Source organism: Triticum urartu, chromosome 7A (genome assembly GCF_056163025.1).
Source record: "Triticum urartu cultivar PI428250 chromosome 7A, HENAU_Tu73, whole genome shotgun sequence".
NCBI lineage: Eukaryota > Viridiplantae > Streptophyta > Magnoliopsida > Poales > Poaceae > Triticum > Triticum urartu.
Genome location: NC_141879.1, coordinates 360,657,612 through 360,945,969, shown reverse-complemented (window position 1 = coordinate 360,945,969; position 288,358 = coordinate 360,657,612). Strand labels below are relative to the sequence as shown.

The 288,358-nt window shown below is 46.4% G+C and overlaps 1 pseudogene; it reads left to right on the top strand.

Annotated features, from left to right (window-relative positions):
• The first annotated feature begins 3,948 nt into the window (after nt 1–3,948).
• On the top strand, nt 3,949–11,990 carry LOC125525618 (uncharacterized; annotated as a pseudogene).
• The last annotated feature ends 276,368 nt before the right edge of the window (nt 11,991–288,358 follow it).

The following is a 288,358-nucleotide window of genomic DNA, read 5'->3' as shown; positions in this document are numbered from 1 at the left end:
AGCATTATTTTCTTATGGCAGTCGCAAAATAGAGATGAACACATGCATTAAATATCATTCTTACCTAAAGGAGGGTCATCGTGCCAATATGGATGATGAGGATTGGAACACAGATCTCCCTTTGTGCAGTTCCACCGAAATGAACCAACTGTTCCATTCTGACATTCCAGTTAAACAACACAAAAGTCACTTCTTTTAAGAAGAGTTTGTGCAGTGCACCAAAAGGTCACAACAGCAACCAGGTGAAATGGATATCCCTATTTGCACAAAAAGCTATAGAGGAAACAGTCATTGTCTCAAACAATTACAGGCAAAAACATTTGGCTAAACTTGTCATGGCTTATAACAGTGGCATGGCTTCATTTTTACCAGGGGCATTGGATTAAGAATAGCTAAATATTTGGTATAAGGGCATGGGACAGTGGGTGCACCAGCAGTCTAGCACCATGTACCTAAACAGGGGCATAAAGTGGTGATTCATAGTTTGTTGCCCCGAGAAACAAACATCCAAGAAACATATCTGGGTTGGTCCCATTTTTGTTCACTCTTGCCACCGACTCCTATGTGTGGATAGAAAATCCAGTCCTGGTCATACCACTGTGTACAGCGTTACCCCTATATTTCCCTTTTCGACCAAGAGACCGGTTGGATGACCAGTCTATACTACTTTCACCCCCTTTCCTTCCTGTTTGTACCAAGTCCAATGTACTACATACTAAATTCCCCCACCCCCACTTTATTTCTTGTTTGAACCAAGTACAAGATTCAACTCCATGAAGTAGCTTTACCTCTAACAATAGAAGAAAAAATAGGTGACGTTGGACCATCCGATCGAGAGGGGCTGAGAGGTAGAAAATGGTGCACATGCATCGACGTAGCGAGCTGGGGAAGTAGAGCTAAGGCAGTTTGGAAGGAAGATATACCTGAAGGTCGTCGGGATGTGGATAGGTGGGTGGCGGGAGGCCGGATCCGCCCACACTAGGGCAACGACGAAGGGATCGGAGGACCTCTCGCGCTGGCGCTCGGCCAGAGATAACGGTGCGGCCGACAGTGGGTCTCCTCCCTCGCTGTCGACGACGGCCTAAATGCCGCCCCTCATCCCCTTCACCGGCGGAGGGGGATACGTCCAGATCTGTAACCAGCGGTGATGATAGAAAGATAGTGTTTTTTGAAGGGAGAAAGACAGTGTTACCACCCCTATCTTGTTTAGATCTGGAGAGGATGAGAGTGTGTGAATAGAGCAAACCTAGCAAGCAAGCGCGTAAGCTCCGGCCTATATATACGTAGTGGGGTAGTTTTCCTTTTTCACTCCATCAAAACAATCCTTTAAAATTGTGTACTACGTGCCAGGTCGCTGTTTTTTAGTTGTTGATTGCTTTTTGAGATAGCTACCCGCTTGTTCCAAGTGGTGTTACGGTGTGCCAGGTCGCACTTTGTATCGTTCAAGTTTGGTACAAGTCCCTCCATTAAATGAACAATCACCCCTCCTAAAAATTGTGAACAAGCCCACGGCTAAAATTATTGGAAATGTGGGTTGCCCCATGCATTATTATTTATATTTTCTACTCCCTCCATTCCTAAATATAAGTCTTTTTTATTAGCCACACCTAAGACAAGAATTTTTTATTAGCAGTGAACCCCACATGTCATAGACACAAAAAGTGTGGCAAGATTCCCTTAGGCAAGCCAAAGTGTGTCTAACAATTTAAGCAACTCAAGTTAGGCAAGTGTGGGAAAATAATGTGGCAACATAAGACAAATGTAGTCACAATCCAAACAGCCCTAATTTTTTGTGACATGCATGAAAATTTGGTTAGTTGAATTTATAGTAAAAATTTGGCAAGGTGCATCAAATCAACACATGCAAGTATCAAAAGGGAAGTCACGGCATGCATGCATGCGTTGTACTCCCTCCGTTTCCAAATATAAGTCTTTTTAGAGATTGCAACAGGTGACTACAAACGAAGCAAAATATGTCTACATACATCCGTATGTATTAGTCCATTTGAAATGTGTAAAAAAGACTTATATCGAGTGTAGTGCTTTGATGTGTCGCGTCAACTCGTACAACACCGAGAAGTTTGATTACTACAACGTCCTCTCCCTCGCGGACTGAGCTCCGGTGCCTTAACTGCACCTGCCTTTGGCTGCATGACAGGTGGGCCAACCACCTGTTGGGCCCACCTGTCATAGACGCAAAGGCAGGAGCAGTAAGTCAATGAAGCTGCGTCCCTCCCTCGCGCATGAGCGTGGTGGCTGGAAGGACTAGTAGGAGCTTTCGCTACACGCTTCTTGACGGCGGCGAACTTGCGGATGGAATTGAAAATCATTTCGTCCATGCGAGAAGCGAAGCCGGCGTCGGTGAGGGCTACGTCGACGGTCGCCAGCACCGTCTGGAAATGCTGCGCGGTGCGGGGCCGCAGGTCGGCGCCTTGGATGATTTGGCACAGCCGATTGCCGCTCGCGACCATTGCCTCCATAGGTGCTTCTGGCTCCTGGTCACTTGGTTTTGGATTGGAGTGAGCAGTGTTGCGCAGAGACTAAGGAGTAGATGGATTGGAGTGGTGGGGCGCCTTTATATGAGAATCCAAACTCTGTTGCATTCACATCGTGCTGGCTCTATTCTGCTTCTCCAATTAATTCCCTCTGCATGTAGAGTAATTTGAGGATGCATCATTGACCGTTCAACGTCTCGGGAACCGCTACCCTCTCCCTCCTTGGCATTCAGGCACCTATGGAGGCGAGGCGACTGCCGCTCGCGTCTATCTCGTGTCAGGAGACGTTCCCGTCGACGACGAGGTGCCTATCATGACTTCGTAAATTTCAAGATGATAGTACTAGTATACCCAATATTGTGCACCGCGACCAAGGCCGAGATGAAAACGAGAGAACTATGTATTTATTTACGGTATAGATTCACCCATTTTGCTCCATATGTACTCCGTCTTGGTGCAGTCTAGTCACTTGTTGAAATCTCTAGAATGGCAAATACTCCTTTCTGGTTTACAGGGCTATACTAGCAAGTAGTAGTACAATAGTGGGCTCACATAGCAATTTTGTATCATGCAAGAGCATAGCTATATGCGTGCTCCCAGGTTTGCAACTGCCACATTCGGGTTGCACTTGGCTGTTCGCCTCTTCGAGAAGACGAACAATGATGTTACTACTACTGCTTCTACAGTATCGAATCCACTGCTGCATGTTCGAATCCACTACTGCATGTCCATCCACCATGAGCGGGAGGGATAAGCAAAAGCCTGTCCTCGTCTACGAGCCACCACGCGCATGGGCGAGGGAGAAGGCATGTACTAGTAATAAAATCAAGCTTCTCCTTGTTGTATGAGTTGACGCGACACATCATAGCACTGCCCCACATGGTTGCCTCTAAACTTGGCTGAAAGACCCGCAGTGTACAATACTCCATTTGCTGCAACCTCTAACATTTACCCCACCACAAATTAAAATATATATTCCTGTCTTGACCAAATGAGCGTGCAAACTAGAATCACCAGGATGACAGGTAGGGCCAGAAGATTATTTTAACCAAAAACTATAGCATGGAGCCAACCCCAACGATTTTAGGGCATGTTTGGTTCCAATAAGTCACCTGACTTATAAGTCAGGTGACTTAAAACCAGTGACTTATAAGTCACGCCTGTTCGATTGTCATCTGACTTATAAGTCCCCTGACCACACCTTCTCACCTTGTTTTTTTATGTAAAGGTGATGGGACCCACGGAAAAGGGGGTGACTTATATGTTGGGTCTATTTGGCAAAATAAGTCACTTTTTTCACTTTTCGACTTATAAGTTGGTGACTTATTTGGAACCAAACAAGCCTTTAAGCTTACAGGCACGGTACACGCTATCCTAGGCTACTCTACACATGAAACTGCCACACGAGCGTCCGGGCTGCGCTTGGCTCTTCGCCTCTTTGGGAAGTCGAACAATGGCCCTGTTTGGATACTCTAACTCAGTTAGAGGTTAGAGTTAGATTCTAACCCAGAACTAACCCTGAACTAACTCTAACCAAAAAGGTGTTTGGATAGCAGGGTTAGATGGAGCGCGGATACAGCGAGGCGCCTTCACGGGCGGTGCGAGAGGGAGGGAGGGAGAGGACAAGAAGCTTCGAGGAAGTGAGGAGGGATCTGCCTCGGGAAGAGCGAGAGAAAAAGGTGTTTTTAGTGGTCCTGAGAAGAACTAACCCAAATAAGCACCTCTTGGGTGGGTCAGATTTTTTGGATGAGTTAGATGCACCTAACCCAAACTAACCCTCCTGTTTGGATATTTTTGGATTAGTTGAGTCCAAACTAACCCAAACTAACTCTAACCCATGGATTCAAACAGGGCCAATGATGGAGTACTACTGTAGTGGAGGAGTACTATAGTATGCTTCTGGCCATCTGACACCGATTGAACTGCTACATGTCCACCGCGTACGCGGGGGGGGGGGGGAGAGCGTGTAGCGAACGAAGGCTTCTCATTGTCCTGCCAGCCACCACGCTCATGGGCGAGGGAGGGACGCAGCTTCATTCACTTACTGCTCCTGCCTTTGCGTCCATGACAGGTGGGCCCAACAGGTCGGTGGCCCACCTGTCATGCAGCCAAAGACAGCTGCGGTTAAGGCGAGAGAGCGTTGTAGTAATCAAACTTCTCGGTCTTGTATGAGTTGACGCAACACATCAAAGCACTGCACTCGATATATTTCAATAATTTGCGTTTACCGATGCATTAATTACAACACATGCATGCATGTCGTGACTCTCCTTTTGATACTTGCATGTGTTGATTTAATGCACCTTGAAGTAGTATGAATATGTGACGGTAAAACTTTGTAATGCCCCGGCCCTAATAAAGCGAGAGATAGTTGTGCACGAGGAGGGCGAGATCATGCAGACGGAATGGGACCCTAAGATGGAGCTCTCTATGGTCTCGATGGACATCACCTTGCTCCACTACCCCTTGTGCCTCCGCCCCTTGAAGCCTCCGGTGTATGAGGTTTGAATACTCCTCGTCCGTTTGGTTGATCGAGCAAGGTGCAGGTTTCATGATTGATGTGTTGTTTGATTGATTTGTGCAGTGCAAAGGAGGGCGCCTGGCTTGCACGGACTACCGCGTCGAGCGCCCCAGGAACCACCGGCAGTGCCAGAAGTGCGAGCGCAGCGGTGGCTTCGACGTGCGGAACATGGCGGTGAACGCCGTCCTCTCCTCGGTGAGGTTGGAGAGCCCGCATGAAGGTTGTGGGCTCTACGTCACTTACCACAAGCTCGCCGATCACTAGAGCGTGTGCCCGCTCACGCCCTGCAAATGCCCCGTGCCCGTCTGCGGCTATGAAGGCCCGCCGCCGGTGCTTTCCCACCACATCAGCACCGTGCATCCCATGCCCGTGCACAGGATCCAGTACGACAAGGCACTCCAGCTGCAAGTGTCACTGTCGGAGCCATGACTCTTGCTATTCGTGGAGGAGGACGGCCGCGCGTTTTTCTTGGTCGGCGGCATGCTCGACATCGGCCCCCCTATCGCCATGTCGGTCGTCTGCATCAGAGTGGGGGCCTCCCCACTGCCGCACTACATGGCCAAGCTGTGGGCGAACGCACTACAAGAAATATGTCAACTAGTGACCTTCTGTCAGTGACCCTGGAAGAATTGGTCATAAAGGTCAAAAGCTGTTCGGGGGGCTCCAAACCCTAAACCATTGCGACCATTTTGGTCAGAAAGGTCGTAATTTCCTTACACGAAATGGTCATAAAGCAGACAACACTAGTCCGCTGCCTTATTTCTAGTTGTTAACGACCAATATAGATGGTCATAGCCTTGTAAATTGTGGTGGGTTGCGATGACTAGGCGCCATCTCATCAGTTTTGCCTATGTGTCATGTCCATGTGTCAATTTTTGCCCTAGGTTGTGAAGCAACCTATATTTCTATTATTCCAAAAATTCCCAAAAAATTCTCATAAATTGTTTGGATCATATCTTCATCAAATATGTCGAAAACCTCCTTGCCTAGTTAAAAAATAATTCAACACTATTCATTTTCCTATTCTGTTCAGAGCAGCACTTTGTGAAGGAAGTACCACTTTGGCATGTCAAAATAGTATCCATTTTCTACAGTGCTTTCCTATGCCCAAATAACCATCCTCCACCAAATGCCAGCTCAATCCATTCATTATTTTGAGCCCAGCTTCAACATTCGTATTTACGTCCAATGTGGTACTTTGCAAAGCAAGTACCAACTAGGCTCCTCCTTTTGAGCTGAAAATTTCTGAAGACGGTCTTCTTAGTAACTGATCATCCTCAGCCAAAACTCACGCCCATTAGCCATTTACATTTCCCGTACCGCTAATCAAACACTTGGCTGCTAATTCATGTTTGGGCATCGACCAGTCTCCTCGTGAGAATCTTATGCTGTAATTTTCTTCCTAGCACCTACCTAGGGAGTGCCCAACCCACTAGACATGCCTAGGCCGCCCAGAACACATGGCAATGCCACGTTCATGCGGTGACCATGTGGCGGGCATGCGAGTTTACGCGCTCTAGAGTTGGGGCCCTTGGCCACCGCCCAAACCTCGACGTATCGCCACCAAACCATGTATTTATGACTAAATAGGTACTTATGTAACTAGAAATGATTTTGTGAAAAAATAAATAGCAAACTATGAGGCAGCTGCAGTTCAAATTTGACCCGCTTCCAGCTAAATCAGCGGAAATTTGTCTTTTTCACGAGTGGTGGATCAAAACTTTTTACACCCAAACATTTGGTCAATTGTGCATTAAATATGGCCTAGTATTTTATAAAAATGATTTGGTCCAATTTTGCAACAATTATTTGGGAGGTCCTTCACAAAAAAACCTCCTTTTGGGCACTCGAAAAATGGAAAATTGTTTTTTCGTCCAAAGAAAATGAAAACTTCCTTAGGCAACATTTTTTACCATTCCAATATGCACCCCTGTGCACAATATGAGATAATTTGAACAAACTATGCCATGAATGTGGCCATAATATTGATCATTTGGCTTGAAAGCCATTGATCTCCATACGTGATAGCTTGTTTCTGAGAACACTTTTTAAAAATAATTGCCGTATTACAAGTTTGTTATTTTTCCTAGGAACTTGGCCACATATAATGACACAATGTGAAGGTTTCCCAATTTTTTGATTTTTTTTGAATTTTTTATGCCCGTTTCAAAATGAGGTCAAAACGGCGGGAATGACCGTTCCTAACTAGTGGTTGAATCTTGGAATTTTTTTGGTGTTTCTCTGATTAAATAGATACTTATGTACCTAGAAATGATTTTTGGAAAAAAAAATATCAAATTTGACCCGTTTCCAGCTGAACCAGCGGAAATTTGTCTTTTTCACGAGAGGTGGATCAAAACTTTTTACACCCAACCATTTGGTCAATTGTGCATTAAATATGGCCTAGTATTTTATAAAAATTATTTCGTCCAATTTTGCAATAATTATTTGGGAGGTCCTTCACAAAAAACCTCCTTTTGGGCACTCGAATAATTTTGGGTACTAGTGTAGAGTTTAGTACTTTGTAGTTTTAACTGAACAGATTGTAGACTACACTCTCTAGTTTTTGCTGAACAGAGTTAAAAGACTATACAATGTGGTTTGTGCTGAATAGAGTTCTATACTGCATTCTATATCTTGTGATGAACAGAGTGTTTCTAGAAGCAAAAGATTCGATCGGTTGGTAGCTTCATGTGCTAATGTGTGACCAACACGTGACTTGTTTGTAGCGTCTGTTGACAAAAATGTCAATCATAGTAACTGACAGTGTGCCTTGACATGTTTATATGTTATCATGCTTAGGAATCAACTACTCTGTATATTTTTTGCATCTCTGTCACATCCAATCGTGATTCAGGATGTACTAATTCTTGTATGCTATCCTATTCCAACCAGCATAGAAGTGAAGTGTGTAGGATTGGTATTATGCCCCTGTGTTATTTGTATTCTTCCCAGGTTACACACAGTCAGTCTTCCAAGGTCTGTCGTGCGTCCTGCTAGTGTTCACAGCCTTCCAAGTTCATGGGGGTCGTGTTTGTTTGTTCATGTGATGATTCTTCTACACATTTCATAGTTTCTTCTACATAGGCGCTACATTTTGGGTAAATCCTGTGCAGATTATGAAGTAACTTGGGTGCCTCGGTAACCATCTTCTTCATTCTTTTGCAGTTGTGGAGACCACGGATGGGACTATCACAGTTGCTTCTGCGTTTCACGGGCATCAGGAAGGTACTAATTACCATTTCCTCTCTCTAGTTCTTACTCACCACACTACAAGGCAAGGCATATCTGACCATCGCAGGGCCCTTTGCTACATTTGTTGTTCTATGTAATTGGAGAGCTGCTCAAAAGGCTTTCTTCCATATGCTTATGTGTTGCTTTATTTAACAGCGATACATTACAGGGATCACAAGTTCTTGTTGAAAGTGGTAGAAGAGGGAGTTGGCTGTGGCCATGGAGGCATGTTTGGCTCCGACGCCATGGATGCCGCTGCGCTCTCTAATCGTCCTCCTCCCTGACCCCTAAGCACATCGGGCCACTGTGCTTCTTCTAGTTTCACATGTAGGCTTTTCAAAGGATTTTGGATGCTGATAACATTAACTTAGTTCCTTGAATGTGATATATAGATTCTTCCCTTGTTTTAACTGATTGCCAGAAACTGTACATTCCTGGTTGACAGTCATGAACTTTTATTGTTGGTAATCTAAAATATTCTGCATATTTAGTGTCCAAATACAGTCCAAAGATAAATCTTAGCTGTAAATATTCTGCATATATAGTGTTCAGTTTGATCTATAAGATCCGAGTTTATTGTACTATTAATGGTGATAAGATTGCCGCTAGTATATTCTGTACATTTCTTGTTTGGGTCTAGGCTAGAAAATAATGTCAGTTCTGCTCCAGCAAAACTTACCAGTTTCTTCCTTTCCCTACTTTAAACCATCTGAAAAGGCTAGCATGATTATTGAAGCCCGTGAGCTTTTGCCCATCCGTCTTCGAGCTTTTATTTCTGGGGTTTACTTCATCAGAACTTCGCGATTAGTTACCAGCAATGTCCCTTTACCGAAGCCCTATCATTGTAGTAGGGTTTCCTGTGGGGCAGTCGGCACATGCATGATGCTGCATTCCTGCCAATCATGTTTGCTTAGATGTTTGCCTTCATACTTTTGTATTATTTTGTAATGTATTGTTTTGTATTGTCTGCATTCGAGTGTCGGTCATCCTGCACAGCAAGGAGTTGGACCAAGGGGGCAAGCAGCGCTGCTGGTTCCTTGAGACATGTGCAACACATTTAACTTGTAGTACTCCAGTAATCCAGTAATTTTGCTTAGAGTATTTAACAAGGTTGAACTGTACATGTGTGGAGTAATTTTGCTTGGAGTATTTAACAAGATTCACCAAGATTTAACTTACTTTTCCAGTTAATTAAATGGACATCTTGGATTAGTTAGAAAATCATGAATTATTTGCAGAAATCCATAGAAGTATTGTACTCCAGTGTGCATTACTTACATAAACTTGCGTGCAAGCTTATTTTCTGACTTGTACATTCTGAAACTGAAAAAGCTTAGTTAACTTATGTTAAGTTTCAGTAATATTTAGTGGAGTATTTACTGTAAATTTTGCACATCACAATAATTTCACTTGCTGTTAACTGCTATAGCATTAGGGGTAGTTTTACTAGAGTACTGCTTGAACAGGGTGAATGGAGGGTGAGGAAGTTTTACTGCACAGTAGGATTGCACAGGGAGTAGTTAGGAATAGTAGATGTTGATGATCATAGTCAGGAGTAGTTTTGCGTTTGGTGATCATCCAAAAATGTGATGTACTATTGTACTTTGAGTGAAAATGGAATGGTGCGATCCTGCACAACATACTTTGAGTGAATGTTGAGTACGGTATGCACTTGTGTAGTAGATGTTGAGTACTGTATGCACTTGTGTAGTAGATATTTTGTTTATAGATTCAGTTTATAGTGATACGCTTGTGCAGTATAGTCTTTGCCTTTTGTTTATACAGTTAAATGTTGTTTATATATCTAGCTTGTGCTGATAAACTTGCACGGTCTCTACCTGTTTATACTGTTAAATTTTGTTCTATAACTTAAGCTTTTACTGATAAAATTGCACAGAGCACAGTACAGTCCCTGCCTTCTGTTATACTCATAATTGTTGTTTAGTTCTAATTCATTTTCCATTGTACAATTGTATAGATGCAGTCCCACTCACAAGGGAGGCACACATGTAGCATGGCCTCTGCCACGGTGGCTAGATGTTGTACAGCAGTATAGGTGTGTGTCCCGATTTACATGCTCACCGTTGTACATGTTCCTTTCTGTTTGGAGTCTATGATGTAAGTGATACTGAGATGCTCATGGAGGAGGTCGTTGTTTATGTGTCGTTGGTCCTGGGAATTGCATGCATTGTCTATTTTTAGCGTTGTTGTGTATGTGAAAGATTCCATGTTCACTACATGCTAAATCTTTAACTCCTAGATATTACATGTTCACCGAATGTTTACTTCATCATGTGCCAACTTAAATGCTCAACTAGGGCGAATAGTGAATAGTGGATGCTCTATTGATCTTGCTGTAGTAGTAGTTGTTGACCTGGTATGCTGTAGTTGCTGTTGATTTGGAGTAGTTAATGTTGCCGATACTATATGTTGTACTGTTGTTGTATTGATCCACGCTCTTTCGAGCCTATCCCTGTTTCACGCAGGAGAGGCATCGAGCAAATATGACAAGTCCAAGTTTGAGGTGAGCGACAAGGATGACGACAACGAGGTGAGACCATCCTGATCCACCCGCCCACTTCCTCCCCGTGTATTCCCTAACCGCTCAGCATGTTGATTTTCTCTAAACATATGAAAACTTGTTGTGTGCAGGGTGACTAGTGATGCGGCACACCAAGCAACAGTGGGGGGAGGGGGTCTCTAGAATGTCGTTGTTGCCGCTTATTGTTGAAGTCACCAATTTATGATGGATGGTCGCTGTTAGTTTAGCTCCTTGGTAGTCCCTCTTTCAAGCAGCTGCAGCTGGTAGAAATGGTAGCTACCGTGTCCCATGTAGTTCATGTTCTCAGACTGCCCTTTGTTGCTTCATTTTGATGTTAATTTAGACTCTGTTGAATGTACCTACTTTGTGCTCGTGGCTGTTTCAAAAGTCCTTTCATGTTGAAAGAAATAAAATGATCTCGCTACTTGTTCGAATTTCCTCTCTGTTTCACTGTCGCTGGAATAAGCTTGTGTCCTGCGAGCAAGTTCCTGAAAGTTTGATATGGAGGCTCAAAAACGAAATGGACTATGAAATGGCTGAGGCGCAAAAACGAAATGGACTATAGAAGGCCCAAAACCGAAATGGACTATAGAAGTCCATGTCCTAGAAGAAAAAGAAGATGAATTCTTGGGCTTGGCCCATGTAGCTCACATAAATTGACAGGAAAATAATAATAAATGGGCTTGGCCCACAAGGAAGACTGAACTGGCCTGGGCTGAATCTTGTCGGTGACCTTTTTAATTGGTCGCAATTTTGCCATGTCAGATTGCCACGTCGGATCTGACGTGACCTGGGCAGACAGCCAGTGACCAAAACAAAAGGTCATGGGTTCAACGACCTTCTGTTTTGGTCATAAACGTCTACGACCTTCTCACAGAGAAGGTCATTAATTTCAGTTTACGACTGCCAACTTTTGACCTTCTATTTTTGGTCACAAAAAGGTCACAAATGAAAAACAATGACCTTTCAGTGACCAATAGTCAAGGTCACAAGTTGACATATTTCTTGTAGTGACGGCCCGCCGGGGGAGCCCAAAGGGAGGACCGACGCCGTCAAGGTGGAAATGGAGGTGACAAGCAGCGGGGATCCCAGCGACGTCGCCGTTCAGGAGCTGACCTTCTTCACAGTTCCGCCCAAGCTGCTGGCCGGGGCTAAGCTGGTGTCCCTCCACATTGAGATTGACAAGCTCACGTCCTAAATGATTCTACAGTGCCTTCTGCTTATCTTAGTAATATGCTAATATGGGGGTTAGCTCGGTCTACTTTAGCTTAAGAGATGCTGGGCTTTGGTGGCGATGCAGCAATTACCTCAACATCAGATCAGAAGTGAAAGTAATTTCGAACAGTCGAATGGATATTTTGCGTCTGTTGGATATAAAGATCATTTGGGTAAGAAGTAACAGCTTATATGCTTTTTTTGAAACGGAACAGAATTTTTGTTGACATGCACTAATATTTTCGAAACGGACATCGGGCTGTAGCTAGAAGGGCGGTTGGGACGCAGCATCAGCCCATACCACGGTGACCCCCAATTGGGACACCGACTCTGGATTTTATCCCTCGCCGATGTCAACCGCGTCTACGTAGAACATTGTTCCCTTCCCCTAGCTGCAGGATCAGGTCGGATATGTGACCAGCAGTGTGGCCACCGTCGTTCTATGCTTGTGAAGAGAGCAACCCAAGCAAGCAGGCTTGTAGCTTAGGCTCCTGCTAGTGTATATATAGTGGTTTTGTTTTTCTCTCCATATCAACCATTTTATATTGCGTACGTGTCATTGAAGAGTGAAATGATGGTTTCTTCTTTTGACTAACTTACTGTGTGATTTGACTCCTCCTTTAGTGGCCCCTACATGTACTCCCCCTACGTGTATGCAATAGTCACACGTACACATGGACGCAAAAACGCGCGCGACGCCCTAGTGCATGCATGTCCGAGCACACGACGGAATACACACGGTCACGCTCAAGTGCTCAACCTACACGTGCATGCACACACATACTCAGCCAGGGTGAGCTAGTGACCGTATAAACACCGGAAAATGTATATATTGAGCGCAATGAGCGTACTATGAAGTCCACTGACCATATTTTTAAAAATATACAGTGACAGACAATGTATTTATCTCGTTTGAAATTAAGCCATATTAACCGGAGAGGAGGCAGTATGGACTAGCATTACTTTGCTGTGTCCTGTCAACTTGCCGAACGAGGAGAAGCTTGCAGGACGGGAGAAGCTTGCGCGCGGTGGCTCGCAGGAAAAGGAGAAACTTTTGACTAATGCAAGCTGTCCTTTGCTCAGGCGGTGGACGTGCAACAATTAATTCGGTGTCAGATTGCCAATAGCATACACTATAGTAGTAGTACTATTACTGTTGCACTTCCCGAAGAGACGAACTGCCAACCACAAAGTTTACTAGTACTATAGTCTATAGAGGTAGTACTAGGAACCGGATGAAGGAGCGTCTGCACTCTTATTATATTTTTATAATGTGATAAAGCAATCTTCAACACATTTGGTTCTCTTCGAGGGTTCTCGCATGTGATAATGGAAGTCTTTTGGGCACTAGTGTAGAGTTTAGTACTTTGTAGTTTTAACTGAACAGATTGTAGACTACACTCTCTAGTTTTTGCTGAACAGAGTTAAAAGACTATACAATGTGGTTTGTGCTGAATAGAGTTCTATACTGCATTCTATATCTTGTGATGAACAGAGTGTTTCTAGAAGCAAAAGATTCGATCGGTTGGTAGCTTCATGTGCTAATGTGTGACCAACACGTGACTTGTTTGTAGCGTCTGTTGACAAAAATGTCAATCATAGTAACTGACAGTGTGCCTTGACATGTTTATATGTTATCATGCTTAGGAATCAACTACTCTGTATATTTTTTGCATCTCTGTCACATCCAATCGTGATTCAGGATGTACTAATTCTTGTATGCTATCCTATTCCAACCAGCATAGAAGTGAAGTGTGTAGGATTGGTATTATGCCCCTGTGTTATTTGTATTCTTCCCAGGTTACACGCAGTCAGTCTTCCAAGGTCTGTCGTGCGTCCTGCTAGTGTTCACAGCCTTCCAAGTTCATGGGGGTCGTGTTTGTTTGTTCATGTGATGATTCTTCTACACATTTCATAGTTTCTTCTACATAGGCGCTACATTTTGGGTAAATCCTGTGCAGATTATGAAGTAACTTGGGTGCCTCGGTAACCATCTTCTTCATTCTTTTGCAGTTGTGGAGACCACGGATGGGACTATCACAGTTGCTTCTGCGTTTCACGGGCATCAGGAAGGTACTAATTACCATTTCCTCTCTCTAGTTCTTACTCACCACACTACAAGGCAAGGCATATCTGACCATCGCAGGGCCCTTTGCTACATTTGTTGTTCTATGTAATTGGAGAGCTGCTCAAAAGGCTTTCTTCCATATGCTTATGTGTTGCTTTATTTAACAGCGATACATTACAGGGATCACAAGTTCTTGTTGAAAGTGGTAGAAGAGGGAGTTGGCTGTGGCCATGGAGGCATGTTTGGCTCCGACGCCATGGATGCCGCTGCGCTCTCTAATCGTCCTCCTCCCTGACCCCTAAGCACATCGGGCCACTGTGCTTCTTCTAGTTTCACATGTAGGCTTTTCAAAGGATTTTGGATGCTGATAACATTAACTTAGTTCCTTGAATGTGATATATAGATTCTTCCCTTGTTTTAACTGATTGCCAGAAACTGTACATTCCTGGTTGACAGTCATGAACTTTTATTGTTGGTAATCTAAAATATTCTGCATATTTAGTGTCCAAATACAGTCCAAAGATAAATCTTAGCTGTAAATATTCTGCATATATAGTGTTCAGTTTGATCTATAAGATCCGAGTTTATTGTACTATTAATGGTGATAAGATTGCCGCTAGTATATTCTGTACATTTCTTGTTTGGGTCTAGGCTAGAAAATAATGTCAGTTCTGCTCCAGCAAAACTTACCAGTTTCTTCCTTTCCCTACTTTAAACCATCTGAAAAGGCTAGCATGATTATTGAAGCCCGTGAGCTTTTGCCCATCCGTCTTCGAGCTTTTATTTCTGGGGTTTACTTCATCAGAACTTCGCGATTAGTTACCAGCAATGTCCCTTTACCGAAGCCCTATCATTGTAGTAGGGTTTCCTGTGGGGCAGTCGGCACATGCATGATGCTGCATTCCTGCCAATCATGTTTGCTTAGATGTTTGCCTTCATACTTTTGTATTATTTTGTAATGTATTGTTTTGTATTGTCTGCATTCGAGTGTCGGTCATCCTGCACAGCAAGGAGTTGGACCAAGGGGGCAAGCAGCGCTGCTGGTTCCTTGAGACATGTGCAACACATTTAACTTGTAGTACTCCAGTAATCCAGTAATTTTGCTTAGAGTATTTAACAAGGTTGAACTGTACATGTGTGGAGTAATTTTGCTTGGAGTATTTAACAAGATTCACCAAGATTTAACTTACTTTTCCAGTTAATTAAATGGACATCTTGGATTAGTTAGAAAATCATGAATTATTTGCAGAAATCCATAGAAGTATTGTACTCCAGTGTGCATTACTTACATAAACTTGCGTGCAAGCTTATTTTCTGACTTGTACATTCTGAAACTGAAAAAGCTTAGTTAACTTATGTTAAGTTTCAGTAATATTTAGTGGAGTATTTACTGTAAATTTTGCACATCACAATAATTTCACTTGCTGTTAACTGCTATAGCATTAGGGGTAGTTTTACTAGAGTACTGCTTGAACAGGGTGAATGGAGGGTGAGGAAGTTTTACTGCACAGTAGGATTGCACAGGGAGTAGTTAGGAATAGTAGATGTTGATGATCATAGTCAGGAGTAGTTTTGCGTTTGGTGATCATCCAAAAATGTGATGTACTATTGTACTTTGAGTGAAAATGGAATGGTGCGATCCTGCACAACATACTTTGAGTGAATGTTGAGTACGGTATGCACTTGTGTAGTAGATGTTGAGTACTGTATGCACTTGTGTAGTAGATATTTTGTTTATAGATTCAGTTTATAGTGATACGCTTGTGCAGTATAGTCTTTGCCTTTTGTTTATACAGTTAAATGTTGTTTATATATCTAGCTTGTGCTGATAAACTTGCACGGTCTCTACCTGTTTATACTGTTAAATTTTGTTCTATAACTTAAGCTTTTACTGATAAAATTGCACAGAGCACAGTACAGTCCCTGCCTTCTGTTATACTCATAATTGTTGTTTAGTTCTAATTCATTTTCCATTGTACAATTGTATAGATGCAGTCCCACTCACAAGGGAGGCACACATGTAGCATGGCCTCTGCCACGGTGGCTAGATGTTGTACAGCAGTATAGGTGTGTGTCCCGATTTACATGCTCACCGTTGTACATGTTCCTTTCTGTTTGGAGTCTATGATGTAAGTGATACTGAGATGCTCATGGAGGAGGTCGTTGTTTATGTGTCGTTGGTCCTGGGAATTGCATGCATTGTCTATTTTTAGCGTTGTTGTGTATGTGAAAGATTCCATGTTCACTACATGCTAAATCTTTAACTCCTAGATATTACATGTTCACCGAATGTTTACTTCATCATGTGCCAACTTAAATGCTCAACTAGGGCGAATAGTGAATAGTGGATGCTCTATTGATCTTGCTGTAGTAGTAGTTGTTGATCTGGTATGCTGTAGTTGCTGTTGATTTGGAGTAGTTAATGTTGCCGATACTATATGTTGTACTGTTGTTGTATTGATCCACGCTCTTTCGAGCCTATCCCTGTTTCACGCAGGAGAGGCATCGAGCAAATATGACAAGTCCAAGTTTGAGGTGAGCGACAAGGATGACGACAACGAGGTGAGACCATCCTGATCCACCCGCCCACTTCCTCCCCGTGTATTCCCTAACCGCTCAGCATGTTGATTTTCTCTAAACATATGAAAACTTGTTGTGTGCAGGGTGACTAGTGATGCGGCACACCAAGCAACAGTGGGGGGAGGGGGTCTCTAGAATGTCGTTGTTGCCGCTTATTGTTGAAGTCACCAATTTATGATGGATGGTCGCTGTTAGTTTAGCTCCTTGGTAGTCCCTCTTTCAAGCAGCTGCAGCTGGTAGAAATGGTAGCTACCGTGTCCCATGTAGTTCATGTTCTCAGACTGCCCTTTGTTGCTTCATTTTGATGTTAATTTAGACTCTGTTGAATGTACCTACTTTGTGCTCGTGGCTGTTTCAAAAGTCCTTTCATGTTGAAAGAAATAAAATGATCTCGCTACTTGTTCGAATTTCCTCTCTGTTTCACTGTCGCTGGAATAAGCTTGTGTCCTGCGAGCAAGTTCCTGAAAGTTTGATATGGAGGCTCAAAAACGAAATGGACTATGAAATGGCTGAGGCGCAAAAACGAAATGGACTATAGAAGGCCCAAAACCGAAATGGACTATAGAAGTCCATGTCCTAGAAGAAAAAGAAGATGAATTCTTGGGCTTGGCCCATGTAGCTCACATAAATTGACAGGAAAATAATAATAAATGGGCTTGGCCCACAAGGAAGACTGAACTGGCCTGGGCTGAATCTTGTCGGTGACCTTTTTAATTGGTCGCAATTTTGCCATGTCAGATTGCCACGTCGGATCTGACGTGACCTGGGCAGACAGCCAGTGACCAAAACAAAAGGTCATGGGTTCAACGACCTTCTGTTTTGGTCATAAACGTCTACGACCTTCTCACAGAGAAGGTCATTAATTTCAGTTTACGACTGCCAACTTTTGACCTTCTATTTTTGGTCACAAAAAGGTCACAAATGAAAAACAATGACCTTTCAGTGACCAATAGTCAAGGTCACAAGTTGACATATTTCTTGTAGTGACGGCCCGCCGGGGGAGCCCAAAGGGAGGACCGACGCCGTCAAGGTGGAAATGGAGGTGACAAGCAGCGGGGATCCCAGCGACGTCGCCGTTCAGGAGCTGACCTTCTTCACAGTTCCGCCCAAGCTGCTGGCCGGGGCTAAGCTGGTGTCCCTCCACATTGAGATTGACAAGCTCACGTCCTAAATGATTCTACAGTGCCTTCTGCTTATCTTAGTAATATGCTAATATGGGGGTTAGCTCGGTCTACTTTAGCTTAAGAGATGCTGGGCTTTGGTGGCGATGCAGCAATTACCTCAACATCAGATCAGAAGTGAAAGTAATTTCGAACAGTCGAATGGATATTTTGCGTCTGTTGGATATAAAGATCATTTGGGTAAGAAGTAACAGCTTATATGCTTTTTTTGAAACGGAACAGAATTTTTGTTGACATGCACTAATATTTTCGAAACGGACATCGGGCTGTAGCTAGAAGGGCGGTTGGGACGCAGCATCAGCCCATACCACGGTGACCCCCAATTGGGACACCGACTCTGGATTTTATCCCTCGCCGATGTCAACCGCGTCTACGTAGAACATTGTTCCCTTCCCCTAGCTGCAGGATCAGGTCGGATATGTGACCAGCAGTGTGGCCACCGTCGTTCTATGCTTGTGAAGAGAGCAACCCAAGCAAGCAGGCTTGTAGCTTAGGCTCCTGCTAGTGTATATATAGTGGTTTTGTTTTTCTCTCCATATCAACCATTTTATATTGCGTACGTGTCATTGAAGAGTGAAATGATGGTTTCTTCTTTTGACTAACTTACTGTGTGATTTGACTCCTCCTTTAGTGGCCCCTACATGTACTCCCCCTACGTGTATGCAATAGTCACACGTACACATGGACGCAAAAACGCGCGCGACGCCCTAGTGCATGCATGTCCGAGCACACGACGGAATACACACGGTCACGCTCAAGTGCTCAACCTACACGTGCATGCACACACATACTCAGCCAGGGTGAGCTAGTGACCGTATAAACACCGGAAAATGTATATATTGAGCGCAATGAGCGTACTATGAAGTCCACTGACCATATTTTTAAAAATATACAGTGACAGACAATGTATTTATCTCGTTTGAAATTAAGCCATATTAACCGGAGAGGAGGCAGTATGGACTAGCATTACTTTGCTGTGTCCTGTCAACTTGCCGAACGAGGAGAAGCTTGCAGGACGGGAGAAGCTTGCGCGCGGTGGCTCGCAGGAAAAGGAGAAACTTTTGACTAATGCAAGCTGTCCTTTGCTCAGGCGGTGGACGTGCAACAATTAATTCGGTGTCAGATTGCCAATAGCATACACTATAGTAGTAGTACTATTACTGTTGCACTTCCCGAAGAGACGAACTGCCAACCACAAAGTTTACTAGTACTATAGTCTATAGAGGTAGTACTAGGAACCGGATGAAGGAGCGTCTGCACTCTTATTATATTTTTATAATGTGATAAAGCAATCTTCAACACATTTGGTTCTCTTCGAGGGTTCTCGCATGTGATAATGGAAGTTGATTGCATGGAACACTCGCCACAATTCTCGCTTAATTCTGGCTCATATCCTGTTACAAATAGGAGCGCTCGGTAATATTTCCTCTTTTTTTTGTTATTCAGCATGTAAACAGGTCAGCAAACCTTGCAGCGCATCTTTGTGCGAACCGTGCTTGCTGCACTTTAAATGTGGCCGAGAGCTGGCTTGAGGAAAAACCTCGCTTCCTCCTTCTTTTTCTGCGGCGTACCTCGCTTCCTAGTGACCAGTGTCTTGGATGATCGTCCTAAGAATTCTTATATATGAATAAAGCTCTCTCATTTACCCGCAAAAAAGATTAAGCCATATTAACCGAAAAGGAGGGAGTATGGACTAGCACTACTTGTTGGTGTGTCCCGTCAACTAGCAGAACGAGGAGAAGCTTGCAGGACAAGGTGAAGCTCGCTTACGCCTTTTGACTAATGCAACGTACCCTCACCCAGGCGGTGGACATGCATCAGTTCATTCGGTGTCAGATTGCCAAAGGCATACACTTAAGTACCGAACATGCGGAGTACCATCATTGTTCGACTTCACGAAGAGGCGAAGAGCCAAGCGCAAGGTTTAGTAGTACGAGTAGCACTACTACTAGAACCGCATGGTGGAGCCTCAGTACTCTTATTTTTTTTAATCTCTGATAAAGTACACATTTATTCCGGAGAAGGGCAGAAAATGACAGCCCAACATGTAATGATGATATCGATCAACCATGCTCGAATATATCTTGGCCTCCGTGCGAGCCCGTCTGTGTGTTCTCGCTCCTCGTCTCTCTCATGGAATGGCAGGTTGGCCATTTTGCCGTCAATTGAGATCGGTTTGCTCACACTCCAGTCCCACATGTCAGTGATATGCCAAGAGGAGGTGCGTTGACTGACTGGCCATACGCGTACTTGGTTTTGCACCTTCATACTACTCCTTCCCACCGTCACAGTTTACAGGGCGCGCTTCATTATGATGCATTTCTCTCAATGCATTTCCACCACCAAAGAGACTTTAGACGTGTTTGGTTTAATGCTCAATTAATTAGGGTGTGGTAACCATAATTTTCTCTCGATGTAGTACTACGGAGTGGAGTACATGCATGCATGTGTGTACCCGGGGTGGAAGCACTGCATGCATGTGTGTACACATTATTTCCTCTAGTAATAGACGCCGTGCTATAACTACCAATGCTATTTTTCAGGCCGATCGCTAGTCGCCTTGGTCCCAGAGATTTTCTCTTTTTCTGAAGCGCGCTCTATAAACAGTGACGGATGGAGTAGTATGAGAGGATTCAAAGAAGAGCATATTGATGGTTGCTTCTTCCAAGCAACTTACAGTGGGAAAGGTGGGGCTTATGATTTGACTGCTCATTACTCACTATTAATGCGGCGCAACGACCAGTCTGAGTCTCCCATGCGGCTATGCACTACCCCCTCGGTTCTTAAATATACTCCGGAGTATTTTTCTTTCTAGAGATTTCAATGAGTGACTACTCAAATAATTGTCTTTTTAGAGATTCAAATGGACTATTACATACGGATGTATATAGACATATTTTAGAGTGTAGATTCACTCATTGTGCTCCATATGTAGTCACTTGTTGAAATCTCTAGAAAGACAAATATTTAGGAATGGAGGGAGTACACATACGAAGAAAAATGAGTGAATCTGCACTCTAAAATATGCCCATTTGAAATTTGTAAAAAGACAAATATTGTTGATGACAGTTGCGACGACAAAAAAGAAGCATATTCCTTGTCCTAAGGGAAGATAACAACATGGTTGTGTTTGTCTAAAACGGTGTGAGGACGATATTGCAATATGGAAAGTATGCCAGACGAGCTACGTTTTGTGCAAAGAACTATGGAAGATCCACATGCAGCGGCGTGGGAAGACGGGTAGTGGAGCAAGGCTGGAGGGGATACCTGGAGGTCGTCGGGATGTAACTAGGTGAGCGGCGGCGGGCGGAATCTGCCCATACTGCGACAGCGAGCAGGTGGCGTAGGCCCTACCGTGCCGAAGCTTGGTCAGAGAGAACGGCGTGGACCGCAGATCAGGATGTGCTGCCTCGGCGCCGTCGAATGGAGAAATGATGCACGTCCTCCCTTTCCGACGGCGGACGGGATGCGGCCGGATCAGTGACCAACGATGGGAGAGAGAGAGAGGCATCGCAGCCTTGTGTGAGAAACTCTGAAGAGAGACAAACTAGGTAGGGAGGCTCCATTGTATATAGTGGAGCGGACTACCTTTTTCTCCATAAAAATCGTTTTATATTCTATGGATGTAAAAGATGAATAGAGATCATACTTCATTATAAAAAGCGAATTCGGATTTTTGAAGAATTTATCATAATGTTTTAAACCGATGCATGTGTGAATATACTACATATAATATATTTTATCTCTACTCTTATAAAAAATGGAGTTGTTGATGATGGTGCCATCCTGCAATATAGGCTATCCGATTTATATCTGACTAATAGGAAGGAAACGATGGCAATTTTGAAAAAAGATACCCACACCCCTCTCCATATTTGCAAATTAGGCCTCTCCTCTCCATATTTGCTAGTACTACGTATAACATATAGAAATTGGTCATAATTTGGGCTAATGTGTGGCTTTTGCAGCTCAGGTCTAAATACTTGTCATAATGTAGGGGGCGGGGCACTATACTATGTGTGATAAACATGGTGTACACGTATGGAACATGGTTTAGATTATGAATATATAGTTAGTACATCAAATGCACTATTATTTGGAATCAACATCAAGTGTATTCAAAAAATAGAATTCGAGCTCATGTAGTACACATAGTTCATATCTATCTCCATAGTAATCATGTGCTGTGTTATTAAGGTAATACACGAATGATGGTTGAAGTTGGCAACAATCATGATTGTAGATTCTTATTGAAATAGAGAAACGAATTCAAATTCAGTTCGAATTGCAGCGGTAGTAGATATTTAGAATGGACTAAAATGTTGGTATGAGTAGGTTACTTGCATTATACAGCAAGCGAAAAAATTTAATTAGACATAACATGGATTCATACTACCGAATAGCATTTAATTGCACTAAATTGTTGGTATGAGTAGCTTTAAATAGCATTTTTATAGCAAAACGGGGCAAGACACTCTCTTTGTGTGGTGTGAATAGTTTTATTTTTTCGTTTTCTTTTTGGCTGAGGGAAGTGCGAATTGATTTGGTACGTACAAGTATAATATTACACGTTAGGATTGTCCCTAAAATTCAACCCACGCCTTGTTATATCCCGAAAATTCAGATATCGTGCTCCCAAAACTGGCCCCTTCACAACCCGCGCCTTGCTATCCTGAAATTACAACGTGCGCGAAAACTCCCTCCAGCTGCCAAATCTCGACATGCGAAATCCCCCTTCTAACCCTGAGCTGAAAGGGCCGCTAGTTCAAATCGGTGGGGGTACTTTTGTAACACACCTTACATTATGGACAAGCGCGTCCCTAAGTCATGGTTCACCCCCTCCTATCGCCTCCTTTTCGCCATTCGAAATCCCAGGCCGCCATAACCTCTCCGCTCCAGACGCGAAACCCCACCCTCATCCGTCCGCCACCTCACCGCTGCCCAGCTGGAGCCTCTTCCCCGACGACGTCGTCCACCGCAACAGCTCGATGTCCCTTGTCCACCTCCCCGGATGAGGATCCTTCATCCATCTCGTCGTCCCGCCGGTTCAGCCGCCCCGTCCTCCACCTCCAAGGAGCTGCTCCGACGAACGCCTCGTCTATCGCGGCTGCTCCATCCCCACAGCACCGCCTTAACTTGGTCCACCAGAACCGCAACATCCTCACCGAATCCTCGAACGAAGCTGAGGCCTACTCAGTGCCCCCAAAGAGGTTGTACACTCATGGCATCGCACCTTCTCCTTATCTCGACCTCCCGGCGCCGATGGTTCTCCATCCCGCACCCCCATGGGGCGGCTACCTTGAAGCCAGCCCCGTGGGCGACATCTCCATGGCGGCTCTCGCCCAGTGCGAGGCCCCTTAGACGGCGGCGTCCGTACCAGTCGGATCTGCTGCTGCTGTTCCGGCTCTCGCTCGCTCGCTCGCGCTGCTGCTGCTGCTCTAGCTCTCGCTCGCTTGCTCGCGTTGCTACTGCTGCTCTCCCCCTCGCTCGTGCTGCTGCTCTGCTCCAATTTAGCTACACTTCAGTCGACTGAATTGACTTTTGGGTCAGTCGATTTTCAGGGGGTGGGGGTGGGGGGCTTGCCGGAGTTAAGGAAGAACCACCCGTAGCGGGGACGAGGGCTCGCGGGAGAGGTACCCCACTATCTATCTTAGGTTTTAGGGTGGGGGCGGGGGGCCTATAGGGCTGGCCGGGGCGGCGGCAGACTGGCGGTGGGGAGTTGTTTCGGGTCTGCGAGGCGGCGCTGGGGCTGGCGGTTCGGCCGGTGGTGGCTGGCAGCTCAGGGGGTGCAGGTTGAAGATCAACTACAGGCCCTCCCTAAACTACATGTCAAGTGCCTCTCTGCTACCATTGCGTTCAGTTTCGACAGTAACATTCAGATTCCACAGTAAATTTCAGCTTCAACAGTTAAGTTCAGAGTCAACAGTTTTTACCTCATCTGTTGTAGTCAGGTTGTTTTTGGTGATGTAAATTTTACATCTATTTTACATCATCTATTAGAGATGCTATTAGAATCCCACTTGAGATTGACGATGTCTGTCTTGTGCTGCTTCAGCCTTGACGTCATACGGCTCACCGGGGCTGCTCCAACGACAGAACGATACATCACAACAGAGCAGTGCCCTGGACGCCGTCTACAAATTCCTCGGATCTTCCTCCACACCTCCGATAGCCACCTCTGCCTCAGCTTCTTCAGCGACCAACCCAATGATGTTGAGGTCGACACGGCCACGGCAAAGAGGTTGTACACTTGTTGCATCACTTATTACTATACATTCATGTCGATCCAATAGGGCTATTTTGGTTTGACGGAAAAACATAGCAATAGGGAATTTTCCAATGGCACTCTACTATTCAATTATTCATGCATTTTGTTGAAAGGAATGAAGCAAAACATCCACCTGGACCTACTTTTCAAAATCCTATGCATGAAAACAAGAACAAGTGCATTAGTGGCAGAATAACATTCTAACTGTACACGCTTTCATATGGTTTCACTTTATTCTGGCCATGTTTCTTTGCATTCCTCTGCTCTTCCAATTCCTGTAAACTAAACACCCAAGTTGACAGAAATCCTGTGTTTACAAATGCTCTGTTTACCTTGTGCATTCCTATCCTATTCTGGTGTTTTTCCTATCCCTGCGTTTTTAGAATCATTTAAGCCAGATGAGCCCTTACAGAATTACTTCAGGTACAGGTAGGTGTCGAAGGGAACTTTGTGTGGTTTGTCCTGCTCCTGCCATGACGTCGTCCACCTCACCTGAGGTGCTCCATTGACAGAAACATCCACCAAACCAGACATCACGACTCCTGACCATCTTTCGCCGCCTCAGATCTCCTTCCCTGTCGCTGACACCCACCGCAACGGCATCACCATCATCGCCTCAGCACATGAACCTGAGGAGTACGCGGGTCCACAAAAGAGGTCGCACTCTTTTGATTCTCTTATGTTATGCATTGCTTAAAATTACATGCTAATTTATCGTCTTGTTCACCTCTTGGACTCCAAGTCAGGTCCAAATTAATGTTCAAACTTGAGTTCTAAATTAGTTGTGGGGCACATATCGAGGAAGCAATGAATAGTATCTCTGTCTAATATCTGGTTCACCTAGGGTATGCCTATGTTGTTCATCTTGGGTGGGAAACAAATAGTAAAGCAATCATCATCTGTCTTTTTCTTAAATTAAAGCAATCATCAGCCTGCTATCATTATTTTTGGATCCATCCACTGGTTGTTACCATCACTCTAAATTCTGCATGCTCTCCTTACATAATCTCACCATATTTTCTTCGTATGCATGTCAGATATTGTACATAGTCATGCTGAACATGTAGAGAAAAAGAGAAGAGTTTTGCACGGTAATACAATGTCATGCAGACATCGCTCCATGGTGGGTTCAATGGCAAACCCTCCCCACCCCTCTCCAGATTGTAATCCAGAGGAAGATATTTGTTCTGAGGCGGATTCAGACACCGCTGACCACTCCTATTTACCCCCAAGGTGTTTTCTCTACCTTGGCGTGATGATATTAGTCATATCATGCATATGTTGCCTTGCAGTGCCTACTTTTGACATCATATATGTCATCTTCTTAGTTTAGACATGTTCTGTAATGCCACCTGTTTAGTTTCTATATCATATATGGGAATTGTGCAGTTTCATGTCTTTTAGCCAGCCATAATATACGTGAAATGTGAAATGCCATCCTGTTTAACCAGGCATCATATATTTGAATGATATCTTGCCCATCCTTTTCTTCATTACATTTCCATTTGTCAACAATGTTTGTACATTAAACTACTCTTCCTGTGAATCAGCCATTTGGGTGGGAAATTGAAAAATCTGGAGTGAAAACAAGGCCTTCAGAGCAGACAGTGCTACCTGTCGAAGCAGATCTCTTGTTGGGTCCCGATAGCTCCTCAGAGATGGATTCAGAGACAGATGACCAGTCCTATTCCCCCACCGAGGTGTATGCTCTAACTTGGCACAGTTATACTGCTCATATCATGCATATGGTGTCTTGCATTGCATATATTAGACATCATATACACAATATTGAACACCATGTTCTTAGTTCAGACATCATATCTAATGCCCTCTGTTTAGCATATAAATCACATATGTGAATTAAATGATGCGATCCTGACTACTTAGATAACATGTAGGTGAATTATGTCATGTGATCCTATTTAGTTATTCATCATATCTTTGAATTATGTTATGCTATGCTATCCAGTTTAGATAGACATCATATATGTGAAATTATGTCATGCTATCCGTTTTGGTTAAACAATATACATGTCAACAATTTCATAACCTCTTTTTCCACACTATCTATTGCATCTGTCTCTCATACAATGTCTGTACATTCAATTATGTTTCCTGTTTATCAGTCATTTGAATTGGAGCGGGTGATGCAAGCATCTAGAGGATTAAAAACACAGTCTTTAAATAAAACAGTGCTACCTCTTGGTGGAGATAGCACCCCGGTTGTACATGCACGAGAACCAGCCCTACCACACATAACCCAAACTCTCACAGATTGTACCCCTACTACGATGGACAGAGAACCAACTTCACCCAATCTAACCCCCACCCCAGCAGATAGTAACCCAGTTCCTGTTGACACAGCACCATCTCCACCGTAGAGCTCCCAAACAAGAGCAGTTAGTAAGGCAGCTCCAGTGCCCAAAGGGCCAGTACTACCACGGCGAACCCCAACTCCACCAGTTAGTACGCCTATTCCTGTGGAGGAAGCACCACCAGCTAGTCGTAGTTTAGCATCTATCGCATTTGATGTTGTTAAATTGTATGTGTGTATCTTCCCATCTTGGAAATATTGTACTGAAGATGAAGGAAAATGCCAGTTGCAGGTGTTTGTCCAGGAGTTATGTGTAAGTAATGTTATTCATGGCAATTACTTTGCTTTGTCCCATACATCCTACCTCATTAATGGTTATAATACAACAAATTTTCCCATTTTTCTCTATAGAGAAGGACCGATTTGGAAACTCGGGATGAGGTAACCTGTGCTAATACCTCTGCTATCTTCAAGAATGCTTGGTGGCAGTATCGGAATTACCTGAAGAAAATGTACTTCACCGGCAAAGAAACTCATCAAATTCCCTTACGTTCTCCTGAGACACATTTACTGGACGATGACTGGGAACACCTTGTTCTGTACTGGTCCCGAACCAAGAATGTGGTAAGGTCTATGAGCTCATTTTCTACTTTTAAGTACTATATTCCTGCGTCTTACTGTACTCTATTCATGTAGAACAAGTGCCTAAACCTGAAGAACAACTGTTCTACTTTAAGATTCCATTGCTATCATAGTTCAAAAAAGCGCTAGGCGTTAATTGTGCATTTTGCCACCGCCTTGCGCTTTACTGACGAAAGCGCATGCTTATGCGCAGTTATGCACAGATTAAGCGTAGTTATGCGCAATGCGTTTCACCAACGCCTAGAGCATAGGCGCGCTTAAGCGCTCGCTTAGGCGCGCCTTTTTTATCTATGATTGCTACCGTGCATACTGCTTTGCTCTTGTATCACTGTATTTACTCATACAAACTTATTTTTAAATTGAAGGATCCAATCAAAACTGCAATGGAACAGCACGTTTGTTCACGCATGTTTCTTTAACAGGCTTGCTCTTATCAATAGCTCTGTTGATTTCAATTTCAATTGTGTATACATTTGACTTCTCATATCATGCACATTACTAGCATCACAACAAAGCCAATAGTGTTGTTGTACATGTAGACCCGTGGTACCCATCTGAAATCTTGTTGTGCCATGTAGTTTCCCACGCTTTGTATTCTTTCACTGCCGCTTTGTCTTGAACTGATATGATTTGAACCGTGTCTCTATTTTGATTTGACAAGACAATGCAGTGACCATAGGACATAGATATATGTTCGTTTGATGCTTTTATTATGTAATAGTACTAGGCAATAGAAGACTTGGTAGTTTAATCCTGTCCACCTTACTAATGAACTGTTTCACTGAAATGAGTTTCATATACTAGTACATGCTAAACTGTTATGTGTCTGCTTGTTTCTTCTTTTAGAAAGCTGGCACAATATTGGGGAAGAGTGCCTTATTAAGCAATGGTAAAGGAAGTAATGCAGATAAGGTTCAGGATAGTGACACATCCTTGTTGTTCTCCAACAAAGCTGATAAAATAGCTAAGGAAGACTATCTCGAAGAAAGTGAGACAACCCCAAAGTCATGTCTTGGTTTAGTGTTGGAGTTACTGGCCACTACCGCTTGCAGAAGCTACTCAAACTCACTGTCTGAATCAGTTCGGTTTCTTGAGTCTCAACTACAAGTTGAAAGACATCGATCAACTGTGTTGCGACAAGAAGCGGAAGGACTACGGAAGTCCCTGGAGCATTCAGATGCATACTTTCTGGTGCAACAGCAAGCGTTGGAGGATTTTAGCGCCAAACAAGACAAAGCTAATAAGCTTGCTAAGCTTATTGCCAGCATGGTGGATACCACGTTTCTTGAGCTCTTCTGAAGTTGTTTCAGTTATGCTCTTGTTTTGCTGCCATGTTTTTTTGCAGTGGTGGCCAATTTTGACGACCAGTATATGTAGTATGCTGCTTTGTTCCCTATATTTGCACTGGTGGCGAACTTTGAAGCCCAGTGGATGTAATATGTGTAATAATGGTAATAGGCTAGCATTAGTTGCTTGCTTATTTATTTCCTTATTGTCTTGTTTAGTTGTTTGCTTGTAGTTACTTCAGTTCTTTTTCTGTGTTTTTCTAGTGGCCACAATAACCTATCTTTGGAAACTAGGCCAGAATAATCATGGAAACACACGGACTGTTGTAACCATGGGCCTCCTGTGGGCCGTATGATCCATGGGACTTCTACGGGCCGTAGGATCCATTGGCCTTCTATATGGACCATAGGATCCATGGGCCTTCTACGGGCCGTACGATTCATGGGCCTTTTACGGGCCGTAGGATCCACGGGCCTTCTACGGGGCGTATCGTCATTTCGCCAATTATGGGCCGTACTATTCGTGGACAATAACGGGCCATTAATAGGCCGTATTTGATGACTCTATGAAAACAGCCCAATGGGGTTTTTTGACATGAAAACGGCCCAACGTATTATCGGGCCACAAACGGGCCGACTGTAACCATGGGATGAATTTGGCCCACAAGTAGAAAATGATAGTAACGAGCCTTAAGTAAACAAATGTGGAAATGATCCCAAGAATAAATGGCCCCGAGAAGGCCGAAAGATAACATGGGGTGGAAATGGCCCAGCGGAATAATGAGCCGTTAATGGGTATAAAGTGATACACTGTTCATTACGGCCCAGTTTCACCATGTGACGTTAATGGGTATAAAGTGATACACTGTTCATTATGGGCCAGTTTTACCACGGGCTGTTAATGGGCCAAGAGTAATAAGGGCCTCATATGGGCCGAAAGACGTCATGGGCCATACATGGGCCGGAAGTTAAAACTGGCTGGAATTATATTGGACGACCCTGATGACGCTACTAGGCCTAATTCGGATAGGCCGTAAACGGGCCCTGGGTTAGCGGGATGTAAATGGGCTATATACGAACAGGCCGTTCACAGGCTTGCCGAGGGCCGGGCCGCCATCTTTTGACCAAGTCAAATGGGCCGGCCTTTTCACAAGAATGGGCCTCTGTTAGGCCGTGCCACGTGTCGACGTATCAACTTAATGGGCCCGCCTAGGAGATCTACCGCATCAAGGGGTGCTGCTTCCCATTGGGAATCTACTGGCCCAGACTAAAAATTCAGATGACTGAGGCCTAAATAAAGTGATTTAAGATGAGTGTACGACCTATCTTGCGGCCTGGTGAAGTAGGCAGCTCCAGCTGCTGAGTCGGTGATGCCGGCGTGGTGGCGGTGGCTCTGGCAGCAGGAAAGAAGATATGTCGCGATAGTCGACGGCAACAGGGAAGCAGCACCGGGGCCCTGGACGCATCTGAAGTTGGAGCCACTCTGGCGCCGTGCACAACGGCGCGGGTGAATCGGCTCTGGTATGGTTCACGCGGTCATCATCGAGGCAGCTCCGGCAGCACGGAGTAAGAAGCACACGACCCAGTGCACGACGGCAAATGGATAGCGGCTCCGGCATTGGGGAGGAGGGTGGCATGTTATTTGGTGGAGTGGGGGCGCCATGGAGGACGGGCTGAGGTTTCATGGCTGGGGAAAAGGGAGCTTTCAGGGAGAAGGTGATTTGGCGCCCATGATGTATGAATGGGGAATTGGGAGGGGGAACCTTGTCTTACGAACGCATTTGTCTGAAATTCTGAAATGTGTGTGTGTGTGTGTGTGTGTGTGGTGGGGGGGTTACAGTTCTATCCCTGCCTTTAGAATTTTAGGCTTGGGTCTGGTCTTGACAGTTGGGGATAGTAGAGTAACTTTAATTCTCCCAAATAGTGGGCGTGAGCGATTTCGGACGAGGAGGGTGTGTTTTGAATAGTGGGCGCGAGCGATTTTGGGCATGTTTTGAAATAGTGGGCGCGAGCGATTTCGATCGAGGAGAGGGTGTTTTGCCGCCCATGGTTTATGAATTATTCGGCGCAAACCATTTCGGCTAAGGAGAGGGTGTTTTGCCGCCCATGGTTTACGAATTATTCGGCACCTGTCATCTGGGCCGAGGATAAGGCGCGCTTGGATTAAGTTACGAACCTACCCTCGATGTACAATGGGCCAATTGATGTGTCTCCCACATGGGCTGGTAATTTCGCGTCTCCCATTTATTTGCTTGGGCGAAATCCGCCGAGCGAAGGGTGTATAGCGGTTCATTCAAATTTTGGGAGAACGAGCATCCACGTCTACCTTAACAAGTTGATTTGAATCAAATTTTGAAATATTAGCTTGCCACTTCTTTTTTAGATGGTGAGATGATGCTCGGGACTAATGTGTTTTTACATGCTCGTTGCTAACGATTTAATATATGACAAATAGTTGACCCACTCAAAAATGGGAATCAACCCAAAATGAAATATCTTGATTTAATGAAATAGCTCGTTCACCAGGTCAAAATAGTGAACTAAATCCAAAATTGAACACCTCAATTGAGTAGCATGTTGTATTATAGTACTCCCTGAACATGCTGAAAGTCAAATTAATGAACTTGTTTGATACACATATCTCCGTTCATGTGTGGGTTGGAGATAACATGTTCTCCAATCCAAATATTTGATTGCAAATTTATATCGAGACATAGTTTATATCAGTCTTTGATGCGTAAACGCGACCTCCCCCTCTCCCGGACTCATGTTCTCTGTCTCACTGACAATCTTTGTTTCTATCGCACGCATCCAAACACAAACCTTGTCGGTCCCTCTCCCTCTGTGTGTGTGTGTTTGTGTCGGTCTTTCTAGTTCGCATACACACTCCATTTATAGGTCTCTCTAGCACACAATGCATGATTCTCTAGTCCAAGATAAATATCTATGTTGCACTCATTGTACTCACACAAATTCCCTAGCTCGTTGTCTGTAACTCTCTCATGCACCACTCTGCCGTCTCGGAGCTCTTCCCTCTCTCTCTCCATCTCCCTGGATCACACATACACATGCATATCTCACTCGCACTCGATAGATCCATCTAAAACTCTCTTTCTCCCTCATTCTCTCTCCATCTCTCTCTCTCTCACACACACACACAATCACATGCCTAGCTAAGTATGACTGTCTCTCACTCGATTGTAGGCACACGCAGTCCCCCCTATGTATATGACTATTTCTTATTCTCCATCACAAACATATATGTTGTCTCCTTCCCTCACTTCGCCTATTTCAATTTCTCTCAGGGCATCTTTATATCGCACACACCTCGTCCCTCGATCTCCCACCCATATAGTCCCCTCATGATCTCAATGATCTCTCTATCAAAAACACACCCTCTCTCCCTCCCTATGCATCCATCTTCTCCATGCGTCCCTCTCGACCTCCATCCCTTGTCGGCCAGACCTCTATTGGACATGTGTTATAGGGGTGTCTCTCTCCGTTCCAAACAATCACACACTAGCTATCTTCATGTATCTCCTCTCCTTGCTTTTCTATCTCAGAGATGCAGCCGTGATATGTTTTCATAAGTAACGAACACACACACACACTCTCTCTCTCTCTATTTTATCGTTTGTTGTCCTTTTATCTTTCACACACATACTCTTTTGCACACTCACTCTTTCTCCTTCACACGCACTTGATCTCTCTTGACTTAGGTACTCTCTTCGGTCCAAAGCATATAGATTTATTGAAAAGTCAAACTTCACAAAGTTTTACTAGGTACGTGGACATTTACATCTAGAACGACAAACATATATCATTAGATTCATCATGAGATGTAGTTTCGTATGATGTATATTTGGTATTGTAGATATAAATAATGTTTGCATAAACTTGGTCAAAGTTTCCACGGTTTGACTTCTAAAAAATTTATATGCACTGCATTATCGAATGGATGTAGTATCTCTTTCCCCCTCTCAGCTATCTCACACACCACGCAGCCGTATTAGGGCTCCTCTCTCTCTCTCAAACTTTATATCTCCCTGGTTCACATAGATACATATCTCGCTCGTGCTATGTAGACCCATCTAACACTCTCCGCCCTTGTTCTCTCTCTCTCTCTATGTGAGTATGTGACACCCCCCTATAAGTACCATAATCTCTCACTCCATCATAGGCACACGCACTCCCCCCTAAGTATGACTATCTCTCACTATCCATCAAGAACACAGGTATTCTCTCCTTCCATCCATACATCTATCTCGATATCTCTCGGGGTATCTTCTATCGCGCACACACCTTGTCACTCGATTTCCCACACATGTACTCCCATCATGATCTCCAGGGAATCTCTCTGTCACAAACACACACTCTCTCCTCCCCATGCCTGCATTTTCTCCGTATGTCTCTCTCAACCTCTCTCCCTTGTTTGTCAGACCTCTCTCGGCCACGTGCTAGGGGTCTTTCTCTCTTGGTTGCAAACAACCACACACTATCTCCTCCCCTCGCTTCCGCTATGGAAGATGCATGTGCGTTATGTTTGCATAAGACACACATGTTTTTTCTCTAATTTATCATGAGTTGTCCATGTCTCTTTCACACACGCACACACACACACTTTTTTCACTCACTCTTTCTATTCCACACACTCTCTCTCTCTCTCTTTGTAGGTACTCACTGACATCCATAAACATAGATGTTTTGAAAATTCAAACCTCAGAAAAGTTTGACCAGGTATATGTGGAGAAAAACATTTACAGCTAGAACGACCATTAGATTCATCACAACATGTACATACTTCATACTATCATTTATCTTTGGTATTGTAGATATAAGTAATTTCTTTATAAACTTGGTCAAAGTTTCAAAAGTTTGACTTTAAAAACAATATAGGCACTACATTATCAAACGGAGGGAGTAGCTCTTTCCCTCACTACTATCTCTCACGGGCCTCCCCTCTCACTTGGCCTCTCTTTACCAAGGGATTATACAGTCACTATGTCAGCGTATGGCTTCATATATTGTTTAGTTGACCGGTCAACCAGTCCACATGCTGCATTGTCAGCTCGTGTTCCCTTTCTTCGTGTGCTGGCCCATGTGGCAGTGGGTGAAAATAAGTAAATTAGAGGGCCATCTGACACACGGTGAAGTAAACAAAGTCGAAACCACTTTTTTATCTTAAAGTTGAAACCACTCGCGGTAGCACCCCGCACGCTAGTAAATCAGTGCTGCTATAGACACGACACATACACGGCCGATGCATGCACGATTCAGACATGGTAGCACCAAAAGCTAGCGTGCATGCAGGAGCATTGTTGGGGAAGGAGAATCGTGCAGGCGTCATGCGTTTACTGTCGTGCCTGAAGCAATTCCGCTAGTAAATTCAGGGCACACTTCTTCCGCATGAAGGATGCTGATGTAGGGTAGAACCCTAATCGCCTGATCTTTCACGAAGGGAGCGGATCCCGTGAAGAACACGAGGAACACAAAGAGGGGAACGAGGGAAATCACAAGGGGGAAACATGAGAGGAACACTCAAACTAACAAGAACAAGTCACACATGGGCTAGATCCCCGAGTACATAAAGTAAGATACACGATCCACGATCAACTAGGGACGATACAAAAGGGTACCCGGTTCTTCTCCGTGAGGAGGTCTTGATGTTCTTCCCTAAAGAGGGGTCTTGAATCCGCTTGGGGGATCTTCTCCGGTGGAGGCTCAAATCTCCGAGGAGAAGGTAACCAAGTGGATGAGCAAAGCTCTCACACAAAATATGAGCTAATCCTTTGCTAACCCTAGAAATTTGTACGGGGTGCGGTATATATAGTCTAGGGGGAGAAGGGATACACGGGCCTCGGCCCTTCACTGTGCGCAGATAGGGGAGGCCGCATGTCCGGGCTAGTCGGGTCGGATGTCCGGGCTTTTAGGCGACGCTGGATGTCCGGGCTGGGGTGCCGGATGTCCGGGCTGGAGCGGTGGCATTTGTTGCTCTTGGGTTCGGAGGGGCCGGATTTCCGGGCGGGTGGCTGGATGTCCGGGGGCTCGGGAGAGGCCAGATGTCCTTGTTGCCGGGGCCGGATGTCCGGGGCTTGTAGCCTTCTGCAGCTGGGCAGTTGTAGTGGAAGATGCTCCAGGGGCCAGATGTCCGGGGCCTTGGCCGGATGTCCGGGGCCTGGGAGATGCTCTTGTCTCCTTCCGTTGGTTCTCCTCTTCCATGGAATTGGGGACTTGTACATCTTCATGCACATCTTCGGGGGGACCCTCTTGGTACCTAATCATGCACAACACCTCGGACTTAGGTAGTAGCCATGTCTCTTGCATAGAAAGTGGAAGTTCGGAGAGGAGTGAGTTCACCTTATCTTCGATAGCTTTGGCTCGGGCTCGTGTCATTGGTCCAAGTGGTGTCGTTGGAGGTGTAGGTGCGTCCATGGGGATGATCTTGGGATGCTCCGCGTCATCTCCCCTCCCTTGCGGAAGATCCGTCCTCGGATCAAAATCCTCATCACCATGCTAGGGCGAGAGATCTTTGATGTTGAAGATGTCGCTCACGGAGTACTTGTCACGAGGGATGTCGATCTTGTATGCGTTGTTGTTGTAGCATGCAAGCACCTTGAATGGTCCATCCGCGCGTGGTCGAAGTTTGGACTTGCGTTCTTGGGGAAAGCGGTCCTTGCGAAGGTGTAGCGACACGAGGTCTCCAATGTTGAATATCATAGGGTGCTTGTTGACGTTGAGCTTGGTCGCAAGGCGTTGTACTTGGCGCTCGATGGTGTTTCTTGTATCTTCATGCACCTTCTTGAGATGGGTCGCTCATGCACTTCCATCCAAATTGATGCGCTCTTGGAGTGGTAGAGGGAGAATGTCCAATGGTGACAAAGGGTTGAATCCGTAGACGACCTCGAAGGGGGGACTTGCTGGTTGTTGAGTGTCTTGCTCGGTTGTAGGCGAACTCGGAGATGGGTAGACACTCCTCCCACTCCTTGATGTTTTTCTTGGTGAGTACTCGAAGGAGAGCGGAGAGTGTGCGGTTTGTCACCTCCATTTGGCCGTCGGTTTGAGGATGGTACGTCGTGGAGAAGAGTAGCTTGATTCCGAGCTTGGCACATAGGGTCTTCCAAAAGTAGCTAAGGAACTTGACGTCGCGGTCCGAGACGATAGTCTTTGGCACACCATGGAGACGCAATATTTCCCTACAAAAGAGATTAGCAACATGTGAAGCATCGTCTATCTTGTTGCACGGAATAAAATGTGCCATTTTTGAGAAATGGTCCACAACAACAAATATGGAATCTTTCCCATTTCGAGTCCTAGGCAAACCAAGTACAAAGTCCATGCTAATGTCTTCCCATGGTTGGTATGGAATTGGTAAAGGCATATAGAGGCCATGAGATTGAGCTTTGGACTTAGCTTTGCGACATGTAGAACATCGGTTGGTGAAACGATTGACGTCCCGAAACATCTTTGGCCAAAATTAGCTCTTCGAGAGCGTGGCGAACATCTTGTTGCGTCCGAAGTGTCCCATTAAGCCTCCTCCATGAGATTCCTGCAAAAGCAACAAACGAAGAGAGGACTCGGGGATGCAAAGTTTGTTAGCTCTCATAAGATAGTCGTCTTTGATGTAATAGCGTTCCCAAGATGTATTCGACAAACACTTGGCATAAGGAGTAGCAAAAGTTGCATCATGCTCATAGAAGTCTTTGATATGCTCGAAGCCAATGAAATCTAACTCAAGTTGCGTGACAAGCATGCATATGCGGGAAAGAGCATCCGCTACGATGTTTTCATTACCCTTGATGTACTTGATGACATAAGGAAAAGACTCAATAAATTCACTCCATTTAGCATGACGCTTGTTCAACTTGGTTTGGCCCTTAAGATACTTGAGCGTTTCATGATTGGTATGAATGATAAACTCATGCGGGCGAAGATAGTATTCCCATTCATGCAAAACGCGGACTAAAGCATATAGCTCTTTGTCATAGATGGGGTAATTGAGTTGCGCACTGGAGAGTTTCTCGCTAGAGTAAGCTATGGGGCGCTTCTCTTGCGTTAACACGCCTCCTATGCCATTACCACTAGCATCGCAATGAATCTGAAAGGGTTTGTCAAAGTTGGGTAATGCAAGCACGGGAGCATGGGTAAGCAAATTCTTAAGCTCATTGAAAGCGGTATCTTGGGATGGTCCCCAAACAAAAGGCGCATTCTTCTTGCTCGAAGCATGCAAAGGCGAAGCAATGGTGCTAAAAACCTTCACAAATCGATGATAGAAACCCGCAAGGCCAAGAAAGCTACGCACTTGTTGCAACTTGGTTGGTTGTGGCCAAGTCTTAATAGCATTGATCTTGGACTCCTCAACATGAACACCCTTAGAAGAAACAACAAAACCCAAGAAAACAAGCTTATCAACACCAAAAAGGCATTTCTCCATATTAGCATAGAGTTGCTCTTTTCTAAGAGTTTGCAAAACGGTGCGGACATGGGTGACATGCTCTTTGATAGATTTGCTAAACACAAGAATGTCATCAAAGTAGACCACAACAAATATACCAATGTAAGGGCGAAAGACATGATTCATGAGGCGCATAAAAGTGCCCGGTGCTTCCGAAAGACCCATAGGCATGACTAACCACTCATACAAACCAAACTTGGTTTTGAAGGCGGTTTTCCATTCATCACCCTCTTGTATGCGGATTTGATAGTAACCACTCTTAAGATCAATTTTAGAAAATATAGTGGCACCGCTAAGCTCATCAAGCATATCATCTAGGCGTGGAATGGGATACCTATAGCGAACGGTGATAGCATGTATAGGTCTACAATCGGAGCACATGCGAAAACTACCATCACATTTTGGCACAAGAATAACCGGAATGGCACAAGGGCTCAAACTTTCACGCACATGTCCATGGTCTATGAGATGCTTTACTTGAATTTGTATTTCTTTTGTTTCATCGGGGTTGACACGGTATGGAGCTTTGTTCGGAAGAGGTTCTCCGGGGATGAGGTCGATTCGGTGCTCAATGCCTCGTAGAGGAGGTAGACCCGGAGGTAGCTCATCAGGGAAAACATCTTGAAATTCCTGCAAAAGAGAAGACAATACTAAAGGAAGAGTGTGAGAAGTGTTAGTTTGTGGTGCATTGTCCTTGCACACGAGGACGTAGTGTAGGACACTAGATGGGTTCTCACACACTTCTCTCATCTCACGTTTGGTGGCAAATAGAACTAGGTTCTTGTTTTCGCTCCTCTTGGAGGCACTCAATTTTGGCTTGTGGCGCTCACTCTCTTTTTGGTGGCTCGCTCTCTCACTATGATCTCCATGATGGGTGGCTTGCTTGTTGGTGATCACTTGACTTGGCGACATTGGACGGAGGACGTACTCCTTGCCCTTCATCTTGAAGATGTAGTGGTTCTTTCGGCCGTTGTGGACGACTCCTCTATCGAATTTCCATGGCCATCCAAGGAGAAGATGACAAACGGTCATTGGAATGACATCGCACTCCAAGATGTCTTCGTAGGCGCCGATTTTGAAGGAGACTTGTACTCGGTGCTCGACTTGGATGGTGCCGGAGTCACTAAGCCATTGCACTTTGTATGGATGTGGATGCTTCGTCTTGGGTAATTTGAGCTTGGAGCAAAGTTCTTCACTTGCGAGATTATGACAACTCCCTCCATTGATGATGACCTTGACGGATCATCCATTGATGCCGGCCTTGGTGTGGAATATGTGGCATCGTTGGTCTTCTTCTTGGTGATGTTGGAGAGTCAAGACTTTGGAGACAACAAGCGCGGGACTTGAGTCTTCATCGCAAAAGACTTATTCTTCTTCATTGTTCACTTGGCGGTGCATGGCGACTTGCTCAAGGGCTTCTATTTCGCCTTCACTCATGGAGTCATAAGTGCCATCATCGTTGAAGACCATGGTTCGCTTGTTGGTGCACTCGTAGGACTTGTGGCCTCGGCCTCCGCAAGTGAAACACTTGAAGTAACTCGTCTTGACGGTCTCATCGGTTGGGGTTGATGATGATGAAGCTCTCGGCTTGAAGTTGCTCGTAGGAGGATGGCTTGTAGTTGACGAAGCTTTCTTGGAAGTTGACTTGTCTATGTTGGAAGTAGAGGGCTTTGTAGTCGGTGTTGGAGTCGTTGAAGCTTGGTTGTTGGAGAAGCCGTAGGACTTGGATGAGAACTTGGCATACTTGAAATCATCTTGCACTTGGCGTTCTGCTTTGGTAGCTTGGTGCACTAGCTCGATGAGATTGGAATATGGTTGGAAGTCAGCGATCTTCTTGATGGGATGATTGAGTCCATTCAAGAAATGTGCCATTGTTTGCTCATCATCTTCCGTGACATTGGCTCTTATCATTGCAATCTCCATCTCCTTGTAATATTCTTCAACGCTATTTGTTCCTTGCTTGAGTTATTGGATTTTCTTGAAGAGGTCGCGGTTGTAGTAGGTAGGTACGAAGCGTGCTCTCATGACATCCTTCATTTGCGCCCAAGTAGTGATGGGTGGTTCACCTCTTGCCTCTCGGCACTCTATGATTTGTTCCCACCAAATGAGGACATAGTCTTGGAACTCAAGGGATGTCATCGCGATCTTCTTCTCTTCTTCATAATTGTGCAAACGGAAGATCTTGTCAACCTTCAATGCCCATGAAAGGTACTCTTCGGGATCGTTGCTTCCGTTGAACTTGGGCATGGTGAACTTGAGTCTGCTATAACGTTGCTCTTCATTGTGTTGGGGTCGGGGATGATGACGCCCATGTTGTTGATGATTGATCAACTCATGGTGCTCTGGCTTGGAGGGTTGTTATCATCATGTTGTTCTTGCCGTGGAGGATCTCCATTGTCTTCATGCTCTGGATTGACTTGTTGTTCTTGGCGAGCTTGTGGAGGAGCTCGTCAAGCTCGCGGAGGAACTTGACGATGCACGCGAGCTTGAAATCTTCGTTCTTGAATTTCTTCGTGAAGTGCTTCCTCTTGTTCACGAGCTTGTCGGCTTCGGTCGGCAACTGCTCGACTCGAATCGCGTAGAGTTTGTTGCGCCGCAAGTGCTTGAGCGTCACGGAGTCGTTGTTCTTGACGTTGTGCCTCGGCATCTTGAGCATTTTGGTGTAGACGCGCTCGCTCTTCCTCTTCATGTTGGCGTTGTCTTTGCCGTTCTCGTGCTAGCACAAAGGCCTCTTGAGTTTGATGTTGTCGGCGCTCTTGAGAGTTGGTGTCTCATAGGGGATTGGGGCTTGCTTGACGGTCGGTGCGCGCGGCTCGACGAAGAGTGTTCGATGTCGGTGTACTTGAGCCGGAGAGAGTGAAGTATGAGTGTCGGCTTGAATGGCTCCTTCTCGAAGTGGAAGACGAGCGGTTGAGGAATGAGGGAGTCCTGGATTAGGGGGTCTCCGGACAGCCGAACTATATCCTTTGGCCGGACTATGAAGATACAAGATTAAAGACTTCGTCTCGTGTCCGAATGGGACTCTACTTGGCATCGAAGGCAAGCTAGGCAATACGAATATGTATATCTCCTCCTTTGTAACCAACCTTGTGTAACCCTAGCACTCTCCGGTGTCTATATACACCGGAGGGTTTTAGTCCGTAGGACAACATACAATCATACCATAGGCTAGCTTCTAGGGTTTAGCCTCTCTGATCTTGTGGTAGATCTACTCTTGTACTACCCATATCATCAATATTAATCAAGCAGGACGTAGGGTTTTACCTCCATCAAGAGGGCCCGAACCTGGGTAAAACTTCGTGTCCCCTGCCTCCTGTTACCATCCGCCTAGACGCACAGTTCGGGACCCCCTACCCGAGATCCACCGGTTTTGACACCGACATTGGTGCTGTCATTGAGAGTTACTCTGTGTCGTCGCCAGAAGGAAGGATGTCTCATCTCGTCTTTAAAGACGGTACTACTATCGGGGGAGCTTCGGCTGTCGGCCAAACTCTCCGGCTAGGCGGTTTCATCATGACCGCCTGTTCGGCCGCCGCGCTGACGATGACTTCTTGGGTCATTGAAAACAGCCTCCACGTCAAATCGGCACTTGCCGAACAGTTGGATCCAATGGAGCTCGCCTCCTTAAACGAGCTCTTAGATCGCATCGCCGCCTTGGGAGTCGCTACGGACTATGATCGGATTGGGCTTAAACCCGATCAAAGGGAGATTAACTCTCCACCGGTCACCCATCATATTGCAGTGGTGGAGGAACAATGCGGCGACCTTTCCTCCATCTTGAGGACCAACTATGTCCGGATTCCCGAGCTCTCTGAGCCGGACGCCCGTCCACGGGAGGACAACATCCAATACCTGAACTTAGATTCAGGCAGCGGGCCAGGATTATCGGGTCACATCCCGGAACCGGAACTTCCAAAATTGGAAATTCCTCGGCCCCTGGATCCCAGATCAGGTGAGGGTACGGATTCAATTCCACCCACCCACCCAAACATAAGCGATCTTTCCCACATCAGGCAAGAGCCCCAGGAAACAGTACATCACTATTGGGCTAGATTCCTCCTTGCGATGAACAAGGTTAACGACTGTCGCGAGGAAGACACAATCCTATATTTCTGCAATAATTGCACGGACAAGGGAATCCTTAATGCCATAAATCGCCGTGAGATAACACGCTTCGCTGACTTGGCGTCCATAGTACGAAAGTACTGTGCGATGGAAAGTTCCTGGAAAACCGAAATAAACTTTTGGGATAATCCGGCCCTGAATACAAACCCAGTCCGAAACAAAAGGGTGCATTATCACAATACACCCAGGTCAACTACCAAAAAGCAAAAACCCTCTACAGGGTATGGAACCGTACTGGAAGGATGGCTCAACGGACCCTGCAAAATTCATAGTACAACGGATACAATACCAACGCACAGCCTTAGAGCATGTTGGATACTCCGGCAGGTGGCCAAAAGTGGTGAGGATCTACTTCTCCCAAATACCACAGAGCACCATCCCGTGGATAACAATACGGTGTTAACGGTCTTTGAGGCCTTCTCGTCAAATAAGAGATGCAAGCGAACACTCCACAGCATGGCCGAAATCTGCCACGTAGCAGTAATAAATCCATGGAGTGACACAGCTATTACCTTCAATGCCAGTGACGAACCTAAATTCTGAACAGCCCGAGAACCAGCCGCACTGGTCCTCAGTCCAATCGTGGACGGCTTTCGACTCACCAAAGTACTCATGGACGGCGGCAGCGGATTAAACCTCATCTATGAGGAAACTCTTCAAAAGATGGAAATAGACTGGAACTGCATTGAACAAAGTAGCACAACCTTTAGAGGAATCATCCCCAGTCGGGAAGCACGCTATGCTGGGAAAATCACACTAGATGTGGTATTTGGCACGCCAGATAATTACAGGTCCAAAGAAATTACATTCCAAGTGGCCCCGTTCAGCAGTGGTTATCACGCTCTTTTAGGACGGGAGGCATTCACAATCTTCCAAGCCGTACCACATTACGGGTACATGAAGCTCAAAATGCCCGGGCCCAACGGAATCATCACTCTCGCCAGCGATCCGGACACAGCACTCCGCACCGAAAACAAAACAGTCGCATTGGCCCTCGAGGCACTATCCGAAGCCCTCTCGGCCGAGGAATTAACCATGCTACGCTCCATAGTGGACAGGGACAACGTGATACTCAACAAGAGATCCAAGTCCACCTCTTTTAAACCAGCGGATGAAATAGTCAAATTCCAAGTACACCCAACGGACCCTACAAAAACAGCCTCCATCGGGGCATAGCTAAGCCCCGCTGTGGATGCCGCACTACGAGAGTTCCTGCGCGAGAACTGGGACATATTCTCCTGGCATCCCTCAGACATGCCAGGAATCCCACGCAGGCTGGCCGAGCATAGCCTCAATATCCTAAAGGGATTCAAGCCGGTCAAGCAAGCTCTTTGGCGTTTCTCCGAACCTAAGAGACAGGCCATGGGAGAAGAACTAGCCAAGTTATTGGAGGCCGGATTCATCAATGAAATAAAACACCCGGATTGGCTAGCAAACCTGGTGATGGTACCAAAGAAGGACAAATCCTGGCGCCTTTGTGTCGATTTCAAAGACCTCAATAAAGCTTGCCCAAAGGATCTCTTCCCCCTCCCACGCATCGATCAAATCATTGATGCTACCGCAGGACACGGGTCATTGTGTTTCCTCGACGCATACTCCGGTTACCACCAAATGAAGATGGCGGAGTCCGACCAAGCCACAACGGCATTCATCACACCATACGGTCCCTTCTATTTTAACACAATGCCTTTGGGGCTCAAGAACGCCGGCGCAACATATCAGCGCATGATTCAGACATGTCTGGAGAAACAAATCAGCAAAACAGTAGAGGCATACGTAGACGATGTGGTTGTTAAAACCAAACACATCGACTCTTTGATAGACGACTTGAGTCTCACATTTGACAACCTCCGAGCATATGACATCAAGCTCAATCCGGAAAAATGCGTTTTCGGTGTACCAGCCGGAAAGCTCCTGGGTTTCATTGTCTCCAGTAGAGGTATCGAAGCTAATCCGGCCAAAATCCGAGCTTTGTCAAAGTTGGCTACACCAACAGACCTCAAACAAATCCAGAAGTTAACTGGATGCGTGGCGGCTCTAAGCCGCTTTATCTCCCGCTTAGGAGAAAAAGCTTTACCCCTTTATCGCCTTCTTCGGTGCACCGAACACTTCGAGTGGACGGGCGCTGCCACAGCCGGATTGGAAGAAATAAAGGCCATTTCGGCAACCAACCCAATCCTGGCCGCGCCAAACATCGGCGAACCAATGCTATTGTACATTGCGGCAACTCATCAAGTTGTAAGCGCGGTGCTCATCGTCGAACGAGAAGCTGCCAGACATAAATTCCCTCTTCAAAAGCCGGTATACTATGTATCCACTGTCCTCACTCCGTGCAAATCACGGTACCCACATTATCAAAAGATAGCCTATGCGGTATTCATGGCATCCCGGAAGCTACGACACTACATTCAAGAGTGTTCGATTACGATAGCCTTGGAAGTGCCACTTAATGATATTATAAACAACCGCGACGCTACGGGTCGGATTGCCAAATGGGCGATTGAGCTCCTCCTGTTCGACATAACATACAAACCCCGACGAGCCATTAAATCACAAGTATTGGCCGACTTCGTCGCCGAATGGACGGAGGCCGAACTCCCTAAAGAGTACGGCGCATACCCCAACTGGATCATGCACTTCGACGGTTCTAAAATGCTGGCCGGTCTAGGGGCTGGCATCGTCCTGACATCCCCAACCGGGGATACCGTTCAGTACGTACTGCAAATATTGCATACAGACTCCAACAATGCAGCCGAATACGAAGCTCTGTTGCATGGTCTCCGGATGGCAGTCTCCATGGGCATTCAACGCCTGGAGGTGCGTGGGGATTCAAACCTTGCAATATCCCAAATAAATGGAGACTTTGACGCCAAGGATCCGAAAATGGTGGCCTATCGAAACGTCGTCCTAAAAATGTCATCTCGGTTCAAGGGGCTCGAATTTCACCATGTGGCTCGGGAAAACAATCAGGCGGCGGATGTCCTCGCCCGCATCGGCGCAAAACGCGATACGGTCCCCCCAACATATTTCTGGAAAGGTTGTTCAAGCCATCCGTAGTATGGGAAGGAGACACCGGTAACAATAGTCCGGACCCGGCCAAAATGCCCGATACCGAATACTCTGACACAATCGGAGGCTCTGCCACCGAAATAACACCTTCAGCCCACGTAATAATGGCCATTATTGCCCCGTGGACAGAACCATTCCTGGCCTACCTAACTAGACAGGAACTTCCGGAGGACCAAAATGAGGCACGCTGCATAGTGCGGCGATCCAAGGCCTACAGGGTCCATGAGGGAGAATTGTACAAAAAAAGCACTACCGGAGTCCTTCAAAGGTGCATCTCCGAAGAGGAAGGGCGGAATCTTTTGGCAGAAATTCACGCCGGACTCGGTGGTCATCACACCGCAGCCCAGGCCCTTGTAAGCAAGGCCTTCCGCACAGGATTCTATTGGCCAACAGCCCGGGCAGACGCACAGGACTTGGTCCAACGTTGCGCCGGTTGCCAGCTCTTTGCAAATCAAAGCCACATGCCACCCACCGCCCTCCAAACAATCCCCATTACATGGCCCTTTGTGGTCTGGGGGATTGACATGGTTGGACCCCTTAAAGGGGGAACCCACACGAAAAAATACTTACTGGTCATGGTGGATAAATTCACCAAATGGATAGAGGCTAAACCTATTAAAACAGCCGAATCCGGACCGGTGATAGACTTCATATCCGGGGTACTACACCGTTATGGCGTCCCCCACAGCATCATCACTGACAATGGCACAAACTTCACGGTCGATGAGGTAAAACTCTGGTGTAGCAAAATGGGCATCAAGCTCGATTATGCTTCAGTCTATCATCCACAAACCAACGGTCAAGTCAAGCGAGAAAACGGTCTTATAATGAGCGGCATTAAACCCAGATTAGTGCGTTCCTTAACGGAGTCTGACACGCACTGGGTAGAGGAGCTCGACTCCGTACTCTGGGGGTTGCGGACCATGCTGAATCGTAGTACCGGATATACACCGTTCTTTATGGTGTACGGCGCAGAGGCGGTCTTGCCCTGCGACCTAATTCATGACTCACCTCGAGTGCGCATGTACAAAGAAAGAGAAGCCAAGCTCGATCGGCAGGACAGTCTGGACACCTTGGAGGAGGAGCGCGATGTAGCCAAAGCCCGTTCCGCATTTTATCAGCAACAGGCTCGCAGATACCAAAGCAGAGAAGTACGGGCCAAAACTTATAACGTTGGCGAACTAGTTCTACGCCTGCCGGATAAGAAAAAGAACAAGCTCGAGCCCAAATGGGAAGGTCCCTTCATTATTGACCAAGTTCTGACCGGTGGAGCGTACCGACTGCGGGATGCATCGACTAGTCGACTCGAGCCGAACCCATGGAACGCGGCCAGGCTCCAAAGATTCTACGCCTAGCACCGGACTCTATGTTAGTCCCCTCCCTTTGTCCATTTTCTGCATATACATCATCTGTCTTGTTTCCCTTTCTTTCTTTCTCTTATTATTTCTCTAGGCCTTCAAGGGTCACCTTGTGCCTCACTTGTACATTACAGATGTGCTAGCCGCACTCTTCATACCTGGGGGCTTCTTTCACAGAAGCTTAAATTATTTATCTGGGCCTCACGCCCAACACATGTGCTATACTTCCGCATGTACCTTTTTTCACCATTATATGCATCGATATGACTTAAGTTTTGGCCAAGCTGGGTTGCCTGGCTCTTGTATTTATGCCCTACATTCCCGTTAATTCAGCTAGGGCATAAGGGGAGCACCTCTACGATTTTTACTGCTGGGTCAGCCAGATGTGTACCTTAGACTGGGTCAAGCCGAAAGCTAGCGTTCTTAAGGGAATATTCGGTCGGTGAACAAAAGATGATTTTTATTTATTGTCCATATCTGCCCCCATATGCTTTTTCTGCGTTTCTTATCATAGTCCGGACATGCACTTTAGGGCATGCTTACCCAGGGAAAGGAACCCTTAACGGAACTATTCTCCCTGGAAGATGTTTCTTACTACCCATGTAATATAACATAACTAGTTGGGCACTTGTCTGATAAAGCACTAATGACCCCTATGCCTGGTCTCCACGCATACCCCGGCTTTCTATAACTGAGCGGGTATTGGGATTCACTCCAGACTATCGGGCTCGGAGGTTGAAGCGAAAAGGTCCGCAATGACAAATGATCTACAATCCGGCTAGAAGGCATTATACATGTCACTTCAATTACATAGTCATGCGGACTGACTAAATTCCTCCTCTATACCATCCAACAGGCGGTCCACCTTACAATCCTGTTGAGAATACTTTGCGGCTAATTCTACTTGCCCATAAACTAAGCTAACGGGGATCTCTTTTCCGTCAGTCCCCACAGGTCCGACCTCGGCCATGTGATTTGGGTCTGCCTTGGTATACCGCATCTTCACCATGGCCCAGGCTTCTCTGGCACCCTGTCGGTAGGCTAATATCTTCCATAAAAGGAAGCGCCGCCATGCTCCCTTCCGCTTCTCTGCAAGCTCTGCAACGCCTTCTGGCAGGGAGACGGACGGCCATAAGGCATGGGCAACACCCTGCATCACCTGCCGAACTTGTTCGTGCAGATGTGACAGCTCAGACAGAAGATCACCCGCAGACTCGGGCATTTCCTTCGCGGGACGACCCGTCAGCATACCTACAGACATAACGCTGTTAGACAACTTCTTTGCCGAACTCCTTTAAGAAGGATTCGTTCAAACACTTACTGAAAATGCCGCGTTGAAGCCGCTTATTCTCCTTCTTGGAGTCCGCAAGCTGGCCCCGAACGTCTTTTAGTTCCACGTTCAGCTTAATGTTGGTGTCTTGGAGATTGTTTTTCTCCAGCATAACCTTAGTCAGCACGCGTTTGCTAGCCTCTAGCTGTCGCATAACATGCTGGTCCCCCGGACTTTCTCCGGACTCATCTGCAAAATCAATTGTTAGATCTGCAGACACGCCACACACTATATGGTAACCACCATTCTTTAAAGTAAATGTTACCAGTGGGAGGCTTTTTCTGTTCCTGCAATGCGGCAAGAGCGGGCCCCAGTTGGGTCTTGCATTCCTCCAGCTCCTGGGACAGCCTAGTATTTTCTCTGTAAGAACCTGCACATTAAAGATGATCCTTAAATCAGTTCTGCTAACTGTTTCAAGTCTCAGGGGCTACTGATGCATATAAATCATCAGATTTACTCACCCATACATCCTTTACGTACTGATCCGTGGCTCTGGCTAGACCATCTTGAGCAGCATGGAGGTACGCCTCTCAAGAATTGAAGGCGTCGAACGCCTTTGGTGAGAAACAAGCGTCACGAAGTACGGCCCGGCGGCACCTATGATTCATGGCGCTTTCCACTTCTGAGTTTGTTGCGGATGATCTATCTGCATCCTCTGTAGGGGGATTATCCGGCGCCTGCCCCATATCACCTTCCACCTCCATGTTCAGTCCTGGCGCCTGACTGGTGGAAGCTTGATTGGCAACATCCCGGACATATTCTGGCGAGCATTCTTTCTGTTAAAGAAACGCGGGCATCATTACATTTTGAGAAAGACGACAACCACGGAGCGGGGTTTTTCCTATACCTTTGCGCCAGCGTCTCTGCCCTGACCGCCTTCCTTTTCGGCCTACCCGGCCTCGGTACCTCTCGTTGGCGAGTGGCTATGGGTTCGGCAGGGCGTCCTGAATGCCTTCCCTGTAAAAGATGCCATGTGTATATGGTGGGTGAAGTGCCTAAAAGGGGATCCTAGTTCTGGAGTTGGGACTTTTGATTTTTCTTACCTACGATGCAAGAAGCAGTCTGGGATAGTCGGCCGTAATGGCCACCAGGGCATCGTCGCAGCTTAACTGATAGAACTGACGGTCTATCAGTTCCACGGAGATAACCGGATCTTCTTCAAGTCCAGAATCAAGGGCCCGGTCAGGGTCCTCTGGTTGTGGAGAAGGGCTGCTGACCTCCTTTATGGCTTTTCGCGGTTCCTGCCGCCAAGTGGCAAGGTGAATACTTACGATTAAGAATGCGGGAAAAATGGGGGCAGAGAGATATAACTTACCCAGCTTGGAGGATTGTACATGGAGAATCCATCCCGTGGCTTAATGCGGGTGAACTCCTCTTCCTCACCCTTGAATAGTTCGGACAGAATTTTCGCTAGAGCGGCAGCATTGTCAAAATGATGTCGAGGTGGTCGAGGTGGTGTCAAAATGATGGCACGAATACCAAGGTGTAGTCGAGGTGGTCGTTGTTGATGACGATGTAGGACACGTCCGTGGCGAAGATGAGCGGCGGTGATGTCGATGTCGAACCGTACCTAGATAGCCGAAACACAAAAGGATATGGTACCGTAACTCAAATTCTCAAACCTCGAAGTAGCAAATGTGTCGGACAGCGAAACGGTCCAAAAATGGTTGGGATATGCGGAAGTGGTGGAGGTATGCGGAAGTATATATGGTATATGGTGGGCACCGGAACAAAATTTGGTGGAAATTGGGCGGAAAATGGGGCGGTAGATGGAGATGTTGCTGCTAGGCGTCGGATGTCCGGGTGGGAGGCCGGATGTCCGGGGGCCGGATGTCCGGGCTGGACAGGCCGGATGTCCGGGCTCTGGATCCGGGGACGAATGGGATGAACACCGCGAGGAGAGGTTAAAACCAGGCGAAATTCGGAGGAATTTGTGGAATGAAATTGGGGAAAAAGGATGGGAAGCTAGATCCACTCAAAACAAAGCAAATCCACGGATCCAAACCAACAAAATCTCAACACACCAACAAATCACAAAACAAAATTGGGGCTATTTTTGGGGATTTTTCGAATTAGGACGAAAATCAACAAAACAAGGCTAGAAACACAACGGGGTGGCTCCAAAATCGTGATCAACCTGGCTCTTGATACCAAGATGATGGTATCAAGACACAAGCTGGCTCTGATCCAAGATTATGTAGGGTAGAACCCTAATCGCCCAATCTTTCATGAAATGAGCGGATCCCGCGAAGAACACGACGAACACAAAGAGGGGAATGAGGGAAATCACAAGGGGAAACACGAGAGGAACACTCAAACTAACAAGAACCAGCTTTCAGGGGAGGCCGGATGTCCAGTCTGGTCGGGACGGATGTCCAGGCTTTCAGGCGACGCCGGATGTCCGGGCTGGGGGGCCGGATGTCCGGGCTGGAGCGGTGGCATTTGTTGCTCTCGGGTTCGGAGGGGCCGGATTTCCGGGCCGGTGGCTGGATGTTCGGGTGCACGGGAGAGGCCGGATGTCCGGGCTGCCATGGCCGGATGTCCGGGGCCTGTAGCCTTCTGCGGCTGGGCTGCTGTAGTGGAAGACGCTCCAGGGGCCGGACGTCCGGTGCCTTGGCCGGATGTCCAGGGCCTGGGAGATGCTATTGGCTCCTTCCGTTGGTTCTCCTCTTCCGTGGACTTGGGGACCTGTACATCTTCATGCACATCTTCGGGGGGACCCTCTTGGTACCTAATCATGCACAACACCTCGAACTTAGGTAGTAGCCATGTCTCATGCATAGAAATTGGAAGTTCAGAGAGGAGCGAGTTCACCTTATCTTCGATAGCTTTTGGCTCGGGCTCGTGTCATTGGTCCAAGTTGTGTCCTTGGAGGTGTGGGTGCGTCCATGGGGGTGATCTTGGGATGCTCCGCATCAGATGCACTCGCGCACACTACACCACTACACGGCGTCATGCACACAAGGGCGCACTTGCACACACCCAAAACAAAATACACGCCAACACATGAGTACACCGATGTCGCCACCGGCTGAGATGGACAGCGAGGCAGCCAATAGGAAGAGGTGGCTCGAGCGAAAACCGCATCCAGCAAGCCTAGACTTCATGAGCAGCCTCCCCGACGACATGTTGCTTATCATCATCGCCCTCCACCCCACCAAATCTGTCGTGCGGACCACCCTGCTCTCCCGGCGGTGGCCCCCCTCTGGCGCTGCGTCACCCTCAACCTCACCATCGACAGCTGCCTTTGCGACGGGGATTGCAAACGCATGGCCACAATCTCCAATATCCTTGCATCGCACCCTCGGCCAGCGAGACGCCTTGACATCCGCATGTTCAGTACCAACTGCAAGGTCCAAGCCAAGTTTGACGAGTGGTTCTTATCCTCTGCCCTAGATCAGCTCGAGGAGCTCAGGTTTGAAGCTGGACGATGTCGCTCTCTGCCGCCATTCGCGCTCCACCTCACGCCAATGCTGTGCCTCGCCAGCTTTAGCTCCTGCTATTTTCCCTAGATTAATGCCACGCCCTCCCTTCTTCTCCTTCAACTCAAGCAGCTCAACCTCTTCGACGTTGGCATCTCGAAGAAGGCTATGGAGCACCTGCTCCGCAGCTGTACTGTGCTCGAGTACCTTCGTCTTTAGTAGATCCACGAGTTCATTAGTATCCACATCGCATCGACGAATCTCCGATGGATTTATGTGTCTGGCCCCGCAATAAGACATCAATTGGGAAGAGATCACTCGAGCTGTTCCATGTTATGGTCATTGAGAACGCGCCTTTCCTTGAGAGATTGCTTGTATCTGATCTAGAAGGTCCAATAAAAATCAGGGTCATTGATGTGCCCAAATTGACAACATTGGTGTACTCGTCTGCCAAATTCTCCAAACTCTTTAATGGATCCATAATCGTTCAGGTACAACACTCATATTCTTCTCCGTCTTCTTGAAATTCACATTTTTAAATTTCTTCTTGATTATTTACTACTGTCACCCAGAAACTGATTCCCACAAGCTTGACCCAGTCTATGCACACAGTAAAGATCTTGGCAATAAAATATATCAACCCCAATCTGGATCAAGGTGTTGGATTCCTTACATGCTTTCCATGCACGGAGAAGCTACTCATCGAGGTGAAACTTCTTTCTGATTAGTAAACGGTAATCACAATGTAGCTCATTTTTTCATAATTTTCCCAAATTACAATGACAAGTGTAGTGTTCCAAACTACATCTACGCACTATACCTAAAGAAATGTTTTTAGTGTTTTTTCTCACATGATCACCTGCATCATTTTTTTGTTGTACTAGTAGCTTAGGCTAGTCATAATGGCAGCTAAGTTAGAGTAGTAACTCTATTATGGTTAGCCTAAGAGCAAGTACTACCTCCATCCTGGTTTACTCTTCCTACGTATTTTGTAGTATCAAAATTTGACCATAGATTTAACTCACAAAATGTTAATGCATGTCACTAAAAATTATATCGTTGGATTCGTATTTGAACATAATTCCAAATGGCATTGGAATTTTCTTAGGTAAATGTATAGTTAGAATTTTACACTAAATATGAGGTAGTACAAAAGTGGGCTATAATGGCCCTCCACTATGTAGGCCAAAACACGTGCCAAATTCACTTCTGATGCATTTGCATCGATGCCCTCCATTGCTCACCTGGTGCCCCAATCTGGATCACCTACTTTGCTATGGTGCCAAATTAACTCACGCTATGAAAAAACACCTGCGTGAGAGAGGGAGAGGATTGAGGCAATAAAAAAACACTTGTTTGGGAGAGGGAGAGGCTGGTGTAGTTGGTTTGATTGATTTGTTTGTAGAAGTGGGTTTGTGTGCACAATGGTGCCAACTCTCACATTGCTAGAGCGGTACCAAAATCTTTTGATTTGACATCGATGCGTATTATATGTGGCATACTTTTGAGAAATATGGCATTGACCACATAGTGGAACGCAACAAATGCCCAAGCTCTTCACGTGCTCCTAGGTAAATGATAGGAAAGAGAAAGAGAGAGAGAGTGAAAAAATATCACTAGCCTTAAAGCCAACCCTATAGCCAACCCTATCGTATGAGCGAATGATATTGGTACTTCTTGATGACAGACAATCATATACAGCCAATGATGGCTCATGTCCGTGTCAGTATTTTCCCCGAAGAGGAAGGGATGATGCAACACAACTATGGTAGGTATTTCCCTCAGTGATGAGACCAAGTTTATCGAACCAGTAGGAGAACCACGAAACACTATGTAAATGGTACCTGCACACAAAGAACAAATACTTGCAACCCGACATGTAAGAGGGGTTGTCGATCCCTCCTGGGTAAAAGATAGATTAAATTGTATTGGAAAAGTAGATCTCGCGGGAATGCGAGATAAAATTAATAAAAAATTGCAGCAAAGTATTCTTGGGTTTTTGGATTAATAGATCTGAAAATAAAAGAGGCGAATAATAGGTCAGAAAGCAAATATGATAAAGAAGAGACCCAGGGGCGTAGATTTCACTAGTGGCTTCTCTCGAGAAAAATAGCATACGACGGGTAAAAAATTTACTAGTTGGCAATTGATAGAACTTCAAATAATTATGATGATATCTAGGGAATGATCATTATATAGGCATCACGTCCAAGATTAGTAGACCAACTCCTGCCTGCATCTACTACTATTACAACACACATCGACCACTATCCAGCATGCATCTAGTGTATTAAGTTTATGGAAAAATGGAGTAATGCAATAAGAATGATGACATGATGTAGACAAGATCTATTCATGTAGGAATATACCACAGCTTGTTATCCTTAATAGCAATGATCAATACGTGTCTTCCTGCCCCTTCTGTCACTAGGAAAGAACATCGCACGACCAAACCAATCACAAAGCACCTCTTCCCATGGCAAGAAAAATCGATCTAGTTGGCCTAACTATACCAAAGATTTGATGAAGAAATATGAGGCTATAAGTAATCATGCTTATAAGAGATCAAAACTCAAATAACTTTCATGGATAAAATATATCTGATCATAAACTGAAAGTTCATCGGATCCCAACAAACACATCGCAAAAAGAGTTACATCAAGTAGATCTCCAAGAGACCATTGTATTGAGAATCAAAAGAGAGAGAGGAAGCCATCTAGCTACTGCCTACAGACCCGTAGGTCTATGATGAACTACTAACGCATCATCGGAGAGGCACCAATGAGGATGATGAACCCCTCTGTGATGGTGTCTAGATTGGATCTGGTGGTTGTGGAACATGCGGTGGCTGGAATTTTGTTTCATTGACTCCCCTAGGGTTTTTGGATTTTCGGGGTATTTATAGAGCAAAGAGGCAGTGCGGGAGGCCACTGAGGTGGGCACAACCCACCAGGGCGCGCCTGGGGCCCCAGGTGTGCCCAGGTGGATTGTGCCCACCTTGGGGCACCCCTCTGGTACTTCTTTAGCCCAAGTTGTTCCTTCTGGTCCAGAAAAATCTCCAAAAAGTTTCGCTGTGTTTGGACTCCGTTTGGTATTGATTTTTTTGGAAGTAAAAAACAAGCAAAAACATCAACTGACACTGGGCACTATGTCAATAGGTTAGTCCCAAAAAATTATATAAAGTGGCTATAAAATGATTGTAAAACATCCAAGAATTATAATATAATAGCCTGGAACAAGCAAAAATTATAGATATGTTGGAGACGTATCAGCATCCCCAAGCTTAATTCCTACTCGTCCTCGAGTTGGTAAATGATAAAAAACAGAATTTTTGATGTGGAATGCTGCCTAACATGTTCATCACGTATTTTTCTTTTATAGCATGGACATTTGGACATTTATATGATTCAAAGCAATAGTCTAGTTTTGACATGAAGATTTCAATACTCAAGCATATCAACAAGCAACCATGTCTTTCAAAATATCAAAACTAAAGCAAGTTATCCCTAGCCTATCATGCTCAATCATTGATCCATTCATGAAACACACTCGAATATTAGCTACACCCAATGCTCAAGTACAATCATAATACCCCTTAGTTGGTGCTTTATAAGGGAGGATGAAGACTCAAACACAAATAAAAATTGCATAACGTAAATAGAATGGACCTTCGCAGAGGGAAGTAGGGATTTCTATAGGTGCTAGAGCTCAAAGCGAAAAAGATGGAGATAAAACATTTTGGGTGGCATGCTTTTTCTGTCGAAGAAAACGATCGAGTAGTTCCCAATACTTTCCATGCTAGATATATCATAGGTGATGCGGAGCATCCTAAGATCATCCCCATGGACGCACCTACACCTCCAATGACACACGTGGACCAATGACACGAGCCCGAGCCAAGACTATCGAAGATAAGGTGAACTCACTCTTCTCTGAACTTCCACTTTCTATGCATGAGATATGGCTACTACCTAAGTCTGAGGTGTTGTGCATGATTAGGCACCAAGAGGGCCCTCCCGAGGATGCGCATGATGTACAAGTCCCCAAGTCCACGGATGAGGAGAACCAACGGAAGGAGCCAAGAACATCTCCCAGGCCCCAGACATCCGGTCATGACCCCCGACATCCAGCCCCTAGAGCGTCGCCCACTACAGCACCTCAGCCGCCGAAAGCTAAAGGCCCGGGCCATCCAGCCCCAACAGCCCGGACATCCGTCCTCTCCCGAGCCCCCGGACATCCGGCCTCCCCAGCCCGGACATCCGGCGTCGCCTGAAAGCCGGGACATCCGGCCCCACCAGCCCGGACATCCGGCCTCCCCTGTCTGCGCACAATGATGGGCCGAGCCCGTGTATCCCTTCTCCCCCTAGACTATATATACTCCACCTCGCCCAACTTTCTAGGGTTAGCAAAGGTTTAGCTCATGTTTGTGTGAGAGCTTTGCTCATCCACTTGGTTACCTTCTCCACGGAGATTCAAGACTTCACCGGAGAAGATCCCCCAAGCGGATTCAAGACCCCTCTTTAGGGAAGAACATCAAGACCTCCTCACGGAGAAGACCGGTTATCGTGTATCGTCCCTAGTTGACCGTGGACCGTGTATCATTCTATGTATCCAAGGATCTAGCACTTTTGTGACTTGTTCTTGTTAGTTTGAGTGTTCCTCTTGTGTTTCCCCTTGTGATTTCCCTCGTTTCCCTCCTTGTGTTCCTCGTGTTCTTCGCGGGATCTGCTCCTTTCGTGAAAGATCGTCCGATTAGGGTTCTACCCTACATCATCTTGGTATCTAGAGCCACGTTGATCACGATTTCGGAGCCTCCCCGTTGTGTTTCTAGCCTTGTTTTGTTGTTTTTTGTCCTAATTCGAAAATTCCCCACCAAAAATAGCCCCAAATTTTTTTGTGATTTGTTGGTGTGTTGAGATTTTGTTGGTTTGGATCCATGGATTTGCTTTGTTTTGAGTGGATCTAGCTTCCCATCCATTTTTCACCAATTTCTTTCCATAAATTCCTCTGAATTTCGCCCGGATTTGACCTCTCCACGCGGTGTTCATCCCGTTCATCCCCGAATCCAGAGCCCGGACATCCGGCCTTCAACCCAGACATCAGACCCCTGGCAGCGACATCTCCATCCACCGCCCCATTTTCCATCCATTTTTCACCAAATTTTGTTCCGATGCCCACCATATACCATATATACTTCCGCATACCTCCACCACTTCTGCATACCCAGCCATTTTTGGACCGTTTCACTCTCCGACACATTTTATACTTCGAGGTTTGAGAATTTGAGTTGCGATACCGTATCCTTTTTGTGTTTCGTCTATCTAGGTACGGTTCGACATAGACATCACCGCCGCTCATCTTCGCCACGGACACGTGCTACATCATCACCGCCGTCCTACATCGTCATCAACAACGACCACCTCGACTACACCTTGGTATTCGTGCCACCATTTTAACACCATACCGGAAGCAAGACCGGTAACCTCATCTTGGTATTGGACATATCACTCTTTCCATTACATTGATAGCCATTATAGCCTTACTCCTTTGCGTTGCTTACCCATTGAGACTAGCCATTGAGTATTGCCGGCAACGAGACTTGTGCACATTAGTGATCATACCTCTCATATCATCCACATATCCTTGTTGCATATATTGGTGTCATCTCTTGTGTCACAAAGTTTTCATCGCATACTCACTTGCTATATCGGTTCGTCAAGCATTGCATGAGAAAAGAGCTCAAACATCAAAGAGCCAAACAAGCTTTTAAGCAAAGAGGAAAGATAAGCAAAGAGCTTTTAAGCAAGAACCATAGCATCATACAACATTAAGATTGTCATACTCGATCATCTTGGATCATATCATAGCAACACCTTGCATAGAGCATACTTGGGATAGAAGTCGTTGCATTTTTGCTAAGTAGGTTGTGCACAAGTTCTTGTATCCGCCTATTGTGCAATCGTGCTAGCGTCTCTCTAGTGTTGTGTAACAAGAGCATTTTTGTGGATTCCACATTTTGGCTCACCCTTGGTTGCACGACCCCACTTATCTTTTTGCGTGTGTGTTTCCGTGTACCTCTACTTGTTAGATTGCATCTTGCGAATCTTTTCCAACATTATTGAAGCTCACATGCAATTGCATCAAATTTTGTGCCACCATCCTAACCAAGCCCCACCAAAAGCTTTTACTTGTGTAGGTGTGAGAAACCGACAAGAGCTAGTACCAATTGTGCTATTTCCTTGTCCTACATTGGAGTGATCCTCGATCCACTTTCAACTTCGGTCAAGGTACATTTGGTACTCGTTCTTCTCTTTCTACCACTCACATTTGTCTTGGAATGATGGATAGGCCAAGTACTTCTACCAACCCACTCTTCATGGAGCAAGATGACGACATGAACTCCTTCATCACCAAGAGTCACCTCTTTGGTGCACAACGTGCTTTGCATCAATAGCAACAAGCCATGAGTGAACGCGTCGACAACCTTGCCGCCGACTTGCGACTTTCCGAGAAACGTACAAGGGACTACTTCGACCACAAGCTCGACGATCACAAGCAAGAGAATGATGCAAGGATGGACGAGATTCATGCTTTGTTGCTCAACCGCTCTTCTTCCACTTCAAGAAGGAGCCGTTCAAGCCGACACTCTGACTTCACACTCTCCGGCTCAAGTACACCGACATCGAACACTCTTCGCCGAGCCGCGCGCAATGATCGTCAAGCAAGCCTCAATCCCCTACGTGACACCGACTCTCAAGAGCGCCGACAACGTCAAACTCAAGAGGCCTTTGCGCTAGCACGAGAACGGCAACGACAACGACAACATGAAGAGGAAGAGCGAGCGCGTCTACACCAAAATGCTCAAGATGCCGAGGCACAACGTCAACAACAACAGCAACTCCGTGACGCTCAAGAACTTGCGGCGCAACAAGCTCTATGCGATTAAAGTCGAGCCGTAGCCGACCGAGGCCGACAAGCCCATGAACAAGAGGAAGCACTTCGCAAAGAAATTCAAGAATGAAGATTTCAAGCTCGCATGCATCGTCAAGTTCCTCCTCGAGCTCGACAAGCTCCTCTACAAGCACGTCAAGAACAACAAGTCAATCCAGAGCATGAAGACAGTGGATATCCTCCACGCCAAGAGCAACATGAGGATGACAACCCTCCGCGCCAAGAGCACCATTAGTTGAACAATCAGCAACAACATGGGCGTCATCATCCTCGACCCCAACACAATGAAGAGCAATGCTATGGCAAACTCAAGTTCACCATGCCCAAGTTCAATGAAAGCAACGATCCCAAAGAGTACCTTTCATGGGCATTTAAAGTTGACAAGATCTTCCGTTTGCACAATTATGAAGAAGAGAAGAAGATCGCGATGGCATCCCTTGAGTTCCAAGACTATGCCCTCATTTGGTGCGAACAAATCATAGAGCGCCGAGAGGCAAGAGGTGAACCACCCATCAGTACTTGGGCACAAATGAAGGAAGTCATGAGAGCAAGCTTCGTACCTACCTACTACAACCGCGACCACTTCAAGAAACTCCAACAACTCAAGCAAGGAACCAAGAGCATTGAAGAGTACTACAAGGAGATGGAGATTGCAATGATACGAGAAAATGTCACGGAAGATGATGAGCAAACAATGGCACGTTTCTTGAATGGACTCAATCATCCCATCAAGAAGATCACCGACTTCCAACCATACTCCAATCTCATTGAGCTAGTGCACCAAGCTACCAAAGCGGAACGCTAAGTGCAAGACGATTTCAAGTATGCCAAGTTCTCATCCAAGTCCTACGGCTTCTCCAACAACCAAGCTTCAACCACTCCAACACCAACTACAAAGCCTTCTACTACCAACATCGACAAGTCGAGTTCCAAGAAAGCTTCGTCAACTACAAGCCATCCTACTACGAGCAACTTTAAGCCGAGAGCTTCATCATCATCAACCCCAACCGATGAGACCGTCAAGACGAGTTCGTTCAAGTGGTTCACTTGCGAAGGCCGAGGCCACAAGTCCTATGAGTGCACCAACAAGCGAACCATGGTCTTCAACTACGATGGCACTTATGACTCCCTAAGTGAAGGCGAAATGGAAGCACTTGAGCAAGTCGCCATGCACCGCCAAGTGAACAATGAAGAAGAACAAGTCTTTTGCGATGAAGACTCAAGTCCCGCACTTGTTATCTCCAAAGTCTTGACTCTCCAACATCACCAAGAAGAAGACCAACGATGCCACATATTCCACACCAAGGCTGGCATCAATGGACGATCCGTCAAGGTCATCATCGATGGAGGGAGTTGTCATAATCTCGCAAGCGAAGAACTTTGCTCCAAGCTCCAATTACCCAAGACGAACCATCCACACCCATACAAAGTGCAATGGCTTAGTGACTCCGGCACCATACAAGTCGAGCACCGAGTACAAGTCTCCTTAAAAATTGGCGCCTACGAAGACACCTTGGAGTGCAACGTCGTTCCAATGACCGTTTGCCATCTTCTCCTTGGACGCCCATGGCAATTCGATAGAGGAGTTGTCCACAATGGCCGAACAAACCACTACATGTTCAAGATGAAGGGCAAGGAGTACGTCCTCCGTCCAATGTCGCCAAGTCAAGTGATCGCTGACAAGCAAGCCACCCATTGTGGAGATCATAGTGAGAGCGCGAGCCACCAAAATGAGAGTGAGCGCCACAAGCCCAAATCAAACACCTCCATGATGAGCGGAAAGAAGAACCTAGTCCTATTTGCCACCAAAAGTGAGATAAGAGGAGTGTGTAAGAACCCATCTAGTGTCCTACACTGTGTCCTCGTGTGCAAGGACAACGCACCACAAACTAACACTTCTCACACTCTTCCTCTAGTCTTGTCTTCTCTTTTGCAGAAATTTCAAGATGTTTTCCCCGATGAGCTACCTCCAGGTCTACCTCCTCTACGAGGCATTGAGCACCAAATCGACCTCATCCCCGGAGCACCTCTTCCGAACAAAGCTCCATACCGCGTCAACCCGAAGAAACCAAACAAATACAAAGGCAAGTAAAGCATCTCATAGACCATGGACATGTGCGTGAAAGTTTGAGTCCATGTGCCGTCCTGGTCATTCTTGTGCCAAAACGTGACGGTAGCTTTCGCATGTGCTCCGATTGTGGACCTATCAACGCTATCACCGTTTGCTATAGGTATCCCATTCCACGCCTAGATGATATGCTTGATGAGCTTAGCGGTGCCACTATCTTTTCCAAAATTGATCTTAAGAGTGGTTACTATCAAATCCGCATACAAGAGGGTCATGAATGGAAAACCGCCTTCAAAACCAAGTTTGGTTTGTATGAGTGGTTAGTCATGCCTATGGGTCTCTCGGAGGCACCGGGCACTTTTATGCGCCTTATGAATCATGTTTTTCGCCCTCACATTGGTATATTTGTTGTGGTATACTTTGATGATATCCTTGTTTATAGCAAATCTCTTAGAGATCATGTCACCCATGTTCGAACCATTTTGCAAACTCTTCGAAAAGGGCATCTCTATGCTAATATGGAGAAATGCCTTTTTGGCGTTGACAAGCTTGTTTTCTTGGGTTTTGTTGTGTCCTCCAAGGGTGTTCATGTTGATGAGTCCAAGATCAATGCTATTAAGACATGGCCGCAACCAACCAACTTGCATCATGTGCATAGTTTTCTTGGCCTTGCGGGTTTCTATCGTTGCTTTGTGAAGGATTTTAGCACCATTGCATCTCCTTTGCATTCTTTGAGCAAGAAGAATGCGCCTTTTGTTTGGGGACCATCCCAAGATACCGCATTCAATGAGCTTAAGAATTTGCTTACTCATGCTCCCTAGCTTGCTTTACCCAACTTTCCGGAGCGCAACTCAAGTACCCCATCTATGACACAGAGCTATATGCTTTAGTCCGCGTTTTGCATGAATGGGAACATTACCTTTGTCCCCATGAGTTTATCATTCATACCGATCATGAGACTCTCAAGTATCTTAAGGGTTAACCCAAGTTGAACAAGCGTCATGCTAAATGGAGTGAATTTATTGAGTCTTTTCCTTATGTCATCAAGTACATCAAGGGTAAAGAAAACATCGTAGCGGATGCTCTTTCCCGCATATGCATGCTTGTTACACAACTTTAGTTAGATGTCATTGGCTTCGAGCATGTCAAAGACTTATATGAGCATGATGTAACTTTTGCTACTCCTTATGCCAAGTGTTTGTCGCATACATCTTGGGAACTCTATTACATCAAAGATGGATATCTTATGCGAGCTAACAAACTTTGCATCCCCGAGTCTTCTCTTCGTTTGTTGCTTTTGCAGGAATCTCATGGAGGAGGCTTAATGGGACATTTCGGACGTGACATGACGTTTGCCACGCTCTCGAAGAACTACTTTTGGCCCAAGATGTTTCGGGACGTCAATCGTTTCACCAACCGATGCTCTACATGTCGCAAAGCTAAGTCCAAAGCTCAATCTCATGGCCTATATATGCCTCTACCAATTCCATACCAACCATGGGAAGACATTAGCATGGACTTTGTACTTGGTTTTCCTAGGACCCGAAATGGGAAAGATTCAATATTTGTCGTTGTGGACCGTTTCTCAAAAATGGCACATTTCATTCCTTGCAACAAGATAGACAATGCTTCACATGTTGCTAATCTCTTTTGTAGGGAAATATTGCGTCTACATGGTGTGCCAAAGACTATCATCTCAGACAGCGACATCAAGTTCCTTAGCTACTTTTGGAAGACCCTATGCGCCAAGCTCGGAATCAAGCTACTCTGCTCCACGGCTTACCATCCTCAAACTAACAGCCAAACGGAGGTGACAAACCGCACACTGTCCGCTCTACTTCGAGTACTCATCAAGAAGAACATCAAGGAGTGGGAGGAGTGCCTACCTATCGCCGAGTTCGCCTACAACCGAGCAAGACACTCAACAGCCGGCAAGTCCCCCTTTGAGGTCGTCTACGAATTCAACCCTTTGTCACCATTGGATATTCTCCCTCTACCACTCCAAGAGGGCATAAATTTTGACGCAAGTGCACCAGCGACCCATCTCAAGAAGGTGCATGAAGATACAAGAAACACCATCGAGCGCCAAGTACAACGCCTTGCGACCAAGCTCAACGTCAACAAGCACCCTATGATATTCAACATTGGAGACCTCGTGTGGCTACACCTTCGCAAGGACCGCTTTCCCCAAGAACACAAGTCCAAACATCGACCATGCGCGGATGGACCATTCAAGGTGCTTGCACGCTACAACAACAACGCATACAAGATCGACATCCCTCGTGACAAGTAATCCGTGAGCGACATCTTCAACATGAAAGATCTCTCGCCCTACCATGGTGATGAGGATTTCGATCCGAGGACGGATCTTCCCCAAGGGAGGGGAGATGATGCGGAGCATCCTAAGATCATCCCCATGGACGCACCTACATCTCCAACGACACCACATGGACCAATGACACGAGCCCGAGCCAAGGCTATCAAAGATAAGGTGAACTCACTCCTCTCCGAACTTCCACTTTCTATGCATGAGACATGGCTACTACCTAAGTCTGAGGTGTTGTGCATGATTAGGCACCAAGAGGGCCCTCCCGAAGATGCGCATGAAGATGTACAAGTCCCCAAGTCCACGGATGAGGAGAACCAACGGAAGGAACCAAGAACATCTCCCAGGCCCCGGACATCCGGCCATGACCCCGGACATCAGGCCCTTGGAGCGTCGTCCACTACAGCAGCTCAGCCGCCAGAAGCTACAGGCCCCGGACATCCGGCCACGATAGCCCGGACATTCGGCCTCTCCCAAGCCCCCGGACATCCGGCCGCGATAGCCCGGACATCCGGCCTCTCCCGAGCCCCCGTGCATCCGGCCGCCAGCCCGGAAATCCAGCCGCTCCGAACCCGAGAGCAAAAAATGCCACCACTCCAGCCCGGACATCCGGCCTCCCCAGCCCGGACATCCGGTGTCGCCTGAAAGCCCGAACATCCAGCGCGACCAGCCCGGACGTCCGGCCTCCCCTATCTGCGCACAGTGAAGGGCCGAGGCCCGTGTATCCCTTCTCCCCCTAGACTAGAGTGGCAAAAACAAAGTTTTCCCTAGACTATATATACTCCACCTCGCCCAACTTTCTAGGGTTAGCAAAGGTTTAGCTCATGTTTGTTTGAGAGCTTTGCTCATCCACTTAGTTACCTTCTCCACGGAGATTCGAGCCTCCACCGGAGAAGATCCCCCAAGCAGATTCTAGACCCCTCTTTAGGGAAGAACATCAAGACCTCCTCATGGAGAAGACCGGTTACCGTGTATCGTCCCTAGTTGACCATGGACCGTGTATCGTTCTATGCATCCGAGGATCTAGCACTTTTGTGAGTTGTTCTTGTTAGTTTGAGTGTTCCTCTTGTGTTTCCCCTTGTGATTTCCCACGTTTCCCTCCTTGTGTTCCTCGTGTTCTTCGCGGGATCCGCTCCTTTCATGAAAGATCAACCGATTAGGGTTCTACCCTACATCAATATGTGGTTCCCAAACAGAAATAAAGTTTATTCTTTTTTCCACCATACTTTCACATTCCACGGCTAACCGTATCCACGGGTGCCGTCCATACCAACACTTTCCAAGGAATTTATTATTTGACAACATAAAGTAAATTCATTTTTCATTTCGGGACTGGGAATTCCTAGTACCTTTGTCGTACTCTCGTGCAATGGCAAGTGAATAAACACTCATCTTGAGAATAACATATCTAGCATGAAAAAATATCAGCCACCCCCTATCGTTTCATGAGCGGTACGAGCATAGAAAAAGGAAATTATTTTGGAAATTATAGATGGCACATAAAAATTTGCTTAGAACGGTAAGAGAATACCACATATAGGTAGGTATGGTGGACTCATATGGAAAAACTGGGTTTAAGGATTTTGTATGCACAAGTAGTATTCCCACTTGGTGCAAGGGAAGGCTAGCAAAAATATTAAGAAGCATCCAACCAAGTAACGAAAAAATCACATAAGCGAGCATTAAGCATAACTAACACCGAATAATGCACCACAAGTAGGATGTAATTTCATTGCATAACTATTGACTTTTGTGCTTGCATAGGGAATCACAAACCATAACACCAATATTCTTACTAAATCATACTCACCAACATGACTCACATATTATTATCATTATATCGCAAAACTATTACAAAGAATCAAGTTTGTTTTGTCCAATGATCTTCATGAAAGTTTTTATTATATCCCTCTTGAATATATATATATCACTTTGGGACTAGTTTCATATGTTGCTTTTGATAGGTCAAACAAATCTAAGTGAAGAACATGGGCATACAAATTTTCTTCTCTCAAAATAATATAACTGACGCACGAGAGAATTTTCTTCAAAATTTTACTAACTCTCAAATAAATCTAAGTGAAGCATGAGAGCATTTCCTCAAAAATACTAAAGCACACCATGCTCAAAAACATATAAGTGAAGCACTAGAGCAATTCCATAGCTCAAAAAAAATTAAGTGAAGGATAAAGAGCAATTCTAACAAATCATAGCATAATTTTGGCTCTCTCAAATAGGTGTGTCCAGCAAGGATAGATGACAGAAACTAAAAAGAAAAACAAGCAGAGACTCAAATAATACAAGACGCTCCAAGCAAAACTAATTATATCTGACAAATAAAATATAGCTCCAAGTAAAATACCGATGGTCATTAGAAGAAAGAGGGGATGCCGCTCGGGGGCATCCCCAAGCTTAGTTGCTTGTTTCTCTTTGGATAATAACTTGGGGTACCATGGGGCACTCCCAAGCTTAAGCTCTTCTTACTCCTTATTCCTTCATCCAACGTGATCTCACCCAAAACTTGGAAACTTCAATCACACAATACTGAAAAAAACCTTCGTGAGATCCGTTACTATACAACAAAGCAAATCACTACTCTAAGTACTGTTGCAAACCCATTCATATTTTATTTTTGCGTTATATCTACTATATTCCAACTTTTATATGGCTTATACCCTCCAATAAAGTCCATAGATTAATTAAAATAAACACACAATGCAAAGAAAACAGAATCTGTCGAAAACAAAACTGTTTGTAGCAATCTGGAAACTTCGTGTAACATCCCAAATTTTCAATTTGGAATGTTATACATAGATCATCCATGCATATCATGTTTTTATTGCATTCCAGTTCCGCAATCCTCGAAATCCTAAGCAACTCAAGGACCCACAGAGAGAGTTGGGGATTTTTTCTGTTTTCATATTTGATTCTTATCAAATAATGAAACGAGAATTTTGATTTTAATAATTTTTCTCTCCGAAGTATTTCATATTAAGTCAAATGAGTGGAGATAATATGACTTCTCCGAAATAATTGAAATATTGGAGGAAAAATATTAAAATCATTTATTGGATTTTATTTGGTTTTATTCGGATTTTATTTGCATCAGAAAAATTGCACATTTTCAAAATTTCACTTTAGGGCTAAGAAAATGTTCACCTCGTCCTAAATATTTTATTTAGGCGGTGAAAATTTGTTTTGGCACTTTTAGATTTTTATTTATTTTTCTAGGATTTTTCTTCCGTCGGCAGAATTACTATTTTTAAAAAAAAAAGTTCCCGCGCCGACTGGGCCTAAGGCCCAGCCGCGCCAGGCCGCTGTGCCAGGCCGCCGCCGCCGCCGACTCGGACAAGGATCCGCCGCCGAGCCTTGCCCCCTCCTCCAAGCCGCCTCGCCCCCGCCCTTTATATACCGCCGCCCCGCCGCCCCGCCGCCCCGCCGCCCCAACACCACCACCGCCGCCGCCGCCTAGCCGCAGCCGCCGCCGCCTGCCGCGCCGCTTCGCCACCGCCTAGACGCGCCGCCTCGCCGCCGCAGCCGCCGCCGCCGCCGAGCGCTGCCGCCCCGCAAGTCGTCGCCCCGCCGCTGCCCCGCCTCGCCGGATCTCCCGCCGGAGGTAGCCGTCGCGCCCCACCGCCGGTTTTCTTTCTAAAACCGTTCGGTTTTTTTTTTTGAAAACCCTAGATTCGTTTTTTTTTTCCGGATCACCGGTTTTTCTTGGTTCTTCTAGTTAGCGGACGTTCATCCGAACGTTCATTTTAACGATTGGTTCTTTTAGCGTTAGATACAACTAATGAACGCTCGTTCGTTAGTCTGCTCGTCAATTTTCTTTTATCGGATTTAATCCGCGATTTTCTCTGATCGTGATTTTTGATCCGATCTTAGTTTATGTTTATCTTTTCGCTCGTTAGTCGGAATAGGCGATTCAAGCGCCTGGAGTTTCGTCTCGAAACCCTCTTTCCGTTTAACCAACTCAAACAAGTTTTCCATATTGTAAAATTTGACCTAGTTTCAGATTAGTAAATGAAGCTTCTTTCTTTCGCCATTTGAGTTTCGTTGCTCCATTTGATTTGATTCTTTTTGCGAACCAGAGTTCTTAATTTGAACTTTCTGGTCAACCTCTTTTATTTGAGTTTTGCTTGTGCATCGTAGCTTGTTACTTATGTATGCTATTGTTTGCTTGCGATAGAACACCCGGAATGCGAAGCGTGCTACTACGAGTCCCTAGGTTTCGCAGATCGTCAGCAAGGCAAGTAACACTTTGATCATATCCCATTATCACCAAGTTTTTATGCATTAGTTCCAATCCTCAAACATTGCATGATTAGGATGTCATTAACTTGCGGGTTGGGAAGTAGTTGATAAGGTAGAACCTATTGCCCTGTTACATTCAAACCCTTGGGAGTTACTCTACGCGTTGCTTATATACTATGCTATGCTATGCTCGTAGACGTGGTTTGGGTTTGAGTGATATCCATGATAGATGTGAGATTGTTAAATTAATGGTTCAACTTAAGGTAGCAACTTAATCAAACAACTGGGTGGATTGAGGCACCTGGAGTACCCAGTGTTGCCTGTATTTTTTGGAAATCCCGGAGTACCCGTGTGATCTTCCTATGGACCGCCACCCAGGCTCAAAGGTAACTGAGATGATTCATGCTAGAAACTTCCGTGTGCAGCCACAAGCTATTATGGGCTCTAGCATAGTTGAGTAAGTTACGTGAAGCTCTTGAAGAGGCAGATCAGCAGGTAGTGGGATGTAGGTTTGGTATGGTCTGTCCGGAGTAGAGAGTTAATGTTTCTGAAAGACTGTGTCTCGGTCATCCGTTTCTCAAACACCATGTAGTGCGAGAAATCCAACGGAGGAGATCGATTCTTGTGGGGAAAAGTGCGCAAACCTCTGCAGAGTGTACAATCTAATCATGGTTAGCCGTGTCCCCGATTATGGACAATTCTTGAGTATCTAGTACTTGGGTTATCACATGTATCTCATCATGTTTAATTAATATTGTTGGGTTGTTAATCACTTCAATTGGGATTGAGTTGGAGGAACCTTCTCAATGATGTTTCAACTACCATGATAGTTAAATTAAAATCTATTCCTCTGTTGTAGGGAAAAATTGGCTTTTCGCAAAAACTGTAACCATAGAGCTTTCCACCAGCCATATATGCATATAGTGATAGCATTATTCTATTTATGCTCTACTGTGTTACATTGCCAGCATATTCCATGTGCTGACCCGTTTTGGGCTGCAATGTATTATGTTGCAGACTTTTCAGACTAGGAGTAAGGTTCGTTAGGTCGTTGTCGTGCAGCTCAGCTATGCCATTGGAGTTGATGGACTCGCTTTATCTTCCAAGCCTTCCGCTGTTATCGCATTAGATGGCCTTAAGCCATATTATTGTAATAAGTTCTCTTTGGAGACTTTTCGATGTAATAAGTGTGTGATTGCTACTCTGTTATAAATCCTTGAGTACTGTGTGTGTCAGCATTACCAATCGAGGGATGACACTGAAGCACAGAGACTTGACCATCTGAGGTCGGGTCGCTACAAGATGGTATCAGAGCACACGCTGACTGTAGGACACGACCACTAAGATAAACCCTAGGTCACACTTCTCTTCTCATTTCTAACTCCTCTCCATTTTCTACTCTTTTAGGATGACGGAGATGAAGAACAAGTTTGCACAACCGGATGAAGACACACCTTTTGGACACCACTTGAAGGAAGTCACTAGGTACTTGAACATTGGAATACCAAGCTTCACCGGGACGTACAACGCCACTTTACCTGAAGAGGAGCGCTGGATGATTCAAGTACAAGTTCTAGGAAGGACGTTCTCGCCAACTTCTAAACCCATAGAATTTTCCTTCGACGCACCAACCTGGAGTTTAGGAAAGAGTATGGCAGCTCACATCACCATGGGACGCATTGGAGAAGTTTACAACAGGGAGCTTAAGGACACTATTTACCAAATATGTGGGCGCCGAGACGAGCAATGGGAAGTAATCAACACCAGGAAGGATAGATCCATTGCGGCTTTCATCCAGGAGTTAAACCAGCACATTCAACGTCAGGAGAACCAGATGTGTGCGGACATGACGGACTTGAAGAAGGCGAAGACTAGGATCATCGATCTAGAGGAAGAACTCAAGTCTACCCGCGATGGATATGAGGAGGAAATCAAGACACTACTGGAGAAGAATGATGACCTAGTCAAGAAGATCGGAGTATTCATGGGAGGACCAGCACCAATAGCAGAAGAAGAAGAACCCAAGGAAATACACCCCGAGGACTACATCATCATCGATGACACCGACTCCGACCCTAGTGATGATGACTTTGAAGACGAAATTGGAGCAGACATCATGGAGTCTTCCACCGATCAAAATTTCTAGATGACTACCATATATCACTAGTATTCCCCCATGTATATAGTAGTAGTGAGCACGTTTGCGATAGTTCTAGACCGTTGTATGCCCTTGCTTGATTGATTGAGTGAAATGATTGTGTTTGTCTCATGTGCATATGGGTAGTGCCTTCTCATTAGACCCCTCTTCTATTCTAATCTCTTCCATCTAAAACCCATCAGATGCCTCCGAGACGTGACACCGGTTTTGCCTTCCCACCGGAGCTCACCCAGTTGATCTAATAGCAGAATACGTTGATACAATTGCTAGTTCAGAACCAGGGCAACAACAACAACAACAACCCACCGCCAGTGGACAACCTAGCCCATTTTCTAAGGTTACAGCCGCCGGTGTTTTCCAGTAGCACCGAGCCTATAGTTGCTGATGATTGGTTACGCCGAATTGGAAGGGAGTTGGCTATCGCAGGTTGCACGGATGCTGAGAAGGTGTACTTTGCCGCACATCAATTGGATGGACCAGCAGCCTCATGGTGGGAGAATTACACAGCCATTTTTCCTATAGCCAATGTCACTTGGGACCAGTTTCAGCAAGCTTTCCGCACCGCCCATGTCTCAACTGGAGCTATGCAGATGAAGAAGCGGGAGTTTCACAACCTACGCCATGGGAACCGTACTGTGGCTCAGTACGTGGATGAGTTTAGCAAGTTATCTCGCTATGCCCCTGATGATGTGGCCATAGATGCAGGGAAACATGAGAAGTTTATGGAAGGGCTGAATGATGAGATGAGTATGCAGTTGATGGTAGAAACCTTCAACAACTACCAGGAGTTGGTAGATAAGGCTCTTATGATTGAAGGGAAGCAACAGCAGATTGAGAGCCGCAAGAGGAAGTATGGACAAGGGAAGTATAACTCAGGAGCTCAGCAGAAACCTCGCCTAACCCCGAACTCAGGAGGATTTGTTCATACCCATGGAGGTCACAATCACGCTAGAGGAGGATCACATAACCACAGTAGTGCTAAGAATGGGAATGGGAACAGAGCTAACAACAATCATAACCGCCCCAACCCAGCCACACCCGCCAAAAGGGACTTAAGTCATGTTACGTGTTTCAAGTGCGGGAAGACTGGACACTACACCACGGAGTTCCCTGAAGGAAAGAATGGAAATGGAAATGGGAGCGCTGGGAAGAAGCCAAATCCATTCAACAAAGGACAAGTGAACCACGTTAACGTGGAGGAGGTTGAAGAGCAGCCGGACGCGGTAATAGGTAAGTTTTTGGTTAAGACATTTACCGCTCTTGTTCTTTTCGATACTGGTGCATCGCATTCATACATATCATGGGGATTCGTGGATAAGTTTAAACTACCAACCCAAACCCTTAGGACCCCTCTTTTAGTAAGTTCACCCAGAGAAGAATATATGGCCAGCCGATGGTGTGACCAGATACCCTTAACCATTGGTACACATGTTTTTCTGTCTGACCTAATTATCTTGGAGTCACAAGGACTGGATGTGATATTGGGTATGGACTGGATGTCAAAGTTTGGAGGAAGCATTGACTGTGTTAGTAAGTCGATTTATCTCACCACCCCGGAAGGAAAAAGGATTAAGTATGTGTCTAGGCATGTGCCTAGGAGGAGTCAAGTGAATGCCCTTAGGGGAGTTGTTCAGGAGGAAGTGCCTGTAGTGAAGGATTACCCGCATGTTTTTCCAGAAGAGTTACCAGGCATGCCACCGGACAGAGATATTGAGTTTTTGATAGAGTTGTTACCAGGAACATGACCAATATCCAAGAGACCCTATCCGATGCCCGCAAATGATCTGGAAGAAATTAAGAAATAGATCAAGGAGTTATTGGAGAAAGGATATATCCGAAGAAGTTCATCACCTTGGGGAGCCCCAGTACTTTTGGTTGAGAAGAAGGATAAATCCCTGAGGATGGTTGTTGATTATCGAGCATTGAATGAAGTGACGATTAAGAACAAGTACCCACTGCCGATGATCAACGATCTATTTGATCAGTTGCAAGGAGCTAAAGTGTTTTCGAAGATCAATTTGCGATCTGGGTATCATCAGTTGAAGATACGAGAGAAGGACATACCAAAGACGGCGTTCACAACGCGATATGGATTATACGAGTACACGGTCATGTCGTTTGGACTGACTAACGCCCCTGCCTATTTCATGAGCATGATGAACAAGGTGTTCATGGAGTATTTGGAGAAGTTTGTTGTGGTGTTTATTGATGATATTATGGTATACTCGAAGAACGAGGAGGAGCACAAGGAGCATTTGCGCTTAGTTCTCGAGAAACTCAGGGAACACCAGTTGTATGCTAAGTTTAGCAAATGCGAATTTTGGTTGAAGGAAGTCGGGTTCCTTGGACATGTTATATCGGGAGAAGGTATAACAGTAGACCCCAGCAAAATTCAGTCAGTCACTGAATGGTTGGCACCCATTTCAGTTAGCGAGATCTGCAGTTTTCTTGGACTCGCAGGATACTACCGGAGATTCATCGAGAATTTTTCCAAGATTGCAAAGCCAATGACTGAACTGTTGAAGAAGGATGCCAAGTTTAAATGGACAGAAGATTGTGAAGAAAGTTTCCAGGAGTTGAAGAAATGTTTGACTACATCCCTAGTGCTAGTACTGCCAGATATACATAAGGAGTTCCAAGTGTATTGCGATGCCTCTCGCTTAGGACTTGGATGTGTGCTTATGCAGGACGGAAGAGTTGTTTCGTATGCCTCACGACAACTAAAACCTCATGAGTTGAATTATGCCACGCATGATTTGGAGCTAGCAGCCATAGTGCATGCGTTGAAGACTTGGACACATTACCTTATTGGAAACCGTTGTGATGTGTACACGGATCACAAGAGTTTGAAGTACATTTTCACCCAAAAGGAACTGAACCTTCGACAGAGGAGATGGTTGGAGCTTATAAAGGATTATGACATGAAACTACACTATCATCCAGGAAAGGCCAATGTCATAGCAGATGCTTTTGGACGGAAGAGTTATGCTAATATCCTTGAAAGTAAGGGACTGCCAAAGGAATTAGCATAGGACATCATGGAACTTCGATTGGAGATTGTTCCTAGAGGATTTATTGCAACAATGGAGGTCCAGTCGACATTGCTGGACAAGATTCGGGAAGCCCAGAAAGAGGACAAGGAGATTGCTGAGATAAAGGAGAAGATGAGCAAAGGAAAGGCCAAAGGTTTTCGTGAAGATGAGCACGATACCTTATGGTTTGAGGACCGAGTTTATGTGCCCAATAACCAGGAGATCAGGAAGTTAATAGTTCAAGAGGCCCATGACTCACCATACTTGATACACCCCGGAAACACCAAGATGTATTTGGATTTGAAGGAACGTTTCTGGTGGACTGGTATGAAGAAGGATATTGCCGAGTATGTAGCCATATGTGATGTATGTCGGAGAGTTAAGGCAGAACATCAGAAGCCAGCAGGATTGTTACAGCCTATGCCGATACCGGAATGGAAGTGGGATAAACTGGGCATGGACTATATCACCGGATTGCCCAGGACCAAAGCAGGATACGATTCCATATGGGTAGTAGTTGATCGCTTAACCAAAGTAGCTCACTTCATCCCAGTGAAAACCACCTATACAAGTGCAAAGTTGGCCAAGATATATATGTCCAGGATCGTATGTCTGCATGGAGTTCCGAGGACCATTGTATCAGATAGAGGAACACAGTTTACTTCAAAGTTCTGGCATCAGTTACATCAGACTTTGGGAACAAGGTTAGAGTTCAGTATAGCTTTTCACCCGCAGACAGATGGACAGACCGAGAGAGTGAACCAAATTTTGGAGGACATGTTGAGAGCCTGTGCACTAGATTATGGATCTAGTTGGGATGACAATTTGCCATACGCAGAGTTTTCCTACAACAATAGCTATCAAGCCAGTTTGATGATGGCACCATTTGAAGCCATGTATGGACGAAGATGCAGAACACCGTTAATGTGGGACGAGGTAGGAGACCGACAGCTGTTTGGACCAGACTTGATCAAGGAGTCTGAGGAGAAGGTAAAATTGATCCGAGACCGACTGAAGATTGCTTAGTCCAGGCAGAAGAGTTATGCACACTCAAAACGCAAGGAGGTAACTTACGAAATTGGAGACAGAGCATATCTGCGAGTATCGCCCTTGCGAGGAGTGAAACATTTTTGGAGTTAAAGGAAAGTTAGCCCCGAGATTTGTAGGACCGTATCGCATTTTGGAACGGATGGGAGAAGTTGCCTACAAGTTGGAATTGCCCGAAGGATTGTCAGGAGTTCACGATGTGTTCCACGTTTCACAGCTGAAGAAGTGTCATGCTGAGATGGCGGATATACCATTAAGAGATACAGTACCCATGGAGGCGATTCAGTTGGACAGTGATTTGACTTATGAGGAGAAACCAGTTAAGATTCTGGAGTTTGCCAGCAGAATCACCCAAAGTAAGGTTATCAAGTTTTGTAAAGTTCAGTGGAGCCACCATACCGAGGACGAAGCCACCTGGGAACGAGAGGATGATCTCCGCAAAGACCACCCGCACCTATTTTCTAGCCAGCCCGAATCTCGAGGGCGAGATTCATCTTAAGGGGGGTAGGTTTGTAACATCCCAAATTTTCAATTTGGAATGTTATACATAGATCATCCATGCATATCATGTTTTTATTGCATTCCAGTTCCGCAATCCTCGAAATCCTAAGCAACTCAAGGACCCACGGAGAGAGTTGGGGATTTTTCTGTTTTCATATTTGATTTTTATCAAATAATGAAACGAGGATTTTGATTTTAATAATTTTTCTCTCCGAAGTATTTCATATTAAGTCAAATGAGTGGAGATAATATGACTTCTCCGAAATAATTGAAATATTGGAGGAAAAATATTGAAATCATTTATTGGATTTTATTTGGTTTTATTCGGATTTTATTTGCATTAGAAAAATTGCACATTTTCAAAATTTCACTTTAGGGCCAAGAAAATGTTCACCTCGTCCTAAATATTTTATTTAGGGGGTGAAATTTTGTTTTGGCATTTTTAGATTTTTATTTATTTTTCTAGGATTTTTCTTCCGTCGGCGGAATTTTTTTAAAAAAAAAGTTCCCGCGCCGACTGGGCCTAAGGCCCAGCCGCGCCAGGCCGCCGTGCCAGGCCGCCGCCGCCGCCTCCTGTGTGCGCGCGCGCGCCGCCGCTGCCGCCGACTCGGACAAGGAGTCCGAGCCGGACTCCTCTCCGCCGCCGCGCCTTGCCCCCTCCTCCAAGCCGCCCCGCTCCCGCCCTTTATATACCACCGCCGCGCCGCCCCAACACCACCACCACCGCCGCCGCCTGCCTCGCCGCCGCCGCCTGCCGCACCGCAAGTCGCCGCCCCGCCGCTGCCTCGCCTCGCCGGATCTCCCGCCGGAGGTAGCCGCTGCGCCCCGCCACCGGTTTTCTTTCTAAAACCGTTCGGTTTTTTTTTTGAAAACCCTAGATTCGTTTTTTTTCGGATGGCCGGTTTTTCTTGGTTCTTCTAGTTAGCGGACGTTCGTCCGAACATTCATTTTAATGAATGGTTCTTCGCCCGTTAGATACAACTAACGAACACTCGTTCGTTAGTCTGCTCGTCAGTTTTCTTTTATCGGATTTAATCCACGATTTTCTCTGATCGCGATTTCTGATCCGATCTTAGTTTCTGTTTATCTTTTCGCTCGTTAGTCGGAATCAGGCGATTCAAGCGCCTGGAGTTTCGTCTCAAAACCCTCTTTCCGTTTAACCAACTCAAACAAGTTTTCCCTACTATAAAATTTGACCTAGTTTCAGATTAGTAAACGAAGCTTCTTTCTTTCGCCGTTTGAGTTTCGTTGCTCTGTTTGCTTTGATTCTTTTTGCGAACCAGAGTTCTTAATTTGAACTTTCTGGTCAACCTCTTTTATTTGAGTTTTGCTTGTGCATCGTAGCTTGTTACTTATGTATGCTATTGTTTGCTTGCGATAGAACACCCGGAGTGCGAAGCGTGCTACTACGAGTCCCTAGGTTTCGCAGATCGTCAGCAAGGCAAGTAACGCTTTGATCATATCCCATTATCACCCAGTTTTTATGCATTAGTTCCAATCCTCAAACATTGCATGATTAGGATGTCATTAACTTGCGGGTTGCGAAGTAGTTGATGAGGTAGAACCTATTGCCCTGATACATTCAAACCCTTGGGAGTTACTCTACGCGTTGCTTATATACTATGCTATGCTATGCTCGTAGACGTGGTTTGGGTTTGAGTGATATCCATGACAGATGTGAGATTATTAAATTAATGGTTCAACTTAAGGTGGCAACTTAATCAAACAACTGGGTGGATTGAGGCACCTGGAGTACCCAGTGTTGCCTGTATTTTTTGGAAATCCCGGAGTACCCGTGTGATCTTCCTATGGACCGCCACCCAGGCTCAAAGGGAACTGAGATGATTCATGCTAGAAACTTCCATGTGCAGCCACAAGCTATTATGGGCTCTAGCATAGTTGAGTAAGTTACGTGAAGCTCTTGAAGAGGCAGATCAGTAGGTAGTGGGATGTAGGTTTGGTATGGTCTGTCCGGAGTAGAGAGTTAATGTTTCTGAAAGACTGTGTCTCGGTCAGCCGTTTCTCAAACACCATGTAGTGCGAGAAATCCAACGGAGGAGATCGATTCTTGTGGGGAAAAGTGCGCAAACCTCTGCAGAGTGTACAATCTAATCATGGTTAGCCGTGTCCCCGATTATGGACAATTCTTGAGTATCTAGTACTTGGGTTATCACATGTATCTCATCATGTTTAATTAATATTGTTGGGTTGTTAATCACTTCAATTGGGATTGAGTTGGAGGAACCTTCTCAATGATGTTTCAACTACCATGATAGTTAAATTAAAATCTATTCCTCTGTTGTAGGGAAAAATTGGCTTTTCGCAAAAACTGTAACCATAGAGCTTTCCACCAGCCATATATGCATATATTGATAGCATTATTCTGTTTCTGCTCTACTGTGTTACATTGCCAGCATATTCCATGTGCTGACCCGTTTCGGGCTGCAACGTATTATGTTGCAGACTTTTCAGACGAGGAGTAAGGTTTGTTAGGTCATTGCCGTGCAGCTCAGCTATGCCGTTGGAGTTTATGGACTCACTTTATCTTCCAAGCCTTCCGCTGCTATCGCATTGGATGGCCTTAAGCCATATTATTGTAATAAGTTCTCTTTGGAGACTTTTCGATGTAATAAGTGTGTGATTGCTACTTTGTTATAAATCCTCGAGTACTGTGTGTGTCAGCATTACCGATCCAGGGATGACACTGAAGCACCGAGACTTGACCATCTGAGGTCGGGTCGCTACACTTCGTATACTTCTCTAACTCCAAATATTCTGAAAAATTAGGACAACATAAGAAATTTGTATATCAATATTTCATGAAAAATTCAAAATTCATCTCTTCTGTGATTTTTGCAAATTATTTTACTAGACGCAAAAGTTTCTGTTTTCCAACAAGATCAAATCAACTATCACCAAACATGATCCCAAAGGCTTTGCTTGGCCCAAACACTAATTAAAACATAAAAACACAATCATAATTGAGGCATAATTGTCCAAACACTCAAGAACATAAAGAAAAAGGTAAAAAAAATATTCATTGGGTTGCCTCCCAACAAGCGTAATCATTTTACTCCCCTAGCTAGGCATAAAACAAAGATTCAAGTATTGTCATCTTTAGTTTTTGCGACTTTTGTAAAGGCCTTCTCAAACCCGGGAGGCTCTTTACGCTTCCCAAGATTTTCAGGAAAAGAGACCATCTTGAGATCCAAAATATCCAAACGCTTATTGCAAAAAGTAATCAATGTATTCATTTGATTGAGGTTCCCACTAATATGTTTCAGAGGTTCATTATATTTCTGTAACTCAACCAAATGATTATGCTAATCCCTCAACTAGTCCAAAATTTTAGCTCCTCTTGAGTAAAAGAAATCCCCTTTTGATAGGCGGAATTCTCAACATCCCATCTCGGATCTCATAAGCAGTATTAGCATCAAGCTCAATAAAATTTCCCTTAGCGACAAAATCCAAAATTTGTCTATGGTGCAAGGCTAAACCTATATAAAAATTTCGAAGCAAAATCTTTGCATGCCCTTTTGGATTGCAAATGCGATAAGCTTCCATTAGCCTATACCAATCATCTTTCAATTTTTTTCCTTGCCTTTGTTTGAAGTATAAAACTTGAAAATCCGGTGACAAAGGAGGTGTAGATAAGCTAGCCACAGCAACAAGATCACAGACAAAAAGACAGATCTGACTAGAAAACGACGAATCGAAAAACAGGGAGAATAAAATGACAAATTTTTGTGAAGTGGGGGAGAGGAAATCGAGAGGCAAATGGCAAATAATGTAAATTGCAAGGATATGAGATTTGTGATTAGGAACCTAATAAATGTTGATGATGTCTCGCCGGCAATGGCACCAGTAGTCCTTTCTTGATGGCTCGTGTCCGCGTCAGTATATTTGCCGAATAGGAAGCGATGATGCAGCACTACTATGGTAGGTATTTCCCTCAGTGATGAGACCAAGGTTATCGAACCAGTAGGAGAACAACGCAACACTATGTAAACGGTACCTGCACAAAAAGAATAAATACTTGCAACCCGGCGCGTAAGAGGGGTTATCAATCCCTCCTGGGTGAAAGATAGATAAAATGATAGTAGATTGGATAAATATATCTCGTGGGAACGCGAGATAAAATAAATAAATAAATAAATTGCAGCAAGTTATTTTTGGGTTTTTGGATTAACAGATCTAAAAAACAGAGGCAAATAATAGATCGGAAAGCGAATAGGATAAAGAAGAGACTCGTGGGCCGTAGATTTCACTAGTGGCTTCTCTCGAGAAAAATAGCATACGGCGGGTAAACAAATTACTGTTGGGCAATTGATAGAACTTCAAATAAATATGACGATATCCAGACAATGATGATTATATAGGCATCACGTCCAAGATTAGTATACCGACTCCTGCCTGCATCTACTACTATGACTCCACACATCGACCGCTATCCAGCATGCACCTAGTGTATTAATTTCATGGAAAAATAGAGTAATGCAATAAGAACGATGACATGATGTAGACAAGATCTATTCATGTAGGAATAGACCCCATCTTGTTATCCTTAATAGCAATGATCAATATGTGTCTTGCTGCCCCTTCTGTCACTGGGAAAGAACACCGCAGGCCGAACCCATCACAAAGCACCTCTTCCCATGGCAAGAAAAATCGATCTAGTTGGCGTAACTAAACCAAAGATTCAAAGAAGAAATACGAGGCTATAAGTAATCATGCATATAAGAGATCAAAACTCAAATAACATTCATGGATAAAATAGATCTGATCATAAACTCAAAGTTCATCGGATCCCAACAAACACACCGCAAAAAGAGTTACATCAAATAGATCTCCAAGAGTCCATTGTATTGTGAATCAAAAGAGAGAGAGGAAGCCATATAGCTACTGCCTACAGACCCGTAGGTCTACAATGAACTACTCACGCATCATCGGAGAGGCACTAATGAGGATGATGAATCCCTCTGTGATGGTGTCTAGATTGGATCTGGTGGTTCTGAAACTTGCGGCGGCTGATATTGTGTTTCATCGACTCCCATAGGGTTTTTGGATTTTCGGGGTATTTAAAGAGCAAAGAGGTGGTGCGGGAGGCCACCGAGGTGGGCACAACCCACCAGGGCACCCCTGTCGGTGCAACAAACCCTGGGTCTATTGCCCAGACTGTGCACAGGCGCAAGATCAAGATTGAAGCACCAACCCAAGTCAGAGATTGAAGGACCAAGAGATTTGAAGAACCAATGCACATACCAGAAAGACCAAGAGCGAGCCAGAAGAGCGAGATATCGGCAAGAGAAGGGCCTCCCTTGCCGGGCAGGCGAGGCCGGCAAGGGGCAAGGCCACTGCGAGAAGCAGGCAACCGAGGCACCCCGGCAAGGTCTGCGCGGGCACGCGGGGGCAGAACCACCCCGTCAACCACTAGCTACCAATATCCTGAACAGTGAGCAGATATAAGCCATGGGATGAAACTAACATTGATGGAAAACTGCAGTTGTTCCCAAAATTGTCCTGTGTAGGTACATCGAGAAGCATGTTAAGCACAACAGTTCATACTTGCACATATAGAACATCACGTTGTGAATAACTGGAATAAAGAAGGCATACTACGAACAACCAAAGATAGCATTTGAAACTGGACATATATGCTAACTACAAACAACCGAACAATCAAAAAACTTTAAAGGAGGCATATGCTAGCTATAACAGGCTTAACAGCAAGCAAATATATGCATTCCTATCGGTATGTTTAAAACTGGATTGATGAAATGTACTCTGCGGTAACTAATTGCACATATAGAGCATCACATTGTGAACAACTCAAATAAACAAGGCATACTACAAACAACCAGATATAGCAATTAAAACTGGACATATAGAGCTACACTACAAAGGGACTCGACAAAACAAATCATGGGTTTCCCCATGTGAAGAGGCATGGCAAAACAAATCATGGGTTTCCTCACTTGTCATAGATGGGCTCGTTCCCGTGGGAAGAGCACGGACCCTGGATGCGGTCCATGTTGTCGCAAATGGGCTCCTTCGCCTTGGAAGAGCACGGCTGTAGGGTGCCCTCCCTGATGTCGCAGACGGGGGCTCTCCCCTTGGAAGAGCCGGAGAGGGTGCCCTCCTCGTAGTCGCCGTCGATGAGGTCTTACTTGGAAGCTGTGGATCCCAAGCCAGCGTCGCAGAACGTATCCTTCAGAAATGACAAAAGGGGCACGATGGCGATGTAGAATGGAAAATTGTTGACAGCGAGCGAGAGGAGATCAGCGGCGGGGCCATGGATGAGATTGACGGCGCTTGAACCCGAGGGGTTGGGGGTGGGCCACTTAACCTATGACATAGCCCGCCTCAGGCCGTCGTTGTCGATGACCTCAATGTTGTAGCTGGCGGACGAGACATGCTCGCATACTCTAGCCTGCTGCTTGAGTGCCTGCCGCCAATAATGGTCGCCAGCTTCCTCGGCGACGTTGAGCGAAGACACCACTATACACCTCTTTTGGGCAAGTCGCTCCTCGAGCTCCACGGGAAGCGTAGCCGGGCTTAGGTTGTGACGCTCTGGAGTGGGGGATGGGGATCTGTGGGAAAGGGGGCGTTTGGCAGGCGTCATCTAAGAAACTCAAGGCGGCCTTGGTATGGAGATCGGTGGGTAAGCTGCATGGGAAAACAGGGCAGATGTTGACAATGGAGGCCTTGCGGCGGCGGCGGGGACCTTGCTAGGGTTTCGAGCGAGGGAGGGGCGTGTGTGTGTGCTCACGCCCAAGGAGGTTTTGGTGTGTGTGTGTGTGTGTATGTGTTTGTGTGTGGAGGGGGCGCGGGGTGTTTGAGGAAATGATGCGGGTACTGAAAGTTTTACTACTCGGGAGTCAAACGCGGGATTGAAATGTCGGGCTATTGAAAATTTTGATGATAGTGCATCGCACACGGTCCGGAGATAACAATCATGTGTTATGAAACAGAAAAACCCATTTTCTAGGGATGCAAGTGGGATTGGGAACAAGAAACATCACACACGGTCCGGAGATAACAACCGTGTGTTATGAAACAGAAAAATCCTCGAGGCGGGCAAATATTTTCTAGGGATGCAAGCGGGATTGGGAACAACAAACATCACACACGGTCCGGAGATAACAACCATGTGTTATGAAACAGAAGAACCCTCGAGGCGGGCATATATTTTTGAGAGGGGGGCCTCGTGGAGCCCAATGTACTGTGCGGATGTGTGCGTGACAGGTGCACCGGCGTGGCACATGGTTAGTTTGAGTGAATTGTGTCTGTTGCGTCATCTGACTTATCTAATGTTCATAAATTTGGTGAAAAATACGCGGGAGAGGGTCAGAACACGAACACACTTGCATGTGGACCAAATTTATGTTTCAGAAGGGTGGTTTGATTTTCAAATGCCAAATGCAACTTCGATGTGGCACCTCTCTCGCAAAGCATGCTGTATTGCTTGCCTCCACCCCCCTCATGTCGGCACGAAGGGAATCCTAAGCTATGAATGCATGCCCCCTCCCCCCAACCGAGGTTCACCTAACAAAGTACAAAGTAGCTAGCGGCCCCCTCGTCCCTCACATCGGCATGAAGGGAATCCTAAGATATGAATGCATGCCCCCAACCAAGGTTCATTCACCTAGCAAAGTGCGAAGTAGCTAGCAGACCCCCTCCCCCCTCCCCCCCCCCCCCCCGTCGTGTCGGCACGAACGGAATCCTAAGCTATGAATGCATGCCCTAGCCCAACCGAGGTACACCCTATCAAAGTGCGAAGTAGCTAGCAGCCCCCTTCCCCCGTGTCGGCACAAAGGGAATCCTAAGCTATGAATGCATGCCCCCGCAACCGAGGTTCACCTAGCAAAGTGCGAAGTAACAACCCCCCCCCCACACACACACGCACACACTTTCATTCGGCGGGCCAGAGAGGCATATATCTCACCAAGATGGATTGTAAAACAGACCAACAATAATCCACCTTGGTCGTACAACCTCTCTCTTGTTGTTGGTCAAAGTGATGGCCGTCCATGCGACCCTAGAGATGGGCTAGCTCGCCAATAATCATGCAAGTAGCTAGTCCCCAAAGACAGCCACTGCATGCATGTGGCCCAAACATATGTATGGAGAGGTGTGTTTTTGAGTAGCAATGGAACAACTTTGATGTGGCACTGTGATTTTGAACTAGAAATCCCCAGACTGAGTGAGGGTTAGCTTGACGATGCATATGTATGTTACACCACACTTCAAGCCAGCGACGGGGATTCATGCATGCATACGTGCATGGTATATGCGCTCAAACTTAATTTGGTATAAATCTCACCATGACCTATACTACGATAACATGAACCAAATGAAGAATCCGCCATGGTAACCTACCTTGTTGTTGGTCAGGTGATCATGGATGTCCACGCGGGCCCACGAATATATATGCTTGTCGCCGATAACCACGCGAGGGACTGTACCGTTCGAAGGCAACCACTACATGCATATGTACGGAGGTGATGCGTGCATGCATGTTTGAATACACAACATTGATGTGGTGCGTGTTTCAAAAATCATACACTAGCTCCCCACACAGAGCGAGATCGGTTCATGATGTGTCATTGTACTAGCCACTTCAACTCGATGGGAGGGATTCATGCGTACACATGCATGTGTGTGTGCTCAAGCTGTATCATGCATGTCATCCCAGAGCAAAAATAATAATCCCCTCCTAAGTCAAATTAACCTCTCTTGTTGTGAGGCAAAAAGTAGTGATGGACCAAGCGGGCCCACAAATGGAAAGCATCGATATCGCTGATAAACTCTTAAGTGGGTGCGAGAGGAGAATGTAGTGCCCCAAGACAGGAGCTTCAGATGCCTTCCATGATTTCCGAGATTCGTCGTGTGATTTGTTTGGTTTGTTGGTTTCATTTATGCATCATGCGCATTGCATCATGTCATCTTGCACCTCTTCTTAAAACTCAACCAATTAAATTGTATGGATATTCGATTCATTTAAATCAAGGGATATTCACTATGGTGATTTCTCTTTAAAACATATTCTCCCAATATTTTAGGGAGCTATAAAAATTATATTCCAACAATTTGGAATCACCCATAAACACACTTGCAAAATGTCCCAATGCCTTTGCTATCTTAATTCTTGGTCTCCAACCTTGCCATATATTCTTTCATTATATTCCGGAGCTCCACCAAAAATCCGAACATTTTTGGACCTTCCCATACCTCACTTCCTATCCAAATCATTTGAATTTAAATCAAATGAGTTTGAATTTAATCTTTCAATCTTGGCCATTTCTGTTTTCTTGGAACGAGCACATTTTTGTGAGTCCAGGAAATTTATCCGCGTGTCCAACTTCTTCCCCTAACCCCCCTCTTTCTTTTTCTCCTCTTTCATTGTTTTCTGTTAAAGGAAATAAGAAGAGAAGAGAGAGGGAGAGCAGCCCAATCAGTCTGGCCCTTTTGCTCAACCAGACCCACCCAGCGGCCTCTTAGGCCTGCCAGGCCGGCCCATTTGCCTTAAGGCCCAGCCGAACCCCCCTCCTAAACCCTAGCCCGATTGAACCCCCCCTCTCGATCCCCATCTCCTTCCCTCCAACGCCGCCAGCGCCCGACCCCATCTTCCTCTCCTCGCGCCCGACCCCATCTCCCTCTCCTCGCGCCCAATCCCCATGTCCCTCCGCGCACCAGCACCCGACCCTCCTCCGTGCCGACCCACCTCCATGGCTGCCGAGCCACCGCCTTGCGCCGCCCCTCCCCCTCGTGTCCTCGTTGTGGTCCCGCGTGCTGCCTGGCGACCTTGTTGCTTGCCGGAGAGCCGTGCCCTGCCGCCTCCGCCGCCGCTTCGCCTCACAGCCATGGCCGCCGCCCGTTCGTCGCCTCCGCCGCAAGTGCCTCGCGCCCGAACCCCTCGTCGAGGCCCCGGATGCCCGCGGCCCTTCCTTCTGCACCGACCACCATCGCCGCGGCCGCTCCATGCTTCTCCACCGACTGACGTCACCGCCGGCGTGCTCCGCCATGATCCGGTGGATCTCGGCTTCCCCTGCGGCTCTGCCGCGCCGCCATGTTCCCTGGCGCCCAGGACCTCCCCTGCTTCGCCAAGTTCGCCGCTGCCGAGCACCTACCTCGACCTCTTAACCCCATGCCTCCCTCCTGCAGCACCTGCAAGCCACTAGGAGGTGTGCTCCCGTGCTGGTTAGGAGCTCCTGCAGTCTCGCCGGTTGCCTCCCCGCCATCATCGTGCCTTCCGACGTCGTCCAAACATCGTTGACTCCTTAGGCTGTCCCTGTTGACCTCGGCTTCAAGACCTTAACGACATGGCCAGAACGCCACCAAGTTGTTACCTGGTGCACCTGCGATGTGTTGTCGTGGACACACCCAAAACGTGTTTCGGAACCAGGCGTCAAGTACCGTGAGTCCGAAGATCTTGGATGCAACAAGTCCCTCGATGACAAGTTCCACTCCGAACGTGTACGACTACAGTCGGTGTGCATTTTTGTCATGTCCGACAATGATCATGTACAACTACCGACGCCCGGAGATTTTGGACGCGCCAAGTTCCATTTCAAAATGTTCAACTACATCCGATGTGGATTTCGACAAGTAACACGACGCCCAGAGCCTTTGGATCCGTTAAGTTCCACTACCGCCAACTAGTATGACTACCCTCGCAGAAACGAGACCGTCAAGACTAGGCCGACAAGTACCCCAACGACCATGTATCACTATCATCGCAATACCACGAGTACCTCTACCGATGACTCCGAACATCTACGGTCGTGTACGACTACCATTGCCCGAAGAACCGTGGGTCACATGACTCATGTACAACTACCATCGTCATGTACCACTACTTCCACTACCGTCACGAGAACGTCTACTTCCATCCACACCGCTTTGAACTCGATCCACCCCGAAGAGACACGCTTCAAAGGTATAATGTCGAGACGATGCCCGTGAACGAATGCATGTGTGTTGTATGAAATGCATGGTTGGTTGTTGTATTTGCCCGTGAACGTTAGTTGTTCCTCCTCGTTGCCATGCCGTCCACCCGTGGGAAACCGGTAACTGGGATCACCCCACCATCTTTTGCACGCTCCCGTCACACTTCCTTTACACCGGTATCTCCGTGAGCTACCGGAACCGATATGGTGCTGTGGCATCATTTTCGGATTCATCGCCGTGGCACCCTTTCTTTCCACCACGGTGACAAATGCTTCATAATATGCTCATGTCAACATTTTCATAAAATTGCATATACTTGCATATGCCATCCGCATCATGATAACAACATTTAAAATGGTTAAAATTGTTGTTTGCTTCAATTGCTAAATGACATGTGGGGATTTACCGGAATGGTTATTTGTTGTTTCCGGCCTCACTTAAAATTGCCTAAAATGTGTAGTTTACTTTTGCCTCACCTCTTGCCATGTTTATTAACATTTAATATTGTTGGGTACATAACCGGGAGTGAACTAAATAATCGAATGTGGTGTTTCATCAATATGCAACTTGTTGCATGTTGAGCTCCACTTAATTTGTAGTATTGTTTGTTCCATATTGCCATGCCATGTCTCATTAAACCGGACATGCATCATACTTGGTTGTGTATCATGCCATGTTAATGCTTGTTGGTTTACCATGTTGTTTGCTTCTTTCCGGTGTTGCTTCTTCTGTTAGTTCCGGTAACGTTGCGTTTGTGAGGATTCGTTCGACTACGTCCATTTGTCTTCTTCATAGACTCGTTCTTCTTCCTTGCGGGATCTCAGGCAAGATGATCATACCCTCGAAATCACTTCTATCTTTGCTTGCTAGTTATTCGTTCTATCGCTATGTCGCGCTACCTACCACTTGTTATAGCAAGCCTCACATATTGCCATGTCAAGCCTCTAACCCTCCTTCCTAGCAAACCATTGTTTGACTAAGTTACCGCTTTTGCTCAGGCCCTCTTATAGCATTGTTAGTTGCAGGTGAAGCTGAAGTTTGTTCCATGTTGGAACATGGATATGTTGGGATATCACAATATCTCTTATTTTAATTAATGCATCTATATACTTGGTTTTGCGTTTTGTTCCACTCTTGCCGCCCTAGTTTCCGTCATACCAGTGTTATGTTCCTTGATTTTGCGTTCCTTGCGGGGTTGGGTGTTACGGGAACCCCTTGACAGTTTGCTTTGAGTAAAACTCCTCCAGCAAGGCCCAACCTTGGTTTTACATTTGCCTAACAACCTATAACTTACCCTTTGGTTTTCGCGAGCCCGAGGTTCATCTTTACTTAACCCCCTGGGCCACTGCTTCTCTAAGTGTTGGTCCGAACTGAGTAGACTGTGGGGCCACCTCGGGGAAACTTGAGGGCTGGTTTTACTCGTAGGATGTCTCATCCGGTGTGTCCCTGAGAACGAGATATGTGCAGCTCCTATCGGGATTTGCCAGCACATTCGGGCGGTTTTGCTAGTCTTGTTTTACCATTGTCGAAATGTCTGGTAACCGGGATTCCGAGACTGATCGGGTCTTTCCGGGAGAAGTAATATCCTTCATTGACCGTGAGAGCTCGTGAGGGGTTAAGTTGGGATACCCCTACAGGGTTTAAACTTTCGATAGCCGTGCCCGCGGTTATGTGATAGATGGGAATTTGTTAATATCCGGTTGTAGATAACTCGACACTTGAATTAATTAAAATGCATCAACCACGTGTGTAGCCGTGATGGTCTCTTTTTGGCGGAGTCTGGGAAATGAACACGGTTCTTGTGTTATGTTTGTTCGTAAGTAGTTTCAGGATCACTTCTTGATCACTCCTAGCTTACGACCGTTTGCGTTGCTTCTCTTCTCGCTCTTATTTGCGTATGTTAGCCACCATATATGCTTAGTGCTTTCTGCAGATCCACCTCATTACCCTATCCTACCCATAAGCTTAAATAGTCTTGATCTGGCGGGTGTGAGATTGCTGAGTCCTCGTGACTCACGGATACTTCCAAACAGTTGCAGGTGCCGATGATACCAGTGCAGGTGACGCAACCGAGCTCAAGTGGGAGCTTGATGAAGAACTTGCTCATTGTTTTGTTTCATTTCCTGTTGATCAGTAGTGGAGCCCAGTTGGGACGATCGGGGATCTAGCATTTGGGGTTGTCTTCTTTTATTTTGGTTCCGTAGTCGGACCTTGATTGTACTCTGGATGATGTATGTTTAACTTGTTATTTGTGTGAAGTGGCGATAGTAAGCCAACTCTTTATCCCTTTCTTATTCAGTACATGGGATTGTGTGAAGATTACCCCACTTGCGACTAAACCACCATGCGGTTATGCCTCTAAGTCGTGCCTCGACACATGGGAGATATAACCGCATTGTGGGTGTTATAAGTTGGTAATCAGAGCCATCCCCGACTTAGGAGCCCCCTGCTTGATCGAATCGCTGACGTTGTTGAGTCTAGAAGAAAAAAAAGTTGAGGCTTAAGATTATATATATCGGAGAGTAGGATTCTTTTTACTCCTCAGTCCCTTCGTCACTCTGGTGAGGCCTCCTGACATAGAAGTTTTGACTATGCTCTCAAATTTCATGAAATTTTATTGTAGCATCACACGGGTATCTTGGAATCATTCTGATAGTCTTGTGACGAGAACATCGTTCTTGGTGCCTCCTGAAATTTAGGGGTTGTGGCAGTGTCCCAAGGAGTTGAGCTCTGAGGTGTTGTCGTCACAATTTTATCGCTGCAGTTCAGGAATACCTGAGTTTCCCCGACATAAAAAATCTCTTTTATGCAGTTGTTGGTGAGATAACCTCGACGCCACCCAGTACTGGGGCGGGAGTTCGGGAGTATTGCCATAACTCGTATAACGGATGCTTTTCGAAGGTTGAGGTACCTGATGTCCGAAGGTTTCTTGGTTATGTTTTGAAGGATGGATACAGCTCGATGTAGGAATTGTTAGTTTGGGTGAGATATTATGCTTCCACTGTATCCCTAACACATGATTGCATAACCAGAAAGTTTTGGGAGTTTATAAGTGGGAATTCAAGTAGCTCCTAGAATATCTTTCCAACAGACACATGATACGATATGGGATGTATCATATGTTTGTTTCCATCTTATTCTGCAAGGCAATCCTTTGTTTTGTTTTCAGTTGTGGTATTCGAGTTGCTTCAATGTCAAGTGTTGATTCCATACCTTTCCTAAGCGGTGTTCTCATATTTCTATGTGAATACTAATCCTTCATGATAATCGAGATTGTCATGTCAATCCTTTTCAACCGGCGTGTTTCTCTTCAAGTGGATCCGCTCTTTTCAACATCCGTAAAATCAATTCTAAGTTTTTCTCAACGGTGTTGGTTCCATTCCATCTGCTCAAAGTTGTCTTTGTTTTCCCACCATCCCACCCTTTTTCTTCAAGGACTTGGATTTCTTAATCCGTTATCCACTTTGTTGATGTGAAGTCTCTCCATTCTTTTCCGCCAATGTTCTTATCCGGTGATTCTCAGGAAGATACTAACGGAGCTTCAAGTTAATCATTCTTCGTTCTTTTCCTTCTCCGGTGGATTCAGTTCAAGCTTTGTTGACCATATCCTTTCCTCGTTTCAAATGCTTTCTCACGCCGATGCACCTCTTAATCATTCACTCCTGGCTATTCATTTGTTATGCAGTGCTGAAGATATCTCAGAAGGCTCGTCTTTTCATTCAAGATCCGTTCAAACTATTTGGAGATTATTATCTCATTCAAGCCATTTAATTCAACCGGTGGAATCTCCCTTTCAAGTAATCAGTTCAATGGTGTTTTCTTTTGAGTGGGCCTTAACCCACATGTCTTTTCCCAGGATCTTACCTGACTGTTCTATTTTCCCGAAGCTATTCCCAAATTCTTTTCAAAGTGTGACGTAAGAATGGATTTTCATCGGTCATATGTTTTTCTCGAAGATTGTTTCAAATTGTTTTCATCTTTTGCTCAACCTTTTTATTCTTCATTCCAGAGTGCCTCAAAAATTCATGGTGGTGTTTTTCGTCGTCATTCTCGAATCTTGAAGACCGAAGAAGAGTTTCTCTTAAATATTGGTCCATTCTCTTGAAGATTCATGGTTCTAGTATTATGCCATCCTCTCATAATTGTTTTTGATTGTGAGAATTCTTTTCACCCATCCGGAGTAATTCAGGAGTCTTTTCAGCTTGATTCTCCGGAGCCCATCATCTCAGAATTATTCATTCCAGCTTTCAGCTCTCGTTCTCTAAATTTTACCGGTGCATCATTCAAATATTCTCTAATCAGCTCGTGATCTCTTCGTTCTCATGTATCTAAATTCCCTCAAGTATTTTCATTCGTTCTCTAATTCTTCCCGGTGTTTCTTTATCTTTTCTTAGTTCATTTTCAATTCTTACGGTGGTTCGTTCAAGATTTCTCTTCCTTCGTTATCGTATCAACTCATTCGTTCTTTCAAATCCTACTGATGATTCGTTAAAGACTTTATTCAAGTTTGTGCTATATCTATCTTAATCCTTTCTACGAGAATAAGTAGTATGCCAAATCTGTTGCTTGTCATGAATTTAAATTGGTGAAGGATACGCATAACATAATTCTTATTCTTCTTTCATACAAGTGATTAATTCCTTCTTCCGGAGTTGGTTCATGATATCTTTTTCTCGGTTCAGGATGCTTCATCTTTTCTTTTCTGGAGTTCCAAGTTTTCTCAATTATATCATTTCAAAGCTTCATCTAATCATTGCAAGGCTTCAATCTTATTCTTTTAAATCCTTCACTTCTTTTTGATCATTCTTTTATTATCGGAGTTCTTCATGGAGGCTCTACATGGTGGTTCGTCAAGGATTCCTTTCATTCTTAAATTGTTCTTCAAGATTTCTCTCAAAGTTAAGTTCCCCCAAGCTATACTCTAAAATAAACATGGTATTCAACACATGTATTGTTTTGAGGAATTCAAGAATTCTTCATCTTGCATTCCGAAGTGCAGTTCTTCTTATCTTGTCTTTTGAGGTGGTGTTATGTCACTCTTGACAATTTCCCTTCGTGTGTCATGATTCAATAGTTATCAAGAATGAGATAGTTAAACCCATCAATTTCTTTGAGCATGAGCTTTTCTCAATCCATCAATCTCTTCGTTGGAGTTATCTTGGGTTATATTTCACCTAAAGCTTTCCCTAAGGATTGTTGCTATTTATGGTGCTTATAAATGACCCAAGCTCTTCATTTATCCTCCCAACGAAATAAGGTTCTCCTCTCCTTGTTGATATCAATCCAATCTATTGTTTCTGTTAGTGGCAGAATTTCACCTCATAATTTTGAGATGTTTTCCATAAGCCCACTACAAGATTATTCTTTTGTTGTTGATTTTCCAACAACTCCGTTCAACCCTTCTTTGTAAGGATGCCTTCCAAATCAATTATGGTAGAAGTTATTGTTTCCTTCTACGTTCTCTTGTTCCAACGATCTAGCTTCTATTCATCCGCTCTGAAGGCATTGTGATGTTTTCTTCGACCCATCTTATCATTTTGGAAATCATGTTCTTTTCATGCCTGTCCATTTAACCGGATTGTTGTGTTCTCATTCTAGTTCTTTCATCTTATCAAGTCTTGACTCTCTTTTATACCGGAGTGCTGTCTAAATTCTGACACTCTTGTTCCTTGGCTATTTCGTTATACCGGCGTGCTTTCATTTTTTTAGGTTCGTTAAGCTCTTGTTTCGCAATGCTCCTTGTTCCTCTTTTCTAACACAATGTTTTCAACTTTGTTCATCTTCGTTGTATTCTTTCATTCAATTTGTTCAACCTCGAAAGGTTCTTTGGTTTCACTCATTTGTCAAAGAAGCAACTTAGTTTTACCTTTTCTCTCCCTCTTCCGTTTTCCCTCTGGTGCCATTCTAGATCTTGGGACGAGATCCTCTTGTAGTGGTGGAGTGTTGTAACGCCCCAAGACCGGAGCTTCAGATGCCTTCCATGATTTCCGAGATTCATCGTGTGATTTGTTTGGTTCATTGCTTTCATTTTTGCATCATGTGGATTGCACCATGTCATCTTGCACCTCTTCTTAAAACTCAACCAATTAAATTGTATGGATCTTCGATTCATTTAAATCGAGGGATATTCACTATGGTGATTTCTCTTTAAAACATATTCTCCCAATATTTTAGGGAGCTATAAAAATTATATTCCAATAATTTGGAACCACCCAAAAATACACTTGCAAAATATCCCAATGCCTTTGCTATCTTAATTCTTGGTCTCCAACCTTGCCATATATTCTTTCATCATATTCCGGAGCTCCACTAAAAATCCGAACATTTTTGGACCTTCCCAAACCTCACTTCCTATTCAAATCATTTGAATTTAAATCAAATGAGTTTGAATTTAATCTTTCAATCTTTCAATCTTTTCCATTTCTATTTTCTTGGAACGAGCACATTTTTGTGAGTCCGGGAAATTTATCCGCGTCCAACTTCTTCCACTAACCCCCCTCCTTCTTTTTCTCCTCTTTAATTGTTTTTTGTCAAAGGAAATGAGAAGAGGAGAGAGAGGGGGAGCAGCCCAATCAGTATGGCCCTTTTGCTCAACCAGACCCACCCACCGGCCTCTTAGGCCTGCCAGGCCGGCCCGTTTACCTTAAGGCCCAGCCGAACCCCCCTTGTAACGCCCCAGATATAACTTGCCCAATTTGTACTCCAACTCTTGCCGTTTCCGGCGTTAAGTTATATTTATTTCTCGGGTTCGGGTCTTTGTCTCCGTGTGTTGTTGCCTTTGTCATGCATCTCATATCATGTCATCATGTGCATTGCATTTGCATACGTGTTCATCTCATGCATTCGAGCATTTTCCCCGTTGTCCGTTTTGCATTCCGGCGCTTCATTCTCCTCCGATGGTCAATTCTACCTTTCTTTCGTGTGTGGGGATTAAACATTTCCGGATTGGACCGAGACTTGTCATGCGGCCTTGGTTTACTACCGGTAGACCGCCTGTCAAGTTTCGTACCATTTGGACTTCGTTTGATACTCCAACGGTTAACCGAGGGACCGAAAAGGCCTCGTGTGTGTTGCAGCCCAACACCCCTCCAATTTGGCCCAAAACCCACCAAACTCTGCCCCATTATCTAGAGTGTTCGATCACGATCGCGTGGCCGAAAACCGCACCTCATTTGGACTCTCCTAGCTCCACTTGTGCCTATAAATAGACACCCCCCGATTTCGGATCTCTCCCTCTCCCCGAAACCCTAAAATTCCCTCGTGCCGGCCGGACGTGTCCGACCCGGCCGGACGAAATCACCGCCGCCGCCTCAGCCTACCAGACACCGCCACATGGCGCCGCCACCTACCTCCGCCGCCGGGCCCGAAGGCCCAGATCCGGCCCCCGACTCCGCCACCGCGGGCCACTCCCTCCACCGCCTCCTCGCCCGCAGGCCGCCGCCACCGCGCCCGGCTGCCGCCGCCGCCCCGCCGTTGCCGCCGACCGCCGACGCCGACGCCACACCCCGCCGCCGCCAACGCCAAGCTCCGCCACCTCGCCGGCTAGGCGCGCCGCCACCGCCCGGTGCCGACGACCGCGCCCCGGCGCCCCCTCGTCTCACCGGCCTCGGATCCGGCCGCCCCCTCCAACGCCGGCCACCGCGGCCATCGTTTCCGGCCACCTCGACCTCGGGCGCTACAGTGTTCTCCGGCGACCTCATAATTCGTGCGGATATCGGATCTGAAAATAAACCCTAGGGTTGACTTTTTCCCCTTTCCCTCTAATTTTTTGTGCAACCTTTGACCTGCCGTATCTCCGCATCTGTAGCTCCGATTTGGGCATATAGTATATCAAAATGTTCATCTCGACAAGTAAATCATTTAACTCCATTGAATCATTTTCATTTGAGTTCATCTTGATTCCCGAAATGCTGTTAGAAGAGGGCTTCGTGAGTTAATTGTCAGATCTGCTAGTTCATCTTAGACTTTTGTCATTTTTGCCATGATTATTGTGTGCATGATATGACTGTGAGTCCTTCATATGTTTTGTTAAGGATTTTGTCTTCTTTCCAGAGGTGCAACCCATGCATTTTTAGGATGTGTGTGGTGACTTGTGCAATCTTGCAAAGTGAGGCAGCCGGTAAATCTGTTTTCAGGGATACCAAGTCTGGGATTATTTAGTTTATGATGCCATATGCTCAGCTTGTTTCCTAGTGATCCGTGCCTCTTTTGAGGATGATCAGTAAGGGAGTTTTGTTAATCTTGTTATGCTCTATCCATCCATGTCTTTTTTTGCAATTATGGAGCACCCTAGCTTGAGTCGATCGAGCTCTACTTTTGCTTCGTTGTGAATATGGGCAGATCGTCAACTTGTTTACGATTTTGCCGATGTTATTGTAGTTGATCCGTGCATGCTATGCCATTGTTCTTGCCATGTATAGCTTGAATTTTATGCCTTCTTAATGGATGTATGCTTGCCTTGCCATGACTTGCACCGTGGTGAGTGCATCGAGCTCGTTTACGTGCCTTCGTGAGTTATATTTCAGCATGTCTCAGTTTTTACTAAGTCTGAAAACTGATTGTGTTTTAGCTATGTTCGTGTGCCCGTTAGTATATTTTGTGAACCCTTATGGCCCCAGGTCACTTTGGGTCTTTTGTTAAGCTTGTTGAGTAGCTCCATGCCATGTTCTTACTTGTCTTAATCAGGTCATGTTTCATGTTGTTTTGCTGCTCCGAAGAGGGCTTCGTGATCTGAAATTTCAGACAAGTGTTGATTTCACTAAGTCCGAAATCAGCTTTGCATTTGCGTTTTTGCCATGCTTGTTTGAACCTCATAATGGATGAATTGGCCGTGGCTCAGTGCTAGTCTTTTGTTAAGCATCTTGTGTGCATCCCTGCCATGTATTTTCTTGTCATGTTTGGTGGCTGTAGCATGTTCATTTCATTGCATTTAGATGCCTACTTGCTGTAAATCGCAGACCGGTGTCAATTTTGAATCGCTTGCCATTTCCAAACCGTAACTCCGATTCCGGCGTTATTTATATCGTTTTCAAGCGATTTCATCTCATCTTTCCAATGGAACCCTTGGAATTCCAAGTTGGGGCCAGGTTCATGCAATTTCCTGTCATATCTTGCATTTTGCATCCCGCATCGCATCCCGCATAGCATATCATCATTGCATAATATTGCTTGTTCTTGCACGTGGTTGATTGTGTCCTTGTTGCTGGTTTGTCTTGTTTGGGTAGAGCCAGGAGACGAGTTCGCTAACGAGGAGCCCGTTGAGTTTGCTCTTGAGGATCCAGTCAACTCTGACAACTGTGCAGGCAAGATGATCATACCCTCGAAATCACTACTATCTTTGCTATGCTAGTTTGCTCGCTCTTTTGCTATGCCAATGCTACAATGCCTACCTTTTGCTTGTTAGCCTCCCAAATTGCCATGTCAACCTCTAACCCACCATGTCCTAGCAAACCGTTGATTGGCTATGTTACCGCTTTGCTCAGCCCCCTCTTATAGCGTTGCTAGTTGCAGGTGAAGATTGGAGCCGTTCCTTGTTGGAACATTTATTTACTTGTTGGGATATCATTATATTGCTATGTTATCTTAATGCATCTATATACTTGGTAAAGGGTGGAAGGCTCGGCCTCTCGCCTAGTGTTTTGTTCCACTCTTGCCTCCCAAGTTTCCGTCATATCGGTGTTATGTTCCCGGATTTTGCGTTCCTTACGCGGTTGGGTTATAATGGGAACCCCTTGACTGTCCGCCTTGAATAAAAATCCTCCAGCAATGCCCAACCTTGGTTTTACCATTTGCCACATAGCCCCTTTTTCCCTTGGGTTTCGCGGACTCAAGGGTCATCTTATTTTACCCCCCCCCCCCTCGGGCCAGTGCTCCTCTGAGTGTTGGTCCAACCTAGAGCACCGTGCGGGGCCGTCCCTCGACAACTTGGGTTACGTTGGCTCCCGTACGCTTAGCTTATCCGGTGTGCCCTGAGAACGAGATATGTGCAGCTCCTATCGGGATTTGTCGGCACAGCGGGTGGTGTTGCTGGACTTGTTTTACCATTGTCGGAGTTGTCTTGAATTACCGAGATACCGAGTCTGATCGAAACGTCTTGGGAGGAGGTCTATTCCTTCGTTGACCGTGAGAGCTTGTCATGGGCTAAGTTGGGACTCCCCTGCAGGGATTGAACTTTCGAAAGCCGTACCCGCGGTTATGGGCAGATGGGAATTTGTTAATGTCCGGTTGTAGATAACTTGAACCTTAATTAATTAAAATGAATCAACTGAGTGTGTTACCGTGATGGCCTCTTCTCGGCGGAGTCCGGGAAGTGGACACGGTGTTGGAGTAATGTTTGCGCAGGTTGCTCTCTAGTTTTTCGCTCGTGCTTTGCCTCCTCTTCTCGCTCTCTCTTGCGAATAAGATAGCCACCATATATGCTAGTCGCTTGCTGCAGCTCCACTATATTGCCTTACCCTTCCTATAAGCTTAAATAGTCTTGATCGCGAGGGTGCGAGATTGCTGAGTCCCTGTGGCTCACAGATACTATAACTCCAGATGCAGGTCCAGGTGATTCCGCTCCAGGTGACGAGTACGAGCTCAAGTGGGAGTTCGATGAAGACTCTCAGTGTTACTACGTGTCTTTTCTTGATGATCATTAGTGGTGCCCAGTTGGGGTGATTGGGACCGTGTCGCATGTTGGGTTCTCTTCTATTTTGGCACCATAGTCGGGCCATGAGTGTTTTGGATGATGTAATGTTATTTATGTTCTTGATTGACGTGGCGAGTGTAAGCCAACTATGTTCTCCCCTTTACTATTCATATTACATGGGATGTTGTGAAGATTGCCTAACTTGCGACATATGCCTTCAATGTGATTATGTCTCTAAGTCATGCCTCGACACGTGGGAGCTATAGTCGCATCGAGGGTGTTACACCCCTCATAAACCCTAGCCCGATTGAACCCCCATATCGATCCCCATCTCCTTCCCTCCAGTGCCGCCAGCGCCCGACCCCATCTCCCTCTCCTCGCGCCCGAACCCATCTCCCTCTCCTCACGCCCAATCCCCATCTCCCTCCGCGCGCCAACACCCGACCCTCCTCTGTGCCGACCCACCTCCAAGGCCACCGAGCCACCGCCTTGCAATGCCCCTCCCCTCGCGTCCTCACTGTGGTCCCGCCTGCTGCCCGACGACCCTGTTGCTCGCCGGAGAGCCATGCCCCGCCGCCTCCTCCGCCGCTTCTCCTCACAGCCATGGCCGCCGCCCGTTCGTCGCCTCCGCCGCAGGTGCCTCGCACCCGACCCCCTCGTCGAGGCCCCGGATGCCCGCTGTCCTGCCTTCTGCACCGACCACCATCGTCGCGGCCGCTTCGTGCTTCTCCATCGACCGACGTCACTGCCGGCGTGCTCCGCCAGGATCTAGTGGATCTCGACTTCCCCTGCGGCTCTGCCGCACCGCCATGTTCCCTGGCACCCTGGACCTCCCCTTCTTCGCCAAGTTCGCCGCTGTCGAGCCCCTGCCTTGACCTCGTGACCCCGTGCCTCCCTCCTGCAGCACCTACAAGCCACTAGGATGTGTGCTCATGTGCTTGTTAGGAGCTCCTCGTTGACTCCTCAGACTTTCCCTGTTGGCCTCGGCTTCAAGACCTTAACGATGTGGCCAGAACCCCACCAAGTTATTACCTGGTGCACCTGCGATGCGTTCTCGTGTACACACCCAAAACGTGTTTCGGAACCAAGCGTCAAGTACCGTGAGTCCGAAGATCTTGGATGCAACAAGTCCCTTGACGAGAAGTTCCTCTCCGAACGTGTACGACTACAGCCGGTGTGCATTTTTTCAAGTCCGACAACGATTGTGTACAACTACCGACGCGCGCAGATTTTGGACGTGCCAACTTCCGTTTCAAAATGTTCAACTACATCCGATGTGGATTTTGACAAGTACCACGACGCTCAGAGCCCCCGAATCCATTATGTTCCACTACCTCCGACTAGTACGACTACCGTCGCAAAAATGAGACCGTCAAGACCGGACCAACAAGTAATCCGATGACCTTGTACCACTATCATCGCAATACCGTGAGTACCTCTACTGACAACCCCGAACATCCACGGTCGTGTACGACTACCGTTGCCCAAAGAACCGTGGGTCACAAGACTCGTGTACAACTACCATCGTCGTGTACCACTACTTCCACTACCGTCGCAAGAACGTCTACTTCGATACACGCCACTTTGAACTCGATCGACCCTGAAGAGACACGCTTCGGAGGTATAATGTCGAGACAACGCTCGTGAATGAATGCATGTGTGTTGTATGAGATGCATGGTTGGTTGTTGTATTCGCCCGCGAATGTTAGTTGTTCCTCCTTATTGCTATGCCGTCCACCCATGGGAACCCGGTAACTGGGATCACCCCACCATCTTGTGCACGCTCCCACCACACTTCCTTTGCACCAATATCTCCGTGAGCTACCGGAACCGATATGGTGCCGTGGCATCATTTTCGGATTCATCGCCGTGGCACCCTTTCTTTCCACCATGGTGACAAATGCTTCATAATATGCTCATGTCAACATTTTCATAAAATTGCATATACTTGCATATGCCATCCGCATCATGATAACAACATTTAAAATGGTTAAAATTGTTGTTTGATTCAATTGCTAAATGACATGTGGGGATTTACCAGAATGGTTATTTGTTGTTTCCGGCGTCACTTAAAATTGCCTAAAATGTGTACTTTACTTTTGCCTCACCTCTCGCCATGTTTAATAACATTTAATATTGTTGGGTACATAACCGGGAGTGAACTAAATAATTGAATGTTGTGTTTCGTCAATATGCAACTTGTTGCATATTGAGCTCCACTTAATTTGCAGTATTGTTTGTTCCATATTGCCATGCCATGTCTCATTAAACCGGACATGCATCATACTTGGTTGTGCATCATGCCATGTTAATGCTTGTTTGTTTACCATGTTGTTTGCTTCTTTCCGGTGTTTCTTCTTCCGTTAGTTCCAGTAACGTTGCGTTTGTGAGGATCCGTTCGACTACGCCCGTTCGTCTTCTTCATGGACTCGTTCTTCTTCCTTGCGGGATCTCAGGCAAGATGATCAAACCCTTGAAATCACTTCTATCTTTGCTTGCTAGTTGTTCGTTATATCATTATGTCACACTACCTACCACTTGTTATATCATGCCTCCCATATTGCCATGTCAAGCCTCTAACCCTCCTTCCTAGCAAATCGTTGTTTGGCTAAGTTACCGCTTTTGCTCAGCCCCTCTTATAGCGTTGTTAGTGGCAGGTGAAGCTGAAGTTTGTACCATGTTGGAACATGGATATGTTGGGATATCACGGTATCTCTTATTTTAATTAATGCATCTATATACTTGGTAAAGGGTGGAAGGCTCGGCCTTATGCCTGGTGTTTTGTTCTACTCTTGTCGCCCTAGTTTCCATCATACCGGTGTTATGTTCCTTGATTTTGCGTTCCTTACGCGTTGGGTGTTACGGGAACCCCTTGACAGTTTGCTTTGAATAAAAGTCCTCCAGCAAGACCCAACCTTGGTTTTACATTTGCCTAACAACCTATATCTTTCCCTTGGGTTTTTGCGAGCCCAAGGATCATCTTTATTTAACCCCCCGGGCCAGTGCTTCTCTAAGTGTTGGTCCGAACTGAGTAAACTGTGGGGCCACCTCGGGGAAACTTGAGGTGTGGTTTTACTCGTAGGATGTCTCATCCGGTGTGCCCTGAGAACAAGATATGTGCAGCTCCTATTGGGATTTGTCGGCACATTCGGGCGGTTTAGCTGGTCTTGTTTTACCATTGTCGAAATGTCTTGTAACCGGGATTCCGAGACTGATCGGGTCTTTTCAGGAGAAGGAATATCCTTCGTTGACCGTGAGAGCTTGTGATGGGCTAAGTTGGGACACCCCTGCAGGGTTTAAACTTTCGAGAGCCGTGCCCGTGGTTATGTGGTAGATGGAAATTATTAATATCTGGTTGTAGATAACTTGACACTTGACTTAATTAAAATGCATGAACCGCATCTGTAGCCGTGATGGTCTCTTTTCGGCGGAGTTCGGGAAGTGATCATGTTTCTTGTGTCATGTTTGTGCGTAAGTAGTTTCAGGATCACTTCTTGATCACTCCTAGCTTACGACCGTTTGCGTTGCTTCTCTTCTCGCTCTTATTTGCATATGTTAGCCACCATATATGCTTAGTGCTTGCTGTAGCTCCACCTCATTACCCTATCCTACCCATAAGCTTAAATAGTCTTGATCTCGCGGGTGTGAGATTGTTGAGTCCTTGTGACTCACGGATACTTCCAAACAATTGTTGGTGCCGATGATACCAGTGCAGGTGATGCAACTAAGCTCAAGTGGGAGCTCAATGAAGATCTTGATCGTTGTTTTGTTTCATTTCATGTTGATTAGTAGTGGAGCCCGGTTGGGACGATCGGGGATCTAGCATTTGAGGTTGTCTTCTTTTATTTTGGTTCCATAGTCGGACCTTGATTGTACTCTGGATGATGTATGATTAACTTATTATTTGTGTGAAGTGGCGATTTTAAGCCAACTCTTTATCCCTTTCTTATTCAGTACATGGGATTGTGTGAAGATTACCCCACTTGCGACTAAACCACCATGCGGTTATGCCTCTAAGTCGTGCCTCGACACGTGGGAGATATAGCCGCATTGTGGGTGTTATAGACAACCACCACCACTTTGCATGTGGGCCAAACATATATATGTTGAGTACCTAAAATGCACAACTTTGATGTGCCACATGCCTAAAAAATCGTAAACCATGCACTCACACAGAGCGAGGTTCATATCAAGTGTACTACATATGAAGGTCTCCTTCCCCCCTCTTCACCGCATACTATATGCTCCTGCCATAATATATGTACAACCCAAAAGAATCCTCATCGATGGTGAAATTAATTAACCTCTCTCGATGTAGGTCAAAGTGATGCATGCATGCATCGATGATGGCCTCATGGGCCCACAGATGGAAGGGTCACACGTGGGTGTCCTAGCTAGGATATCCATGTGGCCCAAAAAGGTGTTGTGTGATGTTTGAATAACCAATTTCACAATTTTGATGTGGCACGTGCCTCGGAAACCAAAAAGTCCCGACACTGAGTGAGGTGTACTTGTTTACAGACGCGTACAGACACATACTATATACCACCATAACACAAAAAAAAATATTCTACCTTGCTGGTCAAATTAACCTCACTGCTGACTGTTCGTCAAAGTGATGGACGACGACCTCGCGGGCCCACAGTAAGCGTCACACGCGAGTATCGAGTGTCGTGTAGGACAACCATTGACTACATGTGGCTAAAATATTTATGTATGAAAGGGTTGTGTAATGTTTTAAATAACGATTTTTCATGACTCTGATGTGGCACCAGCCTGCCTAACAAAACGGCCAACCGACACGGTAGCTCACAAAATCGTAGTGTACTGCGAGCCACCCGCCACCCCCAGATGCACACACCCACACACACATAGCGAATCTACCGCAACTACAATGCATGTTAAATTAATTATCCCGTGGTGAACATACATGTTACCAAAAGGAGAGATGTTTTAATTTCAAAAAAATCACAGAGATCATTAAGACGTTTTAGTACATTGATTGATTGATTTTCTACGGGTATAATGTGCAAAAATCAAATTTGAGCTACATGCACACATGACAGTTGATGTAGGGTAGAACCCTAATTGCCCGATCTTTCACGAAAGGAGCGGATCCCATGATGAACACGAAGAACACGAGGGAAAAAAGCAGGGAAAACACAAGGGAAACACAAGAGAATCACTAAACCAACAAAAGAAAGTCACACATGTGATAGATCCTCGAATACATAGGGTTCACACGGTACACGATCAACTAAGGACAATACAAGGGTAACGGTCTTCTCCATGAGGAGGTCTTGATGTTCTTCCCTAAAGAGGGGTCTTGAATCCGCTTGGGGGATCTTCTCCGTAGGAGGCTCGAATCTTTGAGGAGAAGGTAACCAAGTGGATGAGCAAAGCTCTCACACAAAATATGAGCTAATACTTTGCTAACCCCAGAAAGTTGGACGAGGTGGAGTATATAATCTCAGTGCAAATAGGGGGCGAAGGGGTATATGGGTTGCGGCCCAACACGAAACGGTGCACAGGCATCGGACGTCTGGGAGTCACCGGTCGTCCGGAGGCTCGCGAGGGTCCGGACGTCCGGTGCCTGTTGGACGTCCGTAGATCCGGCTCGGGTGGTCTTCTATCGGACGCCTAGTCGGGGTCGGTCATCCGAGGAGCGTCGGTCGTCCGTGGGGCGTCGGATGCCCGTCTGTTTTGGCTCGGGTGTGGAAGTGTCGGTCGTCCGGAGGAGGTCGGACGTCCGAAGCCTGGAGGTCGTCGGACGTACGGGGTTCGTCGGTTGTCCAGAGCCTGGAGACTTTGAGCAGCTCTTCTTCTTCGTCTCCGTCTTCACGTCCATCTTCCTCTTCCCCTTGCTCCTTAGCTTCTCCATGATACCTGAAAATGCACAATGTGTCCGTATGAGGTAGTAGCCATGTCTCACGTGCATCAAAGTGGAAATGTGAGAGGAGAGATGTGTGACGCCCCAAGACCGGAGCTTCAGATGCCTTCCAGGGTTTCCGGGTTTCGTCGTGCGATTTGTTTGGTCCGTTGCATTTCATCTTTGCATCATGTGCATTGCATCATGTCATCATGCAACCCGTTTTAAAACTCGCTAAATAAATTGCATGGATCTTCGGTCCATTTAAACCGAGGGAATTCACATGGTGATTCTCTTTATAACATATCCTCCCGTTATTAGGGAGCTATATCAAATATTCCATTTTCGAAATCACCCATGAACACACTTGCAAATAACCACATGCCTTTTCTCGCTTCAAGTTTGGTCCCCAAACTTTGCTTTTTATCCTTTCTCCATTTTCCGGAGCTCCACCAAAAATCCGAACATTTTTGGACCTTCCTAACCCTCACTTCCTATTCAAACCATTTGATTTTAAATCAAATGAGTTTGAATTTAAAACTTTCAAAAATGCCCACTCCATTTTTCTTGGAACATGCGCATTTTTGCGAGTCCGTGAAAATTACACCCATGCCCAAATTCCATCCATACCCTCTCTTTCTATTTTTCTTCTTCTATCTATTTTTTCTTTTCTCTTTTTGGTTAAGAGAAGAGAGTAGAGAGAGAGAGAGAGAGCCCAGCTCAAGCGAAGCCCATCCAGCCAGTAGGCCTCTGGCCACTTCCCTCTCCCTGGGCCGGCCTCCAAGGCCCATCTTGCTTCCCGGCCTCTAAGGCCCAGCCCGCGCGCCCCTAACCCTAGGCCCTGACCACGCTCTCTCGGTCTCTCCCCTCGACCCCTCTCTTTCCCTCGCGCCGCCAGGAACCCAGCGCATCGTGCCAGATCCCCTCGCTCTCGCACTCGCGTGACTCCAGTGCCAGGACCCGCGCTGAGCCCTCGCCAGAGAAGTGAACCAGGCCAGAACCTGCTCGCCGCTGCCAGCCTTCGCCTCACCGCGCTTCCCCAGGACGTCGCTCCCCTTCCGTCTCCGGCGCCGCACCACCGGAGCTGCTCCTTCCCCGCGACCCCGAGCCCCAAGCGCCGCCTCGTCTCCTCTGCTACGCCCGCACCTCGCCTGTGACTTCTCCGCACCGGCGACCTCCATCGAGCCTCCCTGCTTCGTCCGGCCGCCACGCCACCATGCTCCGACGCCGCCTCAAGCTCATCTTCCTCGACCTTCATGCCGTCCCGGAGTCCCTCGCCCGCTGCTGCATGGTCCAGCCTAATGCTTCTCCTTCCGCTGCCATGGACATCCACCTCGCCTGCCTCCTCCCGTCGGTCCTCTGCCTGCTGACGATCTGCCATCTACGGCCGCCTACTGTGCTCCACCTCCTTGCTCGAGCTCCCTCCTTCGCTGCCTGTTCTCATTGACCTGAAGACTGCAACTGCAACACCCTTGGGCGCTAAGTTCCTCTTTCGGACCCGTCAAGTGTACGACGACTCGGGTGCGACCACATGCATTTGTCAAGTACCCTGGAACCACCGACGCCTTCAAAACCGCAAGTCCAACGACCACCATGAGGATTCACCGAGACCATCAAGTTTGAGACTGTCCCGAACCATGTCGTCTCGCCGGATCGTCAAAACCGTTCGGGATTCACCAAATACCACTACGCCCGGAGACCTTTGGTCTATCAAGTTCCCTTACGACCCGTGTACGACTACGGGGATTCACCAAGTACCCTTCGGATGCGCCAAGTTCGACTACATGGACCGCCAAGTTCCTCTACCGTCGTCGTGTACCACTACTTCCACTACCGCCACCCGAACATCTACAGAACATGTACCATCGACCCTCGAAGACCCGTGGACGTCAAGTTCCTTGTTTCGACTCCGAACACCTACGGGGTGTGAACATCTACGAAGTGAGAATGACTACTTCCACTACCGCCATCGCGAGAATGCCTACTTCCCTCTACGAACTTGATCCGTTCCGATAATGCACACTTTGAAAGGTATAACCATCGAGACGACCGCCCGTGGACCGAATGCATGCGTGTTGAATGAGATGAACCCCGTGTTTGCACCGTGCCAGAAATTGTCGCTTGCATGGTCCTCCTTGTTACCATACCGTCCACCCGTGGGAACCCGGTAACCGGGATCATCCCATCATCGTGCATGACACGCTCCCGTCACACTTCCTTTTACACCGGCAACTCAATCGAGTTACCAGAACAGATATGTTGCCGTGGCATCATTTTCGCATTCGTTGCCGTGGCACCCCTTTTCTTTCCACCACGGTGACAAGTGCTTCATAATGCTCTTGTCAACTTTTAATAAGATTTCATAAACTTGTTCATGTCATCTGCATCATGATAACAACAATTAAAAATGCTTAAAATTGTTGTTGCATTAAATTGCTAATGCATATGGGGATTTACCGGACTTGTTGTTTGTTATATCCGGCCCCATTTAAATTGTTTAAATGGTACAGTTTTGTTATGCTTCACCTCTTGCCATGTTAACCAACATTTAATATTGTTGAGTACCTAACCGAGAGTGAACTAAATAATTGATGTGGTGTTTCATCAATATGCAACTCGTTGCATATTGAGCTCCACTTAATTTGTAGGACTGCTTGTGCACTTTGCCATGCCATGCCATGTATCATTAAACCGGACATGCATCATACTTGTTGTGCATCATGCCATGATTATGTGATGGTTGTTTACTATGTTGTTTGCTTCTTTCCGGTGTGCTTCTTCGGGTTGGTTCCGATAACGTCGTGTTTGTGAGGATCCGTTCGACTACGTCCGTTTGTCTTCTTCATGGACTCCTTCTTCTTCCTTGCGGGATCTCAGGCAAGATGACCATACCCTCGAAACCACTTATATCTTTGCTTGCTAGTTGCTCGCTCTTTTGCTATGCCTATGCCGCGATACCTACCACTTGATTATCATGTCTCCCATATTGTTAAGCCAAGCCTCTAACCCACCTTGTCCTAGCAAACCATTGTTTGGCTATGTTACCGCTTTGCTCAGCCCCTCTTGTAGCGTTGCTAGTCGCAGGTGAAGATTGGAGTTTGTTCCTTGTTGGAACATGGATATTCTGTTGGGATATCACAATATCTCTTATTTAATTAATGCATCTATATACTTGGTAAAGGTTGGAAGGCTCGGCCTTATGCCTGGTGTTTTGTTCCACTCTTGCCGCCATAGTTTCCGTCATATCGGTGTTATGTTCCTGAATTTTGCGTTCCTTACACGGTTGGGTTATAATGGGAACCCCTTGACATTTCGCTTTGAATAAAACTCCTCCAGCAAGGTCCAACCTTGGTTTTACCATTTGCCACCTAGCCTTTTTCCCCTTGGGAGTCGCGCTCTCAAGGGTCATCTTTATTTTAACCCCCCCGGGCCAGTGCTCCTCTGAGTGTTGGTCCAACCTTTCAGCCACCGGTGGCCACCAGGGGCAACTCTGGGTTGGCCTACCAGAAGTTTGGACAATCTAAGTGTGCCCTGAGAACGAGATATGTGCAGCTCCTATCGGGATTTATCGGCACATTCGGGCGGCTTTGCTGGACTTGTTTTACCATTGTCGAGGATGTCTTGTAACCGGGATGACGAGTCCGATCAGATTGTCTTGGGAGAAGGAATATTCTTCGTTGACTGTGAGAGCTTGTGATGGGCTAAGTTGGGACACCCCTATAGGGTTTTGAACTTTCGGAAGTCGTGCCCGTGGTTATGGGCAGATGGGAATTGGTTAATGTCTGGTTGTAGAAAACCTGAAACTTATCTTAATTAAAATGCATCAACCGCGTGTGTAACCGTGATGGTCTCTTTCCGGCGGAGTTCGGGAAGTGAACACGGTGTTGGAGTAATGCTTGATGTAAGTAGTCTTGGATCACTTCTTGATCATAGTTTCTCGACCGTGCCTTTGCCTTCTCTTCTCGCTCTCATTTGCGTAAGTTAGCCACCATATATGCTAGAGCTTATTGTAGCTCCACCTCATACCTTTTACCCTTCCTATAAGCTTAAATAGTCTTGATCGTGAGGGTGTGAGATTGCTGAGTCCCCGTGACTCACAGATACTTCCAAAACCAGCTTGCAGGTGCCGAGGATACCGTGTAGATGACGCAACCAAGCTCAAAGAGGAGCTCTACGAAGATCTTGTCCTCTGTGTTGTTTCGTTCTAGTCGATCAGTAGTGGAGCCCAGTTGGGGTCGATCGGGGATCTGTGTAGCATTTGGTAGTCTTATTTTATTTTGGTTCCGTAGTCGGACCTTGATTGTATCTGGATGATGTAATGCTTTATTCATGTATGTTGTGAAGTGGCTATTGTAAGCCAACTATGTATCTCTTTCCCTTATTTATTACATGGGTTGTTGTGAAGATTACCTCACTTGCGACATTGCTTTCCATGCGGTTATGCCTCTAATCGTGCTTCGACACGTGGGAGATATAGCCGCATCGAGGGCGTTACAAGATGTCACCTCGGTTTCAAGGGCTCTTGCACGTGCTCGTGTCATGGGTCCAAGAGGTGTCGTAGGAGATGTAGTTGGGTCCATGGGGATGGACTTGGGATGCTATGCATCATCTCCCCTCCCTTGGGGAAGATCCGTCCTCGGATCAAATTCTTCATCACCATGGAAGGGAGAGATATCTTTAACGTTGAAGATGTCGCTCACGTTGTACTTGTCGCGTGGGAGGTCGATCTTGTAAGCGTTGTTGTTGTATCGTGCAAGCACCTTCAAGGGTCCATCCGCTCGGGGTCGAAGCTTGGACTTGCGTTCTTTTGGAAAATGGTCCTTGCCAAGGTGTATCCACACGAGATCACCAATGTTGAAGATCATAGGGTGCTTGTTGAAGTTGAGCTTGGACGCAAGGCGTTGAACTTGGCGCTCGATGGTGTTCCTTGTATCTGCATGCACCTTCTTGAGATGTGTCGCTCGTGCACTAGCGTCCAAATTGATGCGATCTTGGAGTGGTAGAGGGAGAATGTCCAATGGTGACCAAGGGTTGAAGCTGTAGACGACCTCGAAGGGGGACCTGCCGGTTGTTGAGTGTCTTGCTAGGTTGTAGGCGAACTCGGCGATAGGTAGGCACTCCTCCCACTCCTTGATGTTCTTCTTGATGAGTACACGAAGTAGAGTGGAGAGTGTGCGGTTGGTAACTTCCGTTTGGCCATCGGTTTGTGGATGATACGCCATGGAGAAAAGTAGCTTGATTCCGAGCTTGGCGCATAGGATCTTCCAAAAGTAGCTAAGGAACTTGACGTTGCGTCTGAGACGATCGTCTTTGGCACTCCGTGTAGACGCAATATTTCCCTACAAAAGAGAGTAGCAACATGTGAAGCATCGTCTATCTTGTTGCAAGGAATGAAATGTGCCATTTTTGAGAAACGGTCCACAACGAAAAATACCGAATCCTTCCCATTTTGAGTCCTAGGCAAACCAAGTACAAAGTCCATGCTAATGTCTTCCCATGGTTGATATGGAATTGGTAGAGGCATATAAAGGCCATGGGATTGAGCTTTGGATTTAGCTTTGTGACATGTAGAACATCGGTTGGTAAAGCGGTTGATGTCGTGAAATATCTTGGGCCAAAAGTAGTTCTTCGAGAGCGTGGTGAATGTCTTGTCTCATCCAAAATGTCCCATTAAGCCTCCTCCATGAGATTCCTGCAAAAGCAACAAACGAAGAGAAGACTCGGGGATGCAAAGTTTGTTAGCTCTCATAAGATAGCCATCTTTGATGTAATAGCGTTCCCAAGATGTGTGCGTCAAACACTTGGCATAAGGAGTAGCAAAGGTAGGATCATGCTCATACAAGTCTTTGATATGCTCAAAACCAATGACATCCAATTCAAGTTGAGTAACAAGCATGCATATGCTAGGAAGGGCATCCGCCACAATGTTTTCTTTACCCTTAATGTACTTGACGACATAAGGAAAAGACTCAATAAATTCACTCCATTTAGCATGAGGCTTGTTCAACTTGGTTTGGCCATTAAGATACTTGAGTGTTTTATGATCGGTATGAATGATAAACTCATGAGGGCGTAGATAGTGTTCCCATTCATGCAAAACGCGGACTAAAGCATATAGCTCTTTTGTCATAGATGGGGTAATTGAGTTGCGCGCCGGAGAGTTTCTCACCAAAGTAAGCTATGGGGCACTTCTCTTGCGTTAACACACCTCCTATGCCATTACCACTAGCATCGAAATGAATCTCAAAGGGTTTGTCCAAGTTGGGTAATGCAAGCACGGGAGCATGAGTAAGCAAATTCTTAATCTCATTGAAAGCGGTATCTTGGCATGGTCCCCACAAAAAAGGCGCATTCTTCTTGCTCAAAGCATGCAAAGGCGAAGCAATGGTGCTAAAATCCTTCACAAAGAGACGATAGAAACCCGCAAGGCCAAGAAAGCTACACACTTGTTGCAAATTGGTTGGTTGTGGCCAAGTCTTAGTAGCACTGATCTTGGACTCATCAACATGAACACCCTTAGAAGAAACAACAAAACCCAAGAAAATGAGCTTGTCAACGCCAAAAAGGCATTTCTCCATATTATCATAGAGACGCTCTTTTCGAAGAGTTTGTAAAACGGTGCGGACATGGGTGACATGCTCTTTGAGAGACTTGCTAAAAACAAGGATGTCATCGAAGTAGACCACAACAAACACACCAATGTAAGGGTGAAAGACATGATTCATAAGACGCATAAAAGTACGCGGTGCTTCTGAGAGACCCATAGGCATGACTAACCACTCATACAAGCCAAACTTTGTTTTGAAAGCGGTTTTCCATTCATCACCCTCTTGTATGCGGATTTGATATTAACCACTCTTAACATCAATTTTGGAAAAGATAATGGAACCACTAAGTTCATCAAGCATATCGTCAAGGCGTGGGATGGGATACCTATAGCGAACGGTGATAGCATTGATAGGTCTACAATCGGAGCACATGCGAAAGCTACCGTCTCGTTTTGGCACAAGAATGACCGGGACGGCACAAGGGCTCAAACTTTCACGCACATGTCCATGGTCTATGAGATGCTTTACTTGCCTTTGTATTTCTTTGGTTTCTTCGGGGTTGACGCGGTAGGGAGCTTTGTTCGGAAGCGGTGCTCTGGGGATGAGGTCGATGCGGTGCGCAATGCCTCGTAGTGGAGGTAGTCCCGGAGGTAGCTCGTCGAGGAAAACATCGTGAAATTCCTGCAAAGGAGAAGACAACACTAGAGGAAGAGTGTGAGAAGTGTTATTTTGTGGTGCATTGTCCTTGCACACAATGACGTAGTGTAGGACACTAGATGGGTTCTCACACACTACTCTTATCTCACTTTTGGTGGCAAATAGGACTAAGTTCTTCTTTTCGCTCATCGTGGAGGTGTTCGAGTTGGGCTTGTGGCGCTTACTCTATTTTTGGTGGCTCGCTCTCTCACTATGATCTCCACGATGGGTGGCTTGCTTGTCGGCGATCACTTGGCTTGGCGACATTGGATGAAGGACGTACTCCTTTCCCTTCATCTTGAAGATATAGTGGTTCGTTTGGCCATTGTGGATGACTCCTCTATCAAATTGCCTTGGGAGTCCAAGGAGAAGGTGGCAAACGGTCATTGGAACGATGTCGCACTCCAAGGTGTCTTCGTAGGCGCCAATTTTGAAGGAGACTTGTACTCAAAGCTTGACTTGGATAGTGCCGGAGTCGCTAAGCCATTGAACTTGTATGGATGTGGGTGCTTCGTCTTGGGCAATTGGAGCTTGGAGCAAAGTTCTTCACTTGCGAGGTTATGACAACTCCCTCCATCGATCATGACCTTGACGGATCGTCCATTTATACCGGCCTTGGTGTGAAATATGTGGCATCGTTGTTCTTCTTCTTGGTGATGATGGAGAGTCAAGACCTTGGAGACAACAAGGGCAAGACTTGAATCTTCATCGCAAAAGACTTGTTCCTCTTCATTGTTCACTTGTTGGTGCATGGCGACTTGCTCAAGAGCGTCCATTTCTCCTTCACTCATCGAGTCGTAGGTGCCGTCGTCGTTGAGAATCATTGTCCGCTTGTTGGTGCAGTCATAGGACTTGTGGCCTCGGCCTCCGCAAGTGAAATACTTGAAGGAACTCGTCTTGACGGTCTCATCGGTTGGTGTTGAGGATGATGAAGCTCTCGGCTTGAAGTTGCTCGTAGTAGGAGGATGACTTGGAGTAGACGAAGCTTTCTTGGAACTCGACTTGTCGATGTTGGTAGTGGAAGGCTTGGTAGACGGTGTTGGAGTTGTTGAAGCTTGGGTGTTGGAGAAGCCGTATGACTTGGATGAGAACTTGGCATACTTGAAATCATCTTGCACTTGGCATTCCTCTTTGGTAGCTTGATGCACTAGATCGATAAGGTTCGAGTATGGTTGGAAGTCGGCGATCTTCTTGATAGGATGGTTGAGTCCATTCAAGAAATGTGCCATTGTTTGCTCATCATCTTCCATGACATTGGCTCTGATCAAGGCAATCTCCATCTCCTTGTAGTACTCTTCAACGCTTTTGGTTCCTTGCTTGAGTAGTTGGAGTTTCTTGAGGTCGCGGTTGTAGTAGGTAGGCACAAAGCATGCTCTCATGACATCCTTCATTTGCGCCCAAGTAGTGATGGGTGGTTCACCTCTTGCCTCTCGGCGCTCGATAACTTGTTCCCACCAAATGAGGACATAGTCTTGGAACTCAAGGGATGCCATCGCGATCTTCTTCTCTTCGTCGTAGTTGTGCAAACAGAAGATCTTGTTAAATTTCAATGCCCATGAAAGGTACTCTTCGGGATCGTTGCTTCCGTTGAACTTGGGCATGGTGAACTTGAGCTTGCCATAGCGTTGCTCTTCATTGTGTTGGGGTCAGGGATGATGACGCCCATGTTGTAGATGATTTTCAAGCTCGTGTCACTCTTGGTGAGGAGGGTTGTCAACTTCATGTTGCTCTTGTCATGGAGGATGCTCTTGATGAACTTGATGTTCTTGGCGAGCTTGTGGAGGAGCTTGTCGAGCTCGAGGAGGAACTTGACGATGCACGCGATCTTGAAATCTATGTTCTTGAATTTCTTCGCGAAGTGCTTCTTCATGTTCACGAGCTTGTCAGCCTCGGTCAGCTACTGCTCGACTTGAATCTCGGAGGGCTCATTGCGCCACAAGTGCTTGTGCTTCACGAAGTTGTTGTTCTTGGCATTGTGCCTCGACATCTTGTGAAACTTGGTGTAGACGCGCTCGCTCTTCCTCTTCATGTTGGCGTTGGTGTTGCCGTTCTCGTGCTAGCGCAAAAGCCTCTTTAGTTTGACGTTGTCGACGCTCTTGAGAGTTGGTGTCGCGTAGGGGATTGAGGCTTTCTTGACGATCGTTGCACGCGGCACGGCGTAGAGTGTTCGATGTCGGTGCACTTGAGCCGGAGAGGGTGAAGTCGGAGTGTCGACTTGAGCGAGTCCTTCTTGATGAAGACAAAGTGGAAGAAGAGCGGTTGAGCAACAAAGCGCGAATTTCATCCATCCTTGTGTCATTCTCTTGCTTGTGATTGTCGAGCTTGTGGTCGAAGTAGTCCTTTGTACGTTGCTCGGAGAGTTGCAAGTCGGCGGCGAGGTTGTCGATGCATTCACTCATTGCTTTTTGCTCTTGATGCAAAGCACGTTGTGCACCAAAGAGGTGGCTCTTGGTGACGTAGGAGTTCATGTCATCGTCATGTTCAATGGTAGAAGTACTCGGCTTCCAAGAAGAATGTGAGTGGTAGAAAGAGAAGAACGAATACCAAATATACCTTGACCGAAGTTGAAAGTGGATCGATGATCACTCCAATGTAGGACAAGGAAATAGCACAAATGGTACTAGCTCTTGTCAGTTTCTCACACCTACACAGGTAAAATCTTATGGCGGAGCTTGGTTTGGAATGTGGCACAAAATTTGATGCAAGTGTAAGTGAGCTTCAACAATGTTGGAAAAGATTCGCAAGATGCAATGTAACAAGTAGACCAAGCATATAAGGTACACGGAAACACACACACAAAAATATAAGTGGGGTCGTGCAACCAAGGGTGAGCCAAAATGTGGAATCCAAAAAAATGCTCTTGGTGCACAACACTAGAGAGACGCTAGCATGATTGCACAATAGGCGGATACAAAGAACTTGTTCACAACCTACTTAGCAAAAATGCAACGACTTCTATCCCAAGTATGCTCTATGCAAGGTGTTTCGATGATATGATCCAAGAAGATCTAGTATGACAATCTTAATGTTATATGATGCTATGGTTCTTGCTTAAAAGATCTTTGCTTATCTTTCCTTTTTGCTTAAAAGCTTGTTTGGCTCTTTGATGTTGGAGCTCTTTTCTCATGCAATGGTTGACGAACCAAGAGAGCAATTGTGTATGTGATGACAACTTTGTGACACAAGAGATGATACCAATATATGCAACAATGATGTATGTATGCTATGGGAAGTATGATCACTAATGTGCACAAGTCTCATTGCCGGCAATACTCAATGGCTAGTCTCGATGGGTAAGCAACGCAAAGAAGTAAGGCTATGATGGCTACCAATGTAATGGGAAGAGTGATATGTCCAATACCAAGACGAGGTTACTGGTCTTGCTTCCGGTACGGTGTCAAAATGGTGGCACGAATACGAAGATGTAGTCGAGGTGGTCATTGTTGATGACGCGTCCATGGCGAAGATGAGAGGCGGTGATCTCGATATCGAACCATACCTAGATAGCCGAAACACAAAATGATACAGAATCGCAACTCAAATTCTCAAAGCGCGAAGTGGCAACACTTGTAGTCGTGCGAAACGAGTAAGCAATGGTGGTGGTATGCGGAAGTGGTGATGGTGTATTGGTGGTTGGAGTGCGTATGCGGAAATGTGGGGCGGTGGTGGTGACTATACTGAAAAAATTCAGTTTCATCAGGGTTCGTCGGACGTCCGGGTTGGGTCGGACGTCTGGTGCCTGGGCAAAAATCGGGCATGGGATGAACTGCTAGGGTTCGAGGTGGAGATGGCGAAAATGGTCAAATCCGGAGGATTTTGTGGATGGAAAGGGTGGGGAAAGGGGGGAAAAGCTAGATCCACTCAAAACAAAGCAAATCCACGGATCCAAACCAACAAAATCTCAACACACTAACAAATCACAAAAAATTGGGGCTATTTTTGTGGGGAATTTTCGAATTAGGGACAAAAACAACAAGAACTAGGCTAGCAACACCATGGGGAGACTCTGAAATCATGATCAACGTTGCTCATGATACCAAGTTGATGTAGGGTAGAACCCTAATCGCCCGATCTTTCACGAAAGGAGCGGATCCCGCGATGAACACGAAGAACAAGAGGGGAAAAAGGAGGGAAAACACAAGGGAAACACAAGAGAATCACTAAACCAACACAAGAAAGTCACACATGTGCTAGATCCTCGAATACATAGGGTTCACACGGTACACGATCAACTAAGGATGATACAAGGGTAACGGTCTTCTCCGTGAGGAGGTCTTGATGTTCTTCCTAAAAGAGGGGTCTTGAATCCGCTTAGGGGATCTTCTCCGTAGGAGGCTCGAATCTTCGAGGAGAAGGTAACCAAGTGGATGAGCAAAGCTCTCACACAAAATATGAGCTAATCCTTTGCTAACCCTAGAAAGTTGGACGAGGTGGAGTATATATAGTCTTAGTGCAAAGAGGGGGGGCGAAGGGGTACATGGGCTGCGGCCCAACACGAAACAGTGCACAGGCGTCGGACGTCCAGGAGTCACCGGTCGTCCGGAGGCTCGCGAGGGTTCGGACGTCCGGTGCCTGTCGGACATCCGTAGATCCGGCTCGGGTGGTCTTCTGTCGGACGTCCAGTCGGGGTCGGTCATCCGAGGAGCGTCGGTCGTCCGTGGGGCGTTGGATGTATGTTTGTTTTGGCTCGGGTGTGGAAGTGTCGGTCGTCCGGAGGAGGCCGGACGTCCGAAGCCTGGAGGTCGTCGGACGTCCGGGGTTCGTCGGTTGTCCGGAGCCTGGAGACTTTGAGCAGCTCTTCTTCTTCGTCTCCGTCTTCACGTCCATCTTCCTCTTCCTCTTCTCCTTGCTCCTTAGCTTCTCCATGATACCTGAGAATGCACAAAGTGTCCGTATGAGGTAGTAGCCATGTCTCACGTGCATCAAAGTGGAAATGTGAGAGGAGAGATGTCACCTCGGTTTCAAGGGCTCTTGCACGTGCTCGTGTCATGGGTCCAAGAGGTGTCGTAGGAGATGTAGTTGGGTCCATGGGGATGGCCTTGGGATGCTCCACATCAACAGTGCACCTAAATGGATTGCAAAAACACATGTGTCTCACTGCGTGCATGTTTACTCCCCGTGCAACAAATTTCAAATATTGAGAATCTTGATTTTTAAATTCTAGTAAGTCCAAAACTTATTTGAAGTTCATGAAACTTATCATGTTGTCATATGGACACCAATACAAAGTGGCATTGTACTTTTTTTGTCAAATTTGAGACCAGTTTTGATGTAATCTTTATCTAATTACAGACAGGAGATTATTAGTAATTGGGAACGAATATCCCAAACGGATTATTTATTCGAATCGTGAGCGTTAGACCAACAATGGATACGTACCATGCTTCGGTTAAGCAATAAAGCGGCAGTATTAATCATCCAAATAGAAAAACAATATACGTGTCGCTGCATGCCCCGTGTGCCACACGAGCAGGCGTGAGTTGACGGGACGCGTCCGCCGTGCAGGTAGACGGGGAGGCATGCGTGCAGGTGTGTGAATTGATGGAGGCATGCTCGCTGCGTACTGTCATCAGGAGGCATGCAAGTAGCTATGTGAAACTTTGTTAGGCATGCCAGGAGTTCGGTGCACAGGCTCACCGGGAGGCGAGCCATCGGTTTGACCGCCGCCTCCCTCTCTCCCACAACCCCCCTACTCCATATTAATGGTGCGCCCGAGCGGCCGCACCCCCCATCCTCGCTATTCACACACAATCCTCTCTCTCCTCTTGCATCCTCGACGCCGCTCTCAGTCCTCAAAGCCGTCAGTGTATGAGGATGCCGCCGAAGCGCCCCATCGAAGGGAGTGGTGACACTGGGGATGCTAAAGCACCGAAGCACAGCGTGGAGATGGAGACAGAGGTGGCCATCACCGCCGGCGAGTTATCGCTGCACCCTGACATCATCGATGGCGTCGAGCTTCCACAGCCGGAGGCGGAGTTCCACTCTGACTCCAACGACCACTCCAGTGACGACTCCGACGACCACTCCGGTGACGACTCCGACTCTGACGGATAACTGGTTAGTCATCTATACAATGGTCATAATCCATGAAATCTGAGTAAGTTTTGTTAGATCCGTGTAGTGTATTGATTGTTTGAATGGTACAGGTGATAAGTGATTAGTTGTTTCATCTGTGCAAATGATTTCTGCTAGTAATCCGACTAGGGTTAGTGTTCGTGATAATAATTCCTAGCCAGGGCTTGACAATTGATTTTCAGTGACCTACATATGCTTGTGCCATTATTTTCATCAAGATTGGTCTGTACATAGACGACCGTGCTTAAAAGTCGAACCATAATCTCTGGATATGTATAAATAAATAGCCATAAATTCCTAATCCTACTAAAATTGCAAAGTTTTATGTACTGAAAGCTGGCACTAAAATTGCACTGCACATAAAAGGGCATGGTCATAGATATATGTTAACTTCCCCGACAAAATCATCCGTCCAGACTTTGTTCGAAGTAAGTTTTCTTTTCAACTATCTGCATGTTGACTTACCCAGCAATGTCAAATGAATTGTGTAGTATTTAAGCAACCAATTGTTATTCTCTTTTCTTACTATATTCCTACCTAATAACTTCTAGTTACCAATACAGTTTTCTATTGCCTGTTTTAACTAAATATTCCCTGTACTCCCATTTCTATCAGAAAGTGTCGCTGACAAGGAGACTCCGGAGGTGGAGAACGAGGCTGCCAACAAGCGGAGGCGGGCCGAGCTAGAAGCGCAAGCGACTCCACCAGGCCTAGGCTTCATCAGTAGCCTCCCCGAGGATATGGTGAGAGTCATCATCTCCGTCCTCCCAATCAAATATCGGGCGCAGACAATCGTCCTTTCCCAGCGGTGGTGCCCCCTATGGAACTCCAACCCTCTCAACCTCATCGACACCCACGAGCTCTGCCATGCCTATCATAAAAGCTTGGATGTGTTCTCCAAGATCCTCGGCAATCACCTTGGCCCAACCAAAGGCCTTAGAATGGGCAAGTTCCGTTCCAACGGCAAGGACCGAGCCAAGCTTGACGACTGGTTCCGATCCCCCGCCCTAGATCAGCTCGAGGAGCTCACTTTTGATGATGGGAATATGCGGTCGCTACCAACGTCTGCACTCCACCTCACGCCCACGCCGCGCGTCGCCAAGTTCAGGAAGTGCCATCCCCCCTTAATGACGTGTCCGCTCTTATTCTACCACGACTAAGGCACCTCGAGCTCGTCGCCGTCTTCCTCTCAAACGGTGACATGGAGCGCCTGATCCATGGCTGTACTGCACTTGAGTACCTTCGTCTTCAGGCGATCAATGGGTTGAGTACCTTCCACATCACCTCCATGACTCTCCGGACTATTTATGTGTGTTGCTGGTGCGGCAAAAAGACATCACAAGATGTGTACCATGGTATGGTCATTGAGGACACACATGCACTTGAGAGATTACTTGTAGTTGATCAAGAAGGTCCAACAATAATCAATGTCATTTCTGCACCGAAATTGACAGTGGTGGGCTACTCATCTCACAAATACTCCGAACTTGTTATTGGATCCACACCTGTTCAGGTACAACAACCACCTTCTACCTCTCCTTCTACACATTAACATTATTTCTAATTTTGAAGATGTTTCTTCGTCTGTCATTCAGAAAATGATTCTGACAAGCTTGACCCCGAAACTACACACAGTGAAGGTCTTAGCACTAGAATCTATCGGCCCCAACCTGGAGCAAGCTGTCAGTTTCCTGAGATGCTTTTCGTGCCTGGAGAAGCTATATATCGAGGCGATGTTCCTATCCTGTTAAATGTTAACCATAAGGGAGTTCAAGTTTTCCTAGGGAACTTTTCATCCACTCCAACCTCTTGTGAAGAAGGCTACATTTTTCTAGAATGTAATAAATGCCCATGTTAATCATGTCAGATCGAAGATGGCATGTTAGTGCATTTTAGAAATCCTGCAAACCAAATAGGCCTATAGTAATGTTCCAAACTGCATGTAGGCACTAACACATTTTCTTCTTTTGCAGATAAGATTAGGCCCAGTGGTGGATAATGTGATACAATATAACAATCATGTTGAATGCCTAGATCTGCATCTCTCAGAAATTACATCGAACTCCTACTGAGGGACCTTACCGGAGATTATATTTGCCAGGTTCTTTATTCTCAGAGCAAGGGCGTTGAAGGAAATGAGGTTTTCCCTACATTTTATTTTGCAAAACGAATTGGTTTGTTGATCAGCGTCGGTGCCTGCGGCAGAATGGAGTAGGCTCAAAAAATGTTGAATTTCATTTTGGAACTTCAGATGATAGAGTAATCGGAAGTCATCGTGTCAACCCCATAGATGAGTTGTCAGTGGCTGACCCCTTTGCAAAAATTGTGAGTTTTTGGAACCAGACTTAGAAGTAGTGATATTAGTTTGAACTTCTCTGATATCCATGTTTAGCGGATCAGCGTGAGCGTTTGCAGCTGATGAGCTGAATTTCATTTCTAATATCAGTTTGAACCTTCTAATATTCGAATTTGAGCCGTGTAACTCTAGAATTTGAACCTTGTTACATTTCGAGCTTTTGTGGTACAATCGTTGAAATGGCATCATATGAGACTTGTATATTGCTAACACTATTTTGACCTTAATATGCAATGGTCTTAGATTTTATTAACCATTCTCGAATCATTTTACCTTGTCAATCTCACAGCACACGATAGGTGTAGCTAAGTCGCCTGCGATCTTCGACATTATTGCACACAGTTGGTTTCTTCCACCGTGTGCACTATAGAGCACAAAATTACTTATCGCACTCGAGTGTCCATCATCACCCTTCTATGTAACTTTGACCTCATCACCCATGGGTAAACTTATGATCGAAGTCATTCCACACACTTCGTTTTACAAAGCTTTTTGCCAATAAACGCCCATGATTTGCCCCTCTTCTAGCCGATGTGTGGTGAAACAAGCCGGGCGGGAAGCTTGCGCGGTAAACAGCGCGGTAGCGTGGGAACAGGCTCACCGACGATACATTTGGCACCTCTTCGAGCCCACACGTGCGGGGCGGTGTTGTCAAGTGTGCACTGGAATCCTCCGCTATGAACGCCGTGACAAGACGTGACGATTATAGGCTGGCCGACCCCCATTTAGTACAGCGGCCATTTAACCCTTGTGTCTCTTCAAACTTTCGATCGCGCCCCACCATTTCAAGAAGCACACCCACAACAAGAAATTCTTAGAGGGTATCCTGCGCGGCTCCAATGGCGCTCCGAGCGGCTGCCGACGATGAGTAGTAGTTCATCATGCGTGCCGTTGTGGACACCCATAGAAGGTTCATGGACCTCTCGGTGGTGTACACCAATGACCTGGGTCTGGGTGGAGCAGACATCATGGAGCTGTTGCGGGGGACATGGGGGCCCGCGAGGACGTGGACGCTGTTGGGGGTGTGGTTGGAGCAGGTGGCGCCATTACCACCTCCCCCGCGGCCGACACGGGGGCCGGAGCTACCGAAGGAGAACAACATCAGTAGCGTCTCGACGGTCAAGCTCTGCAAGGTTGGCGAGGGAGTCACTCCGTCCGGGCCCCCTCCTCTCGCCGACGAGCACAACCACAGCAACGTTGCTCGGTCTGGGGCGAGCCATCGCCCTCCGGTTGCCCCCACCACGGGAGCGACCGCGGCGCATGCGCCTCCCCCCGGACGAGCCAACCGGGCTGCTGCGCTCAACGGAGCCACTGATCTTCGAGCACCACCGCCGCGCGACTGCGCTGCCCCGGTGGTCATCCCACAGCAGCATGGGCACGGCGCCGCCGTCGTCGCTAGCACCATCCGGAGCCAGGCGACGATGTGGTCAACGTCATCGACATCCATGGCAAGCACGGCCATAAAGGCTATGGCGCGAGCTCAGCTATTACTGAGGTTCCCGCCAGCAGCCAAGCAGATGGATGAGTGGCGTGCCATCATCCAAAGCCTGCTCGGTTTCTCCAAAGCTAGGGGCTCACGACAAGCTTGCCCACTCTGTCCTCCCCAAGCCACAACCACGCCCTGCACGGCTGGCCGTACGGAGGGGGGCGTCCCCACAGTTCAGTCCCCACCACGGCAACCGGCGAGGGTGCAGCAGAATCAGGACCCTGACGACGTCTCGATGGCCTCTTCTGACCCTCGAGCATGCCCAGTCCAACGTCGAACCCCGAAAGACAAGCAGCGGGGAGACGCACGTGTCGTCACCGAACGGCGCCGCAACGACCCCTGTCAGACCGATGAGGGCGACGAGCCTGCGCTCTGTGTTGGCGGGTGCCTATCTTTCGAGGTTCACTGCCCTGCCTTTACACGAGATCTGCGGAGAGTCCGTTGGTCGTCCATTCGCACATTCAAGCCAGAGATGCCTGAGAAGTACGACGGGAGGCTGAACCTGGCAGAGTTTCTGAGCATCTACACCATCGCTGTTCAGGATGCTGGGGGAAGAGATGAGAAGGTGTTCGCCAACAACTTCCCTTTGGCCCTCAAGTCCAATGTTAGGTCTTGGCTGATGCACCTACTGGAGAACTCCATTTCTTCATGGGTAGAACTGTGCCACGAGTTCATCGGTGCCTTCACCGGTGGCCACTAAGAGCCTGGCAGGCCCAACGACCTGCAGCTTCTCCAGCAGAAGGAAGGAGAAACACTCCGTAAGTATTTGCAGAGATTCAGTAAAGTTCATAGAAATATTCCAAATATCCATCCGACAGTCATTATAGCAGCTTTCCAGTCCAATGTGCACAACCACAGCATTCATTCCAAAATGAAAGTGTGATTGCCCAAGACTGTGAAGGAAATGTATACGCTAGTGGATAAATGTGCCCGGATGGAAGAAGGAAGGAAGTTGCCCGGAGAATAAGATTGCATTAATGTTGATTCAGAAGATGAGGATGAATCAACTAGTGAGAAGAAGGGCAAGAAGCACAATAAGAAGCTGAGGGATCGGGCATGCCTAGTACCGGCTAGGAGGCCAAGGTTGAGGCCCCTGGCAAGGAAGTTTCCGCGTGCGCTGCCTGCCGGGAAGCTGTTGCCGCCGAAAAAGTTGGGAAAGGTGATGGGTCGTACTACAAGATCCACCGGACCAAAGGCCAAGACCTTCAGGAGTGTTACCAGGTTGAGCAGCTCGTCAAGAGTATGATAAACGTGATAAGGAGAAAGGTCAGAATGCTGCTGGTGGTAAGGGACAGGGTGGTGAAGCAAATCGCCCTGGTAAACCCTTTCAGAACCAAGCGAAGCCCGCCAGGGGCCAAGAGAACGAAATTTGTGATGATGCCAGTGATGGAAGGGATGAAGAAGAAACTAGTGAGCATGAATTTCAGAAGGCCACTGACGCCTTATGCGTTGATGGGGGTGCATCTTTGCACACCTCTCATGCCAACTCAAGTGATGGGCATGAGAGGTCAATGTTGTGAAACCAGCGCCAGAGGCCCGGAAACCGCTCAAGTGGTCACGCACACCTATCATCTTTGACGAAGAGGATCACCCTGATCGCACCACTGCGGTAGGGTGCTTGCCGTTGTTGGTCTCCTCAACAATTCGCAACCTCAAGGTTACAAAGATGCTAGTGGACGGCAAAGTCGGGTTGAATCTGATTTCCCCAGCAGTTCTCAGCCAGCTTCAGATAGAGAAGAAGAGCTAGAGATCACTGGCACATTTCAAGGATTTAATCCTAGCAGGAGTCATCCTAAGGGGAAGATTACGTTGCCGGCAATGTTTGGGGGAGAACTAAACTATCAGACTGAGATGGTTGTGTTTGATGTGGTTGATCTCCCCCTGCCGTACAACAGGATTCTTGGATGACCAGCCCTGGCCAAGTTCATGGCAGCATCCCACTATGCTTACAACATCCTAAAAATGCCTGGGCCACTAGGAGTCCTCACTATCCCATCTGATGAGAAGGATGTAATTATCTGTGTGCACAAGATGTATCGGGATGCAGTTGCAGTGAAAGTGGCAGGAACGACAGTTCCCACCAAGGAATGCAAAGGAAAGAAGAGGGATTGTAGGACCTCCCGCAAGGAGTCCAGGAAGCGTGCCCCTCCGAGTGCACGACACCCGTTGACGACGTGCCAGAGTGTTCCAACAGGAAGAGATCCAAGGTTACTGCACCACAAGTGAAGAAGGTCCTGGCAGGGCTGGCTGGCGTTGATGGTTCTTTCACTATTAGCGCCACCCTTGATGAAAAATAGGAAAGTGCGCTCGTTGCCTTCCTGTAGGCGAATATCCATGTGTTTGCTTGGCAACCATCTGATATCCCTGGCGTTCCCAGGGAGGTGATTGAGCACCACCTTGCTATCTGCCCACATGCCCAACCCGTCAAGCAGAAAGTACGGAAGCAGGCCTTGGAGAGGCAGTAGTTCATTGCCGAAGAGATCAAGAAATTGGAGGAAGTTGGTTTGGTCAGAGGAGTGTTGCATCCTACATGGTTACCAAATCCAGTAGTGGTCCGGATGGCTAAAGGGAAGTGGAGGTGAGGGAGTCCTGGATTAGGGGTTATCCGGACGGCCGGACTATATCCTTTGGCCGGACTGTCAGACTATGAAGATACAAGACTGAAGACTTCGTCCCGTGTCCGGATGGGACTCTCCTTGGCGTGGAAGGAAATCTTGGCAATTTGGATATGTAGATCTCCTTCATTGTAACCGACTCTGTGTAACCCTAGCCCCCTCCAGTGTCTATATAAACCGGAGGGTTTAGTCCATAGGACCAACAACAACAATCATACCATAGGCTAGCTTCTAGGGTTTAGCCTCTTCAATCTCGTGGTGGATCAACTCTTGTAATACTCATATCATGAAGATCAATCAAGCAGCAGTAGGGTTTTACCTCCATCAAGAGGGCCCGAACCTGGGTAAAAACATTGTGTCCCCCGTCTCCTGTTACCATCCGCCTAGACAGATATTTGGGACCCCCTACCCGAGATCCGTCGGTTTTGACTCCGACATTGGTGCTTTCATTGAGAGTTCCTCTGTGTCGTCATCGTTAGGCTGGATGGCTCCTTCAATCATCGATAGCGATGCAGTCTGGGGTGAGACTTCTCTCCTCGGACGGATCTTTGTATCCGGCGGCTCCACACTGCGGGCCAACTCGCTTGGCCATCTGGAGCAGATCGAGAGTTAAGCCCCTGTCCACCAGGTCAGGTTTGGAAGCTTAAACTACACGGTCGACATCCGTGGAGACTTGATCTTCGACGGATTCGAGCGCTGCCGAGTGCGTCGCACGGTCACGATGAGCATGATTTAGCTCTACCATCGGACAGTGTTCAGGATACCACACTGGTAACCGCTCCGACCCTCAATTCGGAGCCAATTGTGCCATCCATGGACGGGTAGATAGACCCCGCCACGGAGGCCGCATTCTCAGCGGCGATCGAGCCGAGTATCGACCTTACCCTTCATAGGAGCCGTGACGCCGAACTGCCGGATTCTTCCCTGGCCACGGACTCCGAACCGCCTGCGCCCGTGCCTATCGAATCCAACTGGGCGCCGATCATGGAGTGCACCTCCGCGGATATCCTTCAGCACTCGCCCTTTGGCGACATACTGAACTCATTAAGGTCTCTCTCCTTGTCAGGAGAGTCCTGGCCGAACTATGGCCAGCCAGATCGGGATGCAGACGACGAAGAAATTCGCCGCCCACCCACCACCCACTTAGTAGCCACTGTCGACGATTGGACCGACATGCTCGCCTTCGACTCCGAAGACATCGATGGTATGGATGACGATGCAGGAGACGAACAGGAGCCACTGCCCACAGGGCATTGGATGCCCACTTCATCATATGATGTATACATGGTGGACACACCCAAAGAAAACGATGACGAGGAATGGAAGGACGCACTAAAGGATCGTTCCCTCGAGAAGCAGTCAAAGCGGCGGCGTAAGCGCCGCTCCAAATCCCGCCTTGGCAGAAACATCGATCATATAGACCCGGCGATAGAGCAGGGTGAGCCAGCGGACGACAAACACGGCATTGAACCACCGTCCGACCATGGCAACACGGAGAATCAAACTGAACAACCCGACTCCGGCGAAGATAACAGTCCAGATGACATCACACCGGACAGGCAGCCGGAGCAACACAATACCCATCAAAGGCTTGTTGCCACTGCGAGGAGTCTGAAAAAGCAGAAGCAAAGGCTTAGGGCTGCACAAGATGGAGTGAAGTACTCAACACTGCAGCAAAGTACGGCGGTAGTCGCCACACAAAGAGCTACTCGAAGCGAAAGCTGCTACCTGAATTTGATGAGGAGGCCTTAGATCCCCCGCAATCAAAAAGCAAAATAGCCATCCGGTCGGATAGACGACCTCGTGGCCAACATAGAGCGGCAAACGACGCCGCACACAAGCCAGTACGCGATCAACGTGAGGGCTCGCATCAAAAGGACGGTGCAACCAGATCCATCTACGGGCCAAGCAAGTGCGCTCCAGCACGCAATGCAACACAATAAACATAGGGGTGCCGCACACCCCCTATGTTTCACCGATGAGGTGCTGGACCATGAATTTCCAGAGGGATTCAAACCTGTAAACATAGAGGCGTATGACGGAACGACGAACCCTAGGGTCTGGATTGAGGACTACATCCTCCATATCCACATGGCTCGAGGAGATGATCTCCACGCCATCAAGTACTTACCCCTCAAGCTCAAAGGGCCAGCTCGGTACTGGCTTAAAAGCCTCCCCGAAAACTCCATTGGAAGCTGGGAAGAGCTCGAGGACGCTTTTCGGGCAAATTTTCAAGGGACCTATGTCCGACCACCGGATGCAGACGATTTAAGTCATATAACTCAACAGCCCAGAGAGCCAGTCCGAAAGCTTTAGAACAGGTTTCTCACTAAAAAGAACCAAATAGTCGACTGTCCGGATGCCGAAGCCTTAGCAGCTTTCAAGAACAGTGTTCGAGACGAATGGCTTGCCAGACACCTAGGCCAAGAAAAGCCGAGAACAATGGCAACATTAACAAGTCTCATGACCCGCTTTTGTGCGGGTGAGGACAGCTTGTTAGCCCGATGCAGCACCAGCGACCCAAGTACATCCGAAGTCAGGGACAGAAACGGGAAGCCACGACGCAGCAAAAACAAGCGCCGAAATAAAGAAGACAGCCCGAAGAGCATGGCGGTAAACGCTGGATTTAGAAGCTCTCGGCCAGGTTTGGATCTTCCCGTTTCTAGTGCAAATGAATCCTATGGAAAAATTTCTATGGTTTACAAACCTATGAATCAAACAACGAAGATAGGAAAAATTCCTAAGGATTAGAATCCTCCAAAATTCATTTGAGAATCCTTTGAATCAAAGAAGCCCTTAATCTATTTTATGATTCATGGAATTGTGCATTGTAAAGCATAAAGTAGAAACAAATAATGGCAACTCAACTAGAAAAAAAGTTTGGGCAGTTATGATAGGGAAGATTCTAGAACAAAGGAGAAGCACTTGTGTTTTGAGGTTTGTGCATTATGCTTAAGTTCAACCATGGAATCTGCTAGATTGTACATGTGGAAAAATCTGGTGGGGGCTAGAAGATGGTGCAAGGGGCCATGTGGAGGGAGACTATGAAGGAGTGCATAAGTGTAACATATTTGAAGAGAGGAGGCGAGAACGTGCGCTGTTGCGCGCAGTGGCGGAGCCATGAAAAATAAATGAGCTAGGGGGCCCAGTATTGCTAATCCTTTACGAGGAGGGCCAATTCATCAACTTAAACCATTTTACCAGCAATTGTCTAATGATCACATTCATATTAGCCTTGATATATAGTGATGTTAGGGGGGAGGGCCCTTGCTGCCCCTGTCTTCGCCACTGTGCGCGCGTCTGAGAGATGAAGCGGAGGCATGGATGATGAGAGGGGGGCATTGGATATATAATTAATGTGGGTGTTAGCTACGTAATCCTATATAGAGAGGTATAGATTGATCGATGTGGATGTGGGAAAGAGGGTGAGTCCCCACTAGATATATAGATTGATCGGTTTGTGTGGAAAACTGTGAAAGACATAGCTATATATACACACTCATAGAGGAACATCGATCGTTGCGCATGCACGTGAGTGATAAAGAATGCCCGATATGATGGGGAGGGGGAGGTGTGTGTGTGTGCATGCATGGGAGACGAACTTGAAGAAAAAGATTGCATGTGTGCGATGGATAATGCCGACTGGTACTGTGTGTGCATGCATGCATGAGAGAAAGTTAATGGTACAATTATAAAGAGAAGATGACTGTGTGGGTGTGAAAGACTAGGTGACATCATAATCAATGTAAAGTAGAATTCAAATATTTGAATAAGAGATCATGATGTTTGAAACCCTTGCATGCATGAATATAACTGATATATGCGTGGTGTGGTTTGGAAACGAGCATGTTGTACAATATACACATTGAACAAGGTCAGACTGATTTGTATTTGAGATATCGGTGACAGACATCGTTTGGCCACATTCCATCCGTGCATGGACACACTATTCTAATTGGAGATGATGGGTGGATTTCGCATCACATATCTATATCTATACCCCTATATATATTATATTTTATATTTTTTATATAGTGTGCGGATAACTTTAACTTTGAAAGGTGGTCGTTGGATGAGGCCAATCTGATGGTGCAGAGATGGAAAATTAGAGCACAACTGGCCGTTGGATATCATCTAGATTCCACCAGATTTTGCCACATGTACAATCTCAAAGACTCCATGGTTGACCTTAAGCATAATGCACAAACCTCAAAACACAAGCACTTCTTCTTTGTTCTAGAATCTTCTGTATCAAAATTGCCCAAATGTTTTTCCTCATGATTTGCCATTATTTGTTTTTACTTTATGCCTTACAACGCACAATTCCATGAATATTAAAATAGATTAGCTTTCTCATAAAAACTAGATGATTTTGAATGAAATTAACTATAAGAATTAAACAAACATCTACATCATGCATATATGACTCAAAGCTTACATGCTATAATGTGGTATTTATTCATAATTTGGTTGCCAAATCTCATGCGTGCAATGCACGTGTACCTTACTAGTCTCGATGGTGTTTGTTGTGTGTGTGTTGTGCTTGTTAAACACATTGTACGTAGTATATCATACATGGTTTAGATTCTGAACATCTAGCTAGAGCATACATGTACTATGATTTGAATTCAACATAAAATCTATACATATATTTGAATTTGTGATCGTATGTACATGTAGTTCGTATTTATATACGAATTTACTTCTCCTATATTCATGTCATGTGTTGTGAAGATAATATTTAGATGGTTGTATAACTAAACCGAGTACAATCCCATTCAAACAGGGAAAATGTACTCAAATTTAGTCAATATGCTAGAGAACACACATTCTTTTTTTATTGTTGATGGAAGTGCAAATTGTTTTGGTACTATACACATTATGTTTGTTGTCCTATTTTTTGTTTTTTGTTGTATTTGATTGCATTTCTAGTAATATAGTAAGATGAGACATATCTCTCTCTAGTGATGAGGTGCGAATTGTCTTTTTTGGTACACGTTAAGCTTATTCTCCCGAAATTTCAAGTTGCGCCTTGTTATGCCAAAATTTCAAGCTAGCGTCTCTGTCTATCGTGCTGCAAAACTCCCGCCTCTTCAACCCGCGCCTTGTTACCCCGAAATATTTAAGATATATCTTTGTATCATTGTGCTCCGACAACTCCCTCCATCTCAACCCGCCCTTTGCTATTCCAAAATTACAATGCGCGCGAAAACTCCCACCTCCTATGAAATCCCAACACGCGAAATTCCGTGATACCCCTGAACCAAAAGAACCGCCTAGCTCAAATCGGTGGCGGTAATTTCGTAACTTACCCCACATTTCGGACAAGCGTGTCCCTAAGCCATGGTTCCCCACTCCCATCACATCTGCCCACCCATTCATACACCGAGGCCGCGAAAACCTGCGAAGCCCCACAACCTCTTCCGTCCGTGATGAGGACATCAATACCATTGTTACACCCACAGGCCCTGCTGCTATACATACTGGACCAATTAGTAGAGCTCGTGCACGCCAATTGAATTATCAGGTACTTTCGTTTCTTGGTAACGATTCTAATGTTCATGAGAATACGATGCTTCCTAAATTGGATACATTTGTTTTTCTTAAAATGAAGGGCCTAGCTTGGACAAGAAAGATGAACCTTGGAGCAAGTTCAAGCATGGAGATGATGGCATGCGCAAGGGGATCAAGAACGGAGTTACAGGTGATGATTTCAGGACTTTGAAGCCACCATAAGGAGTGCATGAAGCCTTGGACGAAATATACAAGATGCCACTTCATAAATTTCGTCCAGAGGCTGTTCTAGGTGCCGCGTCACCTTATTATTGGGCCAGGCCCATGTATTTTTTAAATACTGAAGTATAGGCTGTTTTTAGAGTCCGTATGTGTGGGGAAACAAGAGTTAGGGTTGGTTTCAGAACCCTCCTCCAAGGGCCATGAAATTCCTCCCTCTTCCTCCATATATACAGCCCTTAGGGTGTCGTTTAGACTTTGGGTTTTGTTTAGATTAAAAGTTCGCCATAGCTGCAACTTTGCGTACTTCGTTTGTGTCCAACGACCAGACCAAGACGTCACAGAACCCCATCTTCATTAATAAAGCTTTCCTCTTTTATTTGCAATATCCAGATTGCAATCTCAGTTTCTTGCTTGTTCTTCATTTGCTCGTAGGAAATAGACCCTCGTGGTCAGGTTGATCGTGCTTCGTCGTGGTCAATAACCCTCGGAAGTTGGTTTAGCGATTGCTAAGGCGCGACGTCTTCGCACGTTCGTAGTCGGATCGTCAAAGTCGACTCCCACAGAAAACAATATCTATCTCATCGAAACATCGGGACACCTTTGCCTCTATCAAGTGGTATCAGATTTTCAGGTTGCTCGGTGAGATTTTACAGTTTTTCGTAGTTTAGGTCGAGTCTGTTCTTCATACCTATAGTCCACGAAAAAGCCAAAAAAAATAGGTTTAGGTCATCATATCCGAACCAATCTGAGCCTTTGCATAGTCTTTTTAGAGTTTTGCTTTGTTGACTTTGCGGTTGCATCGTTCTGTCGAGTTGCTGGTCTTAGCGTCTAGTCCCTTAGAGTTTCGAGTTCTGTTCACAGGTTGTCACATCGCCGCCGCACCATCATCAACATCATCATTACCATATACCACCACCCCACCATATACATCACTGCTGCCATATAGAACCACCAATCCGAGTCCACATATACCATCGCCATATACCACCACCAATCCGAGTCCAGATATACCATCGCCATATACAACCACCAGTCCGAGTTCCACCAGATTCATCTCCACCACCAGTCCTAGTCCGAGTCCAGTATTTGTTGCTTTGTTTTCGAGTTCCAGATCACGCGATACTTCGAGTCGTGACCAAGTCGGACTCCCCAACTTCTGTGCTATCCGTAGTAGAAAAATAGTTCCAAACTCAAAAAAAACTAAGTCTGGAAAATTCTGGCTAGGCAGTTTTTAGACCATTTGTAGACTTTTTCGAAAAAATTTGTTGCGGAGAAAAAAAAAGGAAAAAAAGTGCAAAAAAGGTGAAAAAAGGAAATAAAATACAGAGAGTGCTCCTCCCTTGTTTACGTGCCGCACCGTGATTTTATTCGTGTTCTAGGCTCGCGTCTCTAGTACGGTCTAGCCTAGGACCAGCACAGTACTGCTGTTGAGCGTTTATTAAACTTTGCATCTCTGAATTCATTATTGCTGACATTTTTGCTACCATATCATAAGCCTACCCAGCTCCACATACATCTACATCGTGCGTTTGACACCACCTGGCAATCGCTCTATCCAATATTTGAGAGTTTTGACTACGAAGGTTGCCGATCACCACCTGCTACGGGGTTAGAACTGGTAAGAATTTGAGATTTCCTTGACGGATTTGTGACACCCACCACCACCTCTTGTTAGTAGTCTGTAGGATCATATTCTTGTGTGTTTCTATTGCTGCTAACCATGGCAGGATCACAAGCCGACGAGACTGACTGAAATGATGAGTGGACAGGTGCAAGATGTGCTAAACAGATTTGAAGATGCCATGGAGAAGATAGATGGCATGGACAAGACGTTCGAAACAAAGCTCGATAACAAGTTTAATGAATTTCTCGCGCATCTTCCACCACCACCACCGGCTGCCCCTAATGCACCTCTACAACAACAACAACAACAACAACAACGTCGCTTTCCAAATCAAGTGGGACGAGCACAGCGCGTTTCCATTGACCCTGGGCAAAATTTTGGTGCCACTGTTGATGCTTCTGTCGCTCCTGCTGCTACTACAGAGGTGGAGGACCATTACGAGGATGAGGTTGATCAAAATCAGAACTACGTGCAACCACCAGCACCACCACCACCAGGTCGTCCTCAGGTATATCATCGCAACGGTAGGGCTGCAGCACCATATGAGGTACGAGATCATGACCATCTTCCTAAACTGAAATCGAATATTCCACCATTTGAGGGTAGATATGTTCATGATATATATCTTACTTGGGAGTTAGAAACTGAACAACGTTTTACATGTTTACAATATCCTGAGGAGAGACGTGTTCCTGCAGCTGTTTGTGCTTTCACTAGCTTCGCATGTGTTTGGTGGTCTGAACATTCTAGATTATATCTTATTCCAACTACTTGGGCTGCTTTGTAAACTGCTATGCGTACTCGTTGGGTTCCACCATATTATCAACGTGAATTACTTCAAAAATTGCAGTGTTTAAGGCAAGGAAAAAATTATGTAGAAGAATATTATCTGGAATTACAAACTGGCATGATTAGATGTGGTATTGTTGAGGAGAATGAAGCTATGCTTGCACGTTTATGGGTGGATTAAATAGAGAGATGTAGACCATTCTAGAGTATAAGGAGTATACTAATATCACTTGTTTATTCCATCTTGCTTGTAAAGCTGAACGTGAAGTGCAGGATCGACAGGCATTGGCGCGAACTAAATTTTCTGCAGGTCGACCTTCATCATGGACACCACGTGCATCCTCTTCTTCCACTACACCAACACCTCCATCAGGTGCCACCTCCAGCCGTGAGACAAGAAAGCAGGCACAACCACCACTATTTGCCAAGAGCACACCTGTCGGGCCTGCGTAGAGCTCTTCTTCTTCCATGGCATCAACAGGGCACACAAGTGATATTATTTGTTTTCGTTCTAAGGGAAGAGGACATTTTGCGAGAGAATGCAAATCTCAGTGTGTGATGATTGCTACTAAGGATGGTGGGTGATGAGGACATCAATACCATTGTTACACCCACAACCCCTGCTGCTATACATACTGGACCAATTACTAGAGCTCGCGCACACCAATTGAATTATCAGGTACTTTTGTTTCTTGGTAACGATTCTAATGTTCATGAGAATATGATGCTGCCTAAATTGGATACCTTTGTTTTGCTTACAAATGAAGGGCCTAGCTTGGACAAGAAAAATGAACCTTGGAGCAAGTTCAACCATGGAGATGATGGCATGCGCAAGGGGATCAAGAACGGAGTTACAAGTGATGATTTCAGGACTTTGAAGCCACCATAAGGAGTGCATGAAGCCTTGGACAAAATATACAAGATGCCACTTCATAAATTTTGTCCAGAGGCTATTTTAGGTGCTGTGTCACCTTATTATTGGGCCAGGCCCATGTATTTTCGAAATACTTAAGTATAGGCTGTTTTTAGAGTCCGTATGTGTGGGGAAATAAGAGTTAGGGTTGATTTCGGACCCCTCCTCCAAGGGCCACGAAATCCCCCCTCTTCCTCCATATATACAACCCTTAGGGCGTCGTTTAGACTTTGGTTTTTGTTTAGATTAAAAGTTCACCATAGCTACAACTTCGCGTACTTCGTTTGTGTCGAGGAACCAGACCAAGACGTCACAGAACCCCACCTTGATCAATAAAGCTTTCATCTTATATTCGCAATATCTATATTGCAATCTTAGTTTCTTGCTTGTTCTTCGTTTGGTCGCAGGAAACAGGCCCTCGTGGTCAGGTTGATTGTGCTCCGGCGTGGTCAATAACCCCTTGGAGTTGGTTTAGCGATTGCTAAGGCGCGACGTCCTTGCACGTTCGTAGTCGGATCGTCAAAGTCGACTTCCTCTAAAACGATAGCCACCATCTCATCGAAAGACGGGACACCTTTGCCTCTATCAAGTGGTATCAGATTTCCAGGTTGCTCGGTGAGATTTTACTGTTTTTCGTAGTTTAGATCGGGTCTGTTCTTCATACCTATAGTCCACAAAAAATCCAAAAAAATTAGGGTTAGTTCTTCCTATCCGAACCAATCTGAGCCTTTGCATAATCTTTTCCGTATTTGCTTTGTTGAATTTGCGGTTGCATCGTCGTGTCAAGTTGCTGGTCTTAGCATCTAGTCCTTTAGAGTTTCGAGTTCTGTTCACAGGTTATCACGTCACCGCTGCCATATATCACCACCGCATCATCATCATCGCTGCTGCCATATACCACCACCACACCAACTTCATCGTTGCTATGTAACACCCTCGATGCGGCTATAGCTCCCACGTGTCGAGGCACGAGTTAGAGGCATAACCGCATTGAAAGCAATGTCGCAAGTTAGGCAATCTTCACAACATCCCATGTAATATAGATAATAAAAGGGGAGATACATAGTTGGCTTACACTCGCCACGTCAATCAAGTACATAAATAACATTACAACATTCAAACACTCATGGCCCGACTACGGCGCCAAAATAAAAGATAACCCAACATGCGACACGGTCCCGATCACCCCCAACTGGGCACCACTACTGATCATCAGGGAAAGACACATAGTAACGGCGTGAGTCCTCGTCAAACTCCCACTTGAGCTCAAGCGCGTCATTTGGAACGGAATCATCAGGCCCTACATCTGGTTTGGAAGTAATCTGTGAGCCACAGGGACTCAGCAATCTCGCACCCTCGCGATCAAGACTATTTAAGCTTATAGGTAAGGCAAGGAAAATATGTGGAGCTACAGCAAGCGACTAGCATATATGGTGGCTAACCTGTTCGCAAAAGAGAGCGAGAAGAGGAGGCAAAGCACGAACGAGTAACTAGAGAGCAACCTACGCAAGCATTACTCCAACACAGTGTTCACTTCCCGGACTCCGCCGAGAAGAGACCATCACGGCAACTCACACTATTGATTCATTTTAATTAAGTTAAGGTTCAAGTTATCTACAACCGGACATTAACAAATTCCCATCTGCCCATAACCGCGGGCATGGCTTTCGAAAGTTCAAAACCCTGCAGGGGAGTCCCAACTTAGCCCATGACAAGCTCTCATGGTCAACGAAGGAATAGACCTTCTCCCGAGACATTCCGATCAGGCTCGGTATCCCGGTTCTACAAGACACTTCGACAAGTTAAAACAAATCCAGCAACACCGCCCGAATGTGCCGACAAATCCCAATAGGAGCTGCACATATCTCGTTCTCAGGGCACACTCAGATTTTCCAAACTTTCGGTAGGCCAGCCCAGAGTTGCCCCTGGTGGCCACCGGCGGCCAACGAGGTGGACCAACACTCAGAGGAGCACTGGCCCGGGGGGGTTTAAATAAGATGACCCTCGGGCTCCAGAAACCCAAGGGAAAAAGAGGCTAGGTGGCAAATGGTAAAACCAAGGTTGGGCATTGCTGGAAAAGCTTTAATCAAGGCGAACTATCAAGGGGTTCCCATCATCACCCAACCGCGTAAGGAACGCAAAAATCCGGGAACATAACACCGATATGACGGAAACTAGGGCGGCAAGAGTGGAACAGAACACTAGGCGAGAGGCCGAGCCTTCCACCCTTTACCAAGTATATAGATGCATTAAGATAACAAGATAAAATAATGATATCCCAACTCGTAAATAATGTTCCAACAAGGAACGGTCTCCAATCTTCACTTGCAACTAGCAACGCTATAAGAGGGGCTGAGCAAAGCGGTAACATAGCCAATCAACGGTTTGCTAGGACAAGGTGGGTTAGAGGTTTGACATGGCAATTTGGGGGGCATGATAAGCAAGTGGTAGGCATCATTGCATAGGCATAGCAAAAGAGCGAGCATCTGGCAAAGCAAAGATAGTAGTGATTTCGAGGGTGTCATCATCTTGCCTGCAAAGTTGTCAGAGTTGACTGGATCCTCGAAAGCAAACTCAACGGGCTCCTCGTTAGTGAACTCGTCTCCCGGCTCTAACCAAACAAGACAAACAAGCAACAAGGACACAATCAACCACGTGCAAGGCTCAAACAATATGATGCAAAGATGGTATGCTATGCGGGATGCAATATGGGATGCGTATGCAAGATTTGACAAGGAATTCATGAACCTGGCCTCAACATGGAAATCCAAGTGTGTCACTGGAAAGGTGATATAAAATCGCTTGAAAACGATATATGGAACGCCGGAATTGGAGTTACGGTTTGGAAATGGCAAGCAATCCAAATATGACCACGATCTGCGATTTACAGCAAGTAGCCATCTAAATGCAACAAGATGAACATGCTACGGCACCCAAACATGGCATCAAAATACATGGCAGGTATCCACTCATGAGGTTTAACAAAAGACTAGAACTGAGCCACGGCCAATTCATCCATTAACAAGTTCAAACAAGCATGGCAAAAATGCATTTGGCAAACAGATTTCAGACTTGGTGAAATTAACACTTGTCTGGAATTTCAGATCAGATAGCACTCTTTGGAGCAAGAAACCTATATGCTACAGGAACTGAAAATGGCAAAGTAAAGCATGGCATGGAGCTACTCAAAGAGCTTAACAAAAGTCCCTTAGTGACCTTGAGCCAAAAGGGATCAGAAAATACATTTGCAAGCATGTGAACAAGGCAAAAACATAATCAGTTCTCAGACTTGGTGAAAACTGGAGCATGCTGAAACAGATATCAAGTAGGCATGTTTACGAGCTCGATGCACTCACTAAAGAACAAGTCATGACAATCTAAGCATACACCCATCAAGAATACACAAAATACAAGCTAGACATGGCAAGAACAATAACATAGCATGCACGGATCAACTACAACATCCTCGGCAAAATCGCTAACAAGTAGACAATCTGCCCAGATTCACGAAATGACAAAAGTAGAGCTCGATTGACTCAAGCTAGGGTGCTCCATAATTGCAAACAAAGACATGGATGGATAGAGCACTACAATATTAACAAAACATCCTTACTGATCATCCTCAAAAGAGGCACGGATCACTAGGAAACAACAAGAACATATGGCATATTGAGATAAACAGATCAAGGATTTAGTGGAAATGCTAAGTCCCTGAAATCAGCATTAAGGAATGCTCCACTTTGTAAGCTTGTGCTATTCACCACACACATCACACAAATACATGGATTGCACCTCTGGATAGATGGCAAAACATATAACAAAACTCATGTAGAGCTCAGGGGCATAACATGCACACAATAATCATGGCAAAAATGACAAATATCTAATTGGAGCAGCAGATCTCGCGCTTCATTCGAGTCCACCAATAAGCCTGCTTGAGGTCCTGATACATATTCGTGCTCCTAGGGTGGATGGAGAGGAGAGAATTGTGAGCCTCGTTAATGATCACTTTACGAAGGTCACCTTTGGGCACAACAATACGATCCTCGAAGAAGAGAGTATCCTTGTCATCAAGGCGGTAGCACTTGTACTTGGGTTGACTCTTGGCAATCCCAATCTTCACCTTTTTCACCATAGCATCAAGAAGCTGAGCTTGGCGAATCTGGTCTTCCAAGGTAGGAGAGACTTGAAGGTTGGCGAGGAAACCTTGAGGAACAACTTGCAGATTAAGTTTGCGGAAAGCTTCACAAAGCTCGGGTTGATAAGGCTTGAGAATCAGGCTGTTGCAATAAGCCTTCCTGCTCAATGCGTCAGCAATCACATTGGCCTTGCCTGGAGTATACTCGATACTCGGATTATACTCTTGAATCATTTCGACCCATCGAGTCTGCTTGAGGTTGAGATTAGGCTGAGTGAAGATGTACTTGAGACTCTTGTGGTCAGTGAAGATGTCCACTTTTCTTCCCAATAAGAGATGTCTCCAAGTCAAAAGAGCATGCACAACTGCCGCCAACTCGAGGTCATGAGTGGGGTAGTTCTTCTCGCTGGGCTTCAGCTGGCGAGAGGTATAAGCCACCACTTTCTTTTCTTGCATCAACACTGCACCAAGACCTTGGAGAGAGGCATCACAAAAGATCTCGTACGGTTTGGATTCATCAGGCGGAGTCAGAACTGGAGCAGTGACCAATTTCTCTTTCAAAGTGTTGAAAGCAATGTCACACTCCAGAGACCAAACGTACTTGACGTGCTTCTGGAGAAGATTTGAGAGAGGCTTCGCGATCTTAGAAAAGTTTTCAACGAATCTATGACAATAGCTTGCGAGACCGAGGAAGCTACGGAGTTGCTTCACGTTCTGAGGTGGTTCCCAATTCACAATTGCAGACACTTTCTCAGGATTCACCGCAATGCCCTTGGCAGAGATGATATGACCAAGATAAAGAACCTCATCGAGCCAAAATTCGCACTTGGAGAACTTGGCGTAGAACTTGTGTTCCCTCAGCTTATCGAGTACCAAACGCAAGTGCTTGGCATGATCTTCCTTGTTCTTCGAAAAGACCAGAATGTCGTCGAGATAGACCAAAATGAAATCATTGGTGTAGGCGTTGAAGATGAAGTTCATCATGCGAGAGAAAGTCGGAGGAGCGTTGACGAGGCCAAAAGACATGACAGTGTATTCATATGAACCAAAGCTTGTCCTGAACGCCATCTTGGGAATATCTTGCTCACGGATTCGAATCTAATGATAACCCATACGGAGATCAAGCTTGGAGAATACTTGGGCACCTTTGAGTTGTTCGAACAGCTCGTTGATGTTGGGAAGTGGGTATTTGTTCTTGATAGTCTTCTTGTTCAATGGACGGTAATCAACACAAAGTCGGTCTGTTCCATCCTTCTTCTCCACAAAAAGAACACCACAACCCCACGGAGAAGAACTAGGCCGGATGAGACCCATTTTCTCTTGAACATCGAGTTGCTTCTTCAGCTCCTTCAACTCTTCAGGTCCGAGCTTGTAAGGACGCTTGCACACAGGTTCCGTGCCAGGCTCAAGATCGATGAAGAATTCAACTGGCCGGTGCGGAGGCATTCCTGGAAGCTCTTCTGGAAAGACGTCTTGATACTCACAAACGACTGGAATTTGCGAGATGGCATCCAGTTCACCCTTGTCATTGAGAGAAAACAGATGGATGGTATTATCCCGAGCGGCAAAGACAATTACATCCTCAGACGAATGAGTCAATTGAATCTGCCTGGCTGCACAATCAAGCCGAGCCTTGTGCTTAGAAAGCCAATCCATCCCGAGAATAAGATCAATATCCAAAGCCCGTTCCGCATTTTATCAGCAACAGGCTCGCAGATACCAAAGCAGAGAAGTACGGGCCAAAACTTATAACGTTGGCGAACTAGTTCTACGCCTGCCGGATAAGAAAAAGAACAAGCTCGAGCCCAAATGGGAAGGTCCCTTCATTATTGACCAAGTTCTGACCGATGGAGCGTACCGACTGCGGGATGCATCGACTAGTCGACTCGAGCCGAACCCATGGAACGCGGCCAGGCTCCAAAGATTCTACGCCTAGCACCGGACTCTATGTTAGTCCCCTCCCTTTGTCCATTTTCTGCATATACATCATCTGTCTTGTTTCCCTTTCTTTCTTTCTCTTATTATTTCTCTAGGCCTTCAAGGGTCACCTTGTGCCTCACTTGTACATTACAGATGTGCTAGCCGCACTCTTCATACCTGGGGGCTTCTTTCACAGAAGCTTAAATTATTTATCTGGGCCTCACGCCCAACACATGTGCTATACTTCCGCATGTACCTTTTTTCACCATTATATGCATCGATATGACTTAAGTCTTGGCCAAGCTGGGTTGCCTGGCTCTTGTATTTATGCCCTACATTCCCGTTAATTCGGCTAGGGCATAAGGGGAGCACCTCTATGATTGTTACTGCTGGGTCAGCCAGATGTGTACCTCAGACTGGGTCAAGCCGAAAGCTAGCGTTCTTAAGGGAATATTCGGTCGGTGAACAAAAGATGATTTTTATTTATTGTCCATATCTGCCCCCATATGCTTTTTCTGCGTTTCTTATCATAGTCCGGACATGCACTTTAGGGCATGCTTACCCAGGGAAAGGAACCCTTAACGGAACTATTCTCCCTGGAAGATGTTTCTTACTACCCATGTAATATAACATAACTAGTTGGGCACTTGTTTGATAAAGCACTAATGACCCCTACGCCTGGTCTCCACGCATACCCCGGCTTTCTATAACTGAGTGGGTATTGGGATTCACTCCGGACTATCGGGCTCGGAGGTTCAAGCGAAAAGGTCCGCAATGACAAATGATCTACAATCCGGCTAGAAGGCATTATACATGTCACTTCAATTACATAGTCATGCGGACTGACTAAATTCCTCCTCTATACCATCCAACAGGCGGTCCAGCTTACAATCCTGTTGAGAATACTTTGCGGCTAATTCTACTTGCCCATAAAATAAGCTAACGGGGATCTCTTTTCCGTCAGTCCCCACAGGTCCGACCTCGGCCATGTGATTTGGGTCTGCCTTGGTATACCGCATCTTCACCATGGCCCAGGCTTCTCTGGCACCCTGTCGGTAGGCTGATATCTTCCATAAAAGGAAGCGCCGCCATGCTCCCTTCAGCTTCTCCGCAAGCTCTGCAACGCCTTCTGGAAGGGAGACGGACGGCCACAAGGCATGGGCAACACCCTGCATCACCTGCCGAACTTCTTCGTGCAGATGTGACAGCTCAAACAGAAGATCACCCGCAGACTAGGGCATTTCCTCCGCGGGACGACCCGTCAGCATACCTACAGACATAACGCTGTTAGACAGCTTCTTCGCTGAACTCCTTTAAAAAGGATTCGTTCAAACACTTACTGAAAATGCCGCATCGAAGCCGCTTATTCTCCTTCTCGGAGTCTGCAAGCTGGCCCCGAACTTCTTTTAGTTCCACGTTCAACTTAATGTTGGCATCTTGGAGATTGTTTTTCTCCAGCATAACCTTAGTCAGCACGCGTTTGCCAGCCTCTAGCTATCGCATAACATGCTGGTCCCCCGGACTTTCTCCGGACTCATCTGCAAAATCAATTGTTAGATCTGTAGACACGCCACACACTATATGGTAACCACCATTATTTAAAGTAAATGTTACCAGCGGGAGGCTTTTTCTGTTCCTGCAATGCGGCAAGAGCGGCCCCCAGTTGGGTCTTGCATTCCTCCAGCTCCTGGGACAGCCTAGTATTCTTCTCTGTAAGAACCTGCACATTAAAGATGATCCTTAAATCAGTTCTGCTAACTGTTTCAAGTCTCAGGGGCTACTGATGCATATAAATCGTCAGATTTACTCACCCATACATCCTTTACGTACTGATCCATGGCTCTGGCTAGACCATCTTGAGCAGCACGGAGGTACGCCTCTCCAGAATTGAAGGCGTCGAACGCCTCTGGTGAGAAACAAGCATCGCGAAGTACGGCCTGGCGGCACCTATTATTCATGGCGCTTTCCACTTCTGAGTTTGTAGCGGATGATCTATCTGCATCCTCTGTAGGGGGATTATCCGGCGCCTGCCCCATATCACCTTCCACCTCCATGTCCGGTCCTGGCGCCTGACTGGTGGAAGCTTGATTGGCAACATCGCCGGACATATTCCGGCGAGCGTTCTTTCTGTTAAAGAAACGCGGGCATTATTACATTTTGAGAAAGACGACAACCACGGAGCGGGGTTTTTCCTATACCTTTGCGCCAGCATCTCCGTCCTGACCGCCTTCCTTTTCGGCCTACCCGGCCTCGGTACCTCTTGTTGGCGAGTGGCTATGGGTTCGGCAGGGCGTCCTGAATGCCTTCCCTGTAAAAGATGCCATGTGTATATGGTGGGTGAAGTGCCTAAAAGGGGATCCTAGTTCTGGAGTTGGGACTTTTTGATTTTAATTACATACGATGCAAGAAGTAGTCCGGGATAGTCGGCCGTAATGGCCACCAGGGCATCGTCGCAGCTTAACTGATAGAACTGACGGTCTATCAGTTCCACGGAGATAACCGGATCTTCTTCAAGTCCGGAATCAAGGGCCCGGTCAGGGTCCTCTGGTTGTGGAGAAGGGCTGCTGACCTCCTTTATGGCTTTTGGCAGTTCCTGCCGCAAAGTGGCAAGGTGAATACTTACGATTAAGAATGCGGGAAAAATGGGGGCAGAGAGATATAACTTACCCAGCTTGGAGGATTGTACATGGAGAATCAATCCCGTGGCTTAATGCGGGTGAACTCCTCTTCCTCACCCTTGAACAGTTCGGACAGAATTTTCGCTAGAGCGGCAACATTGTCAAAATGATGTCGAGGTGGTCGAGGTGGTGTCAAAATGATGGCACGAATACCAAGGTGTAGTCGAGGTGGTCGTTGTTGATGACGATGTAGGACACATCCGTGGCGAAGATGAGCGGCGGTGATGTCGATGTCGAACCGTACCTAGATAGCCGAAACACAAAAGGATACGGTACCGCAACTCAAATTCTCAAACCTCGAAGTAGCAAATGTGTCGGAGAGAGAAACGGTCCAAAAATGGTTGGGATATGCGGAAGTGGTGGAGGTATGCGGAAGTATATATGGTATATGGTGGGCACCGGAACAAAATTTGGTGGAAATTGGGCGGAAAATGGGGCGGTAGATGGAGATGTTGCTGCTAGGGGTCGGATGTCCGGGTGGGAGGCCGGATGTCCGGGGGCCGGATGTCCGGGCTGGACGGGCCGGATGTCCGGGCTCTGGATCCGGGGACGAACGGGATGAACACCGCGAGGAGAGGTTAAAACTGGGTGAAATTCGGAGGAATTTGTGGAATGAAATTGGGGAAAAAGGATGGGAAGCTAGATCCACTCAAAACAAAGCAAATCCACGGATCCAAACCAACAAAATCTCAACACACCAACAAATCACAAAAAAAAATTGGGGCTATTTTTGGGGATTTTTCGAATTAGGACGAAAATCAACAAAACAAGGCTAGAAACACAACGGGGAGGCTCCGAAATCGTGATCAACCTGGCTCTTGATACCAAGATGATGGTATCAAGACACAAGCTAGCTCTGATCCAAGATTATGTAGGGTAGAACCCTAATCGCCCGATCTTTCATGAAAGGAGCGGATCCCGCGAAGAACACGACGAACACAAAGAGGGGGACGAGGGAAATCACAAGGGGAAACACGAGAGGAACACTCAAACTAACAAGAACCAGCTTTCAGGGGAGGCCGGATGTCCAGTCTGGTCGGGCCGGATGTCCAGGCTTTCAGGCGACGCCGGATGTCCGGGCTGGGGGGCCGGATGTCCGGGCTGGAGCGGTGGCATTTGTTGCTCTCGGGTTCGGAGGGGCCGGATTTCCGGGCCGGTGGCTGGATGTCCGGGTGCTCGGGAGAGGCCGGATGTCCGGGCTACCGGGGCCGGATGTCCGGGGCCTGTAGCCTTCTGTGGCTGGGCTGCTGTAGTGGAAGACCCTCCAGGGGCCGGATGTCCGGGGCCTTAGCCGGATGTCCAGGGCCTGGGAGATGCTATTGGCTCCTTCCGTTGGTTCTCCTCTTCCGTGGACTTGGGTACTTGTACATCTTCATGCACATCTTCGGGGGGACCCTCTTGGTACCTAATCATGCACAACACCTCAGACTTAGGTAGTAGCCATGTCTCATGCATAGAAAGTGGAAGTTCGGAGAGGAGTGAGTTCACCTTATCTTCGATAGCTTTTGGCTCGGCTCATGTCATTGGTCCAAGTGGTGTCGTTGGAGGTGTGGGTGCGTCCATGGGGATGATCTTGGGATGCTCCGCATCAGATGCACTCGCGCACACTACACCACTACACGGCGTCATGCACACAAGGGCGCACTTGCGCACACCCAGAACAAAATACACACCAACACATGAGTACACCGATGTCGCCGCCGGCTGAGATGGACAGCGAGGCAGCCAATAAGAAGAGGTGGCTCGAGCGAAAACCGCATCCAGCAAGCCTAGACTTCATCAGCAGCCTCCCCGACGACATGTTGCTTATCATCATCGCCCTCCACCCCACCAAATCTATCATGCGGACCACCCTGCTCTCCCGGCGGTGGCCCCCCTCTGGCGCCGCGTCACCCTCAACCTCACCACCGACAGCTGCCTCTGCGACGGGGATTGCAAACGCATGGCCACAATCTCCAATATCCTTGCATCGCACCCTCGGCCAGCGAGACGCCTTGACATCCGCATGTTCAGTACCAACTGCAAGGTCCAAGCCAAGTTTGACGAGTGGTTCTTATCTGCTGCCCTAGATCGGCTCGAGGAGCTCAGGTTTGAAGCTGGACGATGTCGCTCTCTGCCGCCGTTCGCGCTCCACCTCACGCCAATGCTGTGCCTCGCCAGCTTTAGCTCCTGCTATTTTCCCTAGATTAATGCCATGCCCTCCCTTCTTCTCCTTCAACTCAAGCAGCTCAACCTCTTCGACGTTGGCATCTCGAAGAAGGCTATGGAGCACCTGCTCCGCAGCTGTACTGTGCTTGAGTACCTTCGTCTTCAGTAGATCCACGGGTTCATTAGTCTCCACATCGAATCGACGAACCTCTGATGGATTTATGTGTCTGGCCCCGCAATAAGACATCAATTGGGAAGAGATCACTCGAGCTGTTCCACGTTATGGTCATTGAGAACGCGCCTTTCCTTGAGAGATTGCTTGTATCTGATCTAGAAGGTCCAACAAAAATCAGGGTCATTGATGCGCCCAAATTGACAACATTGGTGTACTCGTCTGCCAAATTCTCCAAACTCTTTAATGGATCCATAATCGTTCAGGTACAACACTCATATTCTTCTCCGTCTTCTTGAAATTCACATTTTTAAATTTCTTCTTGATTATTTACTACTGTCATCCAGAAACTGATTCCCACAAGCTTGACCCAGTCTATGCACACAGTAAAGATCTTGGCAATAAAATATATCAACCCCAATCTGGATCAAGGTGTTGGATTCCTTACATGCTTTCCGTGCACGGAGAAGCTACTCATCGAGGTGAAACTTCTTTCTAATTAGTAAACGGTAATCACAATGTAGCTCAATTTTTCATAATTTTCCCAAATTACAATGACAAGTGTAGTGTTCCAAACTACATCTACGCACTATACCTAAAGAAATGTTTTTAGTGTTTTTTCTCACTTGATCACCTGCATCATTTTTTTGTTGTACTAGTAGCTTAGGCTAGTCATAATGGCAGCTAAGTTAGAGTAGTAACTCTATTATGGTTAGCCTAAGAGCAAGTACTACCTCCATCCTGGTTTACTCTTCCTACGTATTTTGTAGTATCAAAATTTGAGCATAGATTTAACTCACAAAATGTTAATGCATGTCACTAAAAATTATATCGTTGGATTCGTATTTGAACGTAATTTCAAATGGCATTGGAATTTTCTTAGGTAAATGTATGGTTAGAATTTTACACTAAATATGAGGTAGTACAAAAGTGGGCTATAATGGCCCTCCACTATGTAGGCCAAAACACGTGCCAAATTCACTTCTGATGCATTTGCATCGATGCCCTCCATTGCTCACCTGGTGCCCCAATCTGGATCACCTACTTTGCTATGGTGCCAAATTAACTCACGCTATGAAAAAACACTTGCGTGAGAGAGGGAGAGGATTGAGGCAATAAAAAAACACTTGTTTGGGAGAGGGAGAGGCTGGTGTAGTTGGTTTGATTGATTTGTTTGTAGAAGTGGGTTTGTGTGCACAATGGTGCCAACTCTCTCACATTGCTAGAGCGGTACCAAAATCTTTTGATTTGACATCGATGCGTATTATATGTGGCATACTTTTGAGAAATATGGCATTGACCACATAGTGGAACACAACAAATGCCCAAGCTCTTCACGTGCTCCTAGGTAAATGAGAGGAAAGAGAAAGAGTGAGAGAGAGTGAAAAAATATCACTAGCCTTAGAGCCAACCCTATAGCCAACCCTATCGTATGAGCGAATGATATTGGTACTTCTTGATGACAAACAATCATATACAGCCAATGATGGCTCGTGTCCGCGTCAGTATTTTCCCCGAAGAGGAAGGGATGATGCAACACAACTATGGTAGGTATTTCCCTCAGTGATGAGATCAAGGTTATCGAACCAGTAGGAGAACCATGAAACACTATGTAAATGGTACCTGCACACAAAGAACAAATACTTGCAACCCGACACGTAAGAGGGGTTGTCGATCCCTCCTAGGTAAAAGATAGATTAAATTGTATTGGAAAAGTAGATCTCGCGGGAACGCGAGATAAAATTAATAAAAAATTGCAGCAACGTATTCTTGGGCTTTTGGATTAATAGATCTGAAAATAAAAGAGGCGAATAATAGATCAGAAAGCAAATATGATAAAGAAGAGACCCGGGGGCATAGATTTCACTAGTGGCTTCTCTCGAGAAAAATAGCATACGACGGGTAAAAAATTTACTGGTTGGCAATTGATAGAACTTCAAATAATTATGATGATATCTAGGGAATGATCATTATATAGGCATCACGTCCAAGATTAGTAGACCAACTCCTGCCTGCATCTACTACCATTACAACACACATCGACCACTATCCAGCATGCATCTAGTGTATTAAGTTTATGGAAAAATGGAGTAATGCAATAAGAATTATGACATGATGTAGACAAGATCTATTCATGTAGGAATATACCACAGCTTGTTATCCTTAATAGCAATGATCAATACGTGTCTTCCTGCCCCTTCTGTCACTAGGAAAGAACATCGCATGACCAAACCCATCACAAAGCACCTCTTCCCATGGCAAGAAAAATCGATCTAGTTGGCCTAACTAAACCAAAGATTTGATGAAGAAATATGAGGCTATAAGTAATCATGCTTATAAGAGATCAAAACTCAAATAACTTTCATGGATAAAATAGATCTGATCATAAACTGAAAGTTCATCGGATCCCAACAAACACATCGCAAAAAGAGTTACATCAAGTAGATCTCCAAGAGACCATTGTATTTAGAATCAAAAGAGAGAGAGGAAGCCATCTAGCTACTGCCTACGGACCCATAGGTCTATGATGAACTACTCACGCATCATCGGAGAGGCACCAATGAGGATGATGAACCCCTCCATGTTGGTGTCTAGATTGGATCTGGTGGTTGTGGAACATGCGGTGGCTGGAATTTTGTTTCATTGACTCCCCTAGGGTTTTTGGATTTTCAGGGTATTTATAGAGCAAAGAGGCGGTGCGGGAGGCCACTAAGGTGGGCACAACCCACCAGGGCGCGCCTGGGGCCCCAGGTGTGCCCAGGTGGATTGTGCCCACCTTGGGGCACCCCTCTGGTACTTCTTTAGCCCAAGTTGTTCCTTCTGGTCCAGAAAAATCTCCAAAAAGTTTCGCTGCGTTTGGACTCCGTTTGGTATTGATTTTTTTGGAAGTAAAAAACAAGCAAAAAATATCAACTGACACTGGGCACTATGTCAATAGGTTAGTCCCAAAAAATTATATAAAGTGGCTATAAAATGATTGTAAAACATCCAATAATTATAATATAATAGCCTGGAACAAGCAAAAATTATAGATATGTTGGAGACGTATCAGCATCCCCAAGCTTAATTCCTACTCGTCCTCGAGTTGGTAAATGATAAAAAACAGAATTTTTGATGTGGAATGTTGCCTAACATGTTCATCACGTATTCTTTTCTTTTGTAGCATGGACATTTGGACATTTATATGATTCAAAGCAATAGTCTAGTTTTGACATGAAGATTTCAATACTCAAGCATATCAACAAGCAACCATGTATTTCAAAATATCAAAACTAAAGCAAGTTATCCCTAGCCTATCATGCTCAATCATTGATCCATTCATGAAACACACTCGAATATTAGCTACACCCAATGCTCAAGTACAATCATAATACCCCTTAGTTGGTGCTTTATAAGGGAGGATGAAGACTCAAACACAAATAAAAATTGCATAACGTAAATAGAATGGCCCTTCGCAGAGGGAAGTAGGGATTTCTATAGGTGCTAGAGCTCAAAGCGAAAAAGATAGAGATAAAACATTTTGGGTGGCATGCTTTTTCTGTCGAAGAAAACGATTGAGTAGTTCCCAATACTTTCCATGCTAGATATATCATAGGTGATGCGGAGCATCCTAAGATCATCCCCATGGACGCGCCTACACCTCCAACAACACACGTGGACCAATGACACGAGCCTGAGCCAAGACTATCGAAGATAAGGTGAACTCACTCCTCTCTGAACTTCCACTTTCTATGCATGAGATATGGCTACTACCTAAGTCTGAGGTGTTGTGCATGATTAGGCACCAAGAGGGCCCTCCCGAAGATGCGCATGAAGATGTACAAGTCCCCAAGTCCACAGATGAGGAGAACCAACGGAAGGAGCCAAGAACATCTCCCAGGCCCCAGACATCCGGTCATGACCCCCGACATCCAGCCCCTGGAGCGTCGCCCACTACAGCAGCTCAGCCGCCAGAAGCTAAAGGCCCCGGACATCCGGCCCCAACAGCCCGGACATCCGTCCTCTCCCGAGCCCCCGGACATCCGGCCTCCCCAGCCCGGGCATCCGGCATCGCCTGAAAGCCCGGACATCCGGCCCCACCAGCCCGGACATCCGGCCTCCCCTGTCTGCACACAGTGAAGGGCCGAGCCCGTGTATCCCTTCTCCCCCTAGACTATATATACTCCACCTCGCCCAACTTTCTAGGGTTAGCAAAGGTTTAGCTCATGTTTGTGTGAGAGCTTTACTCATCCACTTGGTTACCTTCTCCATGGAGATTCAAGACTTCACCAGAGAAGATCCCCCAAGCAGATTCAAGACCCCTCTTTAGGGAAGAACATCAAGACCTCCTCACGAAGAAGACCGGTTATCGTGTATCGTCCCTAGTTGACCGTGGACCGTGTATCATTCTATGTATCCAAGGATCTAGCACTTTTGTGACTTGTTATTGTTAGTTTGAGTGTTCCTCTTGTGTTTCCCCTTGTGATTTCCCTCGTTTCCCTCCTTGTGTTCCTCATGTTCTTCGCGGGATCCGCTCCTTTTGTGAAAGATCGTCCGATTAGGGTTCTACCCTACATCATCTTGGTATCTAGAGCCACGTTGATCACGATTTCGGAGCCTCCCCGTTGTGTTTCTAGCCTTGTTTTGTTGTTTTTCGTCCTAATTCGAAAATTCCCCACCAAAAATAGCCCCAACTTTTTTTGTGATTTGTTGGTGTGTTGAGATTTTGTTGGTTTGGATCCGTGGATTTGCTTTGTTTTGAGTGGATCTAGCTTCCCATCCATTTTTCACCAATTTCCTTCCATAAATTCCTCTGAATTTCGCCCGGATTTGACCTCTCCACGCGGTGTTCATCCCGTTCATCCCCGAATCCAGAGCCCAGACATCCAGCCTTCAACCCAGACATCGGACCCCTGGCAGCGACATCTCCATCAACCGCCCCATTTTCCATCCATTTTTCACCAAATTTTGTTCCGATGCCCACCATATACCATATATACTTCCGCATACCTCCACCACTTCTGCATACCCAGCCATTTTTGGACCGTTTCACTCTCCGACACATTTGCTACTTCGAGGTTTGAGAATTTGAGTTGCGATACCGTATCCTTTTTGTGTTTCGTCTATCTAGGTACGGTTCGACATTGACATCACCGCCGCTCATCTTCGCCACGGACACGTGCTACATCATCACCGCCGTCCTACATCGTCATCAACAATGACCACCTCGAGTACACCTTGGTATTCGTGCCACCATTTTGACACCATACCGGAAGCAAGACCAGTAACCTCATCTTGGTATTGGACATATCACTCTTGCCATTACATTGATAGCCATTATAGCCTTACTCCTTTGCGTTGCTTACCCATTGAGACTAGCCATTGAGTATTGCCGGCAACGAGACTTGTGCACATTAGTGATCATACCTCTCATATCATCCACATATACTTGTTGCATATATTGGTATCATCTCTTGTGTCACAAAGTTGTCATCGCATACTCACTTGCTATATCGATTCGTCAAGCATTGCATGAGAAAAGAGCTCAAACATCAAAGAGCCAAACAAGCTTTTAAGCAAAGAGGAAAGATAAGCAAAGAGCTTTTAAGAAAGAACCATAGCATCATACAACATTAAGATTGTCATACTCGATCATCTTGGATCATATCATAGCAACACCTTGCATAGAGCATACTTGGGATAGAAGTCGTTGCATTTTTGCTAAGTAGGTTGTGCACAAGTTCTTGTATCTGCCTATTGTGCAATCGTGCTAGCGTCTCTCTAGTGTTGTGCAACAAGAGCATTTTTGTGGATTCCACATTTTGGCTCACCCTTGGTTGCACAACCCCACTTATCTTTTTGCGTGTGTGTTTCCGTGTACCTCTACTTGTTAGATTGCATCTTGCGAATCTTTTCCAACATTATTGAAGCTCACTTGCAATTGCATCAAATTTTGTGCCACCATCCTAACCAAGCTCCACCAAAAGCTTTTACTTGTGTAGGTGTGAGAAACCGACAAGAGCTAGTACCAATTGTGCTATTTCCTTGTCCTACATTGGAGTGATCCTCGATCCACTTTCAACTTCGGTCAAGGTACATTTGGTACTCTTTCTTCTCTTTCTACCACTCACATTTGTCTTGGAATGATGGATAGGCCAAGTACTTCTACCAACCCACTCTTCATGGAGCAAGATGACGACATGAACTCCTTCATCACCAAGAGTCACCTCTTTGGTGCACAACGTGCTTTGCATCAAGAGCAACAAGCCATGAGTGAACGCGTCGACAACCTTGCCGCCGACTTGCGACTTTCCGAGCAACGTACAAGGGACTACTTCGACCACAAGCTCGACGATCACAAGCAAGAGAATGATGCAAGGATGGACGAGATTCGTGCTTTGTTGCTCAACCGCTCTTCTTCCACTTCAAGAAGGAGCCATTCAAGCCGACACTCCGACTTCACACTCTCCGGCTCAAGTACACCGACATCGAACACTCTTCGCCGAGCCGCGCGCAATGATTGTCAAGCAAGCCTCAATCCCCTACGTGACACCGACTCTCAAGAGCGCCGACAACATCAAACTCAAGAGGCCTTTGCGCTAGCACGAGAACGGCAACGACAATGACAACATGAAGAGGAAGAGCGAGCACGTCTACACCAAAATGCTCAAGATGCCAAGGCACAACGTCAACAACAACAACAACTCCGTGACGCTCAAGCACTTGCGGCGCAACAAGCTCTATGCGATTAAAGTCGAGCCGTAGCCGACCGAGGCCGACAAGCCCGTGAACAAGAGGAAGCACTTCGCAAAGAAATTCAGGAACGAAGATTTCAAGCTCGCATGCATCGTCAAGTTCCTCCTCGAGCTCGACAAGCTCCTCTACAAGCACGTCAAGAACAACAAGTCAATCCAGAGCATGAAGACAGTGGATATCCTCCATGCCAAGAGCAACATGAGGATGACAACCCTCCGCGCCAAGAGCACCACGAGTTGAACAATCAGCAACAACATGGGCGTCATCATCCTCGACCCCAACACAATGAAGAGCAATGCTATGGCAAACTCAAGTTCACCATGCGCAAGTTCAACGGAAGCAACGATCCCAAAGAGTACCTTTCATGGGCATTGAAAGTTGACAAGATCTTCCGTTTGCACAATTATGAAGAAGAGAAGAAGATCGCGATGGCAACCCTTGAGTTCCAAGACTATGTCCTCATTTGGTGCGAACAAATCATAGAGCGCCGAGAGGCAAGAGGTGAACCACCCATCAGTACTTGGGCACAAATGAAGGAAGTCATGAGAGCAAGCTTCGTACCTACCTACTACAACCGCGACCTCTTCAAGAAACTCCAACAACTCAAGCAAGGAACCAAGAGCATTGAAGAGTACTACAAGGAGATGGAGATTGCAATGATACGAGCAAATGTCACGGAAGATGATGAGCAAACAATGGCACGTTTCTTGAATGGACTCAATCATCCCATCAAGAAGATCACCGACTTCCAACCATACTCCAATCTCATTGAGCTAGTGCACCAAGCTACCAAAGCGGAACGCTAAGTGCAAGACGATTTCAAGTATGCCAAGTTCTCATCCAAGTCCTACGGCTTCTCCAACAACCAAGCTTCAACCACTCCAACACCAACTACAAAGCCTTCTACTACCAACATCGACAAGTCGAGTTCCAAGAAAGCTTCGTCAACTACAAGCCATCCTACTATGAGCAACTTCAAGCCGAGAGCTTCATCATCATCAACCCCAACCGATGAGACCGTCAAGACGAGTTCCTTAAAGTGTTTCACTTGCGGAGGCCGAGGCCACAAGTCCTATGAGTGCACCAACAAGCGAACCATGGTCTTCAACTACGATGGCACTTATGACTCCCTAAGTGAAGGCAAAATGGAAGCACTTGAGCAAGTCGCCATGCACCGCCAAGTGAACAATGAAGAAGAACAAGTCTTTTGCGATGAAGACTCAAGTCCCGCACTTGTTATCTCCAAAGTCTTGACTCTCCAACATCACCAAGAAGAAGACCAATGATGCCACATATTCCACACCAAGGCCGGCATCAATGGACGATCCGTCAAGGTCATCATCGATGGAGGGAGTTGTCATAATCTCACAAGCGAAGAACTTTGCTCCAAGATCCAATTGCCCAAGATGAACCATCCACACCCATACAAAGTGCAATGGCTTAGTGACTCCGGCACCATACAAGTCGAGCACCGAGTACAAGTCTCCTTAAAAATTGGCGCCTACGAAGACACCTTGGAGTGCGACGTCGTTCCAATGACCGTTTGCCATCTTCTCGTTGGACGCCCATGGCAATTCGATAGAGGAGTCTTCCACAATGGCCGAACAAACCACTACATCTTCAAGATGAAGGGCAAGGAGTACGTCCTCCGTCCAATGTTGCCAAGTCAAGTGATCGCTGACAAGCAAGCCACCCATTGTGGAGATCATAGTGAGAGAGCGAGCCACCAAAATGAGAGTGAGCGCCACAAGCCCAAATCGAACACCTCCATGATGAGCGGAAAGAAGAACCTAGTCCTATTTGCCACCAAAAGTGAGATAAGAGGAGTGTGTAAGAACCCATCTAGTGTCCTACACTGTGTCCTCGTGTGCAAGGACAACGCACCACAAACTAACACTTCTCACACTCTTCCTCTAGTCTTGTCTTCTCTTTTGTAGAAATTTCAAGATGTTTTCCCCGATGAGCTACCTCCAGGTCTACCTCCTCTACGAGGCATTGAGCACCAAATCGACCTCATCCCCGGAGCACCTCTTCCAAACAAAGCTCCATACCGCGTCAACCCCGAAGAAACCAAACAAATACAAAGGCAAGTAAAGCATCTCATAGACCATGGACATGTGCGTGAAAGTTTGAGTCCATGTGCCGTCCCGGTCATTCTTGTGCCAAAACATGACGGTAGCTTTCGCATGTGCTCCGATTGTAGACCTATCAACGCTATCACCGTTTGCTATAGGTATCCCATTCCACGCCTAGATGATATGCTTGATGAGCTTAGCGGTGCCACTATCTTTTCCAAAATTGATCTTAAGAGTGGTTACTATCAAATCCTCATACAAGAGGGTCATGAATGGAAAACCGCCTTCAAAACCAAGTTTGGTTTGTATGAATGGTTAGTCATGCCTATGGGTCTCTCGGAGGCACCGGGCACTTTTATGCGCCTTATGAATCATGTCTTTCGCCCTTACATTGGTATATTTGTTGTGGTCTACTTTGATGATATCCTTGTTTATAGCAAATCTCTTAGAGATCATGTCGCCCATGTTCGAACCATTTTGCAAACTCTTCGAAAAGGGCATCTCTATGCTAATATGGAGAAATGCCTTTTTGGCGTTGACAAGCTCGTTTTCTTGGGTTTTGTTGTGTCCTCCAAGGGTGTTCATGTTGATGAGTCCAAGATCAATGCTATTAAGACTTGGCCGCAACCAACCAACTTGCATCATGTGCATAGTTTTCTTGGCCTTGCGGGTTTCTATCGTTGCTTTGTGAAGGATTTTAGCACCATTGCATCTCCTTTGCATTCTTTGAGCAAGAAGAATGCGCCTTTTGTTTGGGGACCATCCCAAGATACCGAATTCAATGAGCTTAAGAATTTGCTTAATCATGCTCCCCAGCTTGCTTTACCCAACTTTCCAGAGCACAACTCAAGTACCCCATCTATGACACAGAGCTATATGCTTTAGTCCACGTTTTGCATGAATGGGAACATTACCTTCGTCCCCATGAGTTTATCATTCATACCGATCATGAGACTCTCAAGTATCTTAAGGGTTAACCCAAGTTGAACAAGCGTCATGCTAAATGGAGTGAATTTATTGAGTCTTTTCCTTATGTCATCAAGTACATCAAGGGTAAAGAAAACATCGTAGCGGATGCTCTTTCCCGCATATGCATGCTTGTTACACAACTTTAGTTAGATGTCATTGGCTTCGAGCATATCAAAGACTTATATGAGCATGATGCAACTTTTGCTACTCCTTATGCCAAGTGTTTGTCGCATACATCTTGGGAACTCTATTACATCAAAGATGGATATCTTATTCGAGCTAACAAACTTTGCATCCCCGAGTCTTCTCTTCGTTTGTTGCTTTTGCAGGAATCTCATGGAGGAGGCTTAATGGGACATTTCGGACGCGACATGACGTTCGCCACGCTCTCGAAGAACTACTTTTGGCCCAAGATGTTTCGGGACGTCAATCGTTTCACCAACCGATGCTCTACATGTCGCAAAGCTAAGTCCAAAGCTCAATCTCATGGCCTATATATGCCTCTACCAATTCCATACCAACCATGGGAAGACATTAGCATGGACTTTGTACTTGGTTTTCCTAGGACCCGAAATGGGAAAGATTCAATATTTGTCGTTGTGGACCGTTTCTCAAAAATGGCACATTTCATTCCTTGCAACAAGATAGACGATGCTTCACATGTTGCTAATCTCTTTTGTAGGGAAATATTGCGTCTACATGGTGTGCCAAAGACTATCGTCTCAGACAGCGACATCAAGTTCCTTAGCTACTTTTGGAAGACCCTATGCGCCAAGCTCAGAATCAAGCTACTCTTCTCCACGGCTTACCATCCTCAAACTGACAGCCAAACGGAGGTGACAAACCGCACATTGTCCGCTCTACTTCGAGTACTCATCAAGAAGAACAGCAAGGAGTGGGAGGAGTGCCTACCTATCGCCGAGTTCGCCTACAACCGAGCAAGACACTCAACAGCCGACAAGTCCCCCTTTGAGGTCGTCTACGAATTCCACCCTTTGTCACCATTGGGTATTCTCCCTCTACCACTCCAAGAGGGCATAAATTTTGACACAAGTGCACGAGCGACCCATCTCAAGAAGGTGCATGAAGATACAAGAAACACCATCGAGCGCCAAGTACAATGCCTTGCGACCAAGCTCAATGTCAACTAGCACCCTATGATATTCAACATTGGAGACCTCATGTGGCTACACCTTCGTAAGGACCGCTTTCCCCAAGAACACAAGTCCAAACATCGACCACGCGCGGATGGACCATTCAAGGTGCTTGCACGCTACAACAACAACGCATACAAGATCGACATCCCTCGTGACAAGTACTCCGTGAGCGACATCTTCAACATGAAAGATCTCTCGCCCTACCATGGTGATGAGGATTTCGATCCGAGGACGGATCTTCCCCAAGGGAGGGGAGATGATGCGGAGCATCCTAAGATCATCCCCATGGACGCACCTACATCTCCAACAACACCACATGGACCAATGACACGAGCCCGAGCCAAGGCTATCAAAGATAAGGTGAACTCACTCCTCTCCGAACTTCCACTTTCTATGCATGAGACATGGCTACTACCTAAGTCTGAGGTGTTGTGCATGATTAGGCACCAAGAGGGCCCTCCCGAAGATGCGCATGAAGATGTACAAGTCCCCAAGTCCATGGATGAGGAGAACCAACGGAAGGAACCAAGAACATCTCCCAGGCCTCGGACATCCGGCCATGACCCCGGACATCCGGCCCTTGGAGCGTCGTCCACTACAGCAGCTCAGCCGCCAGAAGCTACAGGCCCCGGACATCCGGCCTCTCCCGAGCCCTCGGACATCCGGCCGCGATAGCCCGGACATCCGGCCTCTCCCGAGCCCCCGTGCATCCGGCCGCCAGCCCGGAAATCCAGCCGCTCCGAACCCGAGAGCAACAAATGCCACCACTCCAGCCCGGACATCCGGCCTCCCCAGCCCAGACATCCGGTGTCGCCTGAAAACCCGGACATCCAGCGCGACCAGCCCAGACGTCCGGCCTCCCCTATCTGCGCACAGTGAAGGGCCGAGGCCCGTGTATCCCTTCTCCCCCTAGACTAGAGTGGCAAAAACAAAGTTTTCCCTAGACTATATATATACTCCACCTCGCCCAACTTTCTAGGGTTAGCAAAGGTTTAGCTCATGTTTGTGTGAGAGCTTTGCTCATCCACTTAGTTACCTTCTCCACGGAGATTCGAGCCTCCACCGGAGAAGATCCCCCAAGCGGATTCAAGACCCCTCTTTAGGGAAGAACATCAAGACCTCCTCACGGAGAAGACCGGTTACCGTGTATCGTCCCTAGTTGACCATGGACCGTGTATCGTTCTATGCATCCGAGGATCTAGCACTTTTGTGACTTGTTCTTGTTAGTTTGAGTGTTCCTTTTGTGTTTCCCCTTGTGATTTCCCTCGTTTGCCTCCTTGTGTTCCTCGTGTTCTTCGCGGGATCCGCTCCTTTCATGAAAGATCAACCGATTAGGGTTCTACCCTACATCAATATGTGGTTCCCAAACAGAAATAAAGTTTATTCTTTTTTCCACCATACTTTCACATTCCACGGCTAACCGTATCCATGGGTGCCGTCCATACCAACACTTTCCAAGGAATTTATTATTTGACAACATAAAGTAAATTCATTTTTCATTTCGGGACTGGGAATTCCTAGTACCTTTGCCGTACTCTCGTGCAATGGCAAGTGAATAAACACTCATCTTGAGAATAACATATCTAGCATGAAAAAATATCAGCCACCCCCTACCGTTTCATGAGTGGTACGAGCATAGAAAAAGGAAATTATTTTGGAAATTATAGATGGCACATAAAAATTTGCTTAGAACGGCAAGAGAATACCACATATAGGTAGGTATGGTGGACTCATATGGCAAAACTGGGTTTAAGGATTTTGTATGCACAAGTAGTATTCCCACTTGGTGCAAGGGAAGGCTAGCAAAAAGATTAAGAAGCATCCAACCAAGTAACGAAAAAATCACATAAGCGAGCATTAAGCATAACTAACACCGAATAATGCACTACAAGTAGGATGTAATTTCATTGCATAACTATTGACTTTTGTGCTTGCATAGGGAATCACAAACCATAACACCAATATTCTTACTAAATCATACTCACCAACATGACTCACATATTATTATCATTATATCGCAAAACTATTACAAAGAATCAAGTTTATTTTGTCCAATGATCTTCATGAAAGTTTTTATTATATCCCTCTTGAATATATATATCACTTTGGGACTAGTTTCATATGTTGCTTTTGATAGGTCAAACAAATCTAAGTGAAGAACATGAGCATACAAATTTTCTTCTCTCAAAATAATATAACTGACGCACGAGAGAATTTTCTTCAAAATTTTACTGACTCTCAAATAAATCTAAGTGAAGCATGAGAGCATTTCCTCAAAAATACTAAAGCACACCATGCTCAAAAACATATAAGTGAAGCACTAGAGCAATTCCATAGCTCAAAAAATTAAGTGAAGGATAAAGAGCAATTCTAACAAATCATAGCATAATTTTGGCTCTCTCAAATAGGTGTGTCCAACAAGGATAGATGACAGAAACTGAAAAGAAAAACAAGCAGAGACTCAAATAATACAAGATGCTCCAAGCAAAACTAATTATATCTGACGAATAAAATATAGCTCCAAGTAAAATACCGATGGTCATTAGAAGAAAGAGGGGATGCCGCTCGGGGGCATCCCCAAGCTTAGTTGCTTGTTTCTCTTTGGATAATAACTTGGGGTACCATGGGGCACTCCCAAGCTTAAGCTCTTCTTACTCCTTATTCCTTCATCCAACGTGATCTCACCCAAAACTTGGAAACTTCAATCACACAATACTGAACAAAACCTTCGTGAGATCCGTTACTATACAACAAAGCAAATCACTACTCTAAGTACTATTGCAAACCCATTCATATTTTATTTTTGCGTTATATCTACTGTATTCCAACTTTTATATGGCTTATACCCCCCGATAAAGTCCATAGATTAATTAAAATAAACACACAATGCAAAGAAAACAGAATCTGTCAAAAACAGAACTGTTTGTAGCAATCTGGAAACTTCGTGTAACATCCCAAATTTTCAATTTGGAATGTTATACATAGATCATCCATGCATATCATGTTTTTATTGCATTCTAGTTCCGCAATCCTCGAAATCCTAAGCAACTCAAGGACCCACGGAGAGAGTTGGGGATTTTTCTGTTTTCATATTTGATTCTTATCAAATAATGAAACGAGAATTTTGATTTTAATAATTTTTCTCTCCGAAGTATTTCATATTGAGTCAAATGAGTGGAGATAATATGAGTTCTCCGAAATAATTGAAATATTGGAGGAAAAATATTAAAATCATTTATTGGATTTTATTTGGTTTTATTCGGATTTTATTTGCATAAGAAAAATTGCACATTTTCAAAATTTCACTTTAGGGCCAAGAAAATGTTCACCTCGTCCTAAATATTTTATTTAGGCAGTGAAAATTTGTTTTGGAACTTTTAGATTTTTATTTATTTTTCTAGGATTTTTCTTCCGTCGACAGAATTATTATTTTTTTAAAAAAAGTTCCCGCGCTGACTGGGCCTAAGGCCCAGCCACGCCAGGCCGCCGCCGCCGCCGCCGACTCGGACAACGATCCGCCGCCGCGCCTTGCCCCCTCCTCCAAGCCGCCCCGCCCCCGCCCTTTATATACCGCCGCCCCGCTGCCCCAACACCACCACCACCGCCGCGGCCGCCTAGCCGCAGCCGCGGCCGCCTGCCGCGCCTTGCCCCCTCCTCCAAGCCACCCCGCCCCCGCCCTTTATATACCGCCGCCCCGCCGCCCCAACACCACCACCACCGCCGCGGCCGCCTGCCGCGCCGCATCGCCGCCGCCTAGCCGTGCCGCCTCGCCGCCGCAGCCGCGGCCGCGGCCGAGCGCCGCCGCCCCGCAAGTCGCCGCCCCGCCGCTGCCCCGCCTCGCCGGATCTCCCGCCGGAGGTAGCCGTCGCGCCCCACCGCCGGTTTTCTTTCTAAAACCATTCATTTTTTTTAAAACCCTAGATTCGTTTTTTTCGGATCACCGGTTTTTCTTGGTTCTTCTAGTTAGCGGACGTTCGTCCGAACGTTCGTTTTAACGATTGGTTCTTCGCCCGTTAGATACAACTAATGAACGCTCGTTCGTTAGTCTGCTCGTCAATTTTCTTTTATCGTATTTAATCCGCGATTTTCTCTGATCGTGATTTCTGATCCGATCTTAGTTTCTGTTTATCTTTTCGCTCGTTAGTTGGAATCAGGCGATTCAAGCGCCTGGAGTTTTGTCTCAAAACCCTCTTTCCGTTTAACCAACTCAAACAAGTTTTCCCTATTGTAAAATTTGACCTAGTTTCAGATTAGTAAATGAAGCTTCTTTCTTTCGCCATTTGAGTTTCGTTGCTCCGTTTGATTTGATTCTTTTTGCGAACCAGAGTTCTTAATTTGAACTTTCTGGTCAACCTCTTTTATTTGAGTTTTGCTTGTGCATTGTAGCTTGTTACTTATGTATGCTATTGTTTGCTTGCGATAGAACACCCGGAGTGCGAAGCGTGCTACTACGAGTCCCTAGGTTTCGCAGATCGTCAGCAAGGCAAGTAACACTTTGATCATATCCCATTATCACCCAGTTTTTATGCATTAGTTCCAATCCTCAAACATTGCATGATTAGGATGTCATTAACTTGCGGGTTGGGAAGTAGTTGATGAGGTAGAACCTATTGCCCTGTTACATTCAAACCCTTGTGAGTTACTCTACCCGTTGCTTATATACTATGTTATGCTATGCTCGTAGACGTGGTTTGGGTTTGAGTGATATCCATGACAGATGTGAGATTGTTAAATTATTGGTTCAACTTAAGGTGGCAACTTAATCAAACAACTGGGTGGATTGAGGCACCTGGAGTACCCAGTGTTGCCTGTATTTTTTGGAAATCCCGAAGTACCCGTGTGATCTTCCTATGGACCGCCACCCTGGCTCAAAGGGAACTGAGATGATTCATGCTAGAAACTTCTGTGTGCAGCCACAAGCTATTATGGGCTCTAGCATAGTTGAGTAAGTTTCGTGAAGCTCTTGAAGAGGCAGATCAGCAGGTAGTGGGATGTAGGTTTGGTATGGTCTGTCCGGAGTAGAGAGTTAATGTTTCTGAAAGACTGTGTCTCGGTCATCCGTTTCTCAAACACCCTATAGTGCGAGAAATCCAACGGAGGAGATCGAGTCTTGTGGGGAAAAGTGCGCAAACCTCTGCAGAGTGTACAATCTAATCATGGTTAGCCGTGTCCCCGGTTATGGACAATTCTTGAGTATCTAGTACTTGGGTTATCACATGTATCTCATCATGTTTAATTAATATTGTTGGGTTGTTAATCACTTCAATTGGGATTGAGTTGGAGGAACCTTCTCAATGATGTTTCAACTACCATGATAGTTAAATTAAAATCTATTCCTTTGTTGTAGGAAAAAATTGGCTTTTCGCAAAAACTGTAACCATAGAGCTTTCCACCAGCCATATATGCATATAGTGATAGCATTATTCAGTTTCTGCTCTACTGTGTTACATTGCCAGCATATTCCATGTGCTGACCCGTTTCGGGCTGCAATGTATTATGTTGCAGACTTTTCAGACGAGGAGTAAGGTTCGTTAGGTCGTTGTCGTGCAGCTCAGCTATGCCGTTGGAGTTGATGGACTCGCTTTATCTTCCAAGCCTTCCGCTGTTATCGCATTAGATGGCCTTAAGCCATATTATTGTAATAAGTTCTCTTTGGAGACTTTTCGATGTAATAAGTGTGTGATTGCTACTCTGTTATAAATCCTCGAGTACTGTGTGTGTCAGCATTACCGATCGAGGGATGACACTGAAGCACAGAGACTTGACCATCTGAGGTCGGGTCGCTACAAGATGGTATCAGAGCACACGCTGAGTGTAGGACACGACCACTAAGATAAACCCTAGGTCACACTTCTCTTCTCATTTCTGACTCCTCTCCATTTTCTACTCTTTAGGATGACGAAGATGAAGAACAAGTTTGCACAACCGGATGAAGACACACCTTTTGGACACCACTTGAAGGAAGTCACTAGGTACTTGAACATTGGAATACCAAGCTTCACCAGGACGTACAACGCCACTTTACCTGAAGAGGAGCGCTGGATGATTCAAGTACAAGTTCTAGGAAGGACGTTCTCGCCAACTTCTAAACCCATAAAATTTTCCTTCGACGCACCAACCTGGAGTTTAGGAAAGAGTATGGCAGCTCACATCACCATGGGACGCATTGGAGAAGTTTACAACAGGGAGCTTAAGGACACTATTTACCAAATATGTGGGTGCCGAGACGAGCAATGGGAAGTAATCAACACCAGGAAGGATAGATCCATTGCGGCTTTCATCCAGGAGTTAAACCAGCACATTCAACGTCAGGAGAACCAGATGTGTGCGGACATGACGGACTTGAAGAAGGCGAAGACTAGGATCATCGAGCTAGAGGAAGAACTCAAGTCTACCCGCGATGGATATGAGGAGGAAATCAAGACACTACTGGAGAAGAATGAAGACCTAGTCAAGAAGATCGGAGTATTCATGGGAGGACCAGCACCAATAGCAGAAGAAGAAGAACCCAAGAAAATACGCCCCGAGGACTACATCATCATCGACGACACCGACTCCGACCCTAGTGATGATGACTTTGAAGACGAAACTGGAGCAGACATCATGGAGTCTTCCACCGATCAAAATTTCTAGATGACTACCATATATCACTAGTATTCCCCCATGTATATAGTAGTAGTGAGCACTTTTGCGATAGTTCTAGACCGTTGTATGCCCTTGCTTGATTGATTGAGTGAAATGATTGTGTTTGTCTCATGTGCATATGGGTAGTGCCTTCTCATTAGACCCCTTTTCTATTCTAATCTCTTCCATCTAAAACCCATCAGATGCCTCTGAGACGTGACACCGGTTTTGCCTTCCCACCGGAGCTCACCCAGTTGATCCAACAGCAGAATACGTTGATGCAATTGCTAGTTCAGAATCAGGGCAACAACAACAACAACCCACCGCCAGTGGACAACCTAGCCCGTTTTCTAAGGTTACAGCCGCCGGTGTTTTCCAGTAGCACCGAGCCTATAGTTGCTGATGATTGGTTATGCCGAATTGGAAGGGAGTTGGCCACCGCAGGTTGCACAGATGCTGAGAAGGTGCGCTTTGCCGCACATCAATTGGATGGACCAGCAGCCTCATGGTGGGAGAATTACACAGCCACTTTTCCTATAGCCAATGTCACTTGGGACCAGTTTCAGCAAGCTTTCCGCACCGCCCATGTCTCAACTGGAGCTATGCAGATGAAGAAGCGGGAGTTTCGCAACCTACGCCATGGGAACCGTACTGTGGCTCAGTACGTGGATGAGTTTAGCAAGTTATCTCGCTATGCCCCTGATGATGTGGCCACAGATGCAGGGAAACATGAGAAATTTATGGAAGGGCTGAATGATGAGATGAGTATGCAGTTGATGGTAGCAACCTTCAACAACTACCAGGAGTTGGTAGATAAGGCTCTTATGATTGAAGGGAAGCAACAGCAGATTGAGAGCCGCAAGAGGAAGTATGGACAAGGGAAGTATAACTCAGGAGCTCAGCAGAAACCTCGCCTAACCCCGAACTCAGGAGGATTTGTTCATACCCATGGAGGTCACAATCACGCTGGAGGAGGATCACATAACCACAGTAGTGCTAAGAATGGGAATGGGAACGGAGCTAACAACAATCATAACTGTCCCAACCCAGCCACACCCGCCAAAAGGGACTTAAGTCATGTTACGTGTTTCAAGTGCGGGAAGACTGGACACTACGCCATGGAGTGCCCTGAAGGAAAGAATGGAAATGGAAATGGGAGCACTGGGAAGAAGCCAAATCCATTCAACAAAGGACAATGAACCATGTTAACATGGAGGAGGTTGAAGAGCAGCCGGATGTGGTAATAGGTAAGTTTTTGGTTAAGACATTTACTGCTCTTGTTCTTTTCGATACTGGTGCATCGCATTCATACATATCATGGGGATTCGTGGATAAGTTTAAACTACCAACCCAAACCCTTAGGACCCCTCTTTTAGTAAGTTCACCCAGAGCAGAATATATGGCCAGCCGATGGTGTGACCAGATACCCTTAACCATTGGTACACATGTTTTTCCGTCCGACCTAATTATCTTGGAGTCACAAGGACTGGATGTGATATTGGGTATGGACTGGATGTCAAAGTTTGGAGGAAGCATTGACTGTGTTAGTAAGTCGATTTATCTCACCACCCCGGAAGGAAAAAGGATTAAGTATGTGTCTAGGCATGTGCCTAGGAGGAGTCAAGTGAATGCCATTACGGGAGTTGTTCAGGAGGAAGTGCCTGTAGTGAAGGATTACCCGCATGTTTTTCCAGAAGTGTTACCAGGCATGCCACCGGACAGAGATATTGAGTTTTTGATAGAGCTGTTACCAGGAACATGACCAATATCCAAGAGACCCTATCCGATGCCCGCAAATGATCTGGAAGAAATTAAGAAATAGATCAAGGAGTTATTGGAGAAAGGATATATCTGAAGAAGTTCATCACCTTGGGGAGCCCCAGTACTTTTGGTTGAGAAGAAGGATAAATCCCTGAGGATGGTTGTTGATTATCGAGCATTGAATGAAGTGACGATTAAGAACAAGTACCCACTACCGATGATCAACGATCTGTTTGATCAGTTGCAAGGAGCTAAAGTGTTTTCGAAGATCAATTTGCGATCTGGGTATCATCAGTTGAAGATACGAGAGAAGGACATACCAAAGACGGCGTTCACAACGCGATATGGATTATACGAGTACACGGTCATGTCGTTTTGACTGACTAACGCCCCTGCCTATTTCATGAGCATGATGAACAAGGTGTTCATGGAGTATTTGGACAAGTTTGTTGTGGTGTTTATTGATGATATTATGGTATACTCGAAGAACGAGGAGGAGCACAAGAGCATTTGCGCTTAGTTCTCGAGAAACTCAGGGAACACCACTTGTATGCTAAGTTTAGCAAATGCGAATTTTGGTTGAAGGAAGTCGGGTTCCTTGGACATGTTATATCGGGAGAAGGTATAACAGTAGACCCCAGCAAAATTCAGTCAGTCACTGAATGGTTGGCACCCGTTTCAGTTAGAGAGATCCGCAGTTTTCTTGGACTCGCAGGATACTACCGGAGATTCATCGAGAATTTTTCCAAGATTGCAAAGCCAATGACTGAACTGTTGAAGAAGGATGCCAAGTTTAAATGGACAGAAGATTGTGAAGCAAGTTTCCAGGAGTTGAAGAAACGTTTGACTACATCCCTAGTGCTAGTACTGCCAGAGATACATAAGGAGTTCCAAGTGTATTGCGACGCCTCTCGCTTAGGACTTGGATGTGTGCTTATGCAGGACGGAAGAATTGTTTCGTATGCCTCACGACAACTAAAACCTCATGAGTTGAATTATTCCACGCATGATTTGGAGCTAGCAGCCGTAGTGCATGCGTTGAAGACTTGGACACATTACCTTATTGGAAACCATTGTGATGTGTACATGGATCACAAGAGTTTGAAGTACATTTTCACCCAGAAGGAACTGAACCTTTGACAGAGGAGATGGTTGGAGCTTATAAAGGATTATGACATGAAACTACACTATCATCCAGGAAAGTCCAATGTCATAGCAGACGCTTTTGGACAGAAGAGTTATGCTAATATCCTTGAAAGTAAGGGACTGCCGAAGGAATTAGCAGAGGACATCATGGAACTTTGATTGGAGATTGTTCCTAGAGGATTTATTGCAACAATGGAGGTCCAGTCGACATTGCTGGACAAGATTCGGGAAGCCCAGAAAGAGGACAAGGAGATTGCTGAGATAAAGGAGAAGATGAGCAAAGGAAAGGCCAAAGGTTTTCGTGAAGATGAGCACGATACCTTATGGTTTGAGGACCGAGTTTATGTGCCCAATAACCAGGAGATCAGGAAGTTAATACTTCAAGAGGCCCATGACTCACCATACTTGATACACCCCGGAAACACCAAGATGTATTTGGATTTGAAGGAACGTTTCTGGTGGACTGGTATGAAGAAGGATATTGCCAAGTATGTAGCCATATGTGATGTATGTCGCAGAGTTAAGGCAGAACATCAGAAGCCAGCAGGATTGTTACAGCCTATGCCGATACCGGAATGGAAGTGGGATAAACTGGGCATGGACTATATCACCGGATTGCCCAGGACCAAAGCAGGATACGATTCCATATGGGTAGTAGTTGATCGCTTAACCAAAGTAGCTCACTTCATCCCAGTGAAAACCACCTATACAAGTGCAAAGTTGGCCAAGATATATATGTCCAGGATCGTATGCCTGCATGGAGTTCCGAGGACCATTGTATCAGATAGAGGAATACAGTTTACTTCAAAGTTCTGGCATCAGTTACATAAAACTTTGGGAACAAGGTTAGAGTTCAGTATAGCTTTTCACCCGCAGACAGATGGACAGACCGAGAGAGTGAACCAAATTTTGGAGGACATGTTGAGAGCCTGTGCACTAGATTATGGATCTAGTTGGGATGACAATTTACCATACGCAGAGTTTTCCTACAACAATAGCTATCAAGCCAGTTTGATGATGGCACCATTTGAAGCCATGTATGGACGAAGATGCAGAACACCGTTAATGTGGGATGAGGTAGGAGACCGACAGTTGTTTGGACCAGACTTGATCAAGGAGTCTGAGGAGAAGGTAAAATTGATCCGAGACCGACTGAAGATTGCTTAGTCCAGGCAGAAGAGTTATGCACACTCAAAACACAAGGAGGTAACTTACGAAATTGGAGACAGAGCATATCTGCGAGTATCGCCCTTGCGAGGAGTGAAACGTTTTTGGAGTTAAAGGAAAGTTAGCCCCGAGATTTGTAGGACCGTATCGCATTTTGGAACGGATGGGAGAAGTTGCCTACAAGTTGGAATTGCCCGAAGGATTGTCAGGAGTTCACGATGTGTTCCACGTTTCACAGCTGAAGAAGTGTCATGCTAAGATGGCGGATATACCATTAAGAGATACAGTACCCATGGAGGCGATTCAGTTGGACAGTGATTTGACTTATGAGGAGAAACCAGTTAAGATTCTGGAGTTTGCCAGCAGAATCACCCGAAGTAAGGTTATCAAGTTTTGTAAAGTTCAGTGGAGCCACCATACCTAGGACGAAGCCACCTGGGAACGAGAGGATGATCTCCGCAAAGACCACCCGCACCTATTTTCTAGCCAGCCCGAATCTCGAGGGCGAGATTCATCTTAAGGGGGGTAGGTTTGTAACATCCCAAATTTTCAATTTGGAATGTTATACATAGATCATCCATGCATATCATGTTTTTATTGCATTCTAGTTCCACAATCCTCGAAATCCTAAGCAACTCAAGGACCCACGGAGAGAGTTGGGGATTTTTCTGTTTTCATATTTGATTTTTATGAAATAATGAAACGAGGATTTTGATTTTAATAATTTTTCTCTCCGAAGTATTTCATATTAAGTCAAATGAGTGGAGATAATATGACTTCTCCGAAATAATTGAAATATTGGAGGAAAAATATTAAAATCATTTATTGGATTTTATTTGGTTTTATTCGGATTTTATTTGCATTAGAAAAATTGCACATTTTCAAAATTTCACTTTAGGGCCAAGAAAATGTTCACCTCGTCCTAAATATTTTATTTAGGGGGTGAAAATTAGTTTTGGCATTTTTAGATTTTTATTTATTTTTCTAGGATTTTTATTCCGTCGGCGGAATTATTTTTTTTTTTAAAGTTCCCACCCGACTGGGCCTAAGGCCCAGCCGTGCCAGGCCGCCGTGCCAGGCCGCCGCCGCCTCCTGTGTGCGCGCGCGCGCCACCGCCGCCGCCGACTCGGACAAGGAGTCCGAGCCGGACTCCTCTCCGCCGCCGCGCCTTGCCCCCTCCTCCAAGCCGCCCCGCCCCCGCCCTTTATATACCGCCGCCCCGCCGCCCCAACACCACCGCCGCCGCCGCCGCCTGCCGCGCCGCTTCGCCGCCACCTAGCCGCGCCGCCTCGCCGCCGCCGCCTGCCGCCCCGCAAGTCGCCGCCCCGCTGCTGCCCCGCCTCGCCGGATCTCCCGCGGGAGGTAACCGCCGCGCCCCGCCGCCGGTTTTCTTTCTAAAACCGTTCGGGTTTTTTTGAAAACCCTAGATTCGTTTTTTTTGGATCGCCGGTTTTTCTTGGTTCTTCTAGTTAGCGGACGTTCGTCCGAACATTCGTTTTAACGAATGGTTCTTCGCCCGTTAGATACAACTAACGAACACTCGTTCGTTAGTATGCTCGTCAGTTTTCTTTTATCGGATTTAATCCACGATTTTCTCTGATCGTGATTTCTGATCCGATCTTAGTTTCTGTTTATCTTTTCGCTCGTTAGTCGGAATCAGGCGATTCAAGCGCCTGGAGTTTCGTCTCGAAACCCTCTTTCCGTTTAACCAACTCAAACAAGTTTTCCCTACTGTAAAATTTGACCTAGTTTCAGATTAGTAAACGAAGCTTCTTTCTTTCGCTGTTTGAGTTTCGTTGCTCCGTTTGCTTTGATTCTTTTTGCGAACCAGAGTTCTTAATTTGAACTTTCTGGTCAACCTCTTTTATTTGAGTTTTTCTTGTGCATCGTAGCTTGTTACTTATGTATGCTATTGTTTGCTTGCGATAGAACACCCGGTGTACGAAGCGTGCTACTACGAGTCCCTAGGTTTCGCAGATCGTCAGCAAGGCAAGTAACACTTTGATCATATCCCATTATCACCCAGTTTTTATGCATTAGTTCCAATCCTCAAACATTGCATGATTAGGATGTCATTAACTTGCGGGTTGGCAAGTAGTTGATGAGGTAGAACCTATTGCCCTGTTACATCCAAACCCTTGGGAGTTACTCTACGCGTTGCTTATATACTATGCTATGCTATGCTCGTAGACGTGGTTTGGGTTTGAGTGATATCCATGACAGATGTGAGATTATTAAATTAATGGTTCAACTTAAGGTGGCAACTTAATCAAACAACTGGGTGGATTGAGGCACCTGGAGTACCCAGTGTTGCCTATATTTTTTGGAAATCCCGGAGTACTCGTGTGATCTTCCTATGGACCGCCACCCAGGCTCAAAGGGAACTGAGATGATTCATGCTAGAAACTTCCATGTGCAGCCACATGCTATTATGGGCTCTAGCATAGTTGAGTAAGTTACGTGAAGCTCTTGAAGAGGCAGATCAGCAGGTTGTCGGATGTAGGTTTGGTATGGTCTGTCCGGAGTAGAGAGTTAATGTTTCTGAAGACTGTGTCTCGGTCATCCGTTTCTCAAACACCATGTAGTGCGAGAAATCCAACGGAGGAGATCGAGTCTTGTGGGGAAAAGTGTGCAAACCTCTGCAGAGTGTACAATCTAATCATGGTTAGCCGTGTCCCCGGTTATGGACAATTCTTGAGTATCTAGTACTTGGGTTATCACATGTATCTCATCATGTTTAATTAATATTGTTGGGTTGTTAATCACTTCAATTGGGATTGAGTTGGAGGAACCTTCTCAATGATGTTTCAACTACCATGATAGTTAAATTAAAATCTATTCCTTTGTTGTAGGAAAAAATTGGCTTTTCGCAAAAACTGTAACCATAGAGCTTTCCACCAGCCATATATGCATATAGTGATAGCATTATTCAGTTTCTGCTCTACTGTGTTACATTGCCAGCATATTCCATGTGCTGACCCGTTTCGGGCTGCAACGTATTATGTTGCAGACTTTTCAGACGAGGAGTAAGGTTTGTTAGGTCATTGCCGTGCAGCTCAGCTATGCCGTTGGAGTTGATGGACTCACTTTATCTTCCAAGCCTTTCGCCGCTATCGCATTAGATGGCCTTAAGCCATATTATTGTAATAAGTTCTCTTTGGAGACTTTTCGATGTAACAAGTGTGTGATTGCTACTCTGTTATAAATCCTCGAGTACTGTGTGTGTCAGCATTACCGATCCAGGGATGACACTGAAGCACAGACACTTGACCATCTGAGGTCGGGTCGCTACACTTCGTATACTTCTCTAACTCCAAATATTCTGAAAAATTAGGACAACATAAGAAATTTGTATATCAATATTTCATGAAAAATTCAGAATTCATCTCTTCTGTGATTTTTGCAAATTATTTTACTAGACGCAAAAGTTTCTGTTTTCCAACAAGATCAAATCAACTATCACCAAACATGATCCCAAAGGCTTTGCTTGGCCCAAACACTAATTAAAACATAAAAAACACAATCATAATAGAGGCATAACTGTCCAAACACTCAAGAACATAAAGAAAAAGGTAAAAAAATATTCATTGGGTTGCCTCCCAACAAGCGTAATCGTTTTACTCCCCTAGCTAGGCATAAAACAAAGATTCAAGTATTGTCATCTTTAGTTTTTGCGACTTTTGTAAAGGCCTTTTCAAACCCGGGAGGCTCTTTACGCTTCCCAAGATTTTCAGGAAAAGAGACCATCTTGAGATCCAAAATATCCAAACGCTTATTGCAAAAAGTAATCAAGGTATTCATTTGATTGAGGTTCCCACTGATATGTTTCAGAGGTTCATTATATTTCTGTAACTCAACCAAATGATTATGCTAATCCCTCAACTAGTCCAAAATTTTAGCTCCTCTTGAGTAAAAGAAATCCCCTTTTTGATAGGCGGAATTCTCAACATCCCATCTCGGATCTCATAAGCAGCATTAGCATCAAGCTTAATAAAATTTCCCTTAGCGACAAAATCCAAAATTTGTCTATGGTGCAAGGCTAAACCTATATAAAAATTTTGAAGCAAAATCTTTGCATGCCCTTTTGGATTGCAAATGCGATAAGCTTCCATTAGCCTATACCAATCATCTTTCAATTTTTTTCCTTGCCTTTGTTTGAAGTATAAAACTTGAAAATCCGGTGACAAAGGAGGTGTAGATAAGCTAGCCACAGCAACAAGATCACAGACAAAAAGACAGATCTGACTACAAAACGACGAATCGAAAAACAGGGCGAATAAAATGACAAATTTTTGTGAAGTGGGGGAGAGGAAATCGAGAGGCAAATGGCAAATAATGTAAATTGCAAGGATATGAGATTTGTGATTAGGAACCTAATAAATGTTGATGATGTCTCGCCGGCAATGGCACCAGTAGTCCTTTCTTGATGGCTCGTGTCCGCGTCAGTATATTTGCCGAATAGGAAGCGATGATGCAGCACTACTATGGTAGGTATTTCCCTCAGTGATGAGACCAAGGTTATCGAACCAGTAGGAGAACAACGCAACACTATGTAAACGGTACCTGCACAAAAAGAACAAATACTTGCAACCCGGCGCGTAAGAGGGGTTATCAATCCCTCCTGGGTGAAAGATAGATAAAATTATAGTAGATTGGATAAATATATCTCGTGGGAACGCGAGATAAAATAAATAAAAAAATTGCAGCAAGTTATTTTTGGGTTTTTGGATTAACAGATCTAAAAAACAGAGGCAAATAATAGATCGGAAAGTGAATAGGATAAAGAAGAGACTCGTGGGCCGTAGATTTCACTAGTGGCTTCTCTCGAGAAAAATAGCATACGGCGGGTAAACAAATTACTGTTGGGCAATTGATAGAACTTCAAATAAATATGACGATATCCAGACAATGATGATTATATAGGCATCACGTCCAAGATTAGTATACCGACTCCTGCCTGCATCTACTACTATGACTCCACACATCGACCGCTATCCAGCATGCACCTAGTGTATTAATTTCATGGAAAAATAGAGTAATGCAATAAGAACGATGACATGATGTAGACAAGATCTATTCATGTAGGAATAGACCCCATCTTGTTATCCTTAATAGCAATGATCAATATGTGTCTTGCTGCCCCTTCTGTCACTGGGAAAGAACACCGCAGGCCGAACCCATCACAAAGCACCTCTTCCCATGGCAAGAAAAATCGATCTAGTTGGCGTAACTAAACCAAAGATTCAAAGAAGAAATACGAGGCTATAAGTAATCATGCATATAAGAGATCAAAACTCAAATAACATTCATGGATAAAATAGATCTGATCATAAACTCAAAGTTCATCGGATCCCAACAAACACACCGCAAAAAGAGTTACATCAAATAGATCTCCAAGAGTCCATTGTATTGTGAATCAAAAGAGAGAGAGGAAGCCATATAGCTACTGCCTACAGACCTGTAGGTCTACAATGAACTACTCACGCATCATCGGAGAGGCACTAATGAGGATGATGAATCCCTCTGTGATGGTGTCTAGATTGGATCTGGTGGTTCTGAAACTTGCGGCGGCTGATATTGTGTTTCATCGACTCCCAAAGGGTTTTTGGATTTTCGGGGTATTTAAAGAGCAAAGAGGTGGTGCGGGAGGCCACCGAGGTGGGCACAACCCACCAGGGCACCCCTGTCGGTGCAACAAACCCTGGATCTGTTGCCCAGACTGTGCACAGGCGCAAGATCAAGATTGAAGCACCAACCCAAGTCAGAGATTGAAGGACCAAGAGATTTGAAGAACCAATGCACATACCAGAAAGACCAAGAGCGAGCCAGAAGAGCGAGATATCGGCAAGAGAAGGGCCTCCCTTGCCGGGCAGGCGAGGCCGGCAAGGGGCAAGGCCACTGCGAGAAGCAGGCAACCGAGGCACCCCGGCAAGGTCTGCATGGGCACGCGGGGGCAGAACCACCCCGTCAACCACCAGCTACCAATATCCTGAACAGTGAGCAGATATAAGCCATGGGATGAAACTAACATTGATGGAAAACTGTAGTTGTTCCCAAAATTGCCCTGTGTAGGTACATCGAGAAGCATGTTAAGCACAACAGTTCATACTTGCACATATAGAACATCACGTTGTGAATAACTGGAATAAAGAAGGCATACTACGAACAACCAAAGATAGCATTTGAAACTGGACATATATGCTAACTACAAACAACCGAACAATCAAAAAACTTTAAAGGAGGCATATGCTAGCTATAACAGGCTTAACAGCAAGCAAATATATGCATTCCTATCGGTATGTTTAAAACTGGATTGATGAAATGTACTCTGCGGTAACTAATTGCACATATAGAGCATCACATTGTGAACAACTCAAATAAACAAGGCATACTACAAACAACCAGATATAGCAATTAAAACTGGACATATTCTCACTACACTACAAAGGGACTCGACAAAACAAATCATGGGTTTCCCCGTGTGAAGAGGCATGGCAAAACAAATCATGGGTTTCCTCACTTGTCACAGATGGGCTCGTTCCCGTGGGAAGAGCACGGACCCTGGATGTGGTCCATGTTGTCGCAAATGGGCTCCTTCGCCTTGGAAGAGCACGGCTGTAGGGTGCCCTCCCTGATGTCGCAGACGGGCGCTCTCCCCTTGGAAGAGCCAGAGAGGGTGCCCTCCTCGTAGTCGCCGTCGATGAGGTCTTACTTGGAAGCTGTGGATCCCAAGCCAGCGTCGCAGAACGTATCCTTCAGAAATGAAAAAAGGGGCTCGATGGCGATGTAGAATGGAAAATTGTTGACAGCGAGCGAGAGGAGATCAGCGGCGGGGCCATGGATGAGATTGACGGCGCTTGAACCCGAGGGGTTGGGGGTGGGCCACTTAACCTATGACATAGCCCGCCTCAGGCCGTCGTTGTCGATGACCTCAATGTTGTAGCTGGCGGACGAGACATGCTCGCATAATCTAGCCCGCTGCTTGAGTGCCTGCCACCAATAATGGTCGCCAGCTTCCTCTGCGACGTTGAGCGAAGACACCACTATACACCTCTTTTGGGCAAGTCGCTCCTCGAGCTCCACGGGAAGCGTAACCGGGCTTAGGCTGTGATGCTCTGGAGTGGGGGATGGGGATCTGTGGGAAAGGGGGCGTTTGGCAGGCGTCATCTAAGAAACTCAAGGCGGCCTTGGTATGGAGATCGGTGGGTAAGCTGCATGGGAAAACAGGGCAGATGTTGACAATGGAGGCCTTGCGGCGGCGGTGGCGGGGACCTTGCTAGGGTTTCGAGCGAGGGAGGGGTGTGTGTGTGTGTGCTCACGCCCAAGGAGGTTTTGGTGTGTGTGTGTGTGTGTGTGTGTGTGTGTGTGTGTGTGTTTGTGTGTGGAGGGGGCGCGGGGTGTTTGAGGAAATGATGCGGGTACTGAAAGTTTTACTACTCGGGAGTCAAACGCGGGATTGAAATGTCGGGCTATTGAAAATTTTGATGATAGTGCATCGCACATGGTCCGGAGATAACAATCGTGTGTTATGAAACAGAAAAACCCATTTTCTAAGGATGCAAGTGGGATTGGGAACAAGAAACATCACACACGGTCCGGAGATAACAACCGTGTGTTATGAAACAGAAAAAACCTCGAGGCGGGCAGATATTTTCTAGGGATGCAAGCGGGATTGGGAACAAGAAACATCACACATGGTCCGGAGATAACAACCATGTGTTATGAAACAGAAAAACCCTCGAGGCGGGCATATATTTTTGAGAGGGGGGCCTCGTGGAGCCCAATGTACTGTGCGGATGTGTGCGTGACAGGTGCACCGGCGTGGCACATGGTTAGTTTGAGTGAATTGTGTCTGTTGCATCATCTGACTTATCTAATGTTCATAAATTTGGCAAAAAATACGTGGGAGAGGGTCAGAACACGAACACACTTGCATGTGGACCAAATTTAAGTTTCAGAAGGGTGGTTTGATTTTCAAATGCCAAATGCAACCTCGATGTGGCACCTCTCTCGCAAAGCGCGCTGTATTGCTTGCCCCCACCCCCCTCGTGTCGGCACGAAGGGAATCCTAAGCTATGAATGCATGCCCCTCCCCCCGACCGAGGTTCACCTAACAAAGTACGAAGTAGCTAGCAGCCCCCTCGTCCCTCGCATCGGCATGAAGGGAATCCTAAGCTATGAATGCATGCCCCCCAACCAAGGTTCATTCACCTAGCAAAGTGCGAAGTAGCTAGAAGACCACCTCCCCCTCCCCCCCCCGTCGTGTCGGCACGAAGGGAATCCTAAGCTATGAATGCATGCCCTACCCCAACCGAGGTACACCCTATCAAAGTGCGAAGTAGCTAGCAGCCCCCTTCCCCCGTGTCGGCACAAAGGGAATCCTAAGCTATGAATGCATGCCCCCCCAACCGAGGTTCACCTAGCAAAGTGCGAAGTAACAACCCCCCCCCCCCACACGCACACACTTTCAGTCGGCGGGCCAGAGAGGCATATATCTCACCAAGATGGATCGTAAAACAGACCAACAATAATCCACCTTGGTCGTACAACCTCTCTCTTGTTGTTGGTCAAAGTGATGGCCGTCCATGCAACCCTAGAGATGGGCTAGCTCGCCAATAATCACGCAAGTAGCTAGTCCCCAAAGACAGACACTGCATGCGTGTGGCCCAAACATATGTATGGAGAGGTGTGTTTTTGAGTAGCAATGGAACAACTTTGATGTGGCACTGTGATTTTGAACTAGAAATCCCCAGACTGAGTGAGGGTTAGCTTGACGATGCATATGTATGTTACACCACACTTCAAGCCAGCGACGGGGATTCATGCATGCATACGTGCATAGTATATGCGCTCAAACTTAATTTGGTCTAAATCTCACCATGACCTATACTATGAATAACAGGAACCAAATGAAGAATCCGCCATGGTAACCTACCTTGTTGTTGGTCAGGTGATCATGGATGTCCACGTGGGCCCACGAATATATATGCTTGTCGCCGATAACCATGCGAGGGACTGTACAATTCGAAGGCAACCACTACATGCATATGTAAGGAGGTGATGCGTGCATGCATGTTTGAATACACAACATTGATGTGGTGCGTGTTTCAAAAATCGTACACTAGCTCCCCACACAGAGCGAGATCGGTTCATGATGTGTCGTTGTACTAGCCACTTCGACTCGATGGGAGGGATTCATGCGTACACATGCATGTGTGTGTGCTCAAGTTGTATCATGCATGTCATCCCAGAGCAAAAATAATAATCCCCTCCTAAGTCAAATTAGCCTCTCTTGTTGTGAGGCAAAAAGTAGTGATGGACCAAGCGGGCCCACAAATGGAAAGCATCGATATCGCTGATAAACTCTTAAGTCGGTGCGAGAGGAGAATGTAGTGCCCCAAGACCAGAGCTTCAGATGCCTTCCATGATTTCCGAGATTCGTCGTGTGATTTGTTTGGTTCGTTGCTTTCATTTATGCATCATGCGCATTGCATCATGCCATCTTGCACCTCTTCCTAAAACTCAACCAATTAAATTGTATGGATATTTGATTCATTTAAATCAAGGGATATTCACTATGGTGATTTCTCTTTAAAACATATTCTCCCAATATTTTAGGGAGCTATAAAAATTATATTCCAACAATTTGAAATCACCCATAAACACACTTGCAAAATATCCCAATGCCTTTGCTATCTTAATTCTTGGTCTCCAACCTTGCCATATATTCTTTCATTATATTCCGGAGCTCCACCAAAAATCCGAACATTTTTGGACCTTCCCATACCTCACTTCCTATTCAAATCATTTGAATTTAAATCAAATGAGTTTGAATTTAATCTTTCAGTCTTGGCCATTTCCGTTTTCTTGGAACGAGCACATTTTTGTGAGTCCGGAAAATTTATCCACGTGTCCAACTTCTTCCCCTAACCCCCCTCTTTCTTTTTCTCCTCTTTCATTGTTTTCTGTTAAAGGAAATAAGAAGAGAAGAGAGAGGGAGAGCAGCCCAATCAGTCTGGCCCTTTTGCTCAACCAGACCCACCCAGCGGCCTCTTAGGCCTGCCAGGCCGGCCCATTTGCCTTAAGGCCCAGCCGAACCCCCCTCCTAAACCCTAGCCCGATTGAACCCCCCCTCTCGATCCCCATCTCCTTCCCTCCAACGCCGCCAGCGCCCGACCCCATCTCCCTCTCCTCGCGCCCGACCCCATCTCCCTCTCCTCGCGCACAATCCCCATGTCCCTCCGCGCACCAGCACCCGACCCTCCTCCGTGCCGACCCACCTCCATGGCTGCCGAGCCACCGCCTTGCGCCGCCCCTCCCCCTCGCGTCCTCGTTGTGGTCCCGCGTGCTGCCTGGCGACCTTGTTGCTCGCCGGAGAGCCGTGCCCTGCCGCCTCCGCCGCCGCTTCTCCTCACAGCCATGGCCGCCGCCCGTTCGTCGCCTCCGCCGCAAGTGCCTCGCGCCCGACCCCCCCGTCGAGGCCCCGGATGCCCGCGGCCCTTCCTTCTGCACCGACCACCATCGCCGCGGCCGCTCCATGCTTCTCCACCGACCGACGTCACCGCCGGCGTGCTCCGCCAGGATCCGGTGGATCTCGGCTTCCCCTGCGGCTCTGCCGCTTCGCCAAGTTCCCTGGCGCCCAGGACCTCCCCTGCTTCGCCAAGTTCGCCGCTGCCGAGCCCCTACCTCGACCTCTTAACCCCGCGCCTCCCTCCTGCAGCACCTGCAAGCCACTAGGAGGTGTGCTCCCGTGCTGGTTAGGAGCTCCTCCAGTCTCGCCGGTCGCCTCCCCGCCATCATCGTGCCTTCCGACGTCGTCCAGACATCGTTGACTCCTCAGGCTGTCCCTGTTGGCCTCGGCTTCAAGACCTTAACGACATGGCCAGAACGCCACCAAGTTGTTACCTGGTGCACCTACGATGTGTTGTCGTGGACACACCCAAAACGTGTTTCGAAACCAGGCGTCAAGTACCGTGAGTCCGAAGATCTTGGATGCAACAAGTCCCTCGATGACAAGTTCCACTCCGAACGTGTACAACTACAGTCGGTGTGCATTTTTGTCAAGTCCGACAACGATTATGTACAATTACCGACGCCCGGAGATTTTGGACGCGCCAAGTTCCGTTTCAAAATGTTCAACTACATCCGATGTGGATTTCGACAAGTAACACGACGCCCAGAGCCTTTGGATCCGTTAAGTTCCACTACCGCCAACTAGTATGACTACCCTCGCAGAAACGAGACCGTCAAGACTAGGCCGACAAGTACCCCAACGACCATGTATCACTATCATCGCAATACCACGAGTACCTCTACCGATGACTCCGAACATCTACGTTCGTGTACGACTACCATTGCCCGAAGAACCGTGGGTCACAAGACTCATGTACAACTATCATCGTCATGTACCACTACTTCCACTACCGTCGCGAGAACGTCTACTTCAATCCACACCGCTTTGAACTTGATCCACCCCGAAGAGACACGCTTCAAAGGTATAATGTCGAGACGACGCCCGTGAACGAATGCATGTGTGTTGTATGAAATGCATGGTTGGTTGTTGTATTTTCCCGTGAACGTTAGTTGTTCCTCCTCGTTGCCATGCCGTCCACTCGTGGGAAACCGGTAACTGGGATCACCCCACCATCTTTTGCACGCTCCCGTCACACTTCCTTTGCACCGGTATCTCCGTGAGCTAACGGAACCGATATGGTGCCGTGGCATCATTTTATCGCCGTGGCACCCTTTCTTTCCACCACGGTGACAAATGCTTCATTATATGCTCATGTCAACATTTTCATAAAATTGCATATACTTGCATATGCCATCCGCATCATGATAACAACATTTAAAATGGTTAAAATTGTTGTTTGCTTCAATTGCTAAATGACATGTGGGGATTTACCAGAATGGTTATTTGTTGTTTCCGGCGTCACTTAAAATTGCCTAAAATGTGTAGTTTACTTTTGCCTCACCTCTCGCCATGTTTAATAACATTTAATATTGTTGGGTACATAACCGGGAGTGAACTAAATAATCGAATGTGGTGTTTCATCAATATGCAACTTGTTGCATCTTGAGCTCCACTTAATTTGTAGTATTGTTTGTTCCATATTGCCATGCCATGTCTCATTAAACCGGACATGCATCATACTTGATTATGCATCATGCCATGTTAATGCTTGTTGGTTTACCATGTTGTTTGCTTCTTTCCGGTGTTGCTTCTTCTGTTAGTTCCGGTAACGTTGCGTTTGTGAGGATCCGTTCGACTACGTCCGTTTGTCTTCTTCATAGACTCGTTCTTCTTCCTTTCGGGATCTCAGGCAAGATGATCATACCCTCGAAATCACTTCTATCTTTGCTTGCTAGTTGTTCGTTCTATCGCTATGTCGCGCTACCTACCACTTGTTATATCATGCCTCCCATATTGCCATGTCAAGCCTCTAACCCGCCTTCCTAGCAAACCATTGTTTGACTAAGTTACCGCTTTTGCTCAGGCCCTCTTATAGTGTTGTTAGTGGCAGGTGAAGCTGAAGTTTGTTCCATGTTGGAACATATATGTTGGGATATCACAATATCTCTTATTTTAATTAATGCATCTATATACTTGGTAAAGGGTGGAAGGCTCGGCCTTATGCCTGGTGTTTTGTTCTACTCTTGCCGCCCTAGTTTCCGTCATACCGGTGTTATGTTCCTTGATTTTGCGTTCCTTACGCGGTTGGGTGTTACGGGAACCCCTTGACAGTTCGCTTTGAATAAAACTCCTCCAGCAAGGCCCAACCTTGGTTTTACATTTGCCTAACAACCTATATCTTTCCCTTGGGTTTTCGCGAGCCCAAGGATCATCTTTATTTAACCCCCCGGGCCAGTGCTTCTCTAAGTGTTGGTTTGAACCGAGTAGACTGTGGGGCCACCTCGGGGAAACTTGAGGTGTGGTTTTACTCGTAGGATGTCTCATCCGGTGTGCCCTGAGAACAAGATATGTGCAGCTCCTATCGGGATTTGTCGGCACATTCGGGCGGTTTAGCTGGTCTTGTTTTACCATTGTCGAAATGTCTTGTAACCGGGATTCCGAGACTGATCGGGTCTTTTCAGGAGAAGGAATATCCTTCGTTGACCGTGAGAGCTTGTGATGGGCTAAGTTGGGACACCCCTGCAGGGTTTAAACTTTCGAGAGCCGTGCCCGTGGTTATGTGGCAGATGGAAATTATTAATATCTGGTTGTAGATAACTTGACACTTGACTTCATTAAAATGCATCAACCGCGTGTGTAGCCGTGATGGTCTCTTTTCAGCGGAGTTCGGGAAGTGATCACGGTTCTTGTGTCATGTTTGTGCGTAAGTAGTTTCAGGATCACTTCTTGATCACTCCTAGCTTACGACCGTTTGCGTTGCTTCTCTTCTCGCTCTTATTTGCATATGTTAGCCACCATATATGCTTAGTGCTTGCTGTAGCTCCACCTCATTACCCTATCCTACCCATAAGCTTAAATAGTCTTGATCTCGCGGGTGTGAGATTGTTGAGTCCTTGTGACTCACGGATACTTCCAAACAATTGCTGGTGCCGATGATACCAGTGCAGGTGACGCAACTAAACTCAAGTGGGAGCTCAATGAAGATCTTGATCGTTGTTTTGTTTCATTTCATGTTGATTAGTAGTGGAGCCCGGTTGGGACGATCGGGGATCTAGCATTTGAGGTTGTCTTCTTTTATTTTGGTTCCATAGTCGGACCTTGATTGTACTCTGGATGATGTATGATTAACTTGTTATTTGTGTGAAGTGGCGATTTTAAGCCAACTCTTTATCCCTTTCTTATTCAGTACATGGGATTGTGTGAAGATTACCCCACTTGCGACTAAACCACCATGCGGTTATGCGTCTAAGTCGTGCCTCGACACGTGGGAGATATAGCCGCATTGTGGGTGTTATAGACAACCACCACCGCTTTGCATGTGGGCCAAACATATATATGTTGAGTACCTAAAATGCACAACTTTGATGTGCCACATGCCTAAAAAATCGTAAACCATGCACTCACACAGAGCGAGGTTCATATCAAGTGTACTACATATGAAGGTCTCCTTCCCCCCTCTTCACCGCATACTATATGCTCCTGCCATAATATATGTACAACCCAAAAGAATCCTCATCAATGGTGAAATTAATTAACCTCTCTCGATGTAGGTCAAAGTGATGCATGCATGCATCGATGATGGCCTCATGGGCCCACAGATGGAAGGGTCACACGTGGGTGTCCTAGCTAGGATATCCATGTGGCCCAAAAAGGTGTTGTGTGATGTTTGAATAACCAATTTCACAATTTTGATGTGGCACGTGCCTCGGAAACCAAAAATTCCCGACACCGAGTGAGGTGTACTTGTTTACAGACGCGTACAGACACGTACTATATACCACCATAACACAAACAAAAAATATTCTACCTTGCTGGTCAAATTAACCTCACTGCTGACTGTTCGTCAAAGTGATGGACGACGACCTCGTGGGCCCACAGTAAGCGTCACACGCGAGTATCGAGTGTCGTGTAGGACAACCATTGACTACATGTGGCTAAAATATTTATGTATGAAAGGGTTCTATAATGTTTTAAATAACGATTTTTCATGACTCTGATGTGGCACCAGCCTGCCTAACAAAACGGCCAACCGACACGGTAGCTCACAAAATCGTAGTGTACTGCGAGCCACCCGCCACCCCCAGATGCACACACCCACACACACATAGCGAATCTACCGCAACTACAATGCATGTTAAATTAATTATCCCGTGGTGAACATACATGTTACCAAAAGGAGAGATGTTTTAATTTCAAAAAAATCACAGAGATCATTAAGACGTTTTAGTACATTGATTGATTGATTTTCTACGGGTATAATGTGCAAAAATCAAATTTGAGCTACATGCACACATGACAGTTGATGTAGGGTAGAACCCTAATTGCCCGATCTTTCACGAAAGGAGCGGATCCCATGATGAACACGAAGAACACGAGGGAAAAAAGCAGGGAAAACACAAGGGAAACACAAGAGAATCACTAAACCAACACAAGAAAGTCACACATGTGCTAGATCCTCGAATACATAGGGTTCACACGGTACACGATCAACTAAGGACAATACAAGGGTAACGGTCTTCTCCGTGAGGTCTTGATGTTCTTCCCTAAAGAGGGGTCTTGAATCCGCTTGGGGGATCTTCTCCTTAGGAGGCTCGAATCTCTGAGGAGAAGGTAACCAAGTGGATGAGCAAAGCTCTCACACAAAATATGAGCTAATCCTTTGCTAACCCCAGAAAGTTGGACGAGGTGGAGTATATATAATCTCAGTGCAAATAGGGGGGCGAAGGGGTATATGGGTTGCGGCCCAACACGAAACGGTGCACAGGCGTAGGATGTCTGGGAGTCACCGGTCATCCGGAGGCTCACGAGGGTCCGGACGTCCGGTGCCTGTTGGACGTCCGTAGATCCGGCTCGGGTGGTCTTCTGTCGGACGCCCAGTCGGGGTCGGTCATCCGAGGAGCGTCGGTCGTCCGTGGGGCGTCGGATGCCCGTCTGTTTTGGCTCGGGTGTGGAAGTGTCGATCGTCCGGAGGAGGCCGGACGTCCGAAGCCTGGAGGTCGTCGGACGTCCGGGGTTCGTCGGTTGTCCAGAGCCTGGAGACTTTGAGCAGCTCTTCTTCTTCGTCTCCGTCTTCACGTCCATCTTCCTCTTCCTCTTCTCCTTGCTCCTTAGCTTCTCCATGATACCTGAGAATGCACAATGTGTCCGTATGAGGTAGTAGCCATGTCTCACGTGCATCAAAGTGGAAATGTGAGAGGAGAGATGTGTGACGCCCCAAGACCGGAGCTTCAGATGCCTTCCAGGGTTTCTGGGTTTCATCGTGCGATTTGTTTGGTCCATTGCATTTTATCTTTGCATCATGTGCATTGCATCATGTCATCATGCAACCCGTTTTAAAAATCGCTAAATAAATTGCATGGATCTTCGGTCCATTTAAACCGAGGGAATTCACATGGTGATTCTCTTTATAACATATCCTCCCGTTATTAGGGAGCTATATCAAATATTTCATTTTCGGAATCACCCATGAACACACTTGCAAATAACCACATGCCTTTTCTCGCTTCAAGTTTGGTCCCCGAACTTTGCTTTTTATCCTTTCTCCATTTTCCGGAGCTCCACCAAAAATCCGAACATTACCTTCCTAACCCTCACTTCCTATTCAAACCATTTGATTTTAAATCAAATGAGTTTGAATTTAAACTTTCAAAAATGCCCACTCCATTTTTCTTGGAACATGCGCATTTTTGCGAGTCCGTGAAAATTACTCCCATGCCCAAATTCCATCCATACCCTCTCTTTCTATTTTTCTTCTTCTATCTATTTTTCTTTTCTCTTTTTGGTTAAGAGAAGAGAGTAGAGAGAGAGAGAGCCCAGCTCAAGCGAAGCCCATCCAGCCAGTAGGCCTCTGGCCACTTCCCTCTCCCTGGGCCGGCCTCCAAGGCCCATCTTGCTTCCCGGCCTCTAAGGCCCAGCCCGCGCGCCCCTAACCCTAGGCCCCGACCACGCTCTCTCGGTCTCTCCCCTCGACCCCTCTCTTTCCCTCGCGCCGCCAGGAACCCAGCGCATCGCGCCAGATCCCCTCGCTCTCGCACCCGCGTGACTCCAGTGCCAGGACCCACGCCGAGCCCTCGCCGAAGAAGTGAACCAAGCCGGAGCCTGCTCGCCGCCGCCAGCCTTCGCCTCACCGCGCTGCCCCAGGACATCGCTCCCCTGCCGTCTCTGGCGCCGCACCACCGGAGCTGCTCCTTCCCCGCGACCCCAAGCCCCAAGCGCCGCCTCGTCTCCTCTGCTACGCCCGCACCTCGCCTGCGACTTCTCCGCGCCGGCGACCTCCATCGAGCCTCCCTGCTTCGTCCGGCCGCCACGCCACCATGCTCCGACGCCGCCTCGAGCTCATCTTCCTCGACCTTCATGCCGTCCCGGAGTCCCTCGCCCGCTGCTGCACGGTCCAGCCTAATGCTTCTCCTTCCGCTGCCATGGACATCCACCTCACCTGCCTCCTCCCGTCGGCCCTCTGCCCGCTGACGATCTGCCATCTGCGGCCGCCTACTGTGCTCCACCTCCCTGCTCGAGCTCCCTCCTTCGCTGCCTGTTCTCATTGACGTGAAGACTGCAACTTCAACACCCTTGGGCGCCAAGTTCCTCTTTCGGACCCGTCAAGTGTACGACGACTCGGGTGCGACCACGTGCATTTGTCAAGTACCCTGGAACCACCGACGCCTTCAAAACCGCAAGTCCAACGACCACCACGAGGATTCGCCGAGACCATCAAGTTTGAGACTGTCCCGAACCATGTCGTCTCGCCGGATCGTCAAAACCGTTCGGGATTCACCAAATACCACTACGCCCGGAGACCTTTGGTCTATCAAGTTCCCTTACGACCCGTGTACGACTACGGGGATTCACCAAGTACCCTTCGGATGCGCCAAGTTCGACTACATGGACCGCCAAGTTCCTCTACCGTCGTCGTGTACCACTACTTCCACTACTGCCACCCGAACATCTACAGAACATGTACCATCGACCCTCGAAGAGCCGTGGACGTCAAGTTCCTTGTTTCGACTCCGAACACTTGTGGGGTGTGAACATCTACGAAGTGAGAATGACTACTTCCACTACCGCCGTCGCGAGAATGCCTACTTCCCTCTACGAACTTGATCCGTTCCGATAATGCACGCTTCGAAAGGTATAACCATCGAGACGACCGCCCGTGGACCGAATGCATGCGTCTTGAATGAGATGAACCCCGTGTTTGCACCGTGCCAGAAATTGTCGCTTGCATGGTCCTCCTTGTTACCATGCCGTCCACCCGTGGGAACCCGATAACCGGGATCATCCCATCATCGTGCATGACACGCTCCCGTCACACTTCCTTTTACACCGGCAACTCAATCGAGTTACCGGAACAGATATGTTGGCATCATTTTCGCATTCGTTGCCGTGGCACCCCTTTTCTTTCCACCACGGTGACAAGTGCTTCATAATGCTCTTGTCAACTTTTAATAAGATTGCATAAACTTGTTCATGTCATCTGCATCATGATAACAACAATTAAAAATGCTTAAAATTGTTGTTGCATTAAATTGCTAATGCATATGGGGATTTACCGGACTTGTTGTTTGTTATATCCGGCCCCATTTAAATTGTTTAAATGGTATAGTTTTGTTATGCTTCACCTCTTGCCATGTTAACCAACATTTAATATTGTTGAGTACCTAACCGAGAGTGAACTAAATAATTGATGTGGTGTTTCATCAATATGCAACTCGTTGCATATTGAGCTCCACTTAATTTGTAGGACTGCTTGTGCACTTTGCCATGCCATGCCATGTATCATTAAACCGGACATGCATCATACTTGTTGTGCATCATGCCATGATTATGTGATGGTTGTTTACTATGTTGTTTGCTTCTTTCCGGTGTGCTTCTTCAGGTTGGTTCCGATAACGTCGTGTTTGTGAGGATCCGTTCGACTACATCCGTTTGTCTTCTTCATGGACTCCTTCTTCTTCCTTGCGGGATCTCAGGCAAGATGACCATACCCTCGAAATCACTTATATCTTTGCTTGCTAGTTGCTCGCTCTTTTGCTATGCCTATGCCGTGATACCTACCACTTGCTTATCATGTCTCCCATATTGTTAAGCCAAGCCTCTAACCCACCTTGTCCTAGCAAACCATTGTTTGGCTATGTTACCGCTTTGCTCAGCCCCTCTTATAGCGTTGCTAGTTGCAGGTGAAGATTGGAGTTTGTTCCTTGTTGGAACATGGATATTCTGTTGGGATATCACAATATCTCTTATTTAATTAATGCATCTATATACTTGGTAAAGGTTGGAAGGCTCGGCCTTATGCCTGGTGTTTTGTTCCACTCTTGCCGCCATAGTTTCCGTCATATCGGTGTTATGTTCCCGAATTTTGCGTTCCTTATACGGTTGGGTTATAATGGGAACCCCTTGACAGTTCGCTTTGAATAAAACTCCTCCAGCAAGGCCCAACCTTGGTTTTACCATTTGCCACCTAGCCTTTTTTTCCCTTGGGAGTTGCGCTCTCAAGGGTCATCTTTATTTTAACCCCCCCGGGCCAGTGCTCCTCTGAGTGTTGGTCCAACCTGTCAGCCGCCGGTGGCCACCAGGGGCAACTCTGGGTTGGCCTACTGGAAGTTTGGACAATCTGAGTGTGCCCTGAGAACGAGATATGTGCAGCTCCTATCGGGATTTGTCGGCACATTCGGGTGGCTTTGCTGGACTTGTGTTACCATTGTCGAGGATGTCTTGTAACCGGGATGAAGAGTCCGATCAGATTCTCTTGGGAGAAGGAATATTCTTCGTTGACTGTGAGAGCTTGTGATGGGCTAAGTTGGGACACCCCTACAGGGTTTTGAACTTTCGGAAGCCGTGCCCGTGGTTATGGGCAGATGGGAATTGGTTAATGTCCGGTTGTAGAAAACCTGAAACTTATCTTAATTAAAATGCATCAACCGCGTGTGTAACCGTGATGGTCTCTTTCCGGCGGAGTTCGGGAAGTGAACACGGTGTTGGAGTAATGCTTGATGTAAGTAGTCTTGGATCACTTCTTGATCATAGTTTCTCGACCGTGCCTTTGCCTTCTCTTCTCGCTCTCATTTGCGTATGTTAGCCACCATATATGCTAGAGCTTGTTGTAGCTCCACCTCATACCTTTTACCCTTCCTATAAGCTTAAATAGTCTTGATCGCGAGGGTGTGAGATTGCTGAGTCCCCGTGACTCACAGATACTTCCAAAACCAGCTTGCAGGTGCCGAGGATACCGTGTAGATGACGCAACCAAGCTCAAATAGGAGCTCTATGAAGATCTTGTCCTCTGTGTTGTTTCGTTCTAGTCGATCAGTAGTGGAGCCCAGTTGGGGTCGATCGGGGATCTGTGTAGCATTTGGGGCAGTCTTCTTTTATTTTGGTTCCGTAGTCGAACCTTGATTGTATCTGGATGATGTAATGCTTTATTCATGTATGTTGTGAAGTGGCGATTGTAAGCCAACTATGTATCTCTTTCCCTTATTTATTACATGGGTTGTTGTGAAGATTACCTCACTTGAGACATTGCTTTCCATGCGGTTATGCCTCTAAGTCGTGCTTCGACACGTGGGAGATATAGCCGCATCAAGGGCGTTACAAGATGTCACCTCGGTTTCAAGGGCTCTTGCACGTGCTCGTGTCATGGGTCCAAGAGGTGTCGTAGGAGATGTAGTTGGGTCCATGGGGATGGACTTGGGATGCTATGCATCATCTCCCCTCCCTTGGGGAAGATCCGTCCTCGGATCAAATTCTTCATCACCATGGAAGGGAGAGATATCTTTAACGTTGAAGATGTCGGTCACGTGTACTTGTCGCGTGGGAGGTCGATCTTGTAAGCGTTGTCGTTGTATCATGCAAGCACCTTCAAGGGTCCATCCGCTCGGGGTCGAAGCTTGGACTTGCGTTCTTTTGGAAAACGGTCCTTGCCAAGGTGTATCCACACGAGATCACCAATGTTGAAGATCATAGGGTGCTTGTTGAAGTTGAGCTTGGACGCAAGGCATTGAACTTGGCGCTCGATGGTGTTCCTTGTATCTGCATGCACCTTCTTGAGATGTGTCGCTCGTGCACTAGCGTCCAAATTGATGTGATCTTGGAGTGGTAGAGGGAGAATGTCCAATGGTGACCAAGGGTTGAAGCTGTAGACGACCTCGAAGGGGGACCTGCTGGTTGTTGAGTGTCTTGCTAGGTTGTAGGCGAACTCGGCGATAGGTAGGCACTCCTCCCACTCCTTGATGTTCTTCTTGATGAGTACGCGAAGTAGAGCGGAGAGTGTGCGATTGGTAACTTTTGTTTGGCCATCAGTTTGTGGATGATACGCCATGGAGAAAAGTAGCTTGATTCCGAGCTTGGCGCATAGGGTCTTCCAAAAGTAGCTAAGGAACTTGACGTTGCGGTCTGAGACGATCGTCTTTGGCACTCCGTGTAGACGCAATATTTCCCTACAAAATAGAGTAGCAACATGTGAAGCATCGTCTATCTTGTTGCAAGGAATGAAATGTGCCATTTTTGAGAAACAGTCCACAACGAAAAATACCGAATCCTTCCCATTTTGAGTCCTAGGCAAACCAAGTACAAAGTCCATGCTAATGTCTTCCCATGGTTGATATGGAATTGGTAGATGCATATAAAGGCCATGGGATTGAGCTTTGGATTTAGCTTTGCGACATGTAGAACATCGGTTGGTAAAGCGGTTGATGTCACGAAATATCTTGGGCCAAAAGTAGTTCTTCGAGAGCGTGGTGAATGTCTTGTCTCATCCAAAATGTCCCATTAAGCCTCCTCCATGAGATTCCTGCAAAAGCAACAAACGAAGAGAAGACTCGGGGATGCAAAGTTTGTTAGCTCTCATAAGATAGCCATCTTTGATGTAATAGCGTTCCCAAGATGTGTGCGTCAAACACTTGGCATAAGGAGTAGCAAAGGTAGGGTCATGCTCATACAAGTCTTTGATATGCTCAAAACCAATGACATCCAATTCAAGTTGAGTAACAAGCATGCATATGCTAGGAAGGGCATCCGCCACAATGTTTTCTTTACCCTTAATGTACTTGACGACATAAGGAAAAGACTCAATAAATTCACTTCATTTAGCATGAGGCTTGTTCAGCTTGGTTTGGCCCTTAAGATACTTGAGTGTTTCATGATCGGTATGAATGATAAACTCATGAGGGCGTAGATAGTGTTCCCATTCATGCAAAACGCGGACTAAAGCATATAGCTCTTTTGTCATAGATGGGGTAATTGAGTTGCGCGCCGGAGAGTTTCCCACCAAAGTAAGCTATGGGGCACTTCTCTTGCGTTAACACACCTCCTATGCCATTACCACTAGCATCGAAATGAATCTCAAAGGGTTTGTCAAATTTGGGTAATGCAAGCATGGGAGCATGAGTAAGCAAATTCTTAATCTCATTGAAAGCGGTATCTTGGCATGGTCCCCACACAAAAGGCGCATTCTTCTTGCTTAAAGCATGCAAAGGCGAAGCAATGGTGCTAAAATCCTTCACAAAGCAACGATAGAAACCCGCAAGGCCAAGAAAGCTACGCACTTGTTGCAAATTGGTTGGTTGTGGCCAAGTCTTAATAGCATTGATCTTGGACTCATCAACATGAACACCCTTAGAAGAAACAACAAAACCCAAGAAAACGAGCTTGTCAATGCCAAAAAGGCATTTCTCCATATTATCATAGAGACGCTCTTTTCGAAGAGTTTGTAAAATGGTGCGGACATGGGTGACATGCTCTTTGAGAGACTTGCTAAAAACAAGGATGTCATCAAAGTAGACCACAACAAACACACCAATGTAAGGGTGAAAGACATGATTCATAAGACGCATAAAAGTACCCGGTGCTTCTGAGAGACCCATAGGCATGACTAACCACTCATACAAGTCAAACTTTGTTTTGAAAGCGGTTTTCCATTCATCACCCTCTTGTATGCAGATTTGATATTAACCACTCTTAAGATCAATTTTGGAAAAGATAATGGCACCACTAAGTTCATCAAGCATATCGTCAAGGCGTGGGATGGGATACCTATAGCGAACGGTGATAGCATTGATAGGTCTACAATCGGAGCACATGCGAAAGCTACCGTCTCGTTTTGGCACAAGAATGACCGGGACGGCACAAGGGCTCAAACTTTCACGCACATGTCCATGGTCTATGAGATGCTTTACTTGCCTTTGTATTTCTTTGGTTTCTTCGGGGTTGACGCGGTAGGGAGCTTTGTTCGGAAGCGGTGCTCTGGGGATGAGGTCGATGCGGTGCGCAATGCCTCGTAGTGGAGGTAGTCCCGGAGGTAGCTCGTCGGGGAAAACATCGTGAAATTCCTGCAAAAGAGAAGACAACACTAGAGGAAGAGTGTGAGAAGTGTTATTTTGTGGTGCATTGTCCTTGCACACAATGACGTAGTGTAGGACACTAGATGGGTTCTCACACACTCCTCTTATTTCACTTTTGGTGGAAAATAGGACTAAGTTCTTCTTTTCGCTCATCGTGGAGCTGTTCGAGTTGGGCTTGTGGCGCTCACTCTTTTTTTGGTGGCTCGCTCTCTCACTATGATCTCCACGATGGGTGGCTTGCTTGTTGGCGATCACTTGGCTTGGCAACATTGGATGAAGGACGTACTCCTTTCCCTTCATCTTGAAGATATAGTGGTTCGTTCGGCCATTGTGGATGACTCCTCTATCAAATTGCCTTGGGAGTCCAAGGAGAAGGTGGCAAACGGTCATTGGAACGATGTCGCACTCCAAGGTGTCTTCGTAGGTGCCAATTTTGAAGGAGACTTGTACTCAAAGCTCGACTTGGATAGTGCCGGAGTCGCTAAGACATTGCACTTGTATGGATGTGGGTGCTTCGTCTTGGGCAATTGGAGCTTGGAGCAAAGTTCTTCACTTGCGAGGTTATGACAACTCCCTCCATCGATGATGACCTTGACGGATCGTCCATTGATACCGGCCTTGGTGTGAAATATGTGGCATCGTTGTTCTTCTTCTTGGTGATGATGGAGAGTCAAGACCTTGGAGACAACAAGGGCAAGACTTGAATATTCATCACAAAAGACTTGTTCCTCTTCATTGTTCACTTGTCGGTGCATGGCGACTTGCTCAAGAGTGTCCATTTCTCCTCATCGAGTCGTAGGTGCCGTCGTCGTTGAGGATCATTGTCCGCTTGTTGGTGCAGTCATAGGACTTGTGGCCTCGGCCTTCGCAAGTGAAACACTTGGAAGGAACTCGTCTTGACGGTCTCATCGGTTGGTGTTGAGGATGATGAAGCTCTCAGCTTGAAGTTGCTCGTAGTAGGAGGATGACTTGGAGTAGACGAAGCTTTCTTGGAACTCGACTTGTCGATATTGGTAGTGGAAGGCTTGGTAGACGGTGTTGGAGTTGTTGAAGCTTGGGTGTTGGAGAAGCCATGTGACTTGGATGAGAACTTGGCATACTTGAAATCATCTTGCACTTGGCATTCCGCTTTGGTAGCTTGATGCACTAGATCGATAAGGTTCGAGTATGGTTGGAAGTCGGCGATCTTCTTGATAGGATGGTTGAGTCCATTCAATAAACGTGCCATTGTTTGCTCATCATCTTCCATGACATTGGCTCTGATCAAGGCAATCTCCATCTCCTTGTAGTACTCTTCAACGCTTTTGGTTCCTTGCTTGAGTAGTTGGAGTTTCTTGAGGTCGCGGTGGTAGTAGGTAGGCACAAAGCATGCTCTCATGACATCCTTCATTTGCACCCAAGTAGTGATGGGTGGTTCACCTCTTGCCTCTTGGCGCTCGATAACTTGTTCCCACCAAATGAGGACATAGTCTTGGAACTCAAGGGATGCCATCGCGATCTTCTTCTCTTCATCGTAGTTGTGCAAACGGAAGATCTTGTTAAATTTCAATGCCCATGAAAGGTACTCTTTGGGATCGTTGCTTCTGTTGAACTTGGGCATGGTGAACTTGAGCTTGCCATAGCGTTGCTCTTCATTGTGTTGGGGTCAGGGATGATGACGCCCATGTTGTAGATGATTGTCAAGCTCGTGTCACTCTTGGTGAGGAGGGTTGTCAACTTCATGTTGCTCTTGTCATGGAGGATGCTCTTGATGAACTTGATGTTCTTGGAGAGCTTGTGGAGGAGCTTGTCGAGCTCGAGGAGGAACTTGACGATGCACGCGATCTTGAAATCTGTGTTCTTGAATTTCTTCGCGAAGTGCTTCTTCATGTTCACGAGCTTGTCAGCCTCGGTCAGCTACTGCTCGACTTGAATCTCGGAGGGCTCGTTGCGCCACAAGTGCTTGTGCTTCACGAAGTTGTTGTTCTTGGCGTTGTGCCTCGACATCTTGTGAAACTTGGTGTAGACGCGCTCGCTCTTCCTCTTCATGTTGGCGTTGGCGTTGCCATTCTCGTGCTAGCGCAAAAGCCTCTTCAGTTTGACGTTGTCGACGCTCTTGAGAGTCGGTGTCGCATAGGGGATTGCGGCTTTCTTAACGATCGTTGCACGCGGCACGGCGTAGAGTGTTCGATGTCGGTGCACTTGAGCCGGAGAGGGTGAAGTCGGAGTGTCGACTTGAGCGAGTCCTTCTTGATGAAGACGAAGTGGAAGAAGAGCGGTTGAGCAACAAAGCGCGAATTTCATCCATCCTTGTGTCATTCTCTTGCTTGTGATCGTCGAGCTTGTGGTCGAAGTAGTCCCTTGTACGTTGCTCGGAGAGTTGAAAGTCGGCGGCGAGGTTGTCGATGCGTTCACTCATTGCTTTTTGCTCTTGATGCAAAGCACGTTGTGCACCAAAGAGGTGGCTCAAGGTGACGTAGGAGTTCATGTCATCGTCATGTTCAATGAAGAGTGGGTTGGTAGAAGTACTCGGCTTCCAAGAAGAATGTGAGTGGTAGAAAGAGAAGAACGAATACCAAATATACCTTGACCGAAGTTGAAAGTGGATCGATCACTCCAATGTAGGACAAGGAAATAGCACAATTGGTACTAGCTCTTGTCAGTTTCTCACACCTACACAGGTAAAAGCTTATGGTGGAGCTTGGTTTGGAATGTGGCACAAAATTTGATGCAAGTGTAAGTGAGCTTCAACAATGTTGGAAAAGATTCGCAAGATGCAATGTAACAAGTAGACCAAGCATATAAGGTACACAGAAACACACACACAAAAATATAAGTGGGGTTGTGCAACCAAGGGTGAGCCAAAATGTGGAATCCAAAAAAATGCTCTTGTTGCACAACACTAGAGAGACGCTAGCATGATTGCACAATAGGCGGATACAAAGAACTTGTGCACAACCTACTTAGCAAAAATGCAACGACTTCTATCCCAAGTATGCTCTATGCAAGGTGTTTCGATGATATGATCCAAGAAGATCTAGTATGACAATCTTAATGTTATATGATGCTATGGTTCTTGCTTAAAAGATCTTTGCTTATCTTTCCTTTTTGCTTAAAAGCTTGTTTGGCTCTTTGATGTTGGAGCTCTTTTCTCATGCAATGGTTGACGAACCAAGAGAGCAATTGTGTATGTGATGACAACTTTGTGACACAAGAGATGATACCAATATATGCAACAATGATGTATGTATGCTATGGGAAGTATGATCACTAATGTGCACAAGTCTCGTTGCCGGCAATACTCAATGGCTAGTCTCGATGGGTAAGCAACGCAAAGAAGTAAGGCTATGATGGCTACCAATGTAATGGGAAGAGTGATATGTCCAATACCAAGACGAGGTTACTGGTCTTGCTTCTGGTACGGTGTCAAAATGGTGGCACGAATACCAAGATGTAGTCGAGGTGGTCATTGTTTATGACGCGTCCGTGGCGAAGATGAGAGGCGGTGATCTCGATATCGAACCGTACCTAGATAGCCGAAACACAAAATGATACAGAATCGCAACTCAAATTCTCAAAGCGCGAAGTGGCAACACTTGTAGTCGTGCGAAACGAGTAAGCAATGGTGGTGGTATGCGGAAGTGGTGATGGTGTATTGGTGGTTGGAGTGCGTATGCAGAAATGTGGGGCGGTGGTGGTGACTATACTGAAAAAATTCAGTTTCATCAGGGTTCGTCGGATGTCCGGGCTGGGTCGGACGTCTGGTGCCTGGGCGAAAATCAGGCACGGGATGAGCTGCTAGGGTTCGAGGTGGAGATGGCGAAAATGGTCAAATCCGGAGGATTTTGTGGATGGAAAGGGTGGGGAAAGGGGGGAAAAGCTAGATCCACTCGAAACAAAGCAAATCCATGGATCCAAACCAACAAAATCTCAACACACTAACAAATCACAAAAAAATTGGGGCTATTTTTGTAGGGAATTTTCGAATTAGGGACAAAAACAACAAGAACTAGGCTAGCAACACAATGGGGAGACTCTGAAATCATGATCAACGTTGCTCATGATACCAAGTTGATGTAGGGTGGAACCCTAATCGCCCGATCTTTCACGAAAGGAGCGGATCCCGCGATGAACACGAAGAACAAGAGGGGAAAAAGGAGGGAAAACACAAGGGAAACACAAGAGAATCACTAAACCAACACAAGAAAGTCACACATGTGCTAGATCCTTGAATACATAGGGTTCACACGGTACACGATCAACTAAGGATGATACAAGGGTAACGGTCTTCTCCGTGAGGAGGTCTTGATGTTCTTCCCAAAAGAGGGGTCTTGAATCCGCTTGGGGGATCTTCTCCGTAGGAGGCTCGAATCTTCGAGGAGAAGGTAATCAAGTGGATGAGCAAAGCTCTCACACAAAATATGAGCTAATCCTTTGCTAACCCTAGAAAGTTGGACGAGGTGGAGTATATATAGTCTTAGTGCAAAGAGGGGGGCGAAGGGGTACATGGGCTGCGGCCCAACACGAAACAGTGCATAGGCGTCGGACGTCCAGGAGTCACCGGTCGTCCGGAGGCTCGCGAGGGTCCGGATGTCCGGTGCCTGTCAGACATCCGTAGATCCGGCTCGGGTGGTCTTCTGTCGGACGTCCAGTCGGGGTCGGTCGTCCGTGGGGCGTCGGATGTCCGTTTGTTTTGGCTCGGGTGTGGAAGTGTCGGTCGTCCGGAGGAGGCCGGACGTCCGAAGCCTGGAGGTCGTCGGACGTCCGGGGTTCGTTGGTTGTCCGGAGCCTGGAGACTTTGAGCAGCTCTTCTTCTTCGTCTCCGTCTTCACGTCCATCTTCCTCTTCCTCTTCTCCTTGCTCCTTAGCTTCTCCATGATACCTGAGAATGCACAAAGTGTCTGTATGAGGTAGTAGCCATGTCTCACGTGCATCAAAGTGGAAATGTGAGAGGAGAGATGTCACCTCGGTTTCAAGGGCTCTTGCACGTGCTCGTGTCATGGGTCCAAGAGGTGTCGTAGGAGATGTAGTTGGGTCCATGGTGATGGCCTTGGGATGCTCCGCATCAACAGTGCACCTAAATGGATTGCAAAACACATGTGTCTCACTGCGTGCATGTTTACTCCCCGTGCAACAAATTTCAAATATTGAGAATCTTGATTTTTAAATTCTAGTAAGTCCAAAACTTATTTGAAGTTCATGAAACTTATCGTGTTGTCATATGGACACCAATACAAAGTGGCATTGTACTTTTTTTTGTCAAATTTGAGACCAGTTTTGATGTAATCTTTATCTAATTACAGATGGGAGATTATTAGTAATTGGGAACGAATATCCCAAACGGATTATTTATTCGAATCGTGAGCGTTAGACCAACAATGGATACTTACCATGCTTCGGTTAAGCAATAAAGCGGCAGTATTAATCATCCAAATAGAAAAACAATATACGTGTCGCTGCGTGCCCCGTGTGCCACGCGAGCAGGTGTGAGTTGACGGGACGCGTCCGCCGCGCAGGTAGACGGGGAGGCATGCGTGCAGGTGTGTGAATTGATGGAGGCATGCTCGCTGCGTACTGTCATCAGGAGGCATGCAAGTAGTTGTGTGAAACTTTGTTAGGCATGCTAGGAGTTCGGTGCACAGGCTCACCGGGAGGCGAGCCATCGGTTTGACCGCTGCCCGCCTCTCTCCCACAACCCCCTACTCCATATTAATGGTGCGCCCGAGCGGCCGCACCCCCCATCCTCGCTACTCACACACAATCCTCTCTCTCCGCTTGCATCCTCGACGCCGCTCTCAGTCCTCAAAGCCGTCAGTGTATGAGGATACCGCCGAAGCGCCCCATCGAAGGGAGTGGTGACGCTGGGGATGCTAAAGCACCGAAGCATGGCGTGGAGATGGAGACAGAGGTTGCCATCACCGCCGGCGAGTTATCGCTGCACCCTGACATCATCGATGGCGTCGAGCTTCCACAGCCGGAGGCGGAGTTCCACTCTGACTCCAACGACCACTCCGGCGACGACTCCGATGACCACTCCGGCGACGACTCTGACTCTGACGGACAACTGGTTAGTCATCTATACAATGGTCATAATCCATGAAATCTGAGTAAGTTTTGTTAGATCCGTGTAGTGTATTGATTGTTTGAATGGTACAGGTGATAAGTGATTAGTTGTTTCATCTGTGCAAATGATTTCTGCTAGTAATCCGACTAGGGTTAGTGTTCGTGCTAATAATTCCTAGCCAGGGCTTGACGATTGATTTTCAATGACCTACATATGCTTGTGCCATTATTTTCATCAAGATTGGTCTGTACATAGACGACCATGCTTAAAAATTGAACCATAATCTCTGGATATGTATAAATAAATAGCCATAAATTCCTAATCCTACTTCACGGCATGTAATCATTGATTTGATGCCAAATTTGTTTTACTATTTTTATAGGTGTTGTCTGACGATGTGGACAGCGAGGATGAAGATGTCCAGAGGAGGTACAACAGGCAAATCCCGAGGGAGCTTTATGCGAGAATGCATAATAGGCGCATTAGGACCACGAATGACGGCTATGGATGCCCATTTTGCAACCAGAAGCTTCATGACGCGTATGTAAGTGTTCTGGCACATGCAAGAGGACGGATCGTTGGCTCCTTCAAGCAGAAGTATTCTCGCAGGTTGGCGCACGGCGCGTACGCCGAGTACCTGGAGAAGCTCCAAGACCGTGCCGGCCTGTGAGATGAGATGTGGGATGGATCGAACTATATATGTACGCTTGAGTATGCTTAATGTGGTTGAACTATGTACTACTTATGGTTGAACTATGCTTATGTATGTGTAAGCTTATTATCTATGCTTGAGTATGTTAAATATTTCGCCAAATTTTGGTAAAAATTACAACGGGGGACCAATTAACCAGGACGGAGGTAGTACGTCAATCACACACAGTTCCCAAAATTGGAACCATGTGCAATGACTTTCATTTTGCCTGCTGCGTCAGTCACACACGGTTCGTTCTAGCAAACCATCGCCCCCAAAATTCTTTGTGGGATAGAAAACCCTCACAACCCAATTCAAAAAACAAAAAGAAAACCCTCACCATCCCCATGTCAGAAAAACTGTCACCCGCCCGCCACCCCCTCGGCCCCTCTGGTACATTCCCAATTCACACATGCACAAGCTCCTCTGCATCTATGCCATGGCACCGCCTATCGTGGCGGTAAACACTTAGCTCGACGCCTGCGGTCGCCGCCAGACTGCCGGCAAAGCCCACCGCATTTCGCCACTTCTGCTAGCCGCCGCCTATCACCATCGACTTTGATGAGGACATCAATACCATTGTTACACCCACATTCCCTGCTGCTATACATACTGGACCAATTACTAGAGCTCGCGCATGCCAATTAAATTATTAGGTACTTTCGTTTCTTGGTAATGATTCTAATGTTCATGAGAATATGATGCTGCCTAAATTGGATACATTTGTTTTGCTTACAAATGAAGGGCCTGGCATGGATAAGAGGGATGAACACTGGAGCAAGACCAAGCATGGAGATGATGGCATGCGCAAGGGGATCAAGAACGGAGTTACAAGTGATGATTTCAGGACTTTGAAGCCACCATAAGGAGTGCATGAAGCCTTGGACAAAATATACAAGATGCCACTTCATAAATTTCGTCCAGAGGCTATTCTAGGTGCTTCGTCACCTTATTATTGGGCCAGGCCCATGTATTTTCAAAATACTTAAGTATAGGCTGTTTTAGAGTCCGTATGTGTGGGGAAACAAGAGTTAGGGTTGGTTTCGGACCCCTCCTCCAAGGGCCACGAAATTCCCCCCTCTTCCTCCATATATACAGCCCTTAGGGCATCATTTAGACTTTGGGTTTTGTTTAGATTAAAGTTCGCCATAGCTACAACTTCGCGTACTTCGTTTGTGTTCAACAACCAGACAAAGATGTCACAGAACCCCACCTTGATCAATAAAGCTTTCATCTTATATTCGCAATATCCAGATTGCAATATTAGTTTCTTGCTTGTTCTTCATTTACCTGCAGGAAACAGACATTCGTGGTCAGGTTGAGCATGCTCCGGCGTGGTCAATAACCTCGCGGAGTTGGTTTAGCGACGGCTAAGGTGCGACGTCCTTGCACGTTCGGAGTCAGATCGTCAAAGTCGACTTCCTCCAAAACGATAGCCACCATCTCATCGAAAGACGGGACACCTTTTCCTCTATCAGACTTTCTCGACGCTGCTCGCGGTCGACCCAGCTCCGCTCAGATGGGGAATCTGCCGTATAGAGGGTTCTTTCTCATGGACGACATGGTAACTAATTTGACGAGATATTATCTCATCTCTTATCCCAGTTCATCTGCCTCCTTTAATCATCCGGCGGAAATCGCCGTGAACTCATTTTTATTCGAGCTGATTTGTGGGTTTTCTTTGATTCATATAATGTACAGTGCGCTGACACTTCAGGACTTTGCGACCTCCACCAGAGATTCCATCTCACCATACCAGATAACTTGAGGATGCGTGCGGTATGTTCAATCTCGCCCTAAATCAGTTGGCATGGCCTACTTTCCTGAACAGATTCTAGATATTGCTACATTTGGATAAAAGGTGCCACATGCACCATATATATCAAAGGGGATTCCCCCCTCTTCTTTCTATACTAGGAAAATTAATGATGTATTGTTCTTTTGATTACTCTCATATTTCCGTGACATCATGTTTACCCTATCTGTTTAATTACAGATTTTTGTCTTTCGATTTCAACTATTGTACAGTTCATTCAATTTTGGGCCCATATTTGCATGTTACCATATTTTCTTTAACAATCCTACCATTTTCTGTAGAACAACCCTTGCTATGCAACAGATTATGTAGTGCACAATTTTTCCCTTTACATAGATGAAGGCTCCATGGATGTCATACTGCACACAAACCATGGATTTACAATTGTTGCAACTGTAAGACTTGATGAACGTGGTGACTCCTATTTTGGCACTGGCTTTTGGAAAGAAATTGCAAAGTTTTATGTACTGAAAGCTGGCACTAAAATTGCACTGCACATAAAAGGGCCTGGTCATAGATATATGCTAACTTCCCTGACAAAATCATCCGTCCAGACTTTGTTCGAAGTAAGTTTTCTTTTCAACTATCTGCATGTTGACTTACCCAGCAATGTCAAATGAATTGTGTAGTATTTAAGCAACCAATTGTTATTCTCTTTCTTACTATTCCTACCTAATAAGTTCTAGTTACCAATACAGTTTTCTATTGCCTGTTTTAACTAAATATTCCCTGTACTCCCATTTCTATCAGAAAGTGTCGCTGACAAGGAGACTCCGGAGGTGGAGAACGAGGCTGCCAACAAGCGGAGGCGGGCCGAGCTAGAAGCGCAAGCGACTCCACCAGGCCTAGGCTTCATCAGCAGCCTCCCCGATGATATGGTGAGAGTCATCATCTCCGTCCTCCCAATCAAATATCGGGCGCAAACAATCGTCCTTTCCCAGCGGTGGTGCCCCCTATGGAACTCCAGCCCTCTCAACCTCATCGACACCCACGAGCTCTGCCATGCCAATCGTAAAAGCTTGGATGTGTTCTCCAAGATCCTCGGCAATCACCTTGGCCCAACCAAAGGCCTTAGAATGGGCAAGTTCCGTTCCAACGGCAAGGACCGAGCCAAGCTTAACGACTGGTTCCGATCCCCCGCCCTAGATCATCTCGAGGAGCTCACTTTTGATGATGGGCATATGCGGTCGCTACCAACGTCTGCACTCCACCTCACGCCCACGCCGCGCGTCGCCAAGTTCAGGAAGTGCCATCCCCCCTTAATGATGTGTCCGCTCTTATTCTACCACGACTAAGGCACCTCGAGCTCGTTGCCGTCTGCTCTCAAATGGTGACATGGAGCGCCTGATCCATGGCTGTACTGCACTTGAGTACCTTCGTCTTCAGGCGATCAATGGGTTGAGTACCTTCCACATCACCTCCATGACTCTCCGGACTATTTATGTGTGTTGCTGGTGCGGCAAGAAGACATCACAAGATGTGTACCATGGTATGGTCATTGAGGACACACATGCACTCGAGAGATTACTTGTAGTTGATCAAGAAGGTCCAACAAGAATCAATGTCATTTCTGCACCGAAATTGACAGTGGTGGGCTACTCATCTCACAAATACTCCGAACTTGTTATTGGATCCACACCTGTTCAGGTACAACAACCACCTTCTACCTCTCCTTCTACAAATTAACATTATTTCTAATTTTGAAGATGTTTCTTCGTCTGTCATTCAGAAAATGATTCTGACAAGCTTGACCCCGAAACTGCGCACAGTGAAGGTCTTAGCACTAGAATCTATCGACCCCAACCTGGAGCAAGCTGTCAGTTTCCTGAGATGCTTTCCGTGCCTGGAGAAGCTATATATCGAGGCGATGTTCCTATCCTGTTAAATGTTAACCATAAGGGAGTTCAAGTTTTCCTAGGGAACTTTTCATCCACTCCAACCTCTTGTGAAGAAGGCTACATTTTTCTAGAATATAATAAATGCCCATGTTAATCATGTCAGATCGAAGATGGCATGTTAGTGCATTTTAGAAATCCTGCAAACCAAATAGGCCTATAGTAATGTTCAAAACTGCATGTAGGCACTAACACGTTTTCTTCTTTTGCAGATAAGATTAGGTCCAGTGGTGGATAATGTGATACAATATAACAATCATGTTGAATGCCTAGATCTGCATCTCTCAGAAATTACATCGAACTCCTACTGAGGGACCTTACCGGAGATTATATTTGCCAGGTTCTTTGTTCTCAGAGCAAGGGCGCTGAAGGAAATGAGGTTTTCCCTACATTTTATTTTGCAAAACGAATTGGTTTGTTGATCAGCGTCGGTGCCTGCGGCAGAATGGAGTAGGCTCAAAAAATGTTGAATTTCATTTTGGAACTTCGGATGATAGAGTAATCGGAAGTCATCATGTCAACCCCATAGATGAGTTGTCAGTGGCTGACCCCTTTGCAAAAATTGTGAGTTTTTGGAACCAGACTTAGAAGCAGTGATATTAGTTTGAACTTCTCTGATATCCATGTTTAGCGGATTAGCGTGAGCGTTTGCAGCTGATGAGCTGACTTTCATTTCTAATATCAGTTTGAACCTTCTACTATTCGAATTTGAGCCGTGTAACTCTAGAATTTGAACCTTGTTACATTTCGAGCTTTTGTGGTACAATCGTTGAAATGGCATCATATGAGACTTGTATATTGCTAACACTATTTTGACCTTAATATGCAATTGTCTTAGATTTTATTAACCATTCTCGAATCAGTTTACCTTGTCAATCTCACAGCACACGATCGGTGTAGCTAAGTCGACTGCGATCTTCGACATTATTGCACACAGTTGGTTTCTTCCACCGTGTGCACTATAGAGCACAAAATTACTTATCGCACTCGAGTGTCCATCATCACCCTTCTGTGTAACTTTGACCTCATCACCCACGGGTAAACTTATGATCGAAGTCATTCCACACACTTCGTTTTTACAAAGCTTTTTGCCAATAAACGCCCATGATTTGCCCCTCTTCTAGCCGATGTGTGGTGAAACAAGCCGGGCGGGAAGCTTGCGCGGTAAACAGCACGGTAGCGTGGGAACAGGCTCACCGACGATACATTTGGCACCTCTTCGAGCCCACACGTGCGGGGCGGTGTTGTCAAGTGTGCACTGGAATCGTCCGCTATGAACGCCGTGACAAGACGTGACGATTACAGGCTGGCCGACCCCCATTTAGTATAGCGGCCATTTAACCCTTGTGTCTCTTCAACCTTTCGATCGCGCCCCACCATTTCAAGAAGCACACCCACAACAAGAAATTCTTAGAGGGTATCCTGCGCGGCTCCAATGGCGCTCCGAGCGGCTGCCGACGATGAGTAGCAGTTCACCATGCGTGCCGTTGTGGACACCCACAGAAGGTTCATGGACCTCTCGGTGGTGTACACCAACGACCTGGGTCTGGGTGGAGCACACATCATGGAGCTGTTGCGGGGGACACGGGGGCCCGCGAGGACGTGGACGCTGTTGGGGGTGTGGTTGGAGCAGGTGGCGCCATTACCACCTCCCCCGGGGCCGACACGGGGGCCGGAGCTACCAAAGGAGAACAGCATCAGTAGCGTCTCGACGGTCAAGCTCTGCAAGGTTGGCTAGGGGGTCACTCCGTCCGGGCCCCCTCCTCTCGCCGACGAGCACAACCACAGCAACGTCGCTCGGTCTGGGGCGAGCCATCGCCCTCCGGTTGCCCCCACCACGGGAGCGACCGCGGCACATGCGCCTCCCCCCGGACGAGCCAACCGGGCTGCTGCGCTCAACGGAGCCACTGATCTTCGAGCACCACCGCCGCGTGACTGCGCTGCCTTGGTGGTTGTCCCACAGCAGCGTGGGCACGGCGCCGCCGTCGTCGCTAGCACCACCCGGAGCCAGGCGACGACGTGGTCAACGTCATCGACATCCATGGCAAGCACGGCCATAAAGGCTATGGCGCGAGCTCAGCTATTACTGAGGTTCCCGCCAGCAGCCAAGCAGATGGATGAGTGGCGTGCCACCATCCAAAGCTTGCTTGGTTTCGCCAAAGCTAGGGGCTCACGACAAGCTTGCCCACTCTGTCCTCCCCAAGCCACAACCACCGCCCGCACGGCTGGCCGTACGGAGGGGGGCGTCCCCACAGTTCAGTCCCCACCACGGCAACCGACGAGGGTGCAGCAGAATCAGGACCCCGACGACGTCTCGATGGCCTCTTCTGACCCTCGAGCACGCCCAGTCCAACGTTGAACCCCGAAAGACAAGCAGCGGGGAGACGCACGTGTCGTCGCCGAACGGCGCCGCAACGACCCCTGTCAGACCGACGAGGGCGACGAGCCTGCGCTTTGTGTTGGCGGGTGCCTATCTTTCGAGGTTCGCTGCCCTGCCTTTACACGAGAGCCGCGGAGAGTCCGTTGGCCGTCCATTCGCACATTCAAGCCAGAGATGCCTGAGAAGTACGACGGGAGGCTGAACCTGGCAGAGTTTCTGAGCATCTACACCATCGCTGTTCAGGCTGCTGGGGGAAGAGATGAGAAGGTGTTCGCCAACTACTTCCCTCTGGCCCTCAAGTCCAATGTTAGGTCTTGGCTGATGCACCTACTAGAGAACTCCATTTCGTCATGGGCAGAACTGTGCCACGAGTTCATCGGTGCCTTCACCGGTGGCCACCAAGAGCCTGGCAGGCCCAACGACCTGCAACTTCTCCAACAGAAGGAAGGAGAAACACTCCGTAAGTATTTGCAGAGATTCAGTAAAGTTCATAGAAATATTCCAAATATCCATCCGACAGTCATTATAGCAGCTTTCCAGTCCAATGTGCACAACCACAGCATTCATTCCAAAATGAAAGTGTGATTGCCCAAGACTGTGAAGGAAATGTATACGCTGGTGGATAAATGTGCCCGGATGGAAGAAGGAAGGAAGTTGCCCGGAGAATAAGATTGCATTAATGTTGATTCAGAAGATGCGGATGAATCAACTAGTGAGAAGAAGGGCAAGAAGCGCAATAAGAAGCCGAGGGATCGGGCATGCCTAGTACCGGCTAGGAGGCCAAGGTTGAGGCCCCTGGCAAGGAAGTTTCCGTGTGCGCTGCCTGCCGGGAAGCTGTTGCCGCCGAAAAAGTTGGGAAAGGTGATGGGTCGTACTACAAGATCCACCGGACCAAAGGCCAAGACCTTCAGGAGTGTTACCAGGTTGAGCAGCTCATCAAGAGTATGATAAACGTGATAAGGAGAAAGGTCAGAATGCTGCTGGTGGTAAGGGCCGGGGTGGTGAAGCAAATCGCCCCGGTAAACCCTTTCGGAACCAAGCGAAGCCCGCCAGGGGCCAAGAGAACGAAATTTGTGATGATGCCAGTGATGGAAGGGATGAAGAAGAAACTAGTGAGCATGAATTTCAGAAGGCCACTGATGCCTTATGCATTGATGGGGGTGCATCTTTGCACACCTCTCATTGCCAACTCAAGTGATGGGCATGAGAGGTCAATGTTGTGAAACCAGCGCCAGAGGCCCGGAAACCGCTCAAGTGGTCACGCACACCTATCATCTTTGACGAAGAGGATCACCCTGATCGCACCACTGCGGTAGGGTGCTTGCCGTTGTTGGTCTCCTCAACAATTCGCAACCTCAAGGTTACAAAGATGCTAGTGGACGGCAAAGTCGGGTTGAATCTGATTTCCCCAGCAGTTCTCAGCCAGCTTCAGATAGAGAAGAAGAGCTAGAGATCACTGGCACATTTCAAGGAGTTAATCCCAGCAGGAGTCATCCTAAGGGGAAGATTACGTTGCCGGTGATGTTTGGGGGAGAACTAAACTATCGGACTGAGATGGTTGTGTTTGATGTGGTTGATCTCCCCCTACCGTACAACAGGATTCTTGGATGACCAGCCCTGGCCAAGTTCATGGTAGCATCCCACTATGCTTACAACATCCTAAAAATGCCTGGGCCACTAGGAGTCCTCACTATCCCATCTGATGAGAAGGATGTAATTATCTGTGTGCACAAGATGTATCGGGATGCAGTTGCAGTGAAAGTGGCAGGAACGACAGTTCCCACCAAGGAATGCAAAGGAAAGAAGAGGGATTGTAGGACCTCCCGCAAGGAGTCCAGGAAGCATGCCCCTCCGAGTGCACGACACCCATTGACGACGTGCCGGAGTGTTCCAACAGGAAGAGATCCAAGGTTACTGCACCACAAGTGAAGAAGGTCCTGGCAAGGCTGGCTGGCGTTGATGGTTCTTTCACTATTAGCGCCACCCTTGATGAAAAATAGGAAAGCGCGCTCGTTGCCTTCCTGTAGGCGAATATCCATGTGTTTGCTTGGCAACCATCTGATATCCCTGGCGTTCCCAGGGAGGTGATTGAGCACCACCTTGCTATCTGCCCACATGCCCAACCCGTCAAGCAGAAAGTATGGAAGCAGGCCTTGGAGAGGCAGTAGTTCATTGCCGAAGAGATCAAGAAATTGGAGGCAGTTGGTTTGGTCAGAGGAGTGCTGCATCCTACATGGTTACCAAATCCAGTAGTGGTCCGGATGGCTAAAGGGAAGTGGAGGTGAGGGAGTCCTGGATTAGGGGTTATCCGGACGGCCGGACTATATCCTTTGGCCGGACTGTCAGACTATGAAGATACAAGATTGAAGACTTCGTCCCGTGTCCGGATGGGACTCTCCTTGGCGTGGAAGGCAAGCTTGGCAATTTGGATATGTAGATCTCCTTCCTTGTAACCGACTCTGTGTAACCCTAGCCCCCTCCAGTGTCTATATAAACCGGAGAGTTTAGTCCGTAGGACCAACAACAACAATCATACCATAGGCTAGCTTCTAGGGTTTAGCCTCTTCGATCTCGTGGTGGATGAACTCTTGTAATACTCATATCATGAAGATCAATCAAGCAGCAGTAGGGTTTTACCTCCATCGAGAGGGCCCGAACCTGGGTAAAAACATTGTGTCCCCCGTCTCCTGTTACCATCCGCCTAGATGGATAGTTTGGGACCCCCTACCCGAGATCCGCCGGTTTTGACTCCGACATTGGTGCTTTCATTGAGAGTTCCTCTGTGTTGTCATCGTTAGGCTGGATGGCTCCTTCAATCATCGATAGCGATGCAGTCTGGGGTGAGACTTCTCTCCTCGGACAGATCTTTGTATCCGGCGGCTCCGCACTGCGGGCCAACTCGCTTGGCCATCTGGAGCAGATCGAGAGTTACGCCCCTGGCCACCAGGTCAGGTTTGGAAGCTTAAACTACACGGTCGACATCTGTGGAGACTTGATCTTCAACGGATTCAAGCCCTGCCGAGTGTGTCGCACGGTCATGATGAGCATGATTTAGCTCTACCATCGGACAGTGTTCAGGATACCACACCGGTAACCGCTCCGACCCTCAATTCGAAGCCAATTGTGCCATCCATGGACGGGTAGATAGACCCCGCCACGGAGGCCGCATTCTCAGCAGCGATCGAGCCGAGTATCGCCCTTACCCTTCACAGGAGCCGTGACGCCGAACTGCCGGATTCTTCCCCGGCCACGGACTCCGAACCGCCTGCGCCCGTGCCTATCGAATCCAACTAGGCGCCGATCATGGAGTGCACCTCCGCGGATATCCTTCAGCAATCGCCCTTTGGCGACATACTGAACTCATTAAGGTCTCTCTCCTTGTCAGGAGAGTCCTGGCCGAACTATGGCCGGCCAGATCGGGATGCGGACGACGAAGAAATTCGCCGCCCACCCACCACCCACTTAGTAGCCACTGTTGACGATTGGACCGACATGCTCGCCTTCGACTCCGAAGACATCGATGGTATGGATGACGATGCAGGAGACGAACAGGAGCCAATGCTCACAGGGCATTGGATGCCCACTTCATCATATGATGTATACATGGTGGACACACCGAAAGAAAACGACGATGAGGAATGGAAGGACGCACTAAAGGATCATTCCCTCGAGAAGCAGTCAAAGCGGCGGCATAAGCGCCGCTCCAAATCCCGCCTTGGTAGAAACAGCGATCATATAGACCCAGCGATAGAGCAGGGTGAGCCAGCGGACAACAAACACGGCATTGAACCACTGTCCGACCATGGCAACACAGAGAATCAAACCGAACAACCCGACTCCGGCGAAGATAACAGTCCAGATGACATCACACCAGACAGGCAGCCGGAGCAACACAATACCCATCAAAGGCTTGTTGCCACTGCGAGGAGTCTGAAAAAGCAGAAGCAAAGGCTCAGGGCTGCACAAGATGGAGTGAAGTACTCAACACTGCAGCAAAGTACGGCGGTAGTCGCCACACAAAGAGCTACCCGAAGCGAAAGCTGCTACCTGAATTCGATGAGGAGGCCTTAGATCCCCTGCAATCAAAAAGCAAAACAGCCATCCGGTCGGATAGATGACCTCGTGGCCAACATAGAGCAGCAAACGACGCCGCACACAAGCCAGTACGCGATCAACGTGAGGGCTCGCATCAAAAGGACGGTGCAACTAGATCCATCTACGGGCCAAGCAAGCGCGCTCCAGCACGCAATGCAACACAATAAAAATCCGAACACCACGGTACACCCAAACACAGGGGTGCCGCACACCCCCTATGTTTCATCGATGAGGTGCTGGACCATGAATTTCCAGAGGGATTCAAACCCGTAAACATAGAGGCGTATGACGGAACGACGAACCCTGGGGTCTGGATTGAGGACTACATCCTCCATATCCACATGGCTCGAGGAGACAATCTCCACGCCATCAAGTACTTACCCCTCAAGCTCAAAGGGCCAGCTCGGTACTGGCTTAAAAGCCTCCCCGAAAACTCCATTGGAAGCTGGGAAGAGCTCGAGGACGCTTTTCGGGCAAATTTTCAAGGGACCTATGTCCGACCACCGGATGCAGACGATTTAAGTCATATAACTCAACAGCCCGAAGAGCCAGTCCAAAAGCTTTAGAACAGGTTTCTCACTAAAAAGAACCAAATAGTCGACTGTCCGGATGCCAAAGCCTTAGCAGCTTTCAAGAACAGCGTTCGAGACGAATGGCTTGCCAGACACCTCAGCCAAGAAAAGCCGAGAACAATGGCAGCATTAACAAGTCTCATGACCCGCTTTTGCGCAGGTGAGGACAGCTGGTTAGCCCGATGCAGCACCAGCGACCCAAGTACGTCCGAAGTTAGGGACAGAAACGGGAAGCCATGACGCAGCAAAAACAAGCGCCGGAATAAAGAAGACAGCCCGAAGAGCACGGCGGTAAACGCCGGATTCAGAAGCTCTCGGCCAGGTTTGGATCTTCCCGTTTCTAGTGCAAATGAATCTTATGGAAAAATTTCTATGGTTTACAAACCTATGAATCAAACAACGAAGATAGGAAAAATTCCTAAGGACTAGAATCCTCCAAAATTCATTTGAGAATCCTTTGAATCAAAGAAGCCCTTAATCTATTTTATGATTCATGGAATTGTGCGTTGTAAAGCATAAAGTAGAAACAAATAATGGCAACTCAACTAGAAAAAAAGTTTGGGCAGTTATGATAGGGAAGATTCTAGAACAAAGGAGAAGCTCTTGTGTTTTGAGGTTTGTGCATTATGCTTAAGTTCAACCATGGAGTCTGCTAGATTGTACATGTGGAAAAATCCGGTGGGGGCTAGAAGATGGTGCAAGGGGCCATGTGGAGGGAGACTATGAAGGAGTGCATAAGTGTAACATATTTGAAGAGAGGAGGCAAGAACGTGCGCTGTTGCGCGCAGTGGCGGAGCCATGAAAAATAAATGAGCTAGGGGGCCCAGCATTGCTAATCCTTTACGAGGAGGGCCAATTCATCAACTTAAACCATTTTACCAGCAATTGTCTAATGATCACATTCATATTAGCTTTGATATATAGTGACGTTAGGGGGGAGGGCCCTTGCTGCCCCTGTCTTCGCCACTGTGCGCACGTCTGAGAGATGAAGCGGAGGCATGGATGATGAGAGGGGGGCATTGGATATATAATTAATGTGGGTGTACTAGCTATGTAATCCTATATAGAGAGGTATAGATTGATCGATGTGGACGTGGGAAAGAGGGTGAGGCCCCACTAGATATATAGATTGATCGGTTTGTGTGGAAAACTGTGAAAGACATAGCTATATACACACACACACTCATAGAGGAACATCGATCGTTGCGCATGCACGTGAGTGATAAAGAATGCCCGATATGATGGGGAGGGGGAGGTGTGTGTGTGTGTGTGCATGCATGGGAGACCAACTTGAAGAAAAAGATTGCATGTGTGCGATGGATAATGCCGACCGGTACTGTGTGTGCATGCATGCACGAGAGAAAGTTAATGGTACAATTATAAAGAGAAGATGACTGTGTGGGTGTGAAAGACTAGGTGACGTCATAATCAATGTAAAGTAGAATTCAAATATTTGAATAAGAGATCATGATGTTTGAAACCCTTGCATGCATGAATATAACTGAGATATGTGTGGTGTGGTTTGGAAACGAGCATGTTGTACAATATACACATTGAACAAGGTCAGACTAATTTGTATTTGAGATATCGTGACAGACATCGTTTGGCCACATTCCATCCGTGCATGGACACACTATTCTAATTGGAGATGATGGGTGGCTTTCACATCACATATCTATATCTATACCCCTATATATATTATATTTTATATTTTTTATATAGTGTGCGGATAACTTTAACTTTGAAAGGTGGTCGTTGGATGAGGCCAATCTGATGGTGCAGAGATGGAAAATTAGAGCACAACTGGCCGTTGGATATCATCTAGATTCCACCAGATTTTGCCACATGTACAATCTCAAAGACTCCATGGTTGACCTTAAGCATAATGCACAAACCTCAAAACACAAGCACTTCTTCTTTGTTCTAGAATCTTCCATATCAAAATTGCCCAAATGTTTTTCCTCATGATTTGCCATTATTTGTTTTTACTTTATGCCTTACAACGCACAATTCCATGAATATTAAAATAGATTAGCTTTCTCATAAAAACTAGATGATTTTGAATGAAATGAACTATAAGAATTAAACAAACATCTACATCATGCATATATGACTCAAAGCTTACATGCTATAATGTGGTATTTATTCATAATTTGGTTGCCAAATCTCATGCGTGCAATGCACGTGTACCTTACTAGTCTAGATGGTGTTTGTTGTGTGTGTGTTGTGCTTGTTAAACATATTGTACGTAGTATATCATACATGGTTTAGATTCTGAACATCTAGCTAGAGCATACATGTACTATGATTTGAATTCAACATAAAATCTATACATATATTTGAATTTGTGATCGTATGTACATGTAGTTCGTATTTATATACGAATTTACTTCTCCTATATTCATGTCATGTGTTGTGAAGATAATATTTAGATGGTTGTATAACTAAACCGAGTACAATCCCATTCAAACAGGGAAAATGTACTCAAATTTAGTCAATATGCTAGAGAACACACATTCTTTTTTTATTGTTGATGGAAGTGCAAATTGTTTTGGTACTGTACACGTTATGTTTGTTGTCCTATTTTTTGTTTTTTTGTTGTATTTGATTTCATTTTTAGTAATATAGTAAAATGGGACATAGCTCTCTCTAGTGATGAGGTGCGAATTGTCTTTTTTGGTACACGTTAAGCTTGTTCTCCCGAAATTTCAAGTAGCGCCTTGTTATGCCAAAATTTCAAGCTAGCGTCTCTGTCTATCGTGCTGCGAAACTCCCGCCTCTTCAACCCGCGCCTTGTTACCCCGAAATATATAAGATATATCTTTGTCTCATTGTGCTCCGACAACTCCCTCCATCTCAACCCGCGCTTTGCTATTCGAAAATTACAATGCGCGCGAAAACTCCCACCTCCTATGAAATCCCAACACGTGAAATTCCGTGATACCCCTGAACCGAAAGAACCGCCTATCTCAAATCGGTGGCGGTAATTTCGTAACTTACCCCACATTTCGGACAAGCGCGTCCCTAAGCCATGGTTCCCCACTCCCATCACATCTGCCCACCCATTCGAACACCGAGGCCGCGAAAACCTGCGAAGCCCCACAACCTCTTCCGTCTGTGATGAGGACATCAATACCATTGTTACACCCACAGGCCCTGCTGCTATACATACTGGACCAATTACTAGAGCTCGTGCACGCCAATTGAATTATCAGGTACTTTCGTTTCTTGGTAACAATTCTAATGTTCATGAGAATATGATGCTGCCTAAATTGGATACATTTGTTTTGCTTAAAATGAAGGGCCTAGCTTGGACAAGAAAGATGAACCTTGGAGCAAGTTCAAGCATGGAGATGATGGCATTCGCAAGGGGATCAAGAATGGAGTTACAGGTGATGATTTCAGGACTTTGAAGCCACCATAAGGAGTGCATGAAGCCTTGGACGAAATATACAAGATGCCACTTCATAAATTTCGTCCAGAGGCTGTTCTAGGTGCCGCGTCACCTTATTATTGGGCCAGGCCCATGTATTTTTTAAATACTGAAGTATAGGCTGTTTTTAGAGTCCGTATGTGTGGGGAAACAAGAGTTAGGGTTGGTTTCAGACCCCTCCTCCAAGGGCCATGAAATTCCTCCCTCTTCCTCCATATATACAGCCCTTAGGGTGTCGTTTAGACTTTGGGTTTTGTTTAGATTAAAAGTTCGCCATAGCTGCAACTTTGCGTACTTCGTTTGTGTCCAACGACCAGACCAAGACGTCACAGAACCCCATCTTCATTAATAAAGCTTTCCTCTTTTATTCGCAATATCCAGATTGCAATCTCAGTTTCTTGCTTGTTCTTCATTTGCTCGTAGGAAATAGACCCTCGTGGTCAGGTTGATCGTGCTTCGTCGTGGTCAATAACCCTCGGAAGTTGGTTTAGCGATTGCTAAGGCGCGACGTCTTCGCACGTTCGTAGTCGGATCGTCAAAGTCGACTCCCACAGAAAACGATATCTATCTCATTGAAACATCGGGACACCTTCGCCTCTATCAAGTGGTATCAGATTTTTAGGTTGCTCGGTGAGATTTTACAGTTTTTCATAGTTTAGGTCGAGTCTGTTCTTCATACCTATAGTCCACGAAAAAGCCAAAAAAAAAGGTTTAGGTCATCATATCCGAACCAATCTGAGCCTTTGCATAGTCTTTTTAGAGTTTTGCTTTGTTGACTTTGCGGTTGCATCATTCTGTCGAGTTGCTGGTCTTAGCGTCTAGTCCCTTAGAGTTTCGAGTTCTGTTCACAAGTTGTCACATCGCCGCCGCACCATCATCATCATCATTACCATATACCACCACCCCACCATATACATTACTGCTGCCATATAGAACCACCAATCCGAGTCCACATATACCATCGCCATATACCACCACCTATCCGAGTCCAGATATACCATCGCCATATACAACCACCAGTCCGAGTTCCACCAGATTCATCTCCGCCACCAGTCCTAGTCCGAGTCCAGTATTTGTTCCTTTGTTTTCGAGTTCCAGATCACGCGATACTTCGAGTCGTGACCAAGTCGGACTCCCCAACTTCTGTGCGATCCGCAGTAGAAAAATAGTTCCAAACTAAAAAAAAACTAAGTCTGGAAAATTCTGGCTAGGCAGTTTTTAGACCATTTGTAGACTTTTTCGAAAAAATTTGTTGCGGAGCAAAAAAAGGAAAAAAAGTGCAAAAAAAAGTGAAAAAAGGAAATAAAATACAGAGAGTGCTCCTCCCTTGTTTACGTGCCGCACCGTGATTTTGTTCGTGTTCTAGGCTCGCGTCTCTAGTACGGTCTAACCTAGGACCAGCACAGTACTGCCGTTGAGCGTTTATTCAACTTTGCATCTCTGAATTCATTATTGCTGACATTTTTGCTACCATATCATAAGCCTACCCAGCTCCACATACATCTACATCGTGCATTTGACACCACCTGGCAATCGCTCTATCCAATATTTGAGAGTTTTGACTACGACGGTTGCCGATCACCACCTGCTACGGGGTTAGAACTGGTAAGAATTTGAGATTTGCTTAACGGATTTGTGACACCCACCACCACCTCTTGTTAGTAGTCTGTAGGATCATATTCTTGTGTGTTTCTATTGTTGCTAACCATGGCAGGATCACAAGCTGACGAGACTGACTGGGAGAACATGACGAATAAGGAGTTGCATGATAAATTTCAGCAAATGATGAGTGGACAGGTGCAAGATGTGCTAAATAGATTTGAAGATGCCATGGAGAAGATAGATGGCATGGACAAGACGTTCGAAACAAAGCTCGATAACAAGTTTAATGAATTGCTCGCGCGTCTTCCACCACCACCACCGGCTGCCCCTAACGCACCTCTACAACAACAACAACAACAACGTCGCTTTCCAAATCAAGTGGGACAAGCACAGCGCGTTTCCATTGACCCTGGGCAAAATTCTGGTGCCACCGTTGATGCTTTTGTCGCTCCTGCTGCTACTACAGAGGTGGAGGACCATTATGAGGATGAGGTTGATCAAAATCAGAACTACGTGCAACCACCAGCACCACCACCACCAGGTCGTCCTCAGGTATATCATCGCAACGGTAGGGCTGCATCACCATATGAGGTACGAGATCATTACCATCTTCCTAAACTGAAATTGAATATTCCACCATTTGAGGGTAGATATGTTCCTGATATGTATCTTACTTGGGAGTTAGAAACTGAACAACGTTTTACATGTTTACAATATCCTGAGGAGAGACGTGTTCCTGCAGCTGTTTGTGCTTTCACTAGCTTCGCATGTGTTTGGTGGTCTGAACATTCTAGATTATATCTTATTCCAACTACTTGGGCTGCTTTGAAAACTGCTATGCGTACTCGTTGGGTTCCACCATATTATCAACGTGAATTACTTCAAAAATTGCAGTGTTTAAGGCAAGGAAAAAATTCTGTAGAAGAATATTATCTGGAATTACAAACTGCCATGATTAGATGTGGTATTGTTGAGGAGAATGAAGCTACGCTTGCACGTTTATGGGTGGATTAAATAGAGAGATGTAGACCATTCTAGAGTATAAAGATTATACTAATATCACTGGTTTATTCCATCTTGCTTGTAAAGCTGAACGTGAAGTGCAGGATCGATAGGCATTGGCGCGAACTAAATTTTCTACAGGTCGATCTTCATCATGGACACCACGTGCATCCTCTTCTTCCACTACACCAACACCTCCATCAGGTGCCACCTCCAGCCGTGAGACAAGAAAGCAGGCACAACCACCACTATTTGCCAAGAGCACACCTGTCGGGCCTGCGTAGAGCTCTTCTTCTTCCATGGCATCAACAGGGCACACAAGTGATATTATTTGTCGTCGTTCTAAGGGAAGAGGACATTTTGCGAGAGAATGCAAATCTCAGCGTGTGATGATTGCTACTGAGGATGGTGGGTGATGAGGACATCAATACCATTGTTACACCCACAACCCCTGCTGCTATACATACTGGACCAATTACTAGATCTCGCGCACGCCAATTGAATTATCAGGTACTTTCATTTCTTGGTAACGATTCTAATGTTCATGAGAATATGATGCTGCCTAAATTGGATACCTTTGTTTTGCTTACAAATGAAGGGCCTAGCTTGGACAAGAAAGATGAACCTTGGAGCAAGTTCAAGCATGGAGATGATGGCATGCGCAAGGGGATCAAGAACGGAGTTACAAGTGATGATTTCAGGACTTTGAAGCCACCATAAGGAGTGCATGAAGCCTTGGACAAAATATACAATATGCCACTTCATAAATTTTGTCCAGAGGCTATTTTAGGTGCTGCGTCACCTTATTAGTGGGCCAGGCCCATGTATTTTCAAAATACTTAAGTATAGGCTGTTTTTAGAGTCCGTATGTGTGGGGAAACAATAGTTAGGGTTGATTTCGGACCCCTCCTCCAAGGGCCACGAAATCCCCCCCTCTTCCTCCATATATACAACCCTTAGGGCGTCGTTTAGACTTTGGTTTTTGTTTAGATTAAAAGTTCGCCATAGCTGCAACTTCGCGTACTTCGTTTGTGTCGAGCAACCAGACCAAGACGTCACAGAACCCCACCTTGATCAATAAAGCTTTCATCTTATATTCGCAATATCTATATTGCAATCTTAGTTTCTTGCTTGTTCTTCGTTTGGTCGCAGGAAACATGCCCTCGTGGTCAGGTTGATTGTGCTCCGGCGTGGTCAATAACCCCTTGGAGTTGGTTTAGCGATTGCTAAGGCGCGACGTCCTCGCACGTTCGTAGTCGGATCGTCAAAGTCGACTTCCTCTAAAACGATAGCCACCATCTCATCGAAAGACCGGACACCTTTGCCTCTATCAAGTGGTATCCGATTTCCAGGTTGCTCGGTGAGATTTTACTGTTTTTCGTAGTTTAGATCGGGTCTGTTCTTCATACCTATTGTCCACGAAAAATCCAAAAAATTAGGGTTAGTTCTTCCTATCCGAACCAATCTGAGCCTTTGCATAATCTTTTCCGTATTTGCTTTGTTGAATTTGCGGTTGCATCGTCGTGTCAAGTTGCTGGACTTAGCATCTAGTCCTTTAGAGTTTCGAGTTCTGTTCACAGGTTATCACGTCGCCGCTGCCATATATCACCACCGCATCATCATCATCGCTGCTGCCATATACCACCACCACACCAACTTCATCGTCGCTATGTAACGCCCTCGATGCGGCTATAGCTCCCACGTGTCGAGGCACAACTTAGAGGCATAACCGCATTGAAAGTAATGTCGCAAGTTAGGCAATCTTCACAACATCCCATGTAATATAGATAATAAAAGGGGAGATACATAGTTGGCTTACACTCGCCACGTCAATCAAGTACATAAATAGCATTACAACATTCAAACACTCATGGCCCGACTACGGCGCCAAAATAAAAGATAACCCAACATGCGACACGGTCCCGATCACCCCCAACTGGGCACCACTACTGATCATCAGGGAAAGACACATAGTAACGGCGTGAGTCCTCGTCAAACTCCCACTTGAGCTCAAGCGCGTCATCTGGAACGGAATCATCAGGCCCTGCATCTGGTTTGGAAGTAATCTGTGAGCCACAAGGACTCAGCAATCTCGCACCCTCGCGATCAAGACTATTTAAGCTTATAGGTAAGGCAAGGAAAATATGTGGAGCTGCAGCAAGCGACTAGCATATATGGTGGCTAACCTATTCGCAAAAGAGAGCGAGAAGAGGAGGCAAAGCGCGAACGAGTAACTAGAGAGCAACCTGCGCAAGCATTACTCCAACACAGTGTTCACTTCCCGGACTCCGCCGAGAAGAGACCATCACGACAACTCACACTGTTGATTCATTTTAATTAAGTTAAGGTTCAAGTTATCTACAACCGGACATTAACAAATTCCCTTCTGCCCATAACCGTGGGCACGGCTTTCGAAAGTTCAAAACCCTGCAGGGGAGTCCCAACTTAGCCCATGACAAGCTCTCATGGTCAACGAAGGAATAGACCTTCTCCCGAGACATTCCGATCAGGCTCGGTATCCCGGTTCTACAAGACACTTCGATAAGTTAAAACAAATCCAGCAACACCGCCCGAATGTGCCAACAAATCCCGATAGGAGCTGCACATATCTCGTTCTCAAGGCACACTCAGATTGTCCAAACTTCTGGTAGGCCAGCCCAGAGTTGCCCCTGGTGGCCACCGGCGGCTGACGAGGTGGACCAACACTCAGAGGAGCACTGGCCCGGGGGGGTTTAAATAAGATGACCCTCGGGCTCCGGAAACCCAAGGGAAAAAGAGGCTAGGTGGAAAATGGTAAAACCAAGGTTGGGCATTGCTGGAAAAGCTTTAATCAAGGCGAACTATCAAGGGGTTCCCATTATCACCCAACCGCGTAAGGAACGCAAAAATCCGGGAACATAACACCGATATGACGGAAACTAGGGCGGCAAGAGTGGAACAAAACACTAGGCGAGAGGCCGAGCCTTCCACCCTTTACCAAGTATATAGATGCATTAAGATAACAAGATAAAATAATGATATCCCAACTCGTAAATAATGTTCCAACAAGGAACGGTCTCCAATCTTCACTCGCAACTAGAAACGCTATAAGAGGGGCTGAGCAAAGCGGTAACATAGCCAATCAACGGTTTGCTAGGACAAGGTGGGTTAGAGGTTTGACATGGCAATTTGGGGGGCATGATAAGCAAGTGGTAGGCATCATTGCATAGGCATAGCAAAAGAGCGAGCATCTAGCAAAGCAAAGATAGTAGTGATTTCGAGGGTGTGATCATCTTGCCTGCAAAGTTGTCAGAGTTGACTGGATCCTTGAAAGCAAACTCAACGGGATCCTCGTTAGCGAACTCGTCTCCCGGCTCTACCCAAACAAGACAAACAAGCAACAAGGACACAATCAACCACGTGCAAGGTTCAAATAATATGATGCAAAGATGGTATGCTATGCGGGATGCAATATGGGATGCGTATGCAAGATTAGACAAGGAATGCATGAACCTGGCCTCAACTTGGAAATACAAGTGTGTCACTGGAAAGGTGAGATAAAATCGCTTGAAAACGATATAAGGAACGCCGGAATCGGAGTTACGGTTTGGAAATGGCAAGCAATCCAAATATGACCACGATCTACGATTTACAGCAAGTAGCCATCTAAATGCAACAAGATGAACATGCTACGGCACCCAAACATGGCATCAAAATACATGGCAGGTATCCACTCATGAGGTTTAACAAAAGACTAGCACCGAGTCACGGCCAATTCATCCATTAACAGGTTCAAACAAGCATGGCAAAAATGCATTTGGCAAACAGATTTCAGACTTTGTGAAATAACACTTGTCTGGAATTTCAGATCAGATAGCACTCTTTGGAGCAAGAAAACTATATGCTACAGAAACTTAACATGGAAAAGTAAAGCATGGCATGGAGATACTCAAAGATCTTAACAAAAGTCCCTTAGTGACATTGAGCCAAAAGGGATCAGAAAATACATTTGCAAGCATGTGAACATGGCAAAAACATAATCAGTTCTCAGACTTAGTGAAAACTGGAGCATGCTAAAACAGATATCAAGTAGGCATGTTTACGAGCTTGATGCACTCACTACAGAGCAAGTCATGACAATGTAAGCATACACCCATCAAGAATACACAAAATACAAGCTAGACATGGCAAGAACAATAACATAGCATGCACGGATCAACTACAACATCCTCGGCAAAATCGTTAACAAGTAGACAATCTGCCCAGATTCACGAAATGACAAAAGTAGAGCTCGATTGACTCAAGCTAGGGGGCTCCATAATTGCAAACAAAGACATGGATGGATAGAGCACTACAAGATTAACAAAACATCCTTACTGATCATCCTCAAAAGAGGCACGGATCACTAGGAAACAACAAGAACATATGGCATATTGAGATAAACAGATCAAGGACTTAGTGGAAATGCTAAGTCCCTGAAATCAGCATTAACGAATGCTCCACTTTGTAAGCTTGTGCTAGTCACCACACACATCACAAAAATACATGGATTGCACCTCTGGATAGATGGCAAAACATATAACAAAACTCATGTAGAGCTCAGGGGCATAACATGCACACAATAATCATGGCAAAATGGACAAATATCTAATTGGAGCAGCAGATCTGACAATTATCTCTAATAGTCTTCTTCTAACCGCATTTCGGGCATCAAGATGAACTCAAATGAAAATGATGCATTGAGATTAAATGGTGTACTCTCCGAGATGAACATTTTGATATGCTATATGCCCAAAACGGAGCTACGGATGCAAAGTTACAGCACGATGAACATAGCAAAAATAACTAGGGTTTCGGGGCAAAAGTCAACCGAGGTGGATCTCAGATCTGGGCACTGTTCATGCGCGGGTACTGAGGTTGGCCGGCCGGAACTTCGAGGTCGCCGGAGTGGAAGTCGGGGCGCCGGATCCGCCGCGTTGGTGGCCGGAGGAGGCGGCGGTTGGCGGCCGGAGGGAGCAGCGCGGTGGGGGAGGCGCCGGGGCGAGGAGATGACGTCGGGTGGCGATGGAGGCGATGGTCGGCGAGGCGGCCCGTGGCGGCGTGGCGGCGCCGACCGGCGAGGTGAAGGCGGCGTCGGGCGGCGGGGCGAAGGAGACACGAGGCGCGGGGCGGCTCGGGCCCGATCCGGCCCGGGGCGGGCTCCCCATGGGCCGAGCGGGCCGCGGCGGCGGTGGGTGGCGGAGTGCCACGTGTCGCGCGCTGATTTGCACGGGCGCGGCGGCGGGATTCGTCCGGCGCGGACTGGACGTGTCCGGCGCGCGGATGGAGCGGGGCTAGGGTTTGGGGGGTGGTTTGATCCGGAAATTTTTGGAGGAGAGCACCTATTTATAGCTAGAGGGAGATGGCAGAGTCCAAAGGAGGTGCGGTTTTCGGCCATGCGATCGTGATCGAACGCTCTAGATGATGGAGAGGGTTTTGGTGGGTTTTGGGCCAACTTGGAGGGGTGTTGGGCTGCAACACACACGAGGCCTTCTTGGTCCCTCGGTTAACCGTTGGAGCATTAAACGAAGTCCAAATGGTACGAAACTTGACAGGCGGTCTACCGGTAGTAAACCAAGGCCGCTTGGCAAGTCTCGGTCCAATCCGGAAATGTTTAATCCCAACACACGAAAGAAAGGTAGAAATGACCACCGGAGGAGAACGGAGCGCCGGAACGCAAAATGGACAACGAGGAAAATGCTCGAATGCATGAGATGAACACGTATGCAAATGCAATGCACATGATGATATGATATGGGATGCATGACAACAACAACAACACACGGAGACAAAAAACCCGAACCTGAGAGAATAAAATAACTTAACACCGGAAACGGCAAGAGTTGGAGTAAATATTGGGTAAATTACATCCGGGGTGTTACAACACTCCACCACTACGAAAGGATCTCGTCCTGAGATCTAGGACTGAAAGAACGCCGGGTACTCAGAATGGAGGTGATCCTCGCGTTCCCAGGTAGCTTCATGGTCGGAATGGTGTGACCACTTGACTTTGAGGAATTTGATTGACTTGTTGCGAGTCTTGCGTTCAGTCTCTTCAAGAATAGCAACGGGGTGCTGACGATAAGAGAGATCTTCTTGGAGCTCAATGTCCTCGAAGTTGATGGTGCGGTCAGGAGTCTTGAAGCACTTTCGGAGCTGAGAGACATGGAACACGTCATGAACATTTTCAAAGTTTGAAGGAAGCTCGAGTTGATAGGCGAGATCGCCTCTCTTACTGACGATCTTGAAAGGTCCCACGTATCTAGGGGCAAGCTTCCCTTTGATACCGAAGCGACGAGTACCTTTCATTGGGGAGACGCGGAGGTAAACATGATCTCCGATCTCGAAAGCCAAATCACGGTGTTTACTATCATAGTAGCTCTTCTGGCGTGATTGGGCTACTTTGAGGTTATCTCGAATGACTTTGCACATCTCCTCTGCCTTTGTGATTAAGTCATTTCTGAGAAGCTGACGTTCACCGGTTTCAGACCAGTTGAGAGGGGTACAACACTTCCTGCCATACATAATTTCAAATGGGGCCTTGCCCGAACTTGCTTGAAAACTGTTGTTGTAGGAGAATTCAGCATATGGAAGACAATCCTCCCACTTCATGACGAAGGAGATCACACAAGCCCTGAGCATATCTTCAAGAATCTGATTGACACGCTCGACTTGAACGCTAGTTTGAGGATGGAAAGCTGTGCTGAAGCGGATGTTGGTGCCCATGGCCTTCTGAAAAGAATCCAAAAACTTGGAGGTAAAGATGCTGCCACGATCTGAAGAGATCACTTGTGGAATACCGTGCAGAGAGACAATTCGAGAGGTATAGAGTTCCGCCAATTGAGCTGCAGTGATTGACTCTTTGATAGGCAGAAAGTGAGCCAATTTGGTGAGTTTGTCGATGACAATGAATATAGCATCATTGCCACGCTTGGACTTTGGAAACCCAGTCACGAGTCCATTTCAATGTGGTCAAACTTCCATTCTGGAATGGCAAGAGGTTGAGGAGACCCGCTGGCCTTTGGTGTTCTGCCTTCACTCTTCTGCAGACATCACACTCATTCACGAATTGAGCAATCTCGCGCTTCATTCGAGTCCACCAATAAGCCTGCTTGAGGTCCTGATACATCTTCGTGCTCCCAGGGTGGATGGAGAGGAGAGAATTGTGAGCCTCGTTCATGATCACTTTACGAAGGTCACCTTTGGGCACAACAATATGATCCTCGAAGAAGAGAGTATCCTTGTCATCAAGGCGGTAGCACTTGTACTTGGGTTGACTCTTGGCAATCCCAATCTTCACCTTTTTCACCATAGCATCAAGAAGCTGAGCTTGGCAAATCTGGTCTTCCAAGGTAGGAGAGACTTGAAGGTTGGCGAGGAAACCTTGAGGAACAACTTGCAGATTAAGTTTGCGGAAAGCTTCACAAAGCTCGGGTTGATAAGGCTTGAGAATCAGGCTGTTGCAATAAGCCTTCCTGCTCAATGCGTCAGCAATCACATTGGCCTTGCCTGGAGTATACTCGATACTCGGATTATACTCTTGAATCATTTCAACCCATCGAGTCTGCCTGAGGTTGAGATTAGGCTGAGTGAAGATGTACTTGAGACTCTTGTGGTCAGTGAAGATGTCCACTTTTCTTCCCAATAAGAGATGTCTCCAAGTCAAAAGAGCATGCACAACTGCCGCCAACTCAAGGTCATGAGTGGGGTAGTTCTTCTCCTTGGGCTTCAGCTGGCGAGAGGTATAAGCCACCACTTTCTTTTCTTGCATCAACACTGCGCCAAGACCTTGGAGAGAGGCATCACAAAAGACCTCGTACGGTTTGGATTCATCAGGAGGAGTCAGAACTGGAGCAGTGCCCAATTTCTCTTTCAAAGTGTTGAAAGCAATGTCACACTCTAGAGACCAAACGTACTTGACGTGCTTCTGGAGAAGATTTGAGAGAGGCTTCGCGATCTTAGAAAAGTTTTCAACGAATCTACGACAATAGCTTGCGAGACCGAGGAAGCTACGGAGTTGCTTCACGTTCTGAGGTGGTTCCCAATTCACAATTGCAGACACTTTCTCAGGATTCACCGCAATGCCCTTGGCAGAGATGATATGACCAAGATAAAGAACCTCATCGAGCCAAAATTCACACTTGGAGAACTTGGCGTAGAACTTGTGTTCCCTCAGCTTATCGAGTACCAAACGCAAGTGCTTGGCATGATCTTCCTTGTTCTTCGAAAAGACCAGAATGTCGTCAAGATAGACCAAAACGAAATCATTGGTGTAGGCGTTGAAGATGAAGTTCATCATGCGAGAGAAAGTTGGAGGAGCATTGACGAGGCCAAAAGACATGACAGTGTATTCATATGAACCAAAGCTTGTCCTGAACGCCGTCTTGGGAATATCTTGCTCACGGATTCGAATCTGATGATAACCCATACGGAGATCAAGCTTGGAGAATACTTGGGCACCTTTGAGTTGTTCGAACAGCTCGTTGATGTTGGGAAGTGGGTATTTGTTCTTGATAGTCTTCTTGTTCAATGGACGGTAATCAACACAAAGTCGGTCCGTTCCATCCTTCTTCTTCACAAAAAGAACACCACAACCCCACGGAGAAGAACTAGGCCAGATGAGACCCATTTTCTCTTGAACATCGAGTTGCTTCTTCAGCTCCTTCAACTCTTCAGGTCCGAGCTTGTAAGGACGCTTGCACACAGGTTCCGTGCCAGGCTCAAGATCGATGAAGAATTCAACTGACCGGTGCGGAGGCATTCCTGGAAGCTCTTCTGGAAAGACGTCTTGATACTCACAAACGACTGGAATTTGCGAGATGGCATCCAGTTCACCCTTGTCATTGAGAGAAAACAGATGGATGGTATTATCCCGAGCGGCAAAGACAATTACATCCTCAGACGAATGAGTCAATTGAATCTGCCTGGCTGCACAATCAAGCTGAGCCTTGTGCTTAGAAAGCCAATCCATCCCGAGAATAAGATCAATATCCGAGTTACCAAGAACCATTGGAGAAGCCAGAAACTTGAAGTCACCCAACATGATAGAAATATCCGGAACCTCGTGGTTAGCGAGCAAACATCTACCCGGAGAGACAACTGCTAACGGTGTATGCATAACTTGGGAAATCAACTCATGCTTAGATGCAAAAGGTTTCGAGATGAAACAATGCGATGCACCAGTGTCAAAAAGAACTTTTGCAGGAACATCATTAACAGGAAGGTTACCCATGATGACATCTGACGAGTCCTCTGCCTGAGCTACGTTCATCAAGTTGACCTTGGCGTGCTTGGGGTTATGCTTGACCAGAGCTGTACTTGCCGATCTCACAGGAGGAGGAGGAGGGAGACGCCTCTGATTGAAGCATTTGTTGGCATAGTGACCCTTCTGTTGGCACTTGTTGCACGTGACCTCTGAAAGCGGACGGTGATACAGAGCACTCGATCTTGGAGCTTGAGACGAAGTCTTGTTCTGAAAGCCAGGGTTGGGTGGGTGGGAAGATCCACTGCCACCTTTGCTCTTCTGCTGATACGGCTGATGAAATGGAGGAGGAGGAAGCCAATACTTCTGCTGCTTGGCCACTTGAGTAGAGGAAGAAGGAGTAGTGTCTCTGACTCGCTTCTTGGAAGCATCACACCTCAGTTGAGCAGCCTCTTGCTTCAATGCCATGTTGTAGAACTCATCGTACCTCAAGGGCTCAAAGAGAAAAAGTGCTAGCTGAATTTCTTCTCTGAGACCACCCCTGAACTAGTATATCATGCTCTTCTCATCAGGGACGTCCTGCTTAGCAAAGCGGGCGAGCTTCTGAAACAACTTGTTGTAGTCATAGACAGACAAAGAGCCTTGCTTCAGATTGCGGAATTCCTCACGCTTGCTATCAACCACGCTCTGAGGAATATGATGAGCTTTGAAGTCTTGACGGAATTCATCCCAGGTAATCACACGGCCTCCTCTGGAATCCTCGTACTGCTGGAACCATTCTGCAGCTTGGTCTTTGAGTTGGAAGGAAGCGAACTTGACGAAGTCCTCAGGCCTGACGTTACTACACTCGAAATGCTTGCACAGATCCACGAGCCAATCGTCAGCATCAGTTGCCTCAACACAATTGCTAAAAGTCTTTGGCCCGTTAGCAAGGAACTGGTTGAGTGTAGCAAAGTGATTCTGATTGTTGCCTTGGTTGCCTTGGTTCGCTTGATTGCGCTCTTGAAGAATTTGCATGATCAACTGTGTGTTTGCATTGGTTGCGGCCATCACAGCTTGCCATGCCTCCGGAGGAGGAGGAGGTGGTGGTGGATCTTGATTCTGATTCTGATTGGTGCTCTTAGCGGGAGCCATCCTGAAGAGGGTGACAACTGTTAGCACATTGACAGATAAAATGAAGCTGGATCAAACGGGTTGAAATTGCAACATAAAGTCTTCACATCCGAACAAAATGAATGAATGCATTCCTCTTGAAATGGTCACATATCCATAAATTGAGAAGCCACTTAGAATTTAGGTAGAGGAATAAATCAACAAGGTACGGATCAAGAACGAATACTCGGTAAGAAATCCCAATCTCAAACCAAATATCCGTGGAAGAAGAGCTATAGCTACAAGAATTCCCACCTATGAAACTCCCGAACCTTTCCGGTTATGCAATCAGGTGTTGGGGATACAGGGGAAGCATAATATCTCACCCAAATCTAGCAAATCCTACATCCAGCTGTATCCATCCTTCAACACATAACCGAGAAAAACTTCGGAAACCATCAACCTCAACCTTCGAAAAGCATCCGTTATACAAGTTATGGCGATACTCCCGAACTCCCGCCCCAGTACTGGGTGGTGTCGAGGTTATCTCACCAACGAACTGCATAAAAGAGATTTTCGATGTCGGCGTACTAAGCTCAGGTATTCTAGAACTGCAACGATAAAATTGTGACGACAACACCTCGGAGCTCAACTCCACGGGACACTGCCACAACCCCTAAAGACAGGAGGCACCAAGAACAATGTTTTCGTCACAAAACCATCGGAATGATTCCAAGATACCCGCGTGATCCTAAATTTTTTTTAGTGAAATTTGAGAAGAGAATAGTCAAAACTCTACGTCAGGATGCCTTACCAGAGCGATGAGGAGACTGGGAAGTAAAAAGAATTCCTAAATTCTCCGATATATAATTCCTAACTGACTCAAAACATTTTTCTAGACATAACTCGGCCCCTAAAAACGATCAAGCAATGGGGCTCCTAAGGTCGGGGAAGGCTCTGATACCAACTTGTAACGCCCTCGATGCGGCTATAGCTCCCACGTGTCGAGGCACGACTTAGAGGCACAACCGCATTGAAAGCAATGTCGCAAGTTAGGCAATCTTCACAACATCCCATGTAATATAGATAATAAAAGGGGAGATACATAGTTGGCTTACACTCGCCACGTCAATCAAGTACATAAATAGCATTACAACACTCAAACACTCATGGCCCGACTACGGCGCCAAAGTAAAAGATAACCCAACATGCGACATGGTCCCGATCACCCCCAACTGGGCACCACTACTGATCATCAGGGAAAGACACATAGTAACGGCGTGAGTCCTCGTCAAACTCCCACTTGAGCTCAAGCGCGTCATCTGGAATGGAATCATCAGGCCCTGCATCTGGTTTGGAAGTAATCTGTGAGCCACAGGGACTCAGCAATCTCGCACCCTCGCGATCAAGACTATTTAAGCTTATAGGTAAGGCAAGGAAAATATGTGGAGCTGCAGCAAGCGACTAGCATATATGGTGGCTAACCTGTTCGCAAAAGAGAGCGAGAAGAGGAGGCAAAGCGCGAACGAGTAACTAGAGAGCAACCTGCGCAAGCATTACTCCAACACAGTGTTCACTTCCCGGACTCCGCCGAGAAGAGACCATCACGGCAACTCACACTATTGATTCATTTTAATTAAGTTAAGGTTCAAGTTATCTACAACCGGACATTAACAAATTCCCATTTGCCCATAACCGCGGGCACGACTTTCAAAAGTTCAAAACCCTGTAGGGGAGTCCCAACTTAGCCCATGACAAGCTCTCATGGTCAACGAAGGAATAGACCTTCTCCCGAGACATTCCGATCAGGCTCGGTATCCCGGTTCTACAAGACACTTCGACAAGTTAAAACAAATCCAGCAACACCGCCCGAATGTGCCGACAAATCCTGATAGGAGCTGCACATATCTCGTTCTCAGGGCACACTCAGATTGTCCAAACTTCCGGTAGGCCAGCCCAGAGTTGCCCCTGGTGGCCACTGGCGGCTGACGAGGTGGACCAACACTCAGAGGAGCACTGGCACGGGGGGGTTTAAATAAGATGACCCTCGGGCTTCGGAAACCCAAGGGAAAAAGAGGCTAGGTGGCAAATGGTAAAATCAAGGTTGGGCATTGCTGGAAAAGCTTTAATCAAGGCGAACTATCAAGGGGTTCCCATTATCACCCAACCACGTAAGGAACGCAAAAATCCGGGAACATAACACCGATATGACGGAAACTAGGGCGGCAAGAGTGGAACAAAACACTAGGAGAGAGGCCGAGCCTTCTACCCTTTACCAAGTATATAGATGCATTAAGATAACAAGATAAAATAATGATATCCCAACAAGTAAATAATGTTCCAACAAGGAACGGTCTCCAATCTTCACCTGCAACTAGCAACGCTATAAGAGGGGCTGAGCAAAGCGGTAACATAGCCAATCAATGGTTTGCTAGGACAAGGTGGGTTAGAGGTTTGACATGGCAATTTGGGGGGCATGATAAGCAAGTGGTAGGCATCGTTGCATAGGCATAGAAAAAGAGTGAGCATCTAGCAAAGCAAAGATAGTAGTGATTTCGAGGGTGTGATCATCTTGCCTGCAAAGTTGTCAGAGTTGACTGGATCCTCGAAAGCAAACTCAACGGGCTCCTCGTTAGCAAACTCGTCTCCTGGATCTACCCAAACAAGACAAACAAGCAACAAGGACACAATCAACCACGTGCAAGGCTCAAACAATATGATGCAAAGATGATATGCTATGCGGGATGCAATATGGGATGCGTATGCAAGATTTGACAAGGAATGCATGAATCTGGCCTCAACTTGGAAATCCAAGTGTGCCACTGGAAAGATGAGATGAAATATCTTGAAAACGATATAAGGAACACCGGAATCGGAGTTACGGTTTGGAAATGGCAAGCAATCCAAATATGACCACGATCTGCGATTTACAGCAAGTAGCCATCTAAATGCAACAAGATGAACATGCTACAGCACCCAAACATGGCATCAAAATACATGGCAGGGATCCACTCATGAGGTTTAACAAAAGTCTAGCACTGAGCCACGGCCAATTCATCCATTAACAGGTTCAAACAAGCATGGAAAAAATGCATTTAGCAAACAGATTTCAGACTTAGTGAAATTAACACTTGTCTGGAATTTCAGATCAGATAGCACTCTTTGGAGCAAGAAAACTATATGCTACAGGAACTTAACATGGCAAAGTAAAGCATGGCATGGAGCTACTCAAAGAGGGTAACAAAAGTCCCTTAGTGACCTTGAGCCAAAAGGGATCAGAAAATACATTTGCAAGCATGTGAACATGGCAAAAACATAATCAGTTCTCAGACTTAGTGAAAACTGCAGCATGCTGAAACAGATATCAAGTAGGCATGTTTACGAGCTCGATGCACTCACTACAGAGCAAGTCATGACAATCTAAGCATACACCCATCAAGAATACACAAAATACAAGCTAGACATGGCAAGAACAATAACATAGCATGCATAGATCAACTACAACATCCTCGGCAAAATCGTTAACAAGTAGACAATCTGCCCAGATTCACGAAATGACAAAAGTAGAGCTCGATTGACTCAAGATAGGGTGCATCATAATTGCAAACAAAGACATGGATGGATAGAGCACTACAAGATTAACAAAACATCCTTACTGATCATCCTCAAAAGAGGCACGGATCACTAGGAAACAACAAGAACATATGGCATATTGAGATAAACAGATCAAGGACTTGGTGGAAATGCTAAGTCCCTGAAATCAGCATTAACGAATGCTCCACTTTGCAAGCTTGTGCTAGTCACCACACACATCACAAAAATACATGGATTGCACCTCTGGATAGATGGCAAAACATATAACAAAACTCATGTAGAGCTCAGGGGCATAACATGCACACAATAATCATGGCAAAAATGACAAATATCTAATTGGAGCAGCAGATCTGACAATTATCTCAAATAGTCTTCTTCTAACAGCATTTCGGGCATCAAGATGAACTCAAATGAAAATGATGCAATGAGATGAAATGATGTACACTCTGAGATGAACATTTTGATATGCTATATTTCCAAAACGGAGCTACGGATGCAAAGTTATAGCACGATGAACATAGCAAAAATAACTAGGGTTTTGGGGCAAAAGTCAACCGAGGTGGATCTCAGATCTGGGCACTGTTCATGCGCGGGAACCGAGGTTGGCCGGCCGGAACTTCGAGGTCGTTGGAGTGGAAGTCGGGGCGCTGGATCCGCCGCGGTGGTGGCCGGAGGAGGCGGCGGTTGGCGGCCGGAGGGAGCAGCGCGGTGGGGGCGGCGCCGGGGCGAGGAGATGATGTCGGGCGGTGATGGAGGCGATGGTCGGCGAGGTGGCCCGCGGTGGCGTGGCGGCGCCGGCCGGCGAGTTGAAGGCGGCGTCGGGCGGCGGGGCGAAGGAGACGCGAGGCGCGGGGCGGCTCGGGCCCGATCCGGGCCGGGGCGGGCTCCCCGTGGGCCGAGCGGGCCGCGGCGGCGGTGGGTGGCGGCGTGCCACGTGTCGCGCACCGATTGGCGTGGGCGCGGCGGCGGGATTCGTCCGGCGCGGACTGGACGTGTCCGGCGCGCGGATGGAGCGGGGCTAGGGTTTGGGGGGTGGTTTGATCCGGAAATTTTTGGAGGAGAGCACCTATTTATAGCTAGAGGGAACTAGGAGAGTCCAAATGAGGTGCGGTTTTCGGCCACGCGATCATGATCGAACGCTCTAGATGATGGAGAGGGTTTTGGTGGGTTTTGGGCCAACTTAGATGGGTGTTGGGCTGCAACACACATGAGGCCTTCTTGGTCCCTTGGTTAACCGTTGGAGCATCAAACGAAGTCCAAATGGTACGAAACTTGACAGGCGGTCTACCGGTAGTAAACCAAGGCCGCTTGGCAAGTCTCGGTCCAATCCGGAAATGTTTAATCCCCACACACGAAAGAAAGGTAGAAATGACCACCGGAGGAGAACGGAGCGCCGGAACGCAAAACGGACAACGGGGAAAATGCTCGAATGCATGAGATGAACACGTATGCAAATGCAATGCACATGATGATATGATATGAGATGCATGACAACGACAACAACACACGCAGACAAAAAACCCAAACCTGAGAGAATTAAATAACTTAACGCCGGAAACGGCAAGAGTTGGACTACATATTGGGTAAATTACATCTGGGGTGTTACACGCTACCATATACCACCACCACATATTCACCACCAATCTGAGTCGATATACACCACCACATATCCGCCGCCATCATGCCAATTCGAGTCCACCTGCAACATATATCCGCCACCAGTCCGATTTCCACCAGATTCATCGCCGCCACCAGTCTAAGTTCCACCTGATTCATCTCCGCCACCAGTCCTAGTCCGAATCCAGTATTTCTTGCTTTGTTTTCGAGTTCCGGATCACGCGATGCTTTGAGTCGTGACATAGTCGGACTCCCAGACTTTCGTGCTACCCGCAGTAGAAAAATAGTTCCAAACTAAAAAAAACTAAGTGTTAGAGGCGAGGGTCTCGATCTTTCCATGAGATGATAACTATCGATTTGGTGGAGTCAACTTTGACGATCCCACTACAAACGTGCATGATGTTGCGCCTTAGCAATCGCTAAACCAATCTCCCAAGGTTACTGACGATGCTGGAAGCACGATCAGCCTGACCATGAAGGTCTACTCCTGCACGCAATCAAAGAACAAGCAAGAATATGATAATGCAATCTGAATATTACGAATATAGATGAAGTATTAATGAAGGTGGGGATCCGAAAGCGGTCTTGGTCTGGTCGTTGGACACAAACGAAGTACATGAAATTGCAATGGCTAACTTTTAACTAAACAAATCCCAAACAAAAAGCTACTAGATGGATCCACACATATAGGAGCAAGGGGTGGCAGCCAAGGAGGTGGGAGGACGTCCCAAGCCAGCCTAAAACTGACCCTAGGTCGTACAAGGCTCATGGGCCCAAGTGGAGGTGATGCAACACCTTTGGACTTGTTGTTTGACTCGGATTCTGCTGCAACATCAGATTGTTTCGTCGATATCTCAATGCTCCAGATGAATTTGAAGGTGAACGCAATTGGGATGGAAAGAGCACGAAATCTAGTTTCCAACAAAAAAAGAATCACCCAATTCGGAGTCCGTATGAAAAAGTTGTTGGCGTTTTGAGTCAGGTATGTCTGTATAGTCCGAATCTGAATCCAGAACGTGAGAGACTTGGACTCTATCTTCTCTTGGGCCAAAAGTGACGTGAGAGAACTTTTTGAACATCAAGTAAACATCTCTTTCTCCCTTATCTTCATATGTGGATTGTACAAAAAACCCATACACCTGCAATTAGACAGAACACAAAAGTGTGTGAAGTATTTTTGTTCTGGATAACATAAATAGATTATTGAATAGTTTTCACTAGAAATTACCTGACAAATATGCATGTATGCAATATTTTTGGTCGTATCCAAGGTAGTCATGTCATCATCATCCTCCCCTTCTTGAAAACAAAGCCGTCCTCGGTGTTGCTTAATCTGAAATGTGGCTAACAAAAGAGACAAGGTGTACATGTTGTATATGTATATGTCATCCATTTTTACTTCCCTTAATTTTTCCACACATGACACATGTACACATGAGTAACTCAATTTGTATATGTATAGTTCATAAAATGTATAGCCAAAATATTATCACAATTATCATAAGGCATAAAAATGTTGCAACTCAATTTGCACATATAAGTGAAGCTCTTATTCGTATCAAAAGATTGACAATGTTCATCATTAAACCATCCCAACATTGCGGAATAAACCTTATTTGCATCAAATTTACATGCTACCACATGCTTAAATAAGCAAACATGCAATAAGTCATTTGACACAGAATCAACACCAAGATTAGAGGTCATATCAAAATGATTAAACATGGGTTCTTTTGCATCAACAGTTAATTCACTGGGTGCACTCGACATTACTGATATTGCATTTGTTTGATCACATGACAAAGTCAAATCATCAACATAGTCCTCTAAAATAGGTGGTGTGATCAAAGTAGTGGGTAGGTCATCACATGGTGAACTGAAATTGACACTGTATTCATCTTACTCACGAGGAGGTGGAACATCAGTACCTTTGTCATTACCTTTTATCATCAACTCAGATGATGTAGGCACTCTCGGTGGTGATGTGTTACATGGTGGAGGAGATGTAGTCCGCACAACATCGGATGTGGTTGTCATAGTATGCCTAGTAGTTGAAGGAACAATCGTATCAACTATTGGAATGTGCACCGTGCGTTTGTTCTCCTCATGGGCAACACGTCGTTTTATTTTCTGTTAAGCTTTGCAAGCAAGACGAAACAAATGGTCCATAGGACCTCTTCATGAATTAGTATCTATTGAATATCACGGTTTAATCCTCCCCAAAATCTATCCATAAAATCATCTTCACTTTCTTCTAAAGAGGAATGCAACAAGGTAGTTTGTAAATCATCATAATATTTCGTTACAGTGTCACTACCTTGTTTTAAATGTTGCAACTTTTTAATCATGTCACGAGTATAATAAGCAGCAGTGAAAGTATGTCGCTTGGCAAGTTTCAAATCATCCCAAGTAGTAGGTATATAATCAGGGTGTAACCGACAATATTCACTCCACCAAACCAAAGCATAACCAGTGAAAAAACCAACCACAACCTTAACCTTTTTATGTTCATCAAAATTATGGGAAGAAAATATATTTTTTATGTTGAACTCCCATTCAATATATAAAGCAGGTCTAAAACGGCCATTAAATGGTGGTATAGATACATTAACCTAGTCTTGTGTATTTGAATTTTTGTGCACCTCTTGTAACAGTTGTGGTATTTGCAAAGGTGGTGGCACGTCTCCCACGATCGACAAAGCCCATGAATTGACTCTGGATCCTATCATGATTAGTAGAAACAAGAAACAGAATCCAAAAAAATGTTCCTATGAACTACTTGAAAGTGGTGGTAAAACGCTCACAGTATAGTAAATCTCAATATCTTACAAGTTCTTACCATGCAGCAGGTGGTGATCGGCAACCAGCGGTGTCAAATAACTCTGAAGATTGAGTAAAGCGATTGCCAGGGGAACATACGTATACACGGTGTAGAAATATGTGGAGCTGGGTTGGCTATATATGGTAGCAAAAGATTAGCAATAATCAATTCAAAGATGCAATGTTGAATAAACGCTCAACGACGGTACTGTGCTGGTCCTAGGCTAGACCGAACTAGAGACGCGAGTCTAGAACACTAATGAGGTCACGCCGTAGCACAAAGCAGCAAGATATAAGTGAAGATCACAATAGCAGTAAAGATAATGATGTGAAACAACAGCCAAGCAGGATATATCAATAACTTTCTCTCCAACTTCCCTTTAGAAAAGTTTGTGCCAATTTTTTGATAATATTTTTCAAGAATGGTACAGACTCAAGCTTTCAAACGCAAAAGGAATCACTCAATTCGCAGTTGATATGAGGAGTCAAAAAATTCTAAAACTGGCGTGAAAACTGCAATAAGCTGTGTTCGTGAACTTCGGAGTGCAAAAAGACCTATTTAGAAGCCGATTTTTAGGTGCCAAATATTGAACAAGCTTCTGCAACTATTTAGATGCAGCTCGTCGCGAGCTTTCATTTGAGTACCCGCGGAGCCCAAACGGACTTCGTATGAAGAAGTTATGCCTGTTTTACTGAACGATGCATAAAACAGATTCCAATCCGAATTCAACTACGAGATTGAGTCTAGATAGATCCGAATTTTGTTTTTCCTTTCTCTTTTTTTTCTCTGACTTTTTTTTTCTTTTTGCTCTCTTTTTTTTCTCTGTCTTTTTTTCTCTCCCTCTTTCCAAGACAAACTAGATAAGATGCAGATTGGATCAAGCGAAGATGTGAACGACCTCAACTATCATTGTGACAATGAACTATGGGTAGCACGTGGTGGAAATTGATGGATGGTGTGGCGGACAGCGGAAGGGATAACGATGCAGCGGCGACGTGACTAATGTGAACAGAACTCGAAACTCTAAACGAACTAGATACTAAGGCTAGCAACTCGGCACGACGATGCAACCGATAATTCAATAATGCAAACAATGAAAAGAAAATTGCAACGGCTCAGACTGGCTTGGACAAAAGAAAGAATATATCTAACTTTTTTGTGGCTTTTTCTTCGACAATAGGTAAGAAAATAAATCTAATCGAGGGGAAATTGGAAATTCTCACCGAGCAACCTGAAAACTGATACCACTTGATAGAGGCGAGGGTCCCGATCTTTCGATGAGATGATAACTATCGATTTGGTGGAGTCAACTTTGACGATCCAACTACAAACGTGCACGACGTTGCGCCTTAGCAATCGCTAAACCAATCTCCCGAGGTTACTGACGATGCTGGAAGCACGATCAGCCTGACCCCGAAGTCTATTCCTACACGCAATCGAAGAACAAGCAAGAATATGATAATGCAATCTGAATATTGCGAATATAGATGAAGTATTAATAATGGTGGGGATCCGAAAGCGGTCTTGGTCTGGTCGTTGGACACAAACGAAGTACACGAAGTTGCAATGGCTAACTTTAACTAAACAAATCCCAAGCAAAAAGCTACTAGATGGATCTACTTATATAGGAGCAAGGTGTGGCGGCCAAGGAGGTGGGAGGATGTCCCAAGGCATCCTAAAACTAACCTAGGTCGTACAAGGCTCATGGGCCCATGTGGAGGTGATGCAACACCTTTGGACTTGTTGTTTGACTCGGATTCTGCTGCAACGTCAGATTGTTTCATCGATATCTCAATGCTCCAGATGAATTTGAAGGTTAATCCAATTGGGTTGGAAAGAGCATGAAATCTAGTTTCCAACAAAAAAAGAATCACCCAATTCGGAGTCCGTATGAAAAAGTTGTTGGTGTTTTGAGTCAGGTATGTTTGTGCAGTCCGAATCTGAATCCAGAACGTGAGAGACTTGGACTCTATCTTCTCTTGGGCCAAAAGTGACGTGAAAGAACTTTTTCAACAGCAAGTAAACATCTCTTTCTCCCTTATCTTCATATGTGGATTGTACAAATGTCCCATACACCTACAATTAGACAAAACACAAAAGTGTGTGAAGTATTTTTGTTCTGGATAACATAAATAGATTATTTAATAGTTTGCACTAGAAATCACCTCACAAATATGGATGTATGCAATATTTTTGGTCGTATCCAAGGTAGTCATTTCCTCATCATCCTCCCCTTCTTGAAAACAAATCCATCCTCGGCGTTGCTTAACCTGAAATGTGGCTAACAAAGAGACAAGGTGTACATGTTGTATATGTATATGTCATCCATTTTTACTTCCCTTAATTGTTGCACATATGACACATGTACACATGAGTAACTTTCATAGTTCATAAAATGTATAGCCAAAATATTACCACAATTATCATAAGGCATGAAAATGTTGCAACTCAATTTGCACATATAAGTGAAGCTCTTATTCGTATCAAAAGATTGACAATGTTCATCATTAAACCATCCCAACATTGCGGAATAAACCTTATTTGCATCAAGTTTACATGCTACCACATGCTTAAATAAGCAAACATGCAATAAGTCATTTGACACAGAATCATCACCAAGATTAGAGGTCATATCAAAATGATTAAACATGGGTTCTTTTGCATCAACAATTAATTCACTGGGTGCACTAGACATTACTGATATTGCATTTGTTTGATCACATGCCAAAGTCAAATCATCAACATAGTCCTCTAAAATAGGTGGTGTGATCAAAGTAGTGGGTAGGTCATCACATGGTGAACTCAAATTGACAAGGTATTCATCATACTCATGAGGAGGTGGAAGATCAGTACCTTTGTCATTACCTTTTATGATCAACTCAGTTGATGTAGACACTCTTGGTGGTGATGTGTCACATGTTGGAGGAGATGTAGTCCGCACAACAACAGATGTGGTTGTCATAGTATGCCTAGTAGTTGAAGGAAAAATCGTATCAACTATTGGAATGTGCACCGTGCGCTTGTTCTCCTCGTGGGCAACACGTCGTTTTATTTTCTGTTCATCTTTGCGAGCAAGACGAAACAAATGGTCCATAGGATAACACTCTTCATGAATTAGTATCTCTTGAATAATATGGTTTAATCCTCCCCAAAATATATCCATAAAACCATCTTCACTTTCTTCTAAAGAGGAATGCAACAAGGTAGTTTGTAAATCATCATAATATTTTGTTACAGTGTCACTACCTTGTTTTAAATGTTACAACTTTTTAATCATGTCACGAGTATAATAAGCGGCAACGAAAGTACGTCGCTTGGCAAGTTTGAAATCATCCCAAGCAGTAGGTATATAATTAGGGTGTAACCGACAATATTCTCTCCACCAAACCAAAGCATAACCAGTGAAAAAACCAACCGCAACCTTAACCTTTTTATGTTCATCAAAATTATGGGAAGCAAATATATTTTTTATGCTGAACTCCCATTCAATATATAAAGCAGGTCTAAAACGGCCATTAAATGGTGGTATAGATACATTAACCTCGTCTTGTGCATTTGAATGTTTGTGCACCTCTTGTGATGGTTGTGGTATTTGCAAAGGTGGTGGCACATCTCCCATGATCGACAAAGCCCATGAATCGACTTTGGATCCTGTCATGATTAGTAGAAACAAGAAACCGAATCCAAAAAAAATGTTCCTATGAACTAGTTGAAAGTGGTGGTAAAACGCTCACAGTATAGCAAATCTCAATATCTTACAAGTTCTTACCATGCAGTAGGTGGTGATCGGCAACCAGCAGTGTCAAATAACTCTGAAGATTGAGTAAAGCGATTGCCAGGGGAATGTATGTATACACGGTGTAGAAATATGTGGAGCTGGGTTGGCTATATATGGTAGCAAAAGATTAGCAATAATCAATTCAAAGATGCAATGTTGAATAAACGCTCAACGACGGTACTGTGCTGGTCCTAGGCTAGACCGAACTAGAGACGCGAGTCTAGAACACTAATGAGGTCACGCCGTAGCACAAAGCAGCAAGATATAAGTGAAGATCACAATAGCAGTAAAGATAATGATGTGAAACAACAGCCAAGCAGGATATATCAATAACTTTCTCTCCAACTTCCCTTTAGAAAAGTTTGTGCCAATTTTTTGATAATATTTTTCAAGAATGGTACAGACTCAAGCTTTCAAACGCAAAAGGAATCACTCAATTCGCAGTTGATATGAGGAGTCAAAAAATTCTAAAACTGGCGTGAAAACTGCAATAAGCTGTGTTCGTGAACTTCGGAGTGCAAAAAGACCTATTTAGAAGCCGATTTTGAGGTGCCAAATATTGAACAAGCTTCTGCAACTATTTAGATGTGGCTCGTCACTAGCTTTCATTTGAGTACCCGCGGAGCCCAAACGGACTTCGTATGAGGAAGTTATGCATGTTTTACTGAACGATGTATAAAACAGATTCCAATCTGAATTCAACTACGAGATTGAGTCTAGATAGATCTGAATTTTGTTTTTTTCCCTCTTTTTTCCTCACACCATTTTTTTTATTTTCTTTCTCTCTATTTTTTCTCTGACTTTTTTCTTTTTGCTCTCTTTTTTTTCTCTGTCTTCCCCCCCCTCTTTCCAAGACAAACTAGATAAGATGCAGATTGGATCAAGCGAAGATGTGAACGACCTCAACTATCATTGTGACAATGAACTATGGGTAGCACGTGGTGGAAATTGATGGATGGTGTGGTGGACAGCGGAAGGGATAACGATGCAGCGGCAATGTGACTAATGTGAACAAAACTCGAAACTCTAAACGAACTAGATACTAAGACCAGCAACTCGACACGACGATGCAACCGATAATTCAATAATGCAAACAATGAAAAGAAAATTGCAACTGCTCAGACTGGCTTGGACAAAAGAAAGAATACATCTAACTTTTTGTGGCTTTTTCTTGGACAATAGGTAAGAAAATAAATCTAATCTAGGGGAAACTGGAAATTCTCACCGAGCAACCTGAAAACTGATTCCACTTGATAGAGGCGAGGGTCCCGATCTTTCGATGAGATGATAACTATCGATTTGGTGGAGTCAACTTTGACAATCCGACTACAAACATGCACGACATTGTGCCTTAGCAATCGCTAAACCAATCTCCCGAGGTTACTGACGATGCTGGAAGCACGATCAGCCTGACCACGCAGGTCTACTGCTACACGCAATCGAAGAACAAGCAAGAATATGATAATGCAATCTGAATATTGCAAATATAGATGAAGTATTAATAAAGGTGGGGATCCGAAAGCGGTCTTGGTCTGGTCGTTGGACACAAACGAAGTACACGAAGTTGCAATGGCTAACTTTTAACTAAACAAATCCCAAGCAAAAAGCTACTAGATGGATCTACTTATATAGGAGCAAGGGGTGGCGGCCAAGGAGGTGGGAGGACGTCCCAAGGCATCCTAAAACTAACCCTAGGTCGCACAAGGCTCATGGGCCCAAGTGGAGGTGATGCAACACCTTTGGACTTGTTGTTTGACTCGGATTCTCCTGCAACGTCAGATTGTTTCGTCGATATCTCAATGCTCCGTATGAATTTGAAGGTGAATCCAATTGGGATGGAAAGAGCGTGAAATCTAGTTTCCAACAAAAAAATAATCACCCAATTCGGAGTCCGTATGAAAAAGTTGTTGGTGTTTTGATTCAGGTATGTCTATGCAGTCCGAATCTGAATCCAGAACATGGGAGACTTGGACTCTATCTTCACTTGGGCCAAAAGTGACGTGAGAGAAATTTTTGAACGGAAAGTAAACATCTCTTTCTCCCTTATCATCATATGGGGATTGTACAAATGTCCCATACACCTGAAATTAGACAAAACATAAAAGTGTGTGAAGTATTTTTGTTCTGGATAACATAAATAGATTATTGAATAGTTTGCACTAGAAATCACCTGACAAATATGCATGTATGCAATATTTTTGGTCGTATCCAAGGTAGTCATGTCCTCATCACTAAGTCTGGAAAATTCTGGCTAGGCAGTTTTTAGACCATTTGTAGACTTTTTCGAAAAAAAATTGTTGCGGAGCAAAAAAAGTGCAAAAAAAGAAAACAATTCATAGGGTGCTCCTCCCTTGTTTACGTGCAGCGTCGTGATTTTGTTAGTGTTCTAGGCTCGCGTCTCTAGCACAGTCTAGCCTAGAACCAACACAGTACAGTCGTTGAGCATTTATTCAACTTTGCATCTCTGAATTGATTATTGCTGACCCTTTTTGCTACCATATTATAAGCCTTCTTAGCTCCACATACATCTACGTCGTGCGTTTGACTCTCCCTGGTAATCGCTCTATCCAAGCTTTGAGAGTTTTGACTACAACGGTTGCCGATCACCACCTGCTGCTGGGTAAGAACTGGTAAGAATTTGAGATTCGCTTGGCGGATTTGTGATTCACCACCACCATCACCACCACTTCCTAGTAGTCTGTAGGATCATATTCTTGTGTGTTTCTATTCCTACTAACCATGGCAGGATCACAAGCCGATGAGACAGATTGGGAGAACATGACGAACAAAGAGCTACACGATAAATTTCAGCAAATGATGAGTGGACAGGTGCAAGATGTGCTAAACAGATTTGAAGAGGCCATGGAGAAGACAGATGGCATGGAGAAGACGTTCGAAACAAAGCTCGATAACAAGTTTAATGAATTGCTCGCGCGTCTTCCACCACCACCACCGGCTGCACCTAACGCACCTCTACAACAACAACAACATCGCCTTCCAAATCAAGTGGGACGGGCACTGCACATTCCCGTTGAGCCTGGTCAAAATTCTGGTGCCGCTGTTGATGCTTCTGTAGCTCCTATTTCTACCGCAGAGGTGGAGGACCATTACGAGGATGAGGTTGATCAAAATCGGAACTACGTGCAACCACCAGCACCACCGCCACCAGGTCGTCCTCATGCATATCATCGCAATGGTAGGGCTGCACAACCACCTCAGGTACATGATCATGACAATCTCCCTAATCTGAAATTGAACATTCCACCATTTGAGGGTAGATATGTTCCTGATATATATCTTACTTGGGAGTTAGAAACTGAGCAACGATTTACATGTTTACAATATCCTGAGGAGAGACGTGTTCCTGCTGCTGTTTGTGCTTTCAGTAGCTTTGCATGTGTTTGGTGGTCTGAACATTGTAGATTATATCCTATTCCAGCTACTTGGGCTACTTTGAAAACTGCTATGCATACTCGTTGGGTTCCACCATATTATCAACGTGAATTACTTCAAAAATTGCAGCGTTTAAGACAAGGAAAAAATTATGTAGAAGAATATTATCAGGAATTACAAACTGGCATGATTAGATGTGGTATTGTTCAGGAGAATGAAGCTATGATTGCACGTTTTATGGGTGGATTAAATAGAGAGATTCAGACCATTCTAGAGTATAAGGAGTATACTAATATCACTCGTTTATTCCATCTTGCTTGTAAAGCTGAACATGAAGTGCAGGATCGATAGGCATTGGCGCGAACTAACTTTTCTGCAGGTCGATCTTCATCATGGACACCACGTGCATCCTCTATTTCCACTGCACCAGCACCTACATCAGGTGCCACCTCGAGCCGTGATACAAGAAAGCAAGAACAACCACCACTATCTGCTAAGAGCACACCTGCTGGGCCTGTAGAGAGTTCTTTCTTCTTCCATGGCATCAACAGGGCACACAAGTGATATTATTTGTCGTCGTTGTAAGGGAAGAGGACATTTTGCGAGAGAACGCAAATCTCAGCGTGTGATGATTGTTACTGAGGATGGTGGGTATGAGTCTACTAGTGACTATGATGAGGAGACTTTGGCTCTTATTACACATGAAGAACACGGTGGAGAGGATTCTGATCATGAGACGCAATACATGGCTGCTGAACATGTTGATAGGTATGAATGTTTACTTGCTCGACGTGTTTTGAGTGTGCAGGTTCACAAGCTGAGAAAAATCAGAGGCATAATTTGTTCCATACAAAGGGAGTTGTGAAGGAACGTTCTGTTCGCGTCATCATAGATGGAGGGAGCTGCAATAACTTGGCTAGCATGGAGATGGTGGAGAAGCTATCTCTCCCCACAAGACCACATCCACATCCTTACTACATCCAATGGTTCAACAACAGCGGCAAGGTTAAGGTAACACGTACTGTTCGTGTGCATTTTAGTTTCTCTACATATGTTGATTATGTTGATTGTGATGTGGTACCTATGCAAGCATGTTCCTTATTACTTGGTAGACGATGGTAGAAACAACCAGTATACTCTTGTTCATAAGGATAAAAATATTACTTTGCTTCCTATGACTCCTGATTCCATTTTGAAAGATGATATTAATAGAGCTAATAAAGCAAAACAAGAGAAAAAAAAGAGTGAAAATGAGATTGTGGCAAAAGAATTTGAGCAACAAATGAAGCCTAATAATAAACCATCTAGCGTTGTTTCTGGAATTAAATTGAAAAGTGCATGTTTACTTGCCACCAAATCTGATATTGATGATCTAGATTTTAGCAAATCTGTTTGCTATGCTTTTGTGTGCAAAGAGGCATTATTTTCATTCGAGGACGTGCCCTCCTCTTTGCCTCCTCCTGTCACTAACATTTTGCAGGAGTTCGCTGACGTCTTTCTACAAGACGTGCCACCGGGATTACCACCTATTGAAGGGATTGAGCATCAAATTGACTTAATTCCCGGTGCATCATTACCCAACCGTAAACCATACCGTACCAATCCAGAGGAGACGAAGGAGATTATGTGTCAAGTACAAGAACTGCTCGACAAAGGTTATATACGCGAATCCCTTAGTCCTTGTGCTGTTCCTATCATTTTAGTGCCGAAAAAGGATGGTATGTCGCGTATGTGCGTTGATTGTAGAGGCATTAATAATATTACTATTCGTTATCGTCATCCTATTCCTAGGCTAGATGATACACTTGATGAATTGAGTGGATCTACAATATTCTCCAAAGTTGATTTGCGTAGTGGATACCATCAAATTCGTATGAAATTGGGAGATGAATGGAAAACATCATTTAAAACTAAGTTTGGATTATATGAGTGGTTAGTCATGCCTTTTTGGGTTAACTAATGCACCTAGTACTTTCATGAGATTAATGAACAAAGTTTTACGTCCTTTCATTGGACGATTTGTGGTAGTTTACTTTGATGACATATTCATTTATAGCAAATCTTTAGAGGAACATTTGGAACATTTACGTGCTGTTTTTATTGCTCTACGTGATGCACGTTTGTTGGGTAACCTTGGAAAGTGCACCCTTTGCACCGACTGAGTATCTTTTCTTGGCTATGTTGTTACTCCACAGGGAATTGAAGTTGATAAAGCCAAGATTGAAGTTATTGAGAGTTGGCCGCAGCCCAAAATGGTCACACAAGTCAGGAGTTTCCTTGGCCTCGCTGGATTCTATAGGCGTTTTGTGAGAGATTTCAGCACCATTGCTGCACCTCTCAATGAGCTTACAAAGACGGACATGCCTTTTGTTTGGGGTACCGCACAGGAAGAAGCCTTCACGATATTGAAACATAAGTTGACACATGCTCCTTTACTCCAACTGCTTGATTTTAATAAGACTTTTGAGCTTGAATATGATGCTAGTGGAATTGGATTAGGAGATGTGTTATTACAAGATGGCAAACCTGTTGCATACTTTTCTGAAAAATTGAGTGGGCCTAGTCTGAACTATTCTACTTATGCTAAAGAATTATATGCTCTTGTTCGGACCTTAGAAACATGGCAACATTATTTATGGCCCAAAGAATTTGTTATACATTCTGATCATGAATCTTTGAAACACATTAAAAGTCAAGCAAAACTGAACCATAGACATGCTAAATGGGTTGAATTCATTGAGACTTTCCCTTATGTCATTAAACACAATAAGGGTAAAGAAAATATTATTGCTGATGCATTGTCTCGTAGTTATACTATGCTTTCACAACTTGACTTTAAAATATTTGGTTTGGAGACCATCAAAGATCAATATGTGCATGATGCTGAATTTCAAGATGTATTGCAGAATTGTTAGGAAGGGAGAACTTGGAACAAGTTCGTTCTTAATGATGGATTTGTGTTTCGTGCTAACAAGCTATGCATTCCAGCTAGCTCTGTTTGTCTTTTGTTGATGCAGGAGGCACATGGGGGAGGATTAATGGGACACTTTGGCGTCAAGAAGACTGAGGATATACTTGCTACACATTTCTTTTGGCCAAAGATGAGACGGGACGTTGAGCGTTTTGTTGCTCGCTGCACTACATGTCAAAAAGCTAAGTCACGACTCAATCCTCATGGTTTATATATGCCTTTGCCTGTACCTAGTGTTCCTTGGGAGGATATATCTATGGACTTTAGGTTTACCTCGAACAAAGAAGGGGAGGGGTAGCATATTTGTTGTCGTGGATAGGTTTTCTAAAATGGCACACTTTATACCATGTCATAAAAGCGATGATGCTGTTAATGTTGCTGATTTGTTCTTTCGTGAAATTATTCGCTTGCATGGTGTGCCAAATATTATTGTTTCAGATCGTGATACTAAATTTCTTAGCCACTTTTGGAGATGTTTATGGGCTAAGTTGGGGACTAAACTGCTTTTTAGTACTACTTGTCACCCCCAAAATGATGGACAAACTGAAGTAGTCAATAGAACATTGTCTACTATGCTTAGGGCTGTTTTGAAGAATAACAAGAAAATGTGGGAAGAATGCTTGCCTCATATTGAATTTTCTTATAATCGTTCTTTGCATTTTACTACTAAGATGTGCCCTCTTGAAATTGTGTATGGTTTCCTACCTCGTGCACCTATTGATTTGTTGCCTCTTCCATCTTCGGAGAAGGTTAATTTTGATGCTAAAGAACGCGTTGAATTTATTTTAAAAATGCATGAGTTAACTAAGGAAAACATTGAGCGTATGAATGCTAAATATAACTTGCTGGAGATAAGGGTAGAAAACATGTTGTGTTTGCACCTGGAGATCTTGTTTGGTTACTGTCGGTGTCAAAACCGGCGGATCTCGGGTAGGGGGTCCCGAACTGTGCGTCTAAGGCGGATGGTAATAGGAGGTAGGGGACACAATGTTTTACCCAGGTTCGGGCCCTCTTGATGGAGGTAAAACCCTACGTCCTGCTTGATTAATATTGATGATATGGGTAGTACAAGAGTAGATCTACCACGAGATCGGAGAGGCTAAACCCTAGAAGCTAGCCTATGGTATGATTGTATGTTGTTCTACGGACTAAAACCCTCCGGTTTATATAGACACCGGAGGGGCTAGGGTTACACAAGGTCGGTTACAAAGGAGGAGATATACATATCCGTATTGCCTAGCTTGCCTTCCACGCCAAGTAGAGTCCCATCCGGACACGAGATGAAGTCTTTAATCTTGTATCTTCATAGTCCAACAGTCCGGCCGAAAGATATAGTCCGGCTGTCCGGAGACCCCCTAATCCAGGACTCCCTCAGTAGCCCCCGAACCAGGCTTCAATGACGATGAGTCTAGCGCGCAGTATTGTCTTCGACATTGCAAGGAGGGTTCTTCTCCAATTTCCAAGCGTTTGTAAATAGTATCCGACCCCATAAATGTTGATCCTCTTGGCTTCTGCACCCAATAAGGGCAATCCCTCGAACGAATATGAGGCGCCAGGGCATTTTTACATTCACCCCCCTAGCAAGATAAATAAATTGTCTATTAAAGCGATTGGTATTCTTAGATCCGATCCACACCATCCTCCCCTCAGCGAGAATCCATCAGAGCGCGTTTCGGAAAGATCCATTCCTGCATGGCCAACCTCTGCAGCTCCTCCTCCCGCCCCCGTAGCCCTAAGCTTGGTGATTGGGAGAGGTGTTCAGTTCCACATAGTCGATTGGTCGAACTGCAGACCAAAGGATTTCTTCCTCCGGCATACATGGTGCCCATTCGAGCCGGGCTCGCCACCCACAATGGCGGGGAGCAAGCGGAGAACTTTCCCTGTCCCTCCATGGGGGAACGGGTTTGCCTTGTTCCTTACTTACTAAGGGGACTCGGATTTCCAATTCATCCGTTCCTCCGCGGGCTCCTGGAGTTCTACGGCCTCCAACTACACAATCTCACCCCTGCCTCCATCCTACACATTGCCGGCTATGTTGCTCTCTGCGAGTTGTTCCTGGGCTGCGAGGCTCACTTCGAGCTGTGGAAAAGGCTATTTTGCCTCGTCCCTCGCACACATAGGGAATCATTTTATCAAGTGGGCGGAGCCGAAGTATGGCGCATCGCCGATACCGAATATCTGTTCGGTACCCCTAAGAAGCCATCCGAAGACTGGCCTTCAGAATGGTTTTATATGGAGGACGTTCCCCTTCCGGACCCTGTTCGGCGGGGTCTTCCTCAGTTCAACAATGCTCCTCTGAAAAAGCGCCAAAGTTGGCGCCCGCGGAGCCCCCAGGTGGAAGACGACAGAGAAGTCCTCTATCTGATGAACCGGATTAAGGCACTGGCTCAGTCAGGTTTGACAATAATCGAAGTTATGTCGATTTGCATAATGTGGGGAGTGCAACCACTTCAATATCGTGGGCATCCCTTATGGTGTTTCAACGGGGAGGATGACGCCACCCGCTACGGGCGTAAGGGTCCGGGCGATACTGCTGCATTAGCCAAAATGTTGTCCGAACTGTTCAAGGGAGAGGAGGAGGAGTTCACCCGCATCAAGCCACGGGATGGATTCTCCATGTACAATCCTCCAAGCTGGGTAAGCTATATCCCCTTACTTCCATCTTCCCGCGTTTTTCGTTGTAAGTATTCACCTTGCCAATTTACGGCAAGAACTGCGAAAGGCCATAAAGGAGGTCTGCAGCCCTTCTCCACAACCGGAGGACCCTGACGGGCCCTCGACTCCGGACTCGAAGAAGATCTGGTTATCTCCGTGGAGCTGATAAACCGACAGTTCTATCAGTTAAGCTGCGATGATGCCATGGTGGCCATTACGGCCGACTATCCCGGACTGCTCCCTGCATCGCACGTAAGAAAAACCGAAAAGGCCCAACTCAAAAAAGTAGGATCCCCTTTTATACACTTCACCCACCATATTCACATGGCCTTTTTACAAGGAAGGCATTCGGGATGCCCTGCAGCAACACGCCAACAGGAGGCGCCGAGGCCAGGTAGGCCAAAAAGGAAGGCAGTTAGGACGGAGACGCCGGCGCAAAGGTACAACAAACCCCGCTCCGTGGTTATCGTATTTCTCAAAATATAATGACGCCCGTGTTTCTTTAACAGAAAAAATGCTCGCCGGAATATGTCCGGCGATGTCGCCGATCACGCTTCCACCAGTCGAGCACCAGGACCGGACACGGAGGCAGAAGCCGATATGGGGCAGGCGCGGATAATCCCCCTACAGAGGATGTGGATAGGTTATCTGCTACAAACTCAGAAGTGGAAAGCGCCATGAATCATAGGCGCCGCCGGGCCGTACTCCGTGACGCTTGTTTCTCACCAGGGGCGTTTGATGCCTTTAATTCTGGAGAGGCGTACCTCCGTGCCGCTCAAGATGGTCTAGCCAGAGCCACGGATCAGTATGTAAAGGATGTACGGGTGAGTGAATCTGACGATTTGTATGTGTCAGTAGCCCCTGAGACTTGAAACAGTTAGCAGAACTGATTTAAGGATCATCTTTATTGTGCAGGTTCTTACGGAGAAGAATACTAGGCTGTCCCAGGAGCTAGAGGAATGCAAGACCCAACTGAGGGCCACCCTTGCCGCATTGCAGGAACAGAAAAAGCCTCCCGCTGGTAACATTTTAAAGAATGATGGTTACCATATAGTGCGCAGCGTGGCTGTAGATCTAAAAATAAATTTTGCAGATGAATCCGGAGAAAATCCGGGGGACCAGCATGTTATGCGGCAGTGAGAAGCTGGCAAACGCGTGCTGACTGAGGTTAGGCGGGAGAAAAACAATCTCCAAGACGCCAATATAAGGCTGAATGTGGAACTAAAAGACGTTCGGGGCCAGCTTGCAGACTCCGAGAAGGAGAATAAGAGGCTTCGATGCGGCATTTTTAGTAAGTGCTTGAATGAATCCTTTAAAGGTATTTGGCGAAGAAGCCGACTAACAGTGTTATGTCTGTAGGTATGCTAACGGGTCGTCCCGCGGAGGAAATGCCTGGGTCTGCGGGTGATCTTCTGTCCGAGCTGTCACATCTGCACGAACAAGTTCGACAGGTGATGCAGGGTGTTGCCCAGGCCTTGTGGCCGCCCGTCTCCCTGCCAGAGGGTGTTGCGGAGCTTGTAGAGAAGCTCAAAGGAGCGCGACGGCGCTTCCGATTATGGAAGATATTAGCCTGCCGACAGGGTGCCAGAGAAGCCTGGGCCATGGTGAAGACGCGGTATACCAAAGCAGACCCAAATCACATGGCCGAGGTCGGGCCTGTGGGGCCCGACGGAAAAGAGATTCCCGTTAGCTTAGTTTATGGGCAAGTAGAATTAGCCGCAAAGTATTCCCAACATGATTGTAAGCTAGACCGCCTGTTGGATGGTATAGAGGAAGAATTTAATCAGTCTGCATGACTATGTAATTGAAGTGACATGTATAATGCCTTCTAGCCGGATTGTAGATCGTTTGTCATTGCGGACCTTTTCTCTTCAGCCTCCGGGCCCAATAGTCCAGAGTGTATCCGAATACCCACTCAGTTATATAAGAACCGGGGTATGCGTGGAGACTAGGCGTAGGGGTCATTAGTGCTTTATCAGACAAGTGCCCAACTAGTTATGTTATATTACATGGGTAGTAAGAAACATCTTCCAGGGAGAATAGTTCTATTAAGGGTTCCTTTCCCTGGGAAAGCATGCCCTAAAGTGCATGTCTGGACTGCGATAGGAAACGCAGGAAAAACATCTGGGGGCAGATATGAAAAATAAAAGTCATCTTTTGTTCACCGACTGAATATTCCCTTAAGAACGCTAGCTTTCGGCTTCACCCAGTCTGAGGTACACATCCGGCTGACCCGGCGGTAACAATCACAGAGGTGCTCCCCTTATGCCCTAGCCGACTTAACGGGAACATAGGGCATAAATACAAGAGCCAGGCAACCCAGCTTGGCCAAAACTTAAGTCCTATCGATGCATATAATGGCGAAAAAGGTACATGCGGAAGTATAACACATGTGTTGGGCATGAAGCCCGGATAAATAATTTAAGCTTCTGTGAAAGAAGCCCCCAGGTATGAAGAGTGTGGCTAGCGCATCTGTAATGTGCACACAAGGGACAAGGTGACCCTTGAAGGCCTAGAGAAATAAGAAAAGAAAGAAAGAAAGGAAAACAAGACAGATAATGTATTTTTGAAAAATGGACAAAGGGAGGGGACTAACATAGAGTCCGGTGCTAGGCGTAGAATCTTCGGAGCCTCGCCGCGTTCCATGGGTTCGGCTCGAGTCGACTAGTCGATGCATCCCGCAGTCGGTACGCTCCACCGGTCAGAACTTGGTCGATAATGAAGGGACCTTCCCACTTGGGCTCGAGCTTGTTCTTTTTCTTATCCGGCAGGCGTAGAACTAGTTCGCCAATGTTATAAGTTTTGGCCCGTACTTCTCTGCTTTGATATCTGCGAGCCTGTTGCTGATAAAATGCGGAACGGCCTTTGGCTATGTCGCGCTCCTCCTCCAAGGTGTCCATACTGTCCTGCTGATTGAGCTCGGCTTCTCTTTCTTCGTACATGCGCACTCTAGGTGAGTCATGAATTATGTCACAGAGCAAGACTGCCTCTGCGCCGTACACCATAAAGAAGGGTGTATATCCGGTACTACGATTCGGCGTGGTCCGCAGCCCCCAGAGTACGGAGTCGAGCTCCTCTACCCAGTGCGTGTTAGACTCCGTTAAGGAACGCAATAATCTAGGTTTAATGCTGCTCATTATAAGACCGTTTGCTCACTCGACTTGACCGTTGGTTTGTGGGTGATAGACTGAGGCATAATCGAGCTTGATGCCCATGTTGCTGCACTAGAGTTTTACCTCGTCGGCCGTGAAGTTCGTGCCGTTATCAGTGATGATGCTGTGGGGGACGCCGTAACGGTGTACAACCCCGGATATGAAATCTATCATCAGTCCGGATTCGGCTGTTTTAACCGGTTTGGCCTCTATCCATTTGGTGAATTTATCCACCATGACCAATAAGTATTTTTTCTTGTGGGTTCCCCCTTTAAGGGGTCCAACCATGTCAAGGCCCCAGACCGCAAAGGGCCATGTAATGGGGATTGTTTGGAGGGCGGTGGGTGGCATGTGGCTTTGATTTGCAACGAGCTGGCAATCGGCGCAATGTTGGAACAAGTCCTGTGCATCTGCCCGGGCCGTTGGACAATAGAATCCTGTACGAAAGGCCTTTCTTACAAGAGCCCGGGCTGCGGCGTGATGACCGCCGAGTCCGGCGTGAATTTCTGCCAAAAGATTCCGCCCTTCCTCTTCGAAGATGCACCTTTGAAGGACTCCAGTAGTGCTTTTCTTGTACAATTCTCCCTCATGGACCCTGTAGGCCTTGGATCGCCGCACTATGTAGCGTGCCTCATTTTGGTCCTCCGGAAGTTCCTTTCTAGTTAGGTAGGCCAGGAATGGTTCTATCCACGGGGCGATAATGGCCATTATTTCGTGGGCTGAAGGTGTTATTTCGGTGGCGGAGCCTCCGATTGTGTCAGAGAGTTCGGTATCGGGTATTTTGGCCGGGTCTGGACTGTTGTTACCGGTGTCCCCTTCCCATGCTACGGATGGCTTGAAAAGCCTTTCCAGAAATATGTTGGTGGGGGGACCATGTCGCATTTTGCACCGATGCGGGCGAGGATATCCGCCGCCTGATTGTTTTCCCGAGCCACATGGTGAAATTTGAGTCCCTCGAACCGAGCTGACATTTTTAGGACGACGTTTCGGTAGGCCGCCATTTTCAGATCCGTGGCGTCGAAATCTCCGTTTATTTGGGATATTGCGAGGTTTGAATCCCCACGCACCTCCAGGCGTTGAATGCCCATGGAGACTGCCATCCGAAGACCATGCAACAGAGCTTCGTATTCGGATGCATTGTTAGAATCTGTATACAATATTTGCAGTATGTACCGAATGGTATCTCCGGTTGGGGACGTCAGGACGACGCCAGCCCCTAGACCAGCCAGCATTTTAGAACCGTCGAAGTGCATGATCCAATTGGAGTATGCGGCGTACTCTTTAGGGAGTTCGGCCTCCGTCCATTTGGCGATGAAGTCGGCCAGTACTTGCGATTTAATGGCTCGGCGAGGTTTGTTTGTTATGTCGAATGGGAGGAGCTCAATGGCCCATTTTGCAATCCGGCCCGTAGCGTCGCGGTTGTTGATAATATCATTAAGCGACACTTCCGAGGCTACTGTAATCGAACACTCTTGAAAGTAGTGTCGCAGTTTCCGCGATGCCATGAGTACCGCATATGCTATTTTTTGGTAATGCGGGTACCGTGATTTGCATGGAGTGAGGACAGTGGATACATAGTATATCGTCTTTTGAAGAGGGAATTTGTGTCCGTCCGCTTCCCGTTCGACAACGAGCACCGCACTTACAACTTGATGAGTTGCCTCAATGTACAACAACATTGGTTCGCCGATGTTTGGCATGGCCAGGATTAGGTTGGTTGCCAGAATGGCCTTTATTTCTTCCAATCCGGCTATGGCCGTGTCCGTCCACTCAAAGTGTTCGGTGCGCCGAAGGAGGTGATAAAGGGGTAAAGCCTTTTCTCCCAAGCGGGAGATAAAGCGGCTTAGAGCCGCCATGCATCCAGTTAGCTTCTGGATTTGTTTGACGTCTGTTGGGGTAGCCAACTATGACAACGCTCGTATTTTGGCCGGATTAGCTTCAATACCTCTACTGGAGACAATGAATCCCAGGAGCTTTCCGGCTGGTTCGCCGAAAACGCATTTTTCCGGATTGAGCTTGATGTCATATGTTCGGAGGTTGTCGAATGTGAGCCTCAAGTCGTCTATCAAAGAGTCGACATGTTTGGTTTTGACGACCACATCGTCTACGTATGCCTCTACTGTTTTGCCAATTTGTTTCTCCAGGCATGTCTGAATCATGCGCTGAGATGTTGTGCCGGCATTTTTGAGCCCAAAAGGCATTGTGTTGAAACAGAAGGGACCGTATGGTGTGATGAATGCCGTTGCGGCTTGGCCGGACTCTGCCATCTTGATTTGGTGGTAACCGGAGTATGCGCCGAGGAAACACAATGACTCCTGTCTTGCGGTAGTGTCAATGATTTGATCGATGCGTGGGAGGGGGAAAGGATCCTTTGGGCAAGCTTTATTGAGGTCTTTGAAATCGACGCAAAGGCGCCAGGATTTGTCCTTCTTTGGTACCATCACCAGGTTTGCTAGCCAGTCTGGATGTTTTATTTCTCTAATGAATCCGGCCTCCAATAACTTGGCTAGTTCTTCTCCCATGGCATGTCTCTTAGGTTCGGAGAAACGCCGAAGAGCTTGCTTGACCGGCTTGAATCCCTTTAGGATATTGAGGCTATGCTCGGCCAGCCTACGTGGGATTCCTGGCATGTCTGAAGGATGCCAGGCGAATATGTCCCAATTCTTGCGTAGGAACTCTCGTAGTGCGGTGTCCACAGCGGGGTTTAACTGTGCCCCGATGGAGGATGTTTTGGTGGGGTCCGTTGGGTGGACTTGGAATTTGACTATTTCATCCGCTGGTTTAAAAGAGGTGGACTTGGATCTTTTGTCGAGTATCACATCGTCCATGTCCACTGTGGAGTGTAGCGTGGTTAACTCCTCGGCCGAGAGGGATTCGGATAATGCCTCGAGGGCCAATGCCGCTGTTTTGTTTTCGGCGCGGAGTGCTGTGTCCGGATCACTAGCGAGGGTGATGATTCCGTTGGGCCCGGGCATTTTAAGCTTCATGTACCCATAATGGGGTACGGCTTGGAAGATTGTGAACACCTCTCGTCCTAAAAGAGTGTGATAGCCACTGCTGAACGGGGCCACTTGGAATGTAATTTCTTCGGACCTGTAATTGTCTGGCGTGCCGAATACCACATCTAGTGTGATTTTCCCAACACCACGTGCTTCCCGACTGGGGATAATTCCTCTAAAGGTTGTGCTACTTTGCTCGATGCGGTTCCAGTCTATTTCCATCTTTTGAAGGGTTTCCTCATAGATGCGGTTTAGTGCGCTACCGCCGTCCATGAGTACTTTGGTTAGTCGAAAGCCGTCCACAATTGGACTGAGGACCAGTGCAGTTGGTGCTCGGGCTGTTCGGAATTTGGGTTCATCACTGGCATTGAAGGTAATAGCCATGTCACTCCATGGATTTGTTGCTGCTACGTGGCAGATTTCGGCCATGCTGCGGAGTGTTCGCTTGCGCCTATTATTTGACGCAAAGGTCTCGAACACTGTTAACACCGTATTGTTATCCACTGGATGGTGCTCTGTGGTATGTGGGATAAGAAGATCCTCACCACTTTTGGCCACCTGCCGGCGTGTCCAACATGCTCTAAGGCTGTGCATTGGTATTATATCCGCCGTGCTATGAATTTTGCAGGGTCCGTTGAGCCATCCCTCCAGTATGGTTCCTTGCCCTGTATACGGTTTTTGCTTTTTGGTAGTTAACCCGGGTGTATTGTGATAATGCACCCTTTTATTTCGGACTAGGTTTATGTTCAGGGCCGGATTATCCCAAAAGTTTGTTTCGGTTTTCCAGGCACTTTCCATCGCACAGTACTTTCGTACTATGGATTCCAAGTCAGCGAAGCGTGTTATCTCAGGGCGATTTATGGTGTTAAGGATTCCCTTGTCTGTGCAATTATTGTAGAAAAATAAGATTGCGTCTTCCTCGCGACAGTCCTTAACCTTATTCCTCGCAAGGAGGAATCTGGCCCAGTAATGATGTACTATTTCCTGGGGCTCTTGCCTGATATGGGAAAGGTCGCTTGTGTTTGGGTGGGTGGGATTGAATCCAAACCCCTACCCGATCTGGGATCCAGGGGCCGAGGAGTTTCCAATTTTGGAAGTTCCGGTTCCGGGATGTTACCCGCTAATCCTGGTCCGCTGTCTGACTCTAAGTTCAAGGATTGGATGTTGTCCTCCCGCGAACGGGCGTCCGTCTCGGAGAGCTCGGGAATCCGGACATAGTTGGTCCTCAGGATAGAGGAAAGGTCGCCGCATTGTTCATCCACCACTGCAATATGATGGGTGACTGGTGGAGAGTTAATCTCTCTTTGATCGGGTTTAAGCCCAATCCGATCATAGTCCGTAGCGACTCCCAAGGCGGCGATCCGATCCAAGAGCTCGTTTAAGGAGGAGAGCTCCATTGGATCCATCTGTTCGGCGAGCGCCGATTGGACGTGGAAGTAGTTTTCGATGACCCGAGAATTCATCGTTGGCGCGGCGGCTGAACAGGCGGTCATGATGAACCCGCCTAGCCGGAGAGTTTGGCCGACAGCCAAAGCTCCCCCGACAGTAGTACTGTCTTTAAAGACGAGACGAGACATCCTTCCTTCTGGCGACGGCACAGAGGAACTCTCAATGAAAACACCAACGTCAGTGTCAAAACCGGCGGATCTCGGGTAGGGGTCCCGAACTGTGCGTCTAAGGCGGATGGTAACAGGAGGCAGGGGACACAATGTTTTACCCAGGTTCGGGCCCTCTTGATGGAGGTAAAACCCTACGTCCTGCTTGATTAATATTGATGATATGGGTAGTACAAGAGTAGATCTACCACGAGATCGGAGAGGCTAAACCCTAGAAGCTAGCCTATGGTATGATTGTATGTTGTTCTACGGACTAAAACCCTCCGGTTTATATAGACACCGGAGGGGCTAGGGTTACACAAGGTCGGTTACAAAGGAGGAGATATACATATCCGTATTGGCTAGCTTGCCTTCCACGCCAAGTAGAGTCCCATCCGGACACGAGATGAAGTCTTTAATCTTGTATCTTCATAGTCCAACAGTCCGGCCGAAAGTATAGTCCGGCTGTCCGGAGACCCCCTAATCCAGGACTCCCTCAGTTACATTTGTGTAAGGATAGATTTCCTAATTTGCGCAAATCAAAGCTAATGCCACGTCGTGATGGTCCTTTCAAGGTGTTAGAGAAAAATAAATGATAATGCACATAAACTTGAGCTCCCTGCAGATTTTGGAGTTAGTCCCACTTTAACATTGCAGATTTGAAGCCTTATTTGGGTGAGGACGATGGACTTTCATCGAGGACGACTTCATTTCAAGAAGGGGAGGATGATGAGGACATCAATACCATTGCTACACCCACAGCCCCTGCTGTTATACATACTGGACCAATTACTAGAGCTCGCGCATGCCAATTGAATTATCAGGTACTTTTGTTTCTTGGAAACGATTCTAATGTTCATGCGAATATGATGCTGCCTAAATTGGATACCTTTGTTTCGCTTACAATTGAAGGGCCTAGCTTGGACAAGAAAGATGAACCTTGGAGCAAGTTCAAGCATGGAGATGATGGCGTGCGCAAGGGGATCAAGAACGGAGTTACAAGTGATGATTTCAGGACTTTGAAGCCACCATAAGGAGTGCATGAAGCCTTGGACAAAATATACAAGATGCTACTTCATAAATTTTGTCCAGAGGCTATTAGGTGCTGCGTCACCTTATTATTGGGCCAGGCCCATGTATTTTCGAAATACTTAAGTATAGGCTGTTTTTAGAGTCCATATGTGTGGGGAAACAAGAGCTAGGGTTGGTTTCGGTCCCCTCCTCCAAGGGCCACGAAATCCCCCCTCTTCCTCCATATATACAACCCTTAGGGCGTTGTTTAGACTTTGGGTTTTGTTTAGATTAGAAGTTCGCCATAGCTGCAACTTCGCGTACTTCGTTTGTGTCCAGCGACCAGACCATGATGTCACAAAACCCCACCTTGATCAATAAAGCATTCATCTTATATTCGCAATATCCAGATTGCAATCTTAGTTTCTTGCTTGTTCTTCATTTGCTCGCACGAAACAGGCCCTCGTGGTCAGGTTGATCGTGCTCCGGCGTGGTCAATAACCCCTTGGAGTTGGTTTAGCGATTGCTAAGGTGCGACATCCTCGCACGTTCGTAGTCGGATCATCAAAGTCGACTTCCTCTAAAACGATAGCCACCATCTCATCGAAAGACGGGACACCTTTGCCTCTATCAGTGGGTATGAGTCCGCTAGTGACTATGATGAGGAGACTTTGGCTCTTATTACACATGAAGTACATGGTGGAGATGATTCTGATCATGAGACGCAGTACATGGCTGCTGAAGATGCTGACAGGTATGAATGTTTAGGTGCTCAACGTGTTTTTAGTGTGCAGGTTACACAAGCTGAGCAAAATCGGAGGCATAATTTGTTCCATACAAGGGAGTTGTGAAGGAACGTTCTGTTTGCATTATCATAGACGGAGGGAGCTGCAACAACTTGGCTAGCTTGGAGATGGTGGAGAAGCTATCTCTCACCACAAGACCACATCCACATCCTTACGACATCCAATGCTTCAACAACAACGGCAAGGTTAAGATAACACGTACTGTTCGTGTGCACTTTAGTATCTCTACATATGCTGATTATGTTGATTGTGATGCGGTACCTATGCAAGCATGTTCCTTATTACTTGGTAGACCATGTCAATTTGATAAAAATTCTGTACACCATGGTAGAAACAATCAGTATACTCTTGTTCATAAGGACAAAAATATTACCTTGCTTCCTATGACTCCTGATTCCATTTCAAAAGATGATATTAATAGAGCTAATAAAGCAAAACAGGAGAAAAATAAGAGTGAAAATCAGATTGTGGCAAAAGAATTTGAGCAACACATGAAGCCTAATAAAAAACCATCTGATGCTGTTTCTGAAAATAAATTGAAAAGTGCATGTTTACTTGCCACCAAATCTGATATTGATGATCTAGATTTTAGCAAACCTGTTTGCTATGCTTTTGTGTGTAAAGAGGAATTATTTTCATTCGAGGACGTGCCTTCCTCTTTGCCTCCTGCTGTCACTAACATTTTGCAGGAGTTCTTTGACGTCTTTCCACAAGATGTGCCACCGGGATTACCACCTATTAGAGGGATTGAGCATCAAATTGACTTAATTCCCGGTGCATCATTACCCAACCGTGCACCATATCGTACCAATCCAGAGGAGACGAAGGACATTATGCGTCAAGTACAAGAACTGCTCGACAAAGGTTATATACGCGAATCCCTTAGTCCTTGTGTTGTTCCTATCATTTTAGTGCCAAAAAAGGATGGTACGTCGCATATGTGCATTGATTGTAGAGGCATTAATAATATTACTATTCGTTATCGTCATCCTATTCCTAGGCTAGATGATATGCTTGATGAATTGAGTGGCTCTACAATATTCTCCAAAGTTGATTTGCGTAGTGGATACCATCAAATTCGTACGAAATTGGGAGATGAATGGAAAACAGCATTTAAAACTAAGTTTGGATTATATGAGTGGTTAGTCATGCCTTTTGGGTTAACTAATGCACCTAGTACTTTCATGAGATTAATGAAGAAGTTTTACGTGCTTTCATTGGACGATTTGTGGTAGTTTACTTTGATGACATATTGATTTATAGTAAATCTTTGGAGGAACATTTGGAACATTTACGTGTTGTTTTTATTGTTCTACGTGATGCACATTTGTTTGGTAACCTTGGAAAGTGCACCTTTTGCACCGACCGAGTATCTTTTCTTGGCTATGTTGTTACTGCACAGGGAATTGAAGTTGATAAAGCCAAGATTGAAGCTATTGAGAGTTGGCCGCAGCCCAAAACGGTCACACAAGTGAGGAGTTTCCTTGGCCTCGCTGGTCTCTATAGGCGTTTTGTGAGAGATTTCAGCACCATTGCTGCACCTCTCAACGAGCTTACAAAGAAGGATTTGCCTTTTGTTTGGGGTACCGCACAGGAAGAAGCCTTCACGGTATTGAAAGATAAGTTGACACATGCTCCTTTACTCCAACTTCCTGATTTTAATAAGACTTTTGAGCTTGAATGTGATACTAGTGGAATTGGATTAGGAGGTGTGTTATTACAAGATGGCAAACCTATTGCATACTTTTCTGAAAAATTGAGTGGGCCTAGTCTGAACTATTCTACTTATGATAAAGAATTATATGCTCTTGTTCGGACCTTAGAAACATGGCAACATTATTTATGGCCCAAGGAATTTGTTATACATTCTGATCATGAATCTTTGAAACACATTAAAAGTCAAGAAAAACTGAACCGTCGACATGCTAAATGGGTTGAATTCATTGAGACTTTCCCTTATGTCATTAAACACAAGAAGGGTAAATAAAAAGTTATTCCTGATGCATTGTCTTGTCGTTATACTATGCTTTCACAACTTGACTTTAAAATATTTGGTTTGGAGACCATCAAAGATCAATATGTGCATGATGCTAAATTTAAAGATGTATTGCAGAATTGTAAGGAAGGGAGAACTTGGAACAAGTTCGTTCTTAACGTTGGATTTGTGTTTCGTGCTAACAAGCTATGCATTCCAGATAGCTCCGTTCGACTTTTGTTGTTGCAGGAGGCGCATGGAGGAGGATTAATGGGATACTTTGGCGTCAAGAAGACCGAGGATATACTTGCTACACATTTCTTTTGGCCAAAGATGAGACGGTATGTTGAGCGTTTGGTTGCTCGCTGCACTACATGTCAAAAAGCTAAGTCACGACTCAATCCTCATGGTTTATATATGCCTTCGCATGTACCTAGTGTTCCTTGGGAGGATATATCTATGGACTTTGTCTTAGGTTTACCTCAAACAAAGAAGGGGAGGTATAGCATATTTTTTGTCATGGATAGGTTCTCGAATATGACACACTTTATACCATGTCATAAAAGCGATGATGCTGTTAATGTTGCTGATTTGTTCTCTCATGAAATTATTCGCTTGCATGGTGTGCCAAATACTATTGTTTCAGATCGTGATACTAAATTTCTTAGCCACTTTTGGAGATGTTTATGGGCTAAGTTGGGGACTAAACTGCTTTTTAGTACTACTTGTCACCCCCAAACTGATGGACAAACTGAAGTAGTCAATAGAACATTGTTTACTATGCTTAGGGCTGTTTTGAAGAATAATAAGAAAATGTGGGAAGAATGTGAATTTTCTTATAATTGTTCATTGCATTCTACTACTAAGATCTGCCCTTTTGAAATTGTGTATGGTTTCCTACCTCGTGCACCTATTGATTTGTTGCCCCTTCCATCTTCGGAGAAGGTTAATTTTGATGCGGAAGAACGTGCTCAATTGATTTTAAAAATGCATGAGTTATCTAAGGAAAACATTGAGCGTATGAATGCTAAATATAAACTTACTGGAGATAAGGGTAGAAAACATGTTGTGTTTGCACATGGAGATCTTGTTTGGTTACATTTGCGTAAGGATTGATTTCCTAATTTGCGCAAATCAAAGCTAATGCCACGTGCTGATGGTCCTTTTTAGGTGTTAGAGTAAATAAATGATAATGCATATAACTTGAGCTGCCTCCAGATTTTGGGGTTAGTCCCACTTTTAACATTGCAGATTTGAAGCCTTATTTGGGTGAGGAAGATGAGCTTTCGTTGAGGACGGCTTCATTTCAAGAAGGGGAGGACGATGAGGACATCAATACCATTGTTACACCCACAGGCCCTGCTGCTATACATACTGGACCAAATACTAGAGCTCGCGCACGCCAATTGAATTATCAGGTACTTTCGTTTATTGGTAACGATTCTAATGTTCATGAGAATATGATGTTGCCTAAATTGGATACATTTGTTTTGCTTACAAATGAAGGGCCTAGCTTGGACAAGATGATGAGGACATGACTACCTTGGATACGACGAAAAATATTGCATACATGCATATTTGTCAGGTGATTTCTAGTGCAAACTATTCAATAATCTATTTATGTTATCCAGAACAAAAATACTTCACACACTTTTGTGTTTTGTCTAATTGCAGGTGTATGGGACATTTGTACAATCCACATATGAAGATAAGGGAAAAGGGGAAGTTTAGTTGCTGTTCAATAAGTCCTCTCACGTCACTCTTGGGCCAAGAGAAGATAGAGTCCAAGTCTCTCACGTTCTGGATTCAGATTCGGACTGCACAGACATACCTGACTCAAAATGTCAACAACTTTTTCATACGGACTCCGAATTGGGTGATTCTTTTTTTTGGAAAATAGATTTCGTGCTCTTTCCAACCCAATTGGAATCACCTTCAAATTCGTCCGGAGCATTGAGATATCGATGAAACAATCTGACGCTGCAATAGAATCCGAGTCGAACAACAAGTCCAAAGGTGTTGCACCACCTCCACTTGGGCCCATGAGCCTTGTACGACCTAGGGTTAGTTTTAGGCTGCCTTGGGATGTCCTTCCACCTCCTTGGCCACACCCCTTGCTCCTATATAAGTAGATCCCTCTAGTAGCTTTTTCCTTGGGATTTGTTTAGTTAAAAGTTAGCCACTGCAACTTCGTGTACTTCGTTTGTGTCCAACAACCAGACCAAGACCGCTTTTTGGATCCCCACCTTTATCAATACTTCATCTATATTCGCAATATTCAGATTGCATTATCATATTCTTGCTTGTTCTTCGAGTGCTTGCAGGAATAGACCTTCGTGGTCAGGCTGATCGTGCTTCCAGCATTGTCAGTAACCTCGGGAGATTGGTTTAGCGATTGTTAAGGCGCAACGTTGTGCACTTTTGTAGTTGGATCGTCAAAGTCGACTTGACCAAATCGATAGTTATCATCTCATTGAAAGATCGGGACCCTCGCCTCTATCAAGTGGTATCAGTTTTGAGGTTGCTCGGTGAGAATTTCCAGTTTTTCCTAAATTAGATTTATTTTCTTACCTATTGTCTAAGAAAAAGCCACAAAAAAGTTAGATCTATTCATTCTTTGTCCAAGCCAGTCTGAGCCTTTGAAATTTTCTTTTCATTGCTTGCATAGTTGAATTATCGGTTGCATCATCGTGTCGAGTTGCTCGTCTTAGTGTCTAGTTCGTTTAGAGTTTCGAGTTCTGTTCACATTAGTCACGCCACCACTGCATCGTTATCCCTTCCGGTGTCCACCACCCATCCGTCAATTTCCACCACGTGCTACCCACTGTTCATTGTCATAATCATAGTTGAGATTGTTCACATCTTCGCTTGATCCAATCTGCATCTTATCTAGTTTGTTTTGGAAAGAGGGAGAGAGAAAAAAAGAGAGAGAAAATAAAAGAGTAAAGAAGTCAGAAAAAAGAAAGAAAAAGAAAAAAAGTCTGAGGAAAAAAAGAGAGAAGAAAAAAAAACAAAACTCGGATCTATCTAGACTCACTCTCGTAGTTGAATTCAGATTAGAATCTGTTTTGTGCACTGTTCAGTAAAACAGGCATAACTCCTCATACGAAGTCCATTTTGGCTCCGCAAGTACTCAAATGAAAGCTAGTGACAAGCCACATCTAAATAGTTGCAAAAGCAAGTTCAATATTTGGCACCTCAAAATCGGCTTCTAAATAAGTCTTTTTGCTATCCGAAGTGCACGAACACAGCTTATTCCAGTTTTTCACGCCAGTTTTCGAATTTTTGACTCCTCATATCAACTCGGAATTGAGTGATTCCTTTTGCGTTTGAAAGCTTGAGTCAATACCATTCTTGAAAAAAAATATCAAAAAATTGGCACAAACTTTTCCAGAGGAAAGTTGGAGACAAAGTTGTTGATATATCCTGCTTGGCTGTTATTTCACATCATTATCTTTACCGCCGTTGTGATCTTCACTTATATCTTGATGTCCGGAGCTACTTACTATCCTTCATTGATGCTAGTTGTGCTACGCCGTGACCTCATTAGTGTTCTAGGCTCGCGTCTCTAGTCCGATCTAGCCTAGGATCAGCACATTACTGTCGTTGAGTGTTTATTCAACATTGCATCTCTGAATTGATTATTGTAATCGTTTGCTACGAAATATAGCCAACCCAGCGCAACATATTTCTACACCGTGTATACATATGTTCCCCTGGCAATCGCTTTACACAATCTTCGGAGTTATTTGACATCGCTGGTTGCCTGTCACCACCTGTCGCATGGTAAGAACTTGTAAGATATTGATATTTGCTTTACTGTGAGCACTTTACAACCACATCCTACTAGTTCATAGGAACATTATTCTCGAATTTTGTTTCTTGTTTCTACTAATCATGTCAGGTTCTAGAGATAGAAGTTCTTGGACGATGGACACAACTTCACCATCACGAGAGTTGGGACAACACACAAATGCACATGGTCAGGTTATCTCTTTACCGTCATTTGAGGGTAGATTTAATCCTGCTATTTATCTAGCTTGGGAGCTTGAAGTAGAACAAGTTTTTACTCGCCATGATTTTTCTAAACTTGAGAGAGTACGAGCCACCACTAGAGCATTTACTGGTTTTGCTTCTGTTTGGTGGAGTGTACATTGTAAGAAAAACATTGATAACCAACCCACAACTTGGAAAGATTTGAAATATGTAATGAGACAACAATTTTTCCCTCCTTACTATCGTCGTGAATTGCTTCACAAATTTGAACAATTTAAACAAGGCAACAACACTGTTCATGCTTACTACCAAGAGTTCGAATCTTATATGCATCGTTGTGACATAGAAGAATCTGAGGATGATACAATGAATAGATTTTTTGGTGATTTGAACCATGATATTCAGGCAAGATTTCAGTATACTCCTCGTTGCATTACTGGTATGTATGTTCGTGCTTGTACCTTTGAGAGACAGATATAGGAGGATGCATTGGGTGACTACAACAACTACTATTCCAGTTCATGCTCACCACCGCCGGTTGGTTCCTTCATCGTTGCACCTACTAGAGCAGCCTCACCTCAGATTGTGAGTGCGACATCATCTCAAGAGTATGGTACATTGTGAACGTCCGTACCTACATCAGCTACGTCTTTGCGACAAGGTAACAATAAAGGTATTGATGATATAACTTCACATGAGAATGATGACTGCCTAGTTAACTTGAATGCATCATGTGTTGAGTTACCTGTTGATTTGAGCACACCACCTATTTTAGAGAATCTTGTTAGTATCATGAATGCGTCATGTGATCAAATAACTGAATTACCAACAATTTTGAGTGCACCCATTGAATTAACTGATGATGCAAAAGAACCGATGTTTAATCATTTTGATATGACCTCTAATCTTGGTGATGATTCAATGTCCAATGACTTATTGCATGTCTACTTATTTAAGCATGTTGTAGCATGTAAATTTGATTCAATTGAGGTTTATTCACCAATGTTGGGATGGTTTAATGATGAACATTGTCAATCTTTTGAAATGAATAAGAGCTTCACTTATATGTGCAAACTGAGTTGCAATATTTTCATGCCTTCTACTTCTTGTGATAATTTTTTGGCTTTAGATTTTATGAACTATGAAAGTTACTCATTTATACAAGTGTCATATGTGCAAAAATCAAGGGAAGTAAAAAATGGATGACATATACATATACAACATGTACACCTTGTCTCTTTTGTTAGCCACATTTCAGATTAAGCAACGCCGAGGACGGCTTTGTTTTTCAAGAAGGGGAGGATGATGAGGACATGTAGCGACCCGACCTCAGATGGTCAAGTCTCCGTGCTTCAGTGTCATCCCTGGATCGGTAATGCTGACACACACAGTACTCGAGGATTTATAACAGAGTAGCAATCACACACTTATTACATCGAAAAGTCTCCAAAGAGAACTTATTACAATAATATGGCTTAAGGCCATCTAATGCGATAACAGCGGAAGGCTTGGAAGATAAAGTGAGTCCATCAACTCCAACGGCATAGCTGAGCTGCACGGCAACGACCTAACGAACCTATTCCTCGTCTGAAAAGTGTGCAACATAATACGTTGCAGCCCGAAACGGGTCAACACATGGAATATGTTGGCAATGTAACACAGTAGAGCATAAACAGAATAATGCTATCACTATATGCATATATGGCTGGTGGAAAGCTCTATGGTTACAGTTTTTGCGAAAAGCCAATTTTTCCCTACAACAAAGGAATAGATTTTAATTTAACTATCATGGTAGTTGAAACATCATTGAGAAGGTTCCTCCAACTCAATCCCAATTAATGTGATTAACAACCCAACAATGTTAATTAAACATGATGAGATACATGTGATAACCCAAGTACTAGATACTCAAGAATTGTCCATAACCGGGGACACGGCTAACCATGATTAGATTGTACACTCTGCAGAGGTTTGCGCACTTTTCCCCACAAGACTCGATCTCCTCCGTTGGATTTCTCGCACTACAGGGTGTTTGAGAAACGGATGACCGAGACACAGTCTTTCAGAAACATTAACTCTCTACTCCGGACAGACCATACCAAACCTACATCCCACTACCTGTTGATCTGCCTCTTCAAGAGCTTCACGTAACTTACTAAACTATGCTAGAGCCCATAATAGCTTGTGGCTGCACACAGAAGTTTCTAGCATGAATCATCTCAGTTCCCTTTGAGCCTGGGTGGCGGTCCATAGGAAGATCACATGGGTACTCTGAGATTTCCAAAAAATACCGGCAACACTGGGTATTCCAGGTGCCTCAATCCACCCAGTTGTTTGATTAAGTTGCCACCTTAAGTTGAACCATTAATTTAACAATCTCACATCTGTCATGGATATCACTCAAACCCAAACCACGTCTACATGCATAACATAGCATAGTATATAAGCAACGCGTAGAGTAACTCCCAAGGGTTTGAATGTAATAGGGCAATAGGTTCTACCTCATCAACTACTTCCTAGCCCGCAAGTTAATGACATCCTAATCATGCAATGTTTGAGGATTGGAACTAATGCATAAAAACTGGGTGATAATGGGATATGATCAAAGTGTTACTTGCCTTGCTGACGATCTGCGAAACCTAGGGACTCGTAGTAGCACGCTTCGCACTTCGGGTGTTTTATCGCAAGCAAACAATAGCATACATAAGTAACAAGCTACGATGCACAAGCAAAAATCAAATAAAAGAGGTTGACCAGAAAGTTCAAATTAAGAACTCTGGTTCACAAAAAGAATCGAATCAAACGGAGCAACGAAACTCAAACGGCGAAAGAAAGAAGCTTCGTTTACTAATCTGAAACTAGGTCAAATTTTACAGTAGGGAAAACTTGTTTGAGTTGGTTAAACAGAAAGAGGGTTTCGAGACGAAACTCCAGGCGCTTGAATCGCCTGATTCTGACTAACGAGCGAAAAGATAAACAAAAACCAAGATCGGATCAGAAATCACGATCAGAGAAAATCACGGATTAAATCCGATAAAAGAAAACTGACGAGCAGACTGACGAACGAGCGTTCTTTAGTTGTATCTAACGGGCGAAGAACTATTCGTTAAAACGAACGTTCGGACGAACGTCCGGTAACTAGAAGAACCAAGAAAAACCGGCGATCCGAAAAAAACGAATCTAGGGTTTTCAAAAAAACCAAACGGTTTTAGAAAGAAAACCGGCGGCGGTGCGCAGCGGCTACCTCCGGCAGGAGATCTGGCTAGGCGGGGCAGAGGCGGCGCTCGGTGGTGAGGCGGCGGCGGCTGTGGCGGTGAGGCAGCGCGGCTAGGCGGCGGCGAGGCAGGCGGCGGCGGCTGCGGCTAGGCGGCGGCGGTGGTGGTGGTGTTGGGGCGGCGGTATATAAAGGGTGGGGGCGGGGCGGCTTGGAGGAGGGGGCAAGGCACGGCGGCGGAGAGGAGTCCGGCTCGGACTCCTTGTCCGAGTCGGCGGCGGCGGCGGCACGCGCGCGCACGCAGGAGGCGGCGGCGACAGCCTGGCACGGCGGCCTGGCGAGGCTAGGCCTTAGGCCCAGTCGGCGCGAGAACTTAAAAAAAAATAATTCCGTCCACGGAAGAAAAATCCTAGAAAAATAGATAAAAATCTAAAAATGCCAAAACAAATTTTCACCGCCTAAATAAAATATTTAGGACGAGGTGAACATTTTCTTGGCCCTAAAGTGCAATTTTGAAAATGTGCAATTTTTCTAATGCAAATAAAATCCGAATAAAATCAAATAAAATCCAATAAGTGATTTTAATATTTTTCCGCCAATATTTCAATTATTTCGGAGAAGTCATATTATCTCCACTCATTTGACTTAATATGAAATACTTCGGAGAGAAAAATTATTAAAATCAAAATCCTCGTTTCATTATTTGATAAAAATCAAATATGAAAACAGAAAAATCCCCAACTCTCTCCGTGGGTCCTTGAGTTGCTTAGGATTTCGAGGATTGCGGAACTGGAATGCAATAAAACATGATATGCATGGATGATCTATGTATAACATTCCAAATTGAAAATTTGGGATGTTACAAACCTACCCCCCTTAAGATGAATCTCGCCCTCGAGATTCGGGCTGGCTAGAAAATAGGTGCGGGTGGTCTTTGCGGAGATCATCCACTCGTTCCCAGGTGGCTTCGTCCTCGGTATGGTGGCTCCACTGAACTTTACAAAACTTGATAACCTTACTTCGGGTGATTCTGCTGGCAAACTCCAGAATCTTAACTGGTTTCTCCTCATAAGTCAAATCACTGTCCAACTGAATCGCCTCCAAGGGTACTGTATCTCTTAATGGTATATCCGCCATCTCAGCATGACACTTCTTCAGCTGTGAAACATGGAACACATCGTGAACTCCTGACAATCCTTCGGGCAATTCCAACTTGTAGGCAACTTCTCCCATCCATTCCAAAATGCGATACGGTCCTACAAATCTAGGGGCTAACTTTCCTTTAACTCCAAAACGTTTCACTCCTCGCAAGGGCGATACTCGCAGATATGCTCTGTCTCTAATTTCGTAAGTTACCTCCTTGCGTTTTGAGTCTACATAACTCTTCTGCCTGGACTGAGCAATCTTCAGTCGGTCTCGGATCAATTTTACCTTCTCCTCAGACTCCTTGATCAAGTCTGGTCCAAACAACTGTCGGTCTCCTACCTCGTCCCACATTAACGGTGTTCTGCATCTTAGTCCATACAGGGCTTCAAACGGTGCCATCTTCAAACTGGCTTGATAGCTATTGTTGTAGGAAAACTCTGTGTATGGCAAATTGTCATCCCAACTAGATCCATAATCTAGTGCACAGGCTCTCAACATGTCCTCCAAAATTTGGTTCACTCTCTCGGTCTGTCCATCTGTCTGCGGGTGAAAAGCTGTACTGAACTCTAACCTTGTTCCCAAAGTCTCATGTAACTGATGCCAGAACTTTGAAGTAAACTGTGCTCCTCTATCTGATACAATGGTCCTCGGAACTCCATGCAGACATACGATCCTGGAAATATATATCTTGGCCAACTTTGCACTTGTATAGGTGATTTTCACTGGGTTGAAGTGAGCTACTTTGGTTAAGCGATCAACTACTACCCATATGGAATCGTATCCTGCTTTGGTTCTGGGCAATCCGGTGATATAGTCCATGCCCAGTTTATCCCACTTCCATTCCGGTATCAGCATAGGCTGTAACAATCCTTCTGGCTTCTGATTTTCTGCCTTAACTCTCCGACATACATCACATATGGCTACATACTCGGCAATATCCTTCTTCATACCAGTCCACCAGAAATGTTCCTTCAAATCCAAATACATCTTGGTGTTTCCGGGGTGTATCGAGTATGGTGAGTCATGGGCCTCTTGAAGTATTAACTTCCTGATCTCCTGGTTATTGGGCACATAAACTCGGTCGTCAAACCATAAGGTATAGTGCTCATCTTCACGAAAACCTTTGGCCTTTCCTTTGCTCATCTTCTCCTTTATCTCAGCAATCTCCTTGTCCTCTTTCCGGGCTTCTCGAATCTTGTCCAGCAATGTTGACTGGACCTCCATTGTTGCAATAAATCCTCTAGGAACAATCTCCAATCGAAGTTCCATGATGTCCTCTGCTAATTCCTTTGGCAGTCCCTTACTTTCAAGGATATTAGCATAACTCTTCCTTCCAAAAGCGTCTGCTATGACATTGGCCTTTCCTGGATGATAGTTTAGTTTCATGTCATAATCCTTTATAAGCTCCAACCATCTCCTCTGTCGAAGGTTCAGTTCCTTCTGGGTGAAAATGTACTTCAAACTCTTGTGATCCGTGTACACATCACAACGGTTTCCAATAAGGTAATGTGTCCAAGTCTTCAACGCATGCACTACGGCTTCTAGCTCCAAATCATGCGTGGCATAATTCAACTCATGAGGTTCTAGTTGTCGTGAGGCATATGAAACAACTCTTCCGTCCTGCATAAGCACACATCCAAGTCCTAAGCGAGAGGCGTCGCAATACACTTGGAACTCCTTATGTATATCTGGCAGTACTAGCACTAGGGTTGTAGTCAAACGTTTCTTCAACTCCTCAAAACTTGCTTCACAATCTTCTGTCCATTTAAACTTGGTATCCTTCTTCAACAGTTCAGTCATTGGCTTTGCAATCTTGGAAAAATTCTCGATGAATCTCCGGTAGTATCCTGCGAGTCCAAGAAAATTGCGGATCTCGCTAACTGAAACGGGTGCCAACCATTCAGTGACTGACTGAATTTTGCTGGGGTCTACTGCTATACCTTCTCCCGATATAACATGTCCAAGGAACCCGACTTCCTTCAACCAAAATTCGCATTTGCTAAACTTAGCATACAACTGGTGTTCCCTGAGTTTCTCGAGAACTAAGCGCAAATGCTCCTTGTGCTCCTCCTCGTTCTTCGAGTATACCATAATATCGTCAATAAACACCACAACAAACTTGTCCAAATACTCCATGAACACCTTGTTCATCATGCTCATGAAATAGGCAGGGGCGTTAGTCAGTCCAAACGACATGACCGTGAACTCATATAATCCATATCGCGTTGTGAACGCCATCTTTGGTATGTCCTTCTCTCGTATCTTCAACTGATGATACCCAGATCGCAAATCGATCTTCAAAAACACTTTAGCTCCTTGCAACTGATCAAACAGATCATTGATCATCGGCAGTGGGTACTTGTTCTTAATCGTCACTTCATTCAATGCTCGATAATCAACAACCATCCTCAGGGATTTATCCTTCTTCTCAACCAAAAGTACTGGGGCTCCCCAAGGTGATGAACTTCTTCAGATATATCCTTTCTCCAATAACTCCTTGATTAGTTTCTTAATTTCTTCCAGATCATTTGCGGGCATCCGATAGGGTCTCTTGGATATTGGTCCTATTCCTGGTAACAGCTCTATCAAAAACTCAATATCTCTGTCCAGTGGCATGCCTGGTAACTCCTCTGGAAAAACATCCGGGTAATCCTTCACTACAGGCACTTCCTTCTGAACAACTCCCGTAAGGGCATTCACTTGACTCCTCCTAGGCACATGCCTAGACACATACTTAATCCTTTTTCCTTCCGGGGTGGTGAGATAAATTGACTTACTAACACAGTCAATGTTTCCTCCAAACTTTGACATCCAGTCCATACCCAATATCACATCTAGTACTTGTGACTCCAAGATAATTAGGTCATACGGAAAAACATGTGTACCAATGGTTAAGGGTATCGGGTCAACCATCGGCTGGCCATATATTCTGCTCCGGGTGAACTTACTAAAAGAGGGGTCCTAAGGGTTTGGGTTGGTAGTTTAAACTTATCCATGAATCCCCTTGATATGTATGAATGCGATGCACCAGTATCGAAAAGAACAAGAGAGGTAAATGTCTTAACCAAAAACTTACCTATTACCGCGTCCGGCTGCTCTTCAACCTCCTCCACGTTAACGTGGTTCACTTGTCCTTTGTTGAATGGATTTGGCTTCTTCCCAGCGCTCCCATTTCCATTTCCATTCTTTCCTTTAGGGCACTCCGTGGCGTATTGTCCAGTCTTCCCGCACTTAAAACACGTAACATGACTTAAGTCCCTTTTGGCGGGTGTGGCTGGGTTGGGGCGGTTATGATTGTTGTTAGCTCCATTCCCATTCCCATTCTTAGCACTACTGTAGTTATGTGATCCTCCTCCAGCGTGATTGTGACCTCCATGGGTATGAAGAAATCCTCCCGAGTTCGGGGTTAGGCGAGGTTTCTGCTGAGCTCCTGAGTTATACTTCCCTTGTCCATACTTCCTCTTGCGGCTCTCAATCTGCTGTTGCTTCCCTTCAATCATAAGAGCTTTATCTACCAACTCCTGGTAGTTGTTGAGGGTTTCTACCATCAACTGCATACTCATCTCATCATTCAGCCCTTCCATAAACTTCTCCTGTTTCGCTGCATCTGTGGCCACATCATCAGGGGCATAGCGAGATAACTTGTAAACTCATCCACGTACTGAGCCACAATATGGTTCCCCTGGCGTAGGTTGTGAAACTCCCGCTTCTTCATCTGCATAGCTCCAGTTGAGACATGGGTGGTGTGGAAAGCTTGCTAAAACTGGTCCCAAGTGACATTGGCAATAGGAAAAGTGGTTGTGTAATTCTCCTACCATGAGGCTACTAGTCCATCCAATTGATGTGCGGCAAAGCGCACCTTCTCAGCATCTGTGCAACCTGCGGTGGTCAACTCCCTTCCAATTCGGCGTAACCAATCATCAGCAACTATAGGCTCGGTGCTACTGGAAAACACCGGCGGCTGTAACTTTAGAAAACGGGCTAGGTTGTCCACCGGCAGTGGGTTGTTGTTGTTGTTGTTGCCCTGGTTCTGAACTAGCAATTGCATCAACGTATTCTGCTGTTGGATCAACTGGGTGAGCACCGGTGGGAAGGCAAAACCGGTGTCACGTCTCGGAGGCATTTGATGGGTTTTAGATGGAAGAGATTAGAATAGAAGAGGGGTCTAATGAGATGGCACTACCCATATGCACATGAGACAAACACAATCATTTCACTCAATCAATCAAGCAAGGGCATACAACGGTCTAGAACTATCGCAAAAGTGCTCACTACTACTATATACATGCGGGGATACTAGTGATATATGGTAGTCATCTAGAAATTTTGATCGGTGGAAGACTCCATGATGTCTGCTCCAGTTTCGTCTTCAAAGTTATCATCACTAGGGTCGGAGTCGGTGTCGTCGATGATGATGTAGTCCTCGGGGCGTATTTCCTTGGGTTCTTCTTCTTCTGCTATTGGTGCTGGTCCTCCCATGAATACTCCGATCTTCTTGACTAGGTCGTCATTCTTCTCCAGTAGTGTCTTGATTTCCTCCTCATATCCATCACGGGTAGACTTGAGTTCTTCCTCTAGCTCGATGATCCTAGTCTTCGCCTTCTTCAAGTCCATCATGTCCGCACACATCTGGTTCTCCTGACGTTGAATGTGCTGGTTTAACTCCTGGATGAAAGCTGCAATGGATCTATCCTTCATGGTGTTGATTACTTCCCATTGCTCATCTCGGCGCCCACATATTTGGTAAATAGTGTCCTTAAGCTCCCTGTTGTAAACTTCTCCAATGCGTCCCATGGTGATGTGAGCTGCCATACTCTTTCCTAAACTCCAGGTTGGTGCGTCAAAGGAAAATTCTATGGGTTTAGAAGTTGGCGAGAACGTCCTTCCTGGAACTTGTACTTGAATCATCCAGCGCTCCTCTTCAGGTAAAGTGGCGTTGTACGTCCCGGTGAAGCTTGGTATTCCAATGTTCAAGTACCTAGTGACTTCCTTCAAGTGGCGTCCAAAAGGTGTGTCTTCATCCGGTTGTGCAAACTTGTTCTTCATGTCCGTCATCCTAAAGAGTAGATAATGGAGAGGAGTCAGAAATGAGAAGAGAAGTGTGACCTAGGGTTTGTCTTAGTGGTCGTGTCCTACACTCAGTGAGTGCTCTGATACCATCTTGTAGCGACCCAACCTCAGATGGTCAAGTCTCTGTGCTTCAGTGTCATCCCTCGATCGGTAATGCTGACACACACAGTACTCGAGGATTTATAACAGACTAGCAATCGCACACTTATTACATCGAAAAGTCTCCAAAGAGAACTTATTACAATAATATGGCTTAAGGCCATCTAATGCGATAACATCGGAAGGCTTGGAAGATAAAGTGAGTCCATCAACTCCAACGGCATAGCTGAGCTGCACGGCAACGACCTAACGAACCTTACTCCTCGTCTGAAAAGTCTGCAACATAATACGTTACAGTGCGAAACGGGTCTGCACATGGAATATGCTGGCAATGTAACACAGTAGAGCAGAAACAGAATAATGCTACCACTATATGCATATATGGCTGGTGGAAAGCTCTATGGTTACAGTTTTTGCGAAAAGCCAATTTTTCCCTACAACAAAGGAATAGATTTTAATTTAACTATCATGGTAGTTGAAACATCATTGAGAAGGTTCCTCCAACTCAATCCCAATTGAAGTGATTAACAGCCCAACAATATTAATTAAAAATGATGAGATACATGTGATAACCCAAGTACTAGATACTCAATAATTGTCCATAACCGGGGACACGGCTAACCATGATTAGATTGTACACTCTGCAGAGGTTTGCGCACTTTTCCCCACAAGACTCAATCTCCTTCGTTGGATTTCTCGCACTACAGGGTGTTTGAGAAACGGATGACCGAGACACAGTCTTTCAGAAACATCAACTCTCTACTCCGGACAGACCATACCAAACCTACATCCCACTACCTGCTGATCTGCCTCTTCATGAGCTTCACGTAACTTACTCAACTATGCTAGAGCCCATAATATCTTGTGGCTGCACATGGAAGTTTCTAGCATGAATCATCTCAGTTCCCTTGGAGCCTGGGTGGCGGTCCATAGGAAGATCACACGGGTACTCCGCGATTTCCAAAAAATACAGGCAACACTGGGTACTCCAGGTGCCTCAATCCACCCAGTTGTTTGATTAAGTTGCCACCTTAAGTTGAACCATTAATTTAACAATCTCACATCTGTCATGGATATCACTCAAACTCAAACCACGTCTACGAGCATAGCATAGCATAGTATATAAGCAACACGTAGAGTAACTCCCAAGGGTTTGAATGTAACAGGGTAATAGGTTCTACCTCATCAACTACATCCCAACCCGCAAGTTAATGACATCCTAATCATGCAATGTTTGAGGATTGGAACTAATTCATAAAAACTGGGTGATAATGGGATATGATCAAAGTGTTACTTGCCTTGCTGATGATCTGCGAAACCTAGGGACTCGTAGTAGCACGCTTCGCACTCCGGGTGTTCTATCGCAAGCAAACAATAGCATACATAAGTAACAAGCTATGATGCACAAGCAAAACTCAAATAAAAGAGGTTGACCAGAAAGTTCAAATTAAGAACTCTAGTTCGCAAAAAGAATCAAATCAAACGGAGCAACGAAACTCAAACGGCGAAAGAAAGAAGCTTCGTTTACTAATCTGAAACTAGGTCAAACTTTACAGTATGGAAAACTTGTTTGAGTTGGTTAAACAGAAGGAGGGTTTCAAGACGAAACTCCAGGCGCTTGAATCGCCTAATTCTGACTAACGAGCGAAAAGATAAACAGAAACTAAGATCGGATCAGAAATCACGATCAGAGAAAATCGCGGATTAAATCCGATAAAAGAAAACTGACGAGCAGACTAACGAACGAGCGTTCATTAGTTGTATCCAATGGGCGAAGAACCATTCGTTAAAACGAACGTTCGGACGAACGTCCGCTAACTAGAAGAACCAAGAAAAACCGGCGATCCGAAAAAAACAAATCTAGTTTTTTCAAAAAAAACCGAACGGTTTTAGAAAGAAAGCCGGCAGTGGGGCACGACGGCTACCTCCGGCGGGAGATCCGGCGAGGCGATGCAGCGGCAGGGCGGCGACTTGCGGGGCGGCGGCGCTCGGCGGCTTGGCGGTGGCGAAGCGGCGCGGTAGGCGGTGTCGGCTGCGGCTAGGCGGCGGCGGTGGTGGTGTTGGGGCGGCGGGGCGGCGGTATATAAAGGGCGGGGGCTGGGCGGCTTGGAGGAGGGGGCAAGGCGCGGCGGCGGCGGCGCGCGCGCACGCAGGAGGCGGCGGTGGCGGCCTGGCACGGCGGCCTGGCGCGGCTGGGCCTTAGGCCCAGTCGGCGCGGGAACTTTTTTTTAAAATAATTCCACCGATGGAAGAAAAATCCTAGAAAATAAATAAAAATCTAAAAATGCCAAAACAAATTTTCACCGCCTAAATAAAATATTTAGGACGAGGTGAACATTTTCTTGGCCCTAAAGTGCAATTTTGAAAATGTGCAATTTTTCTAATGAAAATAAAATCCAATAAATGATTTCAATTATTTCGCTAATATTTCAATTATTTCGGAGAAGTCATATTATCTCCACTCATTTGACTTAATATGAAATACTTCGGAGAGAAAAATTATTAAAATCAAAATCCTCGTTTCATTATTTGATAAAAATCAAATATGAAAACAGAAAAATCCCCAACTCTCTCCGTGGGTCCTTGAGTTGCTTAGGATTTCGAGGATTGCAGAACTGGAATGCAATAAAACATGATATGCATGGATGATCTATGTATAACATTCCAAATTGAAAATTTGGGATGTTACAGGACATGACTACCTTGGATACGATGAAAAATATTGCATAGATGCATATTTGTCAGGTGATTTCTAGTGCAAACTATTCAATAATCTATTTATGTTATCCAGAACAAAAATACTTCACACACTTTTGTGTTTTGTCTAATTGCAGGTGTATGGGACATTTGTACAACCCACATATGAAGATAAGGGAAAAGGGAAGTTTATGTGCTGTTCAATAAGTCCTCTCATGTCACTTTTGAGCCAAGAGAAGATAGAGTCCAAGTCTCTCACGTTCTGGATTCAGATTCGGACTGCACAGACATACCTGACTCAAAACGTCAACAACTTTTTCATACGGACTCTGAATTGGGTGATTTTTTGTTGGAAAGTAGATTTCGTGCTCTTTCCAACCCAATTGGAATCACCTTCAAATTCGTGCGGAGCATTGAGATATCGATGAAACAATCTAACGCTGCAGCAGAATCCGAGTCAAACAACAAGTCCAAAGGTGTTGCACCACCTCCACTTGGGCCCATGATACTTGTACGACCTAGGGTTAGTTTTAGGCTGCCTTGGGACGTCCTTCCACCTCCTTGGCTGCCACCCCTTGCTCCTATATAAGTAGATCCATCTAGTAGCTTTTTCCTTGGGATTTGTTTAGTTAAAAGTTAGCCATTGCAACTTCGTGTGCTTCGTTTGTGTCCAACGACCAGACCAAGACCGCTTTTCGGATCCCCGCCTTTATCAATACTTCATCTATATTCGCAATATTCAGATTGCAATATCATATTCTTACTTGTTTTTTGATTGCTTGCAGGAATATACCTTCGTGGTCAGGCAGATCGTGCTTCCAGCATCGTCAGTACCCTCGGGAGATTGGTTTAGCGATTGCTAAGGCGCAACGTCGTGCATGTTTGTAGTCGGATCGTCAAAGTCGAGTCCACCAAATCGATAGTTATCATCTCATTGAAAGATCAGGACCCTCGCCTCTATCACAAGAAAGATGAACCTTGGAGCAAGTTCAAGCATGGAGATGATGGCATGCGCAAGGGGATCAAGAACGGAGTTACAAGTGATGATTTCAGGACTTTGAAGCCACCATAAGGAGTGCATGAAGCCTTGGACGAAATATACAAGATGACACTTCATAAATTTCGTCCAGAGGCTGTTCTAGGTGCTGCGTCACCTTATTATTGGGCCAGACCCATGTATTTTCAAAATACTTAAGTATAGGCTGTTTTTAGAGTCTGTATGTGTGGGGAAACAAGAGTTAGGGTTGGTTTCGGACCCCTCCTCCAAGGGCCACGAAATTCCCCCCTCTTCCTCCATATATACAGCCCTTAGGGCGTCCTTTAGACTTTGGGTTTTGTTTAGATTAAAAGTTCACCATAGCTGCAACTTCGCGTACTTCGTTTGTGTCCAACGACCAGACCAAGACGTCATAGAACCCCACCTTCATTAATAAAGCTTTCCTCTTTTATTCGCAATATCCAGATTGCAATCTCAGTTTCTTGCTTGTTCTTCGTTTGCTCGCAGGAAATAGACCCTCGTGGTCAGGTTGATCGTGCTCCGGTGTGGCCAATAACCCTCGAAAGGTTGGTTAGCGATTGCTAAGGTGCGACGTCTTCGCACGTTCGTAGTCGGATCGTCAAAGTCGACTTCCACAGAAAACGATATATATCTCATTGAAACATCGGGACATCTTCGCCTCTATTAGTCCGCCACCCAGCTGGAGCCTCTTCCCCGGTGACGTCGTCCACAGCAACACCTCGACGTCCCTCATCCACCGTACCGGATGAGGATCCCGTCGAGCTCATTGTCCAGCCGGTTCAGCCACCCCATCCTCCACCTCCAAGGAGATGCCCCGATGTTCCCCTCGTCTTTCATGCCACCTCCATTCCCACACCGCCGTCTTCACCTACACCACCGGAAGAGCATCATCATCAATGTTTCCTCGGATGAAACTGAGGCCTAATCGGTGCCACCAAAGTGGTTGTACACTAATCGCCGCATTTTCTTCTTGATTCGATCTCACGGTGCTGCCGGCGCTTGGTCCCGAGCCGACATAGCGCGGCTCCATCCACGGCGGCGTCGCCGGCCACTTCCTCCACAGCGTCGCTCCCTCGACGGCGACATCCACATCAGTAGGAGCTGCTGCTGCTTTAGCTCTCGCTCGCGCTGCTGCTCTGCTCTTGCTCTCGGTCCCCTGCTTGGTCTGCTCTTGTTATTGCTCTTTCTCTTGCTCGCGCTTCTACTCTCGCTCTTGCTCTTGCTCTTGCTTGCGATGCTGCTCCGATTTAGCTACAGTTCAGTCGACTGAATCGACTTTTGGGTCAGTCGATTTTCAGGGGGTGGGGGCTCGTCGGAGTTAAGGAAGAACCAGCCACAGCGGGGTGGGGGGCTCGCCAGAGAGGTACCCACTATCTATCTTAGGGTTCAGCGTGGGGCGGTGGCGTGGGGAACGTTGGAGAAAAAGCTCGGCACGGGAGGGCCTAGAGGGATGGACGGGGCGGCGGCGGACCGGCGATGGGGAGTGGTTTCGGGGCGGGCAGGGCGGCGCACCGTCGGCCGCGAGCGGCGGAGGGCGGCGCACCGTCGGCCGCGAGCGGCGGAGGGCGGCGGTTTGGTCAGTGGTGGCTAGCGGCTCAGGGGGTGGAGGTTGACGTTGAACTGCAGGCCCTTGATTTCGTATCCAACGGCTGGAAAATCGATTGACCAGAGATGAAAAATTCAGTCGACCGACTCTCGCACGCGCTACTGCTGCAACTGCTTTTCTGCTACTAGCTAGTGCGTTTAGTTTTGACAATAAAATTTGGTTTCGATAGTAAAATTCAGTTTCGACAGCAAAATTCAGTTTCGACAGTTAAATTCAGTTTTGACAGTTAAGTTCAGAGATGAGTGGCTGATGCATTTTACATCTAGCACTTTGTGGTTATGTATTTTACGTCATCTATTGGAGACGCTATTAGAATTCCACTCAGGTTAACGTTGTCTCTCTTGTCCTGCTTCAGCCTCGGCATCGTACAACTCACCGGAGCTGCGACAACAACGAAACCCTCCATCATAGCGGAGCAGTACCCCGGGCTCCATCTCCAGACGCCTAAGATCTTCTTCCCCTCCTCCGACAACCAAGTCATCCGGATCATCCTCACCGGCCAACCCAATCACGATGTGATCGACATGGCTTCGCCAAAGAGGTTGTACACTTGTTGCATCTCTTTTTTACTCTACATGTTATATATATTGTCCATTGAGTATGCGCAGTAACGTGATATACAATTAGTTTCTCCTACTATATGACAAGCAGTAAGGTACCAGGCAACTTAGCTATCCGTGATGGACTCTCTTGAAAGCCATCATTATTAATCTCTGCGCATTTGAGCTGTGCATTTGTCGATGGGCCTGGGAGTTGAGCTAGTAGGGTAGTGGCCTGGGTCCAAAGTAATAGTAGTAGCACAAACACATTTTTTGAGTGTAGGCTTTTCCTTGCTCAAGCCTGCCTACTAGAATCGTCAGTGCTTGAAAGGAAAGGTGAAGAAAAACATAGGAATTGGAAAGTTTCCTATGGTACTACAATTCATGCATTTGGTTCAAAGGAATGGAGCGAAGGAAAACTGTAGGATGTGTTCCTTTGGTGTCTCCTTGAAAGAAAAACCGTAGGAATTTTAATTCCACTTGTCCTCCTTTTCAAATTCCTATTCATGAAGCACAAGACTAAGAGATAGTAGCATAATAGCATTATAACCTTACATTTTCTTGTGGTTTGACTTAATCTCACCTTGCTTCTTTGCATCCTATGATCTTCCAATTCTTGTGAATCAAACAACCAGATTGGCATAAATCCTGTGTTTTTCAATTCTCTATTTTGCACGTGCATTCCTATCCTATTCCTATCTATCTCCTATCCATGGATTGTTAGAATCCTCAAATTCAAACAAGCCCTTACACAATTACTTCTTTTACAGATATGTGTCAAAGAAAACCTTGTGTGGTTTGTCCTGCTCTTGCTGCGCTGTGTTCCATCCCAGCTCAACTGCTCCAAGGATGGAAGGGTTCACCACAGCAGGGATCCTCTCTCCAGACTGTCTTTCGCCGCCTCAGATCTTCTTCCCTGCCGCCGGTAGCCACGACAACTGTATTACCATCATCAACTGAGCAGATGACCTTGAGGACTACACAGGTCCACAAGAGAGGTCGGACTCTTCCATGTTTGCTTACATTATGCATCGCTTAATATGATGACATGCTACTTTATCGTCGTGGTCACCTATTAGACTCTGAGTCAGGTCCAAACTAATGCTGAAACTTGAGTTTTTAAATGGTTGTGGGGTACATATTGGGGCAGCAATGAGTACTATCTGTCTATTATCTGGTTAATCTCAGGTGTCTACTATGAGTTTGATGTTGGGTGCAAACAAACATTACAGGAGCCATTATCTGTATTTTTTAACTAAAGCTATTATCTGCCTGCTATCATCGGTTTTGGGTCTATCCACAGTTTGCTACAATCACTCTGGATTTGTGCATGCACTCCTTACATAATGTCACTATGTTTTATTCATATGCATGTCAGTTATTGTACACAATGGAACAGAACATGTAGAGCAAAAGAGACAAGCCTTGCGTGGCAATAAAATTTCATGCAGACATCGCTCCATGGTGGGCGCAAAGGTAGCCCCCCTCCACCCATTTCAGATTGTAATCAAGAGGAAGATAACTGTTTTGAGGGGGGTTCAGAAGGAGAAGACCACTCCTATTTACCCCCAGAGGTCTTCGCTCTAACTTGGCATGCTGATGTTGGTAATATCATGCATATGGTGCCTTGCATTGCTTACTGGATACATCAAATATGTCATCTTCTTAGTTTAGACATGCTTTGTGTCAATGCCATCTATTTAGTTTCTTTATCGTATATGTGAATCATGCAATGCCATCTTGTTTAGCCGGGCATCATATATGTGAATTTTGCAATGCCACCCTGGTTACCCAGTCATCTTATATGTGAATTATATCATGCCATCATTTTTTATTACGTGTTAAATTTGTCAATAATTTTAGTACATTCAATTACTCTTCCTGTGCATCAGCCATTCGACACGGTCATGGAAAAATCTAAAGTCGAAACAAGGTCTTCAGAGCAGACAATGCTATCTGACAAAACGCAAGTCTTGCTGGTTACGGATAGCTCCTCAGAAGAGGATTCAGAGACAGATGACCAGTCCTATTCCCCCCCTGAGGTGCATGCTGTAACTTGGCAGGGCTATGTTGCTCATCTCGTGCGTATGGTATCTTGCATTGCTATGTCATTTGCTTAGTTTAGACATGCCTTGTGTGAATGCCACCTGTTTATTGTCTAATTACCATATATGTGAATAATGCGATGCCATCTTGTTGCAAGACATTATATATGTGAATTATGCAATGCTATCTTGTTGCAAGGCATTATATATGTGAATTATGCAATGCCATGCTGTTTAGCCAAGCTTCATATATGTGAATTATATCATGCCGTCCTTTTTTTATATTTCTCGTTGCATTTGTCGACAATGTTTGTATATTCAACTGCTCTTCGTGTGCATCAACCATTTGAATTGGTGATGGAGAAATCTAGAGTGAAAACAAGCTCTTCAGAGCATACAATGCTACCTGCTGAAGCAGATATCTTGCTGGTTACAAATAGCTCTTCAGGGGAGGATTCAGAGGCAGATGACTAGTCCTATTATCCCCATGAGGTGTATGCTCAAACTTGGCAGGGTTATATTACTCATATCATGCATATGTTGTATTGCAATGCTTAGTTTTTACATCATACGCACAATATTGAATGCCATCTCCTTAGTTGACACATCATATATGCGATTACCCTCTGCTCACTTCCTTAGTATATAAATCATATATTTGAATTATATCATGCCAAGATGTTTGCATAGACAGCATGTATCTGAATTATGGCATGCCAACCCATTTTTTAAAGACATAATATAGTTATATCATCTCATCCTGTTCACATAGTCATCATATTTTGAATTGTATCATTCTATCCTGCTTAGTTAGCCATCATACATTTGCAATTGTGTCATGCTATCCAGTTTAATTAGCCATCATATATGTGAAATTATGTCCTGCTATTCTGTTTTGTTACACAACATAAATGTGAATTATTCCATGCCCTGTTTTCTTCCCTACTATCCATTGCACATGTCTATCTTACAATGTACAAACATTCAATTACTTTACTTGTTTATCAGCCATTTCAATTGGAGGGGGTGATGGCAGTATCTGTGGGAGTAAAAACACGGTCTTCAGAAAAGATTGTGCTACCTGTCGATGGAGATATAACCATGGTTGTACTTGCCCAAGAACCAAACCCACCACACATAACTCAGACTCACGTAGATTGTACCCCTACCCAGTTGGACAGAGAACCAGCTACACCCCTTCTAACCCCAACCCCAACAGATAGTAACCCAGTTCCAGTTGACACAACACCGTCTCCACCATAGAGCACCCAAACACGAGCAGTTAGTAAGGCAACTGCAGTGCCCAAAGCACGAGGACCACCACTCCGAACCCCAAGTCAACGCTTAAAGCAGAAGAAGAATTGTTCTCAGGTCAGGTTCCGTAGCTATGGTTCATACTACTTTGCTCTTGCATCACTGTATTTACTCATACCAACTAATATCAAATTGAAGGATGCAATTGAAACTCCAATGGCGCAACAGGTATGTTTTAAACCTGTTTCTTTAATGTGTTTGCTGTTGTAACTTGCTCTATGTTGATTTCAGTTTCAATTGAATAAACAGTTATGTTCTCATGCCATGCACATTACAATGTTGTTATTGCTGTGTAGTTTCCCACAGTTATATTCTGTCTATGCTGCTTTGTCTTAAATAGATATGATTCAAACTGTATCTATCTTGATTTTGCAACTAAACTAGAATGATATAGACCATACAGTGACCATACTACATAGATATATGTTTGTTTCATGTTGTTATCATGTCCACCTTACTACTGAACTGGTTTACCAAAATGAGTTTCATATGCTACATTGTAAACTTGTGATGTGTTTGTTTGTTTCTCTTTTAGAACACGGATAAAATATTGGAGAAGAGTACCCCGTTATGAAATGGTAAAGGAAGTAATGCAGATATGGTTCAAGATAGTGAGACATCCCTGTTGGTCTCCAAGAAAGCTGATAAAAACTATATTGAAGACACTGAGACGACCCCAAAGTCCTATCTTGATGTAGTGTTTGTGTTACTGGCTACTACTGCTGGCTCTAGCTCTTCGAACTCGCTGCCTCAATCATTTTGGCTTCTTGAGTCTCAACTTCAAGTTGAAAGACATTGATCAGATGTTATGCGATAGTAAGCCGAAGGACTGAGGAAGTCCCTGCAAAATCTAGATGCATACTTTCTGGTGCAACAGCAAGTGCTGGAGGATTTAAGAGGCAAACAAGAGAAAGTTAATAAGCTTGCTAAGCATCTTGCCAGCATTATGGGTACCCAAGATATTATTTCTTGAGCTCTTCTGATGGTTTCAGTTTTGGACTTGTTTTGCTACGGTGTTTATTTGCACTGGTCGCCAACTTTGACAACCAGTGTATATGATATGCTACTTTGTTCCCTATATTTGCACTGGTGGCGAACTTTGATGCCCAGTGGATGTAATATGTGTAATAGCCGTGATAGCCTAGCGTAAGTTGCTTGCCTATTTATTTCCTTGTTGTCTTGTTTATTTGTTTGCTTGTAGTCAGTGCCGTTCTTTTTTCGCGGTTTGCTAGTGGCCGCAATAACCTTTTTTTAAAACTAGGCCACAATAACCATGGGCTACATATTTACTATAGTTACAATGGGCCTCCTACGGGCCATAGAAATAATGAGCCTTCTTAGGGCCGTAGAAAGAATGGGCCTTCTACGGGTCATAGCATTAATGGGCCTTCTACAGGCCGTAGCATCAATGGGCCTTCTACGGGCCGTAGCATCAATGGGCCTTCTATGTGTCGTATGATCGATAGGTCAAACATGGGCCAATAACAGACCGCATTGTGGGCCATAAACGGGCTAGATTTGGAATTGTTCGTTCATGGGCCGACAATAACAGGCCGTCGTTAATCGGCCATATTTGATGATGGTAAGAAAACGACCCAACGGAGTAACGGGCCACAAACGGGCCGATTGTAACCGCAGGCTGAATTTGGCCCACAGGCAGAAAAGACCAATGACGGGCCGTAAGTAACCGAATGCTGGAAATGAGCCCAAGAATAAATGGGCCCTGAGAAGGCTGAAAGGTAACACTGGTTGGAAACGGCCCAATGGAATAATGGGCCGTTAATGGGTATAAAGGGGTACACTGTTCATTGCAGGCTAGATTCACCACGGGCTGTTAATTGGCCAAGAGTTACAAATGGTCTCGTTTGGGACGAAAGACATCATGGGCCATAGATGGGCCGGAAGTTACAATGGGCTGGAGTCATATTGGAAGGCCCAAATGAAGCTACTGGGCTTAATTCGGATAGGCCGTAAAGGGCCATGAGTTAGCGGGCCATAAATGGGCTATATACGAACATGCCGTTAACAGGCTTTCCGTGGGCCGGCCCGTTACCTTATGACCAAGTCAAATGGGCCGGCCTTTTCACCGGAATGGGCCTTTGTTGGGCCGTGCCACGTGTCGACGTATCATAGGTGCCTCCTGTCCAATGAATGGATGACATCTGTCCCAACGGTGAGCCAACACGTGTTTCCTTTAGCCAATGAGAATTTTACACGTGGAAAATCGTCATTGGTCCGGGCTGTTAGTGGGTTATCGGATCCAAAACCAGACTCGATAGCTTAACAACGTTCCGTTATGGTGGATGCCATGTGTAGGTCACCCTTGACGAAAGCACTTCCATGACGCACGATTTATCATCATGGAAGTGGACACTTCCGTGATGATAATTTTGGTAATGTCATGGAACACTTCTATGACATCACAGGTATGACTATCTTGATTCTGTCATAAATTTGTCATGGATGTACATGCATGACAGAAAACGTGACCTACTGTGACAAACACGTATCATCACGGAAGTGTCTTTTTTTGTAGTGGGTGTTGGGTGCAGGTTGTTTCTTCGCCTCCTCCAGTAGTCTTCTAGCTGGACCCCGGCAGGCTTCCTCGTGGACTCTGACTTCGTCCTTCCTACCGGTGTCCATGCTGCCATTCCCTGCTGGTCCTGGTGGCGGTGACCAGGGCATCACTTAGCTTATCTGTTTGGCTCACAGAGGATCGATATGTAAGCTTGCTTTCTGCATCTTCTTCCTAGGATCGGATCTGCGGCAAGAGTCATGTAATTAGTGTAGGAGGAAAACATAGCAGGATATGACCTTATCTAAATGATCATGGCATGCTTATGCTTATCTAATCTAATCATGCATGCATGTTGTTTTTAGAACGCCAACGCTTCATTTATTTATCTGCTGCTCAGGGTCTGCGCCTGGCTTTGTACAAAGGGTTACATGCAACACCAACAAGGCTTGTACAAAAGGGTGGCTGCCGGGGTAGGCCCCGGCAGCCACTCCTTACGGGTAGGACTTGCGAAGATGCTCAATATTCCATGAGTTTTGCATTTTGATGCCATCTTTGGTCTCCAGACGGACTGCACTAGGTCAGGTGACTCGTACTACCCGGTAAGGGCCTTCCCACTTTGGTGTCAACTTGTTGGAACCTTTGGCAGACTGAACATGCCTAAGGAGAAGGTCACCTTCCTCAAGGCTCCGGGTGTGGAACCTGCGGCTATGATAGCGACGCAGGGCTTGCTGGTATCGTGCAGCACATATAGCAGCCCGGAGATGGTTCTCCTCAAATAGCACGACGTCGTCACGTTGGTCCTAATCTTGCGCTACTTCATCGTAGGAAAATACTCGAGGTGACTCATATATGAGTTCCATGGGGAGCACTGCTTCTGCCCCTTAGACTTGGGAGAACGGAGTTTGGCCGGTAGCTCGATTTGGTGTCATACGGAGGGACCAAAGAACGACCGGCAACCTGTCGATCCATTGTCTGCTACACTTTTGCAGCCTATCAAATGTTCTTGTCTTGAGTCCTCCCAGCACTTCAGCGTTCGCCGTCTGAGCTTGTCTGTTGCTTCTGGAATGGGCAACAGAGGAGAATGAGACCTTGCTTCCGAGGGCTTGACCGTATTGCATGAAGGCGTGGCTTGTGAATTGGGTTTTGTTGTCAGAGATGACTCTCTCGGGTACTCCGAAATGGGACACCAATCCCTTTAAGAACTTGATAGTTCATTGTGCGGTCACCTTCCTCACCGGCTCCACTTCTGTCCACTTTGTAAACTTGTCGATTGCAATGTACAAGAATTCAAAACCCCCGGTAGCACGAGGGAGGGGGCCCAAGATGTCGAGCCCCCAGACCGAAAATGGCCATGATAAAGGGATCATCTAGAGAGCTTGAGTAGGTTGATGGATGTTCTTGGAGTGGAACTGGCAGGCATCACATCTAGTGACTAGCTCATGTCGGCGTTCTTGGAACGGGGGTCCCCAGACTTGCCTGCCTGCGGCCCACAACGTGGCTTTGCTAGCAGGCCTGTACAGCCCATTTTCATCAACAAGGAATCAAGACCCTCGCGAGGCGGACGACACAAGACCTCCTCAGGAGCAGCCTCACCAGGCTGGCTCGTGAGGGGCGGAGAGTTCAAGGTCAGGCAAACCTCGCGAGGTTCTCGTGACATAAGCCAAGACGATCGAGACCAGGCGGGCGCCAGCGCGCGCAGCGTCCTTGTTTCCTCTTTGGTGCTAAGGAGGCAAGTGCAGGTGCGGAGTACCGATGCACCAAGCAAAGGTTTCCATATTGGTGCAACCAGACCAAGACCAGAAGGACGGCAAGACGGTGGTCACCGTGGAGCCCAAGATGGCGTCACCACCAGAGCCTTTGGCAGACGAAGACTGTTTTTGCTAGGATAATCTGTACTAGCTGTCCCCTTTCAAATTGGTCGTTGTTGGCTCCCTTCCCGCTCAATATTTGGGGAGAGGACCAGGGCCTCTATAAATAGGACTAGCCACCACCGTAGAGAGGAGAGGCTGATCTGATCGGATCTTGGACCGGATCCTCACACACACAAGTTCACCAAGCTCAAGGACACCTAAACCTAAGGAGGCTGTTCTTCCCCTTTGTACAGTTCATCCTTAGCCCAAGACACAATCCACCACCACCACACTGAGTAGGGTATTACACCACAACGATGGCCCGAACCAGTATAAATCTTGTGTCTTTGTGTTGCGAGTTTGCCGAGTTAGTTCGTAAGATCTTAGCCAAGTTAGGACGTGGATCGGTAGGGGGGAGATCTTCGTGCGCACCCCAGTGTTCAAACCTTAAGGGTTTTGCCGGAACCCATCATCCGACATTTGCTGCACCAGGTAGGGGTGCGCTGAAGCTTCCTTCCCATCGCTCCGCGTCACGTCGCTTTATCGTCTCCTTGGCGGACGCAAGCCGCGCCCGTGCCGAGCGCTGGGCTGCGCTCGCCACCCGCGTTGCTCAGACGGCCCCGGTCGGCGGGCCACCCTGTCGCTCTCCATTGCCTGCCGCCAACGCCACCACCGGCCCGGCGGGGAACGAGCAGCAAGCATCCTCGCTGCACCCCTCGGTGCGACAGGACGGCCGCACCGCCACTCCATCGCTGAATCCCGCTGGTTCGTCGTCTCACGCTCGTCACGTTCCCGCGGACGCACAGGCTGCGCTCCTCATGGCGCACGAGCTCCTGCGCTACCGCCCAGTCGATGACCTCTACGAGGACTAGCTTGACCGCATCGCCGAGCTTGTCCGCGCCGCAGGGGGTCCCCTGCACCGTCCCACTCTCTGCCTCGCCCTCCTCCAGCCATGGGCGACGCAGCTCATGAAGTACCTCCGCCACCTCTGTACCAAGACAGCGCCCTAGCGCCAAGGCACGCGGCTCCACGACGCGGCCCATCGTGTCTGGCACTAGCGCGTGAAGAAAGAGGCTGCCAAGAAGTCCCTCGACTGCAAGCGAACACTCTGCCACTCCTCGCACTGCCGCGCCAGGATCGTTTACTACGGCAAGGCCCCGCGCCATTTGCTGTAGCGGTGCGCAGGCGCCAAGACCAAGCTCCACCTCCAAGGCGGGCCCCGGTGACCACGGCCGGCTGCCGCGCCTTCACCCTCGAGCTACGTAGCGTCGCCTGGCCAGGCAAGTTCAAGCCAGATCTACCTCCTCGCTACGACGGCACCCCTGACCCAGTGGAGTTCCTGCAGCTCTATGAGCTGAGCATCGAGGCGGCCAACGGCGACGAGAAACTCATGGCGAACTAGTTTCCCATGGCTCTCAAGGATGGCCCCCGCTCCTGGCTCCTGAACCTGCCTCCAGGCTCGATTTCCTCCTGGGACGCGATGCACAAGCGCTTCATCGCCAACTTCCAGGGCACTCGCGACCGCCCCCCGGTCGCGGGTGACCTGCGCCGCATCAAGCAAGAACCAGGAGAGACCCTGCAGAAGTACATCCAGCGCTTCAACAGCGCACGCATCAAAATCCTCAACGTGACCGACGAGGCCATCATCTCAGCGTTCTCCGACGGCGTCCGTGACGTCAAGATGAAGGAGGAGCTCGCCATCCATGAGGATTTGTGCACGACCATGGAGTTGTTCAACATCGCGACCAAGTGTGCGAGAGCTGAGGAGGGGCGCCTCTCCCTCCTCGAGCTACCTACTGCGGACCCAGAGGAGAAGAAAGCCAAGGCGAAGGACATGAAGCACAAGGGAGTAGCAGTGCTTGCAGCGGAACCAGACACCAAGCGCGACAGAGTCCAGCCCGAGTCATCCAAGGCCAGATGACCGTTCCGCGCCTTCCACAACCTGCATACCCACAACACCAGCGACTGTCAAGAGCTCAGAGCCATTCGAGAAGGACGCTTCGGTTGACGCCCTGAGCGCAGCGACCGGGGCTACGGCCGAGGAGGAGGACGTGACGGCCGACGCTGGGACGACCGTGGCCCGCGCCAGGAGTGGCACGACCGGCCTCGTGAGGACAGCTGGCAGGATCAGCCTCGCGAGGGCGCCTGGAGGGACCAGCCTCGTGAGGCTCATCCTCAAGGCAATACTGGCCTTCCTCCACTTCCGCCACCGCCTAGAAGAAATGACGACCACCATCAAGATGAGGGGGCTGGGGGCTTCCAGGAGCTGCACGCTATCGCCTGCATCTTGGGCGGAGCTCAAGCCCTAGCCTCGCGACGTATCTTCAAACAGTTTGCTCGTGAAGTGAATGCAGTTCTCCCCAAGCTCGAGGCCACACGCCCACTCAGGTGGTCCAGGTGCCCCATCACGTTCAGTTTGGCGAATCAGCTCAAGTGCGCGGCTACCGCAGGCGTCCTCCCAATGCTCTATTCACCAGTCATCAGCAACGTGCAAGTTACCAAGACCCTCATCGATGGCGGTGCAGGGCTCAATGTCCTGTACGTCGACACGTTCAACAACCTCCAAGTGCCATATGACCAGCTTCAGCCTACCAAGCCTTTCTCACGAGTGACCGACGGCTCTACTACCCTGATCGGGCAGGTCCGCCTTCCCGTTACCTTCGGAGAACGCAACAACTACCGCACCGAACTCATCGACTTCGACGTCGCCTACATCCACCTGCCATACAACGCCATCCTCGGGTATCCATACCTGGCCAAGTTCATGGCGGTGACCCATCATGGCTACAATGTCCTCAAGATGCCGGGAAGCGGCGGAATCATGACAATCCTGTGCAAAGAAAGAGACGCGGTGTGCTCCCTCGAGCGTGCCTTCCAAGCTGCAGCAGTCGACGACCCCGACAGCCAAGGCGAGCGCCCCCCTGAGGCCACCACCAAGAAGAAGAAGCAGCTGTGCCACGCAGGGCCTCTGGCAAGCGGCGCCTTGTCAGGATCGGCACCCGCCCTGGGGCGCCTCCCTCCATCGCATAGGAAAGCGCGCCCAGCGCCCCTCTCGGGCAGGGCTTGGGGGCTCTCTTCTAGAGGGCCTCAGACTTTGCCAGCATCACGAGGGAGGCGCTTGGGCACCACTTGGAGGCATGCTTCACGGCACGTTTCCCTCAGGGGAACACAGGGCAAGGAGTGCCCACCGCTCAGGAGTTCATCACCAAGACCACTCAGGAACTGCAAGACGCAAGGGCCATGCGTGGCGGCCGCCGCTCACCAGGCGCAGCTCCCCATCCAGGCGAGGATGCCAGGTTGCGCATCAGCATCGTCGTCCCAGGGCTCAACCGGGCTGCCTCTTAGGAGCTTTTCTGGCCTTCGCGCGTGGGGCGCTACGAGGGCCCACCTCACAGCTACGTTCGCATGCCTTCTGGCCTACCGAGCATGGCGACCGCCTATCAACGCAACCTGCGGAGCATCCTGGCGGCTCAGGAGGCCAAGCACCACGCCGTGCTGATGGAGATGAAGACGGTCCTCAAGGAACCCCCTAGACCCCAGAGCCTCCCGAGGCACAGGGCCCCGATGGCTCGTGAGGGGCAGCCCCTTCGCCACACGCCTTCAGCTACCCCAACTCTCCTTCATCAACAAAACTAGGTGACATTTTCCAAGTTCATTCAGCTGGGAGCGCCCCCAGGGCTGCATCATTCCCAGGCCGCGTGGTTCCGTCCATGTGGCATGTATCTTTCCTTTTTATGCCTTTTGCTTACCTTGTTGGGGGCGCCCCTCGGGCTGCATCATCCCCGAGCCGCTCGGGCCGGACCTAGTGGCATGCATCTTCCCTACATTTACCTGAGCTAGGTTGCTTTTCATGCTTAATCTATCTATGACTATCACTTGCTTGATTGTCACCCACGATGGGAGCCGCGCGCCGGCCGTCTTTCTGCAGGACCCTTCGCATGAGTAAGTTAAGCATGACGTCTGTGCTTGGGCCCGTCCCTACAGCGTCGATAAATCTAGTGGCTGAGCTGTGTCTGGCGGGCCGGCCCTGTTCACGTCACCTCCTGAGGTCATTGGTGCTTGGCTTTTTCACGTGATGACCTCAGGAGATTTGTTCGGTGCAGGTTGTCTAACCACCTCGCAGGACCAAGACAGCGAACAAGAATCAAGACCAGGCGCATCCCGCCTTGAGGTAGGGCCTCGTGAGTCTCGCGCTGGCTCACAAGTGCCCAGATACGCTCGTCTAGCCCTTCCGTGCAAGCCACGTGTCAGGGTGGGGCTATACATGCCCCGGGGGCTCTCCGCAGTAGGGAGTCCCCCTCCCACGCCCCAGTGGAAGCGCCATGCTCCGTGCTGGCCGTCGACACTGCCAAGGAGCGTCTATGCCTGTGCACAAGCGGAAGCACTACGCTCTACGCTGGTGATAAACAACTGAGGTCGGCCCCGCGGCCATACCAACCTCAGGGAGCCCAAGAGCTCAGTGTCTGGCCTCACCGCAACGCCTCCCCTCGAGAGAGCCACGCGAGGGGGCTGGGCACGGGGGCTGTGCTCGGGTCACGCCCAAGCATATGCCACCCAACCAGGTCCCCCGGACCTGGTCGTCGCATGCCCCTCCCGAGCCGAGCATCGGCGAGGGCAAAGGTATGGAGAATGTTTGCACGTCAAGGGGGACTCCTGAGCATCGCAACTCAGGAGCCTAACTGGTTACGTAGCCCCTCACTCCTTGGTCCGTCCTGGTTTCCGGTCAGCCCAACATCGATTGAGGTATGCACGGGGCCGGGCTCTACCGACGTAGAACATTAACCTATCCTCGCGTACCGTTCCTATAGGATGTTTGCGCTTCAAGGGGGACTCTTGAGCATCGCGACTCAGGAGCCTAGCTGCTCACGTAGCCCCTCACTCCTTGGCCCGTCCTGGTTTCCGGTCGGCCCAACGGAGGTTAAGGTATGCACGGGGCCGGGCTCCGCCGACGCAGAACACAAAGCAAATAGGAAGAAAGTCGCAAAATCTCAAAGCAAATATTACAAGACATATTATTCTCACAATATCAAACGCGAGTTTAACGCCTCCACGAGGCATGGTGCATGTTGCAGGAATAAAGCAGAAAAGCAGCCGCAAGTCACCCCCGGACAGCGTCGACACCTGCAAAAGGTGCCCCCTCCTGGGTAGCGTCACCTTCACCTGCATCACCGGTCGAGGGTGCGGGGGCGAAGGCGTCGAACTTCTTCAACAGTGCCTCCACTTGACCCTTCACGGCTGCAGCGCCAGCCGCACAGTGTTCATCAGCTACAGGCTCCAGCAGCTCGTCAAGATGAGCGCTTGGATCACGAAGGTGCAGGTGACTAAAGACCCGCGTCAATGCGGCTGAGGATAGGACGCGAGCCTTTGCCTCCGCCATGGGTCCGATGCCCTCCACGACTTCCTCGAGCACCTTCACCAAGAAGGGAAGCACCTAAGCAGGGCCATCCTCGTCGGTGGTCAGCGGCCTCTCCAAGCCCTTCTCGTACAGTGTCTTCAGCGCCACGCCGGACCTCTCCTCGAGGAGCGAGAAGGCCGCGCGGTCTTCAGCCAGGACCCTCACCTTGGCATCAAGGTGGGCCCCCTTCGCCCTCGCCTTCCGCTCCAACTCCTCCAGCCGGCTGCGCTCCGCTATCTGCTCCTTCGCCGGCTCTCCCAGGTCGGCATCGCGGCCCTTGATGGCGTCCTCCTGCGCTTTCATCTCCTCCTCCTTCGCTTGGCGGCCGCGTGCTTCTTATGCATGCTAGTCCAACAAGCCCTTCAGCTCGTCCTCCATCTCTCGGCAGCGGCCGCGGGCGGCCTCGATGTCCTTCAATGCTGCCTCGCGATTGGCCGCAGCCTTAGCGGCAGCCTGCTTCTCCCTCTCGGAGGCCGCCGCAGCCTGGCTCAGCGACGCCCGAACCGCCGAGTCGGAGTGAAGCCAGCCAGAGGCCAGCTCCAGGCGCCCGGCCACCATGCGCGGGTCCATGCCCTACAGATCTTCCCGGAGCTGGGCCATCTCCGAAAGGGCACGCTCCAAGACAGCAGAGGAAGCAGAAGAACCTGGGTCCAGGGGCGCAGCAGGAGAAGGGGGCGACATTGTCACTAGAGCCTGGGAGATCAAGGGCTCCTGAGCCTTCGAAACCTCATCAGCCGTGCCGGACACCGCACCTCCTAAGCCAGCGACGCTTCAGGGGCTGACTCCTCCTGAGGATGATCCACCGAGCCTCGCGAGGGCGACCGGGCTGGAGAAGCATGAGGACCATCCCCACCTTTGCTCATGGAGAGGGGCGCGGTCGCAGGAGGCGACAAGGACTCAAGCGGCACCACCTCGCTCTCCCTTCTCCTCTTCACCACAGACGACGGCCTGGTTACGCAGCAAGGAAAGAGAGTCGGAAACGAGCATCAACAGCATGAACAAGGCGAGGCAGGGCACTTACTGGTCCACAGCAACGTAGTCCACCTTCCGCTTGGTGAGCTTGAAGTTGGAGAGCGTCACGACTCAAGGCGCGGGCGCACCAGCCCCAGAAGCTAAAGACGGAGCAGTAGTTGAACCAGAAGCGGTTCTAACCAGTGCCAGAGCAGCAGCAGAATCTCGGTGGATCAGCGCCGACCTGCTCCTCGTCGGGATCATGGCCAGTTGCTCCTCCTGGGAAGCGTCAGCCTCGTCACCATCGGGGAAGGCGCGGAGGATGTCAGCCTTACTCAGGGGGGAGGTATCCCCCGTCCCTTCGGGGGTCACCTCCGAGTCTTCCTCCTCCTCTTCTTCCTCATGGGACTCACCAGAAGACAGCTCCACCGGCGCCGGCACCTCTGGGGCCACGGTGAGCACCGGCGGCACCAGTCCACGCGCTGTCAAAGGTCGGTTTGGAGGCCACGACTAGCGCACTTTCCTTGTGATGGAACAAGGGAGTAAAGAAATTCGGAGGATACTCCTGATCGTCCCCAACCAGGAGGCGGAGAGCTACGGTCAGCTCCTCACCGGACAAGGCCTCCGAGCTAAAGTGAACCTTGTCCTCTTCATCCCCAAGTTCCCACAAGGGGCGTGAGCGGGCTTGAAGTGGGGCCACACGCAGCGCCAGGAACTCCCTCAAGAGCATGGCCCCTGTAATCTTCGCCGCCTTCGCATTGCCGGGCTTCAGGTCAGACTTCACCTGCTCCAGCACCAACGCTGCCCGCTCATCGGTGAGCTTCGCGCAAGACCACGCCTTGTCGGCATAGGGCCTCTCCGTCGGCAGTGCCAAGCGTGTCCATTTGGCCCTGAGGTTGTCGGCCTTCTTCCTGGTGTTTGAGGCCGAGTTGGCCTTGCCGGCAGCGATGAAATTGGCACACCCGGAGTTATGGACCTCGCTGGCACGAAGGAAGAAGAAGTGGCGCAGTAGAGCCACGGACGACATCACTCGCAGATACGCCTCACAATAGTAGGCGAAGATGGACTAGAGAAGGATGGAGTTGGGATGGAGATGCAGCGCTTGCAGTCCGAAGTGATCAAGGACCTCGTAAAAGAAGTCAGAGAAGGGGGGAACCAGCCCGGCGGCGATGCTGCTCATGAAGAAGGGGTAGAAGGTTCTTCCCTCGGGCTCAGGCACGTCGGAGCCGGACCAGAGTCCAGTCTTCCCTTCTCGTTGCTTTCTCCCGCCGTCAGCAAGCGCGTGGTGGCGAGGCTCTTATCCGAGACATTGGGCGCATCAAGAGCCGGCTCGTACCAAGCCGGCGACGGGGCGGGCTTGACCCTCCAGGGCGCCATTGGTCACTGATGCAAGAAAGGATGGGAGCGGATCTGAAGATTTTGGAAGCAGTGAGCAAAAAAGGGGATCTGAGTAAGGCGGAAGGAAACAGTGAAGGCGAACGCTGTCTATGCCATCCTTTTGACAGTCGGGCAGTTGCCGAGGCAGCGTGGGGAAGCGGAGACGCCCATGTCCAATCAACCGCCATGCGTCGACCAAGGCCGCAGGCTATTGGGGCCCGCGGTGCTCCGCACTTGACCTTTGGCTTCGCCTCGAAGCCAAGCCCGAGCGTGCCTTGGGCCCGGGGGCTACTGTCGGTGTTCTGGGAACGGGGGTCCCCAGACTTGCCTGCCAGCGGCCCACGGCGTGGCTTTGCTAGCAGGCCTGTACGACCCATCTTCATCGACAAGGAATCAAGACCCTCGCGAGGTGCCAAGCCTCGCGAGGTGGATGACACAAGACCTCCTCAGGAGTGGCCTCACCAGGATGGCTCGTGAGGGATGGAGAGTTCAAGGTCAGGCAAACCTCACGAGGTTCTCGTGACGTTAGCCATGACGATCGAGACCAGGCGGGCGCCAGGTGGGCACCAGCGCGCGCAGTGTCCTTGTTTCCTCTTTGGTTCTAAGGGGGCAAGCACAGGTGCGGAGTACCGAGGTATCAAGCAAAGGTTTCCATATTGGTTCAACGAGACCAAGACCAGAAGGACGGCAAGATGGAGGTCACCGTGGAGCCCAAGACGGCGTCACCACCAGAGCCTTTGGCAGGCGAAGACTGCTTTTGTCAAGATAAGCTGTACTAGCTGTCCTCTTTCAAATTGGCCGTTGTTGGCTCCCTTCCCGCTCAATATTTGGGGAGAGGACCAGGGCCTCTATAAATAGGACTAGCCACCACCGTAGAGAGGAGAGGCTGATCTGATCGGATCTTGGACCGGATCCTCACACACACAAGTTCACCAAGCTCAAGGAAACCTCAACCTCAGGAGGTTGTTCTTCCCCTTTGTACTGTTCATCCTCAGCCCAAGAGGCAATCCACCACCACCACCACACTGGAGTAGGGTATTACACCACAACGGTGGCCCAAACCAGTATGAATCTTGTGTCTTTGTGTTGCGAGTTTGTCGAGTTAGTTCGTAAGATCTTAGCCAAGTTAGCACGTGGATCGGCAGGGGGAGATCTTCGCGCACACCGCACTGTTTGAACCTTAAGGGTTTTGCCGGAACCCGTGATCCGATAGCTCGGTTTCTTCTTGGAGGGCCGTGGGCTAGTAGAAACCTTGCCGGAAAGCGTTTCCAACCAAGGCTCTTCATCCAATATGAGAGCCGCATTTGCCTTGGTGTATCTCTACCAACAGTTCCTTCCCCTCTTCCCGGCAATGCATTTCAATTTCACACCATTGGGCCTCCTTCTGTATAACGTGTCATCGACAAACTGATACATACTGGCCCTCCGGGCTACTCTTTCAGCATCGTCTTGCTCTTCGGGAAGTTCTCCAGTTTGGAGGTAGTGGACGATGTGTAGTGCCTAGGTTGGAGCATGTGGCTTGTCTCGGCCATAAAGAGTTGCGGTCCTGCAAAAGAGTGCAGCTCGCCAAGCAAGGTGGAGATGTTCCCGGCAGCCCCCTCACCGGGGACCTCTGAAGGTTCTGCCGACGAAGGCTTTCCGGAGTTCAGCTTCCTCCTCTTCCTAGCCATTGCTAATGGAGATACTGATGGTTGAGTCAGATGGAGGACAAAGACCCCTGGTTCTGCAGGGAGCTTTTGTGCAGCACACTTTGACAGATAATCAGCAGTGCTGTTTTCCACACATGGCACGTGCTCCGTTTGCAACCCGTCAAAGTGCTCCTCCAACTTCCTCACCTCTTCAATGTATGCCTCCATTAACGGGCTCTGGTAATCCTTGTTGACTTGCCTCACCACAAGTTGTGAATCTCCATAGATGATCAAGTTCTTAATCCCCAACTCTATCGCAATCCCGAGCCCTACAAGGAGCCCTTAAAATTCAGTTGTGTTGTTTGTACCCTCCTTCTGGGGAAAGTGCATTTGGACCACATACTTCAGGTGCTCTGTGGGTGCGATGAAGAGCACGCCAGCCCCCGCACCCTATAGAGAGAAAGCACCATCAAATTACATGATCCATTCTTAGGGTGCTTCCTTGTCGGGGATAACTATTTCCAGCATCTCTTCGTCTGGAGTAGCTGTCCACTCTACAATAAATTCCGCCAGTGCTTTGCTCTGAATTGTCTAGGTGCTCTCGTACTTCAGTCGAAAGCTTGATAACTCCAGTTCCCATTTAACTATCCTGCCAGTGGCTTCAGGGTTCCTTAATATGCGTTATAGAGGGAAACTGGTGACAATTGTGATCTCGTGGGCTCGGAAGTAGTGGCGCTGCTTCCTCGAGGTCATGACGAGGCCGAAGATTAGTTTCTGCACCCCAGAGTACCTTGACCTAGCCCCCTGCAATAGGGAGCTTACAAGGTAGACTGGTCGCTGCACCACCTTCTTCTTTGTCGTGGTCTTGAGATTGCCTTCACTACCCTGCTCTTCTTTCTACTGATCCACACTCAATCCTTCAGTGACTGGTTTACTTCCCTCTCGGGAGAGGATAGTAGCTGCATCATCACCTTCTTCCACTTCCCGCTGTGCCACCAGTGCTGCGCTAACCACTTGATTGGTTGCCGCCAGATATAGCAGCAACGGCTCTTGTGGTTTAGGAGCGACCAAGGTGGGAATAGAGGAAAGGTAAGTTTTTAAGTCCTACAGCGCCGCTTCTGCCATCGGGGTCCGCTTCATGGGCCCTTCCTTCTTCAAAATTTTGAAGGATTGTAGGGCGCGCTCAGCATACATGGAAATGAACCTACTCAACGTGGCATCACATCCAGTTAAAGGCCTCACGTCCTTGACTGTCTTGGGTGCTTGAATCTAATTGATTGCTCCGATCTTGTAGGGGTTG